The 283981-nt window shown below is 43.2% G+C and overlaps 18 protein-coding genes, 1 long non-coding RNA gene and 1 pseudogene across 55 annotated transcripts in view; 8 read left to right on the top strand and 12 right to left on the bottom strand.

Moving 5' to 3' along the window:
* Positions 1–4649: 4649 nt before the first annotated feature.
* On the top strand, positions 4650–13735 carry birc2 (baculoviral IAP repeat containing 2). Of its 2 annotated transcripts, none has more exons than XM_035526918.2 (9): positions 4650–4830; positions 8823–10527; positions 10643–10742; positions 10853–10931; positions 11026–11074; positions 11174–11416; positions 11564–11818; positions 12069–12110; positions 12253–13735. In XM_035526918.2, the coding sequence occupies exons 2-9, from the start codon at positions 9594–9596 to the stop codon at positions 12444–12446; spliced, it is 1896 nt and encodes a 631-aa protein (XP_035382811.2). In that variant the 5' UTR covers positions 4650–4830; positions 8823–9593; the 3' UTR covers positions 12447–13735. The 2 variants fall into 2 exon arrangements, with proteins under 2 accessions (XP_035382811.2, XP_035382810.2); XM_035526917.2 differs by lacking the exon at positions 4650–4830 and adding an exon at positions 5125–5234.
* polq (polymerase (DNA directed), theta) lies at positions 12557–26183 on the bottom strand. Its single transcript, XM_081718900.1, has 32 exons — positions 25683–26183; positions 25383–25456; positions 24574–25273; positions 24040–24222; positions 23390–23520; positions 23062–23218; positions 22829–22937; positions 22378–22592; positions 22135–22275; positions 21842–21988; positions 21374–21586; positions 21066–21208; positions 20759–20960; positions 20531–20673; positions 20240–20433; positions 19826–19950; positions 19434–19677; positions 16497–19288; positions 16262–16402; positions 15967–16166; positions 15631–15871; positions 15340–15533; positions 15117–15251; positions 14781–14955; positions 14534–14660; positions 14319–14434; positions 14057–14241; positions 13866–13977; positions 13657–13781; positions 13414–13555; positions 13225–13331; positions 12557–12988 (listed from the first exon to the last, which is right to left on the bottom strand). The coding sequence occupies exons 1-32, from the start codon at positions 25684–25686 to the stop codon at positions 12875–12877; spliced, it is 8031 nt and encodes a 2676-aa protein (XP_081575026.1). The 5' UTR covers positions 25687–26183; the 3' UTR covers positions 12557–12874.
* Positions 26184–26637: 454 nt separating this feature from the next.
* On the top strand, positions 26638–30842 carry ddias (DNA damage-induced apoptosis suppressor). Its single transcript, XM_081720290.1, has 4 exons — positions 26638–27055; positions 28223–28384; positions 28485–28587; positions 28669–30842. The coding sequence occupies exons 1-4, from the start codon at positions 26940–26942 to the stop codon at positions 30460–30462; spliced, it is 2175 nt and encodes a 724-aa protein (XP_081576416.1). The 5' UTR covers positions 26638–26939; the 3' UTR covers positions 30463–30842.
* A 362-nt stretch (positions 30843–31204) lies between these two features.
* pcf11 (PCF11 cleavage and polyadenylation factor subunit) lies at positions 31205–41809 on the top strand. The gene is made up of 16 exons (XM_027004425.3): positions 31205–31578; positions 33785–33910; positions 34100–34282; positions 34371–34553; positions 34925–35904; positions 35999–36182; positions 37020–37260; positions 37643–39108; positions 39223–39289; positions 39380–39493; positions 39573–39693; positions 39817–40000; positions 40160–40315; positions 40448–40540; positions 40631–40666; positions 40892–41809. Exons 1-16 carry the CDS (start codon positions 31411–31413, stop codon positions 41084–41086), a joined length of 4497 nt encoding a protein of 1498 aa, XP_026860226.2. The 5' UTR covers positions 31205–31410; the 3' UTR covers positions 41087–41809.
* Positions 41810–42469: 660 nt separating this feature from the next.
* ccdc90b (coiled-coil domain containing 90B) lies at positions 42470–44923 on the bottom strand. 8 transcript variants are annotated; one of them, XM_081719244.1, is made up of 10 exons: positions 44801–44923; positions 44429–44487; positions 44227–44346; positions 44051–44154; positions 43875–43976; positions 43658–43699; positions 43487–43558; positions 43347–43400; positions 43095–43209; positions 42470–42851 (listed from the first exon to the last, which is right to left on the bottom strand). In XM_081719244.1, exons 1-10 carry the CDS (start codon positions 44815–44817, stop codon positions 42796–42798), a joined length of 741 nt encoding a protein of 246 aa, XP_081575370.1. In that variant the 5' UTR covers positions 44818–44923; the 3' UTR covers positions 42470–42795. The 8 variants fall into 8 exon arrangements, with proteins under 8 accessions (XP_081575370.1, XP_026860888.1, XP_026860928.1 ...); XM_027005087.3 differs by having other exon boundaries at positions 44429–44538; XM_027005127.3 differs by having other exon boundaries at positions 44429–44563.
* Positions 44924–45048: 125 nt separating this feature from the next.
* On the top strand, positions 45049–50543 carry alg8 (ALG8 alpha-1,3-glucosyltransferase). Of its 4 annotated transcripts, none has more exons than XM_081719239.1 (13): positions 45049–45129; positions 46113–46191; positions 46311–46504; positions 46665–46801; positions 46868–46935; positions 47057–47183; positions 47271–47374; positions 47492–47612; positions 47711–47850; positions 48771–48910; positions 48999–49096; positions 49179–49251; positions 49574–50543. In XM_081719239.1, exons 2-13 carry the CDS (start codon positions 46165–46167, stop codon positions 49800–49802), a joined length of 1458 nt encoding a protein of 485 aa, XP_081575365.1. In that variant the 5' UTR covers positions 45049–45129; positions 46113–46164; the 3' UTR covers positions 49803–50543. The 4 variants fall into 4 exon arrangements, with proteins under 4 accessions (XP_081575365.1, XP_026861770.2, XP_026861761.2 ...); XM_027005969.3 differs by lacking the exon at positions 45049–45129 and adding an exon at positions 45490–45758 and having other exon boundaries at positions 47507–47612; XM_027005960.3 differs by lacking the exon at positions 45049–45129 and adding an exon at positions 45496–45758.
* Positions 50544–50580: 37 nt separating this feature from the next.
* Positions 50581–62683, bottom strand: dub (duboraya). 6 transcript variants are annotated; one of them, XR_014124894.1, is made up of 9 exons: positions 56620–62538; positions 56212–56295; positions 55257–55343; positions 54818–54886; positions 54464–54664; positions 53899–54369; positions 53687–53766; positions 53409–53481; positions 50581–53289 (listed from the first exon to the last, which is right to left on the bottom strand). XR_014124894.1 is itself a non-coding variant. In XM_027006616.3 (7 exons), the coding sequence occupies exons 1-7, from the start codon at positions 62549–62551 to the stop codon at positions 53749–53751; spliced, it is 936 nt and encodes a 311-aa protein (XP_026862417.2). In that variant the 5' UTR covers positions 62552–62683; the 3' UTR covers positions 53317–53748. The 6 variants fall into 6 exon arrangements, 5 of the variants coding, with proteins under 5 accessions (XP_026862417.2, XP_026862408.2, XP_026862397.2 ...); XM_027006616.3 differs by lacking the exons at positions 50581–53289; positions 56620–62538 and adding an exon at positions 62546–62683 and having other exon boundaries at positions 53317–53766; XM_027006607.3 differs by lacking the exon at positions 50581–53289 and having other exon boundaries at positions 53317–53766; positions 54818–54883.
* On the bottom strand, positions 62603–66554 carry cysltr2a (cysteinyl leukotriene receptor 2a). Its single transcript, XM_081719240.1, has one exon. It carries the CDS (start codon positions 65100–65102, stop codon positions 64107–64109), a length of 996 nt encoding a protein of 331 aa, XP_081575366.1. The 5' UTR covers positions 65103–66554; the 3' UTR covers positions 62603–64106.
* Positions 66555–66692: 138 nt separating this feature from the next.
* Positions 66693–89661, bottom strand: rb1 (retinoblastoma 1). 5 transcript variants are annotated; one of them, XM_027004651.3, is made up of 27 exons: positions 89364–89661; positions 88846–88966; positions 88611–88714; positions 87369–87503; positions 85945–85980; positions 85258–85307; positions 84864–84974; positions 84447–84583; positions 83349–83426; positions 82554–82663; positions 82363–82440; positions 81936–82023; positions 81676–81792; positions 81535–81591; positions 81416–81447; positions 81178–81254; positions 80671–80876; positions 74251–74366; positions 71762–71898; positions 69766–69911; positions 69373–69477; positions 69098–69211; positions 68765–68910; positions 68605–68635; positions 68047–68189; positions 67895–67941; positions 66693–67727 (listed from the first exon to the last, which is right to left on the bottom strand). In XM_027004651.3, exons 1-27 carry the CDS (start codon positions 89471–89473, stop codon positions 67657–67659), a joined length of 2703 nt encoding a protein of 900 aa, XP_026860452.2. In that variant the 5' UTR covers positions 89474–89661; the 3' UTR covers positions 66693–67656. The 5 variants fall into 5 exon arrangements, with proteins under 5 accessions (XP_026860452.2, XP_026860442.2, XP_026860432.2 ...); XM_027004641.3 differs by having other exon boundaries at positions 67895–67938; positions 82363–82443; XM_027004631.3 differs by having other exon boundaries at positions 82363–82443.
* Positions 75094–77191, top strand: lpar6b (lysophosphatidic acid receptor 6b). Of its 2 annotated transcripts, XM_027004681.3 has the most exons (2): positions 75094–76367; positions 76485–77191. In XM_027004681.3, the coding sequence occupies exons 1-2, from the start codon at positions 75596–75598 to the stop codon at positions 76625–76627; spliced, it is 915 nt and encodes a 304-aa protein (XP_026860482.2). In that variant the 5' UTR covers positions 75094–75595; the 3' UTR covers positions 76628–77191. The 2 variants fall into 2 exon arrangements, with proteins under 2 accessions (XP_026860482.2, XP_026860465.2); XM_027004664.3 differs by having other exon boundaries at positions 75097–77178.
* Positions 77375–80648, top strand: LOC113574040 (lysophosphatidic acid receptor 6). Its single transcript, XM_027004693.3, has one exon. It carries the CDS (start codon positions 79493–79495, stop codon positions 80426–80428), a length of 936 nt encoding a protein of 311 aa, XP_026860494.2. The 5' UTR covers positions 77375–79492; the 3' UTR covers positions 80429–80648.
* A 1289-nt stretch (positions 89662–90950) lies between the features above and the next one.
* Positions 90951–98592, bottom strand: dlat (dihydrolipoamide S-acetyltransferase (E2 component of pyruvate dehydrogenase complex)). Its single transcript, XM_027004300.3, has 14 exons — positions 97831–98592; positions 97094–97195; positions 96859–96983; positions 96385–96544; positions 96040–96166; positions 95650–95825; positions 94560–94731; positions 94310–94377; positions 94018–94119; positions 93827–93934; positions 93566–93684; positions 93267–93429; positions 92874–93010; positions 90951–92435 (listed from the first exon to the last, which is right to left on the bottom strand). The coding sequence occupies exons 1-14, from the start codon at positions 98092–98094 to the stop codon at positions 92306–92308; spliced, it is 1953 nt and encodes a 650-aa protein (XP_026860101.2). The 5' UTR covers positions 98095–98592; the 3' UTR covers positions 90951–92305.
* Positions 98593–99039: 447 nt separating this feature from the next.
* Positions 99040–106435, bottom strand: zw10 (zw10 kinetochore protein). Of its 2 annotated transcripts, XM_035527044.2 has the most exons (16): positions 106075–106435; positions 105126–105260; positions 104925–105026; positions 104668–104745; positions 102757–102916; positions 102429–102575; positions 102135–102329; positions 101897–102033; positions 101624–101806; positions 101296–101528; positions 100461–100532; positions 100148–100311; positions 99929–100059; positions 99658–99789; positions 99372–99574; positions 99040–99286 (listed from the first exon to the last, which is right to left on the bottom strand). In XM_035527044.2, exons 1-16 carry the CDS (start codon positions 106177–106179, stop codon positions 99166–99168), a joined length of 2298 nt encoding a protein of 765 aa, XP_035382937.1. In that variant the 5' UTR covers positions 106180–106435; the 3' UTR covers positions 99040–99165. The 2 variants fall into 2 exon arrangements, with proteins under 2 accessions (XP_035382937.1, XP_081575364.1); XM_081719238.1 differs by lacking the exons at positions 105126–105260; positions 106075–106435 and having other exon boundaries at positions 102757–102848.
* Positions 106436–107132: 697 nt separating this feature from the next.
* LOC113574647 (G protein-activated inward rectifier potassium channel 4 pseudogene) lies at positions 107133–108775 on the bottom strand (annotated as a pseudogene).
* A 1506-nt stretch (positions 108776–110281) lies between these two features.
* On the bottom strand, positions 110282–122693 carry usp28 (ubiquitin specific peptidase 28). 2 transcript variants are annotated; one of them, XM_027004451.3, is made up of 26 exons: positions 122512–122693; positions 121222–121296; positions 120781–120904; positions 120365–120452; positions 120047–120209; positions 118821–118907; positions 118453–118590; positions 118161–118231; positions 117973–118049; positions 117728–117876; positions 117504–117631; positions 117291–117386; positions 117035–117193; positions 116336–116550; positions 115953–116023; positions 115579–115807; positions 114948–115280; positions 114732–114865; positions 112955–113257; positions 112746–112841; positions 112462–112640; positions 112100–112178; positions 111913–111992; positions 111697–111820; positions 111113–111308; positions 110282–110971 (listed from the first exon to the last, which is right to left on the bottom strand). In XM_027004451.3, exons 1-26 carry the CDS (start codon positions 122557–122559, stop codon positions 110799–110801), a joined length of 3615 nt encoding a protein of 1204 aa, XP_026860252.2. In that variant the 5' UTR covers positions 122560–122693; the 3' UTR covers positions 110282–110798. The 2 variants fall into 2 exon arrangements, with proteins under 2 accessions (XP_026860252.2, XP_081575146.1); XM_081719020.1 differs by lacking the exon at positions 121222–121296.
* Positions 122694–122843: 150 nt separating this feature from the next.
* htr3b (5-hydroxytryptamine (serotonin) receptor 3B) lies at positions 122844–127967 on the top strand. The gene is made up of 9 exons (XM_027006103.3): positions 122844–123437; positions 123883–124049; positions 124252–124296; positions 124421–124530; positions 124724–124893; positions 125213–125370; positions 126548–126758; positions 126858–127067; positions 127237–127967. The coding sequence occupies exons 1-9, from the start codon at positions 123401–123403 to the stop codon at positions 127500–127502; spliced, it is 1374 nt and encodes a 457-aa protein (XP_026861904.2). The 5' UTR covers positions 122844–123400; the 3' UTR covers positions 127503–127967.
* LOC145658949 (uncharacterized) lies at positions 127387–132469 on the bottom strand. The gene is made up of 4 exons (XR_014124842.1): positions 132330–132469; positions 131979–132064; positions 131367–131506; positions 127387–127508 (listed from the first exon to the last, which is right to left on the bottom strand). It is a non-coding gene; the product is annotated as an uncharacterized LOC145658949 (long non-coding RNA).
* Positions 128094–133845, top strand: htr3a (5-hydroxytryptamine (serotonin) receptor 3A). The gene is made up of 9 exons (XM_027006088.3): positions 128094–129164; positions 129386–129549; positions 129658–129702; positions 129893–130002; positions 130254–130423; positions 130690–130850; positions 131277–131487; positions 131860–132090; positions 132336–133845. Exons 1-9 carry the CDS (start codon positions 129098–129100, stop codon positions 132617–132619), a joined length of 1443 nt encoding a protein of 480 aa, XP_026861889.1. The 5' UTR covers positions 128094–129097; the 3' UTR covers positions 132620–133845.
* A 2103-nt stretch (positions 133846–135948) lies between these two features.
* On the bottom strand, positions 135949–216683 carry zbtb16a (zinc finger and BTB domain containing 16a). Of its 3 annotated transcripts, none has more exons than XM_027004194.3 (7): positions 216529–216683; positions 212322–213662; positions 182620–182717; positions 168058–168144; positions 145956–146126; positions 142385–142552; positions 135949–140921 (listed from the first exon to the last, which is right to left on the bottom strand). In XM_027004194.3, exons 2-7 carry the CDS (start codon positions 213569–213571, stop codon positions 140692–140694), a joined length of 2004 nt encoding a protein of 667 aa, XP_026859995.2. In that variant the 5' UTR covers positions 213572–213662; positions 216529–216683; the 3' UTR covers positions 135949–140691. The 3 variants fall into 3 exon arrangements, with proteins under 3 accessions (XP_026859995.2, XP_026860012.2, XP_026860005.2); XM_027004211.3 differs by having other exon boundaries at positions 212322–213640; positions 216529–216631; XM_027004204.3 differs by lacking the exon at positions 216529–216683 and adding an exon at positions 216019–216449.
* A 9521-nt stretch (positions 216684–226204) lies between these two features.
* Positions 226205–283981, bottom strand: part of ncam1a (neural cell adhesion molecule 1a) — a 147490-nt gene continuing 89713 nt past the window's right edge. For 2 of the 12 annotated variants that reach the window (XM_035526754.2, XM_081720189.1), the window contains exons 2-21: positions 275150–275224; positions 274311–274520; positions 273500–273643; positions 272390–272527; positions 271961–272078; positions 270548–270708; positions 269871–270013; positions 264373–264402; positions 260665–260815; positions 259014–259198; positions 257783–257879; positions 256642–256809; positions 255565–255690; positions 248827–248874; positions 242025–242149; positions 241636–241816; positions 233467–233674; positions 232846–232962; positions 231622–232110; positions 226205–228998 (exon numbers count right to left, since the gene is read on the bottom strand). In XM_035526754.2, coding sequence (XP_035382647.1) covers positions 228875–228998; positions 231622–232110; positions 232846–232962; positions 233467–233674; positions 241636–241816; positions 242025–242149; positions 248827–248874; positions 255565–255690; positions 256642–256809; positions 257783–257879; positions 259014–259198; positions 260665–260815; positions 264373–264402; positions 269871–270013; positions 270548–270708; positions 271961–272078; positions 272390–272527; positions 273500–273643; positions 274311–274520; positions 275150–275224 — 3038 coding nt within the window. In that variant the 3' untranslated portion in view covers positions 226205–228874. Of the gene's footprint in view, positions 228999–231621; positions 232111–232845; positions 232963–233466; positions 233675–237708; positions 239284–241635; positions 241817–242024; positions 242150–248826; positions 248875–255564; positions 255691–256641; positions 256810–257782; positions 257880–259013; positions 259199–260664; positions 260816–264372; positions 264403–269870; positions 270014–270547; positions 270709–271960; positions 272079–272389; positions 272528–273499; positions 273644–274310; positions 274521–275149; positions 275225–283981 lie in introns of those variants that run through there. The other 10 variants (XM_081720188.1, XM_035526757.2, XM_081720191.1 and 7 more) reach the window with 10 other exon arrangements.

Consider the following 283981-nt stretch of genomic DNA (forward strand, 5'->3'; position numbering starts at 1 on the left):
CAGCATATCATGTATGTAGAACTTTTGTGATGCTCTGACGTGACAGGGAAGAATTTTGACGGTCACCGTGTGTCAAACGTAGTTCAAATGTGCTCAACTCATGGTGGTTTTCAGTTAATCGTGAACGTGCTTCATTTGAATTCGATCTACTCAGAGTTGACTGAGTTTGATGACTGAAATTTTAACTTGCTGTTCTGGAACATAAAGTTCAAAATATTAACTCGTCTGAAAACGGTAGGTTAGTGAAGATGGTCATTAAAATGTTTAAAGGAAGTCTAATCATTCCTCGCAATCAATATGAGCCTCAACATCAATTTAATCAACTAGGAACCGTCTTAGGAATGTTCGGACCGAGTTCAAACGATTAGTAACTGGTTTATTGGCCCCATAGCGTATATTAACAGATCTGGGTTCGATCTAGGTGTAGAGTTAACAGACCTGAGTTAGTTTCTGAACCCGCTTTCACCGAGAAGCGATTTGACTGGAAGAAATTTCAGGAAAGATATTTATGTCTGCGTTTCTTAAGCCTGTTGGCGTTGAACAACACAGTAAGTATCAGCAATATAGTTTAAAATATATTTGTGTAATTGGTTAAAATAATTTTATTTGGTTAAAAATAATGTGTTTCATGTGAATGTTTCTTTATTTTAACGGAAAAGTCTCATGATTTTCATGTTACAGGCGTGGGCTAACAAAATTCGTTTTTTCCACATGATCTTAGTGCTGTTTTACATATTTTGGGACAGGTATCTTCACAAGTTGTTAGCTATATGTAATACACTTTTAGAAAGTTGGGGCGTCATCTGTAAATTACGCCTGTGGGGTTTCTACAAACTTTTGAGGTAACAGATAGGGATTATTTGACTTTATGGAAATCCCCCGGTGCTAACCTACCTGTTTTCCTTTACAACATGACGACTAATGTAAAATTAAAATGTAGCCTACTCATGATTTCCCCCACTTCTTCACAAATGAAAATGGTACACACTTTAAAGTAGCCTATAAGAGTTTTAGGTTTAATAAGACATAGGCCACATTTTCATAAATAAAATTCTACCACAACTTCAAGCGTGAGCTGGCTGCGTGTTCCTCTAGAAATACCGTGAAATTTAAAACCCATGATTTATGAAGCTCACTGTTTAAATTATAATTTAAATATCACGTTTCCATACTTTCAGAACAGCGTCAGAGAATACTGGATTATGATTATGCCGTAGGTGTCATTAAAAACTCCTGGTCTTAAGTGTTTTTCTCTGTGGGGGAAAAATGAATGGCGTTTTTAAAATTCGTTTTGTCCTACGTACTTCTCTCAAATGTTACTCTGAATTGTGAGATCGTGTAGTAGTCGAAATGGGGAAAGTGCTCCATACGAGCTGCTCATTCAAATGAAGTCAACATTTGAGACAGGCTATGGGCGGTCATATTTCTCTAGTTTATGAGCGTTTTGTCAGAGCAAGCAATGAACGGAAGGCCTATCCTGTTTTAGTGAGTATAAGTTCTTGATTACAACAACTGATACAATGTTTGTAATAGACCTATTTTTATCACTTTTGAATGTATTTATTTTTAATTCTTATTCTTTAGTATGTACAACATGATGACATAGCAGCGTTGACAACGACCTCTGGCGACATTTTGAACAGGTGCCAGCGGCGTTATCGATGAGGTGTGTACAGCATGCTGAGGGCGAATCTGGCTTTGGTAGGCATACCCAGTGTTCAAGAAGGCTGCACAGGTGGACTTAGCATTACAACACTTCCTGAACGTGCTGCTGACAGAGGAGCTGAAGCGACACATGCACCTCGCCGGGGCAGAGAGGGAAGGATTCATCCATGGTGTAAAGCTGCTGGTGTAATGATAGGCTTGTGTCTATAAAGGATGTGTGCATACTCAGGTTGGATTTCATCATGGTGGCCAGGGCCATGCTTGATCTTAAGAAGGAAACTCTGGCAGAGGGTCAGGGCTCCCTGGCATTGTGGCCAATGTTTTCTGTAGGGAAGCTACCAACTCTGGTGGAAGTGAACACACCGCATCAGAGTCAGTTGGTGCATCCTGGTGGCAATGGACAGGTCGGAGACATCACAGCTTTTCATGGGTGAAGCCTTCCAGTGCTATAGGTTGGTGGATCCATGAACAGCACCCTTATCAACATTGCTGATGCAGCAGATGACCAAGAAAGCGGAAAGCCTTTGCAGGGGCAAGTAAAGAGAAGGTTTGCGTGACACTGGAGGTGGTGCATGAACTGTGGCAGCGGAGCCGGTCGGACTTAATAGAGAAGCAAACACAGTGTTTGTGGGAGCTTCTGCATAATTCTAGCAAATTCATCGCAACCACACAGAGAGAGAGAGAGTGTACACAGACCAGTTGTGCATTAACACTGGCAGTACCACACTGATCCGGCTCCATCTCCACTGGCTCCCCTTGACTAAAAATTAAGCCGCTGAACAAAAGTAAAGGAAATGGTGGCCGTGGGAATCGAGTTGTCAAACAGCCCCTGAACACTGCTGGTTGCCCTGGTAAAGAAATATCATAACAGATGATGCTTCTGTGTGGACTATTGGCTCAAGGCTTTTATTATGCCCAACTTGTACCTGCTTCCACACATTGCTGATGCCTTGGATTGGAGGCTCTAGAGACCGGTGCATCATCTATGTAGCCGACGGGCTGGTGCATGTGCCCAGCTTTCATGGCATGCTCACAAACCTGGAGCAGGTATTCCAGACTATCAATACCATGAACTTCTGACTGGATCTGAAAAACTGCAGCCTCTTCCAGTGGCATCTGATCTTCCTGGGTCATGTTTTGAGCAGAAACCGACCAAGGACAGGTGTATGTTATGGTGGTGGCCCCCACTGTGGAACTTTAGTGAACTGTGGAGTTTCCTGGGTTTGGCTTTTGTCATGCTGGTTTGCTGATTATAGATGCAGTACAATTTGGTACAATTCTTTGTAACTGACTGCTGTTACTTTCTCAGATTCTGTTATCCTTCAGATATAATCTATTATAAGGTGACTCATATTTAAATATTTGATAAACTTGTTATGTAGCCAGCACCCTGTTATAAAAACAAATTTCAAATTATGTGGGACACCTTTTTGGGGAAGGATATAATTTAGCTTTCTAATCTTGATCTTATACTCATTATTGGTGTTGGAATCTGTCTGGTGGCGTCTTCTGCCACAAGAGACCAGTATGTAGTTGTAAGTACTCTTAATACGCCACAGATTTTTTTTATATTGGTTTGGAGTAGATCTCAAAACATTTTCATTTTCATTACAGGAGGAGGATTAAGATACCTTGTCAGCTGCCACAAAATAAAGGGGAGGGAGCAATAAAAGGCTTATTATGTTTTAGACCTTTACAAATAATATTTAACAAGTGCTATATTAAGACTTATCAATTTATCATCCACATTGCCTCCAATAAGTGTCAAAAAACTGCTGCTTTAAGATTTACTTGGTTTGCAAATCTGGAGCTACATTGAACCCTAATTTTCAAATGAAATTGATTTGGTCTTATTTTCTGGAATAACATGGAAAGAGTAACCTTTCTACTGCTCACATCCAAAAACTGAACATGTTTGCACATTCCATCTCTGTTAATTAAGTAGAATTATGTGGCATGTGGGAAGGTCAATTAATTTCACAGTTCATGAATATGCAATATAAGGTATCTTAGGATTTTCTATAGTCAATTAGTGTAATTCCTAAACTTTAGTTAAGGGCAGTATACAAAAATAAATAAATAAAAATAGAGGTTACTTATGCATTCTGCAGTGCCCAATAAATGTTGAACTGAAGAAGTATGAAGATAGTGATATACTTCCTGCTAATATAACATTTTGAGTAAGGAGGAAAGGCCTTTAAAATTGTGAAAAGACTTGCTACTCAATCTCCTTTATTTACTTAAGGGGATGTGATAGGAATACGAGCGCCAACTATTCAGCCAGTCAAACCTGGCAACCCTAAAATATACCAAAGGAACCGATTACTGGTTCTAGTAGCAAAGCTTCACACTAAATAAATTATTGCTTGGAATGATATCTGCGGAATTCCTCTTCGATGAGTCTTGTGGGTGATATGTGTGACTTGCGCTACAAAACTATACAGTGGGTCTGATCCCTCTCCTGACAGAAGATTTTGCGGAGCATTTGTGATTGTATCAACTGGCTCTTCTAGAAAAAGGCACATTATGTCCGAAAAGTCGTTCAGTCTGCAGGTTTCAGATGAAAATAATGAGATCCTCGGTGTTGGCTTCACGGAATATGTTGCTGTAACTAGTAACTGACTCAGAGTTTAGCGGAACTGGCTTTGGCTCACCGAAAATGCTACGTTTGCTTCAGCTCCGAGTCAAGAAGTCGGGAGTTTTTCGTTAAAAACCCAATTTCTGGAACATGTCCAAGCTCACTTGTGAATTTATGTTATGAAATTCGAAACTTTTAAATTTCATTTGAACGCCCACACGCGTTCATTCATGTCAGTCGTCACGCCAGACCAGTGTAAATGTAATTAGTTCTATGTAAATTAGTTATTTAAATGTAAATTAATTCTTCAGTGCTTGGTGTGTTCCTAGAAGCTAGCTACAGATTTAGTTTTTTTTTTTTTTTTTTTACTTGCTTACGTGGTCTGTTTCCTGTCTAACGTCACGTCTGTGGAAAGTCCCAAACTCTTCAAGTTATTTGACTTGTGTAATTTATCGTTAATGGCACACAGTGGTAACGTTATTAAAGCTTAGGGTTGGATTCCGCCAGTTATTGAACAGAAAGCCAGTATAAAACATCGTGCATTATTTAAGTTTGCTTCCGGGCTGTTATCGACTCATTATAGCTAGGTAAGTCACGATGTCTATTCTTATAACCAACACTGTTAGCCTAAAATTTATGTGCATTTGTATTTTATCCTTTATTTTTTAAAATCTACATTAACACTTTTTTTCTTTATAAGGTTCGGAAATTGAGCTGAATTTTAAAAATGTCAACTTTAATAAGCTTTTACCTTCGGCACCCCATACGAACATATCTGCAGTATGAACACGTTATATGCATAGGTATATAATGATATGTTTAAATAAACCGGTTCGCATATTTTGAGTATACATTTCTTATTACCCTCCACCGCCTACGTCAGCAGTGACATACTTTCGCGAGCCATTTTAACCAACTACTTGTCCATCAGCTATCTTTCAGTGCTTGATAGCTTTTTCGTCTAGTATAGCTCGCTTTTCGGCATGTTGGGGTGAGTCGGACGGTCCTGCTTATTAAGTAGTTTCGAACAGTTATACTTTGCTTTTGTTGTAATAGACTTTACAGTTACGTAACTTGAACTAACCCGCGAGTTAAAATAAAACGCTAAAATGGAGGCTATAGTGTAACGTTAGGCCTAACTAAATAGCCAGCTAGCTAGTTAGCCACCCAGCTGAGCATTCATATAATACTTTTATGAAAATTGCGCTTGGTTTTTATTATTTAGAGCTATAAAGTTAAGAAAACAACAAGCAAACAGTTTAGCTAGCAATCTAACTAGCTTCAGATCACGACAAATGTTAGTTAATCATGGGTGTAGTGCCTCCAATAATGGCTGATTGTGTCGCTAGTGATTGTAGCTGACCTAGCTATCTTATCACTTGTTCTACTTAAGTGCAATTACGGTAAACGATGGTAACGTGTGATTATGCTGATAAGCATTAATGCCTCATTAATCGGGTGCGAGGATGAGGTGTGACCGTTTCATTCGTTAGTGTATTTTACGTTCTTTATTTAGCTGCAACTTGGAGAACAAGTACGGGTGACGGGAAGGATGTGTAATATTTTTAATTATTATGGAATTACCATTTAGAAACTCAAAAAGATGCCCGGGTGGTCCTACGGTGGTTGCCCAAGTAATTTACATGCCTTTTGCTTAAAATGTTAAAATATGTTGGTAGAGGGATGTCCATAAAATATAAAATAGAACTGTAGTTTCCTTAGTTTGTAAAGGGAACCATAGATGATGACGCAAGTAGGTTTTGATGTATAGTTAATGATCTAAACTTCTAACATACGTTGTAAGAACTAAATGTATTATACTTATTACAATAACTGAACCCTGTATATTTGTATGTCGCCATTGTTAGCGTTGCTATGCATATTGACATGAAATGGGTGTAATGTACTTGTGTAGCATTTAATAGTCCAATGTTGCTCTCTTCTTTGAACGCAGTTGGTGATTTTATGGGTAGATATGCACACTCCAAAATACACACAAGCCATATATATTTAGGTCATATCTAATTAAAAGCTACCAGTTTGTAAATGTGACCTCTTTCTTTTACATTACAAATTGCCAATTTGTTTTTTAATGGTTTGTTATTCTGACCTTTGGATGTGTGCATGCGTGTGTGTTCACTGTGAATTCACCCTGCTGGAATAGACTCCATGGTATTTTGAAACAAAGAACAGGCAAGCCCATACCAATAGAGCTTTGTGTGTTCTCAGTCAGTGCCGATGGAAGTGCTATACAAGTTAAAACAGTTTATCCAACTGTCTTGACAATAAGAAAATTACAATAAAGGATTTTACAAAGTAGAAAATGTACACAAACAGTATAAAGTAACACTGCAGTAAAATATGTAAAGTGGAACAGATGATTTAAAAACAAGCGGGTAATAAGACAAAAGAAAATGTAATTTTTAGAGAAGTCTGTGCATGCTCTGGCCACTCAACTAAGATTTCAAGAGCAGCACCAAGATTCATGCCGGAGAATTTGTAAGCGCTATGGAAAAGTGCAGTCATCCCATAGAATGATGCAGAAATAACTCTCCTACATCTGTGTTTAAAGTCTGCATCACTAGTGTAGCCATATACTTACTGACACAGTTACCACACCAATATGCCGTTAGCTTGACGTCTGGACACACACATGCAGTCTGATTCCTTGTAATTGTAATTTTACACAGGATAAGAGGTCAAATATCCTCTTCTAAACCATTAGAGCTTCACCTAGGGCCCAGTCCACTCATTTCAGTAAAAACCATAACATCACAAGGTCTTCACTGGGGTCTTTAGGTAGTCGCCTCCTTTCGTCTGTTTTCCAATGACACTTCCGGAAGGCTCAACAGTAAATGTGTGGCATCTCCGTCCCCTCCAGGCTTACTTTTAAACCACCCATATACACCTCTTTATACCCACACTGGCCTCTCAGGTGTCCAAGGCTGTACTTAGCCCCACTGATGCCGTTAATTTGTGCTCAGTGCCACCAGTCTGTATGGGCTTTATGCACTACATCAACACAATGTTAATGTCTATATTTACCCACTGTGCTGCCCCCTCGTTGTCAGTCACTTCAAAACCTGTAAAATTCATATTGACCTCCTAGCAAATAAGGCTGTACCCAGCCCCACTGGCACCATTAATGTGTACTCAGTGCCACTGGTTCCATCTGGATTTACCATATAACACAGAGACATGACAACAGTCCACTCAATTTCAGAGTTCTCCATGTACCTGAAACAGAACTCCTTCATAGCTACCCTTAATTTATAGAATAAACAGAGTAAACCGCCACATTCCGCTTCAGTGTAATTAAAGGAATACAATGTGGGATCTGTAGTTTTTTAACCTACATCAGATAACAATTTCCAGTTTCCCACTTCAATGCATACTAATATCACCTATACTCACTTTCCAATACACTGCCCCTCCTTCACAAATCTAGCCACTTTATTTGTATAACTCCTAGACAAAGCCTTAACCTCTAAACACCTATTGAATAAACATGCTAATGAACTAAGCACATGATTCTTCATGTATATTGTCCCTGCAACAAACTAACCTTACATGCCAATAAAATATGCTTCATCATGCCAACCCTTGCCCATAATTTACAAATAGGATCTTCACCGACCCACTGTCCAAGGTTTTGCATGGTTGGAAGGACATCGTAAGTTGCTCCAAGCAGAAAGTTTGTGATTTTCATCCATTGATCACAACTCTTGCCAGGTGATTCCTTGCTTCTCTAGATTTTCCCAACTAAGCCATTGGCTTTGTTTGTGAGGCTTCCTCTTCCTGTTCATATATAAAACTAGTAATCATTCACCTTTCATGGAAAGAATTTAATAAGGCCATGTCACTAGATTCACCTGATTCAAGGCCTGCTCTTCTGCTTTGCACTTGGCAAACCACATCCCTATGTACTAATGCATTTTTGGCTATCTGCATCACCACCTGTGGATTCCACTTTCTCCTTGCATTTGTGACTGGTGCAGTGGATTTTATCACCACATACGTAGACCCCAACAAAAATAATCTAGCATCTTACCTCGGCACATTTTAAATTCCTCAACTAAACCTGTCAGTGGAAAGTCCAGCACCGCAATACTCCAACACTCTTGCATACCATGCCACAATACTTTAAACAATATGGTACCCCTAGCCACTTATAATCTTGTTCATAATCCTTTCCAGCCTCTCTACTTCGGTAATTGCCACCTCATATACTGTCAGTGGCCATTTAATACAAAGCAGCAAACCAAACTGGAGGCACCACAATTTGTTTATCTGGTAAACATGATTTCTTAATGCTATTAATAGCCTCCCTTCAACTTGCTCTTTATCATTTTATGAGCACACCTTTAGGTAGATGGTACAATCAACTGGTTTCACCAGTACAGAAGGTATCTTCAAGTGTGTCCACACTGTCCAAGTGTGGACAGTCACCTCCAAATATCTGATTTGACACATCTGATTTTCCTGCAGTCTGAACATAAAGCTTCCTGTGTAGCAAGTCATTAATCAGTTCTGTCATTCAAAAAATGACACATTTTCTCCTTTCTTGTATTATCCCCAGGTCTCTTCAACACTGAAGCAAAGGAATACGTCCTACCAAACCCAACCAAATCTTTCTGTTTAAGAGCATATTTTCATTTTATAATAATATTAAATCTTTTGTTATGGAACACTAAACACCAACCAGAGGGATGTCCAGCAGGGAGAAGGGCTTAGCACATCTAGGGAGTTGATTACCATTTAGTTGTGTTTAACTTGGATTAAGTATTGCCTTTAACACATCATGGCTTGTTTAAAGACTAGATTTTTCATGTATGGTTTTATCATATTTGTCAGTGATCCAGGCTGAATGCATATAGAGAACATGGGTCATCAAGGTTTTGTTTAATTTATGTTTATTCACATTCTGGTAGAGGTGTTCACTTTTTTCTGAGAGTTCCATTTTGTCTGCATCAGTTATGTTTTAGAAGGCATGTGGGCAGATTATACTTTTTCCATCAGGTAATGGCATTTGAATCTTTGGATTATTTGTTAGCGTTCACCTGCTTATGTTTTGTGTTTAACATGCATCATAAAAATAACTGTGTTAAATCAAAATGGGTTGTTTATCAGGCAAGAGAGTTAGAAAGCAGTTCTAGTGGTTACCATGTGGTGACTAGACTGATCTTGTGTGACTTTGGGTCACAAGTGTCTGTGGTTGCATAAGCTTTGGTCATTTCTTTTTTTTTTTCCTAGTCATCCTGAGTTTAGCATACTCACACAAGTTTTAGGCCCCAGATGTGCACTTCCAAGGCCTTTCTCCCTGAAGGACATCCCTCTTTTCTTTCTTACAATGGAAATCCTCCAGAATAGTTCTTTCCTAAGAGGTCTGTGCCGTAATAGTGCCCCAGCAGACCTACAGTATGATAACACAAGTGAACTTTTTCGCATTTCTACCTTTGCGAAGTTCCCCGCCACTGTGTCTGTGACAGAAAGAAGTCTTGCACGTGCAGGGTTTTATTACACTGGCATCGGTGATCGGGTTCAGTGTTTCCGCTGCAACGTGACTGCTGAGAATTGGCAGTCGGGGGAATGCCCAGCAGAGAGACACAAGCAGCTGTCTCCTACCTGCAGCTTTATTCAGAGCCTACCTTCTACAGCCAACCTACTGTCGTCCTCCCATTCAGCCTTCTCTCCCTTGCGCAATGTTGCTGTCCTGCAAATAAACGCTCCTGCTTCAGCTGTGGCAGGAACAGCAGCTGCCATTGCTTCAACTCCAGGTCAGACTGACGAGCAGGTTGGTTACTTCAACATGGGCTTCAGCAACCTTGCCCCCTCCAGCCCCCTCTCCTCTCGTGGGGTAGAGGATCTGTCCCATCAGCGACCTCCTGCCTGCCATAATCCCAGCATGCGTCGGGAGCAGGATCGTTTAGACACCTTTCAGAATTGGGCCCTCACTACAGTCACCCCTGCTGAGCTTGCAAAGGCTGGTTTCTATTATCTTGGCCAGGGGGACAGAGTGGCTTGCTTCAGCTGTGGAGGGCAGCTCAGCAACTGGGAGCCTGGAGATAGGGCAGTAACTGAACACCAGAGGCACTACCCAAACTGCCGCTTTGTTAGAGGTGACAGAGCAGATAATGTTTCTATTGCCATCGGTGGTGGACTGGCTAATGTGTCCAACCCTGCAATGCAACAGTGTGAAGAGAGGCTGCTTACATTTGTCAACTGGCCTGCAAGAATACCTGTCCGACCAGACCAACTAGCCAAAGCTGGCTTTTATTATGTTGGTGAGAATATTTATACAGCCGATGGAGTATTACAAGCTATTTTTAGGTGTTTTATATTATCTTAATTATGGGAGTATATTAATCTATAATCAAACTTTTGTATGTTTACTGGTAGGTCGCAATGATGATGTAAAGTGCTTTTGCTGTGATGGAGGACTCAGATGCTGGGAATCTGGTGATGATCCATGGGTAGAACATGCCAAATGGTTCCCGAGGTAAAAAAAAAAAAAAAGTTTAGTTGCCCAGTGTCAGTTTCTATTTCAAGTTAAATGTGGCTTTTCCTCCCCCTCATGTTTTGACATTGGTACAAAATGTTCTGCTATAGGTGTGAGTATCTTTTGCAAGAGAAGGGACAAGAGTTTGTCCATCAGATACAAGCAAGATTTCCAAGATTGTTTGAACAGGTGTGTGAAGAATAAAGTTTGAGATGATATTAAAAAAATGATTTAGCTTTTCTGTTTGGAAACAGCAAGAGGTCAATCTTAATGTTTTCCACAGCTGTTGAATAATGGAGATAACTCCTCAAGAGAATTTGTTGATCCACCTGGTGAGTAAAAGTAAAGTAGCATTATTGTATACTTTTTGTATACCAGAAATCTAATAATTCTATTGCATATCCTAATCATTTTTTATTTACATTGTGTAGTTGTACATTTGGGTCCAGGAGAAGAGCGTTCTGAAGATGCTGTAATGATGAACACACCTGTAGTGAAGTCGGCCTTAGAGATGGGTTTTGAACGCAGTTTAGTGAAGCAGACTGTTCAGAGTAAAATTCTCACCAGTGGAGAAAACTACAAGACCGTGCAGGAACTAGTGTGTGATCTTCTAAGTGCAGAGGATGAGAAAAGGGAGGAGGAGCGAGAACTTTTTGCAGAGGAAATGGCTTCAGGTATGTTTGAAGGTCATATATTAGTTCATTGGTGCAAATCCTGTGGACAGCTTATTGTATGTATCTCTCTCTGTAAAAGAAAGTAGGGAGTAGTGTCTGAGGTTTTGTGGAGTCCACACAGCTAATGACTTTTCTATTTGTTTCTAGATGGATTTACTTTTCTCAAAAAGCATCATGCTGCGTTGACGCAACGTTTGAAAAGTGTTCAGAGCCTAATGGACCATCTCCTGGAAGAGAATGTCATTTCACAGAAGGAATATGACACCATACGTAACTGCACTTCAGTCAAACAGCAAACTGGCCAACTTATCGATTTGGTCTTATCAAAAGGGAATGCAGCAGCAGAGGTCTTCCGCAACTGGATCAAAAAGAATGACGTGTACCTCTTAAGAGAGTTGATGGGTATTTACTGTTTCTAGTGTTGACACAAAATGTAATTTTTCAGTGTTCCATGTTGGTCCTTGTCTCTGTAAAACCTCTAGTCAATATGGGTGTTGCACCTAACTGGTAGGAACATGGGTGATCCCCTTAAAAGAATCAAAGTGATGCTCAAAGAATACATTGAAAAAGTATGCAGGGAGAATTCCACAACAAACTTGCATCAATACATAATCCTGACAATCCATTTATGTTCTTTTTAATGCAATTTCAGCCCAGGCAAATGAAGCTGCATCGCCGAGTCAAGATCTTTCAGGTATACTTAAGCACATGAGGTTTTGTTTTTTTGTTTTTCTTCAGTTTGTAGCCTTCACATGAAGGGAATCAGATACAGATCCTGCCCTGAAAGAGCATTAATTCTGTTATGGTTGAATACATTTTTCATTCTTGTTTTATAGACCTGCCCATGGAGGAACAGTTGAGGAGGCTTCAGGAGGAACGCACTTGCAAAGTATGCATGGATAAAGAGGTCAACATTGTCTTCATTCCATGTGGACACTTGGTGGTTTGCAAAGAATGTGCTCCTTCACTACGCAAGTGTCCAATATGTAGAGGTTTGGTGAAAGGCACTGTCCGCACCTTTTTGTCATAATGATAAATACCATACTGTTTGCGTGGCGTATTTAATTGCCCTCTTTAGGTTTTTCCTCAGTAACTAGAAAAGTTAAATTCAGTGTGAATATTAAAGAGTTTGATATTGACTGTTGCCTGTAGAGTCGTAACTTTAATGTAGTGTCAAATTGGGTGCATTTTCAAGTAGTGAAATGCCTTAGTAAAGCCCAATACATGTAACAGTTTATGATTATTAAAGTCCATGAAATTGTTCTAGCTTCCAGTAAAAATTGATTTACAACATTTGTTTACTTTTATAATACAGAAATACACCTGAGATTCATAATCACTTTGAAAAGTTCATGGAAACATTCAATTTGAGCTAAAAATGGCTGCTAATACTAATTTACTGTATTACAATAATTTACAGATTTTACACTTTAAAAATTTGGCCAAATACATTAGCTTTTATATATCCAAGTCTTGTAGATTTCCCCAGCTTGGACCCACTTTAACTTTTGCCTTGAGTTTCACATACAATTTCACTGCAGATTCCATTTCCCGCTTCACAATTTGTGCAACCTGTCAAACAGTAACAATTATACAACACTGAATTTTCTTCTATATAAAATACATTTATTTCACTTATCATTGTCTAAGATAGAGCTTATGTATTTTGTAATTCTAGGCATCAGCATCCATCCCTGTATGTCTACAGTATTCTAGTTCATTGGTATATTGGACTCTAACCTTGTGTACAGGTTAGGATGTATTCTGAGTAAATGACAGCACTTTTGTAAAACCCAAGTCTGCCATACCTGGATGACGTTCTTCTCTGCAACCTCATAAATAAGTTCATCGTGTAACTGAAGAACGAAGAAGGCTCCCCGGGAAGGCATGGCATGAGGCCTATATGAGCTGTTGTCTGCCATGAGAACAAACCAAAGAACTACTGACATACTGAAAAGAACACCTTAGCCTTAGCCTTGGAGAACAGGCTGGCTTACCTCTGCTGTTTAAATGATGCTGATGTGACGGTGGCACGTTTGGAAGAACGTCTTCCAATCTGCGCTGAATATTGACAGTGGCTAATTTAACAATGTCTGCAGCAGACCCCTGGACTGTTGTATTCACAGCCTGACGCTCTGCCTAAAACAGTTGGAGAGCTCTGCTTAGGAAAAGGCATTTAATATGCCTGTAAGGCTACCAATTCTACATATTCTGTATTCTGACTAATAAAAGAGCCTTACGTGAGACTTTATGTACATATTTGAGTCCTTGATCCCAGGGAGAAACCTTTTCCTACCCAGTAAAGTCTTCACAAAACCATTTTTGCTGCAGTTCTTCACTGTTTCTTGAAGAAATGCCTGTATGCCTTTCAGAAATAAGAAAAACTAATGATAAACACCTATTTATCTAAATTATAAAATTAGGTTTAAAGTCTGAGAGTGTAACTTACCTTTGTATCTGGATTTAAATGTTTCGATATAGCAGGCTGCATCATTTTCATCAATACTCATTTGTTCTCCTAGTGACTTTGCTCCCATGCCATATATTATTCCATAACAAATCTGTAGGAATAAGATGACAACTCAGTTTTGATAATGCTAATGAGTCCAAGTATCGCGCCATTACACAGCTGCATCTTACCTGTTTTGCCTGTTGTCTCGTGTGATCATCTACCGAGTCAGGGTCCACCATCTTCCACTCTGCAGCGATGCTTTTGAAAACATCTTCACCACTGTTGAGCACTTGAAGAAGCCGTCTATCACAAGACAAGTGAGCCAAGACACGTAGCTCGAGCTGGGAGTAGTCCGCAGCCAGAATTATTGCCCCTAGTAAAATAAGTGTACTGACTAGATCAATGTAGTTTGGCACATTATTTGCAGTACTCAAAGAAATAATCCCTTACCTGAAAAAGGAACAAAAGCATGTCTCATGCTGATGAAAAAAGGCATTCCCTTCTCTGGAAATGTGTCCGAATCGTTTACTTGTGATGCTACCTTATGTGACCTGTATATGTTGGTCCTTTTAAAAAATGGGTAAAAACGGGAAAAAAAAAGACATGACATGACATTATTTTACAAATGATGGAATACAAATTGTGTCATGAATATTGAGCCTCACCTTGTCTTGTTTGAGATACTGGTTGTGTTATTCAGTGAATGTTGGCTTTCTCCAATTATGGTTGGCATTTGGATTTCAAAGTCTTTTGGCACATTCTGAATATTGGGTTCAGTAAAGCTCACCCTTCCTAAACAAGACATACAGAAAAATATTAGATGGTCAGTTTGTAAAAATGGGGAGACATGGGTAAGATTTCTTTTACATTCAGAGAACCTATTTAAAGTATTTTGGGTAAAGTATTTTGTACCTGTAGCTGTGTGAGACTGAGACACTGGATGTATTCTGTCCATCTCTAAATTAGGGTGCCAGGTCTTCTCTCTTTGCAGAGGAAATACCACCTTGGTCAGAGCATTTGTAATCCTCCTCCATTCTAAGATGATTCCTGGTAACTCATGCAGTGGTGCGAGTTTTTCCAGTATGTCCTGGTGAAAATTGGGATACAAGTTTACTGTTTACCAATGATGTAAATTTTGTGAAAGGTAAATGTTTTATAATTACTAGAATTATCTGGCATGCCTTTAAGTTTTGAAATTAAATTTGCCTTAAAATAATTAGAAGAGGTCACAATATATATAGAATTTACCTTGGTAGTGCTAAATTGCTTAGAAAGTTTTATGTGGACACCTGCTCCAGCCCTTCTAGTGTAGCCCAAAGTCTTTTTATACTTTAGATAATTTAAATCACCATTGGGAGGGAGCTTTAGCTCAATAAAAAGTACCTGAAAATCATAAAGAAAATGAACCATTAAAATGCTGCCATTCAGAAAACAAAGGCTGTTTTTAGGGCTTTTCCAGACAGAGACATACCTCAGCAACATCCTCTGGGCTGGTCAGTGAGAAGCTGTGACCAGCTAGCTGGTAGGCCTGGGATTCCAGGTCGCTGAGCTTGGCTTGCATCACATGTTTCTGAGCTTCACATTCAGCCACACTAAATCCAAAACCGTTCAGCTCTAGCAGAGCTAAGCAATACTGAGAGGGCATTTCCACTCTCTGGAATACATCTGAATAAAAGAAGACCACAAAGCCCACATCACACAATGAGAAATTTCAAAGACCACCACCAACAATTTAATTTTGATAAGGCAAAATTCCCAGCACCTAAGAAATGATCTTGTTCCAGGAGAACATTAAGCTGCCTCATGACCCTAAAGACGAGAACAGATTCAATGGCTGCTCTGTAGCGTCCAGACTGACTGGAATCTCCACATATTGCCAGACTTTTCACACCCTGACCAGAGCTAATCCCATCCAACAAGAAGAGATCCTGAGGAATAAAGCTTGTCACCATGTTGTGAAGGGTGCGCTCCTTGGAGCCAGGATCCAGAAGCCAACAGGCAACCTAAAATTAATAGATTTTTGAGGTAAAAAAAAAAAAATTGACACGCAAAATATTGTTTGACAGGGACAGATAATTAGATTTGTTAATTATCTTACCTTAGGATCCTCAAATGTACCCGTTACTGGAAGTTCACATGCCAAAAGTAGAGTCTTGTACAGCTGAATAAAGTCATAAGCAACTATCACTCCATTGTTGCCAGAAGATGATCTTGCCAAACAGTTCTGAATTTCCTTCAATCTGTCCCCCACTGTCAGACTATCATCAAGGGGAGGTGGGGCTAAGCTTGCACTTATGGCTGTTTGATGAAGCATTTTTAGAGGGATTTAATATGTTTTGTGTTATTAACACAGGAAAAGCTATACTTTTAAACTGAAAGTTTACATTCATTACCTGTGTCCGTTAGCTCATTTTGCAGTGATACATAATAAGCATCTTTTCTTCCCCAGCATACAGAGATACCAGTTACAATCAGATTCTCATGGCCTTTTATGACAAACCCATCTTTTCTTTTGATTCTCATAGGAGTAGTTGCTTTAAACACAGGACAGAAAATATTAGCTTAAAGGATGAATGAGAAATATCAGTGTAAATATTCATCAACAGGTTGAATTTTATTACAGATTACCTTTTTTGAATTTGCTCCCTAAAGTAGGTTCAGGTTGCCCTGTATCACCTATCTTCTCACAAGCAACTGCAAGAGAAAATCTGTTCTTGGTCTTCCACTCATTTAGAAATGTTTCAAAAAGCTTTTTATCACTCGCTACATCAATTATGGAGAAGGACTCCGGACTACTAGAGTTGGAACCCAGGGGAGAGGTATCATGAGAAAGTTGCGGTAAACAGTCATCATCAGTGATTGATGAGGCCTTGAGCTCCAAACAAGGATCCTGATCATTCTTTGTAACAGAACTTGCATGCAAATTCAGTGTACACTTTAGGCCACTTCTGGGATTTGGAGGTGTCTGTATATCTGAAGTTGTCATTTTGAATCTGGGTGTGTCAGGTTCACATACAGGTATTGGAGGAATAAGGTGACCGCTTACTGAATTTGGCTTGATGACATGGAAATTCTCTGATCTCAGTCCACTTTGATTTGCATGCTCCAACTCACTGTTTGTGTTAGTTATTGCCATGTTAACTTTCTTCACTTCAACCGAAGGCACCTTATCTGGGACGTTTGCACCTAATTGTTCATGAGGCTCATGGAATGCTGAAAAGTGTTCCGTCCACTTATCAAACATATCTTGCATTTCACTGATATTAAATGAACAATCAGCAGTTTCTACATGAGTTGCATTACTTTGGGACTTTTGTAACTCTGACACAGCATCATCTGTGTAAGAGGGCTTTTCTTCATCACTTAATTTTGGTCTGCCACACGCCTTGAAACCCCTGTTTAGTTTCTCCAGATGGTGCTCCCCAATGAGTAACGAATCTCCCCATTCCGACAGGTTGAAGGAAGACTCACCCCACTGAACAGCTTCATGATCCTCCAATTGAATGTCATCTCTAATCTCCCCAGTTTTTTTAGTGGACAGGACATGTGGAGTAGTACAAGCATCCAGAGCTTGTTCTTGCTCTACCTCTTCAGCTCTTTCTGCTTCCTCTTCCATGGCCTCCAAAATGGAACTGTCATACAGACTATCAAAGAGAAAACTGCTGCTCCTGTTGGGGCTATTGTCCACATTTTCATCCATTTCTGTTGTCACACTGGTAAATTTGTCCTTTTCAGACTGAGGTTCATGCTGTTTTAATTCCATTTCCCAAGATTCTCTTTCAGGCACATTATTAGTCAAATTAAGAATATTCTCCATTTGGCTATCTGTCAGTGAAATGTTATACTTGGGTATAGCTGCATTTACTGGCAGATTATTGTATTGTTTGTTTGGATCATCTTTGGAAAAGACAGATGTGCCCTCATTATAGTCTTTCTTACCATTTTCATCTTCAGGCATCTTCTGTAAGATTTGATTTTTATTTTCAGGTGGAGAGTTTTGGTTGGACTTGTTCAGATTTTCTGTGCCAACTAAGTCAGTCTTCTTAATTGTCTGAATAACATTTAGATTGTCATTATGATGAAGCAGTTTGTCATCTTGTAGCAATATTCTTTCAGTTTGTGTATCAAGCTGAAAACTATCACCAAATGCTTCCAATTCACCTGTGTACAAGTCAGGAGAGTTGCAATTTTCCTGCTGATTCTGTATTATATTAGTTGTAACTTCAGAATTTGCTTTTGAGCTCAACAAAAATCCCACTGGCATATTTTGATTTTCATGTTGTTTTGATATATTTCCCTGAGTAAGCTTCCTGTAACAGCCCTCGTCTCTGTAGTTCCCCTTTTTAGTTTCAACTTCTTTAAGTATCATCTTGTTGAGATCATCTGAACCATGATTAACATTTTTTAATTCAGAGCACTTTTCCCCATCACCTGTGGGAAAACACCCATGACTCGCTAACATTGACGTGTGTTCAACATTAAACGGAACATATGATGCCATTTTTGTCTCATAGTCTTTAGGTAATTCTGGGATTTTTTTTATGTTTACCTCGCTCTGATTATTTTTCAGTGAAATTCCATCAAAAGCAGGTGACGCAGTTTTGAGAGCCACTGCAGCTGTTGAACATGCTTCTTCTGTTTCAATGACTGTGCGTACAGAACCAATATTTTCAATCATTTCATCATCCACCCTTCTACGTTTAGACCGTGGACGTATAAAATTACATTCACTATGTAAAGGAGACACTCTTTGTACATCAGAATCATGTCTACAGCGCCTCTGAGAAGATTTTGCTGTGAAGGCTGATGCCGACTCAGTTGTTTTGCAGCCCTTGTGACCTGCTATATCTTTAACATTTATAGATTTGAGAACTTTATGTAATGCACAAGAATACTGCTCATTGTTTGCAGTGCAGATAGATGTCATAACTGCTTGACTTGTAGCAGATTCCCTAATCGGATCGGTCATAACTGCAAACAGAGAGTCTTTCAGACTTGCAGGGGAATGCCTTGTCTTTGTAGGACATTGAGTGTGGTCAGAGACAGAGTTTTGATCCTTTACTAATATCTGATGACTTTCTACAGTCTTACTCAATCTCTCTTCTCCATCAAAAATAGTGTTTTTCTTCTCAGATAAATCTTCAGTTTGTAGAGCCACTGGAATTTGTAAACTGCAATCCTGTGACTCTTGATATGATAATTCGTCAGAAGAAGTTGCTCTGACCTCAGCCAGGGAAATATTGGGATTCCACTCCACACCCAGATGGGCCAGGTCCTGCCTGAGGAGGAGCCTGGCCTCTGACACAATCTGCTGTGCAGCCTCACTCTCAGTCAGAGCCTTCTTCCCACTGACCCAGATACAGTGCATGCTCCTGCGCTCCTGTGCTTCCTCTTCACTCTCATCCACAGCCTGTCTAGAACTGTCATTGGAAGGTGTGCAATAGATGAGTAAGGAAACAAGTCATCATTTATCTTTCAAATAATATGACAACATTTTAAAAGGACTGCAAAATAAGAATACAGATTTAACTACAGATAATGGACCAAAGAAACTGAAAGTGATACCTTTTGAAAGGAATGGCTTTCCTCAGGGCCTTCTCTACATCAGTGACATTTGCCCTTGCTACCTCTGCCACAGTGACAAACCCTGCACTGTACAGTGCACGTGCTCTTTGGGCATTCAGAAGAGAGATCCGCACCAGGTCACAGAGCTCTCGCTGCACTCCAAAACTCAGCCGACTTTGGAAGTGAGACAGCAATAGCTCGAGGTTGTGCCATCCGAGTCGATTACAGAAGACTGTAACCATACCTGCAGTTCAATCTTATGTTAATGTAAAACACAACATTATATGGCAGAGTAGATACAAGGCCTGTTGTTCTCCATACCATCATATCTTCATTCTGCCTTTGTACAGTTATAAAGTTAAACATTTGTTTAAGTAAAGAAGCACACAAACCTGCATAGGTAGAAGCTGACTGCTGAAGTGACTGCAACTGTCCTCGGCTGCAACCATACTTTTTTGCAACTAAACCGAGGGGTTCCTCAGAGACCAGATCAAAAAGCACAAGTGTTGAGAAAAAACTACAAGACACAGTATAATAGGAGTCAATAACTACCTTACTTTTTCTTTGGAATTAAAATATAATCTTATCCAGTAATTGTTTTCCCATATTTTCTCCATGATAGAGAATAAAAAATAGTTTATTAAATTCATTTTTGAAATGTACTAAACTGATGAAATCTGTGTCCAGAATCTGAAAGTAAACATTCTTTATCTTGAAAATGTAACTATGCTAAAATCATTCAAGATCATTGTATCAAAGATATGGATCTTTCAAATGTTTTTTGTAGAAAACAAATGTTAGTTTACCGTTTGTGAATGGCCATCTGTCTGCGCTGCTTTTCAGTTTTAGCAATTAATTTTCCACTGACAGATCGTGCCAGAAAACCTTCCTGGATGCCCACTATTTCTGCAACTCGCTTCATTGCGGAAGGTAGTTGCTCCCACAAACAGAAAAACTGGTACCAATCTATTGTTGTCCAGTCAACATAAACTGGTGTTATCTGGTATAAATTAAAAATACAAAATTAACTTTTGAAGTTATAGAAATTAGTATAGTTAAATTACTTTAATGGCGTACAGAACAAGCAATTTATATACCTGGTAAAGAATATGGAGATCATTTTCCAGGACAAATACTTTCATTGCTCGTTGTAAGTCAGCAAAGATCCCAAGGGCCTCTGGTGGGGATAGGGATGATGACAGAGTGGCTGAGCCCAGATGAGTGGGGCAGTATCTCTCCACTGCAAGATATCAGCAGTCAATAAACACTGACACACATGACACACAAAATCAGTGAAAACCTTTCTGTAACTTGTATCTCCTCACCATTGCCTTCCTTCTGCATATGAATGAACTCATTGTCCATCAGCCAGTCTATGCAGCCCTCAATGGCACCACCACTAAGAACAGCTCCAGGCAACTCACCACCTTGATCAGGCTGTTCAGATGCCAAACCAGCTGCCAACAGTGTGCAGGATGCATAAGTCCTCACCTCCTCTGGTGTGCTTGCAACTCCACTAACTATAATCTTGTAGTGTAAGAGAAAAGAGGCTTACAAAGTTTAATATGTGAAGACATGTAGTGCGCAATACTAGGATCATTATGTGAGTGAGCATGACACTGTGATACACACCTCCAGGATGGCTCTGAGCATGCTAGTAGTGACACCCTCCCCCTCCCTTTTCATGAGGCAGCTGCTGATGGGTTTAAGAGAGCCCTGGATCACACTGACCCCTTTCATACGCTCGGACTCCTTGCACACAAGCACACTCTCACCTAGGACAACATGCACAGGCATCAATGTCAAGCATGGACCACTGCCAAAAGTTTAAAATATACAAAGACTGATTTTTGAGTAGGGTTTTTTGATTCTATCATTTTTAAATCTTGAAATAAAATGTAAGGATATTTTTAAAGGAAAAATGAAAACACACCACATACCAACAGTGTCCACTCCTTTACGGCCCGCTCGACCCACCATCTGTTTGTAGGTCAGTATGTCCAACAGATGTCCGTTGAATACTGGTGTTCTGATAATCACCCGTCGGGCAGGTAGGTTTACACCAGAGGACAAAGTGGAAGTGGCAACCAGGACCCTGATGTAGCCATGACGAAAAGCACCTTCCAGGATATCGCGCTCATCAAATGTCAAACCTTAAACAAGATGGTAGACTCTTATGACTATGCCAAATGATCTTACACAGACATTGTTCTTAAGGCAGGGGCCAATGATGAAATTGTATTTATTTACATATTCAGTACCCATAAAGGCTGGAGTCATAAATCTTTATATGCCCATTGAAGAGCTTGTAAGGAATTTCCAAGAAGCACTTACGAGGACAAAAACATTCAAATCGTGATAATTATAATGTAATTATATAATAAATCTATATTTAAAACACCAGATACCTGCATGATGGAATGCCACTCCCCAGAGAACAGTACGGTGTAGAACCTGGTCAAGGCCTGCAGGAGTACGTTTCAGTTGAGCCACCACATCTTGGAGACCTTCTTGGTTCAGAGACACAGGCTGGACTCCAGAGTATGACTGTTTCACTGCAAAAAGATAAATATTTTCAGCAGTAACACCATCTAAATGGTTACTTGGCTGCAATTAACACAAATCTGTGCATCTACACTTAATTGTTGGAATAGCTGGAAAGATGTAATTCAATAAGTGATGAACATGTCAGTTAAGAAACCTTGGTAATGAAGGTTGTAAAACTCCCTGGCAATACTGTCTGCCAGCTTTTCGCACCAGCTCTTAGAAGGGCAGAAGAGCAGCACAGAGTGACCAGCCTGCACAGTCTCAAAGCAGAGACTCAGTATATGATCATCATCACCCTGCAGAAAGAATAACATATTTCCATTGCTGTCTTCTAAAGAGGTATAGCTATATTGCCATCTATCAATATGTATGTTTTCAGTGCTGTGTTAAATTCTTTCCTTGATGGGTAGAGTGGGTGTGAATGGTCTGACATGATTCATGGAACCGTCATATATTTTATGGCCAATCTTAACCCACTCCATCAGTGGCACTGGACGGTAGTCTGTATGGTACAGCTCAGCACTCAGCCAGCGGGCAAGGAGGTCCAGGTTTGGCAATGTGGCACTCATTCCAACAATCTGTACACCTTCAGCAGAACTCTTATCAGTGCACCTAGAGAGGGGAAGTGGATTATGTATTGACAAGAGAAGTAGTTTACTATTCAATACTGTTTACATTACTATAACTTTAGTGAAGATATCTCCAACATTGGTTCTCCAGGACCAATCTCCTGTTAATTTAACCCCAAATCATTCAGTAACACAAGATGCTTCAGAATCAAGTATATAAAAGGACAGGTATTGCAAGAAAAATGGGGATATCTGTCTCAGAACATCATTTTGACATACTTCTCTGCTGATTTTCTGGCAATGTATTGGATCTTGGTTAGCAAGAGCTCCAACAAGTATCCACGACCAGAGTCCCCCACCATGTGTAGCTCATCTACAACAACAGTCCCTAGGCGGGGGTGGGGGAAGGGGAGAAAGACACACAGAATCAGATCTCCTTTGAGCATGTGCAACAGTTAACCTTACAGTTAGAGATATAAGCAACTTACAATGTTTATGTGTAACACAATTACCTAGCAAATCTATCTTGTCCTCTTCAATAAGTCTGTTAATGAGTCCATTGGCTTTTTCTATTGTACATACAGCCACATCCAGTGCAGAGAAGCCACCAGCTGCTGAGGTGCTCCCCATGTATCCTTCAACTCGGATCCCTGCCTCTTGAAATACATTCTGGACACAAGTACATCTGCACACTAGAATAATTCCTTTCTAAGACTTCCAGAATTGCAAAATCTCTAGAGAAAATCTGATATAATGAACACCATTATTAAGAACAAAGCCACACTAAGATATTCTCAAAGCATAGGTGTGTGTAATGTAAAATGAAAAATGTAAACCAACCTGTAGATAAAACATTTTCTCTCTTGCCACAGAAACAAACGGAAGAATGAATATGGCCTTACGTCTAGTCTCCAAGACCCTTTTTAAGATTAATAACTCAGAAACCAGTGTTTTCCCAGCACTGGTTGGAGCTAAAAATAAAAAGATGATTTTCCATCTGTTGTCATTTAAACTGTAACATAGCAGGCATACATTACTTATTTTAACTGGTATACTACAAATATGTTATTTCCTACTTCAGGATTAAGAATAAGGTCATGCAATGGGTAAGCAGAGAAACTTCAAACATATTGCAAGGGTTTTAATGGAGACACTGTATCATCAACACTGCCTCATTAACCGGGAAGGGGTATACATAGCATGTACTTGTATTTCTAAGCACAAAAGGCTTTGTTAGGTAGAAGGATATCACAATAGTCATAGCACATTATGGGCAATATAACCAGTGGGTAAATGGTCAGTGTTTCAGATCTTAGGTGCAATGCTGAAATTTATCCCAGTGTTCCCCATATACAATGAATAACTGTTAAAACCTGCAGTTGCTCTTTCCCCTTTTAAATTTTTATGTACAGACATTTTGATGACTTATGGAATGAAAAAACTTTGTCAATAAAAAACATTGCTGCCTAAAGGAGAACAGGTTTAGTTACCTGAGTACACCAGATTCTTGCCCTCCAGCACTTTACCCAAGGTGAGGCATTCTGCCTGCCACTCAAACATCTGCTTAACACCCAGACTCTGGTACTTCTCTAGCACTGGCTTTGGAAGACCCCAGCTAGAAAGCAAAAGCTTGTCTCTTTGATCAGCAGGAACAGCCATGTGGACATTTTGTGCTGTTTTAGGAAAACAGAAGTGAATTGTTGCCACAGAAATATTTAGCATTGTATTTTTACTACTTGTACTAATAAGTGCCTGGTTTATTAAGTATATTGTAGTTAGCACGCTATTGTAAGCATCAGAGTGTGCATTAAAATAAAATTCAGTGTCCATATTATATAATCCTTGACCATCACGGATGATCATCACAGTGGGAGAACCAGGCCCAGATCAATAAGCAAGTATTCAGAACCCTGGTTTAATTTCACAGCATTTTTCACCAAAAAACGACCAGCTAGAGTTAACTTTCACTGTGCACTGTAGATTCATATACTTATTTGAATATTCTATGAACTTTGGAACCCTACCTGCATCCCCCTGTGAGCCACTCAGTATGCTCAGTTCCAGACCAGGTGGAGGAGTGAGCACAGAGATGGACATATTTGCATAGGTTGGTTTCTGCTGCAGCACATCACACCCTTTTTTGGCAGCAGCCATACATGTTGGACTAAAGAGAATGTAACCCTTTGTGTTATTCATAGGACCATCAGGGCTGTTTTCTGACTGAACTCCTCTGGACTTGAGCGTTGGCCCATCATTTGAGACTAATGTTTTTCTTGTGCAAGTGGCTGCCCACTGAGGTGAACAGCTTTCTGCTCGTTTCTCAAGTCTCGACTCATACACATGTGTTTGCTGTCTTGTACCACTGCTTTTGGTTTCACTGAACAGCAACCTCTGCGCAAGGTCCTTCCAGTCCTTCGTTATTTTTCCGCACGTTTTGGCTCCTCCACATTCCAGTAATGGTGATGCTGGCCGTGCATTTGATTTCCTGATATTTGCTGCACTTTGCAATTGCAGTTCACAATGATCATTTTCAGTAATATCACAAAGCTGACCTCTTTTCTCTGGTAAACATGATTCTGCTACCATCTGTTTCACAGATGCATATCTATGAGTAACGTATGTTTCTTTCATCAGTTTGGACTCAGGCACATTTAGGGCTTGTAAATTCTCCTCATCTTGTGCTGAGGTTGAATCCACAGGCAAGCACTGCTTCTTCTGTCTTTGCTAAAAACATAAGGGATTATTTTAGAACAGGAGAGCAAAATGGAACTCTAATAGATTTCCTGATTAAACATTTATACTTTACCATACTAGAAGCTTTGCCACAGATTACCTTCTTTTGTACTTCAGCTTCAGAAGGCTGTACCTGATGGAGGCGATTTGACTGCCTTGGTGTAGGTTTCTCATCTTCAGACAATATGTCAGAATTAGACCAGAGTTAAAAACAAAACAAAACAGCAATGACTTTGTGCCATTAAATAGTCTTTGTGATCCTATTAGAATCATTTGGAAGAGGTGAATTATTGTCAGTGTCATCATATTGTATGCTATTCATTTCCAATGTTTTGAACACTGCAAGTTTCTTTCATTTAATAATTTCCATTAGAATATTTTTATGTCTTACTTTTCTTACCCATTTCTCTTAATATCAGGAGGTTGTCCAAAACAGATGATCTTTGTTCCTGGACAATTCATCACACCTACTTGTAACTAAAAGTGATTTTTCAGTGGCTGAAATAGCCAACTGCGTTCAAGGTTAGGGATTTGTGTTTATAACTTCACCTTGTTAGCTAGCACACATTTTATGAACGGGTGATCTTTGCAAGAGATCAAAGTTCCAAATAAAGATATATGAACCATTCTGCAACTCAAACCTTTGCTAGATTTTCCCTCTTTATAACCCAGTTAGCTAGGTTAGCTAACTGAACAGTTAATAGATTTTTGTTTAAATAAGTCTATAAATCAAGTTTTTAAAAAGTTTACACACCTAAGATTACATATCCAACTAAACATCCGGTTGTTCACAAACCCAAAACGAATTTGTGAAAACTGAAAACAGTTGCTAAACATTACCCGCACATAAAACAAAACAAACTCTCATGTTAAAAAGCCCGCAGTGTTTCTTATTATTTGTCCGGGTCGATACAATACGTTCTACTTGAAGGGTTCCAGTTGTGAGTCCCGCGCACCTTCCCCAGGACCAAGATGTTAGCTAGCATGTTAGCTATTACAACCAATAAGGCGGAACGATATTTCTGTATATAACCATTTTAATGAACTTCACTCAACTTTTTTTCCTGGCGATGAATGAAGGGATTTAGAGAGCGTACTGCTCTCAGCGCAATGTTAACTTGAACTAAGCGGAAACTAATGAACTAAGCTACACACATATTTACATATTCTGATCATTGTAACAAATCACCATGAACCTAATAAAATTCATAATCGACAGCATTACCATTTAGCTATGTGTTCAGTAATACTAAAATACTTTGTTAGCTTCTCTTTTTTGTCCTTTTCATTTTTGTTCGACAGATGGCGATAAAGCCTTTTGCGGCTCTAATCTCCACAAGGTGTACGAAGTAAATATCCTAATGAAGCGCGGGGAAATTGGTGCCATTAAGCGTTTTGTTTTTGTGCTCATTTTTTGGGTTATTTTGAATAATAGCATTTTCAAGTTATGTCATAATCTATTTTCTTAATGTTTAGATTTCATTAATCGCTATGTTTTAGTGGTATATGTAAAAACCGAGTATAAGTTATGCTAAATCGGTGCTAAGAGACGAATCGCCTGCTGGTTCGCTGACGTTATAGGCTCAGTTTGTTGTATTAGCTAAGTTAGCTTGATTTCGAGATGTTTCTCTATTAATTGGAATTTTCCAGAGCGTAAATGACCAGTAAACGAGTTCTCCTCAGCTGCACCGTTATATCTCTCCAGGATACTCGTTTTCTGTATCCATGCTGTAACTTTTGTCTGTCCAGATTAATAGAGGAGTGTGATTTAAGGTACGTGGTTATTTTGAAAGTAAAGTAACTTTACGCTTATTTACATAAACGTGGAAGATAATTCTCAGAAACAATTCATTTTAGAAAGAAGGAAAAAATCCCTTTATCCCCTGAGTTACGAGTGTTATAATTTTAGACATATTTTAGCCAATCTTTAAGGTTGTATTTGCCAATTTATTGCAGTGCAACAGCACACTATCTTATGTTTTCGCATACGGTCACAATGCGCAGCGAAAATGAACAACCCACAAAGGCAAGATGTACAACGTAGCTAGCCGCACAGTAACATACTAGAAAAATGTGTGCTCATCATTAGCCTTTCATTTTTCACACGTTTTACCCAATGTCGGATGTAAATTACACCATACTGGTCCTTACGTAAATAAAAATTGATTACAAAGGAACTATTCTGAAATCAAACAAATACACACACGTACACAAGTGTGTGTGTGTCTATATTGGACATTCTCCTGCCACCACAAATGTTAACCCTTGGTGGCCATACCCTACTTCTGTCCTTTCTGAAATCATGTCTGTAAAGTCATGTTTATTGAATACAATTCTATACCAATATATACTTGCATGAATACAGATTGTGTAATATGTAATGTATTTTCATTTGCAATTAGGTTTAATATATGACTCTTACCTACTTCCCTTAGGCAGTACAGGTGGCAATGAATAGTGCACTAGTAACAACAAATGGACCTGTCTCTTTTCTACAGTTCAACATTACTTAGTTTTAGCAATATTAATTGTGATTAGTTTTTAATGCAATATCCAAGTTAAAATGTAAATAACAGACAAAGAACAACAAAAATATATCAGCAGCACTGTGCCTTATATATTGTATGACCACTCAGTGAAACCAATGGTTATCCTCACCATTTTCAGTTTTATGAACAGCCTTCTTGAGCATGGGATTTTCACTTCGGTTTTTTGGGGGGGTTTTTTCCAACAGAAAACAGGTTTAGAGTCCTGAGTGCCAATGTTACCTCTCATCTTGCCCTCCAGCCAGAGCTGTTTGCAAGACTCTTTAGGTTTACCGTTATTATTTATGACTGGACCTTCTACATCAAATCAGGGCTCTTTGCTATTTGGTATTGTCAACGACCAGGCGAAAAAAGTCTAGATAAAGAGGAACATAACTTGTATGTTCTCTTACAGGAGCAGATGCCCAAAATGTGGCTTGAGATATGATATACAAAATGTGGACTACAGATACAGGCTGTCACTTAAGGTGTCTCGAGACAAAAACATATTTGGTTTGACAGTTTTTGGAGGTTGTCTGAATTCCTTTTTTGGTATTACTGCTGGTGATTTGCAGAGGTATGGTATGCTTTCTGTCATTAAAAATAGAAGGTATATACGTCTACTACATGAATTCTACTTTCTGGATACTAAGAACTTATATGATATGGCTTTATAGATTTGTTTGTTCAGAAAGACAAGGCCTTCAAAGCGTACAGCATCTACTAACAAAAGCAGTGGAAGATTGCTTTATAGGAAAATGTTTTGTTTTTGGATTTAAGGTATGCCTTTAACTTTTTATGAATTTTATATGCTGCATTGGATAACTGTTTTGCTCACTTTCTTGTATTTCTGTTTTACAGGCTTCTGGTCTTGATAGCGTCTTATTTCATGAACACACTTCTTCACAAGGTTTCAGTACTGAATCTGCACAGTTTGTGGCTTGTCAGATAATTTCGCCAAATGGAGATTTTCTGGGTATCACTGTTTTTGCTTACTTGCAAAGGCTCCTGGAGGCTTGTTGCTTCCCACACCCTTCTGTATCCACCAAAGCTGTTTGTCAGTTGCAGCAGAAAGATTCACTGGTGAGCAGCTTTGAGCACACTCCTCCTTTATGTTCAGAAACAAGCTGTTCAGGATTAACACTTTCATGTCTATGGCAACCAACAACAGACTTGGTCTTATCCTTCTCTCCAGAAAAAACAAGTGGGCATTCTTTACAACAGCTCTCTATAGATGGAGTCCATAATGAGCTGTCTTGCCTTGTAGATCAGGTGAAAAGTGATTATGGTGTATGGTATACAGCATTTTGCACTTTCAAACAATGTGAATCAAGTGTGGAACAAAACAGCCGTTCTGCTTCAGTTAATTCCTTATCCACCATGTTGTCAATGGCTGACAAATCTGATTCATTTGCAGCACAAACTAGTTTAGTTGTACGTGATACCTTAAAACCCACAACCACCATGTCCTGTGGTCTTGAGTCTGAAAGACCTCCCTGGATATCAGAAATGTTATCTGGTAGAGAGTGCAGTGCATCTTTTTTTGGAAAGTCACTTTTTAATTACTCAGTTCAAAATGGAAGTATTGATTTGGGTTTTGATGCTCCTCTGTCAGAAACATTGAGAGGATTTGTCAACAGAGAGTCACAAATTTCAAAGGAAGTTAACATGAAGGTACTTGGATCTGCAAGCAAGTGTAGTACACTTGAAAGAGATTGGATCTTGCCCCAAAAGACTAATTGTGTTTTGCTTGAAGATCACATGGTTTTGGGTTGTTCATCAGACATTCAGGCATTGTGCTCTTATCAATCAGCTCTCACCCCATTGCACAATATCTCCAACATAATCAAAGCAAAAGGCAATGAAAAGTCACTAAAAAGAAAGCACGCAAAGAGAAAAGTACTCTCTAGTTCTAAACGTATCCTTCATACTCTAAAAGTATCGCAGGTCCCTAAGGACTATAGTGTGCTCTCATGTGGCACAAACTCAAAAGTAAATAACTTAACAAAGAACTCAGTCAGTACAATTTGTTGGTTACCAAATGGCCAAAGTGGATACTGTTTTGAGGACATCATGCAAGTAGATCATGCAGTGTGCCCTGAAATGCAAAGTCAAGACATCGAAAAACAAATCACTTTTGGTGAACACAAAGATGAATACAATTGCTCAGCAGACCTGTTTTACCAAAACGACACTGACACAAATGCTCCAGATGTCACTGAGAGGTCTGACTGTGATCCAGAAATAAAGAAATGCCATATCTTGGACATCAGTGTTTCTGGACCTGAGGTTTTGAGCTCCTTCCATTTTGAACCTTCTCTGCAATCAACCCCTAGAGCTTATCCATATAATAAGTGCTCATATGCTCAGAGCTGTGAGTCTAGCAAAAAAGACTCAGTCTTGCAATGTTCTAAGAAACTAATGACAAGAACTAGTGTCAGAGTTATGAGAAACCACAGTGATATCAGACATGGATCTAAGGCAGGAAAAACAGAATTGAGTCAAACTCAGAGTTCTGATTTTTCTTTTAAAAATCATGAAGCTTCAACAAGTGATTCTGAGGTGGAAAGGAACACAGAACATGAGCTTGAAGACTCCGTTTTACACAGCAACATTAACGAGTGGTCCAGAGATCTTTTTGCATATTCCTTTTAAATAATAGTTAAATAAGATGAAAATATTTTGTACATTTTACTAATTGTAATTTCAACTGTGCATGTGTCTCGTTTGTTAGGAGTGTAATGGGATATTAATAAAATGTATGTATTTTTCCGGAAAGAAACCTAATTCTTTTATTGATATAAATAAAGACTCCTGGGATATGTCTCGCAGACATGCAACTTGTAGGATTGCGTCATCAGTTAAGTGTTTTGTTTTGGGGTTGTTTGTCTAGGATTTTAACTGCTATTTCTTTAATTTTTAGACCAACACTTGGGCATAAAACATGGATTCATGTTTAAAGCTAATCACGAGGGAAACGTATTTGTAATGTATTTTTTTTGTTTTAGCCCATACAAATGCAATAAAATATTGTTCAGTGGAGGAATTACCACTTGTACTTGGGTCTAACCAGCGGTCACTGAAAACAGTAAAGTTTAGCTGAGAAGGCAATGTATTTTAGAAAACAACCACTTTAAGGTTATAACATGCCTATTCTGAAAATATAGCGATTAAAATAGCGCTCGATACGCAACTGCGAGCTTCACACACGTTAAAATACAAGAATACGCAAACGAATGATTTCCGGGTTCCTTATCACGTAATTCAAACGCACGTATCTGCTGGTGTCTCGTGTTTAGTTACGCAACCAAAGAGGGTGGTGTCAAGTGGCTCGAGCCAACACGGGGAGCCAATCGTAAACGAGTGACGTACATGCTATTATAAACCTTTTGTATGACGCATACAACTGTTGAAGGTGGACGGACATTTTCTAACGCCTAACAGAAACCAAAATTTAGAAGGAAAACGCGAGTGTTAATGTGCGAGAAACGTATGTAAAGAAAAAAGGAAACAACGATAAATGTTTAAATGGACTGTGACGAAGTTTATATTTGTATATTACTAGAAATTTCGTGAAAACCGCATCGAGTAAGCGATTCAAAGATGTCGGCCGAGGCTGCGAGGGAAGACGCCTGTCGAGAGTATCAGTCATCTCTTGAAGACTTGACTTTCAACAGCAAACCACACATCAACATGCTGACCATCCTAGCTGAGGAGAATATCCAGTTCACCAAGGATATCGTCGCAATAATTGAAGCACAAATTGCCAAGGTTTTTATGAAAATAGTTTTTTGTTTGTTTCGTTTCGGCCATATTGTCCTCGTTGCTCAGAGTAGGGCCATTATTGCGTTAGGCCCGTTTGCTATCTAAACAAGCATGTCTAGCTTCAGCTAAGTAGCTAAATTGAAGCTAACCAATGTAATTTTAGCTAAGATTTATAGCTAGCTTCTCATTGGCTCTCTACGACCTTAGTTATATAGTTAACCTAGTTAGTTTATCACATTAAATAACAGATCTTAATTTTTACTGGTCGTGAATATTTTGTACGACTAGTGTTTTGCACGTTTGCTAAAATGTTAGCTTCATTTTCGAAATGGTTTGGCTAGCTAGCGAGCTTTAGTTATCCTAATTATTATTTATCCTAAATGTTACAACTTGCCTTCGAGTGTAGGCTAGTCTGGTTTTATTTTATCTGATCGCATAATCTAAAACCACGAATCAACACTTGTCAACCTAACACGTTGCAAGTTAACCGAATAACATCAGATTAGCCATTTGATGTTATGATCAGACAGTCAAAAAGAGCGTGGCTAGCTAACCTAGCTAATAGCCTTCTGTCCAATGTATGCTATTTAATCACTTGATTTTATTACAAGCTATGCCTTTGTTTATCTGCAAATAAATAGCTTGTCACCTAGCATTCTATACAGTATTGTCTTAAATCGGACATTCTACAAGTAAATTGTTAGATGAACATAAATCCGGCCATCATCCAGATTAACTAACCTAGCTAACTAGCTACCGTGCACATCGGATTTGGTTCAACATCGTGGCCCAACAACAGCTAACTAGTAATCTGGGTTATTAGATGCAGTGTATTGACAACTCAGTTTGGTGGTATTAGCATTTGCACTGGATAGTGGTGTGCAGAGATGTGATAAAATATTATTGTAGGATCAGTTAGACACGATGCTTTCTGATTCAACTGTTTAGATTTTCTTCTGACCTGAAAGTGTATTTCGAGATCTTAAAAATTAAAAACAATTAATGCTATTAATGTAATGTAAATGTGGTCACTAACTTAATCTTGAAAATTATCCGTGAGATACCGGAATCCTGAGGTCGTGACTTGGCGTGAAAGTGAGGCAGCCTAGCAGTGTCGCCATTTGTTTTTGTATTTGGTAGAGTAATAAAGGGTTTTTTGGCGTGTTTAGATTGCTGAGTAATTTTCCTCTTGATTTTATTGTTAATAAATGGTACACAAATGTGACAATAAACTATATGAAATGTGCTTTTGTCTTTCTTTACCAGTGTAATTTGTTTGTGGAAACACCTGTTTGTAATTTAGTTATTGATAAACAGTCTTATGACTTTAATAGTCAGACATTGTCTCAGATGTGTACAATGTCATTGCCTAGTAAATAAATAATTTGACCAAAGGTCGTCTCCTTACAATCAAGATATGAACAGTCAATGTTGCTTATTTTCATCTTGCCTGGGGGGGGGGGGTGCCTTACATAATTTCTAATTTAAAGGACAAAATCCAGTCACTAGCCTTAGAGTAAAAGTGCAGTGAACTTTTTTGTTTTTGTTTGTTTGTTTTTCTCAAAAATCTAACATTTTCAAAAATGGTAAATGTCACATGTTTAATTGGACCACATCCATTGCAGGTACATTCAAAGAAGCCTTGTTCAACTTCTTTTTTTTTTTTTTCTTTTTTTGCTGTTAAATGGCTTTATATTTAAAGAGCAACACATCCAAAATAGGTCTTAAATTATGACACTTGGTAACTAATAAAAGTGAATGACATGGACATCTCTGCTTAAAATAATTTTACCCTGCAATACCAACATGACAGATCCTTGGAATTTTTTTCCCTCTGGAATGCAATTTTAATTTTTACCTTCTGTTTTGGAATCATCGTGGATCTGTTGACCTGTATCTCTGCAGATGAGCTTCCCAACTTTTTTTTTTTTTTTTTTTTTTAACATTTATTTTTCTTCTGGGTCTGGACTCCTCCCCCCCCCCCCCCAAAAAAAAGGACCTACACAAAATAAAGACAGTGCCTTTGGAAGAAAAGTTAACATTAAGGAAACCTGCCTTTTTTGGGGACTTTCTGGGACCTCCATGCACCCCTCATTCAACTCCTTTTTGTTTTTAATTCATCAAAGGATACAAGCTAAAATGGAATATCTCGTTGTAACTGTATATTTCTCTCATGTTGTATACTAAACTTGTCAGTTTTCTATCACTATAGGCACCTCCTGCTGAGAAGCTCCCTGTTTTGTACTTAGTGGATTCCATAGTGAAGAATGTTGGAGGAGATTACCTTGAAGTGTTTGCTAAAAACCTAATCACTTCCTTTATATGTGTCTTTGAGAAGGTACTTTCTTTATTATTTCTGCCTATGGTTTTACTAAACATTCAGTTTGTTACAAACAATACACTGCTTTGTTTTTGCATTGTTCATTGTTGAGGTTTTTTAAATATAGTAAAATTAACCTTGTTATAAACCTTTGTTTTTTATTCTCAAGTAAGATGAGGGGAATTTTTTTTTTAATCTTGCTTTTAGGTGGATGAGAACACTAGAAAAAGCCTCTTCAAATTGCGATCCACTTGGGATGAGATTTTCCCTTTGAAGAAACTGTATGCTTTAGATGTTCGTGTGAATTCTGTTGATCCCGCTTGGCCAATTAAACCGCTTCCACCAAATGTGAATGCAAGTATCCATGTGAACCCCAAATTTTTAAAGCCGGTAAGGATAAGGAATGATATTTCTTAATCATACTATATGGAAAGAAAAACAATCATCCTATTTTATAATGTACTCTGTTTTTGCTTAGACTGAAGAACTAGCATCCCCAAGGGCTGTGACACCGCAACCACAGGTTCATTCCAAAGTCAGTGAGAAGAACTTGACACAGGAGCAAATAATAAGGCAACAATTGCTTGCTAAGCAAAAGCAGTTGCTAGAACTTCAGCAGAAGAAGATAGAACTTGAACTTGAACAGACAAAAGCCCAGCTGGTAAGTTTTTTGAGTGCACCCTGTTTGTGTGTGGGTTTTTTAGGGTTCAAGCCTAAGCATAATTGTTTATAATAAAATATACAAAAAAAGGTTTTATCACTAAGTATAGATTACAATATTTTTGTAGCATTTGTAAAGGGTGAGTTTAAAGGCCTTTGTATCATTCTTTATGTGAAATGCAGGAATCCAATTGCTGTTGTGGAAACCTTATTGTATTGAACCCAGTTTAAGAATTGAAAAAATAGTTGGGTCACAGGGATTGTGCAGTCTCTGTAATCCTTTTTCATCTGCTCACACCTTTCAACCTTCAGAAATTCCTACTTATTTAAACAGGTAGCAGTTATATTGAAGTAATTGTTTCTTTCTTTAAGGCTGCCAGTACGAACCACCCACCTGTCGGTGTTCAAGTCCCATTTGATCCAGTACCAGTTGTCAGCCAGTCAGCTCCTACACCACACACGAAACCATGGCCTCCCGCACAGGCAGAAAAGGTGTCGAACAGAGACCCCAGGTTAAACAGAGGTCCTGCCATATCAATTAACCCAAAGGAACAAGGGACATATAAGAAGGAGAACCCAGTCACGACAACCATGAGTGCACCAGACAAAAAGGGGCCTTCAAACACAAGTAAGCTAATGAGGATACCCAAAAAAGATACCTCTGCAACTGAGGATAAAGCAAGATCCAAATCTGTCTCACCATCAAGCAAAGGTATCCTTAATAAAAGCAGAGACATTGAAGGTGAACATACAAAGTCATCAGATGTTAATAAAAAAGACCCAAGGTTAAGGAAGCAGGTGAATGAGAAGATAGACCCAAAAGAGGAAGATGTTAGGGAGAAGAAAAGGACTTCAGAGAAAAGAGAAAGGGATGATGCCATCAAGGGCAATGAACAGCAGAGGTCCACCACTGCTAGAGCCAAGCTTGTGAATGGCTCTCTGAATAAGCATGAACGACTTGAGACTTTTCAGAAACAGGAGATTAAAGTCAATAAAGCTAATATCAGGAAGAGGTCTCGGTCAAGATCCCGTTCACCTGCACATTCTCCCAAAAGAAAGGAAAGGCGGTCTCCAAAGCGAAGAACAAGGAGCATCACTCCACCACAAAAATTTGGAAAGAGTAGGCAATTAAGTAAACACCTACACACTGAGGACTCTGTCCAACAATTAAACACCAGAGAGGAACGAAGCACACCTAAGAAGAGTAGTTCTGAGCAAAGGCGATTAAAAAGACCTTTAGAAGACCGGCTTCCTGAACACAGAGATGCGCAGCCACAGAGGATATCGCCTGCAGAACGTAAAAATTTGAAAGATGTCAAGAAATGGAAAAGTGGATGGGATGAAAATAAGCCGTAAGTAGTTTTGCCATCTAGGATTTTTATTTATTTATTTTAAAAACAAAATGTGGACATCATCTAAATTTGAGGTTTGAATCTTATTATTCAGTCTCAAACAGCCTGAGCCAGAACTCTCACATGGAAAACCAGGGCCTCAAAGACACAAAACATGGGGCAGCAATCCAAGACCTGCAACACAACGAACAACGAAACAGCACCGTCTGAGTGTGGATGCCAACTTGCAAATACCAGATGTGCTAAATTCTGCCAGCAAACGAGATCTTTTACGGAAGGTATTCCACAGAAGCGTTTTCATTTGTAGTTTTATAAACGGCTGTGTGTCCTTGTCACATTTTTCTCTTGTGGGAAGTGGGCACACAACCTTTGTTTTAAAGGCATTGGTATATTTGGCATTAAAAATGTCACTTGTTTAAGACTTTTGCAAAATAAATATAGTTTACAGGGCTACATGTTAATTTTTATCATGTGGGTATTATATAGGAATTTGCTTTTGTATTGCAAATGTACGAGTAGACAAATATATTAATTTATTTACTAGTGTGCTACAGCATGCTGACCAGTCTCAGATTCGTGTTTTGTAGTTGTTTTGATGAAACATTGCTTGGTATGATAAAATAAATAAACCCTTTCAGAGTCAGGCCTGTTTTTAACTGTCAAGGGTAGTGTTTTATGCTGCTAGGCATATTGTAGTCATGTTATATGGCTCACAATGCAGCCATACATGTGTCTTGATAACTCTTTACTAACAAGTCCCACTGGCTATATGATATTGGATTCCCACCCACACAAACTTGGAGCAACTATCCACTTTGACTAGCAGGTAGTAAAATTGCAGTGAAGTACACTAGGTTTCCAGAGAAACGGGACATTTCACTTTCCACTTTGCTTTGATTAGCTCATTAAAGCCCTTTGTTCGCACAGCTGATAAAGGGTCTCTGTCTTAGACATCCTGTTTATCTGGAAACCTTAAATACTACACCACAATTTTTACTACCTGTATATCTTAACTGCAGTTATCACGTTGAATAAAAATGTGTTTACATATCAATAGAGTTTGTGTGCATTTTGTAGTAAATATCCCTTGCCTTCAATTGTACCTTGTCTTTTAGGCTAGTCAAAGAATGGCTGATGGAGAGTTATCCCAGGAAGACTTCCTCAATGTGGCGCATCAAATCAAACAGCTTTTTCAATATCAAGAAGAAAGACAGAGGTCTGATTCTTGGGAGGGATCAAGTGATGATGGTTCATATCCATCTAAAAAGAAACACCTTCATGGACATATGTCTGATGCGGAACTCTCTTACTTGGAACACAAATCTAAGCTGAAAAGAACACAGCTGCAACGTCCAGGTAATACTCCTTTTGAGAGAGGTGAATTTTAATAATTGGGTTTGAATTAGTGGTTTAGCCTAATCATACGAGGGTGTTGCAAAAAATATTTTAAACTGATTTTGGGTTCTCTGAGTATTTGTGTGTTACCATTATTGGATTCAAAAGAAATTGTAACTGAGCCTTCATTTTAGGAAACTAACTGCTGGCTCTCAAGTATTGATTGTTTCATAATATTTATAATCCTCGCCCTTAGTGCATAACAGTTTTACAACTTGTATTGTTTGTGGAATTTTAAGCCTTTAAGTTGTAACATAGTGGTGGTGTGATGTTCTAGAGGGATGATTCAAAGGCAGGCATCTTAAAACATTTACTGTATAAGTACTCTTTATTTTATGTACAGCTCATCATAGCTCACCTCTAAGTGAGAGTGTGCTTCATCATAAGCCACAGCATGAAGAGGATGATCCATTCATTGAATCCTCAGATGCACACAAAAGGAGTGCTGATGCCATAAAACCATTCTTGGGGCATGATGATCCTAGAAGAAATGACAGACCACCACCTCAAACGGGAACTACTTTCAGGAATACCCCAAGTCCAGTCAACTGTGATATAATATCTGGGAAATCTTCAGCTCTGCCATTTGAAAGGCCAACATCCCCTATGGAACTGGATCAGCTTGATGATGGGGAAATCAGTCCCAGGTTTGAAAGTCCTAACAGTGTTCACTCTGGTACAGATAATGATGGTCCACTAAGTTCTGAAGCTCCTTCAAGGCATGATCTGATCTCAGGACCAGGAAGAGGTGGACGAAATCATAGTGAATCTCCTGGGCAAACTCCACCTCACTCCTCTGAGGGACCTACCTTGCAAGCGAATATGTTGAGGCATGATGGACCAAACATTCCACCACGATTTGATGGACACAAGAGTTCCCATTCTTCATATGAAGTGGCACATGGGCACATGGGACAGCCAAGACCAGATGGATTATCCAGACCTCAACCCTTGGGCAGATATGAGGGAAACACAGGTGCTGGGAGATATGATGTACCTGGTGGTCATGGACCATCTAGATATGACGGACACAGTAGATATGATGCTCACGGACCAAACAGGTTTGAGAGACCGCCGCTATTGAAAGGCCCTGGAAGATATGATGACCATTCTATGTCACATGGGCCAGTTAGGTTTGGAGAACCTCATAGTGTTGGAAGGTTTGATGGACCAGGATCAGGCTGTTTTGATGGTGCAATGGGACATCAAGGTCCTGGAAGATTTGATGGTCAAGGACCAGTGCATTATGAAAATTCAGTGCACTCAAATCGATTTGAAGGCTCCACAAGGTTTGATAATCCCCACATGCCACCAGGTCCCCCAGGAGGATTTGATGGCCCTATGAGATATCCTTCTGGACCAGTAAATTATGAAGGGCAACGAAGAATTGAAGGGCCAGGTAGTCAGGCTGGCATAATGCACTTTGACAACCCAGTGCAACCAGTACCCATAAGATTTGATGCGCAACCTTCTGGAATTTCTAGATATGACTCTGCACCCCAAGTTCCACCAAGATACCGTGGACCTGCAAATATGCAAAACTCAATGAGACCACAAGGGCAAACATTGTTTGATCAACCTCAGGGTCAGAGTCAGGGTCCAATGTTAAATCCTGGTGTCCCACCACCTAATTTCAATGTGGCACCACCAAATGCATTTCCCAGTCAACCACAACCATTTCACATCCAACAAAATGTTTCACAGGCATCAAACTTCAATGTGCCAGGTTCTACACCTTCAACTTTTCAGAATTCATATAGGCCTGTTGCTCCATTTCCTACTGCTGCTGTTGGAAACCTCCCTCAGCCTGTGAGTAACCGTCACCCCACAACAGGGGGAGGGGGGGTTTGCGAAACACACCTGTGGTGCATACACACCTAAAAGATTATATTACCTGACTTGTATGTTTCCCTGTGCCTTTAGATGGGTGTCATCGCACCTCCAGGTCAGACCTTCATACCACAAAACCCAGTGCCTTTCAATCCATCGAGTAAGATTGTTCATAATTCAATACACCCTAATTGTTTTAGATTTTTAGATGTAAATTGACAACCTAATAAGAGTTGTCTTTACTTGTCAGGTTCCCAGTTTGTACAGCCTGAGAGTCATCTTGGCCAAATGGATGTTAACGATCTGGTGGCTAAGCTGATTTCCACTGGTATTATCAAACCTACACAAACAGATTCCAGTAGTGGTAAGTATCTCATTGACTATAATGTTGATGAGCATTGTTATTATTTAAAAATGCTCAGTATATCTTCCTAATGTTTCAGAATCCCCATCACTACCTCAGTCTCAGAGTGTACCGGAAGAGGAGGAACCAGAGGACGAGGAGCAAGATGATGATGAAAACCTCCCCGATTTGACTGGCTTCGTTTTAGATGACATGAAACAGTGTGTTAATCTATTTAACATGTCTTTAAATGTTTATAGCATCTTCATGTCCTGTGGTGAACAGAAACAAAATGTAGCAATACCATGTATTATAACTCTCATGGCTTTTATTTTACTTTACAGGAGATACGAAAGTGTTATCACCAAACTGTACACTGGAATCCAGTGCTATTCCTGTGGAATGCGCTTTACTGCTTCTCAGACTGATGTTTATGCTGATCACTTGGACTGGCACTATAGACAGAATCGATCTGAAAAGGACATCAGTAAGAAAATAACACATCGGCGCTGGTACTACAGTTTGACAGTAAGTCTAACATCACATCTATTTCTTCATATATTTTTTCTTCTGTCACATGGGACAAATAAGGTGACCTAATCATCTGTGGGCAGAAGTATTACATATTGAAGTTTTCATATAAAGGGAAATCTCATTGATGACTTAAGGTGTACTGCTGTGGTTTAGGACTGGATTGAATTTGAAGAAATTGCTGATCTTGAGGAGAGAGCAAAGAGTCAATTCTTTGAAAAAGTCCATGAGGAAGATGTGCAGAAAACACAGGAAGCAGCCAAAGAGAGAGAGTTCCAAAGTGTTAAAGCTGCCCCAGATGTTGTTGATGAAGTAAGTCTGTATAAATGTGTTTTCTTTTTCTTTAAACAGTTTACGAAGTTGACTGATGCAAATTTAGTAACCTTTGCATAAGAAAAAGTAACTAGTTCTGCAAACACAAGTTTGATCTGTTTTTGCCCATAGTCTTGTGAGATATGCCAGGAGCAGTTTGAAATGTACTGGGAAGAAGAGGAGGAGGAGTGGCACCTGAAAAATGCCATCAGAGTTGATGGAAAGGTATAACACTAGGCACATTTTAGATTAGCAAAGTCCATATGTTGGAAATAATACACAACAGACTGATATGTCTCTCATTCCGTCTTTCAGACATATCACCCGTCATGTTATGAAGACTACAAAAATGTAAGTGTTGAGCATTGTCCTAATATTTGATTAACTATGTGCTGAATATTACTGTCAAGTTTCTCTTCACATTACACTTTTAAATCTTTTAAATTCAGTTCAGACATTTAATTGTCTGGTGTCTTTGTTGGAAGAAGTACTTGTGATGTTCGTAGCCTTCATTCATGCCTTGTTATAAAATGCATTCTCTCTTTCCTTCCTTTTTTTTAAATAAAAAAAAAATAGACATCATCTTTTGTGGATTGTACACCATCACCCAATAAAATGCTGACAGAAAACCCTTTAAATGCTTTCTTAAAACAAGAGAAGGAAGGTGAGGCATCATGCTCCAGTATTAAAGAAGAACCAGCTGAGGTGAACATAGATGCTGTGACAGTAACAGATGAGGTTCAGGTTAAGTTGGAAGGAGTCACACACTAGTGCAATTTATTTTACAGTGCTGCTTTAAAACCTTCTTTTGTGGTTACCTAAGTTGTGCTTTGGGTTTTTGTAAGGAAAAGTATTTTTATATGAGACCGCTCTGAGGCAGGGTCCTCAGCTATGCATACATTTAAATACATTTTGGTATTTGTAATTGCCTGCAAATTTCAGGTGTTTTTGCTGTGTGAATGCCCACTCAAATATACTTTAAAATATGTATGTTTGGGGGTAAATGTATGTACAATTTAATTTATAAATAAAGAAATATTTTTTGGTATTTTGTGTAATACTGATAAACTGAGGCTTTGGATTTAAATCCTCTAAGACTTTTTTTCTTCAATGACATTTGTCGAGACTTTTAAGGAGCAGACAAGGTTTAAATAATTTATGACACATTGGTTTTCTAGAATGCCCTATTTCCGTAGCAGACAAATTCCTTCAAGGCTGAGGATTTAATTTATTGATAAAATTTAGTAAGGATAACTTCCGCAACAAATGTGTAAATATGTCGGAGACCCACTGAGTTTACTAATGTTTTGTTCTGAATAATAAATGTTTAATTAAAAAAGGAAAAAAAAAATCACATTAAGGTCGTTTGCTTCAGATACTAAATATTCAATAAAATGAATCTTTAAAAAAATTGTGTGAAACATATTTACTGTGTGCTTCAGCTAAGATTTGTCAGTTTCACTTTTAATCCTAAATAAAGATTGTGTTGTCAAATGTCTCCTGTTGTTTCTTTGTCACAATCCGCATCAAAAATCTGGGAGCTGTTGCAGATATTTTAAAACCTGTTCCAAATAAGTTTAAGGAATGTCTTAAATGTCCCACAATTTATCAATTTAAATATATGCCCGCAATATCTACTATTAAAGTTTAGATTTCTCAGTGTCTGATTAAGAAATATAGTGGTGGTCAAGGGCTACGGAGAAATGTTAGCACACTAGGCATGCATCCAAAATATAACTTGTCTAAGGGCTGTGGTCTGTACATTTGAAAGATGGGATGGTTAAATCTGACAGCACCATCTGCTGGGGGAAATGCATTATAAGGCTGCTTTAATATTGAATTCTCATGCATTTTGAAATTGTAATTATTATTTTTTTTTTTATCACTCATTGAAATAAAATGACATGCAAAAATGCAATTTACTGCTAGTGTGGGGGATATATATATAAATAAAATCAACAGTGCAAATAAATATATTTGAATATGTAGATAATTGAAATTACAGAATGATGGAAAAAAAACCACTGATTCCATACAGGAAGTTTGAATTCTGATGATGCATGATATAATCAGACCATTTTAAATTGGAGAAAAAGATTAAAATATATATTTAAAACAAACAAAAAAATAAGAAACTTGGTCCACACACTACCAGAGGTTTTAGTTCAATTTTATTCCATGAGTATGGTTTTACATTGGGTTGACATTTAGCTGACACTTTTATCCAAAGCAACTTACAATTATGACTGAACACAACTTGACCAATTGAGGGCCTTGTTCAGGAGCCTAACAGTGGCAACTTGGCAATAGCAGGGCTTGAACTGGCAACCTTCTGATCACTAGTCAAGTACCTTAACCACTGAGTTGTCTTAAAGAGACAGTAACAGCAAAAGAAAATATAAAAAAGAACATGAAAATGTACTTAAAAAAACCCCAAGAAGTAATAGATTATTGAAGAAATTGCAATGTACAATCTTTTTTTACTTCCATATACCGTGGAAACCCAGGGCAATAGCCAAACAGGAGAAGATGCATGCTGTTAAAAAAAGGTATAAAGAGTTGCTATTCTGTAATCTTAGTGCAGAAGAAGAATTATCTAAAGGGAAACAATTCTGACCGTACATAAATCTTTCAGTAATTTGCTTTCTTAAAGCAATAGCAAGTAAAGAGGATTTACAGATTCATGTGACAGTGCATCAAATGCCACATTGGGTAGCAATAAGTATAATTATACTATATAGTCGATAGTCCATTAACATTGCTAGAAATCTCTACTTACCTGCAAGATATCGAACAGTCTGCAATTTGAGTGATTCCAGAAGGGTTTTCAATGAAGCCACTTCTATGTCTATTTTCTTGGTAGTTTCCACTGCACTACTTTCAATTTCAGCATTCTAGGGAAATCAAGAAAGGACAAAATTTCAGCCAGAGCTCTGATTCTGTTAAGCATAACCTATTTTATTTGTATTTCAGTTTAACAGCACCATGAAACCATGATACTTTTAAAGAAAATGCAATCTTTAAAACATACCTTTTTATGGAACTCTGCATTGACCTCCATTAGTTTTTTCTCTTGTTCTGTGAACTGATAAATTAAATACGTAGTATATAAAGATAATATCTAATAAATAACTTTATTAATAATACTTTTCAAACAGCACACTCACGTACCATGTCAGTGACTCTGCTTCGCTCCAGATTGATGTCCAATTTAGCATCTGCCCGGATTTTTTGACTTTCCTCCTACGACAAAATTATTGCTATATATCCAGCAAGAAAAATGTCAAACTATAAGCTACATTAAAAGAATGTTTATTAAATAATGTATAAAATGTTACTCACAAACAATCTGTTCTTGATTTGTTCAAGCTCAGTTTTCATTTTCTAAGTGAAAATACAATTAAATACGATTAGCTGTACACTTCTTCAAAAACACACTTGACGCTACAAAATATAACTACTCAGATTTCAAGAACAACTGTACTACTACTAGTTTTAACATAATTTAGCTGTTCATATAAAGTGTCCAATTGTAAAAATAACGCATAAGAAACCTTACTGCATTTTCTGAGCGCAAGTTGGCAAATTCACTTTTTTCCAAAATAACCATGTCCTTTCTAATAGAATCCAAATGAGCCATAATTTGTTGAAGTGCAATTTCCTAAAATAGAAAATGCATTGAAATACACTGCATTTGATCAGTACAACTGTTTGACTAACATGTGTTTTCTGTACCTGATGGGCTCCCGTTACCATATCTCTATATACAATGTCCATGTTGGCTGTTGTGAGAGCCACCAGTGCTGTCACGATCACCTCCGCTTGCTTCTTTTCAAACCCTAATCAGTTTTGGCAATATTTCAATATACATACAAACATTTATATGCATATTCATATTAAAACGAACATACCGTTAGATTCCAGTTCTTGAACAAATGCATGACTGTCGAAGGTGAGTTTCCTCTGTTCAAGTGTTGTCAGCTCCACTTTTCGTACATCATATGTCTTAGCAGGGTTCGTTGCATGGAACCCTGATGTTAACAACAACTACTTTTTAAAAGTCTGCATTTTAAGTTAGCTGGACGTGTAAGAACAAGAGCATAGCCAGGTTACCTCTAAGGTAGTTACAGAATGCAGGTCGTATGAAAGATGGACAAGATCTGATATGCTGTCTGAATTGAGCAGGACACAATCTGTGCATGAGTGTTCTCCAGTACACCATTCTTCAAGATGAACGAATTAAATGTCCTATTATTGTAACAAATAATAATAATAATAATAATAATAATAATAAATAATAATAATAAATAATAATAATAGTAGCTAGCTAGCGGTCTAGCTTATTAGACCCTGTATATCGATGTCTTTTTAAACTTTAGCTAGCTCGCTAGTTAGCTAACATTTGAACGTTAACATTACAGTCAACTGAATGAAGGGTGAATCAGGAAACCAGGAAAATAACCGAGTTTTGGAATATCTTGAAACCTTCTTAAGAGAAACATCGGTCTTCGAAGTAGGGATGAGTTGTTCGATATAACTTCAAAACATGTAACTATCTATCTACGCTAGAGGACTGTCGAGTTTTCAGAGCTGACAAATGCGCTTCAGCCTCACGTGACAACTGGAACGGCCGCGTCGCGCGCCCTCTGTGAAACGTCACTCAGGGGTCACATTGGGTTCCCCAAAAGCGCCATTAAAGCAAAGATTATTCTGAAATGGTAGTGCGAGTAATACAGTTAACCCACTCACCCATTTAAGCTTAATACTACGAGGATTTGGGGCTCTGGCGCGCTACGAGTAGGGTGGCCTACAGCGTTAGTGCATCTTAATTCAAGTCAAATAATCAGCAATGTATTTTGTATATAGCGCATGTGTGGGATACTGTAATAACATTTAATGAAAGGGCGATAAAACAATATTTTTTTGGCTTTCGTGTTCCTAATGAGATGTTATTAAGAAGGCTCTTAGGTCAGGGCCTCGTTTCCCAAAATAGAAACATAAGATTGAATAGTTTGCTTAAGATCCTCAAACACAATAGAAGTACGCAGCGTCTGGTCGGCACAGCTGGCTAATACGAGTCACAGTTTTTGCTGACCAGCAGACGTCCTGATAGAGATGTGTTCAAAACTGGGCAGCTCGAACCCTTTTTGCTTCAAATGTGAAACTTAAAAAGCATCTGTGTGGGAATTACATAGCTAATTGGATTTTATCCGTACAATTTATATTGTAACAATGTTAGAAAACTCTGTTTTGTTGTTTCTTTTAATACCATAGAGTATAATAAGATATACACGGAAGGATGAATTCCTTTAGGTTTTAAATAAAGTTTTCTTTTATTCTTTTTACGAGCTGTCATGGCGTCGCCCATGAACAGTGATTCGGGCTGGTTTCTCGCCTTGGCTCTCGGAGTGTCTTTTATCAAATGTCTTTTAATAAACGCGTAGTAAGTTATATTTACATTAACATAGTAGTTAGCAGTCGTTAAGACGGGTTTCGAATTATCATGTTCTCGACCCAAGATTGCTGCTCTGTTGCTCTCATGTTCGATAGCCTGTAGCGTCTGTTTAGATATCTTAAATGTTTAACAGCAGGTCTGTTTTTAATAAAAGATGTCAGCTTTTATTGGATGAAGAATTTTTATCAGTTACTTTGCTTACCTACTAGATAATCAGTATAACCTGGAAAGTTGTCAAGTATTGCAGATTCATAGTTAGCTAATATTCTGATTGCTGTAGCCTTTACACCTTGGTTTTTACTTTGCTTTTAATGTATAATTTATACATTCATTATATTACAGCCACTCTACAGATTTTGAAGTCCATCGGAACTGGCTTGCCGTTACTCATTCCATGCCGGTTTCAAAGTGGTATTATGAGGTATATATTTGCAGTAATAACGCACCTACAGCTCAGTAACTCACCCACACTTTAAAACATGTAAGATAGGTAAATGGACTAAAGTGTCAAAGTTTCCATTTGTTTACATGTGTTTCCAGGCGACATCTGAATGGACACTAGATTATCCTCCCTTTTTTGCCTGGTTTGAATATGGACTGTCACATGTTGCTGCATACTTTGATAAAGAGATGCTGGTTGTGCGTAATCTGAATTACGCAAGCCCCGCCACAGTGTTGTTCCAGAGGCTTTCTGTTATCGTGACTGATGTGGTCTTCATTTATGCAATTAAAGAGTAAGTTGCTGTTAAGCATAAATCTGTCTTGCTGTTACCCATTAATTTTTCAGGTGGTATAAAAAATAGTGTTAGCGATGTTACACTTGAATGGTTTTTAAGAAGAGGTTCGGAAAGTTTTATCTGAAAAACTAGAATATCGAGTCATTTTTACTTAAAGGTTTAACAGTTGGAGCTGTGCTATCTATAGATGTTGCAAATGTTTACGAGAAGACAAAGGGAAGGAGCTGCTGTGGAAGCCCTCTTTCATCCTAGCAACATTGCTGTTGTGGAACTTTGGACTCATCATAGTTGATCGTATCCTTACCAAACTGTGATGTCTTAACAAAGTAATACCTTTTGACCTTGAGTATTTTCATGCAGACATTCATTTCCAGTATAATGGGTTTCTCTTTGGTGTTCTTCTTTTATCAGTTGCAAGACATTTTCAGGTATTGTACAGCCTTTTTCATATTTGAACCATTCAGTTTGATGGGTTTGACTTTCTTTTCTGAAATTTTTGTTATGCTGGATGAAATGCCTTAACTTCCTCTTTATGTTAACTTTAAACAGAGTAGACACTTAGAAGGTGCCCTACTGTTTTCTGTCCTTCTAAACCTGAAACACATATATCTGTACATTGCGCCTGCCTATGGGGTCTTCCTGCTGAGGTGTTTCTGTTTCACTCAGAGTAAGACAGGCAAGTCTTTTACAGTATTATTTAAAACGTGCATTGGTTTGCAAAGTCAAAGGAATCCTCCTAAAATGGCATTTTTTTCCTCTTTAGATGGATCAGTGCACTGGAAGAGTTTCAGCCCATTCCGATTTGTAGTGCTTGGATCAATTGTTCTGACAACATTTGCATTGTCGTTTGGACCCTTTATTGCACTGGTATGTAGTCCATCTTAGATTCTTGCTTTAGTTAGAGCATTTAGAAGTGCTCTGCATGATATTAGAAGAATTACATTTGTTTCTCTTGCTAAAAAAATGCAATTAATACCCTTTAAGGGTCAAATTCCACAGGTCCTTTCCAGGCTCTTCCCTTTTAAGCGAGGACTATGCCATGCCTATTGGGCACCCAATGTCTGGGCCCTTTACAACATAGTGGACAAAGTTCTTTCCATGTTAGGTATGAAAAATGAAAGTGCTTATATATTTTCTATCAAATGTAACATGTGAAATAATTTGGGTATAGTGCCTTACTGTCATTATTGCTCATTTTCTTAGGTGTAAAGCTCGGGATGCTTGACATTAATAAACTTCCCAAGGCAACAATGACTGGTGGTCTGGTTCAAGAATTCCAACACACTGTTCTTCCATCTGTATCTCCTTTAGTAACACTTATTTGTACATTACTGTCAATCTTGGTGAGTTTTTCTATGGCAGATCCACACTCCTGAAATAAGTAATGGTTCTGGTGCTTTGGTGGCAAATGAATAGTTTGTGCTTTCAGAATAACATGCCAAACTGTCTATACAACAGAGCTGCCTGATGCTTCATTTGTAAATCATCATTGCAGTAATGGCTGTTCTCATTCTTATATGAAAGAAGGCTTCAATATGCGAGTGAGCTCACTTGTTTTCAGTTGTATAATTGCTGTGAGCATGTCGTGAAGATCGTAACCACGGCCCCTCTCCATATGAGTGCTATATAGGTGTTTTTAATGAACCACAGCATTCATGTAAACAAATGTAAATGATTATTGTCCAAATTATTCAGGCCAGTCTTTATCCACATCACATCAAATATTCATAAGAGTGCTGTATGTCTGCAAAGCGTGTTTTTATTTTCTTCGCCACAACATGTAGCAGCATTATCGCAGTGTAGTGTTCCCTATCATTGCATGGTCTTACTATACAGTATGAGAAATGTAAATATAAGCAGGAGAAGATTTTAAATCCATGATGTGAGAGAAATATTTTCCTTAAATATCAGATTACATTAGGATTTAATTATTTAACAGTGTTTAATGATTGAACAGTAATTCACTCAAGTGCTGCTATCTGAAGACAAAGGAGGGGTTTTTTGCTGAGTTTTAAAATATTTTTTTTAATATTTATATTTTGTAGACTTATTATTGGTTTGTCAAATAATCATATTTTAAGATCAAAATATCTGTACATAAAGGTAGAGTTAATCTAGTTTAGAGTCAAATATTAATGTGTAACTGATATATATTTTTATTTTATCTGCTCTAATATATCAAGTCCACAGTTCCTTTATGTATACATTTGAGTGGGCTGTAATGTACCCAATATATTAATCTTTTCACTCTGTCTTCCTGTAGCCTGCTTTGTTCCATATGTGGTATAGACCTAGTGGAGGCAGAGGTTTCTTACGCTGCATAGTTATTTGTGCCCTCGGCTCTTTCATGTTTGGTTGGCATGTGCACGAGAAAGCCATTTTGATGGCAATACTTCCTTTAAGGTAATCCTTTGCTTGAGTTATTTTTGTGATAAAAAAAACGTTGTCCCACATAAGTCTTTGCTCACACAGTTCCTTGCATCTTTTCCAGTTGGCTTGCCGTAGAGCACAGGGAGGATGCCAGGACTTTCCTGATCCTCAGCACAACAGGCCATTTTTCGCTTTTTCCACTGCTCTTTACAGCACAAGGTGCAGTTCTTTACAGCTCACTGCACAATGACCAAACTTGGATTAAGCATTCACACATCTCATTCTCTCTTTCCAATTCCAGAACTGCCTATCAAGATTCTTCTTATGTTGCTGTTTACGATCTTCAGCTTCACTTCTCTAAAGAAGCTTTTCAGGTGAGTATTTTTAGCCAGTTACAACTTTGTAGGCTATTGTATTTATATTATAATAATGAGCCAATATATTTATATACTGGCATATGCTGGTGTAGAAGGGATTTTGTAATGAAACACTGTTTTTGGAGAGTTAATAAAAGACTTCCATCCCGTTTCTCAAGGAACTATGTGCTAATCTCAAGTTTTCTATTTCCACGTCTACATTCCCAGAAGCACACTGCATTAATTACTCCCTGAAGATATACAGTATTGGCACGGACCAGTTGGAAGGCAGAATTATTCCATATTGTGTTCCCTGTTAATATTTTCTCTCCCACTAAAGGGGTCGCTTGGTGAGTTCAGTGGAAGCCACATATCTCCTGGGCCTGATTCCTCTGGCAGTCATCTGTGAGTTGGTTTACCCGCTGACTCCCTGGCACCACACCTTGCCCTTCATCCCCCTGCTCCTGACCTCCATCTACTGTGCTCTAGGTGTGACCTACTCTTTTATCAGACTCTACATTTCACTGCTAACAGTACCAAGTACAACAAGCAAAGGTAAATGTCAGTGAGGTTCATGATGTTTGGAGCTTGAATGACTTGAAGCAAAGGGGTGTTTTGGTAATGTGGAATGACAATTGAACTGACAGTTAAATAACGTAAGAATTTATTCATGCCTATGAGACCAAATATATTTCTGAAGTGAATGGAGCCTGTGTAGCTCTCAAAGGGAAATCATTTCTAAGAAGTAGCTGATTGGGAGGTCAATATTTAATAGATTTTTTTTTCTGGGGAGGTGTACAATTTCCTATTGCTTGTAGTATTATACAAATAAATTGTTTGGGTTTTTTTTACTTGTTAAAACTTCTCATTCTGGTGTAAATCTGGTTTCCAATGTTTCAGTCATTGTTTCCACAGTAAACTTAAACTATTGTTAAAAAAAAAAAAACAAGACAAAGTAGAAACAACAACAATGAAACATTTATTTCCATTAAGGGTAACATTATATACATACAGATTACAAAGGTGCAATGTGTTTTCCATTCCTGAAGACATTAATATCCAGATATGCTGAATTTGATTCCTATTTGATTCATAATTTGATTCAAAACTTCCTTGTTGGATTTTTTGTGTTGAAAGACCGGATTTTCTGTCCTTCTGTCCCTGTTATATTCAGCTACATGTATGTATTTGTGAGGTCTGATTACTTAACCCAGCTTTGTACTCTGGCTAAACTTTGATAAGCAGTGTTTTTCATGCACTTAAATCTATCATCATGCCAATGTCCAATAAAAGGGCGAAAAAAGCAAAAACGATGCTTTTTTACTTTTATACTTGTAAATGGACAAAAGGTCTCTTTCATTCTGACACCTCATGGAATATAGGTTATCTGACCTGAGAGAAGAATGACTGGTGGTGATTCACATCAGCACTTCCAAAACTATTATAAATGCACCGAACATTTAAGCATAGCACCATTGTTTACATAAATTTGTTATTTATATCTGTATTCCTATAGTAATGCTTATGTGTATTACTATAATGGCAAAACCGTAATATTGATATTGCAGGCAGAGAGAGTTAGTGCTCTTCTGGGCCACAAAGGGTACACAATTATAAAATATTAATAGTTACAAATAGTGAAGAGAATTTTTAAAAAATGGAAGTCGTGGTTTCAGTATGTTAAAACAAAATTAAGGATTCAAACAAGGATACTGTTACTTAAAGTAAACTAAAAGTGTATACTCTTACCTTTTGGTATTCAATTCAGTATTCATCTTATTAAATCCCATGGAATTTTGCTTTGAGTGCCTTTACTTACAGAGGTAAGCATCTTTAAATAGAAGGACCTAACAGATTGAGAACTATCCCCTATAAATTTTATTAAGATATGTATCTTGCAATGATTCCTATATTGCCCACTCCTGCAAGAAGCTTGAAATTTGTTTTCTTTATTTATTTTGAAACCTCTGAATAATTTTTAGAAATAAAGCTGGATACATATAAAATAGTCTGAAACATGTATGTATTAAATATGGTAAAATAAAATAAATGAGTGTTTTGCCTGAAATGAGTTTGTGCACAGGTTTACCAACATGTAACTGACTTGCACGCTACTCTTGAATAAGACCCTCATACTTGCAACGAGAGACAGTACTTTCCACAAAATTCTCTTAAGATTCCACGAAATACTCTTAAGTAGGGATAATATACTCTGAGCCAGTGGCCTTTGTGATGTATTTTTTATCTGTTACAGCTGAATCAATATTGGCTTCAAACCATCAAAACCTTTTTGCAGTTTATAACACTGGAATTTAAAATTAAAAATGTGAGCCTTGTGTTACTTGTACACAGCTAGACAGGCTTCAGTTTAGGTGGTGTAAATTGGTCTATAGTATTGTCATATGCCATTGCTTAGTGGTTTTAGTAACTGTCCTCTGAGTGCAGGTGTTTTCAACTAGTAAGTTCCTGTTTCCTGTTACTGATCTCATAAATGTTGCCACTGTTCCCTTTTACACATTCAGCTGTTTCGATGTTTGTACAAGTCCAGTCGTGAAATTTTCTCGCTACTAAACATTCCGCTGTCAACTGTCAGTGGTATTATAACAAAGTGGAAGTGATTGGGAATGACAGCAACTCAGCCATGAACTGGTAGGCCACGTAGAATGACAGAGTGGGGTCAGTGCATGCTGAGGTGCAGTGTGCAGAGCTCGCCAACTTTCTGCAGAGTCAGTCACTACAGACCTCCAAACTTCATGCGGCCTTCAGAGTAGCTCAAGAACAGTGTGTAGAGAGCTTTGTGGAATGGGTTTCCATGGCTGAGCAGCTGCATCCAAGCCTTACATCACCAAGCGCAATGCAAGGCGTTGGATGCAGTCATGTAAAGCATACCACCACTGGACTCTAGAGCAGTGGCGAGGTGTTCTCTGGAGTGACGAATCGCTTCTCTGACTGGCAATCTGATGGATGAGTCTGGGTTTGGCGGTTGCCAGGAGAACAGTACTTGTCTGACTGCATTGTGCCAAGTGCAAAGTTTGGTGGAGGGGGATTATGGTGTGGGGTTGTTTTTCAGGAGTTGGTCTCGGCCCCTTATTTCCAGTGAAAGGAATTGGGCAAGAGATTTTGGACAATTTCATGCTTCCAACTTTGTGGGAACAGTTTGGGGATGGCCCCTTCCTGTTCCAACATGACTTTGCACCAGTGCACAAGGCAAGGTCCCTAAAGACATGGATGAGCAAGTTTGGTGTGGAAGAACTTGGCTGGCCTGCACAGAGTCCTGAGTGAAGACTGTGAGCCAGGCCTTCTCGTCCAACATCAGTGTCTGACCTCACAGATGTACTACTAGAAGAATGGTCAAAAATTTCTGTAAACACACTCCTAAACCTTGTGGAAAGTCTTTCCAGAAGAGTTGAAGCTGTTATAGCTGCAAAGCGTGGGCTGACATCATATTAAACCCTATGGATTAAGATTGGGATGTCACTCAAGTTCATATGCGAACAAATACTTTTGGCAATATAGTGTATATTATACGTATACTTGATTTTTTTTTTCAATTATAATTTGTGCTCCATGTCTATCTTCTGGGATCAGTAAAATAAAACAGAGGAGACTAGAAGCTTGAGGAAATTAAAATATCATGAATGGTTTGCATGAAAGTGCTTAGTGTAGAATAATTTGGCTGAAATCAAATATTGCTTTTATGTGAATACAGATGTAAGTGCATAGTAACGCATAAGATAAAAAAGAAGCAGTATAGTGGGGGTTGTCCTGATGTCATTTTGGTGGTGCAAAGGTTTGGTGTGGCAGGCTTTTGAGGTTCTGAAGAAAGCAAGTCCTTGGCATACTTATTGGCTAGCTGTTAGCAGACTATTGGTTCTTACTAATTCCCTTTTCCATCTCAGCAACCACATTCACCTGAGGCCAGAGTCCACAGGGAGTTTAGCAGCACCACACACCTTACTCCCACACTGGGTCCCATGCTTGGACTCACCAATGTCATTATGACACAGAAGGTTCTTTTGTCCAGTTGAATTTGACCTTCTGACAGGCTTAGTTGTCCTTAAAGTCAAAATAAGAAAAGAAAAATTCTGAACCTGTGAGTTTAATTTCCCATTCAGATCAACAGGGACACATTTGCTTACTGTGAACAATACTTAATGTCTGGTAATACACTGTACCTGCTTCAATGTCCTGGGTTTTAATATCCTGGGTTTTGATTTTTGTCTTTGATCAAACGCTTGTTGTTTTCTACTGTTATAGTGTGAAACAGAAGACACCACACATCCTTTACTACATATTCATTACTCCTATACATAAATCCTTTACTGCACATTCATTGCAATGCAAGTTATATACAAAAAGAAAAAGAAAACTAGCATACATCCAGCAGAAGAATTCAACAAAGCAAAAAACTACTGCTAAAAGCTTGGCCTGTGGGAGTATCAATGTCATTCACATTATTCATCAGTCTTCTTGATTATTCATTCTGTGCGGAGAACTGCCACCTCCTCTCACTGCTCAGAGCCTTTGGTCTTGCTGCAGAATGACAAACAAACACATTTACATAATAGTCTCCAAACTGCAGGTTCATAAACGGTGCAGCAGGTGTGATGAATATCTCTAGTGCATTAGTGACCATTGCTTTTTGGTGATGTCATAACAGCTCACCTCCTCCTGGCCACCTCCTTCCTCCTCTTTCCTCTCCTCCTGCTCTTCTTTGACCTCCACTGCCTTGTCCCCCTCATGCTGTGGCTCTGGCTCCGTGGACAAGGAGCTCCTGCTGGCTAACTGAGGCTCGTCACACCTCGCCTCCCCTTCTGCCTCCGCCTCCTCCACGGCCGATGCAGAGGCCTCCTCGCATGGTTCGCTCCCTCTGCCGACTGGGGGCTCAGAGTCTGGCAATGCTCTTTGGTTTGGTTTGCCGTGAGGCTGAGAGTTAGAAGGTTGTACACTGGCTCCATCCATCCCCTCTGCCTTCACCTTCTGCTTCTCGACCACGTCTTCTTCACTAGCTCCTGTAGGTGTGCTCTCAGAGCCAGGTGCCACAGTCTTTTCCTCTTCAGCCCCAACCTCATCTTCACTGGGGTTCCTTTGCCGACGCGATGGCGGTCGGCGTTTTATGGAATGTCTTGCTCTTCCCTGTGCAAAAGGCAACACTTTTAAACATAGAATAACACTTATTCTCCTTATCATTTAGAAAATTCAACTGAGTGGTTGCCATAGAAGTCTCAACCTTGTTGATGCTTTGGAGAACTTTGCCTTCTGCAGGTGTTTCGAAGCTGGCTGGGACCTCCTCCTGGCTTGGTGTGTGAATTGCAGGTGGAGTGCATGGACTGCAGGGCGAGGTGGGCGAGAAGGGGGCCGGGTGTGGTTTCATTGCCCCTGGGCTCATTGGGGAAGGCAAGAGGGCCGTGGGAGAGCGATTGAGGTTTGCCTGTGAGAAATGGACCACATACACATCTATGGGAAGAGCTGATGCAGGAATAATGTGCCCATATGTCCATGAGAGGGCGACAAAGTTAACTAAGTGGGTAAATTTAGAGAACGTTTAAATAGGGCACAGATAAAAGGTCAATCACAGACCCACCTGGAGTTTCTCAATGAGAGCTGAGTTCCTATTCCTTCTAGGAGGGTGAGAAGTAACCTCACCTTTCTGCTGTTTATAAAGGACAAATGTAATACATTTCATATCCAATATTAGTAAATATTTTAAATAAAGCATGACTCTTTAAATGAAGGTTATAAATTTGTCCATTATCTATATAGTGAGAAGAATAGAAGAATATATAGAAGAATAGACAGCTTGTTTTACTGCAGAAGTACACTTCATGACATTTGCAAATGCTACATTTAGTAGTTCGGCACAGCACACACAGTCGTGAAACTGAAGGCCTTTATTGTGCTCACTTTCAGTGCATCAAAACCTACTAAAAATAATCTTATCAAAACAAGCAAACATGCCCTAGCAAGAAGGCTTTTCTCCCCTCTCTGTTGTATTCCTCCTCAAACTTCCTGCTTTATCTCACCTCCTCGTGGCCATGACCCACATCACTGCTGACAGGCAGCTGTAGCTTTCCTGGAGGCCTCTTGCGCACAGGCTTATCCTGCAAAGGCTGAAACAGAACTACATTTATGAAGCGCTGCATCTGAGTCAGACCTGCTTCCCTCAGCTGGATATTTCGGAGCAATACAAGAATAACAGAAGTTAAACTTGGATCTCCTTCTCTGATACATAACCACAAGTGAATACAGGTCTGTATGCAGATCTTATTGACTAAGGCTACATTCAAACAAAATTCTGACAAAATATATAACCAATTACTCTCTGAAAAAAAATGTCAGTTCAACATAACTAAATGGATAGAGACAAGCAGAGAACATGCACAGCAGAGAGATAGGCATGGCTGAACCCAGTGGAAAAGCAACCTGTGTACAGAGATTGAGGAAAGATCATGTACTGTCAAATATTTTTGACCAGTAAACTCAGTGAGGCTGAGGGACAGAGCTGCCAAGATTAAAGTGAATAAGGTGTCAGGAATGTTCCATTCAAAGCTCTGCTGTTTGAAAGAAGATGGAAAGTCATATCCACTTGTGGCTTGCACAGAGGTTCCCAACTAACAATTTTATGTTCCAGTAACATTTCCTAGTGTTACTTATAGTGTTACACTAGTGTTTCCTAGTGTTAAGGTATGGAAACAATGTTCTGTGTTCAATTTTCTTGAAGTTCATATAACATATTTTTGTGGTTATCATAACATTCTACAAAACATTTTAAGAACATTGTAGTTCAAATGCTCTAGGACGGTTGACCAGTTTTCAAAGTTTATAGAATGTTGTGCGAAATATTTCCGTTCAAATTCAGAGTGTATCCAGAGAAGCAGAGTGCAGCCAGAGAGGGTGAATGAGCATCAGGAGGAAAGTGAATGAATCTGAATGAAGAGGAACTGAGGGACTGACTGATCACACACTGAGAAATCTCACCCCTTCAGGTTCTGTAGGAAAGGATGTTTTACAAGTGAATTTTCCAGCCAGCTCAGCCACAGAGGTTTTTATCATGGACTCCTTCTGAAATACAACAGTATTAAGGTGTAAATACATCCCAACAGCTACTAAGAAAGAATAAATGTTAAACTCACTTCACTGGCTCACAATTAAGATAAAACCTTATTGTTCTTATGTGGCAAGAAGATAAAATGATCAGCTTGCTCTTTCTGAGTTCAATTAAGAAATAGCTTTAAAAGTTTCTGAAGGTCTGTTTTTACATGTTCTATATATAGAATACACCAATATTACACATATATGTTTAACTTTATGCTGTCAGTGTTGAGTATGAACCCATCTGTTTTGCTGTTGTCTGCCTCTCACAGACATAGTTAAGTACCATCTTACTTTCCACAACAGGAAACCAATGATAAGCTTCAAGCCCTCTTTCAGACAGTGAGAAAACAGCATTGAGGAGAGAGCAGTGAGTAAGAGTTCTTTGGGAAAGGCGCACTGCTGAGATCCCGGGGCCACAGTCTTCAGCTGCCTGCCTGCCACTTCAGAGCCCACCTCTCCTTATCAGCTCAGGCTGAGTCTCCTGCAGCTCGCTGGCCCTATCTCTGCCTGCTGGCAGTATCACTAGCACTGTCTGGGAACCACACTTGTCGAGTGCACTGGCGCCGCTGGGAGTAAGGCAACGTTGTGTTTGCAGCCCGTCGGCCAGTAACCGAAGCGTTGGTGTATGTCAGCTGTGCGGCTATTTGCTGGTCCAGAGTGTGACGGGTGATCAGTGAGAGGGAAAGGGAGGCGGAGAAAGGCCTCAGTATGATCCCGGGTCTGTTCCCACAATCCCCACATTTGTCCAATCCCCCAAGCACACTGACCTTATTTAGGAGAGACTTTTTTCCCCCATCTCTCCCAGTTTTAGCCTGGCTGCTGCTCTTACACTCTACATGTCTCTACACGTCACCCATGTACTGCAGCAGTGCCAAATGTACTTCCTCATAAACAGTCATCTGGTGGCAGTAGTCTGTAGCACAGGCGTATTTTTGTGGGGGGGTGTCAGGGGGCGACATGTGCCCCAAATAATTCCTGCTCACACTACTCATATAATGTGTTACGTTTGGTGGTATGAGTAGTGTCACCCCAAAAGTTGAAATGAAACCTATGCCACTGTAGTATCAGTTAGTAAAACTAGTAATCACTTACACAATTATATCAGAGGAAAATATTCACACTTCCCTAAAATAAAAAAGAATTCAAAGAATTTGATTGTTGCTCAAAAATTCTCATTGTATGCTGCAGAAGTAAAAATGTAGACAACAAGGGGAATTATCCTGTCAGTAGCACCTAGCAGCAGTACCGTGATTAGATTATAAGGGTTCATTTCTATGCTCCAGATGCAGCCTAATGGCATGTGGGCTATTTATAACAACAGCAACTGGGGAAAACAATGATTCTTCTTCTATGCTTTACTTCCCACCAACCCCCACCCCCAAAACAAAACAAAAACATCAGAGAGATGCAAATATAGTTAGGTTGTTTAGTTAAGATAAAAACAAAAAGTATGTTAACAAAGACGAGATTCACGTTTAAGGGCCCAAGAGAGAATGTAAAAACAAACAACATAAAACCAAAAAACACCTTGCTTGCTGCACTTTAGTGTGGACTCTGCACAGAGAGCTCCATGATTGCCTCTCTAGGCCAGGGAATGGGTCATTTCCACTTTTGTGTGTGTGTGTGTGTGTGTGTGTGTGTGTGTGTGTGTGTGTGTGTGTGTGTGTGTGTGTGTGTGTGTGTGTGTGTGTGTGTGTGCGCCTGTCTAACACACACTACCTGAAAAGACCCATGAACATAACACCATTTTGTCAGTGTTGGCTTTAACATTATTGCAGCATTAGACAAACATGACAAGCACGTGACCCACAGTACATCCTCAGCCTGCTCTAGATGAGAAGGGAGAACACATGGGTGGGATTTCATCTATAGCATGGGGTCCCATAGCTGTATCTTAACAACACAGAGAACATAAATAACACAACGATTCACATAAACAGCCCAATGAGAGTCCTCAATTCTAATTAGGCTGATGGAACCAGACCCATTCTCATGGTTTGCGTGTTGGAGATCTTGTGATTGCAGAGAGTAAAATGATTAAGAATAATCCATGGGTTAATGCTGAATTGAAACTTGGCAGGAAATAGTGGTTATGTGGTCTGCAATATTAATATAGATGTTAAATTTGTGTCCGAAACAAATCTGATGTAAGATTTTGCTCCTGGGTTGGAAAAGACCTAATAAACGACACCAAATTTTTAATAGGAACTTACAAGTTTTGAATCTTTACAAATGAAAATGTGTACTAGAAACAAGTGAAGGTGAAAATTAGAAAATATTCCTTTCTGCATATAAATTGGAGACATGTCCTTTAGGCTAAGTCTGACGATACACAATAAAAAAAAAGTTTTTAAAGAGAACTGGGAAAAGGAGGGGGGAGGCGTATATAATATGCTGCTTACAATGTAAATCAACTCAGTCAGCCATTTGGTGGGAATTCTATTCCCTCTAAAGTGTATACATTTTTTCTTCATCACACCCCTACAAAACAACATCTGAATATTGGTTCAGGTTGCTAGAGATATGTGGGCAAAGTGAAGCTAACTACTATTATTTTTCCTGGGGATGCAAGGTTATCAGCCTTTACTTGAAGGAGAGTCATCGAAATGTGGAGGCTCTTTAGAAAGGTCTGTCTTCTAATTGTGATAATCTACACTTGGGCACCATTCCATTCCCTGTTTATAATAGCAAGGAAACAAAATTTGGTCTCCCTCTTAGTAGCTTTCAAAAAGCAATTACAAGAAAATAGTTAAATCCAGAGTCAGCTACTATTAATGAATAGCTGGCTATAATACATGATACAAACACAATGGAAAAGCTCTCTTTCTTTCTTAGTATACAAAAATAAACATTAGATTTGGTCAAAGTGGATTGAGTACAATAAATCCTTGAGGTTGGATTTTGTTAAAATAAATGTAAGAAAATAATGTACTGAGTATGCCTGTGTATATAGGGAACAAGTACCCTGTGTTCTCTTGCGAATAATTTGTTTTAAAGGAAGACATTTAAAAGTAATGGAAAAGCTTTGTTATAGGCTGTGATAATACAATGATTACTTTTATTGTATTAGATCAACTTTTTGCGTGCTTCGAAATGTCACTGAAATTGAGAACTTTTCCAAATAAATACAGAAATTAAAAAAAAAGTATTGGACATCTAATCGAGTCTGAGATTAACTAGTCATGCGTGCGTGTGGGTTAGAACTGCAGAAGCATACTGGAGTGACTGCTGGGGTCTCAGCCAGTGTCTCAGATCCCTACCATGACCAGAGGAGAAGGCAGCGCAAATATGTTAGTCCACCACAAAGCGATGTTTTGTCAATGACTGACAGCAGCCATAGAAGAGGAAGGAACCACGTGATTGAGTTTGAACTGAAACATACTCTTTTTTATTTCTTTTAAATGATGCACTGCACAGACAGCAGTCTCTTCTGCTCTGACAGACCGCTGTTAAACTGGCTGCACTGCTCAGGTCATGCACAACCTTCTCTGACTACACCGAAGGTCCCTCATGCCATGACATTTTTTTGCTCCTGTTGCTGTTAGGATGTTAGGCAGGTAAAGCTACTCCTTTTTTCTAGACTATGTGATGTGCACAGTGAGCAGTGAGGACAACTTCACTTCATGTCAGCCTTCCATCCTGATCTTACTCATTCTGATTCTGGCATCAATCAAACAGCATGCAGGATGTTACTTTAATGACTTCACATGAGAGAACCCTTCTTCAGTAAAATAGGCCATGGCAGTTTCCTCAAATAGGAACTTATCTTCGATGTTATCAGACCGCTACTTGTTGTTTAACAGCTGCTGCAATGAAATATCTAAAACACAGTCTTTGAGATGTGGTCAAGACAGCATCTAAAATGGTGGTGCTCACAGAAATTGCGTAAATGCTTAACGCAGCTGTGTTGCTCAATATAAAGCAACATCCAAAATGGGCTTTAGTGGTATGAGAAATCCCCTCCTCCCATATTACACTGCAGAGATAAAAAAAACTTTCCATGAACAAGATGCTGATAAATTCGCACTCATTGTTTTAAGTAAAGCCATCATTTGGGGAAGAAATAATCAAAACACCGCATGCCAGTTCCTTGTAAGTACCAGTACGGATAAGCATTGGGATTGGTTATAGAAAACTCAATGTTTCCTCTACTCTACTAAAGTAGTGGTAATTCGTCCATATATTTCCTCATCAAAGCATTTTTATATAACCACTCAGTCTAATAAACCTTATTGAATATAAACAAATCTACACTGTAGAGATTAAAGAGCTAGATCTGGAACTCAGCTCAGTTGAAACAACATTGTAGGAGAATGGGTTTCTGTCAAGGTGAACTGAAACATCATTGTAAAGAACCAGAAAAATGCTTATTGAAACTGATTTAAATTTTCAGGAGAAAAGGTATGAAAAATATCATGTTTTACACATTGATTAGGTCACTTTCACGTATCTCAGGAACCTCACAAATACTTGCAAAAATGGAGATCAGCTTGGCAGCACCTTAGCACCATCACCTGTGGAATTTCGAGTCATTTTAAGTAGACAGCAGTGGTTGCTGTAATTAACCACATCAATGTTCCTTTCCTCATCTCTTTTACCCCTCTGTTCTGTCTGTGGCTGGCTTGGACAGTTGCTGAGGCGGGACTGACAACAGCTCTGCTCCACCAGAGTTTTCACATAGCTCACATTCAGGAGATAATGAACTGGCATACGCAGGGAAGCACACACCTGCCCTTGGGAGAGCCCTCCCCGAGGACCAGGCCCTGTGACACTACAGGGCAGTGGTGTCAGTTCACACTGGGATTAGTTATAGGATCACATAGTTACTGGTTCGTAGTCATCAGCTACTGCAGTCTCTCTGACGGCATGCTGATGATGTTGGAATTAGCTCACTGCTGTGAGGTTCGGATATTCTGCAGGGCAGACTGATTTGGTTAAGAAGGCATGAAATGCTCAAAACGTATCTTGTTTCCCACCTGGAACTTTAGGGCAGAACAGCTGTAAATAGTTATAAATTATTTACATAACCAGTTTACAAAAGCTCCTTCAGAAACTTGTCATTCTGGCATCAACACTCTGAATTAGCCTTCAGCACTGGTCAGTAATAAACCACATATAAAGTGGATTTTAACTATAGCTGCAGTACTAAAGTAAACACTGGTCTGAACAACCAAACTGCAAATCCACACCTACAAAATGAGGTTGTTTTGCTTCATTTGTAAGAGTCAATATATCTCCTATTTTACCAAAAGAGACACATGAAATTTGATGAAAAAACTTACTAGGTGAGAAGTACTGATTAATGAATATATTTATAAAGGTCAAGTCAAAGACTGTTTAATATCTGACATATACACATGACTGAAATTCAACATAATATTTAGTCAACAATATTCAAGAGTTTTATTGTCTGAATTTTAGTACCACACATACCATTCTCCATTGCATGCAGAGAAACACACATTTACACAAGCGCATCATATGAGGCCGCCATGTTTGTCTGTCATGGATGAGGTTGCACCACTTCCTGTGACAGTTAGATTTCTTGCATTTCTAGTCATACTTTTCTCTTACTGAGGAACATGTTAGTCAAGTGTTGTTGGGGTTACACGTATTTTAACAAGTTTACGCACCATCACACAACACACTGACATAGACCAAACAGAGAATAACTGTATATATATATATATATATATATTTTTTTTTTTAAAGAATCCTAATATTACACATTGCTTTATTATCTCTGTCAACATTCCATTTCAAATAATAGATAAACGGGGTAAATCTGTTATATACCATAAGCTATATATTCTCCCACAATATAATACAAATTAATGCTATGTCAAAATAAATTACATGAAGTTAACATGGCAGATAAAACAAATTAAAACAAAGATACTCTACAAGCACACTTGATAGAAAACTAGAAAATGTTGCATATAGATTATGGGGGAATCTGTTAGCACATATATTTATTGAAGCATTCCTTAATCATCTTTCTGATGTACATTTAGGAGACTACATTCTATTTCATAAGTCAAAGACAGACAAGTATTTGTAAAAGCTGAGAGGAGAGAGGTTACAATACGCTATTGCGACTGAACAATCATTGTTTACTGTTCCCATTCTTATAACAATGTGTCAAAGTGATCGCAAACTGAAAGCAATTCATTCAATCTAAAAGCAACAAACCAACAAAGACCAAAACATTTCTTACCTCCATCTTCCCTTCTAGATTTTTTTTTTTTTGAAAGTTCCTCTGAACTCTCTTGCCTTTCTTTGCAGACTAGCTAGAGTTATGGCCTATCCTCTCACCCCCCCTCCCTCAACACGAACAGCGCGATAGCTTACTGCGCTAGAGGGCGGTCGGGAGTTATATATAGCCGTGGCTTTTACAACACGGAGTCCATTCCGCGTTGTGAGCACGGCATCCCAGAACGGCCCGGCACCGGGATTACAAAACTGCATCATATCGTTAGCGACCGGGGCGCCTTGAATGACCTGGCGCTACAAGCAGTTTGTTCGTTTAACATGTTTTTAAAGCTCAAATGCCTTAATTTGTTTGCGAGTTCATAAATATAAGCCACATGTGCATAGTCTAATTTGAGGCGCACTGTGCGTTAGTATCAGTCTTGTTGGTTTTTACACTTAACACCTGACATCAGTAATTATTTCACTTTAAACCTGAGAGCGCCAAACTGCTTGAACACTGCTGAGCACAAGTAGAGTAAATAAGCATAAATGCTGAGCAGGCACATAGATTACCCTAATGGCCAATACTTGTTTATTTACACCGCTACCGAAGGGAATATAAAAACAACCGTTTGAGATTGCTGTGATGCGTCGATATAACTTCCATTTAAGGATGAAATGAAAGAGGAAGCTGTATCTTGACAGAGACAGCAAGATTATGTCCCGGGGGCGGGAGTACTGGCTGCTTTTTTTTGCTAGATCGAGTGAGGTTTTAAGCAAGGTCTAAAAAATCTGCATCGCAGAACATGGTGTTGGTCATCAAAGCACAGTCACTAGCACGTGTCAAGAAGGCTGTAAAATGGGTTGTGGTTTTGAAAGAATAACCCGTTAAAGGGGAATGCATGTTTGGGAATTCACCTTGACATCAACCTAAAAGTGTCATTAGATAGATATATAGGATAAAAATACATGTATATAATTATATAGGATATACACATTTATATAAATATATATCCTACCCAGATCAACCCATTTTACTGATCTTAATTCATTTACAGCAGAATTCTCAATAGCATTCTAACACATTCATAAACCATAAAATGACAGCTGTGACCATGTGAAGAAAATAACTGCATTTGCATTGGATTTGGAACTTTGAGAGATGTAGCAGTCATGTTCAGGAAGTCTTACTTTGCTAATGGCTGCCATGAGAGCTCGCTGTGGGCAAACCATCCACATTAAAAAAAATAAACCTTCCTAAACAGAATGCTTAAGGGTAGATGATTAAATGACAGTCATTTCAGAAGTCCAAATGTGATCTAAGATTTCCAAAAATCTTGCAGAAAATCTTCTACATTAACTCTACTACACTACATATAATATTGTTACCCTGCAGTCAGTTCATCATGCTACAGTCCAGGAGTGCTCAGGTCTGCTACAGGAGATCCGTCACCCTGCCCTTTAGTTGCCCAGATCTCCCAGATGGAAGCTGGGTACTCCTCTGTCAAGCTTTGCTTCCTATTACAAATGTACTGAGTATTTGAACTAATTCATATAATCATATTTGATGAATCCATGGAACTGACTCAGTTTTGCAGCTCCTGCAACTCTGCCCTCTGCTGGCATTTGCTTCTCTTTTTCGTCCACAGCAGCTTCATAAAGAAACTTTTGAAATTTTCTCCAACAAAGAAGAAAAGGATGGGGTCCAAGCAGCTGTTGGCTGCACCTAAGCAAAGAGTCATCACAGCTGCTTTACGGACTCCCTGAATGTAATCGCATGACTGGATTAGCTGAGTGGAGTTGTGCGTTTTCCAATTCCACTCTGCTTTTAAGAAGATGGCCCTCATTACATGATATGGCAAGTAGCAGATTAGGAAGAATCCCAGGTTGATGATAACCAGAGCACAACCCTTCTTCCTTGAGGTGGTGGCCTTGCACTGTGCTGGACCAGGTTTTAGGAGTCTGCAGGCCACAAAAACAGAACACCACAAGATGATTGCCATAGGCACCACAAAGCCCATGGCCACTGTAGTGTTGTTGATGACAATCAGCATTCTGATGGGTTTACTCTCTTCAGGCAGCTCCATGCATTTGTCAGTGACATTAGTACTGCTGCTCGACGCAATGAGGAGAGGACTGCTAACCAGAGACAGAAACAGCCAGATGACCAAAGAAATGACATACCCACTGCAGCAGTTCTGCAATTGTTGAAAGAGATATGGCCGTATCAGAGCCAGGTAGCGCATAATGTTGAGAAAGACCAAGAAGTAGATGGAACTGTACATATTGAGGTAGAAGACATAGAAAAGGAGCCGGCAAGCCAAGGGGCCAAAGAGCCATTTTGAGCCAGACAGGTAATAAGAAGCTCTGAAGGGTAAGGAGCACACTTGCATCAGGTCCGATACCAACAAGTTCACCATGAACACGTTGACTGATGTCAGCCTCCTCTTCTTCCTCCACAGGCTGAAGAAGACACAGATGGAGATCGAATGACCCACAACACCCAAGATGAAGATCAGCAGGTAAGCAATGGGAAATACTGAGCGCTTGAAATCATCAATGGAACAGTTAGTAGAATTCATGTCACCTCCTGGGTGCAGGCCAGGATCAAGGAAGTTTTTTCTGGGTGGGGAATGAGATGCAAGAACATGTTTTTAAAAATAAAAAGTGATAAATACATTTCACAATTAAGAAACAGTGCTGTTAATATAAAATTGAGTATATTAAAACCTTGACTTTATTCAAGTTTAAAATAAAAGAAAATAATTCACTCTTGAATTACCCTTTTGCTAAGGTATTTTTATTTTATTTTTTTTTTTTAAACCACTTAACTGCTTTTATCTGGCTAGTCTACAAACATACTGCAATGCCTACAACAGCAAAGATATGCAAGAGCTTGTCTAATTTAAGTTGGTTTATATACCCATCTACAGAAATATCTGAAAAAGTTATCAAAACGACAAACAAAATTCTACACACATTTACACCATATCAATAGGGGAAAATGCATTACCTTTTCCCTTCAGCTCAGGATTCAATCTTGTATGAGGAACTGCAAGCTTAACCGGCATCTCAAGAATAGACCAGATTTGTGTTGGGTAGATGAGAATGGAGGAGGACGGCCTAAGAAATCTGTCAAGGCACGCATCTCCCCGCCCACAGGCCAACAGGTAAACACCATTTCCCAGGAAAAGGATGTTTTACAAAAGGATGTCCCCCCCCCCCCCTTTTTAAAACCAAAATCCAAAAACCAAAGCTTCTTTGAATCTATTCCATCTATTGAATCTATTCCAACCCAATTAGGTCCCCTTTTCTCACACCGTCTTCCATTATTTGTTTCAAAGAATTCCCTTTTTACACTTCTGATTGTTACGTGTACAGCTACCATGTCACCAAAATCTTCAGCTGACTCAGTCATGACACTGATTACTGAAACTGCACACTAGAAAGCACCCCAACATTCCTTCACACAAACATACATGCACTGTAACCAATATTTGAATGATTAAACTTTAGAGGCTAGAGTTTGCATGAACATATTTTTCTGCTTCTCGGGCATTTATTAGGAGACAAAGATTTCAAATAAATAAACAAATAAATAAATAAATAAATAAATAAATAAATAAATAAACAAATAAATAAATAAACCACAGATCTTAGAGCTACCTCTTAACCACACCAATGAGTATGAATTCTGAAACATTTACTAATAACTCAGCTTAACAGAGCAGTTTTCCTGAGTGAAGAATCACTGCACACAATACATAGAAGCTTAAACACTAGACAGGATGGCCAAACAAAAACCTCAATGAGTATGCTTGGTTCAGGGGAAACAGGAGCAAAAGGGGGAAAAAAACCACCCCCCCCCCCCCAAAAAAAAACCAAAAAAAAAAACCAACACACTTCCTACGACACAAAGTATACAAGACGGCCAATGTAGTTAGGCCACTGCACAACAAACCTCAGGACGACTTTAACCAGGACTCCAACAAGCACAATTGTTAGTGACCTAAAATGGTGCCCGAGTAGTTGCAACTTCATCTCAATTTTTAAAGCAGTGACCAAAAAAAAAAAAAAAAAAAAAGTTACTATTCCTGCAGCCATTTCACAATATACATTACTGCATTTTTATTTATTTTTTAGCAAATAAGCAGGACCCCACAAAAGCAACGTGTGACACCAGTTACTACATTTGATATTTTATTCTTCTAAAGACAATCATTTATGAGTCATAAATAACCTCAAGGCAGTCATCACCAAATTCTGTAGGTAAAATTAACATTGACAAAAAGTACTTCATCCTATAAACTAAGTTTGATAGAAAAGTACGTCATCTCAAAAAACAAAAACAACACACCTAAAAAGACAATATTTAAAGACAAACATTTTCTCAATTATATTCATTATAATGCTTTCAACACAATATGGACATTCTATGCTTTGGATAATCTTGAATGACCCATTGCTACAGGTACAGCACAAGACAGCTTTCTGTCCTACCTTTATAAGGCCATACTGTGCCAGCAAAACCCATGATTGTGACTTGTACATGTAACACACTAAATCACTTACAGATGTAGTCATATTTATGATAAATAATCTGAGAAACTATGCAGGCTGTCAAAAACATTGAGGGAAGGCAGCTAAAACCACCTTTTTCTTTATATAACTTATCCTGAGACACATTATACCCCTCTTTACCTCCCACCCGCACTGCTCTCACTTAAGGTCTCAAATTTCTTTCAAACACAGAACAGAAAAAACAGACACTTCAAGTTAGTTTCCAATTTTAATAAAAGACTTCAGTAATCATGGGGGTCTTTAAAATGCATCCATTTAAAAAAAGAAAAAAAAACACCCTAAAAATCCGTTTTAAAATGATCAATTCCCATGACGCTCCCTCTCTCCAAGTGTTATAAAATGGTTGAGGCTGTGATGCTTGGAAAGTATACTTGCGTTTGATTTGTCAAACATCTCTTTAGACACTTCAAGTGACTGTAGTCTTAAAAAACAAAAACAAAAAAGAAAACCTGGAAGACATTTATAAAGCTGGCTAATAAACAGCAGGTTGAAGGCAGCCTGGCCAGCTGTAGGTGCAGTGGGGGGGGGGGGTGACAACTCCTCCAGCAGCTCAGCTCAGGCCTCCGGCTCCCCTCTCTCGGCCTCCTCCTTCAGTTTCTGTTCCTGCATGCGGCTGCGGGCTGAGCCTGGGGAAAACAAAAAACAAACGCTGCTTCACACGTTAGTCCACGGCAGGGCTCAGGGCCGGCAAACTGTGGAGAAAAGGAAAAACAAAACAAGAACAAAAAAAAACCAAAAAAAAAACCAAACACAAACAACTAACAAGGCCCCAGATGGGAGCGGAGCGACTCACTCATTTCAGCCAGCTTCTGGATCAGTGCTGATTCACCACCTGACCTGCTGGAGAAACAAAGATTAGCACAGCCTTCATGCTGAATCAAGTCAATAAGAAAGATGAACAACAAAACAAGCCGGTTTTGTGAAGGAAGTGTTCAGACAGCTTACCTCCCATCTGCCTCGTCCTGCCCGTCTACGTCGAAGCGCAAGCGCTTCAGGGGTTTGGGGGCAGAGTCTCCTACCAGACTCCTCTTCAGGGACCAATCGGAGCTACTGACCATTTGATTGATCTTTTGGAACTTGTCTGATGCCTGTTTAACAACAACAACAACAACAAGTTTGATCAGTTACAACAATAATTTATATAGCACCCTTCACCAAACCAAGTATGCAATGTAAAAGGTGTGGGACAAAAAAAGGGTTGTGAGGTACTGGTATCATGACCAGTAACTGTCAACATGAGTGGATGGCATGACATACTGAAAAGGGTGAAAGCTACATATTCAGTACCAACTAGCACTCTAGCTAACATTCTTTTTTAATTCTTTATGAGTGGGCAGTCTTGTCTGGCTTGCACAAGTTTTGGCTAAAGATTTATCTACTGTGCAAATAAGTTTCCATTTGGAACTTTAGGCTTAATAAGAGTATAAGGGAAGTTAGCAGAGCCCAGTTTTCTAATCAAACTTATAATCAATGGTTGTGACACATGGGTTTAAAATCCCTTACCCCAAATGATTCTCCAATTGATACAAGGATCCTGTACAAAAACACACGCACAAAAAAAAAAAAAAAAAAAGACAAACCACTGAATACACAAGTGGCAGCATTGTAAAGGATGAGAGATCCATGGAAGTGTGCTGGCTGTGGGGTAGGTGCACGGCCTGACCTGGTCCGGGGAGTCATGGCAGCTGGAGGGGCACGGCTGCTCTTCAGAGGGGAAATGTAGACGTTTCCACCGGGCACTCGCAGGGGAGAGCTGGGGTATTTGTATGGGCTTCGTGGGATATGCGGTATGGGAGACAGCGGAGGAGGCTAACAAACATAGTACCACCATCAGTAATACAAAGGTTTAACTGCTTGCAACAGCAGCAGCAGCAGCAGCAACGCTTTAATATATTGTCAGGCCACAAGGGGGCAGCATAGTTCACACAGCTGGTAAGCAGTGTGGCAGACAGGTAGAAGCAAGGTGGAAAGCATGAATGCAACCAGTGCACCTTACCCGAGGAGAAGAGTACTGCAGGATGTTAGTCTTCAGCTTCTGCATGAACACCAGGTTGTAGAAGACTATGATGGAGTCATACTGGCCTTCCCTGATCAACACATGCTTGAAGGTCTAGAGAACGTGATGGGGAGTTACAGTGCATTCACAATGGGCCACTGCAGTTTTTGTAGTTTTCATTACTATAGAAAGCAGTAGAAGACTCAAAAAAACAAACAAACAAAAAAAAACCAAAACAACCCAGATCTAATAACTGTGATCCCTTGGGGTCCTACCTCCTGGTTTGTATTGGGAAGCTCTTTGTATGCAGTCACAATTGTCTTGAAAAGCAAATATACATTCTTCACCTTGCATATGGCATACATAGAGGACATCAAAAGCTGAAACAGAGAAGGGGGTCCGCACACAATTCTCTCATCTACTTGGTAAACAAACAGGTGCTTACAAGTCAATGCATGAATTGAAAATTCAAAATATATATCTTAATATAGTTAAATATTTCAAACATGTCTTAGCCCATAATGTGCGTTTACTTTCAAAACCCCAGGTGACTAATTTTAGCCTGGAGAACAAACTAATGTATGCCCTTGGAGAATTCTCCATTCATAACCTTTCCATTTTAAATTACTAAAGTTGGTGATCCTGCAGAGGCAGGGCGCATGCACTACCTGGTCTAGGTGTCTGTCCCTCATCAGCTCATACTCATTCTGCAGCGTGTGCTGAAGCAGGGTCCATATGATGGGCTCCAGCTCGGGGTGACCAGTCAGGAGGCGTGAGAAAAGCATCTTGAGCCGAAGGTAGGCCATTCTGTATACTGCATGCAAACACAAACAGTAACTACCAGCTGGCAGTTCCTAGTTTTTCTATCCTATTTCACATTAAAAAAAAATGTAATTAGTCATTTCTTTCAACTGAACTTGCGTATTCGAAAAGAAAACAAACAATCTGCTTTTTATGCAGTTGTATTTTCTATCACCACTTACAATTAGTTATCCAATGGTTTGTGTTAAATACATTCAATTTTGTGTTGGCAAACTGTTTTGCTGTTGATCATACCCCTCACATTGAAGTATAAATGTATAGGTTTTAGAACCTAAAAAAAATAAATAAAATTAAATTATTTATATCCATCTCTCTCAAATTCATTTAATGCTACACGTACCAAGAAGTTATGCTGCAATTCCACAGGAAGCTCATGAAGTTTTTACCCGAATTATATACATTTATTTACAAGTTTTAACTACACAAGTTGATTTCAGAGATACTTTCTTCCAGTCACTCTGCTAAAATGACTGTGCATGCAGTGCAGTGTTAAAGAGTCAATCAGAATACGTCTGATCCACTAAACATATTCAACTTGCACTTGTTGCCTTAAAACACATTTTTGGTTGAACAAAATGAAATAAACATGTTAACATTCATATAATGATTACTGCTTTTTACAAAGTAACAACAGTTTTTACTGTGCATTTGCGCAGATATTTAGTGCATTCGCTGAAGTTATTTAGTTTCATGCACTTGATTACTGTAGACTTTATACCATGTTTGTAGCCTGCATCTAGGATTTTTCTCTTGCACCTATATTCTGAAAATGCAAGTGATGCCCCCATTAGTAATGTTACAGTAGATTTAATGAATTCAAAGAGTGGAAGATGTTTGTAAATAATAAAATATACTGTGCCGGACAAACATTTTTTTAGCTAATAATTAGTATTTGTGTTTTAGCAGCCCACACCCTTAGATTTATTGGTGATGTTGCACTGAAATTGGAATTTGACAGGCAAATTTAAATGACTGCTTGGCTGATGTCAGATATTCACATCAGCCAGGAACTAAAAAAAAGAAAGCAATTTCTTATACAATATAGTGTCTTTACCTTTGTATGGTGCATGTTGACATTTCTGTGCTGTACGGCCTTTTTAGTGTGCCACCCTGAGACTTACACTGGCCCCATCTGGCCCTCCCACTAAATGTCCTGCAGACACCACTGTATTTCAATTAACAATAATAGTGGAGTAACACAGGCTACTGAACCCACCTTAGCTTGTGTGTCCACCTCTTCCTGAAAATAATCACTAGCTGAATCTGCTACAGTGACCAACAATTAGGCATCACCCACCCCCGACCACCACAGCAGATACAAGTTAGGCCTGTGACTGAACTCACTTTTATCAAGTAGCTAACTGATGACTCACGAAGGTGTGGGCTGGTGACTGAACTATGTACTGACTCTGCTCTCCAAATACAGGTGAGAGAACCAATTGTTAGTGAGGTCTAATGGGGTGCACAAAGTGAGTTTACAGTTTAGCTTTGGAGGCTTGTGTTCATACTCAAGTCAACAATGAAAGCTTCGAGACAATGCCTTCAAACTCAGCTGATAATTCATTACCTTCTTGCTATATAAGAAATGACAACAGAAGAGTGTGAGCACCATGGGGAGGAGCTAATGTACAAGGATGAAAGGAGTATTGCCTTAACCTGCATGTACATGGAACAAAGTCACAGCATCAAAGCTGCGTGGGTAATGAACACATCTCATAGCCTGTGTGACTGAAGCAATCACATGTTAAACACTGAACACCGTCTCCTAGCAAGGAGCAAGGTTTTGAGTCAGGCTGTAGTTTTGTATCGCTTTTAAAGTTTTAAAGATCAGGGATGACGTACATTTCTTGTAAAAGAGGCTGAGAGAATTGGAGCGGAGCTGTCTGGGGCCTTGTGTAGGGGACTGGCTTGAGGGCAGTGCTGAGCTGTCTGCCTCTGCTGTGGGGAGCCGACGGCTGGGCCGCTGAGGGGACAGGTACCTGGCGATGAGGAGAGGGTGGTGAGACACGTGCATTCAGACAGAGAGACAGTCAGAATGAGACACTCACTTTAAAAGAGACATTTGTGTTAAAACATACAAATCAAAAACTCCTCAGGTGGGCCAGCAAAATAACATCAACTTGTTTTATTATTTTGGTGATGTTTTGTCCCTACAACCAAGTTAAGGCACAGTATACATAGAGAACATACACACCAAAATGCACCCTGTTAGCAGAAACAACTCATGAAATGAGCTAGTTAAACACCAACTAAATCAACAACTTCTTTTCCAAACCAACACTCTTAAGAGTTCATATAAGTGATCAGTCACTGGTTTTAGAGAGGACATGACACTATCATCAACCCAATTAGAAAGAAAAGAAGCAAATAGAACTAAGCAGTTGAGCAACTACAAGGATCCTCCAGGATATACCTCCAGACCATATTTGTGCTCCAAAATGTCTGTTCACAATGCTCAAACACTGACACAGAAATCCACACCCAGACTTTTCACGATTCATTCAAAACCCAGATATCTAATTTAATTTGAAGAGATTTAAAATGTATTTATTATGTTACTAATAAAACAGAAAATGTGCAATCAAGTATACTAATAGATATAATTTGTTGTTGATATGTTATGTCTAAAGCGCTTACATCAAATACCAAATGTCCATATTTGTACCAGTAATTCGAGTACATTGAAGAGTTAATGAATTAAACATGAAATCGCATTTAAAAGTATAAGGAATTAAATTTAGTTTATGACTAAAGGATAAGACAATTACTAAACAAAAGAAAATGTTAGAGCTTCCATGAGCTGATAGCTCAATGACTTGTGTAAATAAATAAATAAATAAATAAATAAAAAATAAAATAAATTTTATATATACATTTTTTTTTACATTTTATAATTTTCATACCCCAAGGAAATGAGCACTAAAGTATATGTGCAAGTTCCTAAAAACAACAGAGAATGAATAACTGTTGCATGCACTGTAACCATAAACAAATATTCTCAGACACACCCACCTGATAAGAAACAATGTCAAAGTGAATAGTCTGGATAATTAGAGACTGATCACTGAACACAGCCTTGTGTGTCTCCTACACACAAGGCTACACACTCCTACAGTGAGTGAACCAACAAACACGGATTACCTGGTCTAAAGAGATATGAAAACTTGCAGGTCTTTGAAAGGAGAAAAGGTGTTACTACCCCTACTCAACAGGACAACTACCATAATGTAAGCATTACTGACCACATTTTGCTTTGTCTGAAAGCATTAGTTCTTCCCCATATGTAGCACTATAAACGTGTCATCACTCTAACCACTCTACTGAGTGCACAAATCAAAGTCCACTTTCTGCCAAGTCATTTCAGTTAACGTAATCAGCATACACACCACACTCTAAAAACAATAACGCGGCTGGGGAGATGCAGAGGTCAGGAAAGGAGTTTCTTTCTTCATCACCACTGCATGCTGGTCACTGACCGGCTTGGGTATAGCCATGAGCATCCTCCACTGCTGCCACAGCCTGTTCCTATGGGAAAGGACCTTTGCCCAGCTGAAGGCGTATTGTTGTGAGCTCTTAAAGTAAGGTTTAGCCAGAACCCTCAGGGTTATAATAACCCATAAAAACTGTATGCTGGTTTGTGGGTGGACAAAGGTTAGCGGTTTCGTAAGACTGGTATTGCATGAACAGGTCATGAGCTTGCTCCTCAGACCCAGCCCGAGCAGCCAAGAGTTCCTGTTCAACATCTACGGAAGTCTAAAATAATCTCATGGGTTAAGGAGACAGGATGCTTAGTCAGGATGCTGACTAAGCATTCTTCTACTAAAACTGTCTTAACAGAATAAAAAAAGGCTAGCATCCATGTCTGGCTCATTCTTTAACCCGTCTTGTCCTTGGGTAGTCATGTTTAAAACAGGAATATTAATTTTGGGAGAATTCAATCTTTGATTTGTATTGAATCACTAGCATGATTTCCCTTAATTTGTGTCCTGTTAGAACCCTGTCGTGAGGTTATTACTTATTGTCAAATGCGCTGCTAGACTGCATTAGTGTGTGTAGATGATGAAACCTTAAAACTTACTTTGCTGGAATACATAAAAGGAATATCACAAAATCGGTCTTTCCAAAACTGAAACTACTGTGAATAAAATTCCAGTGACCATATTCACATCACTGATTTCCTAATGGATCCGAAACTAGCATACACAACCCATACTTTAAACCTCAATGATGAAAGCAAATTTTGGACCTAAAGATTTTGTAGTACGTGACTAAATCATTTGTATATACTCAGTACAAAATGAACTATAATCCCCGACCACTGAGCATCTTACAGATCAGCAGCTGTATGGCTATGCTGCAGAGGCTGGTTCAGAGTGGCCGGAGGCTCCGCCTGTTCGCCAAGCCCTTCCTCTCGAGACTGCCTCAGGAGCTCAAACAGGGGGGAGTCCTAGGATAGAAACAAGACAGACAAGCTCAGTGTTAACCACAACTGTCCCCAGATGCTACTGCTGTACGTCCATTATGAGTTGAGCTAGCTTTGCCATGAGCTACATGTTAAATGACATTTAAATAGTCTGAATATGCTGTTTATTTCTTTTAAACAAGCCACACTATTTACTTTCCTCCTCTAAAATGTTTAACCAAATGACCTTTCTATAGGTACATCTGAAATGTGACAATATGTAAAAACAAAGCAACAAAGAGGTACAGCATCTGGGAAATTTCCTGGAAAAACTAGAGGGTTACTACAAAAGATATTGATGATGGAACTCACGCAAAATTTTGTGTGCTCAATAAACACCATGCATTCATAACTGCAAAAGCACATTTGACGTCATGGCAATTTTTTTTTAGCAATTTCTCTGGGAACTTTTGCTTTGCCTTCTCATGATCTGAGAGACAGAAACAAATAAAACCACATACAATGATAAAATCAATGGAAGCTACTTAAGAATATAATGTAAATGAAATCATGTGGTTCTCCCAGTGCACAGGAACCAAGAAAAGTGGCTAAGCAACAAGAACTGGTAGTGAGAACATTCTCCTAGCTACATGCAATCAAAAGCAAACTGGGGCAGGAAGGGTGAGGGGAGGGCCACATTCTATTGCTCCTCCCCATAACCACCACTTCAGCTTGCTTGTCTGCCAAATGGCTCATTCTAACAACCGCTGAGGCAGCGTGTGAACTGTAGCACTATGGCCCAGGGTTCCCTACAGAAAACAAGGGGAAATGGAAGGACTTACTGGAGTTCACATGTACAAAAGGACTGAGAAATATGCAATCCTGCCACTAAAAGGAAGGCAAAGACCACTGGAAATTGACATCTCCAAATGTGGAAAGAAGAACATTTGAAATAATGGATTTAAAATAGTTTTATGGCATCATTTCCATCCCACTGAAACACACATGGGGGGAAAAAAAACCCCAAAAAAACCCACCATTTCACACAAGATGCAGAAGGTATGTTTAGAAATTGTTTAGTATGAACATACACTCAGCGAATCAAAACTAACTGAATTTGCCATTTTAATCATTTACTAAATGTTTTTGCTAATGAACTGGGTTGAAAACTCAATATATCTATACACAATGCTATCTCTGGATTTGTCACCATTCATGTGAAAATTTGTCATACCTGTAAGTGTGAAAAATTGCTGTCACGGTTAGTTTTGTAAATGAAGATGCAAGGCAATAGCACAAACGACAGCTGTGGGGTAAATGATGACTTTAAGTACATCCTGTACAAGTCAGTTTTCAGCCTCGTGTTTCTACTAGGACTGGTTTTCAACATGGTGGCTTTGTACATCTTCACTTGTACACTGAAACAACGGAATGAGACCACCACTTACATGCTGAACCTGGTGGTGTCTGACACACTCTTTGTACTCAGCTTGCCATTTAGGATCTTTTACTTCATCAATCGAAACTGGCCCTTTGGGGAAGTTCTCTGCAAGCTCTCCGTTACGCTGTTCTACACAAACATGTATGGGAGCATCTTATTCCTCACATGCATCAGCGCTGACCGCTTTCTGGCTATTGTTTACCCATATGCTTCCAGGTCCTTGCGCACCAAAAGGAAAGCAAAACTCGCCTGCTGTGCAGTCTGGCTCGTGGTGCTGTCAGGCAGCTTTTCGGTAGGGTTTAAAATGGAAACGTCAAGTTGGAATAACAAGCAATGCTTTGAGAACTACACTAACACACAGTGGAAGTCGACCCTATCAAAGGTCGTGGTGTTCATGGAAACTGTGGGCTTTGTTATTCCACTGCTGATCAACGTTTTCTGCTCCATTATGATGTTGCGGACCCTGCGAAACCCTGACGTCATTAAATGTGGAGGGCAGCTGAACAAAACCAAGATATTGCGCATGATCGTGGTGCACCTGCTCATCTTCTGCTTCTGCTTCACACCATACAACATCAATCTAGTCTTTTACGCCCTGGTCCGAAGTAAGGTCATTCAGAACTGCACCGTAGAACATGTGGTCAGAACCATTTACCCCATAGCATTTTGCCTTACTGTCATGAACTGCTGCTGTGACCCTGTAATTTATTACTTCACCTCAGAAACCATTCAGAATTCCATCAGGCATAAGTCTTACGCCAACCGCAGAAACACAAAGGACCGCGATGGTTTGGACAGCAGAGACACACCAATGAAGAACTTTAGGTCTCTGAGAGCAAAATTCATGCATGAGTCTTCTGTGTAAAAAGAGTATATATAAAAAGAAGCCTGGCTTTCTAATTTAAAATACAACAGCTTAAAAAAACAACAAAAAAAACTGCTTCATAATTTTGAATCTTTGACAAATGTTTGAACATGGGTTCAAATCGTGTTGTGAAGTTGCCATGAATGTTTAGAAATCAGTGTGCATCCACTTAACTGCTTAGTTCATGTGATTTATATATTTGTTCAATTAACAATGTATTGTAAACAGTATTCATTATTGTTTATCCAGCCACCCCCGCTCCCTTTGTGTTGTTCACAAAGCTAACATTCATCTTCAGTAGTGTTTAGACTTTAGCTTGAATGTAGCCTCAAATATTGATATTATTGAACACAGAATGCAGTGTGAATCATTTCTAATATGGGGCCTACATGTTCTATAATGATGGACTTATTGATTACATTTTATTCAGTATATGTGTATAAATAAGTGTATAGAACAAAATGAGTGCTTTTTGTAGAGAACCTTGATTTTTGCATTGTATTGATATGTAAAGAAACTTTAAACCTTTGTTTCCAACTTTTTTTACAATTTCATTTTGTTCCTCTTATTCAGTGGTGTGCAGTCTGCAATGCAAAACATTTGTGCACAATGAAGCCAAAAGCAATTTAATAATGCAATGCAACAATGACAGTTTCCGTTCAGCTCACTAGCTAGACTTGAAATACAAATCAGAAATCCCTGACATTAAGCAAAACGGTAACGCTACTGCCAAGGCAGAGTTTAGTACAAAATGGTTATACCAGATCCATCCTACTTCCTTATCTGCAGCATATGCCCACAGATAAAAGACTATCTCAAGAGAAGACCGAAATAAGCACTCCAGGGGAATGTGTGAGTGTGCTCTGAATGTCTAAAGCTCAAGTTAAATGAGAAAAAAACTTTCCAAATGCTGTGCTGCTTGGACATCACAGGTTCAGTATCTGACGTCATGCTGTCAGCTCCAAGAGACAGCTCACGTCAAATACACAGACACCACACAGGCTGAAACACTACCACTATCTTCTACTTACATCAGTCAGATTTGTATTTTACTGCAACAGGTTGAAAGCAGCTACCCTACCCGAGATTTGAACGTTAAATGGGTGCTCTGGCTGCTATGCCAAGGAGCTGGCTCTTTGGTCTAGTGGTCAGAGCTCAAGTTTACCTCCCATCAGATCTGGGTTCTGAGCCCCAGTTAGGGTGGCTCCCTTCAGGCCTCGTTACATTTACATTTTTAATTAAATAAATCCATGATCGGCCCTTTGTACTTTCATAAATTTGCTGATATTTTTGCACTTTTTAAAACAGACAACTCAATGCTTTTTCTTCCTTAAAAACAAACAAAAAAAAAGCAACATCAGAAACTACAATGGCAAGAACAAGATTTTTCACCTTATGAAAAAGCAGATAAAAACTCATTAAATTGAACTTCAAGTGCTATAAATATACTGTGATTATTTTATCCAAGGTCACTGCCAGTTTGTAATATGCTACATGGATTAAACTGTATACGATGCAAAAGGATCACTGACCATAAATCCCAAATTTATACTCTAAAAGAGGAGTTTTGTACAAGGCAATTCATCTTTTACTGCTTCAAATATAACTATAAAGAGTGGGAATGAGAACTTGAATGTGACTGAAATGATTTTAAGGATGGGTATGAAAACAAGCATGTAACTGCATGCCTGCAAAAGGGAGGAATGCGCACAGAGCATTCCAAAATGTTCCCCAGCACTCCCCTTCCATTGGAATCAACCCCCTATACCCCTTCAGTGAAAGGACTGAAATCAAGAAAGCAGAGAAATGGTAATCCCATTTACTGGAGAATGTCAGTTTTCTTAAGCATGCAGTGGTACATGCAATTCTTTAGAATGGTAAACATGATTCTGCAAGTTGTGAAATAGTGCCAAGTGTTATGAATATTTGAGCAGTATGATTTAGGAATTCATAGATTGTAAAAGGACAGCTCTAAAAACACTAATTTTGATAAAAACCAAAAGTAGTACTTAAATTGAGGCTAAATAATATCTACACATTCAGCTACAAATAATGCAATACTTCATTATGTTAATAAACGTAACAGAATGAAGCATAAATAACATTAGAAAAAAACTATCCTATTCAGTTCCTTTGCACGGTTTGCTTGAAGATTGAAATACCTAAAATGAGGTGTGCAAGCACAGTTCCTTCAGCGCAGAGCAACTAGACCACTGGACAAAGTCAGGCAGACATATGTAGCTGCCGACAACTGAACGCAATCACGAGGCCCAGAATCAGTTCCAACAAGGTGGAACTAGTAAGCTGTAATGCGCAATCTTGTGTTGAATGCCTGCAACAGTGTGCCTAAGGATGAGTGAACTGGTTTTCAGGTGTTTCCCTAACAAAAGCCATCATTATTTAATAATAAAAAAAAAGGAGATAATTGCTAAACCACATTTATGGGGTCTATAAAAGATAAAAGCGGATATCCTGCCGTAGTCACCGGGGATCTCTGGAGACATGGGGAAGAAGTGATAAAAGAAATGAAAAATGGCGTGAGTAAACTGTATGAGTTATATGAAGGAACAGGGCCACAGTCACCAACACCTGCGACGCTGATGACACAGACAATGGAAGCTATTAAATACAATCTAGGCTGGTTCTGCAAAGGGTACATACACATGTGCAGTGTGCAAATATTGAAAGTACATAGAAGTGCAATAACTTATGTTTGCCATGCTGCTTCGTTGACATCGGTATGATTAGTTTGACCCACTGTTGGTCACCGTTGCTCTCAGCAGGCAGGTTAATCATTTTACACAGGGATAAAGCCTGTGGGCTTGGACTGTTGCTCCCAGGGAGACCAGCACAACTGCAGCCACAATGGATCAGCTGAACAAGACGGGTACGTTGCTGCCGACCACCTGCACGGTGGACACGGGCTACCGTTTTGCCTACTACCAGGTCTCCTACAGCCTGATCTTCGTCCTCAGTCTGGCCAGCAACGGCCTGGTGGTGTGGCATCTCTGTCTGGTGCCGCGGGCCCCAACCAGCACGGCTGTCTACATAGCCAACCTGGCCGCTGTCGACCTCTTCTTTGCCATGTCATTTCCACTGCGCATCTATTACTACCATAACCTGCACCGTGACAACACCTGGTCACCAGGTAGCACCTTCTGCCAGCTGACCTTCGCCCTCAAATACGTCAGCCTGTATGGGGGCATCTTCTTCCTGGCGTGCATCGGTGTGGACCGCTACCTTGCTGTGGTGCACCCCCTGCAGCACAGGTTGAGGAGCGCAGGGGCTGCCCGGGCACTCAGTGCTGCCATCTGGTCACTGGTGTTGGCCCTGAGCCTGACGCTGCCTGTGCTGCTGTCGGCAGCCTCGCCTGGTCATCGAACCTGCCTGCTGGACCCGGCTTTGCCACAGCAACAGCGGCTAATTGTGGGGGCGTTGGGCCTGGTGCAGGCTGCCTTCCTGCTGCCCGCACTGCTGCTGTTCTGCAGCTACGGGGCCGTGCTGCGCGTGCTGCGCGGGAAAGCGCACCGCCTCCACTGTCGTCGCCACACGCTCGCCGTCATCTACGTTGTGCTGGGGGTCTTCCTGCTCTGCTTCGCCCCCTACCACATCAACCTGCTAGGCTACACACTCACCCACCTGGGCCTGTGGCCCAGCTGTGGCCTGGCCAAAGTGACAGCCACGCTGCACCCCGTGGTGCTCTCCCTGGCCAGCGCCAACTGCTGCCTTAACCCGCTCGTCTACTACTTCTCCAGCGGCATGTTGCACAGACACAAAGGTGGCAGCACTGGCGGTCGGTGAGCTTCTAGTGCTAGTTACAGAGAGAAAAATACTTTCAAGGTAAAATTTGTTTGACTGACGCTACCATGGACCCTGAAAATCCAACTTCAACATTAAAATGTACTCTTTTTTGAGAACAGTTTTAACATGAAATGATAGTGAGGTAATTAAATCTTTATTTGTACATGCTGAGGAAGTTATTCTGTGACTATTATTTTTAAATCAGAACCAGTCAGTCATGTGTAGTAATGCACGTGACTCACTGTTTTCCATGCGAGGCTCTCCATGATCTTCTGCTCACAGCGGCCCAGGTGCTCGATCATGTCGTGTTTCAGGGTGGGCTCCGCCTTGATAAAACTCTCTATCACTTTGTAGAAGTCAAAGGCATGAAGGTGGAAGATATCCAGGATCCAAGGGAAGCGCAGGTCAGTTTCGGGAGATTCGTCACCCCCATTCTTCACACAGCTACCTAGAGTTGGTCACATACATAATTAAAATGAGTATAATTATATGAGTATAATACATAATAAAATGAGTATAATACATAATTATAATGAGTACAAGGCTTAGGGAAAGGTCATTTTTCACTTGGCTAGCATGTATTAAACATCATTCTTCTGTGGGAGCTAAGGATTCTACTCTCAGTAAACAGTCAAGCAAAATTAACATTTAAATTAAAATAAAAACAATAAATCTATGGGTTTAGTGATACAGCAGTCAGAATAGTATTTGTACAGCTAAAGAAACGAAGTAGCTTTAACCCAACTTACCAAAATAGGTTGCCATGACGACCTCCAGTGCACATGCAAGGAGTGAGGTATGAAATGTAGCATTGTTGAGAAGTTTACTGAAAAAGAAAAAGAAAAACAACAACAAAAAAACCCCCCTCAGTGTCTGTGCTTTAGATCTCAGAGCCATGACTGATTCACTAGGTCCACCGATTCACTGAGAAATCTTCATAAACAAGCTGTGATGTGGTGATTTAGCCTGTTAACACAGGCTTTTTACCTGAAATTTTGCACAGAGAGTCTCTTCTCCTCCTAATAAAAACAATGATACAGTCATAAGAAAGTCGAGAGGAAATGCAAATGTGAGGTTTTACATCCATAAGCAGAAGCTGTACTCACCGATTTAAGTATCGACTCCATCACTTTGTAGTAAAGCTGGACACCAAGTGTAAACCTCTGCAGAACAGACAACACGCTCAGTTCCATTTCACAGCACTAAACCTAGATCTGTTGACTGGATGGAAATAAATTATTCATTACTTTCTTGCCGAGGCCTTCACAGCGCTGGCCAACAGCTTGAGCAAACTTCTGGCTGAAGACCTGACCTAGCTGTTCGACCCGGCTAGTAATCTCATCCGATGGGTCCACTGTACAGTTCTGAAAGAACACACCAATGAAACATTAACAAATTATTGAGAGCTATATTTTAAAAACAAAAAATAACCATATGATTCAACATGAAATGGAAGCTGGGTGTAAAAACTTCAGCACAGTTACTGTTTTTCTGGTTAGAGGTGTACCTTGAAGTAAACAATTAGACTGCTGGAGGGCTTGTCACTGACTGAGGTAAGTTCTCCTCTCAGCTGTTGGATTGAGTTCATAGCAGCTCTGGTAAATAAAAAAAGGATAAACCTTTCAGACAGAAGGGAAAGCATGTGTTTTTGTGCCGAGAGAAGTGAAATACAAAGCAGAGGTTACTGAGAGAGTGAGAGATGCTTTAGTTTAGAGAGGCAAATTAAGTCCACCAATGTACATCTGTGGACCTTTAAAACCAAGATAAAGATCTGGTATCTAGTGAATCAGTAGGGGTCTATGCAAATAGATAAAACTGACATTACATGGCATATCACATAAGTAACTGCTTGCCAGAAATCAGTAACAGCTCAAAGACTCCAGAGGTCTAGCAACATGACAGTTTGACTCGCACATAAATTCAAGCCCACCTACCTGATTGGAGTCTGTGGTGGAACAGGAGAGTTCTCCTCCCCAGTCTCATTCTTTCTGGGAGTCATCGCCACTGTAGTGCTACTGGAAGAGATGTGATGTACTATCAGTGTGATAAATGCAAACATGTGACTAAAGAGAAAGAACTGTTCTTACAAAGATCGTGGATGTACAAGGTTAAAGGCAACACATACACTAGTGTTTTTTCTGGCCGGAGTGTCTCATCATCAACCAAGAATAGCCTTGCATCAAAGTCCTTGTTTTTACGGTAGATCTCTTCATACTTTATGGACAGAGTGTCCACCTATGGAGAGGACTAGATTAAAACATTGATCTGAGATCTCAAACCTAGAGCATATGATGGTACAGAAGGGTTTTACAAGCCATTACATTTTGCTGAAGCAAAGGCAATAGTACCAGTTCTCAAAGAGCAGAGGGAATCCATAAAATGGAGGCAATCAAATGCCACAAAAAGCACTTAGTTACCACGCAACTGAATGTAGACATTCAATTTACACGTTTTCTGCCAATATGTCTATCCATTCAGAATTTTAGCTCAAAGTAAATATTAACAGATCATTTTCAACACTGAACATAATTGGCTCTTAAATCCCTTTCTCCTGGATTCAGAATTTTATTGGCATTTAATATGCCACAAGAACTTATAAGTAATGTTGGTTCTAGATTAGACAAGTAGTTATGCTGTATTGGTAGCTCAATCTTAAGAGCACGTGAATGGAAACAGGAAATGACAGCATTATACGACAACGTGGAAACAGCATTTACTTTCTCTTAAAATAAAAGGCAGATGTAAAATTTAACAGTAAAAATAAACATGTAGGAAAATGATCATAATAGTCCATGAACATAGTTCTCACTGCAGCTTATGACCTTACAAGTAATGTACCAGTTAGCCAGCAGCTTTCAAAGTGACAGGCAGGCAAAACCCAAATGCTTTATGATATTAAATACTTCACAAAATTCCTTACAGCCGGCAGGTCTTGTGATCCCAACAGGTTCAGAGAGTCCAAGAAGACAGAGAAACTGCTTTGGTACACATTTTTTACCTGCAATTACAAGAAGCAATGTGGTCAGTGCAACTTGACAGTTGCCAAGACAGTGCTGGAAACTGCAATGTAGTGCAGGAACGCATATAACAGTGCACATAAGGGATATTAGTTGGTTAGTGAGCCAGGATTTTGAACGCCAAAGGAAAGATCATAGGTTTACTGCCCATTTCTAACTGTTATGACTTTTTAAAATTTACCTTGTGTTGGTGTTTAGACTGAAAGCAAGTAGCTACCTAGCTAGTATAGGTAACTTTAGCTACTGGCAAGTTTTAAGAAACACACACAAAGTTGTTTCATTTTAGGGCCAAATCACAGTTTTGTAAAGGGGCATGCATGTAAAACCAGATATGGGCATATTTTACCCCATCCAAAGTCACATACATATAGACATCAGAGAACAACTTTTTAAAATAGTGAATAAATGCATTCTGAGTCACCTTTAAAACAGCTTGGCCCTTCAAGAGTTTCAGATCTTTGTGGGCATTTTGACTGAGGCTGCAAAATATGCTATGTGCACACTATGATGCTATGGTGAATGCTTATATTTGCATGCAAGATGGTTAAAGATCTGGCCATTGTAGGAAAAAATAATTTGCACAAGAATATAAGTAGTAGATTGTTCAAAGAACAATTTAGAATGTTCACAACTCTTATTTAGCACACTATGGAGTTTTTTTCTTATTTTTAAATTTGTTACAGTGCTCCTTCATACATTATATCCTTCAATGATGCGGTAAAATACAGAGGCCAGCACTGCTATAGCAGTTACCAAACAGGACAATGTGCTAGCAGAGCTTTATGTATATTTTTAAATGATTTCTCGATCTATGACTCACTAACAAGAAAACATGAAGGACGTGCATGAAGCACATGAGATTGCAGAGAAAGTGAAACTGGCTAATGGTTTAGGGAGGAAACTGCTCCCCAAAAGGAAATGAAACATACAAATCCAGTTCGCACGCAGCACTCATACTTCAGCTCTCAGGTAAACACGACCACATGTTGGCATTTCCTGACCTCATCTACACTGCAGTCGCTCTCTTTACAGAGAGTCTCCAGCAACTGCATGTCCACCTCAGGAAGCTGAAGCTTGGCTTTGTTGCGCCTAGAAGTCCGAGTTGGGAGGCCCTGGGTGGAAACACTGATGGCTGACTCTGATATGACAGGGACAGAGAGACAGACAAGCTTGTGGATCACAACTCACAATGCACCACTTCTCCAAGTACTCACATCTTTAGTTAGAATTAACTTTACTAGATTAAAACAAAAACAAAAAACTACTAGATTTCAATCCATTTGTTAGAAAAATAAATTTAATAATTGTACCAAATGCAATAAAACAATGTACTAGGCTGACTGATTCAACAGAAACAATCTGCTTTAGTACTAAACTGCTTCATTCTCTAGAGACTTGCAGATACACTCTGCACTCACTGTAGAGCGGCTGGAGGAAATCAGATGGACAGCGCTTGGTGCAGTATTCCAGGACACACAAGAGCAGCTGGAAGGCAATCACCAGGTCGTCCTCCATCTGGAGGATGCTTCCTGCACAGTCAATGAGGTACAGCAAAGATACACAACATGGGCCCATAGGGTGGACTCAGTGTTGATGGCACATCCTGTTGAAATGTGCAGTGGCCAAACTGCACTCGCATACCCAGGCATTCAATGAAGCAAACAATAACACCACAGTTTCAAATTCCCCACAAATACCACATACCAGGACTTTGGTGAAAATGACAAAGGTGCTTAGGATACAGAGGCACTGGTATGAAGATGCGAATACATGCGGTTAGTCAACTATTTAGCTAATAACGATTTGACGCACCTTTGGCCAAAAGAAACATGATCCAGGTACAATATAAAAGCTCTTGCCTCCTGTATAGAGAGAGAATTGCGAGACATTTTGAAATGATAAAAATCTAAATTTTCACAAATTTTCCATTTTTACCATTTTGCATTTACCCCAAATGTAGTCAATTAGACCTGGCAAAATTTTAAACTATATAAAATCATTTCAATTTTATATTTGCCAAATGCCATAAATGTAAATATGTAGTCTGCACTTACAAATGTAACACTAAAGAGCAACCATGTTAAGATCTGTACAACCATGACTACTCCTTTCAAATTTAAGGTGCAAGTAGTAGTAGTGTGCAGTACAGCACAAGAAGCTTTTGGGTACAGTTTGGCCTTCAGACAAAAAGTAATTTCAGTTAAACATGACTGCTGCCCAAACAATATGACATTTAGAATGTCTGTGAGGCATCGCCTAAGAAATTAGGTCACGTGTCTAGACTACCATTGGTGCTTTGATCCAACACAAATAATAAGAGAAATGTTGGACACCAAGCATATTTATGCTGATCAATGACATTTTTAACCAAACCACTGCTTTAGGTAAAGCTGTGAATGTAATAACGGATTGTATTTAAAAAACAAAAAACAAAAAAGCCCAGTAAGGCTATAATGAGTAGGGAACAGAAAGAATATGTTAATGGGACTTTCTACTTACTCATCATTAGGCACAGAATAGATTTTATCACATGTTCTGGGGAAAGAGGAATTTCATGTTAGTTAATGTGCTCCTCAGTTCATTTAAACATCCATATGCTATCCATATGCTTTCAGTACAACAAATCCTCTACAACACACATTCATGTTTTTTGCATGCATTTCTTCAGCATGCAGTCTACAACTGACAGCTGCTTATTACAAGCTGTCTGCGAGTTATAAAACCATGGAGCAGTCCTGCCATTTGACTGCAGCTCTTCCTGGGCTCTGATCAGTCCTTTCACCATCCCACCTGTTTACTACTCAACCAGTCTAGAAAACAGACTGGAGCTGAGGCCAACTGGCTTTCCTGTAAGGAAGATGGCCAGGCAACTCCAAGGGCATTTTGTGCAGTGGGAATACTGTTGTTTCATTGGAGTCAGGGGGAAAAGGTCAACAATAAGGTAGAAGCTGAAAAAAGGAGGGGGCAGAGGCACAGAAATGACAATTTTCTGATTAGCGATGTCAAAATCATCCACGGTGGCCAACCACCCTTCAACCCGATTAAACCAGACCCAAACCCTGAAATCACATCATTTCATTTCACTGCTCAGAGGGTGTTCATAAGCAACCTCAGTCTGGCCAATGACTTGTAAACTTCAAAATTCATTTCAGACTGTTGATATACACCCTCTAAACAAGTAAGACTAGAAAAAGAATAGGATAATTTCCCACCACATTGCCTGGATGACACCACAGAAACAAAAGTTTTACTGGAGAACTGCAGGGCTCCAGATAGCTGGTATCCAAACTGAATTACAACAAACTAAATTAGGGTAATACTGCACTATTATACAACAACATTACATACAAAATCAAAGCATCTTACTATGACCAGTTTCATACGACAATAAGACCTATAAGTAATGAACATAATACTCTTTTTTAAAGCTTCTCAATTGTTCTGACTAAGGGGAGCTATTGCAGCAATATTTATAATGCTTCAAACTTTCTAATCAATGCTGGTTCATGAACTGTAATTTTGACTGGAACACCACTTCGAGTGCAGACTGGCATACCATTTCCAAAGAGTGTTATGTTTATATTCAGACAACACAATACAAATCACAAATGATTCCTTGACAAAACTGCAGCCATGGTGCCAGATACACCACAAGAATATTTCATTTAAATGCAGACATTCTTCTACTACTACTACTACTACTACTACTACTACTACTACTACCACCACTACCACTTCACACTACGATGTCACAATACTGCAACTCCACTGTCTTGTATTAATTTACACAAATGTGCCAGAGTGAAGATAACCATGGCACTGCATGATCGACCAACAAACATGGATTGTTTCAGTACTATTCTGACTTCCAGTCCAACATTTGGTCAACAATTTAATCCACAAAACCATGGAAACAGTCTTACTTCACAAATCTTTGATAGAGCGCCAGCGAAACCTCATACTTCTTCTCGAGCCTGGTTACAACAGAGTTCACTTTCGAGCTGATTGTGTCCACATTCTCGTCCATCCCCCTCAGTAGGTTGATGAATTGTTTCACACTGCATTGGAACAACAAATATAAATACCTAGGCTAAATATCAGATTCAAGGTCAAAACAACTTAAAAATCAACAGTTGTGATGGACATAATCCCCTAAAACAAAATGCAACCAGGGTAAACAGTGTGGTACAAGTCAAAGCTTGTCTATTAGGACAAATCAACAGAAATCAAGTAAGCAATTGGAAGCTACTAGTCTACATAATTGTTGTTATCAAAGTGATGAAAATTTGTGAATAAACTGAGATGACTTGCCAAAGCCCACTGTAACATGAAAACTATGGCAAATGTTAACTGAATCAGTATAGCTGTCCTTATGAAGTGCAGAAATGTAATTTATCACAAACTGAACATTTACATTGCTGAATACACATTCCAATTAAATGTATTAACAACTTATGCTCAAGTGTATGATGGCATATCTGCACCTCATACTGATAGTTAACATGGTCAGTTTTTATGCTGTTACAATGCACAAAGTAAGCTGATGTTTCGTCACAAACTTATACTTTCCCTTCATTAAAAGAACCACAACAATGAGGCAGTATCCATCATTAAAGGTTTGAGAGCCAGCAGCTGCAGTTGCTCTTCAACTTGCTGCATAAAGAGATGGCTTAATGACAAGGCTTAAGATGCATTGGCTAGAATCTTAGATACTATTTGTGAAGACGTATTTGTCAGCGAATACCCCATGCAAAACATTAAAATATTTAATATGTGTGGATATTATACTCAATACAAAATCTAATTTTATATCCTTCAAAAAAAAAAAAGTTATATCTTTATCCGAATCCCACATGAGCTCCCATCTCAGCTCAGCTCTCTGCTGAGCTCCTCCCTTGACCTTAGCATTGCTACTGTCTCTAAACACCAAGGGGATGTGCAGCTTGCCTCAAAACAAAGCCATCAACTTGCCACATAAATCAAAATGTATATGTGTTTGAGTACATACAGGCTTTGACAACCAACATGTCCAAGGCTCACGTTTTATTTCAGAGGAGCAACCGTTCATCTCCTGCTAGCTTTTGAATTCAGTTTATGGAAAGCATCAAGAACACTTTATAGACAGCGAACCTTCATTACCATGTTGTTCATTTTGAGGGTCTTACCTCATACCAACTGCTTTTTGAAAATCTGTAAAGGTGAAGCTGACATCTTCCATGTCTGTTGCTGAAATGAACATACAGGCTCCCCAAAGTTGTTTGTTTGAACCCTGCATCAAAAGGTACCACGCACATACATAAACTTCATGTATCTGCACTATCGACAAAAAACCAACACCAGCCGGCTTTGAATACATGAACAATAAATGCCTTGCAAAAAAAGAAAAAAAAGACTACATACATTTACTTTTTCCGCAGATTTCACCATCGTCTCCCAGATTGCCCATGCATGGTCACACACGGTGTTAGTCACCAAGAGGTCTTTACAAAGGGTTACAAACGCTGAATCCTTCTCCTTGTGCCTGCCAAAGGATAATGTTAAAACCCCTTTACAGATCACTCAAGTTTGGCAATTGTCATTACACTTTGTACAGCAGGCTAACGGAGCTAGGGAAAAGTTTGGTACATCTTGTGTATACACAAAATAGGGGTCCAGAAAAGTTTAGTAAACGTACATCTCCAATTTCCGTTTTGAAACTTCATCTAGTTCATTTTTAAAAGAACAGCAACAAAGACTAGCTAGCTAACGAACTTAGCTGGGACATCTGTTTGAGTAAACTACGCTAGCTAGCATTAGCTAGACGCCAAAACAAATGCACAAATAAGCACGAAAGCGGAGAGCGAGAATCTCCTAGCTAGTGATTAACTGCTTAGATGAATAACAGGCAGACTATATAGGAAAGACATCAAAAGTCTTACTTATCTGGGGAAATGACGGAATGATCTTTACTATCTGGAGAATTCTTCTTGCTATTCGATTTCGAGTCCTTGTTTGGAGGGGTCCCGATGTTGCGCTTTTTGGGAGGCATAGCGAAATCCAGCTAGGGCACGTCAGGACCGGGTTTTCAAGATAAAACACAGCAAAAGTGAAATGGAACCAAACGTTACTTCAACTAAAAAGAAACGCTTAAATGTCATAAAACTTTAAGACATAGAGTCGCCCGAATTGCAATCTACCCTCGTCCACCTTTAACCCTCAAACCGCGGGAAAACTCCTCTGCGCAACATCCTCTGAAATGCCGTCATTTCCACAAACAGAACAGACGACGGTTAGACATTTCGGGACAATGTGAAAGGGAAAGCTCTAGAGACAAACTGTTGTTTGAACAATGACTTAAAGCTTTATACTGAACATTGCAGATCGCAGTAGTTCTAATGCTGGTGTTATACTTAATTTCTGTCTACTTCTACTGTATTTTACTCCGTTAGCAGACACGCGAATCCCATTCATGCTGAATTCTTCTGTAGTAGCTAGCGTTAGTTAGCTAAGATAAATCCAAAGGAGCTAGCTAGCGGCAGCACATCGAATGCAGTATTACATTTATTTTAAACAGTTTTTTAGTTAATACATGGGAAATGTATTTTTGTGGGGGATTCGAGATATTAAATATTTCAATCATGATATGCTAGACGGATATGCAAACGAATTATTTGTATGAGAGGTCTACACTTTTCCGCGCTATTTCTTTCAGCCGTAAGCAAAGCAGTATATGGAGCAATTAATTTGGGCTGTTCACGGAGTAAACAGATAATATCGAGAAATAAAAGTAGAAATATTATATAGTTTATACTTTGACGGTCTGAATCCTTCATACGTTTTTATTACAGAAATGAAAATGGAGGGAAAAAATACGTTGACAAACGATTCACGCTTATTTTACATTCCAAGAGATTACATTAAAAATCGTCTAAGAAATTAAAATGTATATTAGAATGTGTACATATACTCTAATTGCAGCCAGCCTATTAACACTACAGTACATAGCACTAATCTGATCAATGAAGTTCCACAGTGAACATGTGAATAAATTTGGTTTCAGAGCTGTACAACTGAAATTGTGTGGATAACCTTTGAGCTCTAAATTTAACCAGAGTTAAAGGTTTAAGTCTTGATAATGGCGCCTGATCAAAGCATAATTCAGCAATTTTAAAAGGTGATACTTGAGACAAATTTCACAAGTAAGAATACAGTGTGAAGTATCATGGTTGAACTGAAATGGAGATTTGCCTAATTTGAGAACGTGCCTTTACAGCATGAAAGTTTTTATAGAATAATATATTTTCCGTTCACAAGTTGACGTTAATAGAAAATTCCAGAACGGCTCAATATTTTTTTTAAAAAACTTTTTAGCATTAATAATATGTGTATTATAATTAATCTGCCAGCTTTTACATTATCAGAATTTGGTTGATTACAAAATAGGGATAACCAAATCCTAAAACTGCATGCTACAGTGCACCTGTTTAGAATAAGTTCAAGTAAACCGTGGACCAGAAATGGGGGAATGCATTAGGATAAAGGGTTTATTACCATTTCTAATATATCATTGTAATGAATATCTTGAGCAAACTCTCTGGACCAGGGTGATCTTCACACAAAACAACATCCACAGGTATATCTCATTGTAGACACATAGGTAGTAGAATTAAAATGTATATTCAAAAGTTTCATCTCTAATTTCAGAACTTTCCACAGAACTCCTCAAATATAGCTTCTCAATTATCTAAAAAACATGAAACGAGTTAGGTTTCTGTTTCATGTTTATTCTCTCTCTATGCATCAAATTCAACATAGTGGTTACGGTTTTTCCCCTTCCAATACTAAAGGTTTGACTTAATTTTGGCTTTAGTTTTAACCACTGATCTGTACATATTTACCATTACAATCATGGCTTGAACAAAGTTATCTTTGCTTTGCAAAAGTCATGAGTTTGTACACCATGTTGTCACTTTGTCAAAATATCAGTGCTGTTTTGGGATCTGCTTGAGTTTATTTATAACAGCAAATCACCCAGTTCGGCATGTTTGTGCGTTACAAATACAGAAATATAGTGTTTCCACTTTTTGTTAAAAAAAAATCCCACTTGATAGAAATAAGAACACAGAGCAAAAGGCACCAATGTGCTGTGCCTGGAGTGAAAGATGTAATAAATAAACATGAGCCAGCATTTACATGTCGAGACCTTATACAAGGTCATCGCATGACCCAGAAGGAAAACAAATTTCATTTATGTACAACCCAGGATGTGTTAAACAGCACTTACGATTTGAAAAAAGGTGTGTGTGTGAATATCAGGTCCAAATGTACATAATTATCAATGATATCCAAAACCTGATGGAGACATACATGTAATGCGACCATTTGGCACACATATCCCTTACTTACATATGCCCGTAGAGAAGTGAATTATTTCAGTATTTGTGCCTTGGCAATGTGTCACTTCCTTCTTCAGTTTCAAAACAGCACCTGATGTTTCAATTCATAGATATAAAAAGGGACTGTGGCTAGTGGTGTTTGGATGGATAAAACAAAGAATTGGACATAGAATTAAAAACATATGTAGACTGGTAGTGCTTGTAACAATTTTCTGGCAGAAAACTGTCCAATGATTGCATCTGCAGTCTAACCCTACAAATTGACCTAAACAGTAACATGCTTCTCTGGGTTCAAGTTAGTTTTGACCCCAGCATGTTAAAGCTGCATAAACACAGTATCCATGGACATGTACAGAGAGTTAGAGGAGATAAGAGAGGGGAGAAAGAGGCCAATAGATTTGCAAGATTATATAATTTGAGAGAGATGTCCTCAACCGTGAATGTCCTTTATGTTTTGCGGAGGGGCAGGGCTTAGCGGCCCCTGCTCAAAGCAGCATGGTAATGGGCTTCTCCAGGAACTTGCGAAACTCAGCTAGCCACTGTGCTCCCACTGATCCATCCACCACCCGATGATCACAGCTAAGAGTCACAGACATCATACTGGCTACATCAAACCTATAACAAGATGTAACAATAAATACAAAGCTTTACACATACGCACACAGTATAAAGATCCAATAAAACTGAGATGGTACAATAAAAGTAGATTTTTGTAGTAGGAAGGCCAGATCCTGACTCGAGTTACATATGTGCAAGTGGCTTTCCCACGAGTCCATCATCTCTAATGGGAATCCAGAGTCTGCCAAATTTACAGGCTTGCAGTATGGCATGTCTCAGCCAATAATTCTAAAGTGGTACTAGAACACCCCCCCCCAAAAAGATTTGTTTCTGCCTATAGTTGTAATGTGGTGTTGCAATAGTTTACAACAGTGGTTTAAATTAATCCAGACACACAATTTAGCTTTGAAAAAGCTTGTTTACATTTAGTCTGCTCTAGGCAAAACAGAAATGTTTTTGTAAGTTATTGTCAAACAATAACATTAATTTATTCACCCTCTCTCATTGGTTGCAGGCAACAGCCGCTTCTCTGAGCCTCCGACAGCCAAGATGCAAGCTTGAGGAGGATTGATGATAGCTGAGAAGTTCTTAATGCCATACATGCCCAGATTGGAGACCGTGAACGTGCCACCCTAGAAGACCAACCGAAAAAGAAGGTAGTCTGGCTGAACTAATGCTTTAACTATTATTTATTGAATATGACATATATAGATGTAAAAAGTAATGTAACAATGTAAATTTACAGCATTTGTCAGATGCTCTTCACATTTCCATTTTTATGTATGCTTGCTGGGAAGTGAACCCATGACCTTGGTGTTGCTGACACCTTACTGTATGAAGTGAGTTTGAGAAGCATATGAATGAGTTAACAGTTCCTGTTATACTGACCTGAAATTCATGTGGTTGCAGCTTGCCTTCACGTGCCTTGGAAGCCAAAGCGGTTATATCTTTGCTAATAGCTGCAAGGCCTTTTATATGGGCATTGAAGACAATGGGAGTGATCAGACCACTTGGTGTGCTGACTGCAACACTCACATCCACTACATGATTTCTGTAAGGAGTGAGCAAAGATTGTAAGTCTGTACAAAGGTGCATGATCATAATATTACCTTTTTGGGCGATTTTTTTTAGAGGCCATGCTGCCCTCCGGTGGCCCAAAGGGAGAAGTGCACCATGAGGTCACTCACTGTCGGATGACTGTGTCCATCCAGGAGGAGTTGGCCTCTGGCACCTTTAAACATGCCAGTGCCGAGGCCTTGATGATGAAGTCGTTGACCGAGAGCTTGATGTTATCTGCTTTCACCTCCTGATCATGAGGTGATGTAGAAAAGGCATCTCAGAACAGATCCTCCTACTTTCAGCCAAAACAGTCACATTCAAAGCCCACAAACTACACAAACCCCAAATAAGGGAGAGGACATGAAAACTTTAGCCCTTCAGAATCTCACCGCATTAAGTTCTTTCCTGAGGTCCAGAACTTGGTCCATGTTGATGTCCACAGACAAGTAATAATGTGGAATTGTCTGCTTTGACTGCATTAGCCTCTGGGCAATCACCTAATCAACAAGAGGAGGCAAGAGGAGCGTCAGGGTGCTGCTTAGGTGTGGAGCTGTGGTGTATGGCAGGCTGGGAGACTCACTCTGCGGATGTTGCTGACAGGGATGTCTGTGAAGGTGCCGGTGGGTACGGGGGCCAGAGCTGGGGCAGGGCTGGGCACAGGGGCTGCAGGAGCAGTGGGGGGCTGGCACCAGAAGAGCAGAACCATTACTGTACCGTAATATTACCTTAAACAGGAAGTACCCCAATTTTTAGAATTCGTTGGTATGGTTTCCCCATTCCAAAAACACATGGAAACATCTAAAAAAATCCTCATTAATTACTCTTAGTGGCAGAAAAGAGAGAGCCAACAGATTACCAGTTGCTTCACTTACAGCTACTGCCTTGGTTGGGACGAAGCTCTCGATGTCTTTCTTGGTTATGCGGCCATCAGGCCCAGTGCCTGTGGAGGCAGGAGAGCCATACAGCTGATAGATCAGTTTCAGCATTACTCATTTTTATAGAGCAAGAAGCCCAAATGACAAAGTTTGTCAGGAAATGACAAAACTAAGCCTGGCTTTGTTTTTAAATTGAGTTTTGCTTAGTTTTTTTAGTCTTTTTTTTTTTTGTACAGCATGCGCTTACCGGTGACCTGAGAGAGGTCGATACCCTTTTCTGCAGCCAACTTTTTGGCCAGAGGGCTGACGAACACCCTGCCCTTCCTAGCAGCAGAAGCATGAGGAGGTGCAGGAGGAGCAGAGGCAGCAGGGGGTGGGGCTTGGGCCAGTGGCAGCGCTGCAGTGGAAGGGGCCACCACCTTATGGGACATTCACAATTAGGGAGTTAGATGTACAGCCATGTAACGAGTACATATCACAGATTTCCTGGAGAGTGCTAGCATAAACCTTTAATTTATTACATTGCTCAGATAACTGGCATTACTGCCCAGTTGTTAGTATAGTTTACAAAACCCACAGAAGTCAAAAGAATGATAGGATTCTTTTGCTTTTACTTTTCTGAAAATAGTTTGGCTTAAGATTTGATAAATTTTGGCTTAAAAAAACAAACAGTACCCTAATACATTATTAGAACAAACCAATCAACAAATAAGGAAAAAGACCTTACTAAGAGATGTGTCTTCCTTCTACCTGAAACTAATTCAGCAGCTGGATACAAAGTGCAGGTATGCAATAAATTTAAAAAAAAAAAAAAAAAAGAAAAAAAAAAAAGTGCAGTCCTACCTTTGCTATATAACTGAACTGATATCACCTAAACACCTAATACGAGGACGTGTGAACATATTTATTATGCTGTTGGGAATTCTTTTTTTAAATTCACGGTAAATGCAGTAAATTTGATTCAGTCTCACTGTGAAGTAATTCCCGGTGTCTCTTTCTCTATGAAAGCTACAATCAGAGAGGCCTTGACATGCTATAAACCTACAGCGGCCAAAATACAGTAAATTGCACCATTCCACACTGTTGTAAGTTTAAAGATGTTGGATTTGAGCTGAAAGAAATGTAACCACCCATGCTCCTTGACAAACATGTCTAAAACATGGGTTCAGGAAAGAATGAGAACTTGCGATCCACTTGGCTTATGGGTAGCAATACAAGCAGCAGCCACCATATTTATGTTTGAGAATATAAGGTCTAATGTCATTTATATAACATCAGTCTATGCGAAGCCCAATCACGTTGGCACACAAACAAGATCATTAAGTAAAGTTCTTTACCGGTGCAGGAGCTGGTGGGGGGCTGGTGGCTACACCTGTCTCGACATAGTCAGTGAATGCTTGAATGTCAGATTCTTTTTCTACCATGATGCAGAGTGGGGTGCCCAAAGGGACATCCCTGGTTCCCTCAGAGATCAAGATCTTAGCCAGGTAGCCTTCTTCCAGAACCTCAAACCCTAAACAAACCACAGGAGCAAAATATCTTACAGGAGCAGAGAGTGGACAGGGGGCTGGACTTCAGAGAATACTGAGCATTTGTTTTCTGGTTAGGCAAAAACAGTAAGGTCAGTATGCCCATAGTCATTTGCTGCTATTTTCATATAGTAAAGATTTAAGGTCCTAGGTTACACCATGCAATCATTATGCAAGAAACACACAGTGACAGCTTACCTATTGTGGCCTTATCAGTCTCAATTTCAGCCAGCAGGTCGCCTTCATTCAACTTTTCACCCACTTTCTTCTCCCAGCGTTGCACTGTGCCCATAGTCATAGTGGGGGAAAGAGCTGGCAGTAGGATCTATGGCACACAAATACAGAGATATAAAACATCAGTGTTACAGTATTATTCACAATGCTGTTGAGATACCTGATGATCTGTACTGGCACATTCATACCTGGAAACTTTGTGTACTTTACTACAATTTTGATTCCCTCCCTCTCACACACACAAAAAGCACAAAACTTTCCCTAAAGGCAGCACATGCAAAAACACAGGTGCTCTAAAGCACAATGCACCTTCATGTGTGGTGGGTAAGAGCTGCCTGGGGCCTGTGGAGGGGAGGGGGAGGTGGCAGCAGCAGCAGGGGCTGCCGGTGGCGGAGGGACTGCCGGAGCTGCAGCTGATGTGGGCAGCTTGTCCAGTGTGAGGTCCTTAAATGCGGGGATGAGGTCAGGGCTGAGGTAAAAGGCGGAAAAGTGAGAACACGCTGGGCATGGAAGAAAAGCAGCATTGGTCAAGAGGTTCACATTGACTGCTAGATTTTGTGCAAAATGAGTTCAGAGATTTTTATACATCTTATAAAGAAAAAAGGTGGTCACAATGGTATGCGTATTTAACTGGAAACTTTGAAGCATGAGGGTGATACTGAATCCTGCAAAGTGAGACCAAGTGGCACTGACTGAATAATTAGTTGCAAAAAAAAATCTGAGTTTTCCCAAGATGTCCTGTAAAACTAGATCAAGTGAAGAAGAAAAAGAAATCCTTCTAACTTGTCAACAGTAATGCAGATAACCGCTCCAATGGGCACATCTCTTGTGCCCTCTGGTACCAAGATCTTGGCAAGGTAGCATTCCTCCAGCATCTCAAACCCTACTGTGGCCTTGTCTGTTTCCACCTAAATGAGCACAGCACACAAAAAACATGTTTACTCATATTATAGCATGACTTATGTAATTAAGGGCAAATCTGGAGCAACATGCAACAAACTGCTTCATTTGGTCTTACCTCTGCAATTAAGTCACCCTCATTGATTTTATCACCCTCCTTCTTCTCCCAGCGAGCAATGGTGCCCAGCTGCATGGTGGGAGACAAAGCGGGCAATTCCACCTGCAGAGAATGGAGATGGTCACTCTACAGGTGCAACTCCAAGTCAAACCATAGCATAGGAGATGAAACTTCTCCCAAGCAGGCCAATGCAGAATCTAGCCTGAGATCATCCTAAAACATACATTATTATCGGAGATCCCAAGATAAAAAAAAAAAAAAGTTTAATTTTTTATTTGATTTGTAAAAATGAGTCGTCTTGGTTTGTCTAAATGAAACCTGGTAAGAAATGAGCCATTTGTTAAGATTAATCGGTTTTTCCTTTAACGTTTTTCAAGGTGACACTCGTTTTAAAAAGTAGTATTATCAATATCAAAGGAACAAAAATGTAGTTTTAAAGTAAGCTATGAAGCAAGTTATTTACATTAAAGTAGACAGGTAGCTAGGCTTTCTTACAAAAGAAACATGCAGAAATTTGGTTAGCTAACCTAGCTAAGTTAGCCATCATTAGCTACCCACTAGCAAGATGAAACACCTAACAAACCTCAACTTCAAATACACCATAAAACAGTCCTTTATGTATAACATTTTACAAATGCTCAAAAACTAAATAGGTTGGTTAGGCAGCTGGCTATGGCACTAACTGACCAGTTCTGCAGGCTGAGTGTGCTTAGCCGGCTAGCGAGCACTACCATTACCTTCTGATGAGGCGGCAGACTGTACGCTCGTTTGCTTTGACTGAAATCGGCAGTTTGATTTTGTGAAACGCATGTCCTGCTCTTGAGGATGCTGCTGTAAACATGTCTTTCGTAGCACAGGGTCCGGATTCGGGAGGCACTATTACTGTGATCTCTTTTAAGAGGACACGATGCCGGTCCAGGTCGAGCAGCAGCAGGGCCCGAGAGGACACTCGGCCGGCTCAGCGCGACAGACGACCTCAATCGGAGAACTAAACGCAACATTTTTACTTCGGTCACTTTGCGTACAACTACCCTGGACACAACAGTAGCCACCCTGGTATCAGGCTATCTGACACCTACGGCAGCTGTGGTATTTCTGCGCCGAAATGAACCAGACCGCCTCACTTTCCAATGACCTCCCCGTTTCCAAACATGACGCTTTACGGCGCTCTCCGTCTGCTCGTCCTACCGGCCCTGCCCAGCCGGTTAGTTGTCACCAAAATAAAAAGAGCCCCCTTTTGAACGTGACGGTCACCGCGTACAGAACAATTAATTTAGATTGCGTTACTGTACAAATCAAAAAGAGCCACACTTAAGCTTATGCAACTACTGGAGGTTAATTCGAAAGGTAACCTTTTTTTATTTGTACTGACAATTGCTCGGATATTAAATGTTGTATTAACCTCTAGTAGCAATTAAAATAGCACTGAATCATGTGAGGTAATGAAGCATTTGGACAATCCCGGATCCATTTTTCCCCCAATTCGAAGTGGAAGTTTCTGTTGCGATATGTGGCAACCTTCACTGTGCGCTGTCAGCGGCCTCGGTGTCGTAAAAATGTCGCAAGTACGAAGTTTGGCAGCATTGCAACGTAACTAACTAAACTTCCCAAATGGTTCGCAACACAAGGAACTGCGAGATAGTTGAGAGGTTTATTTCTGTATTTCGCTGGTTTAATGACATTTGGGAAACCGAGCCCAATTCCGTTTATGAAACAGGATCAGGACACTACACCAAAGTTCCCTCCCGCCTCCCCACAAGGAGCCTTCTTTGGTAGATTAGATACATTTAACTGTGATTGCAAAAAGAAAAAAAGCAATACCCTACAATAGAGGGCACATATTTTAGTGTTGCATATGTAACGGTCAATAAAAACTAGCACAAATATTTCCCAATAAAAAATAACCATCCACTCCAACAATCATGCATATTTCAGTATTGACACTATTCAGTTAATGCATTTATTTTTTTATACTTTAAAGCATAAAAAATAGAAAAAATTAAATCCATCAAACGAGGAAGAGCAGCTATATAGCGATGTGGTCAGTTATCAAGAGCAAAGATAATTGGCGTCTACTTGATTTTATTGAGGGCTAATGCTCGCCGATCTGTGTTCTGGAACAGAGCTCGAATCAGACTCTTCATTTCATTACTGGAGAATTCCTGGGCAAGAGGTCCTTTCCCTTCAGCCCACCTAGAAAGGAGACATGGCCAAAGGTAAAACCTCAACTACCAGCTCATCAAAATTAAAATTGCAATTTTCATTTGCTGCACGTTACCTGTCCACTATCTCTTGTAGACTAGCCTGCAGTACTATGGAAAGTTCTTTAAAGGTCATCCACTTCTTCACATAGATTGGAACCTCCTCTTGGTATTTCTTGTTTTTTGTCTCCTCTGGCCATGGTGTAAAAACTAATGGCCCCTCCTCTATGATGGTCTGACAGAGTGTGTGCAGACGCTCTCCATCTTCAGTTGATATATCCTTACAAATGGACATACACTATATTCTCATGTACAAGACTCAGACTTGTAAACATTAGACATTGACGACACCTTAGGACTCACCTCCAACATCATGATTTTGGTCATTAGCTCAGATATTGCTGTATTCAAGAGTGTTCCCATGGATTTGCAGTATATGTTTACTGGTAAAACATCTTGCCAGACTTTTCCCAGTCTCTTTAGCTGATGAATCACCTATATCAGCAAAGAATTGTCCACAATCAGCAGTAATATGTTAGTTATGTTTATAAATATGCACTAAAACAAATAACATGCAAATTATGTAAACTCTGGTGTCCTTAAACAATATGTAGAAACTGGTGTTTGGTCTCACTTGTCTAACTGCCTTGCTGGCTGCAGAGTAATTGTCTTCATCATCCAAATTAGAGAAGTTTCTAGCAGTACACAGTCTCTCCAACATCTCTGCTTTCTGAACATTCATCTGTGCCACAAAACATTGAGCACCTGGGGGGGGGGGGATTTCATTATCAAACTCTACAGTAACTAACACCTTGGTTATAATGGATTTCAACTAATTTCCACATCTCCATACCCAGTTTTCTAAAGCCTGGGACCAAGTCGACAAAATAGGCCACGCCATCTTTCAGGGGTAGATGTGGTCTGAACTGGTGGCCCAAAGTCAGCAGATGGTGAGCAAGGAACATGCAGTTGTTGTGGTGGATGGCAGCCAAGTGAGGGAACTTTAAGAGGTTGTCCCTGCATCAAGGCAGAACAAGTCATCAGATTTCTTTTAAATGTGTAGTTTCATTACCATATTCATTTGTTCAACATCAAACTCCTTAAAGCATTCAGGTTTGGCTTGTCACCAAAGAATATAAAGAAAACATAATGACCAGCAAACTCACTTATGATAAGTAGGAACGACATCATAGAAGAGATGAAAAATATTTCGGGTTGTGTAGAAAAGCTGGACAGCACTAGAAAAAGAAAAAAAAAAGAATAGAATAAAACATTCAAATGAAACACTTTAAAGTACAAGCCTTATTACAACAGAAAAAACACTTTTCATGGAGTAAGAAGTGATCTGGCCAGGAATGCATTTACTGAAAGGGGACAATTTATTGTGTTATGTAGCTTTGTATACATGTAAACTGTCTGCTAAGCCCAAAGTATACACCAGAGTGAAAAATCTCAGAAACAAACCACATTTCGCAGTTGCTTTGCTGGAATTTCAGCTATGATGGATTTATGATTACATGCTGTAATGTTACAGTCGCAATCCACTGTAGGTTTCTGGTACCTGGCTAGCTAAGTTTCTAATGCCCCCAGTATTTTTACACATGCATTATGCTGAGTTCTGCCTGTTTGCTGATAACTGCATGTCTGTTTGCAGTACTGCAAACAGTTTGGAAATCACCTGACCCTGTAATGATTTCTAACATTTCAAAAATGCTGGTGTTCACAGCTGCTCATGAGAGAAGGTGTAGGTGCAGAACAGTTGACCAATCAAACCAGAGTGGGTAATCTGACCACTCAGCAAACTGGCTCACGGGAGGGTGCCTTAAAGACACAAAAGCTCCAATAGATATAGTTTGAGAAAATAATCAATCCATTCTTGTAGACCCCAAAAATTAAAAATTATTAACATTGAAAATTAGAATAGGTTCGCTTGCAAATAAACAACTTAGCTATGCTAAACCCATCTTTACACTCAAAGCAGATGCTATCACATCAACATACCACTGGGGGGAGCTGCCCACTGCCTCAGACAGGGTTTTTATAGCCAGCTCCACCAATTGCTGCACTGATTCACTGATGCGACACACAGGTAAGCACAAAGTGCGCGGGCTCAGCTGCTTCTCATTCTCCAAGATCTGATCACACTGGATGTTCCTCTTCCCCTCCTGCTTCTCTCTGTTCCCCCCACATGGGCTTGGCAGTTTAGGGATAGCAAGCTTGTAGTCAGGACAGATCTAAAGAGAATTAGGGCCAAATTAATAGAACATTGACAGCACTCAAAGAAAAATCTTTTTCTACAACTACAGACAAACATGATCACTGGTTTTACTTTAACCGTATTGTGCATCTCTGAAGTCATTAGTTTCCGCGCAGCAACTATGACATCTTGGCACTTTTTGCTAGCAAAATGGCAGTTGACATTTCTTGCATATTTCAAGAGGTCTGTCGAGTCTCCTGCAAGGTATTCCATCTCTTTTAACTGACTTTCAAAATCCTCAGTTTCTTTGATAACCTAAAGATAGAAACCAAGACAGAATAAAAAAAAAACCAAACAAAAGAACTAAATAAAACACACAAAATGTAGTTATTTTCAGCTTCTTACCGTATCGTAAGCTGCTAGCTGACTACTGTTATTTGGTATGGAGTACAATAAACATTCCCTGATGATGCAGTCTGACATCTCTTCCCATATCTGGTCTCCCAGTATAGTCGACACTTTTTTATCACCTACAGTTATATCTGTGTGCACAAAAAACAACACCTAATAAAAACCTCATACCACTATGACGATGTTTATAGAATACAATAGAAGTCCACTCTAAGAATATGGCTGGACATACCAAAGAGGTGTGTGTGCAGGGTCTTGAGCACCATAAGGATTTTGGCATAGACGTGGGAGGGGACTGGGTGCTCTACTTGGTTTTCTTCACCCTGCAGGCTCAAAACAGTGCCCTGCTCTGGCTGTTCAACCACCTCCACCAGCAAAGATGGGTATGTGATCAGAGGCTTCAGCATGTACTTCAGTAACACCTGGCCTGGAGGGGTGACACCATGTCAACAATGGGAACCATACTTTGGAACAAAACTTATGATAAAAATGAATGAATTATACACAAAAATAAAAATGTTAATACCAAATAGTTTAATTTTTGTCTGCAGCTCTCCTTGGGTAGCAAGGGCCTGGAGTATACTGGAAAGAAAGGGAATGGGTTTGTCCTCCTTAGATCCTCCTCCATCCAAATGAAGTGCTGTTGTCAGGAAAGACTGCATTCCAGTCAGCTCTGCAAAACAGCTATATTTGAGTCGTGACTGCAAATAAGACCAAAAAAACAATAAGAACGTATAGATATACTGCAATTTTTAATAGTTTTTCAAATAATTATTTCAAGATTAGAAGAATTTAAGACAACTCAGACCTTGGTTAGTTTATTTGATGTTGGTATTCAGATGCTGTATTTTTACCTTTGGCAGGGGGCAACTTCCATACTGCAAGTTTCTTCCACTCCTCTCCAAGGTGGTAAATGAGGTTCTCTCTCTGCATGGTGATCTCTGAGCTGAGGGCCCGAAGTAAAGGCAAATCTGAACTCTCCCAAGATTTCAAGGCTTCAACACTGACCTGTGCCTTGAGAAACCAGGGGGGGGTTATAAATAGATAGATAGACAGATATCTATATATCTAATAAATATATATATCTACATATACATACATATCTATATATCTATCTATATCTTATCTATCTATCTATCTATCTATCTATCTATCTATCTATCTATCTATCTATGATTTTATTTAACTCAATACAATATCATTAAATACAATAATATTGTTTTGAGTTCAATGAACTCTTATGTTCATACCTGTTGTATATTATATGATTTTGTGTGTGTGTGTGTGTGTGTGTGTGTGTGTACACACCAAAAAAAAGTGTCACCACCTGGATTCAACTAAGAAAATAGGTAAGAGCCTCCCATTGGATAATTATTGCATGGGTAATTATGTTTCAGCTGGAAACACATTATTTAACCCTATCTGATGCAGTGAGTGGTTTCTCATTTGTTAAACCACCATGTCAAGAGAGAGATCCTGTGGCCGTGGAAAAGATGTTAATCTGTTTCAGAAGGGTCAAATTATTGGCATGCATCAAGCAGAGAAAACATCTAAAGAGATTGCTGAAACTACTAAAAATGTGTTAAAAACTGTCCAACGCATTATTAAAAAGTGGAAGGACAGTGGGGAAACATCGAGGAAGGAATGTGGTCAGAAAAAAATCTTGAATGACCATAATCAGCGATCACTTAAACGTGTGGTGAAATCAAATTGTAGAAAAACAACAGTAGAACTCAGGGATGTGTTTAATAGTGAAAATAAGAGCATTTCCACACGCACAAGGCGAAGGGAACTCGAGGGATTGGGACTAAACAGCTTGTAGCCTTAAGAAAACCACTTGTCAGTGAAGTTAACCGGCAAAAACGGCTTCAATTTGCTAGGGAGCATAAAGATTGGACTCTGGAGCAATGGAAGGAGGTCATGTGGTCTGATGAGTCCAGATCTACCGTTCCTGAGTGATGGGCGCCTCAGGGTAAGAAGAGAGGCGGCTGAAGTGATGCCTAGTGCCTACCATACAAGCCTGTGGGGGCAGTGCTATGATCTGGGGATGCTGCAGTTGGTGAGGTCTAAGTTCAGCAATGTTATGTGCCCAAAGAATGAGGTCAGCTGACTACCTGAATATACTGAATGCCCAGGTTATTCCATCAATGGATTTTTTTTCTTCCCTGATGGCAAAGGCATATTCCAAGATGACAATGCCAGGATTCATCAGGCTCAAATTGTGAAAGAGTGGTTCAGGGAGCATGAGACATCATTTTCACACATGGATTGGCCACCACAGAGTCCAGACCTAAACCCCAATGAGAATCTTTGGGATGTGCTGGAGAAGATTTTGCACAGTGGTCCAAATCTCCCATCCCAAGATCTTGGGGAAAAATTTATGCAACTCTGTTGTACTATAAATGTTCTGACATTGCAGAACCTTGCGGAAACGTTGCCATCAACGCTGTAATCAAAGCTAAAGGCGGTCCAACAAAATTAGTGTGTGACCCTTTTTTTTGGCCAGGCAGTGTGTATACATACACACACTCATAATATACGACAGGTATGAACATGAGTTCATTGAACTCGAAACAATATTATTGTTTTTAAATGATATTGATAGGATCTTAGTTTTTGCTATTTTAATTAGCAAACTAAGGGAAACAACTAACATCTATTCCACCCAAGATTACAATCTGTTTTTTATAATTCTGCAAAGTTAACATGCATTCTGTAAACATACACATTCTATTCAAATATTGAAATATTTGACTATTATACACCTTTCCAAGCTGTTTGGCTGCTGCCTCATATTTCTTCTCCTGCAGAGTCCTGTGGTATTCCTCCATTGCAGTGTCAAACTGCAGAAACAAGTTGTGATAAATGTATCTTATTACTACTATTACAAAAAATGCCTTTTCATCTAAAATATATCACAAATGTATATTAAAAACAAACCAATAAAACCCAAAGGTATCAAGTAAATGAAATTTTACATTAGCTTGCATAAAAAAAAGACATGAGTAATAAGTATATTCACCTCTTGTAGATGCTGGAGCATGCTTATGACTGCACTGTTCTTTTCCAGCTGCTGCTTAAGCTTGGCATATTCTGTTACAGCCTCATGAAGGTTCTGCTGAACCTGCATATAACCATTCAGTATGGCGATAGAAGTAGACTTCATAACAATTAATCACATGATATCTTAGTTTATTTAGAAAAGGCAAGACGTCAATTATACCTCATTCTCAATGCAACTTTTCAGAAGATCGATATCCCTGGATACAGATTCGACCTGGTCCATGAGTTCTTCAGCTGCCTCCATACTAGGTATAAATTCGTTGTATTTCTTATTTATCATGTCAGACACTTCCTCCTATTAACAGAAAAAAAAGAATAAAATCACTAAAACAAAAATAATGGTCATGAGGGTTCAAACAAAACTGTAATAAGATCATTTTGATTGGAGCCTGTGCGCTCGTCATATCAGCTGTCATTAGTTTACGTGGTCAAAGAAACTCAGATTGCAACTGGAGCACAAGCTAGCTCTCTATTACCAAGCCTGTCTATGCATGACATGTCAACCAGTGTCTGCAAAAATAAAAACTAAAAAAAACTAAACGTTCAGTTTACAACCTTATCAGTAAACCCACAAGTGTGTGTCTTAACGCTAAGTAAAGTTTAAAATTCGAAGTTGCTAATCCTAGATACAATGTAAAGTCTGTGGCCTACGTGTTTTACAATATTATCACGTATGCCAATTTAGGTTAGTTAGCCAAGTTACCCAACGGTAGTGATAATAGCTACTGGCGGCAATTGTAGGATAATTGTAAATAGCTTGCTAACCTAGATTCTTTAAACAATATAAACACAACTATCTAGCTAATCATTTTCAAGATGATTTCACTAGCTATCGCGTAATTCAGTTCCAAGATGTTGTCAGTAACAAACTAATCTATATGCGTTTAATTAGACGTGATTATATTAGATCCAACAGTGAACATTACTAACCGTAGCTAAATTGTGGAGGAAAATGATAATTAGTTAACCTAGCTAACGTGAACGCTGGCTAGCATAATTAACTAGGTAGTTATGACGATAAAATGACAGCTGCCGTGTCAGCGCTAGCCTGCTAAGCTACGTTAGCTAACCAGTGAGCATAGTGCTTTTGACTCAAAGAGTTCGTTTACCTTAGTTTCCTCCACTTTCCGCGACAGTTTAGAAATTTTAGAAGAGAGATCGTCTTTTTCCAGTTTACCCGAGCTGGCAAGTACTTCTGTTACAAACGAAGCCATCCTCGACAACTGTTCTTGTAAGTCAAAGCTGCTGGTTAGTCAAATCGTACAACGGCCCGCCATACCGCGCGCGCAAGTATAACTGGGAGTCAGTCACTTCATAATAAGATCATGAAGGTGAAGGATTCGTGAAAGACGACGGAATGTGGTGAAGGATTCGTGAAAGACGACGGAATGTTTCCTACAGCAGCTCTGTGAATTACTTAAAAAAGCTATTAAGCACACAAAACAAAACATAACATAAGCAATGCCAAACGGTGTCCAGTAAATAAACAATGCTGAGTATTTCAACGTGCACACCACACTTAAATCCACGACACAAAAGTAGAAGAAGCACCATACAAATCACTAAGGTGGTTTGAAAAAGAGAATAACATTTTAAAAAGCATATCCTATCAGAGTGAAAGTATCTCAAGTAACAAAAGTAAAATAACCTTAGATAAAAATGTTAGAATAATAATGTTGTAAACAAGTACTCAAGGTCCTTCATCAGCTGTGCAAAGCTCGAAAGGCTTCAATTTTTTGTTTGTATATTATGTACAATTAATACACATTTTAACTGAACAGAGAATGACAAGACAACTTATCAAACAACTTCTTACTGGTTTCCTATAGGTACAGCTATACAGTAGTCTTACATAAAGAACTACTACAGCTTGGAGATGTTCTTCTGGCCCTTATAATTTAATCAGTATCAGAACTAAAGGCTCATATTTAGCCATTTAGCCATTCATTTAGCACTTTCAGAGGATGCTTTAACTTAAAAGGTTTTGTTGAATGTACTATAGGCCACACAAAAAGCTTTTTCTACAGACATGCCTGCCTTGAGGTGATTGCCCCAAAGAATCGCATCCTAAGTGTAAGAAGTCCTGGCCTGGCGAGTCATATCTACAAGGGGGGGGGGAGAAAAAAAAAGGCAAACATTTACACAAAAACCTTAGGAAACAATGTAATAATGTATGTGCATGTACTTTTATTTCAGAATGTTTCCAAATCCCTGTTCTTGTCTAAATGCTGCTACATGTGGTAAAGTCATTTGCTAGTTAATTTGAAAATGACATCAAAAGGTTGCTTATGGAAAAGGAATAAAAATCTACCAAACATGATGCTTTGCCCTTAAGGGATGACTACAATCTCCAAAGTGTCCCTCTTCAAAGACCTGTCTCCCAGAAGGGACTGCTTTCACTGATTATGAGTAATAGTTTGAGGCTCAACTAGTAGAAGTCATCATACCCCAAGTTTTTCAGACTGCTTCAGAGGAACGAACTCCCCCTCTCTGATATGTCTAGATTTGATTGGTTTAGCCATGATCTTGGCATCGACCATGTGGCTCTCTCTGACGTCTCCAATTTTATAGAGCAAGCAGAGTTTTCTGTCTTATTCAGATATGACACAATACTTTCTGAAAATCAAAGTCTGGGCTCTCACTAGGTGTCTAGATATCTTGACAAAAATAGTAGAACCAGTTATGGACCATGCCATAATGAGCACTGCCCCATCTACACACATGGCCCATTCTAGAACAATAGCCAATCATCCTTTAGCTCTCCTTTGATAAAAGCAGAGCTGACTGTCATCATTCTCAAAACAGCATTGCCAGTGCAGATCACTAATGTGGTTCACATCATCTCTTAGCCCAACATCCAGAAAACAGATTTCAGCAAAGAAAACCCATGTCACTATATAACACATGGTGAAGACAAACAGAAACCAGCAATACTTCAGGTCAACCAGAGTGGTGAAGATGTCAGAGAGTAATCGTTTTTTGTCCTTGATGTGCCTGAGGTTTACCCTGTATTTGTCCTCCTTCGTGATGTACTGCTGACTTCGCTTGCCAGCAGTCCGGCAAGCATGCTGCTTGTCACCCAGGATCTTGAACTGCTGTTTTTGGAATACCTTGTGAAACATTTCCACAGGGATTTGTACTGAACACTGGTCACTGTTGGTGGAGGTTGAGCACCACTTGGATATCAGGCACTTGAGACAGCAGCTCCAGAGGGTGTGATGAGGCTTGGGGAGGCCATCTGTAGCCTCACTCTAACTTGTGGGAGGAACACACATGCAAACACTTTGCTCCTGTCCAGCAGTAGCATGGTGAGGATTCTGCAGCTGAGAAGAGTCCAGCTGGGACTGGAGTAGTGGGCCTGGCACAAATGCTACAAATCCAAGCTCTCACTGTGAAGGACTGAAGCCTTTTGGGAGATCAGCACTGTTGAGGCCATAGCCAATTTAGCTTCAACCTTACATTAAAGAGAAAATCCAGGGATAGCATCTTTACAGAGATTAGAAGAGCATGTAAAGGTAGACAGAGCACTATCACTATATATTTGACTGATTGATTTCCTTATTTGGAGTATGGGGTGCAATAAGTTGAGTCTGGTGTTGGCCTTGTTAGGTATGCCAAAAGGTGCTTGGCTGTCCGATATTATGCTGATGGTTTAGTCTCATGGGACCTACCTTCAGTCCTTTGCATACCTCTAAAGTCATCTTGCAGGTAGATGATCACAGATATTCTTACAAAATCTTCTTCGTGTAGAAAGAACATGGCACGGATGAAAGGTCAATAGTCTGAAATAAACAATATAGAAAAAAAATAAAATTTGTTCCGATATTACTGCATTTCTAGATATTTTAAGGCATATGGCAAAATGTAATACTGCCAGGAATGTTTTAGCGATTTTTCTGTAATCAGCCGACTCTTATAGATGTCTTTTTTCCCCATCCTATCTCTTTCTTAAAGCCCACCCGTGAAGCCTATGGACTGTAGCCCACAGTCAACTGTTTGGCAAGATCTTGAATATTTTCACAATCTTGCCAGTGTTCTTCTAATTAAACTATGGAGATTACTCTTTTTCATTTAGTCCATGATGGTGGATGATGGATTGCATGAGATTATTGTTTTTCACTGCCAATGTCAATTATTTAGTGCAGGTTAGGAGATGAAAAATAGGCAACTGTCTCTTTCATCTGGAATTGTTCATCTGTGCTTGATTATACAGAGCAAAAAAGGTTTTGGAATTATACCAGTATGTCAACACAGGGGTTCTGAAGACAGCTTCGACATAATCCACTGACATGGTAGCTGAGATGTTTGCAAAACATCTCTTATAGAACAGAGCTAGCATGCATGTTCATTTCATGCCATGACTTTTCTGATTCAATGTATACACTGGTTCTACAAAGCATGTTTTATCCTTTAAAAAGTAGAAAAAAGATGAAAAGAAAGACGAGTAAGAGGAAACGGGGGAAAAAAGTGGAAACAGTGAAAGGGAGAAAACAATATAAATACAGCAATTATGTAAAGCAAAATAAGACAATAGAAGACATTAGAGCTCCAAAATGGATGTTTCTGGATAAAATAAAGAAAAGAAAAAAAGATGCATGCACAAGAGTCTAACATGACCAAATCAAGTTAATGTTGATTTTGGTAATGTTATTTTCTATGGCAATCTATAAAAGCACAAAATGACTATAATCTTAAAAGAAATCTGATGACAAACAGAACGTAACCAAATCATGGTAATATTTTAAACATTAAAGAAACAAACTAATTCAAAACAAAGAGAATGACACTTTACCTGTGTGGCTAATGCTACCAACAAGCCTTTAGAACCCCTCAGAAACACTCCTCCTAAAACTGATCCAGGAGAGATAGCTCACCAAATGTATAAAAAAAAGGGTAGTTCTCCTTTCACAAGCTAAACAGAGCACTGTTATCCTCTTCTGAAGCATAGGTGAAGTGGTATAGGTGAAGTCTAAACCCTCCAGTCCCACTGTGCTGTGTGCGTCAGCTGCTAAACTTCTCTGAGTCACAATCTGAGTATGATGAGTTTATCGAACAGAGAGATAAAAATGAGAAAACTCCTACATACTAATAAACCAACCTGTAACGTAGTCGTATGTGTGTGTGTGTGTGTGTGTGTGTGTGTGTGTGTCTTTCTTTACATAAAGCAGGACCTTCACTTGGCTGATATTAGTAGGTCTGCTTATTAAATTACTATTATTAGTAGACAGGGTAAGCGTGAAACATCATACAGTCAAGAATGAGAAAAGACAGAAAGACACAAAAGTAAGAAATACAGAATTCCAGTGACAGAGTGCATCAAAGTGAAGGAAAGTTTATTGCGGGTCAGAACAGGCTTAGAGGGATGGAACAAAGAAGTAGAGGAACAGAATGTGACAATGTGACTACAGTAAATTTCTATTAAATCTTATTATCACAGCAATGCCAATCTACAGAACATGTGAAAAGTTGAACAATCTAAAAACCTTTTTTTAATCTTGCCTTCACTGACCTGGTGCTTGTCCTTTTACTTTAGCAAATACTTTTTTTGTGTTACAAAATTAAATCTGATTGATCTTTCCTGAGATCAGATATCTTAAAAGAGCATGAGCAATCAAACAATAATTTTGAATTTCTTCAGTGGGCAACAAAGTGCCAGGGTTTATTGAAGGGTTGTGACAAAAGAAAATTAAAAATACGTATAAAAAAAACTAAGTAGCTCTACAGTCAGTGCAACAAGAGAAAAGCAGTGTGTGACGCTTCAACCTGTGCCAGTGGATAACCAACAGTACATTACCGTGAATTAGCCTCGCTTGATTCGATGACCTATCTGCGCTTATTTCACAGTGACGATCGAAGTGCTGTGAATGGACTCCATGACGGCAGCTAGCCGGCTACAAAGGTCATGGGGTGACTTTCTCACTTTGGGCGGTTCCTTTAGCACCACTCTCTCAGCGGAGCAGTCTAGAACCCTGGGCAAGAACTCACTCAGCTTCTCCTGCAGAGACTCTGTGTCATGTCCACACCACAGCATGCAGGAAACCCATGAGCAAGAGGGGAACACAGTTAAATGTATTTAGCTGCTGATAGAATAATGTCCTTCTGACTTTAATATTTTCTATGATATTATAACACATGCGAGAGTCTCACCATTCATATCCTGCTCGAGGTATGAGCACCAGCAGTTTCTGATCGCCTCAATGACTTCCATGTCCTCGTGGCTGACGTTGTCTCTTACTATGAGGTGCATGCAGGGGATGACGTAGTCATTCATGATACTCACTCCTTCCTCCACATCACTCTCTTCTCCACTCTTAAACAGCATGGCTGCATTCTTGTTCAGCTCCTGCAGGGCATACAACATGAAGAATTTATCTATGGCAGCATGTACCAAATTAAGAACACTGATCTAGTAATTTATCTGATCTTTGCAATTTATATCTGAATAAGTAAGAATGTATGGACGAGGGATCTGATCCTATGTGACACAGATATTCAAAGTTGTAGTAAAGTACACAAAGTTTCCCGAGAAACATCCATGATGAAACGAAGTTTCATTAACTGTGCAAGGAAGGGCCTCTGTCCGAAACTACAATTTTGAATATCTCTTACTATAGTACACTGCAGATTATAGTATATCGATGTATATCAGATCCTAAATCCAGCATCCTTGTGTTACAAACTGTTCTGTTGACAAAATACACATATTTAATGGCAACACCAGGGACACATACCTTTAGACATTTTCTCCGGTAAAGTGCTATTAACTTGTGGTCCACTCCTTTCTTTTCTCCACTTTTAATTAGGGCTGTGTTGTCTTGGTAAGCATGTGCAAGATAAATCAGTGCCTCTCGAATTCTGCAGAAGGGAAACCACCATAATGAGCATAACGGCAAGGCAGCTTCTCAGATAAAGAACTTCTTCCCACACCTCCCAATGCCGTCACATACTTTCCATTCTGGTACTGCTCAAGACCTGTCAGCAGGTAGGCAAACACAGTCTTGAACATGCTGTAGTCGTCATGCCATTGCTAGTGGGAGAGTGGATAAGATCAACAGTGGAGTTAAAATCAGTAACTTCATCAAGATGATAGACAATATACTGGACAAGGTTATTAGGGAGCTTCAGTGATCTTACCATATATTCCTCCATGTCCATGTCCTCTGGTTTGATGAGACGAAGTTTGGCTCTGGCTTCTCTCATGATACTGATAGACCTGAGAGAGGAAAATGAACAACTGCTTATTAGCAATTTCAAAAGCACATTATAATGATGAACTATTCCTTCAGCAGTTCTGCATTCTCCCTCTGCCATTCACATACACCATCTGACATCAAAGTCTCATTATGATTAAGACAGAGGAATGTACAACACGAATTATGACACCCTCTAACACAGACATAATTAAATGACCAATGTATTGGTGCTTATTAGCCAGTCCCCTCACATGTATTTCTGTGGGCTGAATCTGGAAAGACCGAAGGCCAAAAGACCAATACCTGTCATCAAAGCTCAGATTGCGATCACCAAACTGATCCAGCAGAGTTCTCTCAATGACGCGGTTGGGTGCTTTGTTCTGGAAGAAGTAAATCAGCACATGCTGGAGCCGAGGGTCCTGTTGAGGAGTGGTCTCCTCCTGGGAAAGCTCGAACAGCCTGGAGTACTCCTCATGAAATGCCTGGTGGAAAGTCATGTCATCTCATCCAGTCAGCCCACAGAAACTTCACAATACCACTGTCTACTGTTTTATCAGAAGCATGAAACACAAGGGGCTTGTGTCTACCTTGATGAGGCCTGCTTCAGGACCTTCATTGTCAAAGACCTGTCTGGCCTTGGCTATGGCAAGTATAATGCCTTGCATGGCTGGGGTAAGCATCACCTGTTCAGTTAAGAAAACAAGGCATGTGTCAGCAAATTTTATTATACAGTGGCTTAAGAAAAAAAGTACTAATATGAAATTCTGTAAATGTGTTCAGTCATCAATGTTTCTACCTCCTCATTGTATCCGTTTGCTTCAGAGAGCACCAGGATCTTGCCCACATTGGGGATCTCCACCTCAGACACCTCACTCACAGGCTGCCTGTTTGTGGCCTCAGCTAGGTCGTGTTCTGCAGACACGGCCTCTGTCTCAGGCCCCTCAGGCTTCTCAGGCTCCTCAGGATCATCAGGCCCCTCAGGCTTGGACTGCAGATCCGACACTGCCTCTCGTCCTGTCTGCTCTCCACCAGCCTGACAGCCTGCTGGAGTCTCTGCTTCTGCTTTCCCTCCATCACCACAAGATGCCACAAAAGAGCTCTGAAAAATACAGAAAGAGCAGGAGACATTTCTAAACATGTATACCGCTGCTGTATAAAACCCTAAATTTGCATTGTTATGTGTGCATCATAAAAATATATAGTGGTCAGAGGGGAAAAGTATTCACATAACCATTTGCTTGTAAGTAATTCATTTGCTATTTGCTGATTTTGGCTTCCAGTTGAAGAATGCAGCACTTGATAACCACTAGAGGTCATGTTGCTACCGTTTACAACCATCTTCAACATAAGACTTACAATGTTGCTAATATCTCAAAGAACTGGAACACATCGAGGAACACGAGCTACATAAGACTTGATTAAAGTCAAAGAAATCACCAGTATTGATGTCGGAATCAGGACAGTGAGCCTTGTGTACTAATGATAGAGATGGTGTTCAGACTGAAGACAAGTGATTGAGTTAAATGCGTCAGTACTATACTCTAGAAATCGAAGGACTTGAAGCAAAGATGACTCGGGGCACGAATGCTTGCTGATTGAAGTGTCACAAGCCATGACAATTACTCTAAGCAACTGCACAAATGAGGCCTCATGTTGTGCTTGTCCATAACTCTGCAGGAAGCAAAAACCCAATGATCTATTTAAAGTATGCGTCTCTCACTGTTGACACACAATCCCCAGCAACCTCAGCAAAGCCTTGTGGCAGAAAGAGTCAGGAATACTGGTCTAGCCTTCAGTGGCCCATGAACTCTGGGCCTTACCTTCTTAAAATGGGTCACTGGTATTTGCAAGGCAGTGGGCATAATATTCACCACGGATAAATTTCAATAGCCAGTTAGATGGAAAAGAAGAAAAAACATTATACAAATACAGGCACTATATGTCATAACTTTTGCTGGGTATATGATCAGTTTCATATTTTCTCTCTGACTCATCATCTTTACCTCCCAATACAAAGACACATATGTTAAGGGGTGTCAAAATGAAAGCTCTCTCATACACATGTATTTGTCACATTAATGTGATACATGTAAGTATCACATTAAAACTAATAAAATACAGACAACAGTTATTGAAGAAATTACACCAAGCTTTCATTTTAAATCTCCCTGTCTCAGGATCAAACCAAATTCTCTAGCTTCTCCAGTGAGTTCAAAGCAGTGGAAGAAAGTGATATAGTTGAAGGTTGACTTTTTAACCGTTTCTGGACTTAAACTGTTCAACTGGCTCAAGTTTTTAATGACTTATTTTCTCTTCAGCGGTGGCTTCGTTTCCCACTGTTCAGAATTCCATGAAGAGCATAAACTGAAAGGTAGCCCTGTATGTTATGTTTGTAGTATGTTATTTACCAATAGAATCATAGTAACTTTATTGAAAATTACAAATAAAAACATTTATTTTAACATTGAGTTAGCAAACAGACCCTAATTCATATGTACAGTAGTCTACAAGTGTCCTACAAAGCCATGCATGTGACCCATTTCTTAATGGCGAGGGTAGAATGACAGGCTCACCTGACTCTGCTCCTGCGTCTCATCTGGCTGGCCCTGGGCCAGTCTGGGAGAGGCCATCTCCTCAGCCTGCCCTTTTACCTCCGCAATGCACTGTGATGGTTGTGAGGCAAGAGCTACCGCATTGGCCACAGTCTCTGGGGAGGGCAAGGACCTGACATATGAGGAGCTGTCACAGATGCTGCCAGCTGTCTTACCTCATCTGGAAAAAGAACTGACCTTCTGAATCCTGGGCTGGTTTCTGTGCTGGTTCCAAGACTGGTTCTTCAATTGCTACCTGGGCATGTTCTTGGTCTGGCTCTGGTGTTGGCTCTGCCTTTAGAGGTGCCTCTGCTTTCAGGTGCTGTGGTTTGGAAGTGGGTTCCTCTCCGCTGATGGAAGCATGTGCTGTGGGAACAGACGCCCCCTCTGGAGGTACCTGACAAAACTGCTCTTCCCACTCTTTTAGCTCTTGCTGGAACCAGTGGTTGTCCTCACGAACGTAGCGCCGCAGGATGGAAGGAAGGGAATCCATGCCTTGCAAAACCTGTCCAGTCTCATCATCTGTGTCCTCTTCCATTATGACAGAGGACATAATTGAGAAAACAGTGATGCAATGAGAGCACAGATTGCTGGTTCAGCATGTTCAAACACATGAAAAAAAACACATACAAAAATTAAGTATTACACTCTACATAGATAAATAGATACAACAACTTAAAAAGGCCCAGGATTGAACTTTTTTTATGGCATATTTTTCAATTTGTGTGTACACAAGATGTTTATCACTACATGCTACAGAGAGTCAATTTCAAATATTATACGCCTTCGATGTGTAAACTCAGTATTAGACTAGGGCATGGGAAAGTACCCGCTATGAGGTGGGGCATTCTATCATTGATGTACATGAGACAGTAAGCACTGGCGTTGGTCATGCCTCCATATGAATCTCGGACTAGCTCTTCCCAGGACGACTCAGTGACCATGACATCGTTGTACTTGAGCCAGCGTTTATGGGTGTGGTCATAGATGTAAGCCCAGTAATGGCCAGCAGAAGCCTGTCCTTCATGGACCAGGACCGCATGTAGCCTATAAGGCACCTGAAGACACCAGAGAAAACTTTATTCAGGAAAGGAAGTTAAATAGTAAATGCTACGACCTAAATTGATCCCTTTTCAAAAAGCACTGGAAATATAAACACCTCCAGACTCTAGGGCCAAGGGCTGTTTGGGATATAGACCTTACCTGACACAAACTGTTATCTGAGAACATGCCCTCCAGAGCCTGGCTGACCTTGTCAATGTTGGCCTTCAGCTCTAAATGCAAGGAGAGAGCCCTGATCAATAGGGTGCACCTGAGGCCAGGCTCCTGATACACTCAAACACATTAGGGTATCTTCTCGAAAATAAGGCTGTGCTCTAATACAATACGGTAAAGGGCACAACATGCGGCCCTCAAACAGAAGTCGATACTACTGAGATGAGAGGGCGAAAACATTTGGTGAACACTTGGTGTAGTTGGGTGATTGTTCATTTCTGTTTTTCCTTGTCATAGAAGAGTTCTAACTGGTATTTCACACAAGAGGGAAAATGTGTCAGAATGCCTCAGGGTCCATGCAGAGGACATACCGTTTATGCTGTTCTCTACCTCGACCCTCCAGCGTTGCAGGCAGCCCCTGACGAAGCTCAGCTCTTCTTCGGTCACGTTGTGGGGGGCCGGGTGCAGTGAGCCCTCCATGGGGGGTCTGCACTGCGTGAAGGGCTTGTGTATGGGAGTCCTCTGTGTAGCGGTCAGTGTACAGCCTGGACCATCAGATGAGCCTGCATCATCTGGTTCTGTTTCGCTAATGCAGTTCAAGTGAACGAAGTTCATTTATTTATTTATTCAGCTCTTTTATTTATGTACTGAAATTTATGCTAGTACATGTATCATGTATGTTCTTGTGGACTGAGTTCCTTAAAAACACACAGATAATTATACAAGCACTCTGCTAGCTGATATGACATTATATGATTAACACTACAGTCATAGGCGTAGTTTTTTTGTTTGTTTGTTTTAGGAGGGTGGGTGGGTGTCCCATCAATAATTCTTGCTCACATTACTCATATGATGTGTTAGGTTGGGTGGTGTGAGCAATGTCCCCCCCCCCAAAAAAAAAAAAAAAGCTGAAAGGAAACATACACCACACTGACTACAGTGTTCGGCAAACTAGACCCTGATTAGAGAGATGTCAGAAAACATTGTGACAAGGTGGAAGTTGAATATGTTTAACAATTATAGTACATTTATACCAAAATGTGCTCACAGAGGTTTGGAAAAGCCCTTGCCTGGTGTTTTCTGAGCTGGGCTCCATGGGTATAATGGTGTTGGTAGGTGCTAACAAAGCAGGAGACGTAGTCAAGGGCTTTGTGGTAGCGAACTCCAGCACATACTGTAGCATGTCTGCCAGTGGATATTTGGTTGGCCCAGAGCCATAGTTTTTGTAGCTTTAAAATAAGGAGAATACAAATGCAATGATTGAGTGACATTTAGAAAATTCCTGCTCTAACAGGATGTACAAAAAATGTCCAGTTCAGTACTGACCTCTCAAGTTTCTGCTGCAGAACTGTTAACTGGTCCTTGAGTCTCTTCACCTCTCCTCTTCTTCCATGAGTCTGTTCAACATTTTTGTGAAGGTATCTGCTCATATAGTACAAAAGACATCTAGAATAAGTCACTTGTTAATAAGCTACATTAAAAAAAATACTATGGACAAATTGGATTTGGACACATGTATATAGCACGCTTTCTGCTTACCTGTCCATATAAATAATCTGGGGGAACTCAAGTTTTTTGTGTATTTTTTCTGGTCGTCCTAAAGATTGATTGAACTCAAATCTAGAGAGCTCAAAAGTCAACACAGGTGGCAACTTTGAGAACCATCTCTGAAAACAACAAAGTTACACATTTACACCATTTACTAAATTTGTTGCTGCATCTAATGCAGTTACAAAAATTCTACTTTATATCAGAGTACCGACCTCCTGGCCAGAAGAAACTGTCTGATCACAATGCAGGGATTCGATTACCCCCGCCACCATTGCTCCCTCCAAACATTCATCCAAGTTGTTGAACCCATTCACCTGTAGAGGGTACTGTCCAAACTGCTCAATGGTGGACAGAGTGGTGCCTGTGTACAGTTAAGTCAGAAATAAACAATAATGATAACAATAATTTTAGTAATAATAATAAAGAGCGCACCAAAAAAAGTCTCATTTTCTCATACCCTCATGAACTCTCTGAGCTACAAATGTCCCATAGAAAAGTTGAACCATGGGGTTGTCCTGTTTATCTCCAGGATTACTGAAAATGAGAGTACAAATTAAGTTTTTTTTTCTTATTCAAAAAATAAAAAAAATAATACAAAACTAAAAACGAATGAAAACGCTTCTTGTTTTAAGCTTTTAAGATTACCTTCCATTGGCGGCCAGCTGGAAGGCATCCTCTAGCCAGTCAAGCAGCTTGTGTGTGAACTCACTAACATCCTAGATGAAGCAAGCCAAGCAGAGTCCCTGCTAACCACATTACTGTGCATTTGAGCCATCTGCTGAGCAGCAGAAGCATTTAAAGTATGCCTCACCCACAATCCCAGACTTTCATATGCGTGAGGGCTAGAAGAATATATCAGTTCACATCAACAGTGTACAGTGTAATATTCAGTGCCCAGTGAGGTCATATCCAGCTTGCTAAACATCTGTTTGTGTACCTGTTGTGCCTCACTGGTTCTGAAGGCATCCCTGAGAAGCTCCACTGCAGCAGAAGGGTCCACAAAGCGGCGGTTTGAGCCCACCATGAGTGCGAAGAGGCACCGCAACTCCTGCATGAAAGCTATGTTTCTCTTCTCCTGAAACACATAGACCCAGGCATATGTTACATACACAGAGGAACATTACCCTGGTATTGCTGAAAAACACTTCTCACTATGAGGCATACAAACAAATGGTACTAAAACCTCTATATAAACTACAGCTAAATGACACTGATGGAAAAAGTACTTTTTACATCCCAGAAGTGAACGTGTGAGAATGTTAGTCAGAATATGAACCAGATCCTCCCAGGTGACTGATTACTCACAGAGTGGCTCTTGCATTTCTCCAGCACGCGCTCAGACAAGCAGTAATTGAGCACCAGTCTGCGGAACACCGGCAGATGGAACAGAGACTGAGAACAACAAAAGCGAAAGGTTTCTCCATGACACTGGCATATCTTTTTCATTTACTTTCATTTACCACAAGACATATTTGGAAATAATGAGTAATGGGTGAGGTGAATTTTTGGATGTTAAACAGTTAAAAGCAGGTCAGAGATGAGGTTAACACGAATACTTTTCATCACAAAACTACTGGTGGCAGATGAGTTCTCTAATACTCCGGTAGAGCCCATTAAAAGTGAAATAGTGCAAACATCTGCTCCAATTAACCCATGGCACCTTGGAAACTCGCCATTCTGTTTCTAGCAAATGGAAAAATACATGAAGCATCTAAAATAAATATTATGGTGTAGACTAAGGCAAATATATACAAAAAATCTAGAGTTGAAATTAATAGGTTAAAAAAAAAAAAAAAAAAAAGCTAATATTGGCCATACAGTACAGTAGCACACTTACCATTATGGAATGTGAAGCAAAATAGGTAGACAAACATAGAAATTACTTTTACAGCATAAAAGCTCTAGTTTCTATTGACATCACAATCAGATTTTTAGCTGCAAAAAAAAAAAAAAAAAGTAAACTAAGGGCATTTTGCATCACAACTAACCATATTTATATCCAAGACAGCCTTTAAAGTTAAATACAGTGTGTATCATTCAACACTATTAAATTTTCTTTCTGGTCTATCAGTATCAATGCAGGTTTGAATTTCAACACAGACATATGAGAAGCCTAGCTAAATTCATTTTGAAATAGCCATAATAGAATTAAAATACTGAGATGCTGTTGCATCAGAGAAATAAGAGAAGCAGCCTCATTGTTTCAAACCTCCTGTCATTAGCAACACTGGTAATTTCATTTGCGCAGTATGACTGGATTACAGTCAGGGTAAGAACATTCTGAACCTTTTTGTTTAGTTAATAGCACACAGTTCTGCAACTGTACCTATTCAAGTCACATGTTCCAATAGCAGAAAAATGCACTCTTGCATCAATCACGTAGCACAGCTCTACTCTGACAATCACATGATCATCTATTGCTATTATATCAAGAATACTGACCCCTAATAAACTTTGAACACAGCACAAAGCCCCTAAAACTAGCCTACCTGATGCTTAAGCCAAATGTTCCAAGTCATACAGCCGCCTACCTGAATGACAGCGCTGAACCAGCAGGTGTTGCCCACGTTGCGGATGCCCACAGGCCAGCCCTCCTGTCGGATCCAGTCTGCAGGGCTGCAGGTCTCCCCTGACACCTCATCCCTCTTCCTCTTCACTTGGGTGGCGTTTTCCTCCGCGCTGGCCTCCAGAGCCCTGGGGGACAACGCAGCCCAGGTCCAATTAGCGCAACAGCCTCACTGTACCACCCGCCGTTTGCTTCTCTTCAACGGGCCCTTAGGTTCTGCTCTTTTAAAGCAGCCTTTTTGTGTGGCTAAGGGAGGTTTGGGAGTGCAGCCCTCTGCGGGTACCTGTGGAACTCCATCTCCTCTGCTTCAGCCTGCTGGGACTCCTGCAGGCTTAGCTCAATGGCCGTCTGCAGGTCATCTTTAGCTGGGCCTAAGGACAAGCACCAGTTACAGTAGCAAAGAAGGAGATGCAAAAACCTTATAAAAGGAATAATTGAGATGTACAAGGCAGGCAGAAAATGGGAAAATCCACTCTGTATCTATACTAGATCACATTGTAATGAATGTGCTTTTTAAGTTTTGTTCATGACACATGCTATAAGATATTTTTGTGTTTCTCATAGAAAAAAAGCAAGGACCTTATTTTATTGTATTTTTTGTATAAAGTGTGTATGTAACTTACATATGTATTTATTAAAGCTTTAATATCAGTAGAGTGCTTATACTATGGGTTTAATGTTATCCTCTGGTGAGCTTACTGCCATGTGTGTCAGAGGCTTCTCTGTGATGGTTAGCAGTAGAAGGTTCCTCACACGCCTGCTCTTCCTGAGGTGACTGTGTGGTAAGGAAGCCAACAGCATGGCTAATGTCACCCTGGCTTGCCTGAAATCAAAGGAAGGACAGAGGTTGCAGAACCTAGCCAGTGACTAACCATTCAGGTTTTGTGTGAAGAGGCTGCTTCAACTTTTATTTTCAACTTGTGAAACTGAAGTAAAAGTATCGCAATACATTTTGCCTGGGGAACCTGTTCAGTTGGGCCACTGCAATTGCTACAGATTAAGAAAACCCCACATGGTGTGATTTACATATTTACTAACACTGGTGTGCTTTAAGTTCATTTTCAATCTAGGTTCATGTAAGTCAAACTGAGTTACGGTTTTTGCTATTAGCAAAGAAGAGACATGTCAGTTTGTACCTACTTTCAGGGCACTCTCGAGAACCTTCAAGTCCCGAATCCCAGTGATCTCCCTCAGCTGGTTAAGCAGTATTTGATTCTAAACAAATAACTCATCATAATCAGCACAGTGAGCAGAAGAGGACACTACATGTGCAAACTGATGACTCCACAAACTGAGCAAATGATATAAGAAGCAATCTGCCATTAGAGCCGACATCTCAAGCACTCCGCTTAAGGGTCTCATTTCACCTGAATGAGGACAGGAGTTGGTGGAGAGCCACCGAGTGCACACCAAATTACATATGGAAGACTCTCGTAAGATAATATTTTACCAGAGACATTCTCCACAAAGATAAATGTGTGGAGTCTCACAGTGACTGCAAATTAGACTGTGAAAGCTCAAACCCACTTTGATACTCATTCACTCTTTGTTAGATACTGTATGGGACATACCTTTGGCATAGGTGGCATATAAACATTAAAAACACTGCAGGCCACATGAGAACAGCATGGGGGGTGAGGGGCTATATAAAGCTGCTCAAGTAGCAGGTGGGAATGTCAGACCGGCTTTGGAAGCAGCCAGAAACACTAGCCTGGGAGCAGGAGACATATATGGAAAGCTGAAGGCCTCTAAACCTTGGCTCACGCGCTATTTTGGGCCCCCTGACACAGATAATGCCTCTGTTTATCATGGCCTGCACCAGCACAGGGAGACATAAATAATGGAGGGAAAAATCACTAACCCCTGACAGAGATTGGAGGACATACAGTGGACACAATCATTACTCATTAATCCATTAAAGCATGACCATAAAGCTGGTTAACACAACAGCAAAAGAATTTAGATTCCAAAAGAACAATGTGCAAGAACTTGGCAACAACAGGCAAGAAATGTTCTTTTTCCATGCTTACTCAGTGGCTTACTCCATAGATAAAATATGTAAACATCTGTAGTATTCATAGGGTTACATGATTTACATGGTCAAGAACTAGCTAAAACTAACAGAGAAATGGCCTCTGTAATGTACCCTCAGAATAACAATTTCCAGTAAATTACAGTATCAGTGCTAGTAACCAGATAGACAGCAGAGTAACGCTGTAAATACAACTTTTACACAAATGTATCAGAAATGCTGACTTGTGCTATTAATGTATAAATGGAAGGAACAATATTTAAATAAAACCCACAAAATAATGTTCCATGTGCGGGATGGTATTTAAATTGCTTTGCTTCATACGACCAAAGTTAGCAATGACCGCAACTGTATGAACAAAAGCGCAGGACACTAGAGCACACTAGCCTTCTTCTCACCGAGTTTGCCGAGTTTTCCCCATTTTCACAGTCTTGTTCAACTCTCATGGCCGCAGAGCAGGACAGTTCGACTTTTCCCCCAGCTTCCTTAGCCCTGGCTTCGGTGTATGACCTACTCCATGTGTCGCTCCCTCCCAGAAAAGCGCGAACAACGAGGACAAGCGACTTTGCCCCCTGCAGACTCAACGCGCAAGCAGCGGGCAGACGTTAATTAGACTGAAGGTTTGCAGTTTGAAGAACTCATATGAGCTATCGCCAGTTAACATTCTGTTTATTATCGTTTCACTGTTTCATTTTAGTGAAGAACAAACAGTAAATATTTTTTTAATTCAAGTTTTCTTCAATTAAAAAAAAAAAAAGACCTGATAAAATAACCTGGTCCCAATAACATGATACACGTCTTCAGATTGGAAAAAGCAGTTATTTATAATTCACTGCATATTAAAACTAAGAAATGTGGCTTTGACTGGGTTCTATGTGGCCCCTAGGGGAAAACGTTCATTCATTTGGCTTTTGTAAATCTCCTTTAAATCCACTGAGGCTATTGAAATGTATGATATCAGTAGCGACAAAGAAAAGCTCCTAATACTCCCCACAAGCTCGGAGTCCTGTGAGGGGGCAGTAACTAGAGATGTCAATTTCCTGCTTTCCTGCAGTATCATTTTACCATCATCATAGAAAATCAATGAACTGCCGTGGGCACCAAAGGTTTGATGCCTCTGTACATTGTAGACATGTAAGTGAAGACGAATCTGAAATGAATCCGTCTACATTTGCTTTCACGAAGAGGACAGTTTGTGCGCAAGCTTTTAACTGCAAACATTTTAGCATTTACACAGGAATAGATTTGGATGTTCTCATCTTAAGTCGCAACTAAATACGTAAAGTTATGTCTGTCAACTTCCTGCTGTGTGTACTTCTCTCAGGTAAGACCGAATACAGTTTAACCTATGTAAACTTTGTGTACTCTTTATTAGGCATAAGAAACAAATGTATATTGAAATTGTTTGTAGTACAAGTGTTTTTATTTACAGTACATACAAAACAAATACACAAAAATACTTTGCAATGTCTTCTTAGCACAGAGTGGATCTGCACAGCTGTTGTGTACATCTAGAAACTGTTTTTGAGATACATTTTAATAGCGCAATGCCTGCAGGGTGTTTGAACAATAATCCCCATTATATTTCAAATAACAATAAAATTATAATACAAAGAAAGTGTCACAAAAAAACAGTTTAAAACTGATTAATATTGCATGTCATACATTAATATGTGAAAATGTCTTACATCACAGAAAGCATGTTTTGCATGTGATCAGAGGGTTTCTGTACTGCCTGCTGTTGCTCATTTACAATCATCACTGCTAAGCGATTTGCCAGGCTGATTCAGCACCAGAGAAGCCCAAGAGGTCTGCCTTGAACCAGCTGACCCGGACACTGCTACGCAGGTATGACTGCGGTGTCCGACCCGTCCTGAACTGGACCAGCCCCACTGTGGTCTTTATCGACCTCATTATCCAGTCTGTTCTAGAAGTGGTGAGTCTGCTGACCATTCTCTCAGAAAATTGTTTTCTGTGGCAAATTCTTCACCTATCTAATGTTTGCAGAGCAAACTATTGTTCTTACAGTTAGTTTTATCCAAATCCCACATATTTTCTAGCTAGAGATTGTGTTCGACTGGCCCTTACAAGTGGTGTCCTTTATTGTACAGACATTCCACTATGCTTGTTTTTCACAGGATGGACAGACCCAAAAAGTGACAACAAGTATTTGGTATCGCCAAGTTGGTATCAATTTATTAGTATATAAGTCAAATATAAACAAGTTGTGTGCCTAAATATGTTAAATTCTTTATAGTCTTTTCCTTACAAAAATTCATACTAAACTATACTTTCTTCCAACTGTAGATCTGGAAAGATGAGTTTCTTGTATGGGATCCTGAGGAATTTGATGGAATCACAGAAATATCCCTTTCTTCTGATGCTATTTGGGTGCCCGATATCATCATCAGTGAATTGTTAGAACAAGAAATATCTTTAAAAATGCCCTTTTTATTCAACTGAACCTGTCAAACAACTCTACCTATAAACTGGGGTGGTTTAAAGGTTGGACAAAAAAACCCCCCATAAACAATGATCAACACGATTGTTATGTCTGGACTGCCTACACCTCTGTTTCATACATTTTCTTATTCTTCTATCTCTCTCAAGTGTGGATGAGGGCAGATCTCCCGCCATCCCATATGTGTACGTGAACTCCTCTGGAACAGTGAAGAACTACAAACCCATTCAGGTGGTCTCAGCCTGTGACTTGGAGATTTATGCCTTTCCCTTTGACAAGCAGAACTGCACTCTGACCTTCCGCAGCTGGCTTCATTCAGGTAGGGCTGTTCCTTATGTCCTCTGTGTGCTTTCACTCTTCTTTCTCATAGACCCTGCATATAAACTGAGCTGAGGTAATTTCTCAGATCATCACTAAAAATCTCTCAAGAGCTTTCTCTTAAACAATCTCCCTTTTCCCACATCGTTAGGTTTGTGTTTGTGCGTGGTGGGCGAGCGAGGGCTCTCTGGGAACTCATCTTTAGGAGACTATTACACCCCTTCCTCCACTAGACAAGGCATATGTGTAGATTGTAAATGTTTAAAATCTCATAAAATCTTGGTCTAGTGGAACTGACCCATGCTGATGTCTCTCTTCAGTGAGTGAAGTGGACCTGGCCCTGTGGAGGACTGCTGAGGACATTGCCAACGACACCAGGGAGTTCATGAACGATGGAGAGTGGGAGCTACTCTCAGTGCCCTCTCATTACTGGAAATTGAACTTGGCTGACAGGGACTACGCACACATTCAGTTTAATGTGCGTATCAACACTTGCTCATTGGGTTACAACAAAAAAAATCTCTTTATAGTTTACATGGAAAACAAGTACCAAGAGTTATTTTTCAACATTTTAAAAAATGATCCATACATTTGTGCACAAAAAGCTGTCCAACTGCCCAGTGGGGTTTTGATTGCAGTCTAAGTTTAAAATTGTGATAGCTGACTAATTTAGGCATATATTATGTAGCCCTCCCAACAGTGTGTGAAGAGAAAAAGGGAAGAATACCCGGCTTTCATTATCATCCATCTCAGGGACAGAGAAAACAAACTATTTGCACTGTCAGATGTTAGTTCTTCCACTGCCTCCACTGAGAAGCCAAATATAAAAAAGTCTTTAGGTCAAGCTCGGGTATTGGCAGCGATGTGACATGTCACCGCGCATACACTAAGCTCTCTGTGGCTGTTAACAACGGTGCGGTAATGCTTATAGATGTGGCTTAACAATGGACAGCGTGCTGCAAGGATGACGATAATGAGCCTGTCTCTATGGCGTTTGATCAATGGTTTCATTGCTTGGTGGCAGGAACAAGCCGCTGGGCGAACGACCCCGTTATGCCAAGAGTGGGTTCGCCAGGGGAAACGCTAAGGCACTTTGATTACCTTGGCTCCATGGCTCATTGGCGCAAGCCATTTACGGATCCATATTTGTGTTTTCCTTCATCGCCGAAATAGGTGGGGTGGGGCGGTGTGTGTGGTGGTGGTGGTGGTGGTAAGGGGGGGCGTTTAAGTCAGTGTGAAATTGGTCTTTGTTGTACTGTGAAAGTTTAAGCAACCTTAAAGGAGGCAAAGTGAAATGCATGGTTAGCTGGTCCCACTTAAAGGCACTGAGAGAAAACAGTTAGCTTTTTGCTCTCTTTTTCTAGAGCAGATACTATAGGCTTAAATTGGGGCTCAGGGGAATTTAAACAGACATTTATAATGTTTATAATGTCCTTATTCTACCCTTTAAATGTAGTATTTCTACTAGTAATAAAGTTATCCATCCATCCATCCATCCATCCATCCGCCTCAGCTTGGCCCTTCTAGTATGTTTACATTAGTTTTTTATGACAACATGAGATACATGCTGCCCTTTGTATTACAACGGTACTGCATAGTGGGTCTGGTGCAGCTTGTTACCAAATCGTACTCTGTTGTGCCCATGTACCCTTTAGGTGTTGATCCGCCGGCGCCCCCTGCTGTATGTGGTGAGTTTACTCATTCCCAGCATCTTTCTCATGGTAGTGGATGTCATCAGTTTCTACCTGCCACCAAACAGTGGCACCCGCATCACCTTCAAAACCAGCATTCTGCTGGGCTACACAGTGTTCAGGGTGAATCTGATGGATGAGATCCCTGCTACAGCTATCAAAACACCACTTATTGGTATGCTATTAAATCAGGTCTTCTTTGGTTCGATGTTCTATGTGCATCATACCCATCAGTTATAAACGTTTTTATTATAACGATTATGCTGTTTTGTAGGTATTTTCTTTGCTGTTTGTATGGCTCTCCTGGTTCTCAGTCTGGCCAAGTCAATTTTTATAGTGAAGCTTCTGCATCACAGTGAGAAAGAGGTAAAGGAGATGTCCATCTCTGCCTGCTTGCTGGACAAGTATGGTTCGACCGACCAGACCTTCAGTGAGAGTCTGTTCACCTCTGTGAGGACCCTGGATGACATAGATCATTCAGGAGGTGGGGGGAGGGAACAGCATTTTGCCTTCTTTCATAAACACCGTTCATCTTTTTGAGTATAGCTGATTGACAAGAAAATAATTAAGCAAAACATAGATTATATATAATACACAGCATTCATCGTCTATCAGCAGTGTTGTTTAACACTTGTCTTTGTTTATTCTTCCAGGCTATGAGTTTGATCTCTCACCTGAGACAGACCTGCTCTCTCTGACAGAGGCCCCAGATAGTGTTCCGCAGCTGGAGAAGGTCTTACAGGAGATGGTCTCCCTCCGGCTTCACCTGCAGGAGGAGGAGAACGATGGTGTGGCTCAGGCAGAATGGCTGGCACTCTGTTACAAAGTGGACAAGTTCTTGTTCCGCATTTATCTGCTCATCCTGCTTGTCTACTCCAGCACTCTGCTACTGTTGTGGAGCAGCTGGAGCTCAGCCTGAGAGGACCTGACAGGAAAGAAGGCAGACAGAAAGACATGTACATGATTGGACAGATTTCTGTGCAATGAACACTGTAATAAACATCAGTAAGATATTATTGCAATACTCTGTCACAAAAATGTAAAAATAATAATAATTAAAATTCTGATAAAATCAAATCTAAAAATTGGATGAATGGGAAAAAAATGTTGCATCTGTTAAGTTTAAACTTCACAGGGTAAATTGCTCCTTTAAAAAAAAAAAAGAAGAAAAACAGCTTTATATGTCTATAGTCAGCCGAGCTGTTCTACACATTTAAGGGTTATATAAATGATGTCTGTTTACATAAATAGTGGAAAAGAAAGATTTCTATTAAAAAAGGTTGATGTGATTGTTGTAAGTACACAATGCAAATTTGAGCTTTATGAACACTTTCTTCAAACACCACATGCTGTCCTCCTGAACAGTAAAATATCTATAAGCCAAGTAAGATTTTGTGTCTAGCTTCTTTAACTTCAACATGGAACCATCTTGTACTAGTTATTCTCTGCAGTGAGTGTCTCTAAAAGTCTGTTCAACAATGGCAACAAATTCTGGTGCTTAAGATATAGAGTATTCGGCCTGTATTGTCATCACAGTTCTGGTGTTTTAAGCACTGCACACATATCAGTATAATAGATTCATACTTATTTGTCTTTATCTTTAAACTGAAAGAGAATCATATATCAGTACCTGAATATATCCAGCTCTCATGTGCTCATTTGCTCACTGAAAGATAAACCACAGCCATATGCAGGTCACTACAGTTAGTCTTCATTACACAGTGTTTCTGAACTGGCTGTCCAGTAAGAAAATAAAACCTAATTTAATTCCTCAACAAATTTCTGGTAATATTTTCCTGGCACAAATCTAATCAGCTGACTAATGTAGAGCTAATGAAGTCTCATCATGGCAGGGCAGAGTATAGAGTCTCAGTTTAATGTAGTAAGTGCTCATGGAAATTGACTCGAACTTCGCTGAGAAATATGACCCCAGAATCGTCACGAATGCCGGGTACGGATATTCAGCCAGACAACCAGCGCGTAAGTGTGGGAAAAATCATTAACGATTGTGCTACACTTTCCCCCCGTCCTTTTGTTAAGCGCCGTTGATTTCATTTGAAATATTCTACCTTAAAATGATTAGTCTGCCACAATCTTATATGATGTACTATACAAACATCTAATTTCCAGTTCGACTAACATTACTATTATGGCACTACCGTGAATGCAGCTACTGTGTGCGTTACACCGCTTTCTCCCTTTGCCCCCCGAAGAATATAATGTGAGTAACAAGAGGCTAGATTTATAATAAACTTACTGCACTAGAGCAGTTAAAAACATTATAACTTGCACCAGCAAAGTCTCAAGACACGGTCGCTTTCGAGGTGATCTCAGCCTGTTTAGGTGGAGGGATGTGGTGGATGAGGGGATGATTAATTGGTGTAGCAGGAAGTGCTTATGGGGAGCTCAGGGATACAGACCCTAGGGCGCATCAGTTGACAGAGGCAGCCCACGGCAAACATACCGTGTAATAAGCCTACCTTTTATTAGAGCGACAGTGGACCAGTGAGCAAAATGAAAACTTTAGCACTCTGGACTGCGCTCAGCGTGTGCATGTGTGGCGCGGTAAAAGCTTGCTCAGGTAACTAACTATCTAACTCAACTTTATTTTGAAAACTTTTTTGGTGCCATAGAAACATATTGACCTAACAGTAGCGTGGTAAAATGCGCTTATCTATTGGATGATAAATAGATAACCGTTACAATTACAGATATAAATGGCGAGGTTTGTTCACATTAAAAATGTATATAGCTTAAGAAAATTATTCGTTAAGGCTTAAGTTGTTTCTCGATTTTTTACAGTTAAAAAGCTGGGAAGTAACACCGGGAGATTTGCCAATGCCACTTTAGTCCGACTGTCGGAGTTTTTAAGCGCTGGATACAAGAAAGGAGTTCGACCAGTAAAAGACTGGCGGTATTCGACAATGGTATCCATAGACTTGATGGTCTATTCTATTCTGAATGTGGTGGGTTGAATAACTGCTACACAGGTATCATTATGATCGCTGTAATACCTATATTCATACTTTGATTGTCAAATTTTAAATCTTATATGTACCGTGTACGCAATTCAGGATGAGAAGAACCAGGTTTTGACAACATACGTGTGGTACAGACAGGTAGGTTATGCTGAATGCTAATCGAGAAGATTTAAATAAGATTTAATGATCTTTTCACCTATGCGCCTGCACTTTGTGAATGTCCTTACATGGCATAATGTCACCATAAATGTTATGAAAACTGGTAAAATTAATAGGCAGGCAAACAAACAAACAATAACAAAAGCATTTTTTCATATCCCCTGTGAAGCAATGGACAGATGAATTCCTTGTGTGGAATCCAGAAGATTTTGATGATGTCAAACAAATCTCTATGCCTACGGCAAATGTCTGGGTACCTGACATTGTCATCAATGAGTTGTGAGTATACTCTGCATGACCACTGCTGAATTTTAGTGTAGTGAGACACTGATCTTAGGCTAAATTTATGTTTATACATTATGGTTGTTTAAGTTTTTACCACCAACTATTAAACTTTTAGACTGCAACATTCAGTACTGCCTTACATGTACAAAACAAAAATGGGAGAGACAAGCAGCAGCCAAAATAAACTGGTTAATAATTCTGTGTGTTTTTCTTATTTTCTAAAGTATTTTCCCTGACTCTTACAGTGTGGATGTTGGAAAGTCTCCAGACATTCCGTATGTGTATGTGAGAAGTGATGGTCTGGTGCAGAACTATAAGCCCATCCAAGTGGTGACTGCTTGCTCCCTCAACATCTACAACTTCCCATTCGACGTTCAGAATTGCAGCCTGACCTTCCAGAGCTGGCTGCACACTAGTAAGTGCCTTCTTGTATACTCCACTAGTATTAGCAGTTTAGCTGCAGAAATTATTTATAGCTTTTCTGAAATCATATTAAATGAAAACTAAGAAATTAAGTTATTAGAAAGCCATCATAATTTGTAGTATTATTTAAACAACTTATTCTCAACAAGAAAACATGACATTAATGAAGGCCAGGTAAGGCCAGCTGCATTATATCCTCGCCACAGGAAGCTACAATCAGTCTGAATGAAGTGACCTTTAGCATATCTCCTCCTGTAGTTAATGACATAAACATCACGCTAATGAGGAGCCCGGAGGAAGTGAAGGTGGATAAGACAGTGTTCATGAACCAGGGAGAGTGGGAGCTGCTGCACATCCTCTCCAAATACAAGTCCTTCAGCGTGGACAACGACGACTACTATGCCGAGATGAAGTTCCATGTGTGTGCAAATAGGAAGCTACTACAATCTCTTGGTTAGCTCTATCAGGGGTTCTCAGGACCAGTCCTGGAGACCTGCTTCATTGCACAATTACAAGAGTTCCTTGCTTCAGCACATCAGATTCAACTCATGAAGTGGTTGATGAGGAGTTGGTGTGTTGGGGGTAGGGATGACTTGAAACTGTGATGGGCTGTGAGTCTCCAGGACTGGAGCTGGGAACCTTTGTCTTATATCACAGACATCATTAAAAAGAGAATACAAGCAGCTTCTAATGAAAAGCCTGATAACTGCTCCAGTAATCTGATATCAGCATTTTCTCTTTGTGATGACACTAAATGTAACTCTGGATTCACCCGAACAGACTTTGACATTCCTAGCTTTGTCACCACATCACTGGTGGATTTGTTCTCATCCTTTAACCCTCAGGTGGTGATTCGGCGCAGGCCTCTCTTCTACACTGTCAATCTGCTCCTGCCGAGCATATTCCTGATGGTAATGGACATAGTGGGCTTTTACCTGCCTCCAGACAGCGGAGAGAGGGTTTCCTTCAAGATCACACTGCTGCTGGGCTACTCGGTCTTCCTCATCATCGTCTCTGACACTTTGCCAGCCACTGCTATTGGCACCCCACTCATTGGTAGCTGCCACACTTTGTTCTGTAGAAGTACAGAAAAATGCTTGCCAGTCCCCACAAAAGCAATATGACCCCAATTACCTTTGATTGATCGATTATAGGGTCTTGGGTTTCCCAGGAGTTCCTGAGGACTAGATACCTGCTTTTCCTGTCCAGTTCTGGGAACCAACCCTCAACACTATGCGTTTTTGCTTCTAGAGTTGTTGGGAGCTGACTCCAAAAACATTTTTTGAAAACTTGAAAAATAGTGGGAAACACTGATGTAGTGGACACCATTATTATAGTCTTAAATCTGTCCCAGCAGTTTGTCAGTGTATCTTCATTGATGTGAATGCAAGTTTGTGTGTTTTTGTGTTTGTGTGTGGGGGGGCACAGGTGTGTACTTTGTCGTGTGCATGGCCCTGTTGGTGATCAGCCTGACAGAGACGGTGCTGATCGTCAGGCTGGTGCATAAGCAGGACCTGCAGTCTCATGTGCCGCAGTGGGTCAAGCACCTGGTGCTGGACAAGGCCACCATGCTGCTCTGCATCCGCAACAGGATGTCATGCTCCCTGCTGGCTCGCGACTCCGACCTGGCACGCTACAAGGAGAACAACATGAACACAGGTGAGCTTCATTCTCTGTATATGTATGCATAGGTCAGGAAGATTGGGTTATTTTAATAGAAACTTGCATGGGGAAATTTGCCTTATTTTTCAGGTTACAAGGTGAATTCAGAATTAGACCTTTAACCTATTAATATTAGCACATCATCTGGTGAGACAATTAAATGGGAACATTGGAGAACAAAATCCACAGGATGCTACTGATTAGCACACTAGTGTGAAACGTGTGTGATTTTCCACCTGCAGTCCGCTGCAACCACCACTGTGAGACCTCCAGAGACATGGAGAGGGGCCTGGGCGTTGGCCTGCCTGTGCGGGACACCACTCCTCCAGTCATGGACAACATCCTGCACGAGGTCTCCTCCATCCGCCAGTTCCTGGAGAAGCGGGAGGCATGCCGCGACATCGCCAAGGACTGGCTGCAGGTGGGCTATGTGCTGGACGTGCTCCTCTTCAGGGTCTACCTGCTGGCTATGCTAGCCTACAGCATCACCCTGGGCACGTTGTGGTCCGTCTGGCAGTACGCCTGAGAGCGTGCAAGCCCCGCCTCCCCCCTTTCACAGCAGCCACTGTGTTCATGTGGGTTAGCAGGTCTGTGTGAGATTAACATGAAGCTGCCACAGCCGATGGCCCACAGCAGGATCATGTGTAGTTCGCAGAGTGTCAGGTGGGTTAAGATGGTCAGATGACGGCTTGCTCAGCTAGCAGACATCATGGCCAGAAAGCTCCTCCTCCAACTCTCTTTACCCAATATAAAATGGCACATTTGGTTATCCAAATAAATAGCTGTATTTCAGTATATTCATTTAATGTGTATCTCATAATAGGACACTACAGAGCTATAAGGATATGACCACAGTCAGTGAAACTCACTGGTCCTGGTCTTTAAAATTGTCAAGGTCTTATGTTTGCTGACATCACTTTATAAGATACAAAGTTTGGACATACATAAAGGATTTTTAAATGTAATTGTTCATCATAAATTCATCATAAATTTAAAGAACAACATAAATCAACTATGAAATCATGGAGAATATCAGTCATGTCACTTTTACATCACTGTATCTATCATTTATTTTGAAAGCCTTGGTCATTTATCAAATTGAAATCCAACCTTGAAATCTATACTGAAATAGAATGTACTGAGTACTTTTTTATTAAATGGCAGAAAATGGTGAAATTATAAATATATGATTAATGTTAAGGCCTAAAAGCCAAACCATGCATCAGAACTGTAATGTTTCTAACACAGCTTTTGGCTGTTTTGTAGCTGGTTATTAATCCTTGCCTTAGGACTAACACTTTAATGTACTGATTTGTAAAGACCTTTTATTCTCCCTCAGTGGGAATTCGGCCAGCATGCTGACTGGTGATTGGCTAAATGTCACTGACACCCTACATAATTAAAGCAAAAATCAGTTAGACAGTTAGACACTAAATGGGAGCATTGATCCCAATACAATCAATGAAACTGCATCTTCGTAGGCTGTCAGAGAATGGGTTCGCAATTCACAAGCCATTATCTCATCACCCAGTGGCTGAAAGACAAGAAGTCATTTGTTTTACTTTTAGGTACAATAAATACTTTTTAAAAAGGTCCTTTTAAAAATGTCTTTTAATTTATTTTAATACAATTTATTTACATGTGATGCATAGTTGTATCTGTCCAGCATGAAAAATGTGTAGCAAATGTTTGCTTGTGTCTGTGTCATACTCATTCACGATCACTAGAGGGCTATAAAAGCTAAATATCATGTACTGTTGCATTGTCTTACTCTGAGGTTATTACACTGTACATCCGTAAATAAATCTCATTGACCCCTGAAATAAGAAATATCATACAAGTCATAATCACAGTTTCACAAATGAGAAATAATAAATATAAAGCAGAGAAACTAAACATATGCTGTGACAAATTAGCTAGGAAAATCTATCCAGCTTCAGCTGGAAGCATCCTTTAGAAAAACAAAACACCAACCAAACCCCTGAATGAGCAGCCTCCGTGGCTTCTTGTAGGACATTACTGGTTTTGTAAATGCACTTGTCCATATATGGCCCCGGTGGGTTCACTGAGCCAGTTGGCCTGTGGAAGCCTGCGGACAGGGCTTAGCTGGGAAGACAATCGGGGGATTTGGACAAGACCACGTCCACCATTCAACGCATCGCTGTCTAACCTCCCCTTGTCCATTAGATCATATCTGGGTCAAAGAGCACCCAAAGATGGGACCCCCTTGGCCAGCACACAAAAGCTATTCAGTGCCAGATTCGCATTCATTCCAGCTCCCTCTCACATGGCTGGGAGGGTCACATGACCTGAAGTGAGCCCCAGCAGCCCAGGGTGCCAGCCGGGACGCTTCTTAATGATGCGGAGAGAAAAGGAGGCACCTTTAATATGATCAGATGGCCTTACAAATGCAAGCTGGAGTCTGGATGCCACTCAGTCCTCCTACAATCTATGTTTGACAGTGAAATATGATTGTTGCTTTGTGTACGTTAAAGCTTAGGAGAGAGAATGGGCAGAAAAGGATTAGTTCACTCCAGCCAGTGATGCTGGCAATAGAAGAAACAGTAAAGTTCTCTCTCCCTCTGTCACACATAAACCCGCACCAAAACCCCCCAAAACGCTGCGATAGTACAGATGCAAAACTAAACATTATTATTATTATTATTATTATTATTGACATATTCCAAATTATACAGGTGTTTTACCAACTTTCTTTATAATCTAAAGAAACACAGTAAAATGTAGCAATGACTAACATAGCTTCATTTTACTTTGACATTTTCATTTGACATGTGTGACTCATGTTATTTAAATAAATATTTTCTTGCGTCCTAGTTCTGCAACACAATTACAGTGAACTGACAAAGGTGCATATCACTGTTTGTATGCAACAAGTACTGCACTTGAACTGGATGATAGAGGCACGCTCCCATATACACAACCAGACATCATTTTACACACACCCCAAATCCCAGGAACACTGTGTAGTGTCGTAGTGGCTTGCCTGCTGTTTGTTCAGATGATTCCTCCAAGTCCTATGCAAAGAGCCCAGGCCGACAGCAGAGAGCTCACTCACTCTGCACGGCCTGTGCTTTGTATTCCCCACTCGTCTGCTTGCTGGAGGAAACGAGAGCAGAGACTCTTTTGTTTCAGTCCGTTTCTTCCCCAGATGGTAGTTAATGCAGGCTGTGGTGGCAGTGTCCGCAAAGCTAATGCTACAGTACCTGTGCCACTCTCCCAGCGTAAGCAAGAGAACTGTTTTTTTTCCAACTGCAAGAAACACAAATGTTCATGGCTACGGTTGATATCTTTTTTTTTTTTTTTGCTCACTCACCCTGGACAACCACGGCTAATGTCTGAACTGCAGGGGGTGCTAAAATGAGCCCCTTCAAACGTCCGAGTCAACGCTAATGTGCATAAGACATTTTGGAAGTGTACAAAAATTGGCCTGAAACGAACAACTTAGGGTTTCAATAGGGTATCAACTTTTTACCATTGGTTAAAGGTATTATGTGATTTGTTAAAGTGTTTAATTGATCCATTTATTATGTGCTCATATAAAAGTACAGAAGCACATAAAGTTACATTTCAGAAAGGGAAAACAAAGCCATGGCGATCTCACCTCTCTACACACAGACTTCAGACTGTTGGCACCATATATACATTGTCCCCTCCATCTCTGCAATAGAAGGACACAAAAAGAGGCTAACCTGCCCTTAAATACAAGCAGAACAAATGCATCAATAAAAAAAAATCATTTATAAAATGGCACGACTGAGGTAGGCCTTTTGTTAGTTGACATTAAGGCCTACAACTTTCAGTAAGCAGGTAAAAGACATGAAAAGCCAGACAAACTTAAGTCCACTTTTTATTTTTTTTCTAACTGCAGATTTAAGGAGTACAACTGAACATTGTTATTTGATGAAACTCATAAATAAAAATACAAAAAAAAAACAAAAAAAAACCCAAAAAACCCACACTACAAAACAATCTACTGTTAGTAGGATGTAAAAAAATCTCTCACTATTAAAGGCACACAATTTACTCAGTAACAACATTGAGAAGAAACCTGCAGCATTAAATCTCTTTAATTTCTTTATTTTTTCCACACTCCATCAGAGAACACTGAAATGTTACAAAGAGATGTGTCGGATCCTACACAGAAAGAAAAACCACATCAGAAACTGATGCCGATATCTGTAGCACAATTGGCAGAAAATAGTGCTACAAAAATGTTGCTGGAAAAGACAAAAGGACCTTCGCAAAGCTTAATGCAAATTAAAATTTTTACAATTGACGACAAACAGAAAAAAAGACAAAAACAAAATTGGGCACCTTCTAAGATTAGGCTAAGATTAGGTGCTGAGGTAGACGTAACTATAACAATTCAAATAATTATAAAAACACTATTTTTTAGTACAGAGCAACGACTGGCACTTGTGCTGTCACGACAAGGAAGAAAAACACATAAGCCCAAAAAGGGGAGGGGGGGTTTACAGTAAAGGGAGTGCGAGGTGGGGGGGATAGAGAGAGCCAGAGAGAAAGAATGAGATCGGGAGAGAGAGCAAAGACAGAGGGAGAGGAGAGAGAGAGAGATGCTTTGTTACATAAAAAAAGCTTTGTTAGGCTTGGTCCGACAGGGCAATTGGTCCTCAGTGCTAATTTAAAAAAAAAAAAAAAAAAAAAAGACAATGTCTCAGAACTTTGTTACTCAGACAGTTTAGTCTAGACGTAAGTGGCACATGCATGGCAACACGGCATGAAATGGCTACTCTTTCTAAAACACCACACGCCAACACAGTGAGCCAACTCCAGGGATGCCAGGATGACTGACTTTACTGTCTCTTTACATGCACCGACAATGTAAGTACTCTTAAAAAGAAAGAAAGCAAGAACGTTATGCTGGGGCAGAAAATCTCAGTAAAACATCAGAGTCAACGTGAAAAGGCATCATCATTAGCTTTAATCAGCAAACCTGTTGCTGACATTCAAACAACTGAAGAAACAGTGCCCAAATGTGACTCTCAGAACAGAAATGCCTACACTGTTAGATAATCATCGAGACAAATGCACATATTTCAAAGCAAGGAATGTTCATCTTAAAATTCCTTTCAAATTGTATACAAAACACTGCAACAATACAGAATTTAATATTTAGTCATTAATGAAAAAAGCAGACCATAAAATGATCCAAAATAGCTCTTTTAATTGGACATTGTTAATAGGGATTTAGCCTCCTCCTGGGGAGACAGGCAGGATCTGTTCATTGTGGCATCCCTGGAGCCCTAGAGACACCAGTTATTTTCTTTTGAAAATACAGAAACTAAGCAGATATAGATGGACAATTCCTTGAACAATTCATTTAGGCACAAATATTACAGAAACATCAGAATAACATTGAGGGAAGAACTATATCAATGCCAAAATCTTTTAACCATATATAGAGAAAAGTGGCATAGAACATTACTATCTGATATTAGTGCATTTGTCACCAATATACGCTCTCTGAAACCCACACACCGACATTCATACCTTTATGCACACACACAAAGGAAAGTAAAACAAAAGTAGAGAAAACAGACACTAGTATGTGGCTTTATATCTCTTATTGTTGCCCCATATTACAAACTCTTTTTTTAATATCTGCTTAATATGTGCTGACATTTGCCACTCATACAAAAACAATATTATTTCTGCCTTTGACACTGAGCTACTTATGCTTGCTTTGAATCTCACATGGGATCAAAAGAGTCCCAACTCACAGTGTTTTCCAGGATATAACAAGACATAAAACAGTTACACCCCCGGCCCCTCTATGTCTCCCCCCCCCTTTAGCAACTTCAAGTAAAGAAATAAAATGTTGGCAACATGATTGTTTGAAATCTTGTGTGCAATGTAACTGATCATTGGCATCACATTTAATTTCTCTCTCTCTCTCTCTCTCTCTCTCATAAAGGAGTTTGTGGCTGATTTAGTCCTTCACCTACAATGTATTGACATTCAGAAAGCAACACTTACCACCACTTATTCACACATTTATGTCCAACATTACCAAAGAGGAGCAAGGCAAACAATTCAAACCAGGAAAGAATCATGTCAAACAAAACAAAATAAAAAAAATGTACAAAGATTTGCCCTGCTGAAACCTCGACAAATGGAAAAGGGACCGACACTCAATACAAAAATATCACAATTTTATATATCAAATGGCCTCTGTTGGCTCTTGCTCAGGACTACACTCATATAAAGAGAAGCTGACCGACAGGATTTAGTTTTTTTTCCTTCCTTTCATCTCCGATTACCACTTGCAGCCCCAATTGTCCAACGCACAATGCACCTCTGCATATGACCTGTTCTTCACGGTTCAGGCTTAGTGAACCATCTTTTTTTTTTTTTTTTTTTTCACATTACAAAACTACAATTCTATTCACATATTTTCAAGTTTAACTTTTTTTTTTTTTACTTTAAAGTACTACACTCCATCAATTCCATACATACCTCCCATATCAATGCTTTCCCCAAACTTAAGGCTTCTAAATCTCTTCTCTGCTCTTAACTAAAAGGTTGGGGGGTGAGGGGGGGGGACTGTATGAGAAAATAATTGCTTGTCTTTTCTGTTTAATTATCACTATCAAATTTTATCCTTTATATGTTACTTACAAATCTCAACAGATAATGCTTGAAAGCATGAGATGAAACGTTGCAATAATGCAAAACTTTAACACAAAAATGTGCTTTTGCAAATGAAAATAAAACAAGAAATAAAACAAAACTTAGAGGTAGCTTACAAAAAAATGACCACACCCACAAGCTCTTAAACAAGTAGGGTTAATAAATTTTTTTTTAAAAAAAAATACCAATTTTGGTAACAAAGATGCAATAATCTCTCTTCATCGTGGCACTTCTGAGTACATATCATATTTCACATCTCCTCCGTGAAACATAGCAGGCAGACACATGCGTTCACAATCAAATATACAAAAAAAAGAGAAGAGACGACAAACGAAACAAAGGAAAAATTAAAAACGCAAGCACATGAGGTCACAAAAAACGAGGTAATTCAAGTACAATGTGCTGAGATAAATCAAGGTAAAATAGGAGACACAGACAAAGCAAAGGACCAAACCCATATGAAGAGCTGATCTGTTCTGTTATGGCAGCCCTCCAGGCTGGACAGACCAGACCTCATAGCACAGGTGAAACTCTTCTTCACTAACTGTTCAGATATGCGGGGACTAGTCCGGTATGTCACAGTGCGCTTTAGTGTCCAGGTCACTGGCAAAAGCAGCTTTAGTCATTATTTTGGTCTCTATATCAGAACAGCATAAACAGTTGATTAGATTTCTAGTAGGTAATGGACATGCGCAGTGTACTGCCGAATTTCATTTCAGAACTTAATGGCAATGATGACGTTGTGTTAGTCTGATTTCTTTACCGGGCAAGTACTTAATAAAAATGAAATAATGAAATAAATGTGAGAACAAGCAAGAAAAGAACCCAAAGTGTCAAGTTATTATTCCATAGAAACGTACAGTGTGTGCTGCAATGGAAATCCAATGAGGGCAGAAGAATGGCGAGACGTGGCACTCAGCAATGTCAGAGAAGAAACATCAAACAGAAACTGTTGTCGTAACGTGGATTTGTAATATGCGCAATGAAGCTGTTGACAGCTATGCTGCAGAAGTAGAGATTATGTAGAGAAACTGAAATCACATTTATGAATGGAACATTGAGAGCTTAGCTGATCTGTATGCTGGTTAAACCAATAAACCCTTAATGAATGTAAATTATTCAGGAAGACTCTACCCACTGAGTGTCTATGGTACATCAATAAAGATGCTCTCTTTGAAGCTTTTGTCTCAGTTCCCCAAAAGCAGAACCAACACACATGACCACCTGTATTGCAATTCAGATGCATCTTACTCAAAAAGTATTCAAAAGTATCTTACTGGCAGATGTAAGTGCTTGTTACACCAACCCCTGGTATGTCACATCTAAGTTCAAGGAGGTGAACAGTTATTAACGAGGAAAAGGGGTAGTATCCCACTTCAAGTTTAAAGAGTGAAACAGTATTATACTAAGAGGAAACAGGAGAGGACATCATTTTTAAGAGCCCTCCATGAGACAGTGGGAGAATCCTAAACTCCATGTGTGCGTGTTTTTGTGTGTGTGTCTGGCATGAAGATGAGCAGTACTGCATGACCTCAGTGTGTAGAGCAGACTTCCTGTTTGAGATGCTGCTTCCCGTGAGCAGATGAGTACTCCACAAGGTGCCATTACAACACAACAGAACGCAACACCACAACGGGGACTCACCAATGACGAAGCCATACTAAACGGGTAAGAATTTTTTTCTGTGTCCTTGTATTCCTGTCTCTCTATGTCACATCCTCTCCCACGTTGCTTTGCCCAGCCCCCTCCGACAAAAATGTGCCCAACCCCCCTTCCCCCACTGTTCGCTTCCTCCAACTACATCCTCCTGCATTCCAAACTGACTGCCTAACCACGCTTCCGGCCGCTGGCCCAGTGGGCCTCCCCGCCCCAACCCTGCCCCTTGCCCCACCCTCCTGGTGGACGTGCATCCCCCTGCACCCCACTTCAAACATAGCACAGATACAGGTAGGTCTTCTCTATCCTCCAGTCTGGGGGGATGTCCTCGGGCTTGTGGCCCTTCATGTGCTTCTGCATGGCCGACAGGCTGGGGCAGTACTCGAGGCAGATGGTGCACTGGTAGGGCGAGGCGCCGTTGTGCGTGCGCAGGTGCTTGATCATGGCCGAGTAGTCCCGCGAGCGCTGGTGGCACAGCTTACACTCGAACGGCTTCTCACCTGCGGGGATGGGAGACAGGGTCAGAGGAGCAGAGGCGCCAGCAGTGCCCAGCAAAACGCCAAGGACACACCCCTGGCACACTTACGCACTCAAGCACGCTGGGTTTAAAAGAAACCCTCTGGAGTTGCTAAATATGTGATACTAATGTGCTAAATGAGGGAGAGGATAGTTTCTGAGCGAAGGGTGCTGGGAGACAGCACAGGTAGGACACTAATGATATTTAGCTTCAACTGGTCAGAAAAACAAACAGTTCATCTGCATCTTCTAGCTCTTTCATCTACATGCAGTGTAGGTAGAACACCTGTTTAACTAAATAAATGGGTGCACAATTTTTGAATAGCTTTTGTATAGCTAACCATTTTTCTTTCAATGTAAGGATTCAGAGAAACAATACCTAGTGACAGTAACAGAACATTAAGCTCCATTTAGTCTGGCAGCAACAAATAAATCATCCAAATATTGACCTTTAAAATATGTCACTGGAAAATGTAAAGATGCTCCACTCATCTTTACATTTTCCAGTGACAAATGTTGACCTTTAAAATATGTCACTGGAAAATGTAAAGATGAGTGGAGAACAAACCCAGAGTCTGTACTTCTCAGTTTGGCGAGCTCGTCTACGCCCTGTGCTCCACTGCTAGCGGACCGGACCAGCCGTGACCCGGGTGGGAGGTGCAAGGTCACACCCGCCTGTGGCTGTTCATGTAAACGGCTCTAACGAGGCGGCCATTAAATCCTCGGGAGGCGATGGTGGTGGTGTACTTTAACTGCACTGTAAACAGGGTGGCCTCGGATAACCAGGCAATAATGAATTGCAAATGGAGCTTGGATATTGATCGGCCATTGACAGCACGGGCCGGCCGCATCGATGCTCCGTCACGCGGCTCTCTTTTGTGCGAGCTGGCCTTTGACTGAAAGCTTGTCACTGCCCTTGTTATCTCAGTCATGCCCGGCTCCACCAGCCAGGCCTGGACTGACCAACAAGGGAAAAAAAGCCAATCATTTGACAGGCTGCCTTGATAGAAGGGTTTAAGGGCAGTCCAGGCGAGCGCAGTGGGGAGGAGAAGGCCGGGCCTCAGTGGACGGGGAGAGACCCCAGGCTCAGCGCTACAGTCCTAATCCCCTTGTCATGGGGAGAGCTGACAGCACAGGAAATACTGTTGCCCTTTGGTGAGGGCCTTATAGAAGAACTTCGAATCAATCAGACATCTTAACAGCAACACAGAAGAGCTCTGGCAACCATCATGTCGCAGGCCAAAGGCTAACACGCGAGAGCGATACAAGTGCATGTCTACTGCCCGAGAAGAGCAAGGGCGTTCACTGCAAATGACCCATCCTTGCGCATCGGTGTGCCAGCGTCCCAACTAGCCAAGCACATCGAGTCACATTGGCTGGCAGCCGTAAACGCGTTTTTGCTTCAGGAGGGGCCGAAGACCAGTAGACAGGCAGAGGCGGGCCATACCTGTGTGCACACGGTAGTGGGTCTCCAGCTGGTGCTTGAGGCTGAACTTCTTGCCACAGCCGTTGCACTCATAGGGCTTCTCCCCAGTGTGGATGCGCTTGTGGCCCTTCAGTGTACTCTCGTCCCGGAAGCAGCTCCCGCAGAACTCGCATTCGAACGGGTGGTCACCTGCCACACGGACACACGGGAGACGCCGCACTTTAGCACATGTTTGTGGGGCTTGAGGTGATTGTTTCATAGGTTTTCATAGGTGTTTATAGGGCATTATTATTTACTGGGAAAAATTGTAACCTGCAACATTTGAGATATAGTGGAACATGACAGTTTCACCAATGCGACAAAAATAACATCTCATTTACATATCATGATCCTCTACTCACAGGCCAAGTTTCATCATGGTATTACTGGTGCTCAGGCATGCATGTAATGGATATTCAGATGCCAATAATCAGGGATATTATGATATGCAGGGCGCGCTCTCTTGCCCTTTGTTAATTGCTTTCCTGTGTCTGGCTATCCTCTGCTCATAGATCATTCTCACCCTGTACAGATGCACGACGCTGCCAGGCGTGTAATGTTCTCGATTAATGCATTTCACTACGGTGCTGAAGGTTTAAGTCATTGTGAATGACCTACGTGTTTCATTATCTGGCTGTCCGAGCGGCACCGTGCCGACGAATAAATTGCGTTTCTCGTTATGTACTGTCATGCTCAGCCTCTCGCCACCCCCGTTACGAGACAGTGTCAATTTCCTCGGGCAGGTTCGGAGCGAGCAGCACCTAAATGCTCCACACATTTTACACTCGCTCGGCTATTTGGGCTAAAATGTCACTGCTTTGTGTTCGACGAACTATCTCGGACTAATGGGAGAAGAGAATGTAAATAAATAAATAAATAAATCAAGAATAGGAAAAAAACAGAGTGGTGGCTCGGGAAAAAAAAAAAAAAATCAATAAAAGTGACGGTCTTTATTTGTCTGCATGAAGCTATCTGTGGCTCGCGCTGTAAGACATTGTGCTCTTTCTAGCGTCTCTGCCGCTGCAGAGCGCGCAATCCATCACCGTCTGCGTCTGGGCTCCGGCACGCGACAGGAATAGTAATCCCGCCAAATTCACCTGACTTTAATTGCGACTAAGCCTGCGCTTCAATCAGAGACATCTGTGCCGAGCCCAAAGAAAGCTCCTCGCTGCAAATGCCCCAGAGTTCAATTCAGTGGCTTGCTCTCACAATCAGTACAAGCATCTTTAATCTTTATTTGGCAGAATAATTGGTGACAGCTCGCACTTGATACTACAGGGCATGAATTCATATATCTAACACAAGGCATTATTTTAGGCCGCTGGCTTCGTGTAAATGCAGTGTTTTGCCGCCACAGACATAAGCCAATCTGCTTATCAAATTTCGCAGCGACGCTAGGGCTTGGCGGGGCTTAGTTTCCTTAGGAATACATTAAGCCTGGAGGCAGTAAAGATACAAGGTGATAGATCAAGAGGCTGCCACAGATCCTGGTTCTGTGTTCCCCCTCCATGCCCGCAACGCGGTCAGCCATCGGGCAGAGGGAGAGTCTGGGCTGAGGAGGGGGGTGATGGGTGGGTGAGGGAAGCTCGGGGGCTGCCACCTGCGTCCCTGGGCCCTGGGGGGATGGGCTGGCTATGGTGGTTGGGGAGGGGGTGGTGTACCTGGCCAGGGTGCATGGGTGCCGCCTGCAGCCTGCCAGGACCACGGCTCAGGGCCCAGTTCATTATGCACTAAGCGGCGTAAATCAGGGATCCATCACTGCCAGGGTCTCGGCTGGCCTGCACTATCAAACACAGCTGCGAACACAAAACACCCGCCGCAGATGGAAAATGGGCTCCGAATAAAACACAAGCGCAGAACAACAACGGAATATTAACGAGGCCCAGCCGGCAGAAGGAGCCCACGCCGAGAGGGAGGGAGGAGGAGAGCGTGCGTGTGAGCAGCCATGATTATTAACCCCCGATGGATGCGAGCCATCGCTCCGACTGTACATGCACTAGTGCACTCTTGTTTGTAGGGGACTTTTATGTTTTTGGTTCTTAATGTCCCAAAGTCTGTAAATAAAGCTTAATAAACCTCAGAATTTTAGGTGCTGTTTTGTACTGGAGCACCGATAGTTCTAGGAATACATAGATCATAAATTTCCAGTAAGCTACAATGTAGGGAAGCATTTTATGCTGAGAGAGAATAATTACAGCATCCAGAGGATTAATGCTGTTTGTGAGTAGGGGTTAATTGTTGGTGAAGCAGAAGCTCTATGGATCACCAGCAGAACATCAGTGTGCTTTTACTGCAGCGATTCCTTCTATGGCATGAGAAAAAATATGAACGAGATTAGGAAGATCAAAGAACGACTAAATATGAGCACTGGCTCTCTTCCCCTACCTCTTGTTTAAAAAAAAAATGAGGGACTTATTTTTAGTGCTTTTGCCTGGGCCAATCGCAATTTTTTTTCCTTCATTTTTAAATCCCTTGACAAAAGCTCCCACATCACATTAAACGGGTGCTTGTGACTGCTCATTGTAATTTGATGCACGCCTACAGAGGAATTGGGTTCAAAGAAGTGCAACGTCACATCTTCTCTCCTTCCCTCTGCCTTGGCCGAGGGGAGAGCCGCGTGTGACATTTGCGCGGGGGGGTGGGGCAGTCGCATCTCCTCCGAGGCCGTGTCCGTTTTGGACGCGTACAGTACTGCTGTCACACCCCCGCCCGCCCCCAAACTGAAGATGGCCTCTGCTCATCTACTCGCTTTCGCTTCAAATATTTATCCCGGCTGAGGCGGGTCCGAGCCTCTCTGACACACAGCCCTGTTATTTAAGGTCAGAGACGGCAAGGGGGGGGGGGGGCGGGAGAGAGAAGGAGCCTTTCGGGAGAAAATGGGATTCATTTCCATCGTCTCATATTCCCCGGCGTAGAATGGGGGCTGCTCCCCGCATCACCTCATCTGTTCGGCAGCGTGTAGGGCTGGCCCGGGCCTGGCGAATAACGGCGCTGTCACAAGGCATCACCATGCGGGGCCCCTCTACTAAATGACCTGTCAGCTCAGACTGCTTCTCTCCAGCAGTATGTGCGGGACATCAAAGGGAAAGCTCCGCAGCACGGATCCAGAGCGCGACGTGGCCGTGACGCGTGGCACACCGTACGCTACAGACGTGCGTCACAGTCACGTCAGGTCAGGTACTGTGAAGCCATCAGGGGCAAGAGATAAAACGGAGAAACTGTGCATCGTGAGAGGTGGATGGATTATGAATCCTCCGTGCTCTGTAGGAAGTTGGAGGGAAAACAAATACTCTGTTTACCAGTCAAACCATCAAAGCAATGCGACTATTTGGGCCATTGTGTAAACTAGGGAGCCTGGGCTCGCTTGTTCATTTACTTTATTTTGGCATCATTTAGGGAACATCTGGACTTTTTTCCCCTTTATCTTTGGGACATAATCCCCTTTGGCATCAACTAGTTTGGTGTGGTGTGCTGGCATTGCGGATGGCTTCGGGGAGTGGGGGTGAGGGGCTGAGACCTGTGTGGGGCAGAGATGGGGGTGAGGGGCTCTGACCTGTGTGGGAGCGGAGGTGGCGTTTGAGCGCCGTGTGGCTGGGGAACGTGCGGTTGCACTCGCTGCAGATGTAGCTGCGAACACCGGCGTGGACCTCCATGTGCTGTTGCAGTGCCGTCTGCGTCTGGAAGCGCTTCCCGCACAAGAGACAGAAGATAGCCATGTCTGATCCTAGAGAACGAGAGAGAGAGAGACAGAGAGAATGTCAGTGAAAGAGAGAGAGACAGAGCCAGATAAAGAGAGAGAAAATGAAACCCCTATTTCAAGTCAGCTGTAAAACTAGGACATCTGTGCGAACAATCTGACATTCACTTGAAATCCCTTTGGTGTGGTTCTGAACCTTGTCTGAGTGTAGCACCACTGTAGCGCTTGCATCAGCTGCACAATCAGATTTGAACAGTGGATGGTTACACTGCAAAAATACTCCAAACGTCCTAGCAGACGAGTAAAGTGGTCACATCCAACTGCGCAGCTGTGATGCAAGGTCAGGTCAACAGCTGGATAAGATTGGTAATCAGTTAAAATTAAAATATTCACCAATGGAAACTATGCACAGCTGCATGCCTAGCTCTATAAAGACACAAGCACATGCACGCGCGCGCACACACACACACACACACACACACACACACACACACTTTTTCAATTACCAGACTCTAGAAAACACTAGGGGAAAGAAGGAGTGTTCCAAGCTCAGCTTCTATTTCATCAGTCAATAATGCATCTTTGGGGCAAAGCTGCCGCTAATTTAAAAATCTATGAGGAGCCCCAACCTCATGTTCATAAACGTGGAAACGTGGATCAATCAGAGAGAGACAGAGAGGCAAGACAGCAGCGGCCACATTCTTAAACCTCAGCGTGGCTGAACTGCTCCGTCTCTGCAAATGGATACTGACAAGGCTTCCTCCTGGCTCTCTGCCTGCCTGCGCTGAGCTCCACCTCTCCCAGCTGCCTGCCTCCATGGCGCCTCTCTCCGGCCTCGCTGCCTCCTGGTCTCCATTCATCAGTAACGCGGGAGGCTGTCAGCGGGTCGCCCAGCGGGATCAGGACGTGCGGAAGCAAGGGTGAGCGACAGGCAGATGCGTCGTAAAAACGCGGGTTCTCGTCCACCACTCGCCCCAGATGCACAGAGAATTTCAGAGATTGATATAAAGTCTAAATGCACAAACGCTCACTAGGGTTTTTGGGCAAGAGAGTTGAAAGGCAGCGGTAAGGGGGAGGGGCAGCGTTAGCAGGGAAGCCAGGCTGGAATGCAGGAGATGGGCTGGGCTGAGCAGGCTTGGGATCTGGACTCTGACCCAGAGGACGCAGAGGTCCTGACAGGGAGGGGGAAACCATATCACCATTGCAGTGCTGTTTGCTTTTTAAATTCCCCATTCCTCTGCCCAGCTAAAATTTGAGGCAGGCTGACAATAACTAGTAAAACCTTTCTAGCACGTCCATTTATGGGGCCAAAAAAGGAATAAATTATTATGCGACTTATTATAACAATATTTTATTGTAACACTGTTGTAACCTGAATCACGGTGCACCATGAGTTGTGGTAAGACAGGTCCCTAGTGAGTGTCATTTTCTAGGTGAGGATCAGCGAGTGGGCATGGACGTGTTTCTGTATGTGCGACCAAACCCCCACAGCAGACAGTCTGGCCTTTTACCTCACTACCTAAACATAACTGGTATGTAATTAGGTAGTGTCACAATAACCTACATTCATGCACCTAATTCACAACACAGAAAGGGTTTATGTGGAAAGTCTACCTTAACACACACACACACACACACACACACACACATGCATGCGCGCACACACCCACACCACCATTGATTAAAATATGATGGATTATAAATGTGAGCGGAAGAAATGGTGTTTCTATCTTTCCGACAACCAGTGGTAGATATTGAGAGTTTCTATGGTAAAATTACTTTAACTGGGGGGGAGGAGGAAAACTATTTTGGGAAGAGAGAGAGAGAGAGAGAGAGAGAGAGAGAGAGAGAGAGAGAGAGAGAGAGATGGCTGATAAAGCACAACCCAGAAAAGGAAGTGCAGTGTCCATCTGATTGGTGTTAGCTGGAATTAAGTGTTCTACTGTGAAGTTTGGGGAGGCAGGAGAAAATGGACTGGCTGTGCGAAGCAGAGAAAAGGAGGCAGAGAGAGAAAGAGAGAGAGGGAAACCCAGCCACCTCCATTACAGTGTAAAATTGAGTCAGACGAAGTGGCGCCTGGACAGAGCAGTCCTCTGCTACAGGAGTTTGGGCATAATTTACCTCCACTCGTATCTATTTGGAAGAGTCTCTTTGCTCCACTTGCTGCATTAAGTTAATGGGCCTGGAGTGGCACTGGCCACTGCTTAATGGCGCCCCCCGCGCCCACTGTTGGCGCGTCAGGCACCTCACTACCTGCTCACGCCCGCCGCTTTACACCCACTACTCGTCTCCTTTGTTTGGGTAATCTACAGGCAGTTGTCAAGGTTGGGGCGAAAATTAAACAGCCCACACCCAAAAAAGCCCAGAGCGATGATTAAATAGAAACGTGTGACGAGAAGTGGGAGAGAGGGGAAAGTGGGAGAGTGGAGCTGGCGAGGCTGTCAGCATGCCCGCGTGCGCTGCACCAGAGGGAGGGCGAACGGGGGGCAGCTGAGCCCACGTGCGCTTTGCTCCGAAGCCAGCGAGACTGTCGCCAATTATCTTGTTTCTCATTTTGGCGGCGCTGATGGAAAACAAACTCCTGCTGCTCTGTCCGTCACCCCGGCAGATGTCACCTGTTGCTGAGTGAAGATCCCTCCACCGTGGTGTGGGAGGAGAGGCGCACCGAGGCTCTGATCTGCGCGAGAGCAAACACAAAAGCGCGGATGCCAGGAGACAGTGCGCGGGGGACCGTGAGCCGCCTGGTGAGACTGTGTGATTAAGCTCCCCATGTGTGGGAACCGGTGGGGGAGACGGGGAATATAACGCACTGCTGGTATATAGTACCTACAGTCTTCCGCGCACCACATGTGCAACTTTGCAGACTGAATGCATTAACTGTACTGTAGTTTTATATACGTTATATATATATATATATATATATATATATATATATATATATATATATATATATATATATATATATATATATTAATATTGTTGCCTTGGCACTGAGAGAGTAGATCTAGAATGTTGCATACATGTGGTAGTCTATGATTGGGTTCGATAGGGCAGGCAGAGACTCGCACCATGCAATGAATCTTATAAGACGGCTAGGGAACAGTGGTCAAGCTGAAAGCTTTATGACGGATGGCGCTCTACGACACCGGGGCACATGGCAAGTGGCCTGTGTACGCGTGCAGAACCTGTCACTCAGAGAGGGGGCGCAGAGCGAGAGTGGGTGCTGCAGCAGGCACCTCCGTGCACGCCCTCGTGGGAGAGGCCCTGCTCAACAGCAGGATGGGGTGAGGGGTCAGCAGGGCCAGCTGCAGAGGGCAAGTGGGGGAGAAGATGCTGAGCGCTCAGGGGTGGCAGGGACTTTGGCGGGGCATCCAGTGAGAGGGGTGGAGGTGGGGGGGGGGTCACACAATATGGCCAGTCTGGTAACACCACATGACACCCCGACTCCAAGCACAGGCACATGTGCGACTGCAAAGAAAAGGCAGAAATGCAACCAGAAAAAACTCTTTTACAAAACCAGTGGGAGGATTTCCCACTTCCTGAACTGTTTGCAGTCGAAAATGCTGAGCATCCAGGGGGCCAAGCAGAGAGCACTGTAGTTATTCTCCCCCTTGAGCTGGGTAATGATTTTCTTGAAGAGTGTGTCTTAATTATAATTGGGAAGCATAAATGAGCACATTGTGGCTTCACTGGGGGACTGTGTTGCTAAAGGCTGCTCTCTGCTCACTTTGGGCTTGGGCTTTAGAAGCTAAAGCTGCATCTAAAGTCTTTCCGAGCCATTCATTTCCACGGTAACACGATGCTCAGTGAAAACCAAACACCAAGGGGTCTCATGCCTGTACCTCAGACAGACAAGCACGACCGATTGGAGAGGTGGAGAGCACGTGCACACACACAAGCTTGCACGCACACACACTGACAGACGCACACAGATACAGACACAGAGACAGACAGACACACCCTTCTAGCTCTGCCCCTTTATGTCTGTCTTTTTGCTTCTCTGTCTTAAACATGGCAGCAGGGACCATGTCTGCTTCTGAGAGAGAAAGAAGAAAGGCTGAAAGCACAAGAGAACAAGAGAAAGTAACAAAGACAGAGACATAAAGACGAGCAAGGAGACAGTGCTCGTGAATGTCTGTGACAGACTACTACAAGTATCTTAGGAGTCCAAACTATTCCAGCGGTGACTTGCAATAGTCTGGGGCTGTGAGTGTGTGCAGGGACGTCTGTGTGCTCGTGACGTGAGGAGTCCATCGGCTCACGCTCGTGGAGGCTGTCACCTAATGAGGCCAGAGTACAGGGAGAGACGCGCGCCGCTGTAATCCCGGTGAGTGCTGGGGCATAATGTGGCATTAGAGGAGCTGCAGGCTTGAGCAACAGCACTGACAGCTCCGATCTGGAATACCGCACAGACGACAAGAACGAGTGCAGCCTTAATGCATTCAAAACACCTCTGTGGCGTTGACAAGGAAAGCAAAGAAAAGAGCCTGAATGAATTGTTTATTGATCTAACGGGGGGAGGTATGGGTAATGGCAGGGGAGAGTGAGCGGGAGAGGAGGAGAGAGACAGGGTGGGTTGGGGGGTGAGAGAGCGAGAGAGAGAGAGAGAGGGTGTGGGAGTGAGCGGAAAAGCAAAATAACATTTTGTGTGCTACTATCAAAGTGGTGTTGGCCTCTGAGGGTATACCTTTCAAATCCACGCCACTGATGCCGCAGTGTCCCGAAAATGGCACAGCGCACCAGCCACGCGGGACGTGGTGTCCCGCGGTGCGCCGCTCTTTACAACGACGGCGACTGCAGTCGTGGAGCGCTTTCTAGCCGAGGGAGAGGCGGAAAAGAACGAGGACAGTGCACCTTCCATTAACGCAGCAAGATGACTACTTTACTCACAGACTTTGCGCCAATAATAGCTACAGATAATTCACGTTCACGGTGGTGGGCTGCAGCTTGGGCCCAGTGAGATGCGCTGCTTGCGGACAGAATAATGCCACCAGATGTCATTGTGGATGCCATATTAATTACCTCAAGATAATGTCATGCAACCATATGGTTCCTCCAGTGTCCATTTAGACAGAGAAAACATCTTCATCATTCACAAACCCCACATGGAAGAAACTGGCCCCACTGAGTTTGACAGGTGTTGCAAACAGATTCTTCATAATTAACTGAGCTTTCAACACCATCCCAGATGTGACTGGAAGGAGCAAACTGTAAACAGTTGAGCTTAGGAAGGCAGGAGCATTTAGGAACGGAGTAAGAACAGTTCGTCCTGTCCCAACGTCCGTTCCTTGGTGTCACTTACAGACAGATTAGAGCAGAGGGCTGTGGTTCTAACTTGGCCACAGTGAAGTTTGCATCCCTAAGGATGTTATTGGTAGTGTGAGCATAAGGAGGTGGGCAGTATGGGAGTCATGCTTCCTTCTGTAAAAAAGTCATTTGTCCTTTTTGAGAGTACTTTATTGATTATCCTGTGACTGGCTGATGAATGGAGTGATAACAGATCATAAACGATGTGGGGGGGGGGGGGTATTTACGGCTTCTCTTGCCTGGTTCTTCATTGGGGTTTGGAAAGGCACTGTGCGCCTTTAAGAGAGGGGAAATTTACAGTGTGCGGCTGGCCCTCGCCCGGCTCAGGATGGTTTACAAAGCAGAGGGCCGCACTCACTCCTCTCCCCCATTCCACAAATCCGATTTAATCAGACAACCCTCGCAGTGCGGCTCCCAGTAAGAAAAAGGATAATTAGTAAACAGGCAGCCTCTCCCCGTCTTCATTGGCATTCGAGCGGGGTTAGTGTGTCGCATTTAAAATGCAGTCTGATGAAGTCTACAAAATCAAACCATTTGTTACTCCTATTGAGGAGGCTTCAGGCCACTGGCAATTAAATTGGAATTAGTGCAGGGAATGAGATACGGCAGATTCATACCAAGGAGTGGGGGAGTGGGGGGGGCAGGGGGTGGAGTGCGGTGTGTGTCTGCCGCTCTCTCTGGTTTACAGTGCTGATGGGTCCTTCAGCAAGCGATGCTACCCTCCCCTCCAGCGCCTGGGCTGCGCACACCGCCCTCCTCTGCCTGAGCTTCACGCACCGCCCAACACCGCCCGCTACTTATCAGCTGCGTTCCATTTGTATGACTGCCGTGTGCTGGACTAGATCTCACCCTCTCTGACTGAATACCAACTACTTGGAGCCCATGCATTCTAATCTGCCTTCTCCTGGCCATGCACATAATAGCCCGCACGCGAAGCGCTCACCATGCAGGGCGGTGCCTCATCCACCAACTGCCGCACGCAGCCGCGTGGAATAAAAGCAGAAATACAGTCTTAAGCACAGATGCCATGACAACAATACACAACTAAAGTGGTTGCCTTGCACACTGTCCGATTTGCCATTGTTATTGATCTATGGTTTAGGAGTAATAGTGACTGAATGCCTGGGCATCTGTGTGTCTGTGTGCTTGTTTGTGTGTGTGCTTGTTTGTTTGTGTGCGTGCACGCTTGCGCGCGCGCACACGCCCGCGCATGAGCATGCATGAGTGTCTGTCTGCATGACGGTATGATGTCTGCATACTGATGCCGCTGCTACTGTGTATCCGTGGCGAGGACAGTGCTGGCTGCAGCGTGCATGTGCGAGCTATTTTGAATGCATAAAAGGGCGGGGGATAGATGCCATTTACTTTGCACAGCTGATTGGGCACAATGGAGATGGGGTTACCAGTGGGAGCTTGTGTGTCTGTGTGCGCATGTTTGTGTGTGTGTGCTGGCGAGGGTTGCGGAGATGGGAGATAAATGAACTGCAAATGAGAAGGAACAGCTCCTGCAGTACAGCTGGCTTCCGAATTGCTTGCCTGCTTGGCTGTGGCAACCAGGCGAATGGTTGCCAAGGGTGTCAGTATTCAGTGTCCCTCATTGGCCACAAGTGAGCATTTCACAGGCTGTAATTCTGTAGGAAGGCCAGCAGGGGCCGCTATGCCTAACTGATCGATCACAGTTGCCTTTGCTCTGGACTGTATGAATCTAAAAGGCCAAAAGGCACAGACCACACAGATCTTACAAGCAAAAAATCTCTCATAACTTAGAATAAGGACAGATAAATACCCGAGCAAGCGGAACATATTCCTCTCATGAAAATGTAACTTCACTCTTCCAAGTCGACAATCACCATTACTGTTATGCCATTAATTCTATAGTTCAAATACTAATGTTGATCAAAATTCATTACTGAATTTGAGTCAATCAATGCAGGCTACAGAATCAACTCTTCTCACAACCTGTAATATTTGCAATTCTGCAGTCACTCTGTGAGCTGTTATTTGTTGTGAGCAAAGCAGTGTGTTTGTGTGTGTGTGTGTGTGTGTGTGTGTGTGTGTGTGTGTGTGTATTGTTTCCCTTCAGGGTATATGTAAAAATGCTCTCTATGCAAGTCCATTACTGGGAAACCCATCAGGAGGATGAAAATAAATTACACTGTTCCACCAAATGACAAACTGCCACCGTGAAAAAGATCTGCAAAGAGGAAATAATGTGAAAGTTCAGTTTCTCTTTCCTTTGCTAAAAATGCCCAACTGTTTGTTTACTGATGCCACGTCACTTTGATCCTTAGCTATTTTTGTTAATAATGGAGCCAGCTAATCTTTTAAAACGGTTTAACACGATCTTTCCAATCAATGGAAACAGCTAAGATGTATTTCTAATCCGTTTGACATATCTGATATACAAGCTTATTTGAATCCTGCTGTGCACACGGAACACTGAATATTCAGAGATTGTAAACAATAAAAATCTCTTGCATTCAAAGCGGCAAAAAGATAAGGCAAACAAAACTCTGAGTGCGGAAGAGATCTAACTCAGCACGAAGTAGAAGACGTCCATACAAATAATTCATCTCAGAGCATCATTGGTTCCTTCATTTTTGCTCTTACAGTGGACTGTGACTGGCATGCAAAGCTGGCTGAAACTGAGTGACAGCATGTGGCCCCGCCCCTGGGAAGTACCCAGGCGGATGGCAGCGAGCAGCAGGTGATGAATTTCCACTGAGGAGAGCGAGGCAGACCAGCGCGGGTGAGCATGAATAAAGTGGGCTCCTCCACCTCTGCCTCTCCTCTGGATCTGAGACGGGACCCCAGAAACCCTGCAGCGCAGGGCGAAACAAAACCATGCTCCCCACCCACGCAGCAGCCAGCCACGCCCAGCCCCTGCAGCCTACGGGCGCGAGCGGGCCAGTCTCAGCCACATGACCTCTACCTTTGGAGACGTTTGTTTATGGCCTTTCTCTTACTGTTGCTGCAAATGCTTGTTTGGTTGTTGACAGACATTTGGCATGCAGCTTTTGCAATAGCTGCTCATTCAGAGAGGAAAGGCGATAAGTCCTGAGCACAGGTTCTAAGCAGCATGCAGGCCAATCCATCACCCATCTCTGTACACACAGATCTAATCTGGCTGGCCTGGCCTACGCATATATATATATATATATATATATATATATATATATATATATATATATATATATATATGTGTGTGTATATGTGTGTGTGTGTGTGTGTGTGTGTGTGTGTGCGTGCATGTGTGTGTATGACCAAGATTTCCTTTGCTATACGATAAATCTGAATGGGAGTCTTGCACTGGAATTCATTCAGACCTGCTCTTTCCATGCTTTATCCCCACTGGCCATCTGGACAGTGGACAGACAATGTAGCAGGGGTTGTGAATGACCAGCCGCATTAGTCATAGCCTCTTGGCTCGACCCCTTACGTCCCTAATCTTTACACTTTCAAGCTTTTACTGGGGCCAAATGACCAGAGTGCCTTTTCTCACTGGCCGCTGACACACACTTTCCCACTGCACAAAAAGCTTTAGGTGGCCCCCACAGCCCCACCAGCACCCTCCCATCGTACTGACGGAGACCGAAGGTTTTTGTTTTTTTCCGAGACGGGAGCATGGAGAGAATGGAACCGTGGAACTGTGTCTACAAAAACAGGGAAAGAAGAAAGGGGGGGGGGGCTAAAGCATGAAGCCCACCCAATACCAACCCCCAAAAGCAGGAGCAGTGTTAATCATACTCGAATGCTTCAAGAGTACCATGGCCAAATGACTTATAAAGCCAAAGGTATTAGGTAGAATAGGAACGGCATGCCTCTTTCCAGCTTAATGTAGGCTTTTGTTGGGGCTATTAGAGGAAATGGAGCTGAGGACAAGGCAGTGGCCGCGGCCGAATCACCTTCCTGATGGCCAAAGCAAGTTTGCTTTATTGGGCTCAACTAAGGAGAGGCGCGTTTTAAATTCACCACTCCGGACGAATGCTCAGCACGAGAGCTGGAGTCGCAGTGAAGGCACTCTCTAACATAAGAGGCTTAAACAGAAAAATGGATGGTAATCAACATGCTCCATAAATTGGAAGCTGGTGGCATTACAGAGCAACAGTGTGTCCTCTACAGCATAGCTCCAGGGCCCCATAAACAAAATAACAGGAATGAAATGGAGAACGGCAGACGTGGGGTATCTAAACAACTCGCGAGCGATCGTAAAAAAACAAGGATATTTCTTGTGCAAAACAGGATCATATGGAGCTTGTAGAGTATGTCAGCATTTTAGCGATGGCATAAGATGTGCGTGCATAGGCAATACTGTACTGTCTGTCATTTTGCTATTTACGCAAATGTTCCCTGGCAGTTAAATCACATCACGTGCTGTTATAGCAACCCAAAAATCGAACATTTTTTAAGCAGCAAGTTGCCCAAAGATCTAAGATCATGCTTGGGGGTGGTGAGGAGGAAAAAAAAAAAAAGCAAAGAATTTTCAAGGGAGCCCCTTCCTTCTAAATCGCTGACAGAAAGCGGCCGTCTCAATTAGGCCTGGGTCATTTTCTAAATGATCTTTGAAATGTGTTTATTCAGAGTGGGCTTCCCCTGACCTTGAAGACAAACCGTCAACCACAAAGCCTTTGTGAGGGAAGAAAAGACTTTATTTATAGATCAGCTGAGTGTCGATCAAGCTGCATCAGAGCTCTGGGAAGAGAGGCCTGGGGGAGTGCTTCTGAAGCAACTAATACAGCGGCCGCCTCCATCACTTCAGCCCCTTTTAATTCCATTAGAAAGCCAATTGATTTAGCTTTGCAGACACACAGCACAGCAGATGTACACTTACAAGTAAAGAGGGGTGGGGGCAACCACAACAAAAACAACAACAAAAACAACAACAAAAAAGCCTTCGTGGAATCGAATGATGAAAACGTGGAGGAGAAAGGCTGAGCCGGGATGGGCCAAAGAGTGCATTAGAAAAGACATTAGACAAGAGTTACATTAAGATGCAGCAGGATGACGGGTCAAGAGCGTTCTACTTCGCCAAAAGATCAAAAAAAAAATTGCAGAGAAGACATTATCAGTGTCTAAATGCAGAGCTTGCGAAATGTCTGAAAAGTGTGAATGTGTTGTGATGATTTAGCTAGCGCTTCAATTTAGATGGAGTCTAATTAATTTCTGCTTGATGGTAGAGGAGATGCTCTCATCGGTTTGTCATTTATCCTGCGTGATAACACCTGCTAATTTACTGTCTCAGTGGTAATGAGCTTTTAAAAGGGTGGAGGGCTTTCGGAGCCCAAAAGCATTACCCATGTGAGTTTACACAGTAGTGCTGCTTGCAAACTCCCACTCACACCACTCAGACAGACAGACACACACACACACACACACACACACACACACACACACACACACACACACACCGCTCTGTCATTATATATGGAAGAGCAAATCTGCTCTGAATGGTTGATCAGCACACTGTAGAGCAGGTCATCTGAGATCTTGTCTGTCCCAGCTCCACTACCTATTCACCAAACCTTTGCCAATGGACAAAGATGGCGAAAACCTTCTCGCTCTAACTGAAAGGAGATTATAATATCCTACTGCTCAATCTATACAACTTCTGTACAGATTCAATCTATACAACTTCTGTACATCTGTCCCAACCTGTCACCAGACCTTTTGTTCTGTCTGAAAAGATGAAGAACGAAGATGTGCTATGATGTTCTATGATGCACTGTGATGTACTAATTACTCTCACGACCTCTCCACACGTCAGGGTCCAACCAACAGCCACAGTGCAAGCGTTCTTCCTTCACCCGGGCTGGCCCAGTAAAGCATGCGCTGGGATGTGCCGGCATGCCCCTGCCGGAGTCCCCGGAGCGCCGGGAGCAGAAGGTCTCCAGCGTTCGGAGGAGGCAGCCCTTGCCTGGACGGCTCAATGGCAGGATTCAGTAAACTCTGTGTGCCATGTACACCTACTACCTGCTCAAGGAGTCACAGATATACGTGCATAAATGAGAAGCTGCAGCCTAGTCAGATCAATGATGCGGCACAGCACGTTCAACTCGCAATTTTTATGTCAATATCTGCCAAGACTATTGTCGCCATGTTTAATTACTGTGCTTTGTTAGCAGCAAACAAAAGGGGGGAAAAGCACCAGGGGAAACAGTCCAGACAGATTCTCATATGCAGTGTCCACATGTGCAGGATACAGTGGGCATGAATATAACTCGTATATGATTTCAGACCAATACAGAACATGAAATGCTACAGTTCTTTGTTTATTTTGGAAGTTCCTATATCAAACAAAATAATCTGACCTAAAATGGCTTCTTGCATCATAAGCATAAACCCACTGTGAAACTGCAGAAATGCATTAAGCTTACAAATGAAGAAATGTGTTTTTAACAAATGTTGACAACCTAGAAGCTAGCTTTAAAAAAAAAAAAAATCAGTGTAAAAACACCTGAAATTTAAAAAAATAAATAAATAGAGGAAGACACAATAAATGAGGGTAGAGCTGTCCAGTGCGTGCACTGACAGATAGTCTACCAGCAGGGGGAGCTATATCAGCTTGTCTGACCTCAGAGGCTATGACCATACAAGCGTAATGGTAGGAGAGAACGGGACAGACCTCAAATGACCTCCTCTCTATGGATACCATATACAGATGTCCCGTAAAACATGAACACTTCCTCTCAAATAATGGCCATATTAAATTTAAAGGCATAGTAATTCAGATTAAATATGTCTTTTATTGTTGGAATATATTTTCAACAAAAATATGTTTTGTTTAAACACTGTAAATTAAAGGAACTGGATATACATACTACTAATGATCTGTTTGGATATTATGGTAGTTGAACTAATGTTACAAATAATTTAGGGCTTTCAAATTCAAATAAATGGCGTAAACAATAAAGGGGGTTATACTATGCACATGAAGACCTGTGCTATGTTGGGAATGTCCTGTTTTTTTAGGATAATGCATGGCTACGGACTGGAGCCTATACTGTGTCTCAGTCACAATCACTAAACGCATACACACCCATGTACACCCACATTCCATTCATGCTTAGATCCAATACACACTACACAGTAAAAAATGGACAGGAAAGAGAAGCAGTCCAGTTTCATTTTGGAACTCTCTTCTCTGATAGGCTGATGAGCCCTGTTTCTCAAGCAGGTTCGCATCATTGGTCCATTACAGCACGCATCTCTGACTGCTGGAAGGAAGATCGGTGGTAAAATCAAAAAGTTGGAACAGCTTCCATCAGGGTGTTGTTCCTGACCGGCCTCCGGTGAATGCCTCTCACTGCGGGGAAACCCTGGCTGCTAAGGCTCCTGCGTAAAAAAGATACTGCATTCCTGAGAGAAGAGAAAGGGCTTACACTCACTCACTCTCTCTCGTTTAAAGATCACTGGCCTTTCACCCTTCCCGAAGACCTTCCTTAGGGTTAAAGTATAATCCAGGTCCTATGACCACAAAGACAGGAGCCTGAGGGGCAAGGACTCACGCATTTTTTGAATTGCACTGTCATCCTGAGGCCTGGCTGAACAAACATCAAAGGCTTCCATGGCAGGGTGGCTAATGGCCGCTTTGCCTCACTTGTCAAAGTTCAGCAAATTGCCAAACCAATTCCCTCTTTCTCTTTCAGAGAGAAGGTGGGGGCAGTGATCATTGTGTTCTAGATTTTGGCCAAAACTGGTTAAACAGCATGTTTTTGGCTGGTTGAACAATGCATACAGGATAGACCAATTGTGGTGGAGAGAGCTCAAAGTAAACAGTTAAATAAAGCAAGCTGTTTGGTTTCACATTTACATACTCATATGTAAAATACAATTTACCAAAGCAAGCTCTTGCATCTAGAGCATACTTTTCCAAACCAAGCCCTTGCCATTCTGTTGCTAAAAGCTGCAGAATATTTCTTTAATAATAGCTGTGCTTTGAAGCTTCTAACTGCACGCCAAGATTATTCTCAACATTCTCAATCATTGTTCTCTTATGAAGTAAAAACAGGAGACCTTACAGCCTCATAACCTTTGCTTCATTTGCCTATGTAGTTCAATAGATTTTATGTCAATGCTTTTAAAAGGAAAGTGCTGTGTGAGTTTAACACCAGTTCTCTCCTTAAAGACACGAAGGCCTGGGGGGGGGGGGGTTGTTTAATTGACATTCCCTTCCCCCACTTTCCCAGGGTGAGGAAGGATGGAGGTGGGGGAGGGTGTGGGGTGGCTCTTCTCCGGGCCTGCACTGTACAAAAGGGAGCCGGTCTGCGGATGAGATGACCCCATGACCCCTGGAGCCGCAGAGAGGGCTCTCAATGGCGCAAATCCCACGTAATCAATCACATTCCAGCGCCGGTGGTCAGTGCGGCATGTGCGCTGAGCTGCACTGTAAACGGACTGCCACTCCCACACAGAGGGTGCCTGCCAGGTCAGCATTCCCTCACCCGCCGTCTCTCAAGTTGGTAGAAACTTTCACATGCTACATGCACTAAATTCGCTCCAAATTGATGCTAAAGGATTACTAACTGTTTGTGAAAATTCATTTATGCTATTAATCAGAGCAGCAGAATCTTCCATACACAGTACTAAAAAGGCCTTATAGACATGGACATTATTTACACCTCAACATGCCCCTACCCCTTTGTGAAATGGCTGATTTTGTCCCCATCACAGTGTGTACTCTGAAAATATTAGTTTCCACTACAAGCTGGTTAATTTATTCAATAATAATTACAATCATATGCTTATTTTAGTCAATAAAACAAAATGTATTATGTTCCTATTGACAGAATTAGAAAACATGTTTATATTATGCGTATATTTTTTCCTGTCACACGATGAGTAATAAGTGTAGCACAACTGACATTTTGGGAAACGAAACAAATAATAATTAAAAGAAAACTGTACTACAGTTCCATTTTAAACCATAGTACTGATAGCCTACTTCTTGTATTGTTCAGTGACGACAGACTTGACAAATGCAATCATAAAACCTTCCGGAACCCCTTTCCTCTTCCCAGTGTTGATGTCCTTCACTGAACATGCATGCCTGAGGTCTTGAGTTCTTAAAGAATTTTAGGGGCAGCTGACTTTAATGCAAAACCCGGTCCGCATTCTTGGCCCCGGCACTTTTCAAATCAATGTTACACCTTATAGAAAAAACAGTATTGAAAATGTTTTTATTTTCTAGTGGTGCATGTAAATAAAGTACAATCTTTGTGCTAATTCCTATACATCAGAGTTAGTCTGTACAAAAACACGGACATTTCATCTAAACACTGGCAGGTTCAAAGCGCACTAGAATACCCCACCCCTCCCATGGCTGTTTGACTGCTGGCCAGTCTGTGGGAGGAGTTTTCAGTGGTAGCTTATCTAACTGGGAATTTCATTTCTTCTGCTTTGTTTGACCAGTGAGCGGCCAGGTGCCATCTATCAAAACAAATCCTGGCCTTAGAAAGTACCGTTAACAAGTCTTCCTGGGATAATGCCTCCCATCTGAGCTCACAGGGGCAGGCCAGAGAGGGAAATAAAGCGACAGAGATGGAGAGAAAGACTGGGATAAAGAAAGACGTGGAAAGAGATAGAGAGAGGAGTACAAAGGAGAAGGGGTGCAGGCTCTCTTCTGCCTGGCATCACCACCACCAGCACGATTATGGAGCCAGAGTTGCTCCACCAGCGGAATGGATACAGGTAGTGAGAGCCAAGTCCTCGTCTAAATTGGCCAATGTGAAAACCATGTCACTAGGCAACCAGACCTGATCGCCCCTTTGTTTGAGGTGAAAGGTTGGAAGTGTTCACACTAATCTCGGCGTTTACAATTAAGTAACAGAAGAGTGTTTTTTCCCCTCTCTGCTCTCAGCAGCCCCATCCCCCCTGTTCTTTTTGGGAAATGAACAAACCAAATCCCCCATTTCTAATGGAAATATATTTGCACTGTAAATTAAAGGGTCCACTTTTTCTATGTATTATACCGATCACTTTAGAGATGTCTGCAAACAGCTCAAATCTAATTACAGGGGGAGATTTACTCCAACCGTAGAGGGAACAAAAGCGGCCCGCTCCATTGTGGAGCTACACTGTGGCGCCTCCAGTGAATCCCTTTCTATTGAGGCACCCATGGCACAGGGGTTAATCCATTACGGGGATACTTCAAGGTGGGAAACTCAATCACAAAAGCGCCTGTGTGTGCGCGCACACGCGGGTGCGTGTGTGTGCGCGCGTGCTTTTTATGATGATGACTACGATGATGATGATGAATATAATAATCATCCTCGTCACTAAAGATTTTCCTGTATTTCATGCTGCCCCGCCTCCACTTCACCTCTAATTAACTATGGCTATGAGCGTTTGAGATACAATGCATTCAGATTTGTTTGGGGGGGGGGGTTAATGCTTGTTCAACACAGGATGAGCCTCATTGTAGATGGAGGCTGCAACACATCTCGGTCTGGGACGGCGGGCAGATCGGGAGCTTCCTGCTGGTTTCCTTTCGCAGTCCGTGAATCGCTGGGCCTACAGGAGTCCGTAATCTCTGCACAAAACTTTTTTGATCGGAATATCTTTATATTCCGATGTACGAGTGTTGCAGTCTCTTCGCGGCGCTCATCAAAGGGCCTCCCTCTCGCAGAGGTTCTCTCTTGGTGCAGGCTCGAGCGGATTTAGATGTCAGCCTTTGCTGTCAAATCAGCGGCGAGAGACAATGCTCGCCGCGGCTGTCACGCAGAGACGCTACAAAGGCCTGCTGCCAGAGCTGAGCTCACCAAGCTAGACAGGGGACAGCCGGAGCAGCATGTCGGCCGCGTGTCTGACGCGACTCCCCTCCGAAGGCCGGTGGCAACCATTCCCAGGCAGAACACGCACCTCGGTGACTGCGAGCGCAACGCAAGAGTCAATAAATGGAGGACTCATTGTGGGAATTTATACGGCGACTAATGGTTAAACATTCTTGCTAGCAGATGATTACTTCTGGGTGTTGGTCGCACGTCTGCACATGGTATCTATCAGCCAGCTGAGCATCTCAGCCACTGGAAAACTCATTTAGATCCTATCTGGGGAAAAAAATTAGTTTTGGGGGCGGGGGGGAGAGAGGCTAGTCTGGCCCACACTTGATTTAATTTAGTGACTGAAACAGTGGCCAAGCACTTGTGTGCTCCTTATTTTTGGACTGTAGGGAGGAGAAAAAGCCTTCTGTTCAAGAGCGCGCTCACAAGGAGACACGCACACACCACTTCAAAGCATTTATGCATCAAATGAACTACAGGCACCTTCTTCAGCCAGACCAAACGCAGTCCGAATGGCCATGTTCACGTCAACCTTTTTGATCTCCCTTCATTTCATCCCAAGACCTCCAAGGTGGCGCGTGTGAGGCTCCCCAGAGCTCAGAGTCAAATGCTAGTGCACACACAATCGGTCTAAGCATGAAAGACCTGGCTAGGCCAGCTGTTGGCTTCGCAACTCACTCCAAACCAGAAGGACACCATCTCTCATGAAGTGTTTGATTTTCTCACAGATGCCCCTGCTAGGAACTTTCACTGAAGATATTAAGCTTCCCGGCTTACATAAAGGGTGACAAAGCCCGTCATGATTACAAGCCCAGAGGATGGCAAAGTGAATGTAAATAAGCTATACGGAGGGAGAGAGTGAGCGAGCGTAAGCACACGAGAGAGAGAGAGAGAGAGAGAGAGAGAGAGCGAGCAAGCGAGAGGGGTTCAGACAGATGGGTCCTCTGCCGGAGTGGGGGACAGATTGCACAGTAATGGATGTAAAATGAGATATGGGGATAGAGTCTGGCATGGCTAATAAGTCATTTAATCACAGGCAGCTGACCGGCACATGGGCACTGCTTCAGTTGCCATCCCAGCTCAGGCCAAGCTAAGCACTCTGACCTTCAGGTCTGGACACTTGACAATAGTGCGCTAAGCAGTGATGTATGCTTTTGCTTGCATCGTCCTTTTACCATAACACCAATTTTCTACGAGTCCCTGCCATACCCTTCACTCACTGTTTTCATTTCATCGCGCTCTTAGGCTTACAAATCTGTCTTTGCAGAAACCTACACGAGCACCTTCTCCTTGCGCACAAATGCCCACAGTGTGTAGCACAACTTTAATGCACTCTGACAAGTTAATAGCATCACAATTAACTAAATGCTTAACAGACGCTCTGCTGGACCTGGTGCGACTGAGATAATGGACACGTATGACATGACCCCTGTTTACCGGTGGCACAGACCTCATTTGTGAGTGACAGGCACAGGCATACAGAGAGGATGGGGGTTGTTCAGGGTGCTGGGTGCATGATTGGGGGGATATTTTCAGATGTGTGTGTGTGTGTGTGTGTGTGTGTGTGTGTGTGTGTGTGTGGTGTGTGTGTGTGTGTGTGTGTTGGCTGGGGGGGAGAGGATGGGAATGAAAAACAAAAAAGGGGGAGTTCCTTTTACGCTTTCCTTAATAACACAGGCATGTTGGCCTCTTGCTTTTCTCTTGCCCTGTCAAAACTATTTCTGGCTTGAGAAAGAAAGTGTTTACTCTGTGGCCTGGTTTGACGGAGTCACGCCGTGTTCCCAGTAAGCAAATCCACTGTTCCTGCTCCAGAATGGCTCACATGTTTTCCCTGTAACACAAGGCTTAAAAAGGAGGAGGGGTAATTGAGAGGGTGGGGTGGGGGGGTCGTTGCCGTTCTTTTTGGATTTACATGCAGACGGTCAGCGGTTCGCTCATGCCTCACAGCTTCTTGGGAGACAGCGCAACAGTCGCCGCCTGAGGGACTGCGATGCTGCCGTGCCGGCTGGACACAGCCACCACTGACTGAACAGGCTCCCAGAGGATTTGCGAGAGCCCAAAAGGGGTCCATTTGTAGAAGCAGAGGCGGTGTCTGTTCTGTTACCTCTGTTCCGTGTCATAACAGCGCTGTTAACAAGACAGCGTTCATACCCCCCCTCCCCCCACCCTGCACGGGAGCCACAGACATCCCAGAACTACCCTCTCCTACCATATCCTCTCATCGTGGGGCAGAACAGCACCCCAGTGTGCTAAATGTGGCTCTCTGCTACATATGATATCACTGTGCTGAACCCAAGGCGAGACTGGAATCAATCCGGCTTGTTTAAAATGCACGCAGCACAACGTGAAAAAACCCTTTAGCAACATTCAGGACTGCACTGATTTATTTATTTTTTGGCTCCTTTTTTGTTCCGATCCCAAGAGATGAGTGATCAAGGATTTGAAGCCCCTTCACATTGGGCTCTGCCCTTTAAAGTAGGTCAGGCTCTAGTTGACGCACAGCTCCAGTGCCGCAACAGCACATGATGTTGTTTTTCTCCCAAAGTCCTGGCACCGAACACTACCAACTATTTTGGTGCCTTAACCGTCTCCTATCTTAAAGGCCCACAGCTCTGACCTAACCAGAGAGCGACAGCAACGACCAGTTGCCTTTGTCCAGGTTATATTCATCTGATAATTTGCGTGTCTCTCTAATGGTATTTAGCCATTGAAAAGAGATTAGCTTCTTATGTGGCCAACACTCAGGCAGTCATGCTGCAAGCTCAGGGGATTTAACACTAAATTATTAGCACATGTAAATGAACAGCACATGCGAAGAATGGAAAAAAACCAAAAACATGGTGTAAGGCAAACAGTGGTGTACTGTGGCTTGGTCCCCTTCCAAAGGCTGGGGTACAGCAACAGCTGATTCCTCTGATGTCAGCACCGCACACTGGGAGCTACAATGGTGTCCATTGAAGGGCTGTTCTGCCCCTGGGATGAGCATGACTTCAGGATACTGGCATAGTCCCGGCATTGCAGAGCACCCTGCTGCCTGGTGGCTGCTACACTCAGGCTGGCCATCAAAGCTCAGATGCCTGGGGTTTTTTTCCCCTACCACCTTGAACGATTTTTTTTTGGGACCATTCTGACATGACGCTTCTGCAACGTAACAGAGTCCAAGCAGTACGAGCTGAGAGTGGATGGCACTGCTTTTAAAGTGAGTGGCATAATAAATAAGCTATTAAATCAGCTCCAAGGAAGAAAGCGGAGGCCACACACTTCCCATTGTCAGGCTCCGAAAATGCCAAACTAACTTTTCCAGGAATGTTCTGGCTGTGGAGGCTGTTCCAGTAAGCAGCTCATGTGAGCTGGTCAGCAGTAGGGCTTCAGATAGCATTACAGGAAGTGATGGCTGCTCCACGAACCACACTGGCCCTGCTCCCGACAAGCTGCCAACTTGAAAACGGAGACCTGGATGTTTACAACCACATGAAAACTTTTGCTAGCGTAAACAGCACCTCCATGTCAACAGCCATTAACTATTTACAAAGGCCGTGCAACAGTGAGTTACATATCCACTAGAAAGGTCAGGTGTGCATGTCTCTGCGTGTGTGTGCGTGCGTTCGTGCACGCATGTGTGTGTGGGCACTTGTGCGCGAGTGTGTGCTAACACGTGGGGGTGATGGTTTTCATGAAGCAGCACAGTTTGGCCAGATTGTCAGATTCTGTATTATTCAGGAAATAGCAGGTGAGAGATCTTGATTTTAAGATAATAATAAGTTTAAAAAAAAACCCAAAAAACAAAAAAACCCTTATGCTTACTGATCCTGGACTTCACACCATTCCTTAAAATATGAAAATAAACAAATAAACGGACAATCGAATACATTTTTCAGAATGCCATATGCATGTCAGTAATCGCTCCTCAAAAGTATATTTTCCACATTTACACACACACACACACACACACACACACACACACAACCCTAATAACCCACTTCTACTCTATCTAGGCTGCAGAAATGAAGCATATGGGTGAACATATTGAGGGACTGTGGAAAAAAAGAAAGAAAGGCCAGCGTATCAAACTAGCCATGCGTTATAGCACATTTAAAATATAAGCCTGGTAGCCACAGGGGAGGCTGGCCTCACTGCTGTTCAGCTCCCTGGCAGGAAGACAAGTCTCGCTGTCCGTGCTGGCTTTTTTGTTTTTTCCCCCTCTCCCTCTCTGCCGTTCGCTTTAGACTCTGGGGCTATATTTAGCCAGGCTTTCTGCTGGTATGCCTCTCAGATCGTTAGCCCCATTTAACCCCTCTTTACAACGGGCCCCCATACCGCCGAAGGCTCCTCGGAGGCCCCGTCGGCAGGGCCACGTCGACTTCCTTCCGTAAGCCTGTCGGGAGGCATGGTGGCCCCCAGTCGTGCGCCAGGATCAGGGAGGTGCTGCAGGAGGCCTGGGTGAGGAGCGGCATGAGGAGGCTGGGAGCATGTCAGAGGGCACACAGAAGGCACCTCGCACGCTGCTGGAGTGTGTGGGACTGACGCCCAAATTCATTCTACTGTTACCACAGTCCTCGAGTCCATCACTCCACACTGTGCTTACCATGACCCTCGGCTCCAATTTACTCAACCCAATTTTTTTTTAGTGTTTACTGTGTAAAAAAGATACGACATCTGCCTTTTTGAAAAAAAGTGCAAAGTAACTTTTGTATACTCAGCATGAATGCTTTTTATCTGGGTCAAGGACACTTTGGACATGCAGATCTTCTCGATAACAGCAACTGAAGCTTTTAATGTTTTTAATCATTACTGAATATCAATACAAAATTCATGCTACAATATATCATCAAATGGTTGTTCATGCATAGCCTGTTTTATGTGTAGCATGAGCTCAGTGCGAGTGATGACTCCATTGTGTGCACGCATGTGTGTGTGCACGCGTGTATGCACACACGAGTGCACGCAAGCGTGCGCGCGTGACTGAGTGCCGGAACCTTCTCGCAGGAACAGAGATCTGGGCCTGACGGGAGAGTTAGGAGTCGGGGCTTGGCAGGGTCTCAGTGTACCATGGACCACACGCATCACCACACCTCCAAGAGCCTCATCACGACTTGGCCGACCACCCCCCCGCCTCACCTGCTGGACCTGCAGAGGTCAGCGTGCCCTGGTCAGCGTCATGTCAGCACATACCCCACGCTGGTGCCAAGCCACGTGGGCAGTGGTGGAAACAAGAGAAGCTTCCTTCGGCTCCCTCTCACCAGGGCCGAAGAAAGCGCGAGGCGGTGGTGTGCGCCATGTGCCAGCGACTACTGGGAGGTTTCCGCTGTTATTGTGGGGACACTAATAAACAAACGGGCATGGCCAAGCTTGTCTATGGCTGTTCTGTTACTACACCCCATAATTCTCCTCGGGGGGGCAGTGAATTTGTGACCAAAAGCGCACCCCCTGCAGCCATTCTTGGCTCTGCCCCCCCCACCTTCCATAAAATAAATAAATAAATAAATTTAAAAAAAAAAAAAAAAAAAAGCTTGGCTGGCTTTTCCAGGCCTTTTCCAGTAAGTGCTCAACTACTGGCCTGCATGCCAGGGAAGATTCCAGAATCATCTTCACGCACACATGACCATGACTCAAGTTTTATCTGTTTATAAATACTCCAGTCAGTCTTTATCCCACTGCTTAACACTCAGTCATGTAAACACCTCATGCAACAGTTGGAAAGGAAACCAGTAGTGATTTATCTCCAGCCTTTTGGAGGCCGAGGGACACAGACCGCGCGCCTGTCCGTGACAGATGGAACTGCCAGGTGTGTGCATCCACATGCGGGGAGAAGGTTTCTCACCCGTGTCCTTGTGGTGGATGTGTGCAGGTGGCATTAGCTGCCATCTTCTTACCGGTGTGGATCTGTCTGTGCGCTTCCAGATCGTCTTCCTTCTGGAACTGGGCGCCGCACTGGTCACACACGATGGCCTTCTCCCCAGCTGCGCAGAGAAACAGGAGACCCCCGTCACTTCACAAGACATTCAACAGCCATTGAACAAAATGTTGTCAACATTAGTTATCTATGAACCCCTACACCCCCTCTCAGGCCCAATGGAAAAAAAAAAAATCACAAGTTCTCAGTTAGTCACCCTCACAGAATGTGGATGTGCAAAAGTGTTGCAATCTGGTTCGAAACACAGGAACTAACAGCCCAAATCACTCGCTCGTGTGGGTCTGAACAGACAGGGGTTGGGGTTGTATTGTATTCCTTCACTCGGGTTCACCTATAACTAGTAGTGCACTGGGGCACTCCAAACAGAGCCCAGTGCATTCTCAACACCACAACCTATGGCACAGCACCTCAGCTACCAAAACAGGAAGTCATAGTTAAGATAAAACAGTGCGATCGAGATGAAGTGCAGGCCTGTTTCGCAACCATCGTGAAGTTACAAAACATACTGTACCCTTGCCTGACACAGGAAGAACTTATCATCTTTCGCTGAGTGAATAGGTGGTGCAATACCACGTTACTATGTAAGGCACATGCCAGGATAGGAGGCAATACACAGACAATATTACCAAGACTTCACTACAGTTTGAACAGGTGAAAAAAGTCATTATTGAGTCATCCATAATTATGCCTACCACAACCACATAATTGTGCCATGCCCTGCTGGTCACTAGGGAGAGCAGAGAGCAGGGCTAAGGTAAGCCTGCGGCGTGGGCTGGGGATGTGCTGGAAGCAGGCTTGGATTGGCAGGCCACGTTTGGTGGGGGGGACAGACCCAAGCCTAGGACAGTGCAGCCCCACATCAGGCAGTAGGCGAAGCAGGTTCAGGAACTGCAGGTGAGCAGGACTTTCATCGCCACATTAAGTGGCAGAGAGAAAGAGACAGTAAGTGTGGAGGTGCAGTCCAGCCTGCAACACAAGCAACAGCCTACTGGAGAGGGTCATTATCTCACGGGGGGGTGCCGCAGCCGGCAGGAATTTGCTCTCAGATCACCACAGAAAGTCTTGAAATTAAAGTGATAAATTCTGCCTTTCCTCTTTGATCAATAGGTCCTTTCTAGTTAAGTGGAGATGTGAAAAAAAAAAAAAAAAAAGGTTGGATGAAAAACACCTCCTTCGGGTTTGGCCCTACATCTCTCAGGTCCTTAACATCCTCCCATCATTTCCTCTCACTCCCCATCTCACTCAAACTCTCTCTGGGCTATGGTGCAGAAAGAGAGCATTGGGCCAAGGCTACAAATAACTGGCTTGCAAGCACATCATCATAACAACAACAAAAAATAAATACAACTAAAAAAACAGGGGCTATAAAAGAACTGTTTTTGAACAACTCCAACTTCCTCCTCCCCACCTCCCTGGAGTTGCCACAGCGGCATAAGCCTGACATAATGAACCCTTACACAAGTGAGGTTCCCAACACGGAGGAGAGAGGTGCCACGTGCCATGCTGGCCTCGTCCTTTTTCACTTCCCCTCTGAAATATTGCACAACCGGAAGAAAGGGATATGCTTCTTGTAAAGAGCACTCACTGCTAATCACCCATCCAGGAGAAGAGAGAGGTCTCGTGCGTGGCTGCATGCGTGCATGAGTGTGTGTGTTTGTGTGTGTGTGTGTGCGAGTAGGTGCGTGCATGTGAACAGGTATAACATGATGATCGTGTAACCAGAGCCTATCAGTGATCAGTACTGTGGTGTGGCACTGATCTGGGTTTAGGTGGCCATATAACGGGTCCAGGAGCCGCTACCAGGACAGCGCTGAGGAGGTGAATCTGGCGCGGCCCACTGATCTGGGTTCAGGTGGCCGCCTTCCCAAATGGCCCCCTGGAGGCCCATGTCTGCACTCAGCAGCTCTGAAGAGCGCGAATGGACAAATACAGCGCACACACCCACCCACCCACCCTCTCTGCTTGGTAAGCCTACACAAATGGGTTATATAAGACAGTACAATCAGTACCAAAACAACAGCAAAAAAAAATCCATAAAAAAAAATAAAAAATCAGTGCCGTCAGAACAAAGAGTGCAGACACCATGCTTGCCTTCTCTCCTTCAGCAGTAACGCGCTGTGCTGTACAGTTTTATTTACACTAGCCTCTTATCAGTCACTGAGCAGTGCAGAGACTGCCAGTTGGAAAGGACAGCCAGGAACTGCGTGTTCCCGCACTCAAGTAGATGTGTACAGCAGGCAAAGCATTTTTATCAACCAAGACAAAAATCCTGGGAGCCTGCCAGATTCCCCTCATAAACACACACACACACAAACACACACACGCGCACACCCACGCATGCACACAGACACACACACAGTTGCACACATACACTTGTGCACAAGCACAGACAGACATGAGCACATGCTCACACATGCTGGTGGCAAAATACAGACAAAGGAGCACTCGCATGCATGGATTTAACCAGGAGAAAGAGAGAGATCGACAGAGAGACAGAGACCTTGTAGAGCATGTACAGTAGATAAGACAGTTAAGACTTCACTATCAGAAAATGAAGACCAGTCAGCTAGTTAATATTTATACTACCATTCACAGAAAGGAAGGGTTTGCTCAAAGATAAAAACAGAAAACATTTGAGCTACTTCTGATAACTTCACAGATTGATGCACAGAGAGAGGACATCTAGGGACAAGCCAAAGCAGATAAATATTGACTTGGCAAATACACTTCCACATCAAAGACATTTCTAAATTTTAAATTCTCAAAATGGACTTGCTGTCACACAATCATTGACTCTACTTTTTTGGACACTAAATCTCGTAACCCATTTTGACTGCAGATCAATTTGACTGTTCAGGTTACAGAGAGACAGAGAAATACTGTGTGTATGTATAGAGAGAGAGAGAGAGAGAGTGAGCAAGAGAGAGAGCAAGCGCGAGAGTGAGCGCGCGCGCGCGAGAGAGAGAGAGAGAGAGAGAGAGAGAGAGAGAGAGAGAGAGAGAAGCATGTTAGAGGAGAGAGATTGGAAGGCTGTGAGTTTTCCCACTATACAGTTCAGTCATTTCAGCTCTCTGGCCCTGGAGATACTGGAGACACCCCCCCCCCTCCCGCACACACACAAGTATGTGGTGCATATAGTCTGATCCCCACACATAGACAAAGTAAACGTTAACAGGAAACCATCTCTGTACAACCCTACTAGTGGAACTGGCCAAAGCTGGCCACTAACCCCCACTACCAAAGGTGAAAGGTTCCATGTGGTTTCCACTTCCTCTTTCAGCGCTTCTTCTTTGTCGAACCATGGGTATCTCTTCTGTTCTGCAGTGCTGGACAAAAGCCTTGGAGAAGTGGAGGAAACGGGAGCCAGGCCGGGCCCAGCAGCGCGGGCCGAATGCTTCAGACAGGACTCTGTGCGTGCTGAAATGCTGTTTAATGAAAACCTGCTCTAGGAAGTAGCGGGCCAGACAGGCTTTGGTTCTGACCGTGTAATGTGTTGGCTTCTGATGTCCATGCTCTTTAGAGGCCCATCCCTGGGTCACCTGCAATGCGCCATGTGCGACCAGGCAGCCTCTGGTTTGGGCAACTGATACCATCATGGCAAAAGTGGAGCAAGCAGTGAGCTCTGGTGGCTGATCAATAGCTGGGAGGTCGGCTGTAAGGGGAGCCCTCCCTACAAACTCACTCTTTTTATTTTTTAAATCGTGGCAGAACCTGAGAGGATGACCACGCGTTGAACCCTTCTCCAAAACGACCACTGCAGCTCTGGCAACCCGCTGGATATGGCAATGGAGGTGCCTTTACAGTGCTGTAAATGCCTTTATGGCTAAAGACAGAGCGGTGGTGGGAGGATTGTGTTGGGTGCAGCTGAGCCTCTTTCTCATTTGCCCTGCTTTCATGAGCTGAGGTGGGGGTGGGGATGGGGGCACTCAATCCGCCTGCTGAAATATGACTGGACAGGCCGATATCAATCAACGCCGGAAGCCAATAAGAAAGGCCAGGAAGCAAAAGTGTCCGAGGCAGCCTGGCAATCAAATGAAACTAGAGCCAACACAGCGGCAATAAAAAAAAGCATGGCTTATGGCCTTATGGCCGAGGTCTCTGGAGGCCTAAGGCCCGCACTAGACATGACAAACGCTGAGCATGAGCCGTCAAGCGCGCACACCCCCTCCCCGTGCGGGCCAGTTAGAGAACGCTACACGGGAGACGCCCAACGATCCGTCCGAGCCGTCAGGCAGGCTGCGGCTGCACCCAGTTAGCACAGGCTGCTGTAACACGTGCTCTCTCTCTCCACAGGTCAATAACCTGTAAAGATTTAGCGTTTAGGGCCCATTATTTCCTGCTTTCAAGTCACACGTTGTCAAAGGCAGTCTTTGGTTTATTAAAGCTCAGGTCAGAAGCCTGGGGGGGTGGGCAGCAGACAACACAATGACCTATGGGACAGTAACTAGGTTACAGGAACATAGTAGTCACAGGAGTCATTATTTATAACAATTTGATTTTGGGCTTCCACGCTTAACACAGGCCCATGTCAGAGAGAGGCCAAAGAATTTCTACACAGAATGCAATTTTTTCAAAAGCAACCTCAGCTGCAATGCTGAACAGTTGCTGCATTGGGATAGCTGAGCTTATCCAGACAGAACTGAAGGGCCAACTCAAACAGCTCTGGCAAATGGCAAAACCTAGATAGTGGGAAACCCAAAAAGTCAAAAGAACAGGAGTATTGAAAACAGACAGAGCTTTACTGCTCTCAGGTGCAACGATTCTCATAGTTGTTTATCATTTGTTTCCAAATAATTTTTTTTCTTTCACCCCTTCTACATTAGGTACATCCATAAAAGTTAATCAGCTGCAGATTCAAACATGGAAAAAAAAAAAAGATGGAGAAAAGCAAAACTATTGTGGCTTTCTTTTTTTTAAAAAAAACAAGTTGAACATGTTTACGGAAATTTATCACCTTAAGCAAAGTACAGATTTTTTTTTTAAATTTTTGTTTTTACGGTTGCTGGCAAAGGAGGTCAGATGACACAGGGTAAGGCAGCTGGCCATTTCCATGATGTCATTTGCTTTTTCATGATCTCCTGAACAGGACTGAAACCTTCTCTGGCTTAAAAAAAGAGGAAAGAGGAAGAGGGTCCTGACAGGGGGGTTGGGTCAAGGGGCGAGAAAAGACTTACTTCCATAAACGTCCTTTCCTCCACAAAAGTGGACAAGTGTGACAGCCCCTGTAACTTCCTCACTAAAGCGTTTTTACAATGTCCTGACACACATTCCAGCTGTACAGCCTCCCTCCTCTCAGCCTGCACCGTAATGGTACACTCAGAGGTGCACACACATGAACGGACTGTTGACTAGCTCAGGCCTCTCATAAGACGAAGTTCAGATATACATCTTATGAATATAGGATGTACAGTACTATATGGAAAAAGGAAGCTGAACTGGAGTAACACACACACCCACAAACACAAACACCCACCCACCCCCACCCCCTTATATAAACTCACAACCCTACTGGCCGAGGCGTTTGCAGAGGTTGCGTAAGAAGACATTTTCTCTTGTTTACCTGTGAATGCATTTCTGCACAGTGTTTCAAAAAGCACTCCCTGGCCAGGGGTTGCCTATTAAAAATGTATTTATTAAAAAAATGTATTATAATCTCACCATCGAGCATTGTAAGGCTAGTCAAATAGAACCCAAACAGTGGCATTTTCTGAGGGCCAAAATTGTTCTGAAAGACTCAAATTAGTATTCTGATCCATACATGTTTGTAACAGTAATAACACAATATGCAGGGCTGCTTTCCATGCTGTAGCTCCCAGTGGAATGGAGAGCATGAAAGCAGCCCTCGTGTGTCCTGGCCACTTCCAGATGGCTTTGGGACTGCTTTTATCTTTTTTTTTCCCCTCCTTCTACTCCAGTTTTTTTCCCCCCCACATGAAAGCGCCGGCGGCAGATCTTTGCTCGGCGCTTCATTCTCTCTTCATTTGAAATATAAAAGTTTCAAAGAGCATTTCCACGAGGGAGCTTCATCCTAAATGGGATTCATAGCTTTTTAATCTGCGCTAAGAAATTGATCTAAAACTTTCCTAAAGCCACAACCCAAACTTACATAATGCAATAAAAAATACCTCTGAGAGCATTTATTTTTATTGCCATTACATGGAAAGTAAATCAGGCTTCCTCTAGTTCTGCACGTGCATTGCTCTGGATCTGCAAAGTGACCTACAAATGCAGAGTAGCATAGTGGCCTCGGTCTCCCCAACACAGCCACCCTCATATTGGCTCTAACAAGGAAACAACCTGGAAGGGCATCGTATCCACCTAAATACGGAGGGCTATAGGACTGCGGAGCGAAGCAGCCACTGCTCAGGGAGAGGCAGACAGAAACAGATGGGTTTCGCATGGGCTAAGCAGGATGAAGGCATTTATCACCTTACAACACACGCATGGCCTTCAGAACTTCCGCCCAGATAAAGGGCAGGTGAGACTCTTGTGGGTGGCAAAGGATTTCTGCACCATTGTGCATGTGCATCTGCACGTGTGTATGTGTGTGACTCCAAAAGGCCCTTTTTAACATGCAGCATTGTGTTGTGTGGTAACGGTAGCAGCCCCAGAGGTCTGCTTGTTTACACTCAGTTGAACTGGCACAGTGGGTGCCAGCACATTCCTCCACTTATCTAAACTCCAGCAACGGATGACCCTCTTAATCCTAATCTAATAATAACCGCGATGCTGGAGATGTGGTTATGCCATTACATCCACAACACCGTGTCCTTTTATAGCAGCTAATCACAGCACGCTGTCAATTGCCCCTTTAATCTGAGATTAAATGAAACTCGGAGACATCGGATGCACGTGAAATTCTGGACGCTGGGCGCCACAACTGCACAAGAGAAAAAAAAAAAGACAGACAAGAAAAGACAGAGAGGGATGAATCATTCCGATCAATTTGTCTTTCTTCTCTGCCTCGCTGCACTGTGTGTTTAGACATGTTATTGGCATGTAATCATTTGCTGAAATGACTGTTTTGGTTATGAATGTAGCCCATGGAGACAGAAAAGATCTGATTAGACACGAGTGATTGTAGCTCAGATTTCAGAAAGACAAAATTATCTATCAGATATTTGCACAAATCTAATCTTGACTGCCTGTTTCAGGAAAGTCTTACAGTCTTACCTAGAGCATGTGCTTTAATAATGATAAAATGCCCATTTATCATTAACAGCCATCTCCCCCCCCCCCCCCCCCCCCCATTTATTAAGGATAAAATAAGGTTGTTAGCAGGTTTCATGAGTATTTGGAAAACACGTCCGATACAGTGTGTGCAGGGCTGCTTGCGTCTCTGCTCTCGTGTGTGCCAGGCTTAAGGGGACAAATTACTGTGGAGTGTGAATGTGATCTGAATGGGAGGTGAAAAGTGATATGACAAATCCACGCAGGAGGGCGGCATTATCAGCTCCACATCCCGCCTGACAGGCAGGACCAGCCTTGCCAGTGAAAAGAGTGGGGCCTGACAAAAAAACCCAAAAAAAACCAAAACAAAACAAAACAAAACAAATCCGTACTGGCCACAGGCTCCTCTCCAATCCATTTTCTGCTCAGCTGGTTTTAAATGAAGTTATTATGACTCATTAAAATGCCCGCAAGCTTGTGGAAGTCAGCCAATTACAATTTAAATTTAGCCTCCCCTCACAGCCCCACCACACCATCTACTCCAACTCTCCCCACCCTCCGGACTAACACACCACAGCACTGCACGCCAACACACCTGACCCCCCTGCACCAACGCACCACAACACTGCACGTTAACACCCCCCACCCCCCCTCGCACTAACACACCACAACACTACTCTAACCCTTGTTTGACACTATGCCTTAAACGAAAACATCTCAAGACTAGCAAAACTAGCATTAAGTGTAGGGGAGCTGGTTTAATGAAGAGGATGCTTCCCATTCAGGACGGCCCTCTTTAACGAGCAAACACTGATTTATTATCATCCGCTATTGTAAATAAGTAACAAAGCATAACATCTTTGTGGGCGGACCAGTTTGACTCCTATCTAGTAAGCAAAACTAAGTCATCAAAACAGGAGATAGACGAAATGACACAATAAAGGTTTACTATAATATGGAGTGATATAAACCCCAGATATGCTTTAAAGCTATTTTCATGGCAGGACTGCGTCCAGTGTTTGTCATGCTCATAAAACAGTAAAGACATGCCTGAGTCCAATGCTGGAGAGACACCGTCACACCGCTGCGGCAGTCTCCCCCACATCCCCACGCCTTTAATCAAAAGGTGTTTCACCAAATGCCTTGTGACCGTGCAATTCATTTGGACTTCTCCTCCTATACCCCCCCCCCCAATGTTCACTGTTCTGAGAACAAGGGCGTCAGTTCAGTTTTTCACCTTTCCCAGCAGCGAGGGGCAGCATGGAGGTGACAAATGTCTGCTCTCTGGCCATGCTCAGATGCCTTTTGCTTTATTTTTCAAACTGTGAGAGGTGAGTGTGCGCGCGCACGCGCATGTGTGTTTGTTTGCGAGCACGTGCATGCGTGCATGCACACACGTGTGTGTTCTGCTGTATCGCTCTCATTTCCAGCAGAACAAATTAATCTGTGCCCTTCCAGCAATGCTCCCCTTTTGACAGAGGCTGCTCAGAGGAGAAAAATGATGAAGCAAATCCAAAATTCAATTGCCTGTGTTCTGTTTTCAAAGGCACACGGTGTACTGTACAGCCCATAAAACTCCCAAACAGCCTCCAGACGCTGCTGCAATCACCCTCCATCAAAACACTTTGTCTCGCATACAAAAATAAGACCCGGCATCGAGCTGAATACCAAATCAGCCCATTAGAGCACAGGGGCACTTGCTACTTAGCAACCAAAGGGATTTAAAGCCGCAATGCCCAACAACAAAGGGAGAAGATGAGGATCTTTTACAGGGTATTACAGCTGGATCCAGACTAGTCCGGGCTTTAATTCAAAATATTAAAGATGCCATGATGGAAATTGCAAAAATAAATAAATAAATATCTATAATAGTGATAAACAGAATAAAATGAAACATTGTAAAAGGATGCAAGAATGAGATTTTGTTGTTTTCATTCCTTTTTTCCTACAGGAGATGCAACTCGTACTGTAAATTATTCAAAATCAATTATGTGACAGGAATTAAATGAATTCTCACTAAAAAAAGAGGCTCGAGAAGTAAGCGGATAAGGACATTCAAAGAGATTTGAATAGCATGCCAAATTACAGTGCAGAAAAAATAGATCATGGACTACATTTACAGCCAACCAATATGCACAGAAACGGAAAACATGGTTGTGGTAAACCCACCTATTTTACTCACGGAAAGTTCCAGAGCTGGTAACATAACAGAAACACACACTTCTAGAACAGCGGTGGAGAGGTCCAAGCAGGCTTGCTTTTGAGGCAACTTGGGGCAGAGATTCAAGAGGCTTCATTAAAGGCCGAGAAGCACATGCAGTGATGCAGCTAAGACTGCTAACTGCTCCATGGCAGCACACATCAAAGGAATTTAGCAGCAGACAGCTTCTGCTGCGTTAGAAACCCTGCTCTTCATGTCGGACCCACAGAAGGCCAGAACCGTGCGGAGGCCGGTGCAGCCCACCCTGGAGCATCACGGGATTAAACCCCTCTCAGCTTTTTGATGAGCAGCAAACTCACCGGACAATTACAGGCCCATTAGCCGGATGCCTAATCATCTCTCCTGGACCTTATAATGGAGAAGATTTATGCTCCACATAATTCAAGAGTTGTTTTAAATGGGGGTTTAATGTACATCAACAGGTCAGGGAAAGTATTATGGGTTTAAACCACCAGAGAGAAGCTCGGGCACGCGGCCAAACAGAAGCTCGGGCCATTTATCCACACTGCCCGTCATCCCCCGCTAATGCCGTACAGGGAGGGAGGGAGGGAGTGGGATGGTGGGAGAGAGCGAGAGAGCAAGAGAGTGTGAGTAAGAGAGGGGGCTTTATCAGCTGCTGTGAAGAATTTACATGAGATCATGGAGTACCAGGGCATTTTCCTGCTTCTACCTCCCCCTTTTATTTAGAGTCCTTTCTCCCAGCCCCGCCTGACCCACTTGCAGTTTGTCTATTTTGGAATATGTGGCTTGGAAAGCAGTCAAGTTTCATTAAATTCTGTTTTGGGTACAGTATGTTCCTGGACACACATCTGCGAGCGATCATAAACGCTGTGGAATGCTGGCAGAACATCCAGACCTGCCGGCAGCTGATGATGTCATCACTCTGAGGGAAGAGGTGGCAGCCGGCCAGACTGGGAGCTCAGAGAGAGAGAGCGCGAGAGAGAGAGAGCGAGAGCAAGAGTGAGAGAAAGAGAGAGCGAGCACAGAAGGAAGCGAATGTAAAGAGAGAGACAGGGGTGTTGGTTGGCGCTCAGAGCGAGAGGAGACAGAGCTAAGAAGAAACAGAGACAGACAAAAACAAGGGAAAATACTCTCTCCCTCTCTGAGCTCCACTCCACATATGCCTCACATTTTTCAATGACTTAATGTGTTTGCCATTTATATTAACACTCCCATCTTCGCACGCGCACACACAGAACAGGTGTCAGTCAGGTGCACCGCGAGCTACGATTATGCTCGGTCTGAACTATTTCTTTTCTTGTTGCATGCAAACAAACATAGGCTGCTCCACATAAACACTGGATGCCCTGCACTGAACACCGAAGACAGGCATCAGGAAACATGACATGTTGAGAACTGATGAACGCTTCTACCCAGCAGATAATGGCACACCGAAAATGGAAGAACAGCCCATGGGCACAATAGCACAGCTCTAATTGGGGGTGGGGGGGGGGGGGGGGTTGCACTGCCATCAAAAGCAGTGGAGCTTGACTGCTTAGCAGGCAACTTGAGAGCAACAGTTCCCAGCTCATAACAGTGAGGAAAGGCTGCACTGCTCACCTGCATGGCACTGGCCTCTGAGAGCCCAGGAAAAAGGTCCTCTCACCATGGTTACGGCCCAGGCTGCGTAAGCCAGTGCTCCTTATCTGGAGCAGGAGAGGTGGGCATAGCTCCTGGACTCACAGATCAGGCCCCAGGGCTGCTGTGGAGGGCACGATGTCCGAACCCTACCTCAGTCTGCTGGGCTAATGAAGTCAAGTGAGGTACACCAGTTAGGTTTTCCAGGGAATAGCATGCGGACTTAATCATTCTGGGCCAGGCACTTTGGCCTGCTAATGAGAGTGCTCACACGGCCCCGTGGGTTTGGGGTGTATGTGTGTGTATGTGCGTTTGTGTGTGTGTGTGCGCACGTCTGGACAGTTCAATTTGGCCCAGCTTGCCCGTGCCAGGTGGGTGATGAAGCGACAGGTCATTCTGGTTTGTTGGTCTCTTGCCGGTTGTGTCACCCCACGTTGTTGACCTCCTGAGTGGCTGGAGGAGCGACAGAGGTGAGATGACAGCAACGACCAGGATAAAGGCCTTAAAGACCTTCAGCAACAAGCAGAGAAAACGAAACACACGCGATAGCGGCTCAGCCACGGCGAGGGTTAAATAAATCCTTTCGTCAAGCCTTACCTCTGCTTTCTCGACAGGAAAAAAAAGGAAAAGAGGCAGATCTAAATACATCTCTTGGCCAGCCTGACAGGACCCAAGCCTTCCACTGCTCTCTTTGAAGTCACAAGGGGAGCTCACATAACACTAATAGCCGAGCGACACTCCAAACGGCTGAGTCACTTCCCCCCCCGCCCCCTCCACCGTGCTGCGGCCTCGGCCCCCTGGCAGCCCCTGGCGAGTGCTGACCTTAACCCAGGAGGAGAACGCCAGCGCGGTCCGCTCCACCGAGATGTTCCTCACACGCACATGCACGCGACATCCTCTCCACCGGTGGTTTCCTGCCCCCCCACCCCCACGCATCACCTCCACCTCCGGCACCCGGCAGTACGCAGGCCTGTGTACTGCCCCCACAACCACCGCCAGCAGACGATAACTTAAAGAATAAACAAGGCGCGGGGGGGGGGGAGACAAAACACTAGAAAGGAGTGAAGAAAAAAACAAACTGGCCCAAGATTCACTGTACATACTGTACCCTCAGCTGTGGCAGGCAGCCCGGGCTGGCACCCTGCCAAGTCTACAATAAAACAAACAGAGACGGCGAGTGCCAGCCGAGGGGGTGGGGTGGGGTGGAATGGCGGAGGGGGGGGGGCCGGGGACAAGCGCAATGGCTCGACGATACACACTGCATGCCTACGACCAATCCCACCCACCTTCTCGAGCCTTCTCGCCTGGTGTCACTGTAGTGAGCACCGATAAAAAAAATCAGACCGCTCAGAATAGGAAGGATATAAACAGAAAGTTTGCAATGGAGGGGAAAAAAACCAAAAAAAACAATCAAAGAACCGTGCTGTGTCTCTGCTTCACTGCCTGTGTCTGTGTCTATAAGAGTGCTTCCACTGAAAAGCCTGCGCATTACACAAGAGTGAAGCTCTCATGAGCTGTGCTGCTACAAAACAAACAAACAAACAAACAAAATCAGGTTAGAGTTGTGTGTCAACTAGCAGACGAACGTCAAACCCTCCCGCATTTTTTTTTTTTTTTGATGTACTAAAAATACACTGCCTGCAACGCTCAGTTGTTACAACTGTTGAGGGGGAGACAGTCTGTGGTTGCTCCCTTGGTGAACATCTCTCAGAATTATGAGCAGCTTTCCAGGCCTATACAAAACAAAGCTGTCATCACTGTCATAATCATTATTACTCTCACAACTAGGGTGATTACCAATTCAGTTTTTGGCAAACTGGGACTTCAGGGGAAAGGGAAAACTGGGAAATTGGAGGTGACTCAGAAAAGTGGTTCAGCCATGTGGCTCCGTCCAGAGAAGGCCCGTCATCCAGCGTCAGGCCCCTCGCTGAAGCCCTCTCACCCCCATGTCACGGAGAAGACCTGTGATGCGTTTGAAGAACTCCTTCAGCAAATCCAAGTTGGGGGTGGGGGTGATGTGTGAGAGAGAGAGAGAAAGAGAGAGAGAGAGAGAGAACCAGACTCGTGCCTGGAGCACTAAAGTGGAAGTAAATGCGTCTGCACCTGAAATGGGTCGAGGGCATCTCTCCAAAGAGAACAGCACTAGCTGGACTGAGAAATGGCTTTCTGAAGTGTTCTCTAGCGTCCATGCAGGGAAAAAAACAAACAACAACAACAACCACAATCCCCAGTGCCTGAGCCCAGGATTATCCCCTACTCATTTTACCCAATCTGTGCAATCCTGCTTCCCATACAGCCGTCTGGATTACAAAGTCTTACTATAATGACATGTAGTATACTTTTGTGTGAATAAGAGCACATCGACTGTGTGCAAGCGTGCGATGGTGGATGAGAGTCAACAAACTGTTCCCTTGTCTTTATTAGAGCACGACACACATAAATGTCACCTCGCAGCACACACGCGGCGGGTCGCCGTCATGAGTGCGGCGGTGGCACAATATCTCCAGAGTCTGTTATTGAACACTCATCTTGGGATTTGAGCAGCCTCTAAAATAAACATTAGATATATTCTTAGAGTGGCCCCTTTCATGCTGAGCTGTGCATGAATTGAATTGGTCAGCCCAGCATGAAATGCCATTCATCTCCCCACTCGTCTTGGCTTCAAACACCCATGAGAAAAGTCAATCCTATCTCACTATATGGAGATATTGACATCAAAGATATTCCATTGTTACAGAGCATACTGGCTGTGTTCCTTGTTTGGTACTGACAGCCTGGCTGGTTTTTGACACACCTAATCTGATTCGTGTTCCTAATTACATTGCCAAATCGTTTGCTTAGGCAAAGTGCATGGCTCCAAGTCTGTTTAGTACATGGAAGAATCTAGAAACTCTGATTTGAGAAGTGTGGCTGGTGTGCAGACATGTACACTATCCTTCTGTCAGGAGAGGGGCTTTCGTGACCTGCTGATCTGGCAGTGATGGGGAAGCAAGGGTAGATCGTGTGCTGGCGAGGAGCCCCAGCGCCTTTACACACTCTGTATAAACCAAATTCACTCGAAGAGGACTTCAGTATTCTTTAAAACCCCTTTAACTCCAGTAAAAAACAAAAACAAACAAACAAACAAAAAAAAACCCAGTGCAAATAAGCCCCCCATGATTTAAGAAGGCTAGCAGAATCAACAGCCTGTGTGTGTGCGTTGGTGTGTGTGTGCGCGCGCGTGTGTGTGCATGTGCTGAATTACATGGCTATTAGGCTAGTAACGCAATAACTTTGAGCACTCTGCTGCTGACATCTCCTCAGTAGCCATTTCCAGCATTCAGTTCTGGATGGAATCATGAATGAATTCCAGAGACATACTAACGATTTAAATGAGCTCGGATCCAGTCTGGTCTGCTCTGCATGTCGCCACTATTTAGGTATAGTCTCCCTTCATGTCATCTGCACCAAAACCCGGGACGCGCTCTCGCGCGCTCCGTTTTCAGCCGGGCGGAGCTATATTTGGCCCGTGTCGGTGGCAGGCACCCGTGGATGCAAGTGGGTGAGCATTACCTGAGTGGGAGAGCAAGTGCATCCTCAGACGCAGGCTGTCTAGGAAGCGCTTGCCGCACAGCTCACAGCCGTAGGTCTTCATTCCGCTGTGCAGCTTCCTGTGGAGAGAGGCAGGGCAAAACAACATCAGCCACTGCTTCGCAGCCAACTCCATTGATTGACTCGCACAAAGACGGCGCACCCGGAGCCACCCCCACCCCGGCCGAAGCACACAGTGTACGTGATTTGATTAGGGTGCCGAACGGCGAAGACAGAACGGCGTAATTTCGCCCCGCAAATAGGACAGGAGCCGCCATCCGCGGTGTACCGCTTGCTGCAGCTAGGAAGGAACCGCAGGACCAGACCATGCCGCGCGCCCGTAAAACCGCTGTCATGAGACAGATAAATCAAAGCACGCTTCTATCAGGAAGAAGGCATAATGACAAAATAGCTATTAATTCAAAAAACGTAGACACCCAAGAGCGGATTAAAGCAGACTCCCTTTAGAAAAGTAGGAAGTGATTTTCTCGGCGCGACATGAGAGGCACGCTGTTAAAATTCTCAAGATTTTAAAGTGCTATTGTTCATTCATGTAGGTCTCTCAGTGCGAATGAAGGGGCTCTTTATTTTAACAGAAACATACAGATGCCCTGTGAGCCCTGAGATGGTGTGCATTTACTCAACCACAGGGCGGGCTGCCTTTTGTACCCCCGACCCCACTTCAAATTGGGTGGCAACCTTTCTGGACAGAAAGTGCAACATTTATTCTCTTAATTATACCATTTCCACACCGATGGTAGATATGACCAATCACAGTGGCACTAGCCTTGGTACAGAAAAAGAAAGCAAGAACCTCATGCCTGTTTGGGTTTCTCAGCAAAATGTTTCACAGTTAAGTCAGAGGACAGAGCAAACCCAGCATTGCTTGATGCTGGTTAGTATATGTAAAGGTTTTGGGGCCATCTTGATTGCAGCAATTAGCATACCAGCCTGACTCCATGGCCTGTATGGGGATTAGCATGGACCAGTGAACGTTCCTGTGTGTCTTTCTCAGGGCTGACAACAAAGAGCAGGATTTCTGAATCTTTAACCAAGCTAGTCATCAGACCCATTGCGTCCTCACCGAGATAAGCCAGCAGGACATATGAAGAGTCAACACTAAGGGATTAGCAAACTCAGGTTGGTTAAAAGCTAAGTGACTGCCGCTCATAAAGAATATCAAACTAAGTCATGACAGGTAAGTGGGTTTATTGTTTTATGGATGCCCTTGCTTAAGAGGGCAGCAGCGGGCCAATGAGCCACTGAGAGTAAGAACACTGGTAATGTGTTACAAGCAGTGAGCTGAATTAGATTTTATTAGCATACTTACAACATTTAGTAATTGTTTCCAGAGTAGTAATTAGCTCATTGTCTGCACCTAAGTGCCAAAAGTATGTGTTTAATGAGGAATGAAGAAATACACCTCCTGTTTCTAAAAAGTTTAAAGAAAGGTTATTGCCAAATATACTGTTACAATATGTTTTCAAATAGCATATTAAACTATCCGCTTCTAGTTTGAAAGAACGGGAAAACATTAGGGGTAAGAACCATAGCTGAATGACGATTATGCTGCGGGTACTGCTACTGTCCAGCTCAACTAATTGGTCATCAAATTGCCACTCTGCAATGGCACCATTTTGTTTCAAACTGTGCTCATCCACACCACAGACATCATTGTGACGATTTACACATTTTTGTATCGCAAGATGGCATTACGTGCATAATGGCAGCTTTTCTAAAGCAAGGAAGTGTGGTCTAATCTCAGCGAGAATAAATTGATGGAAAACCATTTTAGGCTCGGAGTAGAAAGGAGCGGGAAAAAAAAACCACCCTCTAGAAAATAAACAAAAGAATAGGACAAAAACAAACAAACAAAAAAAAACACAACAACAACAACAAAAAAAAAACCACAACAAAAAAAATCCCCTTGCAAACCATCCAAAATCCTGATGGCTGTCTTCTCGATGGGGATTGTGGAGACCCAATGAACAAAGGGAAGAATGAAGCAGCAAAGCCCTTTGGCAAGCTGTAAGTAATTAAAAAGGCCTGTAAACGCCTCCCAGGATAAAGGGCACTTCAAAAGGCAGGCGGGCGAGTGAGTGGGGCGGGGGTGGGGCGTGGGGTGGAGCTGGGAAAAGCCAGGGGTCTGGGCACCTTTGGGAGCCAGACTGGCGGTGTACTGCCCAGGGATCCTGTATGGAGAACGCACACTCAAAAGCCTTTGTGCGCCCTCAATCTGCTCATTGTCCTTCTCCTGAGGCCCGTGAGGAGACCGGCCGGAGTGCCGAGAGAGTGACGGAGAGCACATACTGTCTGCGACACCGCGCTTACGGAGGTGAAGTCCTAGTACTGATGGAGGTCGGGTCGGTCACCTAGAAGACTGACATCGCATGTCAGGAATTGAGCGCTCAGACAGACATGTCTAGGATGGTAGTCTTTGTGTTTTGAGCTGTGTGAATCCTTATTGGATTGAAATGATATCTAGCTAATGAGAGGCCTTTTCGTTATGCTTCAGCCTTCATGGTGCTAGTGCAAGGTGAGGATGACCCTGTAGACCTTACACACAATGTGTTGCCTTTGTTTAATGTGAAAAGGCTACAGCCAAGGGCTGTGAACTCCAGATATCGTTACCGTGACCTCTGTTTAACGGACACACATGCATGCACACACATGCACCCCCCTACAATGTGTGAACTGCGGCAGCTCCTTTACCCCTCAGGTCTCTCCAACCAGCTGTGCTTTTAATTTGCAGCAGAAACTATAGATGGTGGGTGTGGGTGTGGGTGTGTGTGTTTGTGTGAGAGACAGAGAGAGCAATGGTGGGGGGGGGGGGGGGACTTCAAGTGCCTGAAACAGACTGACTGTAGTCATTAAGGAAGCAGACATAAAACTCTTTCAAGCCATTTACTCGTTTAATAAGCGACTTTGTCCAACAGTCAGTTTTGACAATGGCAATAAATTTCAAATTTATGTCAACAAAACATATGCTGAACACCTCATTTCAGAGGCGGAGTGGCGTGCAGGCTCGTAAATCAGGGCCATGTTTGAAACCCGAGTAGATTACGGGGCTGTGTTATTGAGCTGTTACAGCTCAGCTCGTAGAAATCGGAACTCTCTCACTCTACAGTGGCCCCTGGGACGTCCATCATAGGCAGAAGCCTGCCCTGTCCCAGAGCCTCCCACTGCTCCCGGCACAGCTGCCCTGCGCTGGGTACGCTGCTCTGCTTGGCTCCTCCCCAAAACACTAGGCAACCTGACATAGCAGTTACTGATGGCATTCAAATGACTTCAAACCCCTTTGATAAAACCCCCATCAAACAAACAAACAAACAAATAAATAACAGAAGGAGAAAAGTCTAGGTTGCTCAGGGGCTGTACCTCCCTGTGAGTATGAACTATGTTCCACTGTCCATCATTTACCATCCTCTGCTGTGCTCCCTTTCACGCCTCCCCCCGCAACCCCTGCTCCAGATTCAGGCCTTAACCAGGGTGTAGTGCCCTGGGCCTACAGGGCATGTGGTTTACAGGCTCGGCATTGGGGACCAATGCACAATGCGAGGCTAAGGATAGGATAATGGAGGCGAGACGAGGCGAGGCGGCGAGGGCATTGCCTGGGAACAGTCAGGCTACGGCGTGCAGCCAGCCAGGCCCCCCATTCATCGGCCTCGGCGAGGTCCCACTCAGGCCTTCAAAAGCATGCCAGCTCATGTGCGCGCTCAGATTAAGGTATTTGTCAAAGGGGGCCCGACAATGTGCTGAGAGGTCCAGTGAGAAGGAGCGGGGGGGGGGGGGGGGGGGGGGGTCCCCAATCTGTCAGTCTATCGTACCGTTCACTCTTAATAAAGATTTCAGTCAGGTGTTGACAACACACTGCCAAAAAACATTACCATAATGATGATTAATGCTAATTGACTTTTCTATAGAACCCCTGTTCAAGATGACGGTTTCACTGACCCCTCCAATAAAGTGCCTTAAACAGGGAAAAAAAAACAAAAAAACACCCCCCCCCCCCACACACACACACAACAGGAAAGGTTTAATCCCGACAATACACATTTTAAGTATACAAACTGAACAGGCGTGATTTCAAAATCAAGCCACACAGAAGCTAAAAGAAGCTTCCGATCAAAAGCATTTGTGATGTATCTCAAACCCGGGCAAGAGCCATTACGGTGTTTATGCTGCACTCTCATCCACGGCACATAGCTAGGCTAACTATCTGGAGCATTTTGCTTTTTTAGCAGTCTTTGTAGAGAAGACCAGTGAGTCTTTTTTCCTCAGCCCTTTCCACCCCATTAGGAGTGAATGAGGCAGGCAATGGCGAATCACATGGCACAGGGAAGAGAACAAAAAAAAAAACCCAAAAACCCAGCAACAGCATCAACACCAAAAAACGACCAAACTGAAACTGAAAAGATAAGTCCTCCATAACACCCTGCAACTGTACCCAGGAAAAGCCATTATGGCATTTATGAACCCTGCTGAGAAAACACACACACACACACACACACACACACCACTCCAACACAACAAATAAATAATCTACGGGTGGTGTCAACTGTTCCAATGTCCCTGCCTTTCTGTCCATCCTTTAATCGTTTGTTTCAAGATCCCTTCACCCCCCCCTTTCCCCACCCCGGTCAGAACGTATCGAGAGGCTGGGTAATGCTCGCCGGCGTGGGCTGTTTATCAGCCAGCTGTCCTGCCCATATCAATGACTTGGCCCTCTGTCCCTGCGGCGAAACGTTCATATGAATTCCAGCCACACACACACGCTGCACGCCCATGCTAAGCATAGCTGAGCACGGACAGTGGGAGCGGGTGAGGGAGGAGACAAGACGGGTGCAGGATGCCGGCTTTTTTTTTACGGCACGGACGGAGCACACGTTCCGACTGAGGGCGCATTAATGTGTACGGATCCTCCCTCCACAGCCTGGCAGATAAGAGCAGACAGTGTTTTCCTTGCCTGTGTGTGGCGTAACACCATGGGGGAAGGTGGGATAAATGGTGCGAAATCAAAGCCTTTGAAGATGATGCTATCCTAATACCAACACACTCCGCCCAGAAATGGCACCGCAGTGACGAGAAACATGCAATTATCACTGGGAGGAGAAGGAGAAGGTTTCACGCTGTGTGGCGAGGCTTATCAATAAGGCGGGGCCTTGTTTTCCAGATCAATCTTCCTCTTGGCGAAAGTTCTTCCCTGTGCAGCTGTGGCCTGCTCCTGGGGCTGGGTTAAGTACCCATGCTGTCCAGCCCTCCCAGTGGGTTTGTATTTGTGCGAGTGAGTGTGCGCATGTGTGTTGGTGGAGGTCTCTTTAAAACAAGACAGTGAACGTGCATTGGAAGACTGTGGAACAACGCTCAATTATGTTGTCCGGAGCAGCCACCGAGCAGCCACCGAGCACCCCCCCCCCCTCCATAGTGGTTCGGAAGCCTCTTTTCTGTGGGGTCATCAGGCAGAACAGCACAGCCCGCATGGCTCACTCGAGAGCCCTGTCAGGACCCAGGCTTAAGCCAGCTCCCCCAACTGTGCTACCTGGGAGAGACAGACTTAATCCACAATTGATACCTGTAGCCACCTCATCTTAAAGGATGGAATTCAGAGCTCACGCCCCTTTTACCTACAGCCATTATAAGGGCTGCTTTTGTTATGAACCTTCTGAAATGCACAGGCACACTATGATCGGTGCATTTTCCAATAAAAGGCAACCACAACATTTAATGATGGGCTTCTTGCTATATCTTTTTCTCACACTCCCCCCCCCAGGACATTTGTGTTTGCAAATATCTCAAGCTTGTGTTCGGTGATTATCAGGGGTGATTTGACAGTTTGTGACACCTGCAATAATAGCCGTGGAAGCCAATCAAGAGGGCGCGCTCCCGCAGAGGGGGAAGCACAAAGGCAGGAATGTTTCGGGTTAACTCCCATCTTTAGACCTGTCAAAATTCCAGGTTAAATGCCAACTTCAGCTCCCAAATCCTCCTTTTCTTCCGTGTTCTATCCAAAACGGCAAGCTCATTCTGCCCCTGAATATAGCACAGCTCCCCCCCTTCTTTCTTAGCAGTTTGTTATGTTCTTGTTTTCTTCTGCTCCCATTTGTTGATCCTCAGATCTGTGGGGTTAGCGTGCGCCAGCCTGCCTGGGCTCTATAAAAAGCCCCAGACAAGAGTTCCCCCTCCGCCATGCATTATTCATGGGCATCACCTTCAATCGAGGGGCAGAAATCTCAAGGATGTCTAACTTTAGGTCTTTTTCGTTTTGAAAAAGAAAGACAGAAAGCAACCAGGAAGCATTCCACCGTGTCTTGTATAATTTATTCCCTCCTCAGAAGACATCAAATGTTTGTGCCCTCTCGCGTGCTGCAGTTTATATCTGCCATGCTTTTGGGAGCGAACCATTTCTTCCTGTTCTAACAAGCGAGCACCTGTTACATTAATAAAGATGAAACCCAATAACAACCCGTACATGGCGGAATGTGCAAAAGACAAATAAATAAATAATTAAAACAAAACAAAAAGAACAAGACGCCAAAAGTTAAGGAGCGAGCGGTATGGCGCGCTAGCGGAGCAAGGGGAACGGCAGCAGCATGGCACAGATGTTGTTTATCGTCAAAAAAACATTGCACCCCATCATATCAGTTCATATCATCAGTATCACCACCTGGTATGCCATTCACTGTAAACAGCCGTGCTCGCCTGTCTGGGCAGCAGGACAAGAAAGGCCCGCACAGACCAGTTGAGGAGGAGGAGATTATCTGAGCTTTGGCTGCGACTCTCACAATATTATGCAATGACTCAAGATTGATTCAGCCGTGACGACCACGTTCCACTGTGGCTGAGCATGGCAGACGAAGCCAGGTGCTGTGGTGGTTGTCAGCTGGGGGCAGAAATAACAGGTCTCGGGGCGATTCCGCGTCTCACTGAGGGCTCCGTACACACCCTGAAACCCTGTCTGTAGCTGGAGGTGCAGCATCCCTGTACTGACGCCACGCTCCACCCGTACGCTGGCCCCACCCAGTTTCATCTCCTAGACAACGGGGAGTTTGCCATTGCTGCCGCTGTTCATAAACGCCCGCCCCCAAACCAATAATGCGAGGTCTCCTCACAACGCTGCCCAACTCTGATGCAGCGGCAACCTGAAATAGCCTCTCGGCCATGGTAAGCTCAACCCGGGTCCAGCCGACGAAAGTAGCCGGCGTATAACACACCTCGCTGCCCTGCTGGAGCCGAACGGAGCACAGAGGAGCGCTGAGCAAAGGAGCGCAGATTGGCGACGGAAGACAGAAAGACAGACACACAAGGGGCCAGCCATGCCAGGAATGTGCTGGATTCAATTTCTGCTGTACATGAGGTCATAACGCTACTGGCTCCCAGGGGGATTTAACGCCACCCGGTCCGGCTGCGTTGCCTCGGTGTGAGGTTTAATAGAACAGGCCAGTGTTCTAGTTCAGCTGAGGGCTATTACGGAGCGCATGGCTCTTGGCAAACTGCATTAGGAAAATTGTGAAGCAAATTTTTCTGGGTAATCTAAATCAGCATGGTGAGAACTAGAGGCTGCATACAGGGGAACTTTTGACAGCTCCTAGGTGCTGGCTGTTGGAACACTGCTGACAGGGAGGTCGCTGGTATCGGCGTTCGGGCCACGCTCCAACGTGGCTCTCTCCGCTCAGCCTGGTTTTTGTGTTGATTTTTTTTTTAATCTGACCCAGGACCAGCCTACGCCACTCAGCGCAGATGGACCCTTCAGACTGGCCCTAGACCGGCGCGCGAGCGGCGGTGTGCATGCAAGCAGCCAGGGAGCTGTAATGGGGTGCGAATCAGGTTCACCCCAGGCCTCATTACGGACCGCCTGCTGGAGGGTCGACGGTTGGCCAGAGGAGCCGTGACTCAGGAACAAGAGCATGAGGAGAAATCAATATGGGGTCTGATTCAGTCGCACTCCGTCTCTCACTGGGAGGGGAAATCAAAATAGACTCCTGTACGAAACTAATAATCACCAGTGGCATGGCAGCCTGGCATGGCTGGGCACTCTAGTGCTGTGTGGATCAAACACAGAGAGAGAGAGAGAGTGCGCGCGAGCGTGCGAGGGAGTGAGAGAGGTTGCCTTGCCTACGCCCAGCCTCTCTCTTTCACACACACACACACACACACACACACACACACACACACACACACACTCTCAGCAGAGGCGCTCTTGGAGCATACTCTTCACTGCTGGATGCAGGTGCACTGAAAGCGCACAGACGCTGCAAGGCTTTCATGAAGCTCTTTCAACTCCTCGCTCCTGTCATATTACATCACGCCGGCTGCTCCGCACAGACGCGCCATCCTGCACCACTCCCGACACGCCACAGAGCGAGTGCGGAACAGGCAACATCCACGACGACCACCGGGGGTGGCCCGAGAGGAAGCCCCCGACCCCTCCACACCCCCACCACCTCCACCCAACCGCTCGCTCTCAGCAGCGAAAACCTCTGCGCGCCGAAAGTTAATCGTGTGTGCACTGTGCATGCCGGGGACATGAATAATGCACAGAGGGGTGGTGCGCACGCCACCAGCTGCCCCACGTCATCCGGCCCTCCGTCCCATTAGATGTCAAGTCTTTCAGCAGACGCACGTGACAAAAGAGTAATTAATAGCCCAGCGGCAGGCTTGTGCATCCCCCCGTACGCTTCAATATGTCTTCATTTGGCGTGCAGCGGGCGGCAGGATGGTGCTTTCTGCAGGCCATGTTTCCCCTCAGTGCACCCATCAACTACAGTCAGGGAGGAGAGACGCATAAGCAGAGCTCAAAGCCATCGCTGGCACACGCACGCCCCTGCATGACAAATGAGCAGCACAGACAGGGCCTCTGAGAGGAGGTGCACTTTTAAACACGAGGTCCACCTCATTTGTGCTAGATTCATGGTGTCCTCAAATGCATTTAGTAATAATAACAATCGTTAAGGGGGTGGTAGAAGAATGAAATGGCCTCAAAATGCAACAGATGAATAAGACCGTAGTATATACAGCTATACAGCTTCCTATTTTTAAGAAACCTTAATATGATCTTTCATAATACATCATGACAAAAAATATTGTATTAAAATGAATTAAACACGTATTAGATGTATCAATGTATTTAGAGGCACCCTCTCAAAGAAAGCATCTAAATTTGTTTTACTGAAGCTATGCTTTATCAGTAAGAAATGCCTTCCTCTTGACAGCTGAAATTAATCTGTTGTGTGGTCTGTCAGCATTCCTGAATGTGTAGTTCCTTTTATGATTTCATTCACATGTGATATACCAGTTCCTTGTATTAACTTGTTGCCAGACATATTTCTTAAGTTGAATATCACCATATTGAAGCATTAACTGTAGAATGCAGCTCTCAAAAAGAGTAGAAATGAAATACAAGCTAATATCTAGCCTATTGTACTTCTTAAACAAGTGCACAGATCATTTCAGTTGTGAGATTTAGCTTGGGTAACAATCTCAAATAAATCCCACTTTGATACACAGAGTACTTTAATCATGGCAAAAATTTAACTAATATTTTCTCCGGAAGAATAAAAATACACACTACACATTTTGATTTACAAAATGGTCTAAATCCAGAATGGCTTAAAACTGGAGTGACTGAATTTGTGTCTGCCCTTGCTCAAACAGCCCTGCTATAGTTCTGTAGTAGGAAGGCTGCTCCAGCCACTCTCCAGTGGGACACCCAAGTTAGTGCTGATGGTATTTAGGGTTAGATGCACTCTCTAGAGAGGCCAGGGTCCCGTGACACTTTCCACAGCAATGAGGCAGGGCTTCAAAGTCTCCTGCTCACAGCATTAAATCAGCATTTTAACAAACGTCCCCAAGATCCTTGTCCAAGCCAAGACCCCCTCCATACACTAACACACACACGCCCACACACACACACACACACAAACACACACGCCCACATGCACAAACACCTTCACGTTACTTGAGACAAGCAATTTGCCTTTTTTGTTGTTTGCTTGACCTAGAGAAAACAATTTCAAAGGGTCTTCCTGTGGACTTAACAGCTCGCCAAGGCAGGTAGGCAGTGGGCAGCTTTTTTCCTCACGGAAGATGAATTGGCGAGCTGTCGGCTCGAGACAGGCCGAGTAGTTGTGTTTCTGTAATGGGACACTGGAAGTGTCTTTGATTAATGAAAGAGCGATACTGAGCTGTTAGGGAGCTTTCCTACTGAAAGAGCGATTGAGACGCGGATACGTGGCGACAGATGCGGGAGCACGCCTGGGCCCGGAGGAGAGCGCGCGAGCGCAGACGCGCCCTCCCGGTGTAGTGCGGGAGGACGCGCCGGCGTGGTGGGGGAGCCTGGGAAGCAGGCCCCGGACGCGCTCCAGAACGGCAGTCATTAGTGAGCAGCACGCTGTGCTAATGATACACTTACCATGACACCCGCACGCCGTTTGGAACGAGCAGAAAAACGGCCCACACCTCTGCACTAAAGTCATATAAATACATATACAGAAATGGCAGACAAAAACAAAAATGTGGCTTACATTAAAAAAAAAAGAAAGGGCTTTCATTAATAAATGGCGAGATTGTAGTTCTTCTTTCTGCTTTTAGCAGAACAGAGTTAATCTTCTCTGCCGGTCAGTTGTTCCATTCTTGTTTGTCTGAACACATTTGTTCCGTCTTTCATTTAAAACTTCTTTTCACTCCCCCCACCAACAGCTCGACTCTCAAACTTCAAAAAATGCTGTGCGACGCTCAGCCAAAACATGCCTTATTCAAAACATGCCCAAAAGATTTTTGCTTACCCAGTTTTATGGATGCCCAACAATGCTGCGTTTGAGATACAAGATCTCTCTGCTATGCTGTTGACAGGTCAAGATGTGTTCCAGTGCCTACAGGGAATGTCCCCAGAAAGAGGAGACCTAGGCAAATCACGTTTTCCATCCCCCCCCCCCCAAAAAAAAAACCAAACAAACAAAAAACCAACAAAAACGAAAAAACAAAACGTAATTGAAGAGAATATAATTATGTAAACATATGTTTTGTAATGTAAAAAAATAAAATAAATAATAATATATATAATGATATAGGGCTTTTTCTCCAAGTGCTTGCTTTATAAGCCTTTTTATCACACCGCCTAAAATGGTTCAAGATGGGACACACACGCACACACACAAAAAAAAATTAAAAACACATTCTAATAAAGTATGTCTCTAGAAACAAATTTGGATTTTAAAAGAGATGTATTTTTTTTTTTCCCCCCCCTTTTGAAGCAGCTCATTTTGACCCCTACAACCACCCCCCCCAACGCCCAAGCCCTGGATGGGATTATTTTGGGGAGCACGGAAGAAAGGATGTTTATGTTCGCCTTGTTACGAGGCTGTGAGCTCTCCCAAGGGATGGCATTCCTCACCAAAGCATGACTAAAGGTATGTGAACCATCTGGACAAAGCCACTGGCCACAATGCCCCTACACACCGAGCCCAAAGAGGCCTTTCATTCGCTGCCTGGGACCTTGATACGCATCTGCTCCGGAGGGGTCAACCATCATTTCCACCGTTATCAAGCTCGTTGGCTCGCTTTGCTGTGCACCGACGGCTGAGGCTCCAAGGGAGGGGCAAAGGAGGGCCTGCTCGTTTGATGGACGTTCGAGATGGGACAAGGCTTGGGGGTTAATGAAAAACGTAGTGATTGGACCTGGTCAAAGAAATGGAATGATTTCATAATGTGCTGAACCTAACCTAATAAAAAGCATAATGCTTAAAGACTATTCTTAATCTGGTGTATTACTGATAGTCATCTCTGAAGAACTCCGTAATCTATAAAATTAGGACAGAAGCATCATTACCACAGGCTTCGCATACAGTTAGGTTTTTCCCCTACACAGCCGCATTCTTAAGAATTTATTTGGCACAAAAATACAAAGAAGAAAACAAATTAACAATGAGTCAGCCAGCTGTGTGGCTGTGGATGGTGAGAGGGTGGCTAGTGAGTAGACAACATGGGGACTGGGCATGTGCAGGAGCTGGACTGAAAGGGGTCTGAGAGCGCCAGATGATCCATTCATCTACCTGTAGAACTCTCAGAGCGGAGTGTGAGGAAGACAAAGACACACACACACACACACACACACACACACACACACACTCATGCATGCACACACTCATTCATAAGACACATTCCCCCAGACAGAAAGAGAGAGACAAACACAAACATGCATAAGCATGCATTCACTAGATACACACACACACACACACACACACACACACACACACACACACACACACACACACACACACACACACACACACACACACGTCACAGGAGAGAAAGTACTGCCACTAATAAAGAAGCTGGATTTGATAATCAGCTCAGACAGTCCATTTGCAAATAAGTGCCTCTAGTTAATTAATCAATGTGCATTTCAACGACTGTATTGTCAAGAGCGGTCAAGTGCAGTTTGCTTAGACACTCGTTCCCGTAAACAAAACTCTGTCGTTCATAACGGCACATAAAGCAGCAAAAATCTTTTAAAAAATTATGTTTATGTGCAATAATATTTACCCAATAATTCCCCTAAACCTCAAGTCTGAAACCTCTGGTAAATATTCATTACACCCCCCCCGCCCCCAAAAAATGCATTCACTCCATTATCCTTTCAGTGTCAACCACGCAACAAAACGAACCCACAATTTGAATCTGTCATTTATTTGAAGAAAATGCACATTGTTGGCCATACAAAAAGACTGCATGTCAATGAAGCAGCAGGGGAGGCCGTGGTGTTTTCTTGTTAATTTGGGAGATTAAAGGTTAACCTCAGACAAACTGCCTCCATTCTCTGGCCTGTTTGGAGTGAGTGGGGTATTAAAAGCTCCAGCTCCGCTGCCTGGATAGGAACATGGAGGCTGTTTGGCTCCGAACGTTCTCCGAGTCCCATATACTTGCAGTCGTCAGTCTTCTGTTATCGTGCCCATTCTATATCCAAAGCACATTATCTACAACAAAGCTACTGGAGTGAGGAAATACAGAAAGCTTCTTTTTTTTTTTCCCCCTTCAATTTTACAATTTTTTTTTCTTTTTAAAGAGCCCCGTTGGACGAAGTGTGGGAGAATGTAAATGATCCAAACCGCGACTCAGGTGCTTCACGCTACAGTGGAGAGTGAAGAACAGTGGGGAATCTAATCTACTTGAGCTGCTCCATTCATACAGCCGTGATCCCCACATGCTGATCCCAACTTAGGGAGTGATTTACTAAGGACTTTCTGCAGCCTCCCTGCGTTGCTGTGAACTGAGGCGATGCGAAGAAGGTGAGGGAGGTGGAATGAGGATGTCAGCGCTCACCTACAGAGGGGGCTACAGCAAGAACCCACTGCACCTAGCAGAAGCTTTAGACCTCCACATTCCAGCACGGTGGTCCCACCACCAAGGAAGTACATGGAAAACCATCCAGACTATATATCATAGTAAACTAGCACACCAAATCTTTGGTCATAAACGGGATTTTTTAAAACATTTTTATACATACAGGGATTTTAAACAGACTTAGTTGATAAATGATGACTGAAATGTTTGTTACTGCAGTCTATTAAATACCACGGAAGGTCAAGAACGCTCTGAAAATGGCTTTTGTACGAGTGTGGGTGTAAAACCTATTGTTAAAGTTTTTTTTTTTTTTTTTTTTTTTTTTTACTCTGCTCAAGAAAAAAAAAAAAAAAAAAAAAAGTTTCCATTGCTTGAGTTAAGGGGAAGGAATTTATGGAGGGGAGGGCTGAGGTGGGGTTGGGGGGTCAAAGGTCAGCCCTAGCACTCAACAGTCAGCCTAAAAGCCCAGATAAGAGCTGAAAGCATCCTGTGTGTAGCTGATACCAGCCTGTGGCCAAACAGATACAGTAAAGCTTGGCCAACTGGAATCCAGCACTTTAAGAGGTGCAGTTTAAACAGTGGACAAGTTGAGCTGGACATCAATTCCAGAAACGTCAACTGGATGTCAATATAAGGTCAGGGAGGGTCACCTTGCAACTCAACACTCATGGCCAGGCGTCTAAAGGTGACTATTTGTGTATCAACGCCGAGACTGCTTATCTTCAGCACGCAAGGCAGAGGTGGAGGTCGCGCTTTTCAGAGGTCTGCGGTGCTAGCAGTCCTTTGCTCTGGTCGCCGATGGGACTATGCCTCCCTCTCTACACTTCATGTTAAAAAAAACAAAAACAAAACCTCAATCAATTAGGCTTTACAGGCCTAAATGAAGAATTGCATCAAGCGCATGAAAGCCATTTGCATGCTGTGGAGCGAACATGCCGCCTTCATCTAGATCAGACGCAACTGCACGAGACAGGGGGACCTGACTGGAAAACCAAGCAGTCATCAGAAAACCATTCATTCGAGAGAAGACACCGGCAGTTACTTCTAGATAGACGGTACCCTTTTACTTAAGAGAGGAGGAGGCAGATGGGTCTTAAAATACCCAGGAAAAAGCATGCAACGCATCACGAGAGAGTAAGAATAGACATATTTGTCAGACAATCTTCTTGAGCAAGCGCCATTTTTGAGGATGCACCAGCGAGCACTAAAGCTAAACCAATCAGAATGTGAGAGGTCTTCCTTTCTCGGTCTCACGTGCATCTTCCTTCTTTGTGCCATGTCACACGCTCAGCCACAGAGGAAATGACTGGTCTCAACCAAATCTGCACACGTGACCCGCACAGACACAGGCATGCACACGTGCACATGACACTGAAACTATTACAAACGTTCTTATGAACACTTACCACAAAGTAGAGTGTGAGCAAACTACCACCGCAAATGTCACTGCTTTTGTCCTGACTGACCATACAGGAATTTGCTTAAATAGCACATTGGATTTGCCATTCATCATTTTTACTTTTGGAATGACGTGTGTGTCAGGAGGGGAAAAAAAAACAAACAAACAAACAAAAAAAAAACAGCAGTGGGTTGAACCCTGAGGCTGACGTGAGCACCTCCTCGTTTCACTCATTCACACACACACACACACACACACACACACACACACACACACGTTATTCAGACATCTTTAGCTCATGGAAATGGGATTCTTTCAAGACTGCTGGCGTGCATCCTGTTGGCAACATGTAGGACACCAAACAAAAGCATGAGCAGGCAGCACTGTGGCTGGTATTTTAGCATTAAAACAATGGCCAAATTTAATTAGCCTCATTCCAAAAGAAGCCTCTTTGGTATTGTGTGAGAAGGCTGTTTCCCAGACTACAAAAAGGCCATATGCATGTACTAATTGATGAAATAACATTTTCCTGGCCACACCAGCGGCACCTAGATAGGATCTATTTTTGAATGTGTCTATAGACATCAGGCATAGCTATAATATTTCTCTCCTAGGCAGCGATGCTATTAGTGCTGAATGAAAGGCAGGGTCGTCACTCATTAGAAGTGATCTGCCTGCATTGATTCCAGCAGCCGAGCAAAATGTCACCTTAATTAAAATGTGCCTGTGCTCAACAAGAGCTTGTGCAGGAATCAGAGAACACAGTCGTACATGCTGGGATTTGCCTCTCAATATGCATACACGTACCCACGTACACACACACGTACCCTACAGATTTACCCACCCAGACTCTCCTACTGCAAAACTAGCACTATGATATTAAGAGAATATCATATTACATTTTAATTTTTTTTAATTTATTGTATATTTATTTTCAAGGGTATATACAAGGGTAGACCTTTTTTTGGTAAAACAGTCAAGCCCTCAGAGGTTTGGGTACATTTGGATTGTTGTTGTTGAACAAATGCATGGAGTGAGCATGTGCACCACAATTTGTCTCCAGAACACAGGGCTCTGGACCAGCTAAACCACAGGTCAGTTCCAACACCCGATCAGTTCCGGTTCCGAGCCCAGCTCCAGCTGTGCTCCTCTTCATTCTCTTCAGGATGATACTGGCGTGCCTAGCCAAGTGCAACATCAGCACCTTTCCATCAGAGTTGCTCCACAAACCTCACCTCACCTCCCAGGCCCCTGCGCGCTGTCCCTCTTGGGGACTGAGACCAGGCTAATGTATTCAAATTACACCCAGGTTCACAGCACGTACGACACCACGGTTTCCCCATCCCCTCTAACCTCACTGGGAGACTGTGCCATCTCGCTGCATGTGTGAGAAGGTGTGGAAGAAACTGTACTTGGATTTACATGCGCAAGCCATTTCAGAGACAAACATGCAGTCTACTGATCTTGATCAAGCAGCGTGCTGTTATGGGCTTTGCGTGCCCTTCCATAGGCCACTGAAGTCAAATTAAGCTGCATCAGATGTGGTGCATCTATTTGGGTCATAACTTGTTCCAGTGGTGAATAACGAAGCTCGTCTTTCCTTTTAAATTTCACTGCACCTCCCAAATTGTTCCTCATTCGCTACTACAGCGCTGCTAACAGGAGCACAGAAATGTGTACGGCAGAAAAGCCAGAAACGTTTCCAGCACAAAGGCGGCTGCGGCTGATCGAGGTTCGTCTTGCTCGGCGAGGCCCACCGTAGCCACGGGGCTGGGCAGCGAGTGAAAATATTAGTGATGGTATTAGCAGTAATGGGGAAAGGCAGCCTGTTCTCCGGACGCAGAGAGGCCGACCCAGAAACGGCGCAGCCACTCTGGTCCGGAGGGGACAAAGCTGGCGCAGGTTGACTCCAGCCGCTCAGCCCTGCCGTTCGTGCCCAGGTGCCATCAATCCCCCCACCCGCCTGGGCCAGCTACATTGAAGCAGGCTGTGGCTGGAAACGCAGTGCTGCAGCTGAGGTGAGCTGCACTGCACAGCACTGCACCACAACACAAACACCCTCTCAGCCCACCCGCTGCCAACACTGCTGGAAGGGCCACAGGTCTCAGTATGGCCCACACCTATGGTCGAACATCCATAGCTCCAATAAGAAAAATGGGTGTTTGTCCTGTGTGACTAATTGGCACCATAAATAGTATTTAAAATTAATTACCAGCCAGTAAAATAAGTATTTTTGGATAACAAAAGTTGTATAAAAGTGTTAATAGCTTTCCATTGCTATTATTTAGTTTTATGATGGATGCGTGTGAAGTAAAAGCTCCACTTCTTGTACTGGTTTGTTTGGCTGACCGGAACACCAGAAATGCAGCTGATATCATCAGGCCGGTATGTGTTCCTGGTTCCTACAGGAAACTTACACCCATTTCATTCGAACTCAATCAATCATTATACCAAATAGCAGGATGCATTAAAAACACAATTGCTGCCAGTATGATGTTTACTTCTATACGTGTGCAAGAGTAATTCAATATGCCTTAAAAGCAAACTTGCTGTCTTGAAGTGTGTGACTCATGATCACACTCCTGTGATATCCAGTATGTCAGAGAACCCCAACTTGCATGCAAGGTGAACAGAGTTGGATTTAACTAGCTCGAATATCATTATATAAAAGAAGAACTGAAAAACTAACTGAAAACATGCTCTAAAGTCTAGTCCCTGAGCCAGCCTGAGGTTCAGGACATCTACTCTACTCTTGCTCCTGACTGTTCCCGGAGAGGCCCTTTGGGGAGAGCGCGCTCTCCACGTGTGGCGCTTATTTTTAGTGCAGCCCTCTGGTCAGCACCTCTGAGTGGTTCAAGGGGTGATGATTCCAATACTGACCTCCTTCCTCCTCCAGCGGCAGCTACCTGCTGCACATTTTTGTTTAATTTGGCCCCCTGGGCACATGAAGCAGTCTGCCGTGCGCCCGCACAGCGCGCCCTTCTGCTGACAGCAAGACGACGCTCTCTCGGCCGCACCACATGTTGGCAACACCTAAGAAAGTCGCGGATTTGCTGGCGAGCCAAAGCTGGGTCTCAAGATCTGGCTTGCAGGATGCTCACTTTACCTAGCGAGTTGAGAGGGTATTAGAACAGGATTTGAAAACATTTCTGAAATTTACTTTATTTTTTTTTTATTTAGATGCACTTTGGATGATCTCACATAAGGGCAGACAGCACGAGGACAAGCAGTGTGAGAATGTGGCACCAAGTGGGAGAATACCGGAGAGTGGGAGTGGCATGAGGACCTTTGAAGGAATACTGCATTGCTCCAATAAAATAATAAAAGCTCTCTCTCTTTGCTACCCTCCACTTCTCTCTGAATGGAGACAGAGGGCAAATCAAAGGGACGAGGAAGACCGAGAGATCAACAGCTGACCAGGGTTGCACCTTTGCTCCATATACATAAACATGTGTTTGTGTGTGTGTGTGTGTTTGGGTGGGTGGTGATGTGCACAGAGAAGGCTAATAAAAGTCAAGGTCAGTAAGCAGGACAGAAGTTATAAAGTATAGGAGAGAGGAAACATTCTTGTCTTGTTATTACAGATTTCAGGGTGCTTGCAAAAGAGATTCATTCCACAGACGATGAGCCCAAATCCATCAAAAGGTTCACATTTGTAAGTCTGAGCGTATCGGTGTAGTTATAGAGGGAAAAAAAATGACTCGAATTAACAGACCCAAAGGCCAGACCCAGAGTAGGGGCTCACAATGTACACGTTACCAGACCATGGGGGACACAGTGTGGTGTTTCAAGATATCATGTGTGTGACCATTAGCAGTAATGCGTGAGTCAGGCTCTCTGAGGCTGCGCGAAAGCTGGGCACAAACGTGTGGTCCTCAGCATGCAGCGGTGCTGGTGCACGGGCCCCATGCTGCATTTACCACGCACTATCATCAGTTCCAGCAGCCCAACGGGGAGCCAGTGGGGCTGTTTGTGACCGAGGACTCACCCGTGACCACCTGTGCCAAAAGCGAGGGAGAGGTGGGCGCTGCCAAAACAACTTATAAGCGTAATTGCATAATTGTAAGTAAAACTCTCTTGTAGAATACATTGTTTTTAGAACCATGCATTATTCCGTTAGGCTGTGGTAACACTTCAGATGGCCTCAAGTGTGCACAGGGTGACCCGCTACTGCCCAGCTGACCGGAGATCACGACTGACCCCGAGTGTTTACCTGACAGGACAGAAAGTGTTGTGATGCATCCAGACGCATCACATCTGCCTGCTCCACTTAAGTGGTGTGTTCTTCCCGGCCAAGTCTCTTGGGCTCACTCCCTTAAGAGCATCCTTACTAGATTTGGCACACAACTGCCGAGGACCTTCCACCTACAGCGCACATGCTCACTCCTCCCACCCTTGATCTGTAAGAGACACACACGCCTCCCCGCCGTCACTAACAACCCCCAACCCCCCCCCCCCCCCCGTTGGACTCTGAGCCTCGTCCTCTCTCCCTCTCTCTCTCTCTCTCTCTCTCTCTCTATTTTCTCCAGCTAGTGTACACAAAAGGTTTATTTTAACCGTTCCACACATTAGACAACAGAGCGCAGCTGACAGGCCTGGAATGAAGGAGCCATTACCTCACCACAATAGTGGGGCTGAGAGGGACGCAGAGACAATGGGATGAGGGGAGAGGCCAGAGGAGCCAGCAGCACAACTCTATTTGGCTCTGGAAGCCTGCGAGCGGAGATCCAGCGAGAAGGGCTAGTCGTGCCTACCGGCCTGGGAGTGAGGTGTGGAAATGGACAGCGAGAGCCGGGGGGGGAATAAATACATTTAAAAAAAATCAGAGAAAGACTGATGAAACACAAAGGCTTCTGAAAATAACTTGTAAATAATCTCACAGCTCTGTTATAATTATTTATTATACCACAGCTGGATACTGTAGAAAATACAAATGTTCTTAGAGGTCTGAGTTAAGTAATTAATGTAATTAAGCATGTTTTAGACTGAAGAATGAGATTCAGCCAAAATTTTACTTTAATTGGAGCTTCAAGTACTATAATGTGTAGAAAACTGTCCTTTATCACTTGATTTGGTTGTGCACAAAAAGCTCTTTCGATCTCTGATTGGTCAGTGTTCTGTCAAGCAAATTCAAAGCCTCTGTCAAACTCAGCTTGAGTTAGGGCCAGCACAATGGGCTGAAAGGTTGGGGTCATTCTGAACCCCAACACCCCACCCAGAATACAGACCTCTGCCCCATGAACTCTGACCCTGCTGGCATTGTGTAACTAAAAATAATAAAATCTGTTCCGGCAGACTGTTCTGCTCAGCGTATTGTATACAGGGCTCCCTTTCTTTGCTTGCTCTCGCTCTCTCTCTCTCCGCCCTAACATTTAAATCAAGATTATGCCAAGATTATGTGGGATTCTGCTGGCAGATGGTGCTTTTGCACCACGCTTAGAGGAGCCAAGGGTTGGCTGGGCTACTTTCCCTTTCTTAATGAAAGAAAACAAATACTACTGGTTTCAGAAGGCTTTGGGGACTAGATCCAACAAGGAGGCATATGATAGTTCTTAAATGTGTCAGCTTTCATCTCAGTGTTAATCAATAACACACCAAACCGCATGGCCAGCATTATTACCAAAACAGAGAGAGAGCGCGGCAGGACGTTTTGGGTGGCAGAGCAAAACTTCGGCAAAGCAGTGCAGGCGATTCGCGCCGGGTGCTCGGCGGTGTGCGGGAACACTGTCATGCCGGAGGGGTTCTGGATTTCAGAAATTTTGCCAGTCCTATCGGATCCCAACAAAGTAGACAAAAGAAAGCCTCCACATTGTCTGCTAAGTCTCCGGTCCTTTGTTTATGTGACAGGGAGACCAGTGGCGTGCTCTGTGCCATTGCGCTGTTTGAGCCGCCCCGGCCGTGGCCATTGGATGCCACCCCCCTACTCTGTTTTTCTGAAGTTTGCCTGTGAGAGTTCTTTGCTGATCAATAAAAAAGCTCTACTATGAAACCCCTGGAAGTCATCCTCCCCCACCCACTCTGCTCTTTGACCTTACCGAAGGCCTGACTGAGCAAAAACACTGCTCTTCCCATGAGGCCCCTGGAGTCTCCTGTTTCACTCAGGCAATGAAAGGGACTACTGTAAATAATGGGGGTCTGTTTGACCCCACCTTTGTCTGGGCCAAGACCCCTACATCCACTCTACTGTAACAGAGCCGACCTCTCACAATGGAAGCTCTTATGGCTCCGAGGCCATGCGCCTCACGTCACTTCGGCCGTAGAGGTGGGGTGTAAAGTAAGCCCAGTCAGACTCCTGCTCTAAGCTCTGGGGGATTCCCTCCCTTTCTAGAACACAGCCTTTTGTTCTAGCCACCTCTATAGGGCAACCCAGCCAGACCCTGAAAACCACAGTTTCTTAATCTCCAACATCAAGATGTCCTCACTGATACAAGAAGGGCACGTGGTGCCTGACAGTGTCCGTGGCGCCAGGTACCCTGAGCGGTTATTCCAGCGCGCTGCAAGAGCGTGAGCTAGACACCAGCTGGGCAAAGCGCTACCGTTGATGGTGAAACTCAGCCCGAGCATTGGTAAGGAACCGTGGGTGTTCCGTGTGTGAGAGTGTGTGAGTGTGTGTGTGTTTGTGTGTATGAGAGAGAGAGAGAGAGAGAGTGTGTGTGTGTGTGTGAGAGAGTGTGTGTACGTGCGAGAGGTCAGAGGCTAAGTGAAATATTTCCCCGCTCTGAGGTCTGCGTTAGCATGCAGGAAGCTGAGTCTCAGAGATAAGGCATGACGTGGAGATAAGGAGGCAAACACCTGTTAGGAACTCCAGCTCCTCCAGCTCTGGTGGCACAGACAGACCGAGAAGCCCCGGTGCAGAACAAAAAAGCAAAAAAAGCAAAAAAAAAAAGACAAAATCGACAACAACAAAAAAAACTTCAGGCACTTCAAAAAGATACTGCAGCTAACCCTGAACAAAAAGCATCAGTGTGACGTTCCTTTGGTGGTTGAAGGCCATGCAGGGAGCAGGGGCCATAAAACCAGCGGACAAGCTGCAGAGGGTGGGGCACCAGGCAGCGGTGCTGGACCGCTGCTGCATGCCACGTTTAATGGTGTACGCCGTCTCCTGACAGCATCATCTGTATCCTCCTGCCATGGACACAAACAGCAGAAATGATGCTGTTTGAGTCATGGCATGTCACAGCAGGCTGCTCTGGTGATCAGTCCAGTAAATGGAATGGCTTTCGGACTCCAGACAGCGAGAGAGCACAAAACACTTCAGCCTGAGCTACGGGAGAAAGCTCCCTCGCTGTAACGCGCCAATAAAACTCGAGCACCCTTTTGGTGACAAGTCTAAAATAGTTGAGCGATACCAAGGGTAAAAGCTATACTGCCTCATCCACAAAGAAAAAAAAAACTATAACATTTTGGTGCATGTAGATCCATTTTGAATTTAAACAGATGGCGATGAGAGGCTGAGCTCAGGCCACAAACCGCCTGACTTCAGGATCACGGGAAAGCAACGGTGAGGCAGTTGGAAGATCACTGTAATACTTCAGTTTTACACAATGGACTTAGTCTTCTGGATGAGCCTGAATGTCATGCCGTTGACTGTGCAATGGCAATTCTCAGAAAGAGCACCCACACGTCTGGCCTAAATGAAGGTAGTGTTCCTGGTGAAATAATCTCGTCTATCGAATTAGAGACATTATGAATTCCGTAATGGGAGTGACGAGTCTCCTCTCCCAGACGCGCTCTCTTAAGGGCATGCCATCATTTATCCACACTCTCCTCCTGGTAATCACTACAGGCATCTCTCCTCAGCAAATACATCAATCAATTATGGTTTTAAGATCTATTCCATGATTTATCCATCTGATCCCCCTGGATTACAGTGCGGATTAAAACGTGGCAGGCTTTCTGTCTTTCCTGACTTTCCATCTCGGATCTCTCAGATGCCTCCGGCACCAAATAAAAAGAGGAGAGGAGTGAGTGAGGCCACCTTAGGCCATGTCTAAACTAGCTCAACATAACAACATAACACACACACACGGACACTGGCACAGAGAAAAAGGGTAAAGGGGTTTGTGGGGTGTGTGTGTGTGTGTGTTATGTATGTTGAGTGAGAGAGAGAGGAGACCATATATCTCTGAGGAAATATTTCAGTAAATAGAAAACATAGAATGAAAAGAATTGTTCTGATTATTCCCATAGATCCCTCTGGTAAAGATTACCACTGAGTAAGTAAGCACCAAGCAAATGGCGCCTGTTGGCATGTGTGCGCCGCCCGGCCTTTCAAAGGCGGCGCGGCTTTTACCAGATAAACAAGCTCGCCACAGCCCAGCTCTACTGCTCCTACCTGTGCCGGCTGCACACAGATCTATTGTGATGGGTATTTTATGACCCCCTTTTTAGCACACTTGTATCACTCTATCGGGGGCCCCTTGCCAATCTCTGGCACCGCTTTCAACGGGCAACAAAGGAGCTAATTAGAGCCCCTCTCGGTGGAAGCCTGAGGAAGGTTCTGATTTGATACTTCCAGGGGATTGCTGAGCCCCAGCAGTGCTTTCACACAGCCCCCATGCACGCATGGCTTGGCCCTTTACTCCGGCCCGGCATTGTGCGCGGAGCTCAGCGGCGCATCAGAATCACCGAGGGGGAACCGACACGTCTTCTTTCATGTGGCCAGTGCCAGAAACCAGATGCTAATGGGAAATTGATGGGATTAAAAACACTGTACTTGCTTGGGAGAGGGAAACCACTGGTTCATAATGCCGCTCAAATAAAAACACTCTCACAGTGAGGTCAAATGCTTCCTGACAGGAGAAGAAAAAAAGCAGAACATGAAGACAACAACATTTTCAACAGTCCAGATTTTTTTTCTTTTTTGTTTGATTGTTTTTGGAACATGACTTCAAACACTGTACTTGTTTAAAGCAATACAATTCAAAATCACGTCCCATATGTCCCAAACACTACACATATTTCTATAGAACACAAATCTAGGACACATTTTCAGGAATTTAGCACCTAATGGAAGTGATTAAAAAATGAGCGAACCTTCTGCAGTGCTGCGCTCCCTGCGCCTCGTTTCCCCTAACAAGGGGCATAGTGGACCAGCGGCCCATCCGAGGTCGCCACTGTGCCAGAGGAGAGAGGGAGAGAGAGCGAGACGAGTGACGTATGGAGAGTCTGAGGCCTTTCGCCAGTCTGGCAGCTATTCGGCGGCTGCGGCAACGGCCAGGCGAGGGAGGGCCTCATCTTTTCCACCACCACCGCTCTTATCTCGGCTGGCCCAACTGCAGCATGTGTGCATGTGCACGTGTGGCAGGGAGCACGCGTTTGTCTGTGTGTGTGCGCACATTTGATGGAGCAGAATGGCTTTAGATGCTCACAGAAGGTTGGTGTGCCACCTGGCACCATAGTGGGCTCCCAGCACATTTCGATCGGACTGTAATCCTTACATCTCCAGTTGCAGGCCAGAGATAAGGAGACGGCCAGTGAAAAGCACCTCAGTCAGAGTAGTCCGCTGCACTACCGTTCTGTCCCTTTACCAGAGCGCCCGTGATGCTTATCGCTTTAATAAGATGGGACTGTGTTGTCTGCCTACTTTTATTTGGTATTCATGTAGGACTCGCAACTCTGCCTCTCATTTTGGAGATGTGAGTGGCGAGCCTGCGCTGTCTAAAATGAGCCTCCCATATGAATGGAAAAGACTTATCAAGCATGAATCTGGCAGAGGGCTTGGTGGGTGGGTGGGGGTGGTTGCAAATCGCACCGCATCAATAAAAGAAGCAGTAAACTTCAGCTACTAAAACAGATGCTTTGATGCTAGTCCGGAGCTGTAGTCAAGGTGTGCAGTCCAATCCACATGATGTGACCCTGTGCTAAGCCTATAATCAATACATCTTGCTTCTTGACAGGGAAGACAGAAGCCAAATCTCAGATCAGAGAGCTGCTGGTGTAAATCTTTACAGTTCAGCCAGGGCTTTTTTAAGGCCATCTATAATTGGGTGCCCGCCAACCACTGCTGGATCTCAGTTGCATAAACACCAGCATCTGAAACGCATAAGGAAGGCCTTTTTATTAGCCTCCGAATGTCCGCGCTCCACCAACAGAACAGAAGTCTCACCACTTTGCCACCATTCTGACTTTTGATCAGATGCAGAACAGATATCAAGCAGTGTGGGACACACTACAGCAGTATTAAATAGATCACCTGTAGCTATCAAATAAAGCACTTATGAATGTTCAGTAGAAACACATGGGCAATTTCTGAAGAAACTGAATCTAATTTCCTGTAGCTGATGCATTTGACTTAAATCACACACAGATAATGACTCAACATTCCATTAACAAAATAGCACAAACTCATAAAATGAACAATCTGAAGCCTTGGAATATATAAATTACCCGTCATCAAAACTAAGAAAAGTCAGAATTAATGCCACAAAAGCTTTCAAACAAAGAATGCCCCACTTCCGTATTTCTTTTCCTATGTTCATAATAAATTAATAGAAAGGTCATATTATTCTAGGGCACTTTGCTCATTTGCTAGGCAGCCTTGCAAAGTCAAAACAGAATTTCAGCATTAGGAAATTTTAATTGGCCAACTCGAGAAAATGATGGGTCTGCTTGTTTGAAGTCTCTCACTTTGCCTTAATTATCATTGCACCCAATTACCATATTGCTGCAGTACTAAGTAGTATACTAACCAATCCAATCAGCCAGTGAAAGGCATATTTTATACAAAACAGGGCAGATAAATTTTACACAAAACAGGGCAGATAAATGAACAAATTTTATAGGTAACTTTATAGACCCTTGGAATTTTAAGAGGTCTTTAGGACGTTGGCTGGATGACCTGCTTGGCAGTTTGCCCTAACTGATTATGGAAATGAAGTAACTATAAGAAGAACCCATGCTGACCAAAGGCAGGACAGCAACTTGAAGCATACAGAGGAAAAGCAGATATTCCAGCCTACCCACAGCATTCTACTCTACTGCGTTACTTTAAAAGGAGCCAATCTTTTTTTAATTTCCTGCAGAAGACCTGAATTAAAGCACAAATCTTCCAAGCAATGATCGCTTGCAAATGAGGACTGTAACCTTTACAAGTTTACACTGGGTGCTCATCGCGGGCTGAGCCATGCGGTCTGAGCCAGGCACCAGGCACCGCGGGTGGCACACGGCTCAAGTCGCAGCGCCGGGTGGCATCTGTGATGGCTGGCGCGCGGGAGCAGTTTGAGGCGGAGCTCAGCTGCTGTGGCGAGTGGGGACGGTTGCCAGGCACCTCCCTCGCCTCACCTCGGCCTCACGCTGCCGTTATCTCACCTCGCAAGCTCCTCGGAGATTATCAGCCCAATCTGCTCTTGCTATAACTGGGGAGGAGAGCACAGGTTTATCAGTGCCCCTGATATGTGGAGATAAGGGGCCCAGCCTCCTGTTCAAACACGGAGGCTAGCAGGCACGCTAGCGGCATGCAGGCTGCACACGGGTCAAAGCCCCACTCCCAGGGAAGCCTGAGCGGCCTCCTAGCGTGGAGGAGCGAGCTGGCCACACCACACAAGAGCCAAAGCACTACAACTACAATGAACTTAACACCATTCTCAGCACCTCCTGCCATCACTGTTATACGGGATGTCTGTAAGAGGCCAGACAACTGCACCTTCCACGCAGAAGATAGACCTAAGGTGACCTCTTTGTCAGGAAGAGTGCGTACAGAATACCAAGTGTAGCTCTGTTCTCACCCATGTGCTTTAGCCTGAATTACTGCTGTTCTGGGCAAGCTGATTATTTTCGTATCAGCTGGTTACTAAAATATATCTAATCCTGTCGTCCTGAAGTCATAGGACCACATTTTTTAGCAAAATAAATCAAGGCTGCTCAAAAACACCCCTGGTTTAATAAAAAAAAAAAGCTGTAACGCTGTTGATGGCGAGCTTTGATTTAGGCCGTGTAGGAAACCGTGGTTGGCTGCAAAACAAGCAATCCCTTTCGTTTAGGTATCCCACAGTCATATATCTCTCCCTAATGCCACTACATAAGTCCTGAGGTCCACTTCACGAGGCAAGTCTCCGTGCCCCTACCTCCATCTGGAACCCAGTACACATCTCATTCGGTCGTCCTGAACTTTATGACATAACCCAGGGCACAATGAGAACGAATGAACTGAGCTAAATTCATGTGGGAAGAAAGTACTTATTGATGTGTCCACTATAACATATATGCACACACATACACACACAGTCCTGGGCCACGTCTGGGAACAATTATAGCCAATTAACTTGACCTGTTTGCACCAACTGAACTCTCAAACAGAAATATTTTTCACATTTGGAACTCGAGATGGCAGGGATCCTGGCACAAGATGCTGGGAAATAATCTGTAATTACTCACAAGACCCATCTCCCCATGTGCAGCAAGCTGTCAGAAGCACAAGCCTAAAGAGCCTTTAGAAAACAAAAACATGGCCATCCCTGTCAAACAACTAAATCAGCACTTGGCTTCAAAAATAAACCAAATTATGAATGGTGCCTTGACTTGATACCACTGCTGAGAAGTGAGAGGGCCTTTTGAATTTGTGTGAAGGTTTAAATCACATGTTCTATGCTCTCTTCTATAAGTAAACAAGGGTTTTCAGAAATAAAAACAAAACATAATAAACAGCAAAGAGCAAAAATAGTTCCATCACTGATATTTATGGACAGTGTTAAAAAACAGCAAACTAGCAGAATTAAACTGTACTTCAAAATATGTGCAACCAGTAGTGTATCACTAAATAGAATCCTGTGGCATTTGTTAACGCAAACCATGACACTTTTACCAACACAGTCAGCTAAATGACTCATGACTGACTCATGTACAGAAAACTTTTAAATGACAGCATCCTGTTATCCATTTCCTTTTTAACATAAACATGTGTAAATATCATGGAGAGTGACAAACCACAAGGTGGTCTATTATCTGGCCAATTAGAAGGCATGTATCTAGACGATTAGGAGGTAAAGTCATCTTGACCAGTTCCCACACACATCAGTGTTTGCTGTTTGTAAAAGGTCTGAAACTGAATCTTCGCCTGAACTTTAACCATTGTGCATTCCAGCAGATTAGGAGCAAAGTCAAAATAACCAAGTCTAGTGTCAACTGACTCAGTCCGGGAAACCACTGAAACCAGGTCTGTGGAAAAACGCCATCCAGTCAGCAAGTGGCACCAAGACAATCGCTTAGGTAAGCAATTTAAATGGGAATCTCTGCAAAAAGGAGGACATGGAGGACAATTATGTAGTGTTTGCCATTTACTGTTCTGCCATGTCCATGTGAACTTTTATCCAGCAGGCACTGTGAGCATCTCTTGCTGTAACTGAAAGGGGAATGAAAGCACTGCATGTCCTGGCCGGCAGGACCTGGCGCTCATTGCGGCCCGAGTGCGCGACGTGGGCTTAACAAGACCAGTGTATCTGGCACGGATTTCCTTGCCCTGTCCCTGCTCACTACAAGCCCCCCTCCCATCCCTCCGCCCCAGCTACGCTGACGAGAAGCAGAGGCCAGCCCGTGTGGCCAAAAGGTTACGCCATGGAGGTCGGTCCGGGTCCTCTGCATGGCCCTCATTTCCTGAGCTGGACAGTCTGTCCCTCTCATAAAGCTAATAAGGCACTCCTTGTGGCTGGTAGCTGGGGCCCCGTTGAGCCTGCTCGTCACTGGCCACACCGCAGGGGTCAGGGGGTGGACGGGCAGGCTGCTTCCCATTAGCCAGCCCCCTCCCCAGGTGCGGCTAATGGGCCCGGGCAGCACCTCTCCAGGAGCACTCAGCAGGCACCAGAGTACGCCTGGAAATGATCAGCACCCGGGACCTGGGCAGCACCACTAAGCACTACCACACACACAGTCACACATAGCATGACAGAGCACGGGTAAGATTTCTGATGAACTTCGTCACCTGTAAACATACCTAACGCATCTGATAACTTGTTGAATGGATCCATTTTGTGTTTGCTGTGTTGGTTAAACTTTTGTTTTTGTTCCCTAAACCTATGTAAATATGAAGAATATTCTGACTGCATTTAAATTTCATTTGACAGCAATAAAAATAAATCATTACATAATTAGTAAATTTAAATTTCCCCTGTACTTTAAAATAGATTATTAAAATATCAGATATCTAACAAATGTAGGAAAAAATTACCATATTAAAAACACTCATGACAGTCAAACAAGTCTATGAAGTCTAGATTTATGTTCAATTTCCAATTATTTAGAGAAATCTAATTCCAATTATACAGAATTATACTTGAGAATCCACTACTCTTTTATGCTAAATTTCTCACCCTTGTATAGATTATTGTACTGAAAATCAATAAAGTCCACATGTATAACTGACCCAATTTTTTTCAGTGTATTGCCAATATAGGTATTTATGATTACAGAACAGCAATTTCCCCTTATAGGAGGAAGATGTTTTGCATTAAGAAAATGCAGTACATACATGGTTAAATCTGTAATGTATTCATTTTCATTTACATCCATCAGTAAAGGAAACTGACCTTCAACATGAAGATAACCAATCGGCAGCTACCACTGTGAATCATCTTCAGCTAATAGCTTCCCTAAAGCTAAGCTCTTCAATCAAAGTATTTCTAAAAATATGTGTTAGATTTTCCTGAACAACAACTACACTAATCAAATTACTGCATGCATCTATTTATCAAGTCAAAAAAAGGGCTCATATAACCATTTTTCCCTAAAATAAAAACATTCGCCCATACCAATCCATTACGAAAAGACGCCCACACAAAAAGAAAAAGGCACAAACAAAGAATCCAGCACATAAGCTTTGGCACCTCCACAGCACCCCTGCAGGGCATGGGGCAGGTGAGGTGATAGGTACAGAACGCTTCCCCAGGGCGCAGCGGAGGTAAGGTGATAGGTACAGAACACTTCCCTAGGGTGCGGCGCAATGGTTAGTACTCACCTGTGCTGCTCCACTGCCTCGTTGTCAGGGAGCTCGGCGGCGCAGACATTGCAGCGCTCGCACTGGCTGCCACGGCCGTCAGGCTTCATGCCGGCCGCCAGCTCACCCAGCTTGCTGAAGAACTCCCTCTGGATGAAGGTCTGCGGCAGCAGGCTGCCATAGGTGCCAAAGTCCATGGACATGGCGAGGGCCGGAGCCACGTGCAGCGATGGCGCCATTGATGCGGGCATGGCCAGCATGGGCTCACTCTTGTGATTGGGCGGCAGGCTGTAGAGCGAAGCCAGGTGCTTCTCCGTCATGCTGGCCCCACCTTCCAGCCCCATCTGGCTGATGTCGGCCTGCGGCTCGGCCCCGCCGCCGTCCTCGCGCCCGTAGTGCAGTTCACGCGCGCTGGTGATCACGCTGCTCCTGGTGGGCGTGCCAGGCCCATCGCGGCCCCTGTCCGCCTCGGCGCCATTGCCTAGGCTGCCAGACTCCGCAGCATGAGGGCTCTCGGGCCCGCCACCCTCATCCACCTGCATCATCTCCGTCTTGACTTCAGACAGCACCGGGTGGGTGTTGCTCTGCAGGGGCTGCTCGGTCCCGCCCACACCGTGGGGCACGCCACTCTGCAGGAGGGACTGGCCAATGCTCATCAGGCTGTCGACGGCGGCCTTGGTTGGGCTCATCGTGGACAAGCTGAAAGAAGCAGAGACGGAGGGGCTCTGCTCCACCATGCCGGACAGGACCAACGCCTGCTGGGTGGCCGACGCGTAGCTGCCTTCCTCTGCAGAATGCTTCTTGGCACCCCTGCTGTGCCGACCCTTGCGTTCCTCGTCCTCATCCAGGCTGCCATCGTTCATGCCCACCTCGGCGTCGTTCTCATCCGAAGACTGGATGGTCTCCAGGATCTTCAGGCACTGCTCCTCCAGGTACTCAATCTCGAGGATCTCGGCAGCATACAGCAGGTCGTCCAGGTCTTCCACCTTGGCTTGGAGTGTGGCAGTGTAGGCATACTCAAGGATCTGCTGGAAGGTCTTTGGTGAGAGAAAATCGAGGGTGTAATGCTGGCTGCTGCGGTGGAAGAGGATCTCAAACATCTTGCTGGTGCAGGCCAACACCGTCCGGTGAGCATGGAACTCCTGGCTGTCCACCATGATGACCACATCACACAGAGTGCCTGCCAGGCGCATCTGGTTGGCCTTGTGCAGGAGCGCCGTGGGGTGGTTGGGGTTCTGGAGCTGTATCATACCCATTTTAGTCAGATCCATAACGTCTCCGAAACCCACCAGGCCAACTCATGAGTCTCTCTTTCCACTCAGCAGTGTGTTCAGTTATCTCTGTAAACAAGATAAGGTCAGTCTGGGGAGAGATGGAACAAGAGTATCCTCAGTTAAACAATAAAAAACAGGAATGTGTATTCGATGCCTTTATTGATCTAAATTACAGTGTAGCAGCCTGCTGTTTGGAGCTGTCTTATCTGAGCTCTGTCAAAATCTGAACAATTAAACTGCTCAAGGTGCTGAGGTTAAAGAGACAGCCTGAATGAATCGGACGAATTCAAATACAACACCCAGCAAAAAGGCCACACCATTTAGACAATATGTGAGACCCATATGCCATTTCACTCTATACAAAAACAAGAGCTAAATCTCAAACCATCTCAGCAAAACAGGTTACAGTAAATTGCTGCACAAATAGCATAACCTTTGCCTCGCAGTCTTGCTGAGCCATAGACCCAATTCTCCAACAAGGTCTCTCAAAATGTTAAAATGAGAAGTGGCCCCGATGAGAGGCATGAAAATTTAGCATTGGTGCTGGGAAACCCTGGCTGTAATCATGCCTTTGTTTCCGTGTGTTCGAGCTTGCTTCACAAAGCCCATCAACAGCCTCCTGAAATGAAATGGCATCTTATTCAGTATTCTCATCACAGAGTGGGATAGTGAGCAGAGCACCGAGGGTGAGGCAAGCTGTTGCCAGGAACAGTTGGAACAGAGGATGTCACAAAAGCTCCAAGCCTGTGCAGCAAACAACATGCCCACCTAAAGCTGCTTTTAAAATGCCATACCATTTCTGGATTACTGAGAGATTTAAAAAAAACACACACACACAAAGAATAAAACTGAATAAAACAATGATTTGTTAAAAAAAAAAATGTAAAGACTGGTCTGAAAAGATGAACAGTACACAGGTTTGCATGTCTGTGAAAAGGTTGAGGTAATGTTTGGGTGGTTGTTGATTTTGAATTTTGATACACTGGGCCAAGCAACTCATCAAACTGATGTACATAATAAATTATATCAGGCAAAATGATAAATCATTAATAGTTTCAGTGCTGTTCTCGTTACAGAATATAAAGCATATCTGTACAGTACCCTAATGCGTGTACCCATTACATAATGAATTCAAAATTTGCATTTAAAATAAATACTGGATCAACAAAATATTTTTAAAATAAGAAACAAGACTAGGGAACATGCCTTTAAGATTACTACAGAATATCTACTTTTCTATAGTATAACAAGAGGTTTAAATCATGATGGAAAACGCATGACAGGCAAGTTATAGTTAACCGCTGAATGAAGGCGGTCAGCCTCTCATCACTATGTAAATATTAAGCTAATGAAGGCTACAGTCAACGTTAATAATGGATACTAATAATGACTGAAGCAGTAGTTTAAACGTTAAGCAATTTTTTTTTTTAATAAGGTGGCATACTTTGGATATTTAACTAGCAGCGCTTCCAGTCAAACTACCGCAAAACGAATTTGTTTTTGGGTTTTTTTCAAATAGATGATTATCACAAAGCAAGCTACTTCGGAGGCCTACCCGTACTGTTTTAACATATTTGACATATAAGAGAAAATTGGCTAAAGTTATTAGATCCCGCTGACCGGGAGCAAAGAGAATCGACAATCGCGCCGCGAACCCGCCGACGCGTAAGCGCACGGCACATTGTGGCCACAACCTTGAAACGAGTCCGAATTCAACATCCTCAGTAAAATACGAGCATGCCTAAAGCCTCGGGGTGCTGAACTCTATTGATAAAACAGCAACGCCAACACTAGGGCTTAACATAAATGCCAGTGTAATTTGGCCGTTGTTGCCTACTGTGCCTAAAGCGCAAACTGTAGTCTACTGCGCGCTCCGGTGTACAAACCACATCGATAATCGCTAAATACCAAAACAGACAATTATAATAACAGCAATATTAATAATAACACAACAATACAATACTGGATTAACATTTGCCGCACCGAATAAATGCCCGCGATACCTTCAATCACTGCAATCATTGCTTGGACTAATTCTACAATATAGTCGAATTAGAACATCCCAAATGAAGGTCCACGCGGAGCTCATTTGATCAATGCATAGGCGGAATCTCCAGCGGATTTTTGCTAATCGCACGTGAATCTGTTTGAGTGAAACGGCAGCTAGTATTTCAGATAAGGTTACAAAGAGTGCACAAGACGGAATGATAAGTTACGCGACATTTCAGTAATCACAGTCTATTACATATAGTTCTCTAACACGAAAATAAATAAGTTAAGACTCCTTGGTCGGGTCAATATCGCAATCAATTAACAAGCAGACAGTTGCCAAACTGTCTTTGATATGATTTGAAAATGCAGGTAGACGTCACCATGCTGCCCTATGCCTGAATTGATTAGACAATAAAGATATATTGATCACTCAAAACGCGTCATTAATTTACCTTTTATCTTACAGAAACCGGAGACAATGTAGTCGTGCAATATTCTAGACATACGGACAGTTTTCCTAATAAATGAATCACGCTACGAATAACGCACATGGAGGCACGTCACACTGTCTGGTGTGCAGTGAGCTGTAGGACCAGACCTCACGTCCTCCGGCTGTGATCTCCCGAATACTAAAACAGACGCTTACGTCAACATAACATCTCTACATGTGCTAAGTGTTAAGATGAACAGAAACTCCAAGATCCATCAGGTGCTTTGACTTTCAGCGGGACAGACAGCAACACTCCACTTTGAGCACACGGCTAAACTTCGGTTGTTACGCTGGAGCAACAGCGGAGAGGACACTGTAACTTGTTTGCAAGCAAAGACCTTTTATCATTACACAAACGCAGACAATCTTAGTGTGCACATTTAGAAGAAAAAAAACTGAGCATGCAAAGAGGCGGGTCTGCCAAGAACTGTGCGCTTCTCAAGCCTCGCACCCGCACGCTCCGCGTACTCACCTAGGTTGCACGCTTTTGCCGCCGATCGCGTGGTTATTGGGGACTATAGCATAGTAACGCAGTTCACAGCGCCCGCTCTCACGCGCACTAACTCCTCTCCGCGCTCGCCTTAGCAAATCAACACAATGGTGACGTCAACGCTCACACTCGCTCGTTTTCGCGGACGTGCTCGCAAACGCTGCGAAAGCGAGACACCTAGGGGGCTGCGGAATATAGGGCAAAACGTCTGGCCCTTAGTGCGTTTGGCCTCTTCGCCTAAGTACATTTCGATTGGTCGTGGCACGTATGGGATTTGTTATTGTAGTCTAGTTTTCCTTTCGGGCACGTTTTCTGCATATGTGTACAACAGTTATATACTGACATAAATACTGACATATATTTATAAAAGCCCATTTCTCTCTTTACGGAGAACACTGATTATCTTTTATGTTTTTTTAGAAGGGGCACAGCTCAGTTTGTGCTCAGATAACCACAGAGGGGAGTCTAAGCAGTTTTAAATAGGGAATGTTTATGTATTTATTCATTGCATGGAGACTACATGCTCTGGAAAGTTATACCCTCTGCTATGTGCTGCCTTGTCCACCTGTTACGTGTTTCTCTCCCTGCAAGTTTTCCCTCCCATTGCCATTGGTTCGCAAACTGGGAACCAGAAGGAATGGCACCGAGAGTGTCGTGCTGTAGAGAGGGCCACGGGGAAGTTTCACACTGGAGAAGCGATCGCAACAGCACGGCGCCACCTTTGAGTTGCATGCTCCGCTGGGTTTACCCTGGGATAAAGGAAAAGGCCCCGCCATAATCTCCACTTAATCCCCATTTTAGCAGGGAAGACCCAGATAAGAACAAAATTATAAAACTGTACCGGGCTATGGTGCTCACGAATCTCAATATAGTTAAAAAGAAAGGAAAAAAAACTTTCTGTTAAATATAATGTATCAAGTATGATTTAAAGGAAAAGACAAACAACATAAAAACCTGTAGACTGTAGAAGCACACAATGTTTGGTCACCCCATTTTAATGAGTTAAATTAGAGATGTAATATGTTGTTCATTCCAATTTCATTCTGTTGGAGAGTGGTATGCTAGTTAGACTGTACTAATATATATAACTCTTATATGCGCGTGTGTTTGTGTGTGTGTGTGTGTGTGTGTGGAGCTGTCAGTTGACCGTTGAGAATCTTGCTCAGATCCTGGCCTGAATAGGCTCCTTTTACACTCGTATAATCCTGGTGGTGTCCCGGGACTTGGGGCCCGCCTCCACAACCTCTGACCTCTACCTCTGACCTTGGCTAGATTTGCTCCTGTACAACCCCCCCACTGGTGGCCAGCTATGGACGCCTTTTCTTAACTCTCATCGCCTTAAGCAGTTACGCTTATCTACCACAAAAGCTATTGTAATTGGGCAGCTACAGGTTTGTCACTGGTACAGAAGTAATGTCGGCTTCGCACAGTCTTTCCTGAAGACATTATCAGCCACTCAAAAGCAATGGCATGAATACAATTTGAAAAGTGGAATGATGATGTCCAGAAAAAGACAGAAACCTACCCGAAATATGTACCTTATGACAACTCGATCAATTAATCAGATTGTGCCTTCCCCCTCCTTAGGATATGTGAGAAGTTTTTGCATTAATAGCTACTTTTGTCTTCATAAATTACAGAGCCTGCTGCTGCGTTTGGACATCTTCACCAGAAATGTGATGTTTTAATGAAATTACAATTCCCTTTGGTATGCTAAATCAAGCTCAAACTAGCCCACCCAACATATGTCATCCGAAAGAAGGCAGACATTCCCTTCTCTGTATGTGGGGCTGTGCTCAAGAAGAATGCCTGTCACCCTCTTTGTTAGCAGGTTGAAACGGCTGTGTTGACTGAGCAGTTTTATTTACTGAGTGTTTGTTTACCTCCCTTCTTTCTGGGCCTATACCTGTTTGGTCAGATGCCAAGGTGATCCCCTAATCAATACAGATCTGGTATCTGTAAGCAGCAGTGAGAGGAGCAGCCTCATTAACCCCTGCTGCTTCCAGGTAACAACAATCTCCTTCTTAGAGGCAACTAAGCCTACAACCAGTGAATCCACCTTGGGCATTACGAGAAGCAAATACAAGTTAGCAATTAAGTCTTTCATTAACCCGTGAAAGAACACATCATTACCCAACAATTAGATTGACACTTTTTACCTAGTGCTGTAAATATATACTACTGAACCTAATTTGTGATTAGTGTGTTTTCACAAAGTTTCACAAAGAGCTTGATAAACAGAAAAGTTAGTAAGCCGCTTGTAAATCAAAGTCAGTGTTCCCTAGTGTGGCAACACTAGGAGAAATTCCAAAGCCTCTGGCTGAGGTGGCTGGGGGCGGGGCCACATCTGTGATTGACGTGTCTGTATTTGTGCTTTGTTAGTTGTGTCCTTCTAATGGACTGCAGATGTGTATGTTCTTCGGGGCAACAGCTAACTGGCCATGTTTAGAAATGGAAAATAAACTACGAAGACACAATGATGTTAAGCAGACAAAAAGTAATGGAAGCCAAGTGGACAAAAACCTTGGTACCCTCTGTACTTCCTTCTTCACAACAAATAAGGGGAAACCTTATTTGATCCACTTAACCTGTATCCAGATCCCTCCATTAGTGACCTACCTTATTTCCCATATTCTATCTTAATGACACTTAATATCACATGATCACAGTCCCCATTATAGCACACTAACCACCCCAGTGTTTCTCTATTGTAATTAATTGTGTTGGGGGCAGTGGTAGCTCAGTGGTTAAGGTTCTTGACTTGTAATTGAAAGGTTGCTGGTTGAAGCCCCACTGTTAAAGCCCTGAGTAAGTTGTACTCAGTCTTAATTGTAAGTTGATTTTAGATAAAAAGCATCATGTAAGTGGAAATGATGGATACTTAATATGTTACAGCATGTTTGTTCTTTAAGTAAGAGACAGTTATCTGGTCCAGTGCACAAAAGGCTATTTTGTGCTTTAACATAGCCTATATAATCAGCATATCAATGTTCAGATCAGTAGATAAAAAAGCTTTGAACTGCACTTGGTCATAATTTTATTTTTCTATGGATATATTTTTCCTATAGCTCAGAAATACTCTAAACCTTTTGATAAAATGGGACAAACATTACCCTTAAAATGGCTGAAAATACAATTTAATTGTGATTTTTGACAATGGCAATTTTCTTTTAAAAATGAACACTCTTTACTACTCTTTATTTAGAAACTACAGAATATCTAGTTTGGAAAAAGTTACATATATCAGGTATAGTTAATGAATATTGTTTGTAAATCTACAATGAGTGATCATATTATTAGGTAATCCTATTTTATGGTCACATCTACAAGTTAACAGTTCTTTGTCAGTCAGGATTGTGTAAAAGTTAAATTATTGATAACAGTCTTCTACAGTTCTCTGCCCAACTGTAACTGTACATACATCTCTAAAGGCATGTACATCAATGTAAGCTGAGTGTATCCAGAAGAGTTTGCACAAATTAATTTGTACAAGCACATTTAGAGTATAAATGTTTTTTATATGCATTCGAACAAAATCAGCCCTTTTGATCAAAACCAAGTCACTTGTTAAAGAGGCCAGTAAAGGCTGAAACAATGAACAAAGCATACGCAACTCCAGTACAGTCATTCAACTATCTCCAAATTACTGTAGCAGTGCCTGCAATGGTGCATTCACTGCAAAATGTAGCAGCCTATATGATATTATTGTACTGCAGATACCTAGCTAATGCACACTTCACTCAGAGTATTGGCAATGTATTGCTTGCTGTGACCAGAGAAATGTAATAAAAAATGTATAGAACATGCCTTAACCCACCATATATTCTCCTATAGTCCACTATACTACCATACACCCTATAGAGAACCTCGATACTTATGAGTGTAGGCCATCTCTGTAGGCTCATAAACTATGTTGGGGAAACAGTTACACTTTTAAAATAAATATCCCATAAACTAAATTATTATTTTATTATACACCTGCTCTATAGCTGTATCAAACAGGCTGCCATACATTTTGTGGTCAATTGTAAGTTGTAATTTACCTCTGCTGGTACCACTGTTGTTCTCTGACAACTGCAGAGAGCAAGACTAACTAACTAACTGTCTGAACACATAGAATTCATGAGGAAATCACTGATGACCTTTTTTTAACACTACAGAGTGGTTGAATGTATTTAAATTATCCCTCAGATTACACCTAATGATAAAATGTTCTTTGTAATTTGTAAATTGCAATTTTGTTTTTAGTTTTATCCTGCAAGCTGTGGAAATAATCATAGCAACAGTGACTGCACTAAATTATATTTTGTTCAAAAAAGATGTTCTTAGCCTATTTCATTCATTTTGTTTTGAGGTGACTTTGACATTAGAGATTAAAATGACCTGTGTTGTACTGAAATTACATTTAATTACTCTTTTTCTTACTTTTAATCTTGAAGGATACTGATGCATAATTCATAAAGAATGCGGTATTACATTATTTCTAGAGGCTAAAACCTTTCCTTTGTCTTTCTCTGGATTTACTACACAGAAAAAATGTTTTTGCTCTTTTCGGTCTCTTCTTTGTTACGTGTAATTAGACTTCTCCTACAAAATGCATTAATCATATACAATCCTAAAGCCAATTTCTCTGAGTTTAGTGTACAGAATGTATACTTCTACGTTAAAAACATTAGTCATTTTTCTCATATAAATGTTAAGAAGTGGCCTCTTGAGTGACGGTAAAGAGGAAACCTCGTTTGGCTCTGTAGTCTTATTTGGCCTGTCTGCCTAATTGGCCAGGTTCTTGATTAGGAAACACCTCACATCAGGCACTCTTCCAGTGCAGTACCTCTAGCTAAGGTACTGGGAGGTGTGGTGCTTTGTAAAGTAATGGGAAAGGCCCTGCCCTAGAGAGATCCCTAATGAATAGCTGCACTTTTAAAAGGAGATTCCCTGCTGTTTCCATTGGGTGGAAATTTTATAAACTTTCTTTTAGGCCTGAGTCAGCTCGGAGAGGCTATTGTCTCCCCATTGAACAGGACACGGACACTCAATACAGTTTAAACAATGGCAATGATGATTAATGACAGGGCCATCAAACAAACCGTGCTGAATTAGAAACCCTAAGTTCCCAAAAAACAACACTCCATTCTCCCCTACCAGACAGGTTAAATATACTGGCAATAATTAGTGTGCCAGCACTTTTTAAATATTTAGAGAGAAGTTAAGAGTGTAGTTTGTGTAGCAAAAAAACCAAACAAACAAACAAAAAAAAGCAACAATTGATATGACCACAACCAATTTACAGTAATGAAAAGTTTCAGTGTGGTGTTCCTTTATCAGTACTGTGGTCACAGAAGAGTGAGCTATGACTTCACAACCAGAGTGGACTGAAACCACATGCTTCAGTCACTGCAGTTTCCTAGCACTGATGTTCTGTGAAAACCCCTTTTGATGTGGCACTGAATATGCTTTGGTAACTTTAATCAGTGTCAAAAGAATTACTTTATGTGATTTTCAAATAAATATGTCCATCCATTTTTATTTTATTGCATGTAGATTTGTGTGTGATGAGGGTGGTGTTTACAAGCGGGGACTTGTCCATATGGACAAATGCAAAGGTCCTGAGAGGTCTCTCTCTGTGGCAGCCGCAGGGGATCCTGGGACTCCATGGAGATCCAAAGAGAGCCGCTGACCCAGGCGAGCACACCTCGGCCCACTGTGGCATTACCCAACGCTGCACAGCTGCCTTTCATTCAGCTAAAGAAAAGAACAGGTTTTCAATCTCTCCCTCTCTTCTTCTCTCTGAGTGTAAGACCCCAGCTGTCCCCAGTGGAGCAGAATTCCAACCATCCCTCCAAAAACTCTCTCTCACTCTCTCTCTCTCCCTGCCTGCCCCATTGTCCATCCTGGAGGTAGTCAAGCCCACTCTTCCATAGTGCTTAACCACTGGACCGGGCGCAAACAACAAAGTAATCATATTACAGTGTCCCTGGGAACGCGGGGACAGCTGTCCACAGGGAAGCTCCTGTGGCTAATCCCCGCGAGAGCGCTGGCTTTCCTCCGGCAGCCGAGCCCACCTTTCACAGCAGCACCTCCACAGGGTCGGCCCTTTAACCGCTCAAGGATATCGGCTCCACAACTGGCGACAGCCAGGGGACTGACACTGTATTGGCAAGGCATTCAGTAGCTTCTCACACACACACACACACACACACACACACACACACACACCCTGCTTTATCACTTGGCGGAAGCAAGGTTGCACCTGATTAGGTATTCTGCCTCTGCTTTTTCTCATTTGTTCTGTTTTATTTCAGTACTTCCATTACCTCACCTTCATTCTCTATTCTGCCATACCTCATTTTCTTTTCTTCTATGACTGCAGACACGATTGCGGTTTTTATTAATAATTAATATGGCATGATTAATCACCTCTAATTAAACACATTAGTCGTACGGATATGCAGATTTACCACCCTGGATCCTCATCCAGTCACATTAACTATCGCCCGGCACACATTAATGCACGACAAACAGGAGGGTCTGTGCGGCGAGTGCAACAGCACGTTCCCGCCACACTGCCACACAGTCAAGAGGTTTGCTTAAGTGGAAATAGCGCAGCAATGCTCCTGAATGTACATCGCATCTCTACAACAGGCACTTCTGAGCAGGTGGACTTTCCTTCAAACCATAGTTCAGGTCCATTGAAAGAGCATTTTCCCTCCAAAAACTCCCCTCTCTCTCTTTTTTCTCTCTCTCTCACTCTCTCTCTCTCTCCCCACCCCCACTGTGCCTCCTAGAGAGAGCCAAACTCACGCCTTCATAGTACTTAACCACATAGTCACACACATAAAGCCCCACATCCATTAAAATTAAAATTAATACAATTCAGTTCACATCTGGCATAAGACATTACAAGTCCAGCAATACTGAAAAATGCCTCTATTTGACTGAAAATAAAATGATTAATATAGGTTACTAGAACAAAGTACAGAAAAGTCTGGGCACTTTTGTCTAAACCTTGCACCTGCAGAGAGGGAGATGAAACAGTTTCCAAACTGGCAGCTGGGCCAGTGTACTGAGAGCAGAAGCTTATTTAAAGTGAGGAAGTCCTCAGAATGCATTTCTGCACTAGTAACAGCCCCCAAAATAAGAGGTCACGAACAGCCCCCAAAATACTAGGTTAAGAATATCAAGAATGTCAAGAACCAAGGAGATATGTTGTTATTATTCTTCATGTTATATAGTTATTATTGTTATTATTATACTTCAGCCGTTATTAACCTTACCGGGATTACAACAATGACATTGCAATAAACGTAATAGTGAATCCTCAAATTTCAAGAGTAAACCCACTGAATTTGAGGGCTGACCGCCACTCTCAGTTCTGACCGAGGAAGAACGTTACCCCGCAGACACTTGGTAAGCTAAACTCCAGTCTAGATTCCAAATCATGCTGTGGTGATGTAACAGCCACATGAGTTAGGGCTGGGATGAGGGTCTGAAGCACAGTGTTCTCGACTGGAATGCAGGCTGGCGTTCAGTGTGGAACTAGGCAGAGAGTCAGGACCAAAACACTGGAACCACTAGAACTGCTTCCAGATAAGAGGTCAGCCTGAGGCGATGGCTGGAATCCCGATGTTATTTTATTTTTTAAGCGAATGCAGTAAATAGCCCTTCACTTGACTTGTATTATGTAATAAAAAACACTGTTGTGTACATTTGAATCCTTAATGCGTTTCAAGGCATATATAGTGACCCATGTTTGATAGTGCGTGGCTATTGTTGTGGGTCAGGGGCTTGGGGCAGTGGCTGAGAGACCCTGATGCTACGTGCCGGCTGTGGATACAGAGGAGCTGGAGAGGGAGATTGCGCTCACTCCCCACGCCATTCCTCCATCTGACGCTGCCATTCTGTCTGTAAACTTTTTCGAGTCAACATCTTGAAGAGTTTAATGCCGCTGCATCTAAACAGGAAATATCAGAAAGCGGCTCTTCAATTGCTCACATGCCCGATGTTTTACGTGAGGGAGTGAGTCACTCGGGCGATCCACACACACAGCATTCATAAAGCTGACATTACATAAGCCACACAGAGCTCACTGAGGCTGAAAAATGGCCTAAGAGCAGGGCCCAGGGCCGTGGGGCCCAGGGCCTGGGGCTGCTTCCCCTGCCACATAATCAAAACCTGACAGCAGAGCTCGTCAGTTAAAACTCAGCACACTTAAGAGACAAACAACAGTCTTTTGGGGACAGCACTCATCTCTCCCCTCTGTCCTTTCCTGTGTGTTTCATAACTGGGCAACAAACCGCAGCCACAAGAACATGCCAAATTTGGCCTAAGGACGGGAACAGGAAGTAGAGCTGCCAGTTCCTATCATATTACTGTCACCACACAGTCAAATTTCCACCCGTCCAGAGAAGCAGCCAATTCTGGTCCAAGGCAATTATTTTGCAAGCCACGTCAAGCAGGGACTTAAGGGCCGACACTCGAAGTTCTGAAGTCCACAAAAGAAGGTCCAAGCAAGCTTCCCCAAGCACTGATGTAAATAAGAAAATGTAAAAGGAGGCTCTGAAGGAAAGGCAGGCTTGCCCTGTGGGTCCATATGCTAGTTGGATGGATGATGAAAACAGAGCTAGTGTACGAGGACATTGCGGTGTACCACACTCATTTGCTGAGCTTGAAGGACAACATAATGCTTTTTTGCCATCTAGTGGTGAGTCCTGTGACTCGCAATTGTTGTTTTTAGTACTAGACTAGCTATCCACTTCGATTTGTGTATACACTGCCGTCCAGTGTGTGTGTGTGTGTGTGTGTGTGTGTGTGTGTGTGTGTGTGTGTGTGTGTTGTATGTATGTGTGTATAAGGGTAAATAGTTTTAACACACTGCTATCTGTGATGCATAAAGTAACTGGTGTTGTATATCACTTTCAGTGCATTCAAATTCGTTATTACATAAACTGCCATGCTGAACCGCAATTTTAACAATTGAAGAAAATTATTTTTACTACATTTGATTTAATCCCAGGTACCCAATATTGCAAGTTTTGCATCTTGTGCATGTGCAGCTAATCTTGGCCGCCACCTAGTGGATACAAGGAAGAAATGCCGGCCTGACTTGATCCAGACTTTCTCGTGCATTTAGTGTGGTGTTAGTCAGCAACAGTTAAAGGTTAGCAGTAAAACAATTATTTTCAGCTTTATTGGTTTTTTTAAATTAATTTTTTAATATTTATTTATTTCTAAGCAAACCATGATATAAGTGACTTACAAACCGTTAACATTTGTATGTTTGGTTTCCCTATACGGCAATGATCTTCCGTGCAAGTTGTATATCTGACACTAATCTGACACTAACCTATAAAGTTTATTTGTGGTCAGTATAAAAATTTCCTTCTAAGTGAGGCGGCCTACACGGTTGGGACATTTTCATGAGTTACCAAATGCTACTAAACAGCTGTTGTAAAAAGCACTATATAAATACATTTGCCTTTGACTACTAGACGAAGTGAAGGCTAATTGACGTGCATGTTCCATGGCTTAACTAGGCTTCATTAGGTCCTGTTAACTGCTCATTGGCTGAAGCCAAGCCCGTATGCCCTACAGATGAGGCGTTTTACATAATTCCACGTCATGTAAAATCTTTACATGTAAATACAGACAGACAAGAGCACATTGTTTCCCATTTTATTGAACACAAGAATTTCTGACAGAATGTCAAAATGTTTTTCAGTTAGTATGTACACCAGTGACAGAGAGGAGGGAGATGGTGCCATTGCTTGACTTTGTAAAAATTTTTATACAAGAGTGAGAAAGCCCCTGTATCTGATGGCAGATTAATGGATGGATGTGGAGAGGAAGGGATTTGCAGGGGAGCTGTGATGGATGGCTGGGTGAGTCAGCTCCCCTCCAAACGAGAGCCTTAGCTACACACTTGTTTGTTTGGCTCAGAGGATGAGCTGTCATAAGAATCTTTCTTCGTATTTGATGTTGAAACTTTTTTTTTTTTTTAATCCCTAAAATGCTGGAATAGCAGTGAGGGTGCTAAGTCACCCCCCTTGCATGTAAACTCACTTCGAATTTTGGTCCCATGACGGATGGCAGCTGATCGGATGTGTCAAAAGCCATAGCGGACTCCAGTGCTCTTTTCCTTTAGAATTTCCGATGAGAAAAACCTGTGATAGGATTTTTATGACATCGCAAGGAATGCTTTGTATACCTTTGGGCAGCGAGCTTTAGGACAAGCCTCTGTTTGTCATCTCATCATAAACCACATTCCTTTATAGTGAATCTTCAAATTTCTAGAGTAAACCCACTGAAAAAAAAAACCCTTAATGCCGTTCATGTAAAAGAAGAAAACAAAACAAAACTAAACTGAAGTGACAATATGAACCGAACACATTTGACAGAACACTCAGAGATCCATATACAACAAACAAAGCCTTTGTCACTGTTGTTCATTTAACAATTTACTGGCAAAACGTGACACCAATTACATCTAGTTTAAAATACATTGCATGCTCGTTTCAGACTTAAAAATTGTTGTTCTTGATAGGGTCATGTTTTAGATTGGCCCCACTGCAATGCTAATGATGCAGGGGGGGGGGGGGGGGTGTTGGGTAGCTTGGCCAGTCCAGGTGAAGTGTAGCTTACAAGCGGCATCTCTTATGATGGAAGGGGATCCAGTCATGGGGAGTGAGACACTGAAATTGAAGGGTGAATCTCATTTTGCATCAGTGCAAAGAGACAAGTGGCAAAAAAGTCTCGATTTTGTGGGTACAAGTGACCACACACATCTGCTCTCTCAGACCCTGGAACTTCACTTAAAAAAGAAGCTATTTTCACAGTTTGCAGACCTCAACCATACCACATGTCCTCTCGCTAGACCTCCAAAGGCAAGAATGGGACTCTAATCTCGAACCACTGCTGCTCCCCCAGTGTTACAGACAGACACTAATCCATTCAGACTGCAGGCCTGCTTTAGAGAGGCTGTTTAAGTTGAAGGCACCTTCTCCCTTGTATCTTTGAGGTTCTTTTTTTTTTCCCCAGCCCACATTGTACACATCTGTATCATTGCTGTTATTATTGTTTTTATCATTTTAATTTTTTTCTTAATTTTATCTTACCAAGATGGAACATTATTTGAACTAATAGCTACACCTTTCACAACCTATGGATATTTGTTTCAAGTCTATGACAAAGTACACATTGTATTCACACTAGGATATTCACGCACTCACAGCACACAAGCTCACAGCCTAAAGAATGAAAGACACTGTACAAATCAAAGATCAAGTGGAACATTTTGGACCCTTCATTTTCCTCACTGGAGTACTATGGCTTAAATAAAAAATATATATAAATTTGGCCATTAATTTGTTAATGCATTAATTAAAAAAAAAAAACAAACCTGACCATCTTTTTCTTTCCTTTGCATTAGCAAAGGAAATGAGACTTTAAATGAGACTTGGTTACTGCAGTTGCCCATTGGAGGCACTGTTTCTCAATTATCCAGTAAGAAGCCACCAGCTTGGGGCTGAATGGTTGAGCGGCACGCCTTACGTAGCCGTGACGTCATTCATGTTGTTGTGCAGAGCAGGAATGGGAAAGCTCTGTGTTCATGAGGGAAATATCAACGTAAAAGAAGCAAACACCAAGGGCCATAATGAACACAATAACCAAGGGTATTATGGGAAAGACATGAGTAGCAAGCATGCGAACAATCTATTTCTAGCCCTCAAAAATAAACAATGAAAAAATTGACATAAAATAAAAGGCAGTTACTTTTGTACATTATTTAAAACACATGTTAAAAAAAACGTTCTCCCAAAATTCATACATATTGAAAAATAATGAAGTACAGCAATACTGCATGTAATAAAACATTACATAACTGAAGGAGCAAAGGTAAAGACATGGTCTACACATATGTATGGGTTTGTGTATGGGTTTGTGGATGAGGTGTGCGTGTACGAGTGCACAACGTAAAGGCATTATCGAGGAGTAAAGCTAGAGTTTCCCATTGCTAACTATTTCCACTAATATTAAGGTTCTGTCCCAAGTGAAAGTCGTGACGGAGACTTACAGAGGAGGTCAGCTAGAGGGCGCTAAAAATAAAGGCAGGCTCCTTCACTCTGTATGTGACACAGAGACACGGAGTGAGTGAAACTGTATGACAACAAAACAAAACAAAAAAAACCAAACCAAAAACCCAGGCATGTGCACGAGTTCTTTAGGCGTTCTATACATCTACAAACTCATCTTTTGTTCGGCAAACTCAGAGGAGACACTGAAGAACGGAAACCCTTTAGAAGTGAGATGCAGGTTTGGGTGTAGCGGTGACTCATGCCTTGCTCTCGTTGTCGTTCGTCTGCGGGGCTTCGTTGGGGACCGTCTTCACGTCTACCACAGATTCCTTCACCTCAGTCTCTCCCCCTTTACTCTTCTCATCTATGACAGTCTTACCACTGAGGGAGGGGAGAGAGAGAGAGAGAGAGATAGAGAGAACTTAATCAGTCATGGCTCTTGGCACTGGGCACTCAAGCATGGCTGCTGTCTTTGTAAGTCTACTGAGCTGTCGTAGGTTTTTTTGGGGGAGGAAATTCGTTCTAGTGGAACCAATGTATTTCACACATAACAGGATGTGAATGGTTGCCTTATCGTGACATCAGAGATGGAGAGTGGACCGTCATGGACCTTTTCATGAGGGCATGTATGGAGGCACACCAGTGAGATGCTGATGCAGAGGACAGAGACTGCTGCAGTAACGTACAGGCAGCGAGGGAGCAATAGCAAGACCACGTGAGCAACGCCTGTCCCATGGGGTGGATTCAAGGCCTTGCTGCCCAGATTCTTACCCATAAAACTCCACAAATGTTAACCTCCCCCTGGCGTTTATTGAATGGGCAGTAAATTACAGACACATGAAAAGAGGAATGGCTGGAACCACATATAAAAACATTAAGCATACCTATCTATGGCAACCCATCTAGAAATATAGCACGTGTCAATTTAAGATGGACATTTTTCCTTTCAAGGAACTGCCGTCGCTGAGGTTTTCCCACATGATTTCTCAGTGGACCACTTCATTTCCAGCACTGATTGGCAATATTGGAATTGTTCGGCCTTGCACGAGTTAATAATGAATAAAAAAAAAAAAAAGTTGGGTCTTGCAGGGGTGGGGGATGGGGCTTGGGGGAGTAGCTGGGAGGAGGAGCTAATCGGACGTCAGGCATGCTATCTCTCTTCATTTGGGCTGCTGACCTGTGGAAGGGGGCGCCTGACCTGTAGAAGTGGGGCTGCTGTTAGCTGCTGGTCCCTGGTCACGGGTGGCTGCTCAGTATACACATCCAAGAGCAGCATGAGGAGGTGCGACTGCTGCCGGCGTCTTCCGGCCTGTGAGCTTGCCGGAGCGGCCTGTCAGCCACAGAGGGCTGTTGTAGCAGGGAAAATGGAGGCAGTGGAGCGCGGCCCTCTCTCATTACCATCTACACCATCTCGGCAGTGCGGCATAGATACAGTCCTGGCAGGGCCCCAGGTAGGGGGGGGGGCTTAGGCTCGCAAGAGGAATGCAAAACCTTCCACGCAGTCCACCCTTACTGTAGAGGGACGCCCTAATGCCAAGAGAAGCCCTCTAATGTAGTAGGATGCCCTTACTATAAAGAGACACCCTTACTGTAGAGGGACGCCCTTACTGTTGAGGTCTGCCTTACTGTAGAGGGACACCATTAATGTAGAGGGACGCCCTTACCTAGACAGCGGAGACAACGCAGCTAAGGTTGGTTTGTTTGCAACCATACCTATACATCTTTCTCACACTGCTTCAGAATGAGCAAAACTCTCATCTTTTAAGGCAAAATGGGAACACGTCAAAGGCCCATCAAGACAAAACAGGTGGATGGCATTGGGGCATACTCAATCTTCCATGTCAGTTGGAAACAGCAGAGGGAGGAGGCAGAGAGGGATCGTCCCCCCCACAGAACTGCTGGACAGCAGGGCGGCATGGGGCTGGGAAGGGGGCATCTGATGCATGCAGTCTCAGGGGAGGAGGAAAGAGCGCAGAGGCAGAAGGAGGCAAGACAGGAAATGTCTGCTGTAAATGTTTAAAACTACCCCCTCATTCCCCGGAACAGAATCTGAGCAGCCCACTTCCTTTGTACTTTCTAAAAAGGGACCTAAAAGACCCATTTTTACACGAGCATAGCTAGAGCTGTGTGTGGTATGCAAATCAGCTGCTCTGTGTGTGCACGCGAACACACACACCCTGTAACAGAAGCACAGAGCCGACAGTTCAAGGTAACGAATGGACGTATCTGATGGATCAGAGCAACATGCGGAGGAACCTCCTGCAGAAGAGGGAGGAAGCTGTCCGTGCAGAACACAAAGGGAGTGAAGCTCTTCCCTCTGGCACGCCGGCACCACCTGCTGGCCATGTCCTGCAGCCCCGGTGCCCTGCTGCAGATGAATCGCCCCGGCACAGATGGGCGGGCACACAGCCTCCCCCTTAGTGCTCATTACTGCTAACTTCTCACTCCTTCAAGCCCCAGCATTCCCTCAAACAGACCTTCTCCCAAGACGGTCGTGGCGTTCCTGCCAGCCCCCTCCCTCAAAGCGGTGGCCCACCTGCTGTGGGAGATCCTGAGTGTGGTCAACTGCCGTCAGGAGATAATGGAGGAATCAATTAGCCTGTCCCTGACCGACGGCAAAACAAACAAAACTGAGCGGAGAGAGCCAACCAATTTCACACCTTCATAATGGCTTTTGCTTTGAACGGCTGCCATAAGTGATCCAATTTTTTTCCCTGGCGGAATTGCTAAGCAGGGCAGAGCTCTTTGCTTAGGAAGGCTGCTCTTTGCAGCGCAGTTGAGAATGGTCAATGACTGCAGCTACAGTATGGCACAGGACCCTGTACGGACCTGGGGCGGTAGTTCCTTATGAAGCGTGGGAATAAGGAGGGAGAACATGAATGAGTGAGAGAGGGAGTGAATGGGTGACGGAGTGAACACGTGAGTGGATGAGAGGGAGGCAAACTTGGACACAGACAGGGTGGGGACACACACACAGAATGAGAGATTGGAGAGGTGGCCATACTCGTCCTGGCTGGGTGCAGGTGGAGCGCCGGTGGAGTCGGAGGAGGGTGTGCACAGCGCGTCAAACGCGTCCCTGGCCGGACCAGCGTCCGACGACTGCAGGGCACCTCTGTCTACCTGGGATTCCGTAGCCGAGGAGGTGCCACTCTGGACGGGCGCGGGGCTCTGAACAGACGTGCCCGTGGTGGGCTTAGCCGAGTCGGCTTTGGTGTCAGACGAGGGCCCCTTTTTGGGGGCGTCTGAGGGCTTAGCGCTCTGGGTGCAGGGCGCGTCGCTCAGGTCCACCAGCGGTGCCTCGGCAGCAGAGTCGGCAGGGGCAGTAGGCGGCGTTGTGATGGCTTTGGGGGTACTAGGCTGCGGGGCGGCTTTGGGCTCTGTGCTGGATGTGAGGGTGGTGCTCTCGCTAGCAGGGCTGTCAGTGACCGGCTCAGAGTTAGTGGCTAAAGAGGGGAGCAAGTCCACTACTGTGGCACTGGTGTCAGCGGCATGCCTATGAGGTCAGGGCAAGATGAGGGGGAGACGGGGAGACAGAGAGAGAGAGAGAGAGAGAGAGAGAGAGAAGGGAGGGAAGAGGGCGTTCCAGGGGGCACCAGGAAGAACAAAGATGAAAAAAGGGAGTCCAAGGCAATATACACACAGTGTGAGTGCAACATGCAATCTAAGTAAAGAAAAAATATATATTTATGTTAGCCAGCATCAGATTGTGAGATCAGTGTGAGATATACACTATATTACTTCCAAGATGAACTAGCATGCTGTTAAGCATTCATCTCCCTAAACCTAAGCCTATACAGAGTGCATTAAAGGTGCATCCAGTTGCATCAGTGATATATGCTACCTGACTGTAAAGGCCACCACCACGTTTCTGGGCTCCTTCCCTGGGCGTGAGCAGTGCTGGCGAGCCCAGATCAGGTGCAGGGCTCTGCACATAATCAACTAGCGCCGGGGCCCTCTTTCCCATTTACTGACCACGCTATTCCAGCAGTTTTTCAGCGGCTAATGTATTAAAATCTATTCAAGTCATTCCCAGTGGTCGCTATTCCAACAGCGATATCATTAGCCACCTATTCACTCGGAGCTATTTCTTTCATAATAAGGACTAATGTGCGCCCAGGTCCAGCGTGACCTGGACCGCCATTAACTCCGGGCGAGCGCACCTTTCAGCACCGCCCTGACTCAGCATGCGGCGCTAACGGTGTGTGCACGCAGGCGGGGGTGGACTCACTCTGGATCAGTGAGCGGGGTTGTCTCGTTGGGCTCGGTGGGGCCTCCTCCTTCGTGGTTGGGGGTGCACTCCTCTTCCGTCCTTACCTCCACTATGGGCTCCTTTGAGTCGTCCTTCCTGTTGGGGAAGACAAGACAGCGAAGGTGGGGAGGCGCACGAGACACCTGGTGAAAGACGGCAGACGCGAGCTGTCCTTTTAGACATTAAGCAGCCTATTTTACTCCATAGGGGTTCATGTAACCAGAGTGAGTTTACTGTTTTGAGGTAAAGGAGCTCAGTCCCCTTCCTGCGCGTACTCTTATTGTCAGCTGTAAAGTCATTCCCCTCCACTGCCCAGCTCGTAACAGCAATCAGCTAGCATTCCCATCACTCTCGGTCACGGAGCCAGGCTCGTTGTGGGCTCTCCCGCAGAGCTGAGAGTGATGAGATGATGATGAGAGGAGCAAATAGAGCTCTGGCAGCAGCATGGAGCCTGGCGAGGTGTGGGGAGGCGAGGCGAGGCGAGGCGAGGGGAGAGAGTGGCAGAGGGGCTGAAGAGGAAGGATGAGGAAGAGAGGGTAGAGCAGGGCAGGGGAGGTGGAGCGGAGAGCAGGAGGGATTGTGGATTGGGGAGGTGCTCACGTGAAGGCCGCCTTGCCCTCTTCGATGTCCTTGCCCTTGGCGGCTGGCCCGGACTTGCCGCAGACGTTGACGGCGATGCACATGAGAAGGCCACACTTGTTGAGGAAGTAGCAGGTGATGTCCACGCTGAAGAGCAACAGGAGGAAGACCACGATAAGGATGCCCACGATGGCTCCTGTGCCCAGGCCGGTGCCGCCACCAGCGGTGTCTTTGGAGGCAGAGGAGAGAATGGCTCGGAGTCAGGGCTTCCACACACACGCTTCCCATTAGCACCTCACTGCCCTCATAGGCTTTTGTGTGTGGAACGTCTCCACCGAGATAACAACGTGTCTCGTCCAATCAGTTCTGATTAAGTTGATATATTACCAGACCATGCACCAAAAACAACACCCTCGAGATATTATGCAGCGTCTGTTACAAACACACTTATCCTGTTAAGGGCAGTGAGGAGCAAAGTGCCATGAGCGTGCACGCGCACGCACACGCGCATGCACACACATACACACACAGTATTTTAGTTACATACAACAGTTCCAAAAGAGCTGATGGAGCTTATGACTTTGGGGCATGCACTGCATGACAATTGTGCAGTGTAAAGCAGAAACATGTAGACCTAACCAGGAGCTCCAGCAGTACTGATGTAGAGATGAAGCAGACATGCTCATTCAGGAAAACGTCATTAACTTTCTTTGTATCAAGCATCCACAAACATTACAAAGAAGGTTATTCTATTCGAGCCTGGAGTGCACCAAAGTTCATACAGAGAACCTGCACTGGCATGAAATTGAGATGATAATCTTAATATTAAGATTTCAGTGTTCAAGGGCTTCCATTTACTGCAGAGGACCAGTAGACATACAACTGCATGCACACACACACACACACACACACACACACACACACACACACACACACACACACAGACAAGCGCATAGACACTAGACTGAGAGACAGCACCATGTTACCTGTGGAAAAGACAAAAGATGAGAGAAGGGGACATATAGCGGGACTGTGTTTTCGCGTGGCAAAAACACAGGCTACTTACCAGAAATGAAAGCACTTACAGCTCTAAAACGCTCCACCACTACAGGCGTTACTCACACGTGTCAGATGGTTTCATTTGATCAGCAGAGTATAGACAGAGAGACCACTTTGAGCAGCCGCCGGTGGCATAGTGACCAGGGCACTTGTCTACGGCCCCTGAGGTGACGAGTTCAATCTCAGCAGTTTTGTCAGTTCTGGCAATGTGGACCTTAGCGTGGCAAGATGTCCCATGCAGTAATCTAGCCTGCCTGTCCTGGCAGCCTCACTCACAGCTTTGTGTAAAAACACCAACCTGGCACTTTATTAATAGGCCTACAACAAAAGCCGAATCCCTATCTGTTCAAAAATATGCCACCCATTTGTGACTTGGCACCGTTGCCACTGATTGGGGAGTGTTAAGTGGGCATGGATCTGAACCAATCGAGAGTCGTCAACCCGCAGGTGACTCATCAGTAGTCATGACTACATGTTAAAACGCAGTCCATCGGATGCCAGGCCTGCTACTGAGTCCTGAAGGCTACTGCCAAGAGTGAAAGGATAGAACTGCTCACTCACATCTGGAATCCAGAGTCGGTACTCTGCAAAGCGCTATACTGTATAGATGACCAGAGCGTGGGGGGTCCATGAGTTCATACTTTACCCAGTGAAGAGGGCTAAGGTAAATAGACCAAAAGCATTGCTAACTTGTACGTCCTACCGCAATAATATTTATTGGGAGCGTCTGTTTCCTGCTTCTCTATAAGCACCTGCTGTGGGCTCAACGCAGCCTCTGTGAAGCCCTGTTATCTTCTTTCAACACATGGCTTTGGCTGAGGCAGCCAGCCACAACTGCCAGTGAATTAGCACTCCAGGATGAAGGGCCCAGGACAGCATGGGCTGCATCTGCCTTCGCCATGACGCTAGTCTCAGCATGCTTTCTCCTCTTTCAAGATCGTGGTGTACAACTTTTTCAGAGCTACCCCAACCCCCCTATATCCACTGCCCAGTGCCCTGTCCCCTCTACATGTTTACACTGAGCCGTCCTCATCGAGATCTCTCGGCCTTATTTATAACCAGCTGACATTTCTGTCACGGCCCAGACTAGCGCAGCTACGCGGCTGCCATTAGCGTAAACAGGAGAAGAATATCATGAATGAAGTCGGACAGCCTCAGCGATAGTCTAATAGTTCAGTTCCCAAGTGGGGCGTGCCTTCCTGGGTGCTGAGTGTCACTAATGAAACGTTTCTTTAATTTAGAACCTTATAAAGACCTTAAATATGTCTAAATGCATGGGGGAGACTGAATTATTGATGCACTCGATGGGGAGCGGAGACAGACATGTATTAGAGAGCGCTGTGCCAGGAAGTGGTGCGATTTTCAGCACACCACATCATAACCCGCGGCTCCAGGGGGCATCAATTAGGGAAGCACGTGGGGCTCCTTTCAGAGCGCTGCGCACTAAAGTCTGATGTAACCAGCCAGGACATTTCTAACCTCCCTCCAATCTAAAAACTGATACACATTCAGTGAGAACATCATTTGGAAATATGGCAGATGCAACATGGGATTTTTAAAACCCGCACAGTCTAGTTCAGTGTTAGGGCCTTGTAAATTCATTCATCTTTACATTTTTCAAATTTGTCACATTATACCATTGCTTCCCAAAGATTATGCATTTAAAAAGCCACACATACGCTAATATTGCTACTCCACCCCACTGTGAGCCACAGCCATTGAGTGGTTGATGCCATGTTTTACAAAAAAGTGTTTATAATACTTTAAAATGTGATTCTTTGGGCGACTGCATGCTAGTTCTTGCCTTCAGGGCTGAGTCCATGCTGTTCAAAGCTCTTCCTTTAACATTTTAGAGAGTTCAGTGCTGAGGTTAATACACCACTGCTCTGCAATTCCCAAATGTGTCTTAGTCAGCCTTTTCTACTCTACCATCTTCCTTCCCCTGCTGTCACTCTCTTTCTCTCTGTCAGTGTCTGCCTCTGCCTCCGCCTCGCAGGAGACTTGTGACTGGAGGGCAAGGCGGATGGGCGAGGCAGCTGGGCGATAGCCTCGCTCCACTGTCCTAGCTAGGGAGGTTCCCAGGGCTCCTCCTCTGCCGCGGTGTGTCGCTTAACAAGCCGCATCCATCTGGGCACGCGCATGGATACTCACGCATGCGTACACTTACCCATGCGCACACACGCACATCAGAGCACAAAGTCCCCTCCTGCCTCCCCCTCGCTATCTGAACAATACATACAGGCCTGCTGAGTCAGCACAATGCAACCAAAATTTCCCACGGGCCTCACCGTCATCTCCCCAGATCCACACCCCAAGTGCAGAGGTGACAATACAATCCCAGATGCAGAGAGAAGCATGCAGGGAAATGTATCAGTCTGGTGGAGCACAAAGTGGCTGGTATATGTACATTTGTACATGTGGGTGAAGCATGTTACATTAAGGGAGTTCAGCTCATAAGCCTGGACAGTGTATTGGCTCAATCAACAATGTAACATTGTCATTCAAATGTTACAATTTATATTAATATTACTTAATTCGCAAAACTATGTGATTATTTCATAATGCACCGTCATTATTGTAATGGTCAGAAAATGTTTGCTTTAGCTTTGCTGAATGAAACATGCACTGCTTAGCTACATGATATAGGATGGTACTATATCTTTGTATTGCTTAGTTGTATGTATGTATGCAGAAATTCAGTGTTTGTTAACATGTGACAGTGGTACCTACAAAACTTGCGGAGGACGTTTAGTTCTCCCACAAGGCATTCAAAGACATCTACCTTTTCTTAAATGTACAAATTTGTGTGATTTCAATACTGAAAAGGCAGCAGTGGGCTGAGGTTGGGCATTGTGGCCGGCTCTCTGAGCAATCCGGAGATCCGTGCAGGAAGGTGTCCCGGCAGCTGCGTTCACAGCACAGCCGTGCAGAAGTGGACAGCATGTGGAACAAACCCAAACAAAGACCCCTGACTGGGATCCTCCAATGAAAGCTGGCATTTGCCATGTTGTGAAAATCCTTAATCCTCTCCAGCGCTTTGATACAGAAAAAAAAACCATCCAGTAAGCAAACAAAAATACAAACAATGGGCCCTTACAGTGGAACCCACTGGCTTGGCTGGCAGAGCAGGGCCTCACAACTCTACTGCATAATAAATGAACACAGAGTGGCACCTACAGAAGAATGAAAAACCCAACCAGGTGATACGCACGTGCGCCAGACCTCCAGGACGCATCTTTTTATTATTATGTGAATCAATTTGCAAAACAGGGAGCAAACTCTACTCTATTTTAAATACCCCTCACCAGTTCCAAACGTCATATCCAAGTTAAGGGCTGCAACACTGTGAAGACTTAATAACATTATTTAACTGACACCTGCACTGGAAATGCCTGCATAGGTCCTGGAAATAAAAGACATTTCACCAGATAACGCATCTTGGAAAACATATACCAACCTCGGTTAACGACAGACAGCTGGCCCACAGTGAATAATGCAGCAAGTGTCACAAACGTGTTCATTTATTACAAATGTTACAGAACTGGAGATGTCAGGTTTACACAGATATCTGTAGGTTTCATGTTTAGCTTCTGGACAGAAATAACATGTTCTTAATAATGAAAATGAAAAAAAGTAAGATCTTCATTAAGCAAAAAACGATATATATTAGATCTAACTTTAGATGGATTTTGAAAAGAAAGAATGGAAGAACACAGTTGCCTTTCGCGTCTGAAGGTTCTGTGGGTGAGTTTGAACCAACTTTCAGCACCGTATCAGTGTGGGGATCCGCACATTATCATCATGTGGAATTATGATCCCATGATCCCATGCAACTCTATAGTTATGTCTTGCATACGACTAGGACTCCAAACGCCATGCTTCCTGCCACTGATCCGACAGCTCGTATGACTCTCTCACTAAAAATACTTTTATCTGCTTTTGTTCATTAATCCTAAAATGGTTACTGCATGAAAACACACTGGTATGGAGTTACAAAAACTATATAATAGAGCAGAATTAAATCACACTTTTGACAGCGATAGCATTAATTTTTAAAATGTTTTCATTTTAAGAGGAAGAAAAAGAAAAAAAACCCCAAAACAACAAGATCAAGAAGTCAATTTTGTTGCTTAAAAATGTTTTTAAAAATGAAGTAAAAAAAAAAACAAATAGCATAACTTCTCTGAATTATCTAAAATTATGTACATTTTGTCAGAAAACCCATTTCAGTATCCACAAGGCTGGAGCCTGAGCCCCGTGACCAACCGTGATCAAGGAAATGGAATAAGAATCGGAATAAAGAATAAAAATGGGTGTGGTAAAGCAGGACTTCTGTACAAGCCCTTGGCGACTGTGCTCTCTCAGTAAGTTGAGAACAAGGACAAGGGAAGCCAGTGGCCAAACTCATTCTAGGCAGGAACAAGACTCTCAGTGCTTTGGAAAGTCCATGATCTGAAAAATATCTTCTCAAACATGATGCTGCCTAATTTCGACAGAAAAATTCATGTAAAAGACAATCAAAATAACATTCAGCATGACACAAGTACTAAGCACTCTGCTTAACCCCATAAACATGAAAGTGAATTGATTTCTTTTCTTTTTTCAGGAGGGTCAGAAGGCGTTGAAAAAGTGTAGGGGAGGTTGGAGACTGGGCCGGAGGGGGGGGGGCAAGTGCTCCTCTCCTGGGGCGAACTCCGCTTTATGAGAGCAAGAACACAGTCAGCACGGGCAGCATGAGCGTGACCAGAGCGTACGTGACACAGGTGCAGCCCAGGGTAGCTGGGGTAGCCACGCAGCCATGACCACCACAGTGGCAGCAGGAGGAGACCACAGCAAAAGGGTGCACCACCACACAAACAAACAAAAGAAAAATAGAAAAAAGACAAACAACAATTACAAAAAAACCCCAACAACATAAAAATATAGAAACAAAAATTTACATATCCAAAAAGGATTTTTAATGGAGAAATAACCAAAAACCAAAAATTAAGTATTTGTGTGTATGAGAATGTGATGATCCGGTAGTGGCCCGATTTCACATATGGATACAGGGAGAGAAGGAGGGGTGGAAGAGGGGAAGAAATTTGAAAAAAGGGAGAGAAACAGGAGAGAGAGACAGACGGAGAGAGAGAGAGACAGAGAGAGAGAATAGGTCAAATACATAAACTTAAGTCTGAAGGTTAATTAGAGATTAGAAAAGAATATCTAAAGAGTTAGTAAAACCAAAGTAAGAAAAAGCATAGCATGTTAATAACACTTCAAATGACAAGGGACACCACAGCAAGCAAGGAGGGAAGGAAAGGACTTCTACAGGGCACTGGGGAATGCAAAAAGACAGACAGACAATCAAGAAACAGCAGACAACGTCCCTGGTATTAAACGTGGCATTCAATCTGGGACCAATTGCTGTAAAAATAGTTTAAACCGATGCTTTTATTAACATTTAAACACATATCTATGAAAACATCTTTTATCATGTTGTTCTGTTCACACCAGGGAATGTTGCAGACAAAAAGAAAGAAAGAAATAATGAAATCAACAGGTTATGATGCAACGTAGTGGAAATGGCTTGTTGGAGGACTGAATGAGCATTTGAAGGTTACTAAAACTGCTCAGCGTTAGTGGCCATTGTTTAGGGCAGCCTCACTCCTGCTGAATGGTAGCTGGGGAGATTTGGATGTAAGGACACTATACAGCCCGCGTGTAACACAACGGCCCATTCCATTCCCGATAGGATGTGCGGAATGGAGCGGCTCACTATCATCACTCCTGCCAAATCCCTCGGAGTCTACCATGACCTTCTGCGAAGTGTCATGCCGACCCGAGAGACTCCGTCATCGAGGAGTCAGAGATAGAAGGTTAAGAATTGAGCAGACCTCCTCCAGATTCCCCTGCATCTAACCTCTCTTATTCGCCACGGTCCTGATAGCGACCGGAAACAGGAGGCCGGTGGGGCTCTCTGCGCGGCTGCCTCAGACGGCCTGGGCTGAGCCCGGGTGGGGAGGCTGAGGGGCTGCAGATGCTGGACTAAAATTAAAAGCCTCCATGCCGCTTGAACACCCACATGTTCCACATTGAAGTGAATAACTCAACAATGTGCAAGTGCGGAGAGGTTCAGCGCATGATGGGAGGACTGGTGGGTGGGGTTGGGTCTCTGCACTCGGTCCGTCTGACCCTTCTAAGCCAAGCACTCTGAGATCCAAAGCTCCCACTGCTATTTATGGGTGCTTCCCACCAAGCGGATGAGAGAAAGCAAGTCCCTGACCATGCGCTTGCAGATGCCTGTTAGGTCCTTGGGAAAGCATTAACACAGTAATCCTGTTGAAGCATCACCATGCAAGACCAGAGGCTGCATCCCCACTGAGACCAGGGCTACTGTCCAATTAGCTCAGTGTAGCCCATGTACTGCAGCGGAGCCTGAACTGCGCTGAACCTTAGCCCCGAGAGAGAGAGAGAGAGAGAGAGAGAGAGAGAAAGAAAAGGACAGAGAGGAGAGAGGGAGTAAGAAAGAGAAAGGGAGAGAGAGACACAGACAGAAAGAGAGAGAGAGAGGGGCGGAAACCTAAATCACAGTGGAGAGACAGACAGAGAAGGGGTCCCTTTTCTTGATCTGTGGGGAGGCAGCTCAAGTAAGAATGCAAACTTCCCCAAAGCCACAGCCCTGCGAAGAGAGCACAGAGCAGCCATATCCAAAGGGAGAGAAGAGTGGGACAGAAAATTTCATCTCCACTGGTATGATCTGCAGTGGCTTCGAGTACCTCACTACAGCTGGCGGAGGATGTGCGTCAGAGGGGTCCGGCTGGGAGCAGAGCTCCAGAGAGCAGCTGAGTAGTGCTAAGCTGAAGCTTTGGTCTCCAGGCTTTAACTCTCAGCGACTCTCCCAACCTTTGCTCCCTCCGCTCGGCCCCATTCCACACACCAGGCCCAGCCTCATTAGCCTCAGCTGGTGTCAAATGGCTCTTGGGGCTTGTGAGCTCCAGGGTTGCCCTGAGGGGGAGTCCAGACAATCCCCTGCCAGGTCTGGGTTAAGGTGGGGAAGCATGGACGTTAGAGGCTGCTGGCTGCGCTGCTTGGCAGTGGCTGCGGCAGTGTTAGGGGAGGAGGTTGGTTGGGGGGGGAGCGCAGCCATACCTGGAATGGCGGTGGGCTCTGGAGAGGTCCTGAAGGAGAGGATACCAGGCTCGGACCGGCCCTGCTGGTTCTCGGCCACTACGTAGACCTCGTACTCCGTGTTCCAGTCCAAACCTCGCAGCACCACATACTCACTGACGTTAGGGAGTCGGATCTCAGGCTTCCAATCTGAGTGGTGCTTCTGTATGAACACAGATGTGCACACAATCACACCAAGTCAATACCTGTTTTCTCCATGTAACAAGCCGCAGTAAGACGAACGAAAAACCTCCCAACTCTTTCTCATAAAAGAAACATGCGAGCGTATAACGCACGCCTGGCGGAGGAATAAATCATTCATGCGGGGGGAGATGGGTAAAGCATGCTAGCCCACATCTCATTACACTCACCGGCCTGAAGCGCACTAGGTAGTGTTTGATGGGTGAGCCCCCGTCGTCCTGCTTGATCCAGTTGACCTTCAGTTCGTTGCCTGTGGACTGGAGTTTGGCCTCCAGTTTGGGAGGGTTGGGCTCTCCTGAGGAGAACACAGTCGGTGAGAATGGAACGGCACAGAGGTCCGCATACAGCATGAGCGTCCTATCCCAGGCCCGTGACACAGCTATGGCCTAAACAGGAGGCGAGGCCCTTAGCTCAGCTGGTTCCAAGCTGTTCAAATGAGACAGCCTGCCAGGAAGCTTCTGATTGAAAAGCCCCGATGTGAAACACTTCCTAATGTGCAATTTATGTTCAATGTTACATTAATTTCATGTTAATGATACAATGGTTGAATGTTAGTCGGCACTTACAGACAGGGTATTTTGAGCTAGGCTAAATGACAAATAATGTTACTTATTTTGTTAAAACAACATTTTTTCATAAGATTTTAGAACTGATGGAGCAGTTTAGCTGTCTTAAGCATCATAAAAAAATAAAGCGATCAGAATGTTGGGTGATCATAAAAGGATCTGAATGGTAGGTGATCATAAAGTGATCAGAATGGCTGGTATGATCACTCATCTTTGACTTTGTTATTGTGGGTGTTGAAGCATCACATAATTAACTGTAGGGTAAATTTTATAGCACCGTGTTCGTTAGCCACTACATCTTAGACAAAAACTGCACTTCATTTGAAAGAAATCAACTGTCGAACAAGCTATTTGAAACAGTTTTGAAATCAGAAATAATCTTTAGTTTGAGTTCACCTGTTTTAAATGGACAGTTTATATATATATGTTTTAAATGGACAGTTTATGTGTGTGTGATCTAAAATGTTTCATATCATGGCTATTTGTTACTGACTTAGTGTCCTATATCCTACACCCGTTAATGAGCTCCTCATATGCATTAAATTCCCTTAAGGGCAGCAGAGCTGTTCCACATTGCACACTGGACAGCAGACTGGAACTAAGTTTAACACTGCGGCACTTAATTTTCTATGGGTAATACGGCTGTGTGGAGCACTCCAACACTACTCTTCACCGTTACAGCCGAATGTTGACTGTCTTTTTCGGGCGTGTCTAATGATGCCTTTGCCTGACCCCATCTTTGAACTGTGAGCATCTGAGAGTGCTATCGGCTCCTGGGAGGGTGGGATCGGTAGGAAGGGAGGGGCAGGCGAGCTTTAATGAGAAGTGGGCCGGGGCACTAGAGCGGGTGTGAGCGAGAGCCCCACTCCCAGGAGGGGCTCGTTATCTCACTGAGCCCACCGCCTAATGACAGCGCTCCCTAACCATCCCCTGCACTTTGATTGGAGGTGCGCCTCCATTAGATTTAATAATATCACTGAAACCATGGGGGGGGGGGGCATGAGTGTGGGGGCTTGTTTGGGATGTCAGCTGTACACCTGTGTCACTAGAGGGACCTGGGAGGAGACTAAAGCTCTCTCATTAATCAGTGCAAATAGGGTCTAGCCCCAAATCTGCAATCCCATTAGGATTTAAGATGACACTACACCTACTACACCAGAACACCCACTGCTATCTTAGGTACACACAAAGACATGAGCGATGCGATAGACACTGGTCCAAGCTATAAGTGGAGATCTGGATGCATGTCCTACTGAGATGGAATGAATGAATCTAATATTCATGACCCTGATGAGAAAAAAAACAGCATGTAGGAAAATGGGATGGTCATTCATCTTTATTTCTTTAGTCTAAGACACCTTCAGTCATTTTAGATCATCGGTCAGTTAGTTGAAGCATGCATGAAACTAGACCTTAGGTATAAGTTATACTGTCTTGACTTTGGACTAGAGGTAACATAATGGATGGCTTGACGCTGAAATTCAAATAAACCCGAGTTAGTGGTAAAGTACAGCATTTTGGAGAGATGGTACAGTTAAATGAACAGAGATCCAGTCATGAACATCATTCCCAGTTAGGTGAAGGTTTCCAGATGCTACGAGGGAAAAAAAAGAGTGTTTAGGGTTAAAGATATAAAGGAAGGCCAACAGACACATGCTCTACCATGCAGCAGTACAAATAAGGCCATTGATTCACATCACAGTCAACCATGATTGCCACTAAACCTACACACAACTAGAATCCCTGTTTCGACTAATTTTTGCTACTAGGCCGGGGCCCTTGTGTTTTAATCTCATTATCCATGACTCTGTGCACTGCAAAAGAAGCAGCGTGCTGGAACTGAGTGCAAGACTGCTGTGCCTTCTTGCACCAGCACAGAGGAATCCCAGACAGACACAGCGCAGACGGACAACGCAGACGGACAGCACAGACAGGTCATGCATGAGGGGAGATCGCTAGAGAGCAGAAATAAAGACGAGGCGCAGGCCGGAACAGAAGTTTGTGTAAACGTGCATGCATGCAGGAATGCCGGGCGTGTGGTTAGTCTGCAAGTCTGAAGAGGGTACATCTCATAACAGAATATTATAGATGGAGCATGGTTGTCTCTTCTCTGAATCCAGAGGTATCGATCATCACGTTGGCATCATGAAAACCTTGTTATGATGTGATATTAAAAGGATCAAAAAGATGTTGTTGAGGTGCCATGTGTTACGGTGCTGAAAAATGAAATTCTGAGTTATCAAATTTTTACGGTAAGCTCCTTTCTGAACTTTGGCCCAGATGTCACTGTGAATGTCTGCAATAAGATATTAACAGAACATATTGAATATGGGATTTAAAGAGTAACGCCCTGCTACATTCTATACTTACTATATGATGCCATTATAGGTCAGCACGCTGGTTCTTTATTAAAGTGAGATTATAGCGGAGGCCCGCTGGATCACTTTCCAAGCAGAGCGGCTGATTGTTTTTAATGTCAAATCCAGAAATCAAGTGAGCAGTGTAAACCTCTCTGAGAATCAATGGCTCATGAATGAAATGGTCCATAAATGTTGATGGCACTGGGTGAGTGTTGTGTCTAGCTCATTATTAACATCTCTGCTTTCATTCTTACTGTGAAATGGACCAAACATGACGAAGAAACAAAAAATTACCTTCTGTTCACCAGCGAAGACGACATCATCAGCACCATGCAAGAGCCACATGACAAAGTCACATGATACGCACGTGCAAGATTGGTTGAAAGGAATAGTGGGAAGGGATGGGGGTCACATGGAAAATACAAAACATTGAAAATAAAATTACACAAACATGGAACAGAAAACACAATAGTGTTAACACCAAAAAAAAAACCCAAAACAAAACACAAACAGAATGACAAACAAAAGAGAACACAAATTCAAAACATAAGTAATTCTCTAAAACATTAGCGTATGTATACAAACCATGGACATATTATGATCCATAAGGCAGTTTCACAATCATTTAAAAAAAGTTTGGTAAACAGTTGTCCCAATACAAATTAGCATCATTAAGACAATTAACTCTTTGGTTTGAGAGTTTGCAATCTAACCTGCCTTATGAATCAGCTTCATTGCAAACAGTATTTTCTCTGACTGAGAATGACACTTTCATTAAGTCACAATTGAATCAAACTCTCTCATGATGTTGTTAATTCTGTTGGCTCACTGCATGTTATTAATGACACACTAACAGGAGTACTCCAAGCAGAAACAAGTGGGAACAAACAAACATACATACATACAAACAAACAAACAAAAACGAACATGATCTAAAGTCATGTGCATGTCCGGACATAGGAGCAGGACACTACATAACAGCCACATGAAGCGCTAGCACGGAGACACGGCCCTGGGGCCCCGGTGCTGGCACCGCAGCCTAGAGGAGCACGGAGCTGAGAGGTTGGGAGGCCAGCACAGCCTCCCAGTCCCATCACAGAGGACCCCCCGCCGCGTCCAGCCCCACCCTGCGTGGTGGACTCCCAGTGTGGGGACATGTAGGGAGAGCTGCATCATAATGGCCTCGCAGTTTGACACAGTGCTCATTAAGCCTTAAACGTTGGGAGGGGCTTAATTTTAAGCAGTCCAAAAAAAACCCTGATCTATAAATCTCATCATGTCCAATTGGATCATGGGTAATACTTAATTTTTGAGTTTCATGTTCAGTAACAGAATTTTGAAGGATAAGTATTTTTGAACCAAAAACTGAATCAAAGAAACTGCAGCACACGACAATCTTTCACCCCAGATGCTTTTGCTAGTGGCTGATCTGCACTGAATGGCTTTAAAAGCTCCACGGACAGCTGCAATGGAAATCAGCACAGCAAACTTCTGAAAAATCCCAAACATGTTGGTTTGAGAAGGGCAAGTCTGCCAGTCTAATCATGCAGTTCTTTAGACGTTGCACATGCTGTTTGAATTACTGGGAATGTTTCGAGTCTTTTGTAAGACCACAAAACTCTGTGTCATCATTTCCTCAAGCATCATCCTAACCATGAGCCAGTATACTGTCAGCCAGCAATGCTCCAAACAGCATGTTATTATCAAACTGCACATGCAGTACTATATAAAACATATATTAAAAGCTGCTTTAATGTGTCCCATTATTGTATGCCTGGCTTGCTACATTTGCAGACGCTCATAATTGCCTGGCTTGCCACATTTTCAGACTCATAACTAATTATCAGGAACACACAGACAAACAGTGACAATATTTCCCTTCATTATGTTTAATTTTTCCCAATACTCTAGTACAAGCTCCTAAAGTTGGCTATATTTCCATCTGAAGTAATTATAATTTATATAACACTCTTATATATCTTGCATACCCCTGTATATATCTTACATACCCCTCTTATATATCTCTTATATATCTATGTTTGATTCCTTTTTGAGTATTTCTGATTTTGATATGGCTATATGTTTGATAGATGCACATCGGAGGTATATGTTAAGTGCTTCTGTAATTCCCAGTTTCAGAACCTCTCTGTGACCCTGTGACTTTGGAAGGCTGCACCAAGGTCAGGAGGTGCTAACGCGCTCTGAGCTGAGGGCCTGCGGGCCTCCTGCAGACCTCCCCCTCTCTATCCCCCCATCTGTCTCTCCTCCTCCTGTCTGTCTGTCTTCTTATGTTTGATCACACTCCTGTGTTGTTAGGCTGACTGCCTGTACTGGACTGGTGCCCTCACCTTCTGTCCTCATGCTGGAGAAAAAAACAAAAAACATCTGAAGTTTCTTCACTTGTGCAAACATCGTCTCCTGACTCTACACTGCTGATTTTGTTTTTAAACCATAGAGAACATACCTATTTCACTTATTTTTTTGTGTTGGAAAAAAAAGCAGCTGAAAATTCCACCAAAACCTGGTGTTTCTCCCACTTAAGTCAATTCACGTTAACTCTAGAAATAATCACCCATTTTCCTGAAAGGATTCAGCTACTTTTTGTGTTTTAAAAGCATGCTTATGAACATTCCTAAGCAATGCGGGAACAGGACTTAATGTAGATTGCCCATTTACATTTAAACTGCAGAATAGTAGTAAATTGAGGGCATCATGCCATGAGACAGGATTTGTTCACATATGCAGGTTTGCTACCTAGACCTGCAGGGGTTCCTCAACTGATGAGACTCACTGTTGCAGTAAATTACAGTGCAAACCAAGTCACAGAAATGAATGTCTGGGATAAACACCACTGAAGTGATCCAAAGCCATTTGGTTCAACTGTCCTTTAAAGCAACTATTATAATATCCCAAAGTTCAGAGTAATCCTTTTTGATTATGCATTCCTCACAGCATTCAAAAGTTAAACTGTAAATTTCCATTCCTTGTTTTACGCAAATACATGCCTGGCATGCCAGATTAATTAACAACATATATTCCATAAAATATGTAAAAATGTATCATTTAGGGACCATTTTCTTTTTTATTCCTTAGACATCTGACAAGGGTTTAGTCTACCATAATATCAGGGCTGCCATTAGAAACCCGATAACCAGACAACTCTCCATGGCCGATCCTAAAATAAAGACCTTGTCAGTCATTTTATCAGAAAAGAAAAATTTGTCCATCAAAAGTTGCCTGTCAGGTAAAATGTTTTTAAGGCCCACACTTTGCTGTGTCTTTGTAAAGAGAGCTAGTGTAATCCATTGTATCCAGGCCAAGCCTGTGCAGACGCACTTCAAGGTGGGGTCTAAGGAGAGATGCTCTTCAACCGTTACATCTACTTATGCTTTAAGCAAATGGAAAACGCACAAACAAACATGCGTGAGAAGACTCGCTAGGGAACAAAGTTATCTTTGAAGGTTGCAGGGCAGACACTAAAGAGCTCTAATGGTGCTAATTTTGGTTAACAATGTGAGGGCAAGTCCCTTGTTTCTCTGATCAAACAGCATGCAACACAGTTCATTAATGTATGCTAATGCACTTCAAAATAACTCCGGAACTCCATGCCGTGCTTCCAAATTAGAATAAGACTAATCCCATGTTTTACAGAGTAATATAAATTGAAACACAGCACATCTACAAAAGTGAATGACTTCACGGCAAAAGCCTACGGCCCTGTATCTCCTAGAAATGTGCTGACCCTGTGAACATCCACCCCCCTCCCCCCCCGCCATAGGTTCAAGTGGAAAGAGGCGCTCTACAAGCCGGGGGTTAGTAGCGGCTTTCTACCTGGGTCTGAGGTGATGAGAGCAGCCTCGAGCGGCAACACGAGTCTCTCTCACTGCCTCAGTCCTGAAAGCAGCTCACTACGGGCACTCTGTCTGCCTGCACGCTGTGCACCAGGCACGCGGAGCTCAGGTGCTGTGCTGGCTATGTGAGGTACACACACGTGTAGCAGGCAGGTAAAGAGGTACAACAACATGGCACACTGCAGGAATACTCACTAAGAGCTGCATTGGTTGGAGGGTTGGGGGTTGCAGTCTCTGAAGAAACTGGAAGATGGCGAGAACATGGTGAGATGTGCTTGCTTTGGGCCACATGGAAAGTCAGTCATTTAGTCAGTCGTTAATGATAACCGACCATGTTCTCCTTTATTTATCGTTGTCTTATATAAAAATCAGATATATCAAGTCAGATATATCAGCACAGTGAACCAAACATAAAACTCACAGGCTGCATGCAACCAAAATGTATAGGCATCAAAGGGGAAAAACAAACAAGCAGTACCTTTTGCAAACAAGACTTTCAGTTGGTTTATTGGTTTTGTGAAACATGAAGAGCTGGATTGTGGATGCCATGCGTCAAAAAAAATAATGTCCTTTGTAACTTTACAACTATAAATCACTGTCAGGAATTATTACATCTTTAAATCTTTCTGTAAACATTCTTTACAGTTTCCAAGCAGCATTGAAAACAAATGGAGCTCCTACAGATCTACTTTTGGGGACAGAAGGCTGAGAGAAATTGATTTTTCTTGATCAAAACATTTGAAACCTATTCAAAGAGAAGTGAAAGACTGACCTGAGAAGATTTGAAGTTAGTGCTAGGCCTTTTCCCACCATTATTGAAAGAATTCAACACTTCTCATCACCCCATCCACATTTCAAATGCGCTTTTCAAGTTAGGCACTAATTATTAATCATTAGCCATTGCTAAGTTTTAACAAAAACCCTCTTTAGGCACCATTAACACAAAAGCTATCTCTACTTTGTGTGAAAAAAAAGAAAAACAACAACAATTATGATAATAATAAAGTATAGAATCTTTTTGTGTTTTGGTATATTATGGATTAAATGAATACTATTCACAATACATTTTTAAAAGAAGCAGTCTAAAGCACCATATGACTCATATAACTGTACAGTGTCACATTTACTGCATCTGCAGACAAACTTTGTAGGGTCTTCCCTTTAGTGTACCAGCCTAAAGATTGCTTTGACGTTGTAGAATAATTGCCTGGGAGACCATTATTACTGATGACATTATCATCTCCGATGCCTCCTCATCAATCTAACCCGAGCCTTCATGTAAAGGATGGCTTCCTCTAAGATGAACTCAAGGGACCCGTGGTAAAATGATAAGCACTTTGAGTAGGAGGTAATAATATGGTAAGAGGCAAAAAATATTCCAGATTTCCTGCGAGAAGCAAAACTTAATAATAAAGAAGACTGTCTGTTAGTGAGCTGAATGTCAGACAGAAACTGGTTTACTGGGCTTTGCTAGCATAATAGGGACTGCATAAGATATGTGTGCAGCAGGTCTGTCTACTGATGCCTGTATTTCTGCCTGAGTGGTGACAGGGATCCTTAGATACAAAGGGAATTATTGGTGCCGAGCAATGTGGGGACTCCATAGCAGCTGTCTGAACGTATTCCAACGTGCAAGCATGCCTCGTCACATTCAGAAATAAAGACTGTGTTTCCACTTGAAGACAAGCCTTTACAGCAGAGGTGCAGACTTAAAGCATTTTCAACTCTATGACTGCCAATGTTGTTTATAGCTCAAAATAGCTACTGATTGCATAAAATGAAAGAATTTGGCATGTTTTAGTTGTGTGCCTCCTAAAAATTTGATAGTAATAGACAATGTTGGTGCATCTTCTTTCAGAAGATTGGAGATATCCAAGTCTCGCAGAACTTGGAGATATCACCAAACCAAAGTCGAGCTTCAGGTCTCAGAGATTAAACTGGAAATAAATGCTTCAGAAATATAATCAAATGATAATCAAATTAGGAGTGCTTCATGTTAAGTACAATGAAGGGACAAATAGATGTTGCCTAAGGGAACATCACAATTAAGGCACTCCAGATTGCTGCTTGAGAACTTGGAACATCCGATAGGTCATTTCACCATCTTCTCTGTATATGCCACTCAAGCAGTGGCATATTTGACCTCAGTGGAAAGGATAATGAAAGAGGCCATTCTGTTTTTTTTCCATGCTTGGTCACCATCCATATTATAAATCAGAAGGTAGGAGTAGGAGCGGCAGTGGTCACATATATAACAACAATTTTATCTTTACCTTACACTAAATGTAATACCTTCCAGTATGCCTTATTTACAGCTACACTGTATACAGTTATACTGACATACTGAAATACAATCCGTATTTGTTTTTAAATACAGTAGTGGGATTAGCCAGCAGTGGGACTAGCTAGGAGTGGAGTGTTCAGTATATGGTGCCTGAGTACCCCTTAGGAAGTAATAAGCTGTAATCCCCTTGCAAATTGTCCCAGGAGCTACTGAACTCATCCAGAACCAGCAATATGTGGTATATTAGTGAGAAGCTCTACAACTTTGATTCCCTGGCATTGAGAACTTTGTGCACTCACTGCTGCACCCATATCACACCTTGCTGTGCAAGATACTGTGGAGACAGCAGTAATGGTTGACACGAATCCCACGAATCCATTCTTCTCTAACGTTTCATGCATCACAGAATGAACACAAGGAGAAAATGAGGGCTCCCCTTGAGTTGCTCAAGCTGTCATCTCTGATTCTCTGATATAGCTCCGCTTGGCACCTCCACCTTCTAACAGGGCTGGGCTTCCATGTTGATTAGGATCATCAGTGTATCCTCCTGCCTGCTGTACATCTCTGCTGTCCCTGTTCTCAGCAAGCACTGCGCTCTATAGTGGCTGGTCCCTCCCCTGCCCCTGCTGGTGGAGTGCCCTACCCTACCACGATGCCCTCTGAGCCTCTGGCATCACCACTTCCTCACATCTGTCCCCGAGGAAGTCCTGTCAGAGATGTCTGTAGGCCCTGCGGGAGAGGATGAGTCCATGGCTATGGAACGGCCAAGAGGCCCAGGCACTGGAACACATGCAGCCTTCCTGACTCTGAAAGGGCTTTGCTGGGTTGGGTTCCAAGGGCACAGCACAGAAGGAGGCGGTGTGGGCGCAGCTGTCAGGCGGCTCTGGGGCCGTCCATCACTCTGGTTTCTCCCTCTCTCTGCTGTGACAGACCTGGCTCTGTGCCACATGTCTCCGCCCATGCCAACGCTGCCACCTGCTGGGGAGCTTGGGGAAATGTCGCCAACCCCTGAAGCACTGCCTGCGAAGGCGTGACTGCCCATTCCACCACGACAGGCTTCTGCGGGGGAAAGGCTTGTGGCTTGCGGCCAGAGCCAGGCTACTTTCGCTGGTTGCCACGGCACCTTCCCCAGTCGGTCTCTACACAGAGCCTTCATCCACTTCTTCCTCCACTGGGGAGTTAGAGTCCAGACACAGCTTTGCCTACAGGTACTTAAGTCTATAGGAACATCAAAACAAAGCCTTCTCCACACTCTGGGGACTTGGACAATGCTATACTAGAGCATAAAAGGCTAGGGAAGCATGTCTGTACTGTTGGCGGTGTAAACAACTCAGCCTACCCTGCGCTGATGGTGAGGGGAAATGCTTGCATCACCATGACCCTCTGACACACCAGTCAGTCCTACTGGTCTTTTTAAGCTGTGTTCACCACCTCTATGGAGAAGATGTCATTACACAGCCCTACACGTATACTGAAGAATATGACAAATAAATCTGTTACTAATTTCAAACTAACATGCCACTCCGCCCATCCGAGCAGATACTTTTTATTAAACACATGTATAACAAAAGAAATCTTTGGCCTGTTCAATAAAATACAATTCAAGTTCATGCAGCTTAATGCTTCCTTTTGTTTCTGTTCCCCAACCTCCTGCCTGGCAGGGAAATTCCCTCAGTGAGTGTCTTTAGCCGGAATGTGACGACTAAGGCTTCTGCCTGCCTCTGCTCTGTCATTCGAGACCTGACAAATGCTTGGTGAGCGTTTGGAGGGCTTGGATTATTGTGTCGCCAGTCACCTCTTGTGCACCCATGCGGGTATACCTCCACAACAGCAGCAGACGCGGCCATCCATCTCCACTCAGCGTGACCAAATTACACTATCATTACAGGGTACGGGGTCTTCCATGGCTGCCTGCCCCGTTTCTCTTACAGCGTAATGACCATGAGGAAGTGGCCTCCGTCAAATTGATCCCCATCACTGCCACAGCTAAATGAGGACCCTGTGAAGCCAGACCAAGACTCGACTGTCAGTCAAACTGGCAACTTAATGAAAATGTGACCAGGCCTCTGGAAATGCTAAACTCTGTTTTCTTCCGCTACGGAGAAAAACAGACCAGTCTGTACTGAGGGGTTTTTAAAGATGTATGCAGAGATACAAACCACAGCTCAGTACCCCTAGATGATCTGTACTGGCCACGACTAGATCATGCTTTCTGCACAGACTGAGCTTCTCTCTCATCTAATACGCTTCTAAAAGAACAGCTGGACTGTATGTTCAGGATCAGTGTCTGCATGAAGATCCATTTCCAGAAAGCACTGGACTAGGGAACAGCTACTGTAATCATTCAGGTTTCAGCTACTGGCATTCTATCTGCAACCACAAGCCTTTGGTTGGTCCAGGTTATAGTAATAAAATACAATTCCATCCAGAAGAGTTTGTGAGGCAAGACATATTGCATGAGCTCACCAAGTTATTAATGCATATATGCTTCTCAACACTTTCATGTTCATGCTTAAGGAAATGAGCAAACAGCCACTTAATTCAGTGAGAAAACATAGTATTTCAAATCCAATTTCAGCAAGGTGTATGGTTTTGCATGAGGCAGGAATACTTTAAGTCCTCATTTGAATTTCTCATTTAGCTTCACTACCTTTGACTAACAGCATCCTGATGGATATGGCTGACTATAAATAAATGACAGAAATGAAAACATGGCAAAACATATATAACAGGCGGGGGGGGGGAGAAAATAGAGAGAGAGACAGAGAGTAGAGAGAGAGTGAATAGAGAGTGAAAGAGTGAAGCGAGAGAGTACAGAGAGTATAGAGAATGAGGGAAAGAGTCAAAAGAGAGAGAGAGAAGCACAAAAAATGAAGCACTTACTTATAAAAGTACAGCCTGAGTTAATTGTAAAAATACAGCGACAGTTATTTGTACAATACAGCCTGACTTATTTGTAAAAGTAGAAGCCTGAGTTGCCAAGCAACATGAAGTATTGCAAAAACAGAAAGACGGAAGAGAATCAGGAAAGACGGTTGGTGGTGATTACAGCTGGGTTGATTTTGGTTAAAATTTAATTTCGGACAGTTTTTGTCTAACACTTACTTAGAATTGTAAAAGAGAACAAAACTGCACAGCAAAACACCTTAATTGCTACACACTGTAAACAATTATGTTCTGTTATAACTTAAAAAGTAAGAAACCCTAAAAAAATGTAGTTAATTGTTCATCATACAATAAATAAAAATACAATTCATTAGGATAAATGAACAGGAGTGAAGGAGGCAGGTACGGAGGCCTGGGTGGGCCAAGCACAGATGGAAGAATGAGAAACTGGCAAACAGTGTCAACCTTATTATGACAGTAATAATAAACTAAGGCCCTCAAATAAACATTCATCTGTCCACAAGTCTACTTTATGAAGAAACAACTTTCATGTTGTACATGCTTCTTTCAGGAAATACTTTTTCCTCAACTCTGGGGGATTCCAAAAGGCAAAACAGCAAAAAATATATCGCTGCATGATCTTCCCTGTTGGTTATTTCATTACAAAGCTACTTCAGAGATGGATCAACTGAATCATATTGGGGGAGAAAGAGAGTCTTTTAATGAAAGCCAGAAAGAGAGAGTGAGAGAAAGGTAATTATGTGCATTTTTACAAAGTCTCTTAATCCCTAGTAGTTGAAGAGGAAAGTGAATTATCTGAACCATATCCTTTAGCTCTTCTTCCACACTTACTGTTCTAATCTGCTTCTAGGCAAAGCCAAGTATGAAAATGTTATTACATTCAGTAATTATCCTGTGGGCTGTGAAAGACTGCAGTGACAAGCCTCAGAACTTCTTACAGTATGCGCACAGTTGGTCTCTTAAAGCAAAATCCCAACACTGGGTGAAGAAAATACCCATTCTGTCCAGTTGAATTATTTGACCAAATTCAGATATGTACTCTAGCATCTATTTATAAATCAAGGGCTGTTGCATTGCCCAAAACTGTCAATTGTGTCATTATAAGAATTAGATTCAATATTAATTTTAACAATATAATAGCTACCCCATCTAATAATCCTAACATTGCTTAAAGTCTAAAGCACAAGTCTGGATTTGTATCTGTTTATAAAGTAAGTCCTGACCACATAGAAGACACCTGAAAATCCACGCAGCTCTGGAGCAAGTATATCACCTATCTGACTTTGTCTCACGCACACAAACACACACACACACACACACACACACACACACACACACACACACACACACACACACACACACACACACACACACACACACACACACACACACACACGCTCTGGCAAGAACTAGAGGAGAAGAGAGGAGAGAGAGAGAGAGAGAGAGAGAGAGAGAGAGAACAAGCTGCACACTCAGAAGGCAGCGGGGATCACTGGCCAAGCAACTCCAAGCAGTGCTGCCTTACACACACACACACACACACGCACACACAAAGACGAAGGACTGGTGGCTGCTCAGGCTAAGGGTTTTTTAGAGCAGGGCTACACAGAGTGCGGTGTGGTCTGTTGTGGATCCGGCAGTGAGGGAGGAGGGGAAAGAGTCATGGTTATGTGGTACAAAAGAGAAAAACAGACAGAGAAACACACCGAGCAAAAGATAGACTGACAGGGAGTGGTACTTACTGACAGGCTGTGTTTTAAAGGTCTCAGGGGGACTGCTGTCTCCTTCACCTTTGCCGTTGATGGCAGACATTTTGACCTCATATTTGGTCTCTGGCTTGAGGCCAACAATGGTGATCATGCTGAGACCTAGGAAAGAGCAAACGTCAGAGTTCTGCTAGAGGAGCTGGAAGGCCAGGCAGGCAGGAGACGCGTCCTTGTGGTACTCCTTCCCACGTGCCTCTGAACAGCATCATCTGAAGTCCCACACAGTAGCAGGAAGCCAATGTGCTTGGCTAAATCCTAGAAGTCTGTTTGGATTTGCACAGTGTTCGAGGCTGTGATGATTCGAGCGTTGGCGTGTGGATCTGCCCAGAGCCACACTCTCACACTTCGTCCAGGGCCACAGGGACAGACCCACAGACGGGGTGTGTGTGCGCGCGTGTGTGTGTGTGCATGTGTCTGTGTTATTAAAGGAGAATTCTGGCATGCATGTGCATGTATATGTACTGGCCCATGAGTGGAGTGTGTGTGAGTGTGCGCTTGTATAAAGCTTATTCTGATGAATGTCCCATGGAGGTCTGCCTGACAGAGTAAAGCTGTCAGCTGCAACGGGGATGACATCGTCCCACAAGAGGGAGAGAGAGAGAGAGAGAGAGAGAGAGAGAGAGAGAAAGAGAGAGAGAGCATGGCCTGCAGACAAGCACAGCACATACCAGCCTCTGACAAGAGCTCTAAACACTCTTACTTAGCATTCAAGTGAAGCCAATCCCTTCCCCTCAGTTGTGCACTCTATTTTTGGGGGAACACTTCACATTACATTTCACACACGCCAGGAAGAGCCTTTTTCTGCTGGCGGAAGGGTTCAGGAAGTGGTGGCAGCCAGGGCCGATTGCAGCACACGTGGTCAGTGACGCTGAATGAGGAGGGGCGCTAGATACTTGTCCCTCTCCTACGGGTTACACAGCACACCTCATGCACAGCTGGGATTATGCATAATAAACCATTCAAACCAGCTCCAAGAAATGACTACTTTGTTGCTCCAAGGGCGGGGAGGTGGATCGTTTGTGTGTGTTGGGGGGGGGGGAGATGTACCCTCACCATCATGTACGTCGTACTCCTTGCTAATCCACTCCTGCCCTGCCACCTTCCACTCGGCCTTGTACTTGAGGATAGGCACTCCACCACTGGAGTCTGGCTCGTGAAACTCCACCTGTGCCGTGCTGGGGTACGGGAGCACCTGCTCAATTATGGGAGCCGATGGCACCTCTGTACCACACACACACACACACACACACACACACACACACAAAGAGAGCTTCATTCTGCCTGCTACACAAATTGCCACATGCACTTCACTGCTGACTATATGTTCATATACACATGTCCATATCCATACACAGCCCCCAAAGTGGATGTGTCTTTAACATAACTGCCCAGAAATGAAAGGCTAAGTGCTTTCTGTGTTCTACAGTAAGCTGTCTGAAGAGAGACTCTGGTCTGCTGTCAACCAGATGTACAAGAAGTAAAGTAGGGCAAGAAGGAAACTGTTCGCTCGTAAGGCAGCTTACCGGGTAAATCTTGAGAAACGAGCTAGTCTAGCAGCGCAGAACACCCTTGAATAAAACCCACTTTAACGGGAACACCCTTGAATAAAACCTTCTTTAATAGGAAGTTTAGAGCAACTCTGCAGCGCAATAAAAGAAGCCTGCTTTTCTCCTTGAGTGCCGACTGGGAGTAGGACTGTTGGATAGACGGGGGTCAAGCCCGCGAAGACGGGGACGTCCCCCTCTTTTACATCGTCTACAGCGGCGAGTCTAAACACTCATCACCAGCTCACACCTGCCCCATTTACACGGCGCCGGAAATATCACAGCCGCCGGCATCTCTAACGGTCTGTGGCACAGCCTGAAAATGATAGCTCTGCTAGGATTATTATTGCAGAGCCTCAACCAAAAAGTGCTCTCTCCAATCCCGAGGTTAAAGCACCTCTAATTTACCCTCCCAGTGGTTTAGAAATTAGTGCAGGAAGGATTTAATGTTGGTTTTATGACACTAAGCCACTTACTGTAAAAAAAGTACGCTATGCGCACCTAATGAGGGGCATTATGTCCAGAGTTACGTCATAACTGCCTTTTGGGCCATGCGCTTCTGAGGCAGACAGCCCGCAGTAAACGAGTGCATAACACACATCAGACTTCTCTCAGCATGCATTTGAATCTCTCTGGGAAGCTTTGCAGACCTGCTTGGATCAGGAGGAACTCCTTAGACTCGGAGCCCATCAAGTTGGAAGCCGTGCAGTTGTAGCTCCCAAAGTCACTCTGAGATTCTGGGGTGACCTGAAAGAGAAGAAGCAGACAGGGGATACGTCATGCAGCGCCATGTCCTGCCCTTGCATGACACGGACATTTCGTTTTTAGGTGCATTGCTTCCTCTGAGCTCATCACCATGGCAATGGCAGTGGCCTTTTGTTCTCTGTGGCAGACATGGTGCTTGATAATTACGGAGTGCCACACAGACAGAGAGAGAGTGAGAGAGAGTGGGAGGGAGGGAAAGTCAAGACAGAACAGAGAGAGATGATGAGAGCTGGGGGGGGGAATGGGAGAGGGAGGGAGAGAGAAGGAACGTGATGCAGAGAGAGAGAGAGAGAGAGAGGGTAGAGGGAGAGTGGAGCGAGCAGGGGCACCTGGGAAAGTGTGTCACCAGTACAGGGACACTCTGTGCCAGAGAACGCTGTGCTATGCAGAGTGGGCTAAAAACCCTGCACCACCCTACTCCCTCACACTGTCTCACCACAGCCCACCCTGCCGTGTCCCCGCCGCACTCTCCCAACACACCCGCTTAACACACGGGGGCTCTTCAGCTACTATTACTATTGTGCAACTTATTTACTTGGGTTCCGGAATCTGTGAAAAGCCGATAACACTTTTTATGTTAGCTAGGAACAATATATTATTATTATTCAAAAAGCAGTTTAATTAGGGTAATTAATGCATTATGTGGGAAAACAAAACAATGGGAAAATCATGCAATTGAGGAAACAAAATTACATGTATTATTCAGCAGTATCATTAAGTTGATAGAGTACACTACAATAAAAACTGGTCATTACACTCTAACTGAACCCCTGGCTAATAAAGGTTTTGACAGATGCATATGCCAGCTCTGTAGTACATAGGAAAGGGCAATTCAGGGTTCAGCAGAAGTTCCAGCAGGGTTCTAGCAATCACTTCACATTCTGTCATGACTAATCCCTAATTGCATAAAGTGGTCTTCTGATGACCAGCTGTAATGTTTCTGTGGAACTAGTCACCGCAGTATGTGCGGGGACAGGTAGAGCCCTGTCTAACTTTTAGAAAGTGGTCCACAATGAGCAGACATAGACGAACGTAGTTCATTATAGCTCAGGTTACTGTCGAGCATGCCATAGCTGGCAGGCTGGAGCCATGTGTGTTGAGGCCAAGGGGGGGCACCTCCAGGTAGCTGTTGGTCACGGTGTTGTAGATCTTCAAGTTGGTGGTGTTCACACCAGGCAACTGCTGGCCATCGCGGAACCACAGCACGGAGGCGCCGGGGTGAGCCAGCACCTGGCAAGTGATGTTGGCGGGGTTACTCTCCCACGTGTACACGGCCACGGACCCCTGGATCTTCGGTGCATCTGCAAGGAGCGGAAAGAAAGAGGGTTTTGTGGTGGAGCCTGGAGGCAAACACAGCACGAGTCAAATGGTGTACACCTCTGGAAAATGTCTCCCTGAAGCCGCAGCGGCTACTGTCCCTGCTCCTGGCACCTGGGACTAGCGATCGATAGACTGTTGTGTTTTGTCATTTTTTTGGGGGGCCATAGGGCTGGGAGAATAGTACATGAAGGGGTTGGTGGGGGGGTGTAGGGCTGTCTGCTGGTGCCCTACAGTGCCCCCTGGAGAATTGACATCCCCACTATTAGATTGATAGACACAGTAGAATCAGCACATCTCCTACAGTTTCACGTCAATAAGTACCCCCACCCGATCTCCACGCCCCCACGTCCCCGGTCTCATCTGCACCGGTAAACACCTCTCTGAACCACAGGTGGCAATGCTGGCATTCAGACAGAACAAAAACAAAATATCTCCCTTCAGGAGGAAGAAATATGACCTTGATATAGTGGCAGATGAACAGACAGGCTCTCAAAGAGAACACTTTCAAATGTGGAGACAAGTCTGCGCTGTGGGGAGCAAATCTCTAGTGTGCTAGCGCTTTAGCGTGACTAGCGCCTGGCCAGCTAGGCTTGGGTCGTCCTGGCGTGGGTCCTGGGTCCTCGGCCGCTGTAGCCAGTCAGTGGCCATGTGACGGCACGGGGTTCATCTGCTCCAGACAAAGCACCTTTCTCTTATCGCTAATGACTGCAAAATGTTCCGCGAACTCCACTAAGAGTCTGATTACAACCCAGGCGTAGTGAGTCGAGCTGCAGTCGCACACAGCTTTTTATAAATCGTGAGCTGTGATGCTATCTCAGGATTGGAGCAGATTACTTGTTTTTGAGGCAAGGAAAATTAATCCAATTAGTCTTTCATTACACACGAGGCTTTTTCTCCCTCTTTTCAAAATTTAGGGGCTCCATCTGAAAGTGAGAAAATAAGATTAAAACTGTTTCTGTTCTAACTTTCCTGTAAATCTCTCAGATGGCAATGGTACCTACATGCATGCAAAAGAAAATGTAATTTGATCAAAGCAAAAGCCTTTGCTTTACCGCCTCATAAAGAGGATTTACTGCCATTTAGGACTGTGTCGTATTTGATATGCAGGAGACCGTAGCTGTTATGCATGCGGGTCTTTTCATGCCATTCCAGCACCTGATTTTACACAGAACTCTGGGAACTACTGGGTGCTTGGCAAAGAAAACAACAGAAAAGCACGACGTAGGGCCCAGCTTTGGGTTAGATGAATATTTATACTCCTAAGGCTCATTTTATTGGTATGCGGTGGCTCAGTCACTTAAAAAACAAGAAATGTGAATTAGCACAGGTCCTGATCTCGTATCTTAACAATAAAAGCCGCTGAGCGAGTGAATCATTCGATTCCCTCACTAAAAGGAGCATAAGGAGGGAGTGTTTGCAGATGAGAGGAGGGGGCGGAGCCTCTTACAGCGCACTTCCAGATACATGCTTTGGATGTCCTGGCCGATGGAGTTGCGGGCGGTGCAGAGGTACTGGCCAGCATCGGTGAACTGCACGTATTTCAGCGTGAGCGAGGACACACGAGCATCGCTGCGTACCACAACGTTACCGTCCAGACTCTAAAGGGAGAAGGAGACATGAGAGAGGGACGTCAGACACAGTGAGTCACTAAAAAATCAATTAATCACCAGTGCATTTCACTGCCTGCCTGTCCGTCTCTGAAAGAGACCCAGTAGACCATCGCAAAAGCACGAGCTAAAAACAGAAACGAGGAGACGGGCAGAAAAGAGGAATTTGTTAGAAGACAGTGGTCGGACTGGGCTCCAGAGTGAGAAAGTGGGAGCACTGTTTCACTGTACAGCTGTGGCAGGGTATTCTGGGAGCTGCCCAGACAGGAATTAATAATGAAGTGGGTCACTTTAGGGCTTTTGCCTCATAAAACCCCTTTAAACTGTGCAGTTTGGATGGTGCACTAAAACATTTCACAGACACAGGCATGCACACACACCCACACACACGCACCCCCCCACACAAATATATTGCATTGCTCCTGCAGACGTGTGCCATCTTCGTTTACTAGAAGATCACAAGAGGAGTGTACACACACACACACACACACACACACACACGACCAGTTCTCATCACTAAGAGTATGTAAGACTGTCTGACCGTGGGCTGAGGTAAACAGGATTCCATGCGTTTTACTGTACAATAATGAAGATCCAATAAAAATTCGCAATCCAAACCTGCCCCCACCGTGTTGCTATGGTGAGGAGGCAGCTGTCTCCCCACTCGTGCTGTTTTGTGAGCAGGCATCTGTCTGGCGTGGTGGCCGTAAGGGAGAGAGTGCGACACGTCCCAGCCAGCAGCGAGGGTGAGGCGAGTCAATAAGTCACCCAGAGGGCTGCTGCGTCTCTACCCAACCATGCCAGCTGTGCTGGGCCAGCAGAGAGCATCAGAGGGTCCTTGGCCATCAGTGAAAAATGCAGACCCAGAGCCCAGCCAGCTCACATCTCCGCCCTTCCCCGTCTACATCTCAATCAGCATAATGGTCCTCGCTGATTCCTGCTGGATTACCACTGCAAAGAAGCACAGCCCTCCCACATGTGTCTTCCTTTCGGGGAGATCCGGGGGGGGGGTTGGGAAGCGGGTGGCTAAGTGCACACTCGCACATTATCATATACATGGAAATTAATTGACTCACTACATCTGACTTGGGTAACGTGACCCATGCTAATCAGGCAAAGCTGCCTTTTCCATGACATGACTTAATAGATTTATTAGTCATGCCAGCTGACACCCTGTTACTCTACTAAAAAACATGAGTTGCTTCTCTGCTTCCCCAGTGAAGCCACCAGTGCAGGGAACCGGTGAAAACCTCACCAGCGGTGTTCCCTCCAGCTCACGTGAGCCGCACGCACGTTCCAGTTTTCCAGCGCGACTCCCACGCCTGTGTGAGCTGCAGGTACGCTCGGGCCCCAGTTTCTAAAATGTTGTTTTAATTATTCACCACGTATGTGGAACAGCAAGACACCGGGACGCATCAGTAACATCCTCCTTCATTGATCGGAGGCTTATGCTGGGCCGTGGAAACAGGTGCAGGAGTCAAAGGCAGAATAAGGCGTTTCTGAAATTTACAGTGGCACTTCATTTATAAAGTGCCTGTTCAGTGGTCAGGAAGAAATGTGAGTGTGGCACAGGATGGAGTGAACGTGGCTCGGGAACCCAATCAATTCCCAAACTTGATTTAAGTTGCCGTGGCGTAGTCGCGATCGGCGGGAACGGGCAATAAATCCCCTCCAGTGCCTCCCGTACGGAGCCTGGTTAGTATGCACGGCTGTAGGCTGTGCCCCCACCCACTGCATGCTAACGGGCAGTATGCCGCGCGTGTGGCGAATAATTCCATGCGCTCTGAGCTGGCGGGAAGTTCGCATGGTGCACAGGCGCCTCCCGTTTTGTGCTGCCTGAGATGTTACAGTTAGTGATTAGCTAAACCTCAAATAAAACCACAGATTTGCCATTTTGCCACAGCTTCCTTGTGTGTCGTGACGTTCTGCAAAAAACTGGCACCAAGAGTGGGAGAGAAAGGAAAAGTGAAAGAAAGCGAGAAAGTGAGAGCGAAAATGAAAATGAAAGAGGGGTGCGCGTCTCTGTGAAAAAGGAGCTTAGAGCTTGGCTGCGTAATGCAATCATGTGCCTGTGTGCATCTTATCTCCTTTAATAGAGAACGCAGAAAGCCTCATTTTGCCCAGGCACTTTCTCATGAAAGAGCAAGCAGTCAGTGGGCTGTGGAAGGGAATAAAAACAGTATTCATTCTCCACGTCTTCACACAGCTGAAAGAATCACTCTGCTGAGTGGGGAGGGGAGAAACACCCTTTCACTTCTGTGTACCACCCCACCCCCCCACCCCCCTCCACACGTGCACATGCGGGGTGTCTGGGTGTAATGCTAGTCACACCGAGAAGCTAAAGTGAAGCGGCAAAGTCGTCTCGCGCGGACACGGTCTGAGCACAGCGCGTCCAATGTCATGTCCGACACGTCGTGACAGGATGACACCCGCCTCACACCAAAACAACAGAGGAGAGACTTCGAGTGTGGTCGCAGATGCCAAGCACAGCACGGCTCAGCGCCTCGCAGTCACCGGCTGTATGTACTCACTCCCACTCTCAGCAGGCAGAGGTTTCATAAAGGATGCTCATGATGCCTTCTGCACTCACGAATGACCCTCACTGTGGTATATATAGTGCCTACCTGTGCCTTTAAGTGACATACTGAAGACAGCATCTGTTACCAATCTCATATTCCTTAATATAGCTGAGGAGCGCTCATTGTGCTTGTACAATGCACACATTAAAGGGCCTTAAAATGTCTACCCATGATTCTGTTGATCGAGACATGAGACATGCGTGGGTGCTTGTATAATTGCAGACTTTCATCTTCAAGAGATCATGTGCTGATATCTGCCCACACGATCCATATGCATCTGAATCATTCATTATCAACTGCCGAAAACACATGAATATTTACAACAAACAAACAAGGGCTTCAGTCTTTGGTCTGCAGAGACCGACGAATGCTGGTGACGTGTGCACTCGCGCACTCACACGTTCTCCTATAGGCGCTGAGCTGCCCTGGATTTGGCTCAGGTAGAGTAATGTTAAAGTATTACGGTGGATTTGGTTACACTGCCATAGGACTGCATGTGCTTTCTAGTGCTGGTTACAGGTGTTAGTCTGTTCTCTGGTGCTGCTAGATCCTCCTCCATGAAGCCTCTATGGACTTTTTGTCTTGCGAGTCTCAGTCCTTGGAATGATTTTCTTTCAAGTCTCCTGAGAAAGTTTCTCTGAGGGCACTCAGGAGTAGGGAAAAAAAGCCAGTTCATACTCATAGAAAGGCCAGGCAGTTACTGGAAATAGTTTTTGCAGTTTTAAAGAAGATATGATAGCATCTTCACTACTTCTGAACCTAAAACCCATCAGGGAAAATAATGGGGGAGATGCCGCATATAAGAAAGAAATGACGTAGCACCGGTTTCAAAATGGGAGGGTTATTTCCTCATATGCGGACTCATGTCTGAGTGTGTGTATGAGAAGGATCCAACAACTGATGTTCTACACTAGTAATGGGTCTTTCTAGCATTAGTGACTACATGCGCTATGTGGGCATTAGCCATACCTTGTGTTTCTCAGGGCGAGTCCAAGATGCCTGCAGAGGAGAAACACAAAGAAAAGAAAAGAACACAACAAAAAAAGGCACAGAAGATCGTACATATAATCCAGCGTGCCACAGGTGTTAAAGACATGCCCAGCATACGCAAACGTTATCTGTCCTCTCAAGATCTACCAATGCCACGCTTCTGCGACCTGGCTACAGAAAACCACACATCAGACAAAGAAAAAGGATAACAAGTGGTCCAGCTTGCAGTGTAATAGGCTATAAGAAAACTGTAAAACTATAAGATTATTAAAGCCATGTTTAAGCCCTTGCAAAGAAAAAACATGCATATCCATATACTGGTTTTACACAATCTACAAAATAAAAAAAATATTAGAGCATTATTGCAAGTTTTATTTTTAGAAAATTAAAAATTAAAATAACTGATTACACAAAAAGGGGAAATAGCTGATCTGTCATTCAAAGGGCTGATTTTATTGAGAAGTAAGACTGGCTCAAAGTCATGTAATGTGTTCAATCCCTTAATTCCTTGCATCATTTTCACCACTGATCTTTATGGACATATACATTATTACATGCTGCCATATTACTGACATCCTGAGTGTTTCAGGCAAAATTAGTGTCAGTATTAACAACACACAACATAACATGCAACATTATCCCATCCATTACAAGTGCATGCAGGCTATAGCCACTGTAATCTGCACCGCAAGTTCTCCAAGAATGCCATTTGCACTCGATCCTCTTCTCTTCCAAGCCCATACAACTACAGTGGGTTTTATTTCTACCACCGGCTCCCTGCAATGATGAAATAAGCCCATTTCAGAGAGTTGCGTGGATGAGAGATGTGTTAGCTTGGATGAGGTGTGGCTCAGGCAGCTAGTGAGAGGACTCGGACCTTCCTCTGGGGCCGGCAGGGATGGACCAAGCACAAGGCAACCGACTGCCTGGGCCCGTGCCGCTTGCTAGCCCTCGAGACGCCGCAGCAGTGATAGAGCTGCTCAATAATTAACCATTAACAAATGAATTATGGAAGAAATGCTCCACCCCTGCCGGTACAGATGGAGCGCGATAAAGTGGGGAAAGCTCGGCACGACTTGTTCAATAACAACTCCATTCATCACCCTGATTCAAATGGAGATGACGCCGATCCTGATCAACGCATTAATTTAGTCGATACACCATCCGTCAGGCACCATTACACGGCACCTTATCGGGACCCGTCTCTCCATATGACTCCGAGGGGCCTGGAATTCTTTCCAGAGGACAGTGATGAGTGGCTTTCGCCGGACTTCTTTATATGTGAGTCATTGTCTAGCCAAAATCAATCAAGCACCTCTGTTATGGAAAATGTACAGTTACAAATCTGCGTACGCACAATGCCGCTCTCTTGCAGATTTTAATCTGCACAGGTGATAAATTAAAAGTACACGCTTATGGGGAGTGAGTACAAATGTCAGTACTCCTTGGCGGCTGGTGATGAGCCGACTATGACCCGGTGAGGCTGGCGGGCTTGTGCTGGGTGACCGCAGCCCCCTCTTCCAGCCTCTGCCGCAGTGCTGAAAGGAGAACAACAAAGGCTAAGAAGCATCACAGCTCGCTCTCTCAGGTGCAATCTTCACACAAGCATCAGCAGGCCCACCGTAGCCTTTGCAAAATTATTTAGGTGACTGGGTTAGACAGGGCAAAGCTTGTCAAAAGGACTCAAACAAAGCACTTTTCCATGTTGCACAACGTGCGATGGACTGGAAGGTCCACTGGATTAGGCCTTGGGTGCAGACTACAGCGGCTCAGAGCTCATGCTGTACAGGAGGAAGGAAAGAGCACGGCTCGGTCGCTACGGATTTAGAGCACACACCTCATCTCAGCCGCTTTATTTCACTGGTGTGACGTTTATAGTGCATGTGTTGGTTTCATTATTGATCGCTTCTCAGGTCATCAGGGCTTAAAGCGCTGTGCTTCTCCTTCTCACCACTGTGCACGCTACATGTGTTCACACGCCGGACGGAGCTTGGCCAGAACCCTGGCTTTCAGCACCTCTAACGAGAGATAGTGCCAGCTTGTAATTGGACTTTTATAAGTGACCTTTGGTGATGCCGGGTGAATACAAGGAAACAGGCCTGAACTGAAAGGAATGAAGCACCACTCAACCAGGGGTTTCTGTCGCCCAGCTAGTGGGCTAGCTCCACCCCACTATTCCTGTCCACCCACTATGGAGAAGCTGAACAGGGACTGGGTTCTGACTAGGGAGGCTCTTGGTCCAGACGGAACAAGAAGAAGCACGACACAGGAAGTTAATGCTGCAGCACCCGCCTTCTCGAGAGTGACTGAGTCACACGGGAAGAAACAACCCAGTGGAACACCAGTAAAAAATGAATGAAACAGCAGACCTCCCAGTGAATATGCCGTTACCTAGTTTCTGTGCACTTTTGCACTGGAGCTATATATAGCCACCTATCTACTCAGAACAGGCAATTCAAGACAACATTTACATGAACAGGTAATCTCCATAGGCTTCTCATTCTAGATATGCATGAAAGGTGAAGATACCTTTTTATATCAGTAGCAGCCCTCTCTGAACCAGCCATTCTATCCTATTTCAGGGGTTGGACATATAGTATGAATAAAGTCAGAGTCTTCGTGAGTTAGTCTGTCTATGCAGATAAAGCACTTCTGCCTGGCTAAGATATAACACCCGCAATTTCCCGCTTTGTCTGAGGTAACTATGCATTTCTGACTTTTGGCAGCGGAATGTTGTGATAGAAAATTATAAACACATGAAAAATTACAGACCAGGAGAGCCGTAGCCATGGTGATTATGACCCATATTAATATGCTCACTTTCCACTCCAAACACAATGTTTTTGATCAAATCATTACACACTATTCATATTCAAATGGAATCATATACAATCATCTGCATGTATATTAGAACAGGAGGGTTATAAATACCTTAGCTCATAAACACCCTCCTGAGAACATTTCAAACCAACTATAATCATTTCGTTTTCAAAGTGTAGTGTTGCATATGCCATTGAAACAAGCGTCTCTGATGTTTTAAGAAAGCGCTACATTAAAAAGGAAACAAAAACACCCTTAATTGTATGCAGCAGATCCGTGTAAGCTCTCATAACAAGATTATCTTTTTAAACAAGCACGGCATGTCAGATTAGCTGAAGGCTGAACGATTTGAAGAAAATACCTAATTGTGATTTTTCTGACCAACTCCAATTATTTTCAGATGTTCTATGAAGGTTTGGATTCATGGCTCTGAAGTATCATGCACATACAAAGCATATATGTATATATATCTTGTTCCTACACAAAAAGATTCATTGATGCAGTTTCTACTGTTGCTTATTTAAAGTGTGCTATAAGATATTGCAACTGTCACGGTGCACTAGGCACCATGCTCGAGGGACACGCCCACACGCACGCGCGCACGCACACACACACGCGCGCACACACACACGCACGCACGCACGCTTGCACGCACACACACACACGCACGCACAAGGACACACGCGTACACACACACGTGCGCACACACACGCGCACACACACACTGCACCCACTCCCAGTCACCTGATTATTGACTGCTTGCACCTGTGTCTAGTTTGTCTCCTTTGCGTTCTCCCTTTGTTGAAAGCCCAGAGGAACACGCGTCCAGTGCTACATGTTACTCCTCCGTGCTGCCTGCGATGGACGCTGCGTCGCTATGCCTCAAGAGTTGCCTTTTTCCTTTTGTTTCTGCTCGCCGCAGTGCTTGTTATTTTTGCTTCAATGGATTATAAAGACACTCGCAGCCCCTCCACCCCCCACCGACGTCACACCAACTATTTTACAAGACTTTCAAAAAAAAAGAAATCTAGTAAATCTTAAGAATCTTGCTGAGAATATTTACAACATTGTTACAATGTGCAATTAAAATCTCTTGATATTTTGAAAACTATGTTCTTTCTAAATTATGTATCCGATTTGAAATAGATTACTGTTTAGTCAATCCTTAACCTAAGGACAATAATCCCAGACAGCAGCTTCAAAAAGCAGGCACAGATGTACTGTTTAGTACTGCTCATGGCCCTACAGACAGTAGGGACTGTGATACTCATTTCAAAGCAATGGACCAGTTGTCATTTTCTTCTGGCATCCTGATAAGACAGCCCCGCTCAGTAGAAAATGCAACCATCGTGGCCTTCAATAAAAGCAATATGGCTAGAAGTGAGTTTCTTTCCTTTGACATCACCTACTGAAATTGTAGGCTAGCTCAGGAGAAATGCACACACACAAACAGACACACACACACACACACACACTCACACAGACACCTATATGAAACGACAGGCTAGCTCAGTAGAAACACACAAGAAAAACAAAACAAAACAAAACCCAGGAAGCAATCTGGTGGAGTATTACAACTCTAACAGCACCTCTTAAGGTGGCCAAGCCCAGATGAAAACATGGCGTCTATCTCCTCCCTGCAGTCCAGCCTCAGCAGCTGCACCTGAGGCAGGGTCAGGCACTTTCAGCAGTGACCAGGACACAGGAGGCCGGGACCCGGCTCCAGCACGCCAGCCGTCTCGCCCATCCCAGTAATCCACATGCAAAAGGATGGGGCGACACACGGTCTACCTTTCACCGGCGGGGGATTAGGGAGGGTGGGAATGGAAGCCAGCGCTACGCAGACGAGAGCTGCACCTCTGATAAGGCTGGCGCAAGGCGCAGAGGGGACACACGGACAAGCTCGGACATTAATCTCAGGGAAATAAATGACAAAATAAATAAACAAATTGCTTCCTAACTTATCGGCTCTGGCCGTGCACAGCTGCACGGCTGAGCCTTCCGGCAGCTTCCGTGCTCTTAGCTGGATCTATATGCCCAGTCAGTGTGTTTAAATGCAACTCACAATTAAACTACCTGATGCCGATTCAGTTCAGGAGGAACAGGTGGACACTGTTATTTTTGACATGGTTTCAGAGGAAAAAAACAAGATGGATGGAAAAAAGATGTTGGGAAAGAGGAGAAAGGGCAGAAAAATAAAGTGATTAAATCTAATCTATATTTAGACTTAGACAGACAGATAGACATAAACAGAAAGATAGATAGACAGCTGGATGGATGGATAGGTAGATAGATGAATAGATGGACAGTCAAGGTAATTCAGCCATACCCCAACAGAATAACTAAATGAGGAGGGTTTTGAACTCTTTAGGTCACTGAAGAGAGCAACACTCAGACCTCATGTTTACCTGTCATGGATCTGCAAGGAAATATATCTTCACAATACTGCTTATGAGAACTGATCTGACTGATCTGAATTCATATCAAAGAATAGGTCCAAAGATCAAGAAGGCTCTGCTAAATGTAATCCCCTGGCTTCACGTGGCGAGGAATATCATAGCCTGCATAATACAGTATAATGTATAGCAAGTGTACTTGCTAGATGACCTTGCTGTGACCTCACATCCTCTGAACCCCGACACTCCCGGCCCCAGCACCTGTTCTCCCTCGCTGAAGACCCGTCGGCCGAAGCTCCACACGATGCTGGGGGTGGGGTCACCCGTAGCCTCGCAGGTCAGCGTGATCTGCTCCTCCAGCTCTGATGCTGTTTGGTTCTCCAAGAACGTGATCTTGGGTTGTACTGCAGGGACATACACACACACATACACACGCACGCACACATGCACGCACACATGCACGCACACATGCACGCACACATGCACGCACACACACACACACACACAGACTCAGACTCAGGACCAAGCATTTTCACACTGCACAGGGAGTATTGATTATCTATGTGAAACTGTTGAGCACATGCAGTCCTGGCAATACAAGACACTGATCTTAGCTCGTTACGCTAGAAAACACACACAAGTGTAGTCCACTTGTCTTTCAATATTTAATCATCACATTATTGTTCATTTACTGGCTTAATGACTGCTCCTTATTTAACTACCTTCATTTTTGACACCACAAACGCTCATTCACTTCCAGTTTATTCTTTAAAATTGCTTGAGACTTGTGCAGATTTTACAAGATAAAGTGATAACATCACCAAAGGACCGATGTTAAAAACTCACTCAGGATGACAACCTCAAATACCCTTCATCACTTCTAATTTGAGTCCTCCTGCTGAGCTGGGGTCACTGGGGGACGCCTGTCCGCCCCTTACCGAACACGTTCAGGCTGATCTCCTCCTGCTTCTCGCCAGCTTTGTTGCGAGCGATGCAGATGTAATCTCCTTCATCCACTTTCTTCACGTCTTTGATGGTCAGTTCGGAGCCGTCCTCGTTCAGACTGTACTTTTCCTCGGCCTCCAGCACCACATTATTACTGTGTCACAAAGCAGGAGAGAGAGAGAGAAAGAGAGAGGCAGGGAGAGGAGGAGACAGAGAATCAGAGAGAGAGACAGACAGACAGTTCTTACATCTTCCCTACATTTCCTCTTTGGCCTTCATGCTCTCTCTACCTCTGCATCATCGATGTGTTTTCCTTTCCCTTTTCCCCCTAAATACTAGGCGCAGAAGAAAAGGCTGCTATGAAAAGAATTCCTTCTTCCACAGATTCAGACCATGAAAGAAAGAAGGAGAGAGAGGGAGGGAAGAAGAGAGAGAGAGAGAGAGAGAGAGAGAGAGAGAGCACTGGGGCGGCACAATATATTGTTTGATGATCATTATCGCAATATGCCTTTGTGATACTGATATCACAGAAGGTCAAAATATGTAAATGAGCCCTTTAACAAATCACTACATTTTTTATGGTGTACTCTGAGCATCCTGACCAATCGCAGATGCTTATGATACACGTCTGATCCACAAGGGTTTGATGAATCACTGCATTCATGTGACAGAACAAATGTAAATCGTTTTGGTCAAAATAATGTGGTCTTTAACCATAACAGAATAAGGGTACAATGTGTTTGTTGCAGATTGTAGGCATATTATATTAGCAGTCTGCAGCAGCAGAAGGAAAAAGGAAGAGGGGGCTCATTTGGTTTGTCATGCTTCCTTGTTTGCCACTGTGATTGCTCTGCTCTGAGCCACAAGTGCCATTAAAGATGTCCAGAGGCACTAAAAATGAAGATGATTTCTTGCGCTTTGCTTCCCAGAGGAATTCTGCCTCTCTCCCCAAACTCTATTTCGCGGTTGTCCCGAATGACCACCATACTACAGCTCGGCGAGCAGCGAGAGAACATAAAGGAGGTTTCAGGGAGCAAGTCCAGGCACCTCCTCTGATCCTCTGGTTTCGATCTCCTCTCATAACACCCTCCAATGCCTGACCCCACTGTGCAAGCCTAAGGGGGCCCGAGTGCAGAGGATTTTTAGGCCAGGGCAATGCAGACGGCTGCCAGATGTCTCAGCTAACCAGAGCTGTAAGACTGCACAGTTCAGGTTTAAAATATAGAAATCCACCTCAGGATTTTGTTCCAACCATCTAGATTTGCTAATTAGCTCAGGCCAACGGATTTGTTGTCCAGATAAGTGAAATCGATGGCATGCCAGGACCTTAACCTTTTCAATTAAACACCTATGCAGCATGGCTGAATGAAGTAATGCTTCAGTGAGGCTAGCGAGGGGCTGCTTACCGTGCCCACGTGACCATGGGCTCTGGGTAGCCATCCGCGTAGCATGCCAGCATCACGGCGTGCCCGATATCAGCAGTGGCATTGAGCTCAGCGTAACGGGTCCGGATGCTAGGCAGTACTGAGAGAGTGAGGGAGGGAGGGAGGGAGGGAGGGAGGAAGAGAGAGAGACATAAAGAGTTAGACAAGAGTGAAATATAGAGTGAAATATAGGGCACATCTGTTCAAGCACTATATATAGCATGCAGGTCAATATGGAATACTCAGATGCTCAGACCTAGCAATGTCTAGCATATCCTGTAATTGACTATTACTGGTAATCGAGAGTTGGGGGGGTATTGATGGTACCATGCTGCTGCCCCCACCATCCCTACAACAGGCAAAAATGAACACGTTGGGAAGCCGGTGGTGGCGCAACCAACCGGCCCTCACCGTTGACGATGACCTTGATGAACCGGAAGTCGATCTCTCCTCGGGCCCTGTTGCGTCCCTCGCATGTGTACTCGCCCTCGTCTGTCTTCTTAATGCCACGGATCTGCAGGTGGTTGCTGCCGAGCACCTTGAAGCGCACTGAGGGCGGCGGGGTAGAGGGGGAGAAGGTGCAGAAGCACAATGAGTCAGTAATTGCTCTTCTGTGAGATAAGGAGACCACGCTAACGAGCCCCTCATTATGTGCCGATTGGCTGAACGAGACGGCGGCGCACTTCAGCCCGCGTCCTTTCCCCAGTGTGAGCGCTTCTTTATGACCGCGCCATATCAGCAGTGCTGTCTAGATTTCCTCCTCACAGTAAAGTAGGCATAAAAAAATAACACTGCCTCCGTTAACCCGGCAGTTGTTGTAGTAAAACAATAATGATACACCCAGAAGAGGAGAACGCACGGAATCCCCCGAGGGACAATAACAAAGAGTCGGGGTGCTTCGCCTCAGAGCGGTTCTCAGGAAGTTCGGCTTCTGAAGCCCTGAAGAGGTTAACTGCAGATATGTGGAAAATGGGTTATTTACATATCGCCATTTGCGTTTCCAACTCTGCTAAAATTTGGGGTTTTTGAAGTGACAAACCCATCCACTAGCAGACTCCGGAGATCATGGCTGGTGATGCAGGGCTGTGGTCAGCCTATGTGCCTCTCAGCGGTCGGTGGAGAAGGAGCACTCCCGGGGTTAAAATAGCTCTGTCCAAAGCAAAGCTCGCACAAACAAACAGAGCAGCTAGAGCAGTGCTCAGTGCCTGTGTGGCTGCTCCGTATGAAAACATCATGACCACAGAAAGCTGCTCCTCCTGACAGTTTCTATTTCTCTTAATAAGATGGGAAGCTTCAATTTCACGCTGCTTCCTGCATGTCAGAGCCGGCGAGGGTGCGGGCATGCACATTGGGGGGGGGGGGGGGGGGGTTGGTGGGTGTGTTGGCTGACAGGGAGAACAGATAAAGACAAAAGAAAAGAAGAATGTGAAAATGAGAGAGAGAGAGTATGAGAGGGAGGCAGAGAGTAAGGAGGTGGGGGCGGGAATCGAGGGAGAAAGAGGAAGATTGAGTGAATCTCACCATCTTTCTCTAGCTGAATTGGGGCCCTCCGGTATTTCCAGATGATAGTGGGTGGTGGTGAGCTGATGACATCACAGACAATCTCTGCATCATCTCCCTCGTTGAACTCTTGAGGGGAAGGGGCATTCTGGATAGTGAGCTTTTCTGGAAGAAAGAATGAGCAATATGCCAAGCATACAAATGAGTGTATGCACGTATAGTTCATTGAGGATTCCATCTCATGCAGAGTACCCATAACACGGAGTGTGGTGATGGGCAGTGTCTGGTGTTCTCTCCTGGCTCAGTGCACAGGAGCCGTCCTGAGCCCAGACAGAACATGGCTACTAATCAAAGAGCGTGAGAAAGCCCGACAGCCCGAAGAGGCTCCACACTGGTCTGTCCGCTCTCAGATTAGAAACAGCGCTGGCTCCGTTTCCTCCTCGTGCTCAATGAACACATGCAAAACATAACACATGATATGCTTCCTTTTGAACCAGAGATGTAGTTTCACCTGCTGAGAATCTACAGAACACACTGCAAACTGGAACACAACCTCCATCTTAAACCCCCAGCTTCTTATTTAACGTAAGGATCTGAAGGCGTATAATACACTAACTACTGTGAATTAATCAGTAACTACACTGAAAGCAATTTGAAAGGCAAGTAGTTACAACACTTGAGGAATGAGAGGGAGTTTAAGGGTTTGCTGACACTTGAATCTAGTCCAGGTTCATGTTACATTGTTTTGCAACTCGCACCTTGAATATAAGGGAACGATTTCAGACAACAGTATCCGAAACGGGAGAAAGACAGCGGCGAGGCCGTCACTCACGGTAGATCTTCACGTTGACTGTGGCTTCACTCTCCATGTCTCCCTCGCGGGCCACGCACTTGTAGATGCCGGCGTTGTCCACGGTGGCGCTGTAGATGGTGAGAGTGGACGAGGTCTCATCGTTGCGGCTCACACTGATGTCCTGCCGGTTGGGGAGCAGCTTCTCGCCGCTGGGAGCGAACCAGTCTATGTCCTTAACACTACCCACCACTGGCAGCGCGCAGACAGAGAAAAGACCCGGCCAAACACATGGTCAGCACGCCAGCTCCAAGGCAGCCGGCCAAAAAGCAGACAGACGTGTAACTGCCCAGCTTCTCTCCTTTAACGTTTAAATGTGCATGGCCCAGTTCTAGTACTATTGATCCCTATTGAGCCTCGAGTGTGAGTGGGAGATGAGGTCATGCATGCTTAAAATATATTTACTCATATAATATAAAGACATAGTTGAATGAAACTACTTTTAAGGTCTTTCGCACACTTTTCTACCCTTTGATGTCTGAAGGAAGAGCAAAGCAAAACCATCCTCCTCTGAATATTTCAGGTGTTTCTCATACATAATAGAATAAAAGTTGACTCTGCCCTTCTTTGAGTATTTTCTGCAACTGATGTAGTGCATGTGAAACACTATCCACAAACTGGATGGAGAGAAGCTGTGGGTGCTAACCTTCTGACGTTAACCAACTGCACATGCAGGCAGACCCCCAACATGGGCTTGGTCAGTTCCCCCTCCACTGGCTGCGATCCAGGGGGCCAGACATGGCAGCAGTGGAGGTGCAGGAGCTTTAGGGCTGACCCAAGGGCCCCTGCTTTGCGTCATCACAGAGATGGTGCCCACCTACCTTCACAAAGAAAGAATTTGGATTCTCCAACACTGATCTCTCCGTGGGGTGGTGTGATCTCCACCTGCAGGGAGACTGAAAGAGAAGGGGAAGAGATAGAGAGAGACAAGGAAGAGAGGCGGAAGTGAGGAAGAGAGACAGGGTGGAGGAGGGGACAGGGAGAAGAGAGGGAGAGAAATGGGAGGAAAGGAAAGAAGGGGGAAGAGACGGAGAGAGGCGGAGGAAAATTCCAGATCACATATAAGCAGGAATCAGAACGGAATCACTCTCACTCACCTACATTACACTGAGAGCACGCCAAACTCTTCATTTTAATTAACTACTGAGATAGCTTATGTGAGATTCTAAACAAATTCTGGAAAAAAGAGATCCATATGCTACCCAGCACAGGTTATTCAGAAGGCCAACCAATTAAAACATCCTCCTGGGAATGAGGGAGCCATGGGAGGATGAGGGCCACAAGGCCATGCATTTGTGGCCCTAGAGATAACGATGTGTCAATTGTTTGCGCCTTGGCTCCTGGCCAGTCGCGGTGAGGCAGAGCCCAAGCCTCCATTTACTGAGCGAATCAGGGGAGGGGGAGGGGGTGGGGCAGGGGGTGGAGCTGAGTTAGCGGAGGCAGAGAGCAAAGTGGTGAGAAAACCTGTAACCATGGCAACCCTTGAGTATGGTCAGGACCACTTTTTGAAAAACCTCTATGTGTGGCAGACAGGTTGTTTTTACTAAATATGATGAGACTAAAATAAAGCATGGCAGCACGGCGAATGAATCCTATTATACATTTAAAACCAGCTATAGTTCACATAAAATGCCTTAATAATTACATGACATTTTCCCTTTACTTATACATGTAAAAGGTTCTTTATGATATTAAATTTGGATTTTGCAAGTTGAATATTCACATTGAAATGACCTAATTTGGGCATGCAGCTTTTATATCTTATGTATAACCTTTGATTGTAATAGTGATTTTGACAACACAAATGTCTTAGTGTATACCATAGTGTGGCTAATAACACATTTAAATATTTGTAATTAGAATATGTTATAAACATTTGTTACAACCAATATGATTTTATGAACATATGTTGCAAGTATATATATAGTCTTTTATTCCTGTTTTATAAGGTACAAGGTATTATGTAAGATGTCACGCGTTCTTATAAAAGCTTAAGCCATTCATTATAGGACATTATGCATGCCATGAGCTATCATACACCAGGAAAGCTTGAATAATATATGATGTGCATAACATTCAGAAGGAGTACAACCCTTATTTTCCAAGCCCAATTACCTGTGGGTCCTGTGATATTTCACAGCAACTCCATAAACTTCAATTTTCTCCAGTTTAATCAAAGACACCTGATGGAGATTCCTTAGTCCTCCCCTCCCCCATCCGTGCAGAGTAAGGAAGCGGAATACCATAAATCACAGCATATTAACCGCCTGAGATGAAGCTGATATATTTTCCTTCCCTTCATCGACTTGAGCCAGTGACATGAATGAGCCCCAGTCTGTCCTGGAAAGCCAGATGCTGTTTGTTCTTTTTTGCTTTACAGGAAAAATTAGAAATAAGTCGCATAAATCAAAAGTGATGACAACCAGTGTGTCACATTTTTCTCCTTCCTGCCATGCAGATCATTTGGATGAGCAATATCAGTATGATGGAGTTTATATGTGTTCATAATAAACACAAGCTCTCATCTTGTAGAGCACAAAATGTACTGCAGGTTTTGTCCCCTTCCATAGCTTTTCAATAAAACGGATGAGCAGCTCATATTATTGAGAGTGGAACTGACACTGGTACAACCCATCTACCACAGCTCTTCGCAATGAACTGCTTGGCAACGGAAATCTCGCTTGGACTTACTGCGCCTTCAATATCTCACCAAGGCTGAGTACAGACGAGAGTCATTTAACTCAGCAAGCTGTCCTTTCTGCACTTTCTCATGGGCTGCAGTCCAGCCAGGCTGTCCTAGAGTCAGCAGAGGCCCCAGGCAGGTCTGCTATTATGGCTTCATCCTGTAAAGTCTCAGGCAGGTTTGTCATTTCGCCATTATAGCTCCATCCTGCAACAGCTCTGCCATTACAGCTCCTTCCTCTGTGGACTGAACCGGCCATTGCACCACATGCCCTCAGAGCTGCTAGCTGCTCTTCCTCTGCGTTTGTTTTTGTTTATGCCAAGGAAACATATCTTTGATATTGCAGCTCTGACAGCAAGCAGAAAATTTGCAGGTTTTAGGTAAGTAATGATCTCAGCCACAGCTACTTCGGTTACAGCTAAGACCAGGAAACCTCTGTTTTTTTAACATTAAATGAAAAAACACTTGATTGCATGCCACATTACAGCAATGTAATAATACCATCTGAGCTCACTGTAACCATGCAAATTAATTTCAAAGCTAGAATTACTGGTGGCTTAAAAGTACTTCTTTCATATAACGAACACAAGCACCACCCTCGAATAAACAAGCCGGAGCTGCAGGACTTGTTTGTCTGTAGGGAAGCCTTAGAAACCTGAGAAAGGCTCGAGTCTGATTTAGACACAACACTGCCTGCTTTACATAAGAGAAGGCAGGTCTGTGGAAAAGGCACCGCAGTGACGATACTGTTTGAACTTTTTAGACTTTCTAACATGATCTCGAAGAGTGTTTGCATTGTTTCGCCTAGTGCGCACGGAAATGGTGTAAGTAAGGCTGTCCTTGCAGCGAGCATGTGGAGACAAACACAGGCGAGCAGGTGTGGATGGTAAATCGATAAGCCTAATTACAAAATACAGGCCCAGCCCTCTGCTCCTCAGGCACTGGGTGTGAGCAGACTCTCTCCTACACAGAGCACTCCTCATTCTATGAAACAGACAGTTGCCACCCCTTCCACAAACAGCTCTGGAATAAACAGCAACAGGCCTTCAATTCTCATATCATATTTTCCTACTGCCTTGAGACAAACCTGAACTCAAATCCATCAAGAGTCTCACAAACAGAGGTAGATATTCCCTTTTAATGGCCACCATTCATCATACGGAAATGAAAAAAAAAAGCTGCTCTATGCTTGGCTTATTGTCATTTATATTTTCAAAGTGTGATATACAATTAATGTCAAGATATCCTCTCTATGAGTGCATTAATCTTCAACAGCAAATGCAATCAGCTCATCTTTCATCAGTGTGTTAACATTCCACACACACGCTCACACGTGAGTTACAACTACCACACACTCTATCCATTAAACCCGTGGAGTCATGCAAATGTTCCACTGTGGGAATTAATTCATACTAATCTATAACTCTGCCAAAAGAGCCAGCCTTCAGGCTTGTGTGATCGATCCTTACATAACCGAGGCTTCGACGGAAGGTAAAAAACTAAGGAGCTTAATCAGAGTGGGTTCTGAGAGCCGGGGAAAAGATGGGCTGTCCACCTGCACTTGACATTTGATGTCAGCTTAAATCTTTCTGAACCAGATTAAAGAAATTCAATTTTTTAACTACTCTGTAAAAAAAACAAAAAAAAAACAAAACTATTTTTAAGGCAGGAATAAAGCTGCTTTAAAAAGGCAAGCTAGACAGGCCATGAAGATGAAGGAGTCCAGACAAACTCTGCTGCATGCAAGGCACTTTTCCCAGATTTAAGACTAAAATAACCACCACTAGTTCAAAATCACAGGCATAAAGTCTCTCCCAGACAGACCTAGGACATGCCAGGAAGTTTCCAGGTTCTTGTATATTCTTTTTTTGGGCCTGTCTTACAAAGGATTATGAGCTGCAAATATGCATGTTTGGCGATATATTCTCTTCAATATATTCTCAGCAAACACGCATGTTTGGTGACGTGTTCTTCAAGGGAGCAGAAAACACATAGGTTTGGTGACATATGCTCTTCTAGGGAACAGCAAACATGTAGGTTTGGTGGCATATGCTCTTCTAGGGAACAGCAAACACGTAGGTTTGGTGACATATGCTCTTCGAGGGAACAGCAAACACGTAGGTTTGGTGGCATATGCTCTTCTAGGGAACAGCAAACATGTAGGTTTGGTGGCATATGCTCTTCTAGGGAACAGCAAACATGTAGGTTTGGTGGCATATGCTCTTCTAGGGAACAGTTCCCTCTTTTAGCCTTAGTGTGCATGAGTCTAACCACCTGATTACTGAATATCTTGCTGGGTGCACAACATGGAACAGAGCACAACATGTATACCCAAGGAAGCGAACGCCTGGAAAAGTCCCGCATTCCCATCACTCCCATTTCCACCCAAAGAGAGTCTAAATAATAACACTAAATAAACAAACTAAACAATGCTTTTATTTAACATACATGTAAGCTCCTGACAGTGACACTGCTTTCTTAAAATATCATTGGATTTAACATTTTAGATCACAGTGCTTGAGTTATTCAGTGTCACAAGCCAGAATGCACCAGGAGTGGACTTGAACGAATGGCACGGTAGAACAGAAATGAAAAGATGGATAAAAGAGACATTGGAGTGAAAAGGGGAGGAGATAAAGGCAGAGGAACATTGGCAAAGGGGAGTGACTGTGATAATGGAGGAGGGGCTGAAGTGAGGGAGAAAAAGGCGGCTGCAATGAAGGGGTTTAGATAAATAGCAATGGGGTCAAGATGGGTGGGGGGGTGGAGAAGGCGTTAAGACGAAAGACTGGAGTGTAAATGAAAATGGAGGGGTTTGGATCAATAAAAGGGACATCTCCCGGATTGGCTGCAACTAAATCGGGAATGCTGGCTTCTACAGAGGAAGTTGGGAAACAGATTTGGCAGGGCCAAGATCACAGAGTGTGCATGTTTTTGTGGAGAGATGAAAGAAAGAATAGCAAGGGCGGACAGAACAGAGCTCTTGGTGTGAAACACAGGGATGTTCTATGGGTCTACAGCAGAATGTTTCTTCAGAATTGTTGGTTGTGGCATGAAAATTCAACATGAAGTCAATGGGTTTGTGTAAGACGATGGAAGGATAAAAGCAGCATAGCAGGGCTAGATAGATGAGTGCTGTCAGTATGACATGTAGTCATGTGCTTTAGATCAGCAGTTAAATCTTTATATCATGTCTGACAGCTCTAGCTTGGAAATTTGAGATGTTGTGAATTCTGTGGGTTTCTTTGAGAATGATAGAGGGATGAAAGAGAACCAGGATACCTGATGTTGCCTTAAAGACAAGAGAAGCCAGAGGGGCAAAAAAGTGAGCAGTGGGAGAATAGGAAAATGGAAAGAGGGAGTAGAGGTCGATGTTGTCAGCCATTGCTGTTGTCAAGATGACACTCATAGACATGGCATACCTCACAGGGAACTCGGCTCAAAGGAAACACATACTGCTTTAGGACCTGAAAGAGACCATCTGAGAGGTGTCTGAGGCACAGTCTCTCCCAAGCCTATTACATAACTCCATTAAGGAACATCAAAGCATCCTAGAGGGTGGGCCAGTGAGTGTGTGCGTGAGTGTGTGCGTGTGTGTGTGTGTGTGTGTGTGTGTGTGTCTGTGTGTGTCTGTGTGTGTCAGAGAGAGAACAACTCAACAAACTCATTTAAATGGCATGCTTAGACATGTAGCACTCTCCTTGTCAAACGTAACAGCTAGGCTTCATGAGGTCTAGCTTTTGAGTGCAACTGGAGCATTGTTCTCTTGGTGTAAGTAGTAGCCATTCCATAATAATATAGGCTGAACGCATTATAACAAACTGTCAAGGATAATGCGGCAGCATTATTATGCTGGCTTTTTTGTTGTTAGGAAAATGTAATTCACACAATTGAATTAACCACCAACCGATTTAAAGGTGAACAAGCTGAGTAAATGAGACTGAGCAAAGAAGTATCATTCAAACTAAAGCACAGGTAAACTCTCCATTGTGAAAAGTGGGGTGGTGTTAACGGTATGCCCTGGCTGCTTTCCACAGATGGCTATTCATAAGCAATCCCCTGCAAGCCATAGCATACTAAAGTAGCTGTCTCTTGTGTTTTTGAGGCACTAAACATTCACAATCAAACCCATACCATTAGTCACTGTCACACTCTTTACTCTCTGTGCGCACCCATATGCTTCCGTAGCACTCTCTGATGAACTACACAGGTGAGTAATTGCTGTTATTCCAACTTCAATACATAGACATGCATGCATGCCTAATTTGGGGTTGTCAGAAAAGAAGACAGGCCTTATTATATAAGAGGTCCACACCAAACTGCTGGTTCAGCCTAATACTCCAGCCCCGCATCATGGCCGTTCAGCAAGACGGCAGGCGAATTCTGCGCTATGCCTCCGCTCCCAACTCCTAAACCTTGACGTGCCACAACCCTGCCTCGTTTCCATGGATACCAGAAGACAAGGTACTCCCTCAGGCTGGCCCTCGGCTGCTCAGGGAGTGAGTGACAGTGGACGGCAGCGCGGCCCTGGGAGGAGGGGGGTTGAGAGGAACTGGGCATCATTAGCGGACTCCTCGCTTTCCCCCGGCCCTGGTGGAAGCATGTCCGTCGGCTGACCAGTCTGGTCTGGCTCCTCTGATAGCAGTGTTTCTCTCCGAATGCGCAAGCATGTGGCACCAATGCAGTGTCCTTTGGCAGACAATCCTAATGCATCTGTAATGGCCTTCTCAGCCCATACTCTATAACACCAAAGGCAAGCTGCACCAGCGAGCTCCAGGCAGTGTGTTGTGATTCAGTGCAACAGTTTAACTGCACTAAATGCAATCATAGAAGGTTACAGCAGTTTATGGAACAAAGCATCTGTGAGCCTTTTGTAGACACATTCTACTGCATAGCACAGGTAGTGAGGCCAGTGGAGGATTGTAGAAATGTTTTAACAGACAATGAGGCAAACCCAGAAGACAAATGTTATTTGCCACACATGCACACTCCTCTCTGATGGTAATTGCATTCTTGTGAGAACTATCACCTTTGTTGTGGACTATAATGCACTGCTGCCAAAAGTTTCTTTTTCTCTTTCCTCCATTTACAAAGTTGAGTGAAAACAATGGGACAGGACAGTGGCCCACTCTGAGCAATTACAAGCACTCCTACAGCTCAGTGTGTTATACTATCTACAACCAGTCTGCTGTCAGAGGCCTTCATCCCTGACTAATTGCATCAAAGGCGAGAACAAGGAAATAAAGTGCACCACTGAGAGTCTCTCTGCTAGAAGAGAGGAGTCTACAGAACCACAGCGTGAGAGGTGGGCTAATCAGTGCAGCGAATACAGGCAATAACGCACATTATAGAGATGCAAGAGAGTAGACTGAAATAAATGGAGCTTTAAAATGCAACTAATTATTTGAGATGCATTGGCTTACTTTGAAAAGTTCATAAGTGATGATGAGAGTGCTTAGATTTGCAATATATGTGGAACTCTGCAAAGCCATGCACATCCAGAAATGAAAACACTCATAAATCCACAACGCACAAACACATATACATAAAAACACCCTCATATAGGGAGAAAAGTCTCCTTGATACTGACAATCACAAGTTTAATCCAAACATGAAACACAGACATTTACGACACCGCAGAATACACATCCCAATCTGACTGGGTTTTGGAAGAATTTCACTGCCTATACTTGGATCAAACAGTTATGGCATTTGGGGCCAATATTCAAATTAGAGAGTGATCTGAACCAGAAGGGCCCCTCACCATGGCTAACCAATTGTGGGTAAATAAGTGCACATGTGCCAGAGGCCCTGGCATAGCCCAAAGCTTGGCCCCAAGGGGAAGGTCACCCGGTAGGAGCGCGCGCGCTGGCCTCCAGGGTTGTGGAGCATCAGCAGGCTTGAGATAAAGCCCTGTACACAGTCCAACACTGCCTGCCCTTGATGGAGATAGGCTTGCCGCCACGTTTGAGCTGCAGACAGATAAAGGAGCTGGAGGCACCCGTTTAGATGTCTGTCGCTGACACTGCAGTCTGTTACAGAGCAGGCCTGCTTCTCATTGTAGTTTGCACACTGGGGTCCAACAGACAAAGCACTTTGGGATGGATGGTTTGGGGCCACAGCAATTTTTAAAGGTACTTTGAAAATGCCATGCTCCTTTTTCAGTATTAACAGATAATGGTTTCCAAGTCTCCTGTCACTTAAACTCAGACTGATAATATGATGGTGTCCAGATGAATGGACTGTCGACAGTGGAAAAGAAGAGCGAGTCCATCACAGCAGCCACTTTAATCATTTAGCAGTGCTGAAACCAGCACTTCTCTTCCAGGGTCAATGGCCTCTCTCATTAGCATGGCTAATAGTTGTTCCACTTGCTTTTCAAAACAACAATTATCTTTAGCAGTTGTTCTTATTTTCCAGCTTTGAGAGTAAGCCGTCACCGCAATTCATCATTCCCACCTCCACTGTGGGACATGTCCGTCAAACAGAAGTACTCCTTGGTCACAGCCTTGTGCTGCCCTGCTGTGCTTTCCTCTCTGAAAAACACAGGTTTAGCCTCAGTATGGCAGACGTAGCATTAAGGATAATGAAGCCTTGTAGACTTCACAAGAAGAGGCCAGAAAAAAGGTCACCACCATGACTGCCGCCTGCTGTCTGCAGAATGCTAATGAGCAGAAGATTTGGGTGACTATATACAAGAGAAATCAAGTTCACTCTCCACAGAGTATGTATATCTAGCATAAACACCTTAAAAAAAACACGTCATACCCTTCACTCTCCTCTCTAATTTTAATAGAGGATAAAGGAGAAGGGAAAATGTATGCATCCCCTCTACTAGCCTGCGGCTTATCAAGTTCATTGAGGTGATCTGTGACAAGCTATTGTCAGATGCGGAGGCTGTCAGGCCGAGAGCAAGACTGATAGTGGCCGGAACAGGGCTAATTAAACACAAGCACGAGATGTTTAGGGA

This window comes from Electrophorus electricus, chromosome 8 (assembly GCF_041902795.1).
Source record: "Electrophorus electricus isolate QZ-2024a chromosome 8, ASM4190279v1, whole genome shotgun sequence".
NCBI lineage: Eukaryota > Metazoa > Chordata > Actinopteri > Gymnotiformes > Gymnotidae > Electrophorus > Electrophorus electricus.

Bases quoted from the DNA above. Each gene is read 5' to 3' on its own strand.
- birc2 (XM_035526918.2), top strand. From the start codon at position 9,594: ATGGAAATCCTCCAGAATAGTTCTTTCCTAAGAGGTCTGTGCCGTAAT. The intron at 10,528-10,642 runs GTGAGAATATTT...GTTTACTGGTAG, and splicing joins AGCTGGCTTTTATTATGTTG to GTCGCAATGATGATGTAAAG. The intron at 11,417-11,563 runs GTATGTTTGAAG...ATTTGTTTCTAG, and splicing joins TGCAGAGGAAATGGCTTCAG to ATGGATTTACTTTTCTCAAA.
- polq (XM_081718900.1), bottom strand. The intron at 21,209-21,373 runs GTATGTGGTGTG...ATGTTGTCCTAG, and splicing joins TAAAGGAGTGGACACTGTTG to GTGAGAGTGTGCTTGTGTGC. The intron at 13,782-13,865 runs GTAAGTTACACT...TATTTCTGAAAG, and splicing joins ATTTAAATCCAGATACAAAG to GCATACAGGCATTTCTTCAA.
- ddias (XM_081720290.1), top strand. From the start codon at position 26,940: ATGACCAGTAAACGAGTTCTCCTCAGCTGCACCGTTATATCTCTCCAG. The intron at 28,385-28,484 runs GTATGGTATGCT...ATGGCTTTATAG, and splicing joins ACTGCTGGTGATTTGCAGAG to ATTTGTTTGTTCAGAAAGAC. The intron at 28,588-28,668 runs GTATGCCTTTAA...TCTGTTTTACAG, and splicing joins GTTTTGTTTTTGGATTTAAG to GCTTCTGGTCTTGATAGCGT.
- pcf11 (XM_027004425.3), top strand. From the start codon at position 31,411: ATGTCGGCCGAGGCTGCGAGGGAAGACGCCTGTCGAGAGTATCAGTCA. The intron at 39,109-39,222 runs GTGAGTAACCGT...CTGTGCCTTTAG, and splicing joins TTGGAAACCTCCCTCAGCCT to ATGGGTGTCATCGCACCTCC. The intron at 39,494-39,572 runs GTAAGTATCTCA...CTAATGTTTCAG, and splicing joins ACAAACAGATTCCAGTAGTG to AATCCCCATCACTACCTCAG.
- ccdc90b (XM_027005087.3), bottom strand. The intron at 43,977-44,050 runs GTACAGAAAACA...TTTCTATTTTAG, and splicing joins TGGTAACGGGAGCCCATCAG to GAAATTGCACTTCAACAAAT. The intron at 43,401-43,486 runs GTACGTGAGTGT...TTAATTTATCAG, and splicing joins GAAGCAGAGTCACTGACATG to TTCACAGAACAAGAGAAAAA.
- alg8 (XM_027005960.3), top strand. From the start codon at position 45,670: ATGGCGTCGCCCATGAACAGTGATTCGGGCTGGTTTCTCGCCTTGGCT. The intron at 46,192-46,310 runs GTATATATTTGC...ATGTGTTTCCAG, and splicing joins TTTCAAAGTGGTATTATGAG to GCGACATCTGAATGGACACT. The intron at 49,252-49,573 runs GTGAGTATTTTT...CTCCCACTAAAG, and splicing joins TCTCTAAAGAAGCTTTTCAG to GGGTCGCTTGGTGAGTTCAG.
- dub (XM_027006596.3), bottom strand. From the start codon at position 56,682: ATGCTGTTTTCTCACTGTCTGAAAGAGGGCTTGAAGCTTATCATTGGT. The intron at 56,296-56,619 runs GTAAGATGGTAC...GTTGTATTTCAG, and splicing joins TTGGTTTCCTGTTGTGGAAA to AAGGAGTCCATGATAAAAAC. The intron at 55,344-56,211 runs GTGAGATTTCTC...GTTCTGTTTCAG, and splicing joins TTCCTACAGAACCTGAAGGG to CCTTTGCAGGATAAGCCTGT.
- cysltr2a (XM_081719240.1), bottom strand. From the start codon at position 65,102: ATGAATTCTACTAACTGTTCCATTGATGATTTCAAGCGCTCAGTATTT.
- lpar6b (XM_027004664.3), top strand. From the start codon at position 75,596: ATGAAGATGCAAGGCAATAGCACAAACGACAGCTGTGGGGTAAATGAT.
- LOC113574040 (XM_027004693.3), top strand. From the start codon at position 79,493: ATGGATCAGCTGAACAAGACGGGTACGTTGCTGCCGACCACCTGCACG.
- rb1 (XM_027004631.3), bottom strand. From the start codon at position 89,473: ATGCCTCCCAAAAAGCGCAACATCGGGACCCCTCCAAACAAGGACTCG. The intron at 83,427-84,446 runs GTCAGGAAATGC...TTGTAATTGCAG, and splicing joins GCGACTGCAGTGTAGATGAG to GTAAAAAATGTGTACCAAAG. The intron at 81,793-81,935 runs GTACACCTCTAA...GTGTTCTTTCAG, and splicing joins GTCTAATTGTTTACTTCAAG to AACTGTACAGTGGACCCATC.
- dlat (XM_027004300.3), bottom strand. From the start codon at position 98,094: ATGTTGCGTTTAGTTCTCCGATTGAGGTCGTCTGTCGCGCTGAGCCGG. The intron at 94,120-94,309 runs GTAAGTGAAGCA...TTCTGGTGCCAG, and splicing joins TCCCAACCAAGGCAGTAGCT to CCCCCCACTGCTCCTGCAGC. The intron at 93,685-93,826 runs GTGAGATTCTGA...CCTCATGATCAG, and splicing joins TCAGGAAAGAACTTAATGCG to GAGGTGAAAGCAGATAACAT.
- zw10 (XM_035527044.2), bottom strand. From the start codon at position 106,179: ATGGCTTCGTTTGTAACAGAAGTACTTGCCAGCTCGGGTAAACTGGAA. The intron at 102,576-102,756 runs GTAAAAATACAG...GCTGTTTTGCAG, and splicing joins GAAGTTGCCCCCTGCCAAAG to AGCTGACTGGAATGCAGTCT. The intron at 100,533-101,295 runs GTATGTTGATGT...TTCTTTTTCTAG, and splicing joins GTGGGCAGCTCCCCCCAGTG to TGCTGTCCAGCTTTTCTACA.
- usp28 (XM_027004451.3), bottom strand. From the start codon at position 122,559: ATGAGAGTTGAACAAGACTGTGAAAATGGGGAAAACTCGGCAAACTCG. The intron at 112,842-112,954 runs GTAGAAACATTG...TTAACTGAACAG, and splicing joins CAAACGGATACAATGAGGAG to GTGATGCTTACCCCAGCCAT. The intron at 112,179-112,461 runs GTATTGGTCTTT...TTCCTCTCTCAG, and splicing joins AATCTGAGCTTTGATGACAG to GTCTATCAGTATCATGAGAG.
- htr3b (XM_027006103.3), top strand. From the start codon at position 123,401: ATGTCTGTCAACTTCCTGCTGTGTGTACTTCTCTCAG. The intron at 123,438-123,882 runs GTAAGACCGAAT...ATCACTGCTAAG, and splicing joins GCTGTGTGTACTTCTCTCAG to CGATTTGCCAGGCTGATTCA. The intron at 126,759-126,857 runs GTATGCTATTAA...GCTGTTTTGTAG, and splicing joins TATCAAAACACCACTTATTG to GTATTTTCTTTGCTGTTTGT.
- htr3a (XM_027006088.3), top strand. From the start codon at position 129,098: ATGAAAACTTTAGCACTCTGGACTGCGCTCAGCGTGTGCATGTGTGGC. The intron at 129,550-129,657 runs GTGGGTTGAATA...TACGCAATTCAG, and splicing joins TCTATTCTATTCTGAATGTG to GATGAGAAGAACCAGGTTTT. The intron at 132,091-132,335 runs GTGAGCTTCATT...TTCCACCTGCAG, and splicing joins GGAGAACAACATGAACACAG to TCCGCTGCAACCACCACTGT.
- zbtb16a (XM_027004194.3), bottom strand. From the start codon at position 213,571: ATGGATCTGACTAAAATGGGTATGATACAGCTCCAGAACCCCAACCAC. The intron at 168,145-182,619 runs GTAATGCTCACC...TTCTCTGCGCAG, and splicing joins GCACTTGCTCTCCCACTCAG to CTGGGGAGAAGGCCATCGTG. The intron at 142,553-145,955 runs GTCAGAGCCCCT...TCCGTGTGGCAG, and splicing joins CCACCTCCGCTCCCACACAG to GTGACCACCCGTTCGAATGC.